At 48.9% G+C, this 287,574-nt stretch overlaps 3 protein-coding genes across 3 annotated transcripts in view; 1 reads left to right on the plus strand and 2 right to left on the minus strand.

Annotated features, from left to right (window-relative positions):
• Positions 1 to 4,825, plus strand: part of LOC117055256 (C-C motif chemokine 19-like) — a 7,840-nt gene extending 3,015 nt beyond the window's left edge. The window contains 3 exon segments of the mRNA XM_033164708.1: positions 3,069 to 3,088; positions 3,091 to 3,164; positions 4,763 to 4,825. Of these exon segments, the coding sequence (XP_033020599.1) occupies positions 3,069 to 3,088; positions 3,091 to 3,164; positions 4,763 to 4,825 (157 nt within the window).
• Positions 4,826 to 45,712: 40,887 nt separating this feature from the next.
• On the minus strand, positions 45,713 to 181,768 carry IL11RA (interleukin 11 receptor subunit alpha). The gene is made up of 15 exons (XM_033164472.1): positions 181,629 to 181,768; positions 123,001 to 123,076; positions 72,679 to 72,778; positions 69,192 to 69,252; positions 68,831 to 68,997; positions 67,686 to 67,800; positions 62,308 to 62,328; positions 58,464 to 58,487; positions 55,652 to 55,803; positions 55,222 to 55,385; positions 52,354 to 52,495; positions 51,354 to 51,449; positions 49,720 to 49,819; positions 47,413 to 47,495; positions 45,713 to 45,881 (listed from the first exon to the last, which is right to left on the minus strand). The coding sequence occupies exons 3-15, from the start codon at positions 72,776 to 72,778 to the stop codon at positions 45,865 to 45,867; spliced, it is 1,242 nt and encodes a 413-aa protein (XP_033020363.1). The 5' UTR covers positions 123,001 to 123,076; positions 181,629 to 181,768; the 3' UTR covers positions 45,713 to 45,864.
• Positions 181,769 to 207,391: 25,623 nt separating this feature from the next.
• Positions 207,392 to 244,934, minus strand: LOC117054844 (ciliary neurotrophic factor receptor subunit alpha-like). Its single transcript, XM_033164014.1, has 6 exons — positions 244,816 to 244,934; positions 240,665 to 240,831; positions 230,506 to 230,669; positions 216,216 to 216,396; positions 208,148 to 208,292; positions 207,392 to 207,648 (listed from the first exon to the last, which is right to left on the minus strand). Coding segments are annotated over exons 1-6 (753 nt in total). The 5' UTR covers positions 244,911 to 244,934; the 3' UTR covers positions 207,392 to 207,647.
• Positions 244,935 to 287,574: the final 42,640 nt, after the last annotated feature.

Here is a 287,574-nt window from a genome sequence, read left to right on the forward strand (position 1 = left end):
ATTTATCTTCATTCTGCATCTCCTCCACTCCAATGACTTTGGTGCTGAATTTACACGCCTCCAGTCACCTTTGGCCAAGCAGTCAAGCGTGCAAGAGGCCCATGTGCGGCTTCCTCCAGGGCAAAGTGTCTGTGGTGGGAACGGCCTGGAGCTTCAGCCTCCCCTTGTAGGAAGGACACAGCTTGGGGGGGTCAGGTTGGAGGTGCTGCAGGGTTGGGGAGAAGGAACCCCACCTGGCATGGAGGTTTAGTTAACCGCCATGAGGGGGGTGGTTGGGATCCTGATATGCTCAGATGATTCCCACAAGGCCAGGCGTGGGGAAAGGGACAAAGGATTCCCCCCACGCCCATTCCTTTATGTGCTACCGGCTTGATGGGAATTCCTCCTATCAGCACGCTGCAACCACTAGGCAGGACGGCTATGCTCTGCATCCACAGATGGAAGCAGCACAGCTTCTGAAGGCCAGCTTCTGGAAACTGCAGGAGGGAGGGGGCTCTTGGGCTCAAACCCTGCTGGTTGGCTTCCCTTCGGGGCACTTGCTTGGCCACTGTTGGAACCGAAGGCTGGACCAGATGGGCTGCCTTTGGCCTGGTCCAACAGCCTCTTCTTCTGCCCTTAACCAGCCATGCCAGACCCAAACGGCAGCTGATAGGTCAAACTTCCACCAACCTGATGCTCTACGGAAGCTGCGGACTTCAAGTCCCATCAGCCCTAGCTGGCTGGGACAGATGGGAGTTGTAGTACAAAGCAGCTGGAGGGCATCAGTTTGGGGGACCTTGGCAGGAGACATTCTCCTTCTCTGTCCCATCTAGTTGCCAACCATGTGCTGTTGAGCAAGAGCTTCCTATGTGGAAACTGATTAAAACAAAAACAAAACACCCCTAAATGAAGTAATGTTGTGTTGACTTTGTAGTAATTGGTAATGACAAACGTTGTTTCCAGTTACTATGAGTTGACTTCTTCTTCTTGGCCTACAAAGTTTAGTAAGTCTTATATTAAATCAGGACTTCACAGTCCTCCTTTGAGATGGGTGGAGGGTTGTCTTAGGAAGAATTCAAAGTTCAGAGGAGTTATACATGCCTGTTTTCATCTAGCTTAAGAAGTGTCTGTTGTCTGGGACAATGGATGTAACCAGAAACCTCTCCTTGCAGTCCCAGAGCCTGCAATCCTTGGAGTCCTGCATTTCTTGTAACCTGACATCACTACAACCCGTTCCACGCTCTGTTAAACCCACAAGAGGGAAATATCTGTTGCATTTCCATTCCTTTGCCCTCCCGCTGCAAACAAAGGGAGCAAAGTTCAGGTGCACACGGTCTTCCCCTGCTACTATCCGGGCACAGAATGGGATCAATTTCCGTGCAAATAAAACAACTTCTGTGGTCTGTGGCTTGCGGCCAAAAGCGAGGCTGAGAGAACATTGCACAAACTTCAGCTAGCATGTCCAGGGCACAGCCACTTCCCTGGCACGATGCCAGGCTGTGGAAATGAGGTGGAACGAGATCCCATCAAGGCAACTTCGGTTGCTTTCAAGAAGTGGCAAGTGTTGAGTTGCACGGACCATTTCCCCAGGCAACTTAATCAGGGATTCTCACCGATACAGGGCTCCGCATGAAAGAGGTCATTTGGCCCCCCCTGCCTCCTGGGGGGGGGAGCAACGTGGCAACCACTGACTATGGATCTCTGGCGCCCAAACTTTTTGGAGGCCCTACCTGCTTGGTTCCCTAAATCTTTTTTTTAATAATATTTATTAAGATTTTCCAATTAAAACCAAATTACAATACATGATTACATTTTCCATACTCCCCTTTCTCTCACCAAGGGGAGCAAACAAAACAAACCCCCCTCCCACTGGGGCAGCCAACAATTCTTTCCCAAATTAACCACTCACTTTGCACATAACATCTTTACAGAGTTCCCCGATCCCCCTCCCCCCGTTGATTTCCAGGTTAACCCTAATTCACAGTTATTGCCAATTAATCCCCATATTACTTTTTTCTTCTGACATTTTCCTTTTTAAACTCTTTTGCCAAATAATTTTCATCTTACATATTTTGTTTATGAATTTAACATATCCTCTGCATTCACAATATTTCTGAACCTCCATTGCCTAATTCAAAATTTCAATACAAACAACCTAATTTAATTAATTTCATTTTAACTCTTCTCCCCCCTTCCTTCCTACACTCCCCAAAATTAAATTCTATTCGTTAACCGTTATCCATTGCCAGACCGTATGTCTACACCATAACACCAAGAGAATATCCATAGAAACATTCATTTTTCAACCCACCCCCACCCTCTCAAATTCCAAAACCTTGGTTCCATAAATCTATCCCCAGTGCCCCCTACCCAACCCCATAGAAAAGCATCTTTCAGAATAGTGGTTTGCATGACCCACTAAGGAAGAGAATAATGCAATAATATTTGAAAAGGTAACAATTAATTGCACATCTATTCAAAATCCAATGAAAGCTACTTGGTTTAATTAATTCAACGAAATGGGTGAACTTGATCCAGTGATCCACTGCCACCCTCTTGCCTCTTAGCAACCCCAAAGTAATCCCACTGCCCCTTCAGGGGCCACAACCTCCATGGAAAACAAGTGAGGTCCCAACTAAAGAGGAAGGGTGACTTAAACTGACGGAATATGCGCAGCTTGCGGACCTAACTTATAGAATAAGAGAACAAGAAGAACGTTTGTTTAAAGAAGATTGGGAAATGTTTACCGAATATGTGGGGGGAAATGGTGTACACTTGAAAACGTCGGCAGCATTAAGATAAATTCAACAGTGTAAATAAGGTTTGATGGATGTAATAATGGGTGTAAAATACGCAGGGATTTGTGGTATGCAGAATAAACCATGGAAAGAGAAGAAAGGAAGTATTGATATTTTGAGGTTGTTTAAATGGATATTCTAAAATGCAAAACAGAAAATAATAATAATTACTATGCATGCTTTAGACCATGCAATGCAGATATTTCGGGGGGGGGGGGGTTAACAGGAGGGATAACTAAGATGGCATCCTGGTCATCTGCTCATGATTTTTCCTGCTCTTTGTGTTTCCAGTTTCATCACCATCAGAGGGAGAACCTCTGCGCCCCTCCCCATGCCCCGTGGGTGAAGCATCTGAAAGAGACGTTGAACCGCCGAAACCATAACAGGGTGAGCTGTCTTTTTCAGTCACCCTTTTCTTGCCCCGGCATGACTGCTGTGAGATCTATTTGAGGTCTCAAGTAGGACCCGAACCAATGGATTCAAATGGCAGCCTCTCTCACAAGCCACCAACTTCCAAGGTCATAGAGGCATGGAGTTGCAAGGGGACCCCAGGGCCATAGAATCACAGAGTTGTAGAGTTGGAAGGGACCCCAGGGGTCATCTAGTCCAACCCCTGGCAATGCAGGAATCTCAACCAACTCTTCCAAGTCAGTTGGCCACTCAACCTCTACTTTAAATCCCCCAAGGAAGGAGAGTACACCACCTTTTGAGGGTCCGTTCCACTGTCAACTGGCTCTTCTCATCAGAAAGTTCTTCCTGAGGTTTAGTCAGAAGCTCCTTTCTGGTCATTTTGAATCCTTTGGTTCAGATCCCCTCCTCTGGAGCAGCAGAAAACAAGCTTGCTTCATCTTCTGTGTGACATCAATGAATGTGGGGTGGAAAGGGGGGGGGCAAATTAGTCCCAGCAAAGCCAAGAATCTGGGTCTGGAAAAGTCATGTTTGTTTGTTTTTATTTCATAAAATGTATACACTGCTTGATTGTAAAAAGAACACCTCAAAGCAGTTTACAAAAAAGATAAACCAATAAAATCACCACTAAGAACAGTTAAGAGCAATAATTTAGGACGTTCAAAAATGTAAAATGACAATAGACTGAAAACAGATTAAGGGCTCCTTCACACTTCTTCTTGTCTTGTGCCAAAAAAGCCCAGCTCCGAGTGGCTTCGCCCTGGCCCCACCCCTTTCCCAGGGAAAATGTATTCTTTGGTGCTAAATCGGAGAAATATCAATCCGGAGAAAACTGAAATGGCTGTTTGTTCTGACTGAACACCATAGAGCTGTTTTCCCAGATAGAGCAACAGGAAAAAGAAGATGTGTGGATAATAATAATAATAATAATAATAATAATAATAATTTATTTATACCCTGCCCATCTGGCTGGGCCTCCCCAGCCACTCTGGGCGGCTTCCAACACACAACACAATATTAAAATACAATAATTCATCAGACATAAAAAGCTTCCCTAAACAGGGCTGCCTTCAGATGTCTTTTAAAAGTATGATAGTTGTTGTTCTCTTTGACATCTGGTGGGAGGGCATTACACAGGGCGGGTGCCACTACCGAGAAGGCCCTCTGTCTGGTCCCCCAAGACTTGCATCAACGTGCCAAACATCTGGGTAGGCCTTTCAAAATGAAAATGCCTTTAGCAGGTGCCAAAAGGAGCCCTGTGAAGGTGCCTGCTTGAGATCAAGTGGACAGGGAATTCCAAAACGTAGGTGCTGCTGCCACACTGAAAGATTGAGTCGGTACAGTTGAGGAATGGGGGTTAGGTGGCACCCATAATAGGGCCAATTTTGCTGCTTGTAGCAGTTTTGACTTCCCTGGTTGTCAGTATACAATGGTGGGCCTTGTGACAAACTGACCCGCTGAGCCCTTCTGGCTGGGTGGGGGGACTACCACCTGAAGAAATGGTGCTTTGGTGGCAGCTGAGTTCGGCAGGGTGGGGTGGCCGATCCATTAATGCTGCTTTCCCTCTTCTCCCAGAGGTCATCCTGGCGTTCCTTCTAGACGGCCGGCTGACCCCTTGCATCCTAGAGGAGGAACCTTGAGCAATGCCTGCATTTCCCCAAGATGGACCACTCATCTAATCCAGCAAGGTCCTTCTTTGTGCTCCTGTGTTCGAGCAGTTTGCCCCCTTGGAAATGGGGGGGGGTCTTTGCCTCTAGACTATTGTAAAGCCTTTCCGCTGCATTCTTGCATTTGCGAATATCCGTCTCGAGTTAGTTGATTCAGACCCCACCAGTTGCAAAAGCTCCCAGCTGTTTGCTATACACAAATCTCAGTTTCCTGAGGTTCAAAACTTCCCACTGTCTTAATAGATGGTCCATTTTTTCTTGAGCCGCCTTAGAGGCTGCTTTGCCTTCTTCCTAGCCACATTTGCTGCTCTTCAGGGAACAGAGGAGTCGCCTTCAGCGTTGCTAGTTTTTGTTTGGGCTGTTTCCTCGTTATTCTGAAATCTTGAAATTGTGCTGCTGATGGTGCATTTGGTGGGCTAAGGAACAAGCAAACTGTGCTCAGTCAAGGATTATGAGGCTGCAAGAGATGAAGGTGACTGGGCAAAGAAGAGGAGGAGAATGCAGAACAGTGGTATAAAGCTGGTTTGGGGCAGCTGTGGCCCTGCAGATGTTGCTGGACTACAACTCCCATCATCCCCTGACACTGGCTAGCTTAGCAACGTGGGCATTGTAGAATCATCATTGGGTGTTTTAGGTGTGCCAGAACCCTTGGCTTTTTTTAAAAAACGTGGCCTGGAATTGCCTCTGTGCATGTTAGAAATATTGCTTAATGGAAATTAGGTCCAGGCTAACAATCATGCATGCAATCTGGGTGCCCAAAAGGTAACTTTTTCTGTTTTATCGGCCCAAACAAATAGCCTGTTATTCAAGGCTAAGAAAATCACTATCTGCGAGGAACCCTGTGGATCTTGGTGGTGTGATTTGGCAAAAGAAAGAAAGGATTACTCACAATGATGCAACGGGGTGGCTAGTCAAGATAGTGGAAACACATAGATTAGAAACACACAGCAGATGGTAGGCAGATGCAACATTCAGAACCACAAGACAGGAACTTTAAGGCAGATCTGGGGTGAATTTGCTTCTCAAACGCTCCTTGAACTTCTCCTTTGTGAATTTTGTTTTTCATCTTCTCCAGAGGTTTTCTGATTCCTAGAATACTTGCTGAATGTTTTCTAGCTAGTTGACATTTTGGTATCCAATGATATTGGGATTTCAGTGTTTAATGCCTTACAGCTGGTGCATGCCAGCACATGGGTTGCTTGGCGCTTGATAGCACTGACACCTGAAACGGATCTTCAAGGATCACTCTGGCACAAATGGTCTCTTCTGCCAAGAGAACCTGCACACCTGCTACAAAACCCCTTATGTGTTGCTGAGGATTCTGGGTTCACTTTCAATTTAGGCCAATTGTGAACCAGAAGTGTGGCATAGAACGAACCCAATATATCTCCATGACAATGCAGAGCAGAGACATTTATTTACCAGGCTGTCTTTGAAGATCACTTGCAGTGATAATGAAGGTTTGACAGCTGAGTCAAACTGTCTAAAGATTCATGAACAAAGGCTAGGGCATTGCCAGATGCAAACCCTTCACATCCAAAATGTGATTTTCAATGCTGAATTAGAAATCTGAATGACAACCCTGGGAAGTTCAGAAAAGTTGAGCAATTGGGAGCTTTCATTTGAAACCTGATTAACTGGTGGGGGGCATCTTATTCCAACGCTTTGCATTTCTTAAAAAATTATGGATGAATTAATCAGTAGTGTTTTCAAAACCATTTGCATGGTTTCAAGTTATTCTCTCTTTTTCTGTCTTCCCTTTGCGGTTGTCCTACATGTATCTACTCACGGATGCTAAATACAAATGTAATACGAATTTACTTCCATTGTGTCGTCTGCTTGCAATCTCTATAAATTCTCAAATAAAAAGGGGAATGATTATTACCGTGTCTCATTTGGGGGAAAAAAAGTAAGGATCTGCTGCATGTGGGGCTGCTTGAGAGGGGAAGAAAATGCCTGGGAAGATGGCTGGCTCTCCTTCATCAGATACTGTATTTTCCATGAATAAGACGAGGTTTTTTCCTTAGAAAATTATGCCAAAAGGGGGTGGGGTCGTCTTATACATGGATAGTGCATGGGGGGATGTGGGATTGGTTGCCGGAGATTGTCAGCAGCTATTGTGCGTGTTATTGGCCGCTGCGGCAAGGGCTGATTGGCTGTCGCTGCGACAATTGGGAAGGCGATAGATGGTCTCTGCCGGCAAGGAGATAGACGAAAGGCAGCTTTTTGGACGCACAGGAGTGGCCGGTGGGTGAGCGTTTTTCAGCGATCCCCCCTTTCAAAAAAGCTCCAACCATTGCGGTGGCCCCACGCTCCTATATTCCCATTTGGAGCCCCCCTGGAAACGACGAGTCGTGAGAGTGGGACAGAAGAGCAGGAAAATACGGTATTTCTATGAAGCAGAGGGCTGGGACGGCACACTGGGGAGGATGTGGTGCCAGACGGTTCTCTGCATCCACAGCGCAATAGACAGACACAATGGCCATAGTGGTCCCTTCCGAATCTTCATGAACATAAGAAGGTGAGAAGATCCTGCTGAATCCAGCCAGTGGCCCATAGGGTCTTAAGATTTAGTGTCAGGAGTATAACGTCTTGCTGGACACAGCAGAGTTAACTGCAGACTTTTTCGGAAGCTTCTGGCTGTTGTGTAATTAACTGGACAGCACAACGCAGGAACTCAGCAACTCACTCGATAACTATATACAGTATTTATTGAAGCAACTAGTATCCATAAGTTACTATGTACAGACTTTACAAAATAAAAGAAACAAAACATAAAATCTTTCCTCTCTGTCTCTCTCTCTACACTGACCACTTTCACCTAACACAACCACCACTAACACACAAGCTCTCACACAGAGCTCACTCTTTAGGAACTCATTGACCAATCACAGGTCGTTGCTAAGGGTCTAGAGAGAGAGCAGATCTGGGCTTTCTGCCAACTGATAATTGCTTGAAGATAGACAGCTGAATTTCTGCACGTAGGCAATTTGAAATCTCCTTCCTTCTCTTCTACCAGTGATCAACCAGATGCCCGTGCAAAGCCCGCAGGCAGGTGGGGCACAAGAGCAGTCCTCTGCCTTCCTGTAGCTTCCACTAAATTACACCCCCCCTCTATCTGCTCTTCTCTCGCACCCCTGCCCCCCAAACACACAACAGGGAAAGTGCCAACCTGGGGGAGAGATTAGAGAAAGCATGTTGGGGGGAAGTGTTAAATTCCTCCCCTTAACAGCTTTTAACTTTTAAAAAGATAATAGCATAGCAGAGCTGGAAGGGACTCAAAGGGCCGTCTAGTCCAGGGGGTCAGCAACCTTTTTCAGCCGTGAGCCGGTCCACCATCCCTCAGACCATGTGGTGGTCCGGACCATATTTTTTTTTGGGGGGGGATGAATGAATTCCTATGCCCCACAAATAACCCAGAGGCGCATTTTAAATAAAAGGACACATTCTACTCAGGTAAAAAGAGGCTGATTCCCAGACAGTCCGTGGGCCGGATTGAGAAGGCGATTGGGCCGCATCCGGCCCACGGGCCTTAGGTTGCCTACCCCTGGTCTAGTCCAACCACCTGCAAAGCAGGAAGATAAAAAATATCAGCAATGTAGGGGTGTGTCTGAGCATGAATCTCCCACCCCCCACCCCTCCTCAGCCGGGTGTTTTTCCTCTCCTTCCTGGCACATCTGCCCTCAGGGTGGGCCCTGTCAGTGTTACGGCAAAGCAAAGCCTCGCTCTGATCACCACTGATCCCTTGCACATCTGTGAAGCTGGCAAAGGAGCTTATTCCAAGTGGCAACGGCCCTGAAAGCCAGGGGAAAGTACCTTTCTTCTTTAAGTAGTTGGGCAATATGCTGTGGTTTGAGTGCCTGGAAACATAAAACTTTGCCAAACTAGGAGTACTTCTTTGAGGGAAGGTGCCTAGCGAGTGCCACAGGGCACATGCGTTTCCTGAAATGGGTTCAGTGGGTCACCACTTCCATACCCTGGGGGGGACGTGGGTGGCGCTGTGGTCTAAACCACGGAGCCTCTTGGCTTGCCCATTGGAAGGTCAGCGGTTCAAATCCCCACAACGGAGTGAGCTCCCGTTGCTCTGTCCCAGCTCCTGCCAACCAAGTAGTTCGAAAGCACGCCACTGCAAGTAGATAAACAGGTGCCACTGCGGCAGGAAGGTAAATGGCATTTCCATGCGCTCTGGTTTCTGTCACGGTGTTCTGTTGCACCAGAAGCACCACACGACCCAGAAAGCTGTCTGTGAACAAATGCCGGCTCCCTCAGCCTGAAAGCGAGATAATCCCCGCAACCCCACAGTCTCCTTTGACTGGACTTAACCGTCCAGGGGTCCTTTACCTTTTAACCTTTTTTAAAACCATACCCTCCAAGTGTCCATATTTTCCAGGGACAGTCAACAATTATGAAAGCCATCTGAGCTTCTGAAATATACTCAGAGTCGAGTGTGAATTTCATGCTCTTTATTCAGCTCATAGTAGTGAGGAATGTAGTTCCCCCAAAACGTCTGCCTTATATGCACTATTACACAATGGGCCCCACGTGATTGGCTAATTCCGGGATACTCCTGTATGCCAATCGGGTTGCGGATTCACTTCCACCTGGAGCTGGATTGGGTGGCTCCTGCAGACCAATCAGACTGCTGCATTCTGGATCCTATTGTTCTAGGACCAATCAGACTGCTGCATTCTGAATCCTACTGTTCTAGGACCAATCAGACTGCTGCATTTTGGATCCTATTCAACTCAGTACATAACACCTTCTGATTTGATCCTGAAATACCCCTGTTTCCTCTACCGGTGTTGCTCTGGCCGAGATCAGGCAGGAGCATGATCCAGCACTTGTTCTGAGCACTGCAATTGGTGGCTGCGGAGGCTGCAAGAGAACACCCCGTTTCTTCTCCATAGCCTCTCCATGGCTGCTGCTGCTGGCCCCTTCCCTTGGGCAGCCCATAGCAGCTGCCGGAGAGCGGGCGAGGAGGAGAGGCTGCTGTCGAGGCCCAGCCCCATGTCTTGCCCCAGCTCTGAGGGGCAGGCATTCAGAAGCATTGCTGCCTCCAGCTGTGGAGACAGAGCCACCACCATTGCCTTCGATAGGCCTCCCCTCCTCCATGAATTCATCTAGTCCTCTTCTCAACCCAACTGGGTCGGTGGCCATCTCTGCTTCCTGCAGGAGTGGGTTCCGTAGTTTAACTATGCATGAAGAAGGACTTTCTTTTATCTACAGTTACAGGTGGGTAGCCGTGTTGGTCTGCCATAGTCAAAACAAAATAAAAAATAAAAAAATTCCTTCCAGTAGCAGCTTAGAGACCAACTAAGTTTGTTCTTGGTATGAGCTTTCGTGTGCATGCATCTGAAGAAGTGTGCATGCACACAAAAGCTCATACCAAGAACAAACTTAGTTGGTCTCTAAGGTGCTACTGGAAGGAATTTTTTATTTTTTATTTTGTTTTTTCTTTTATCTGTCCTCAATATTCCAATGCTCATAACAAAACAGGATGCCTTCTCACAAAAACACTGCTGAATTTCCATATATATTTATATATACACACTCACACATTCACATCATCTTCATCTGCTATACTGCCTTGGCTCTTAGAGTCAGTCGACTTCCTTCCCTTCTGCCTCACGGCTTTCAAAATTAACCTATATATCATTGCATTTTGTACGTTTTCCAATTTTAATCACACTCATTACAAAATGGCTCCAAATTTAAATAAATATAGAAAGGTAGAAAAATTCTCATTACAAGTGTTCAGACAACCCTGCTAGTGATGTTAACTGCTTACAATAATCTTTCAGATACAGTAAATTTACTCCAGTCCTTTTGGAATACTTGATCTTGCTGGTTTCGGATTTTCCCCGTCAGCTTTGCCAGTTCTGCAAAGTCCATCACCTTCACCTGCCACTCTTCTCGTTGGTGCTTCTCCTTGTTTCCATTTTGGGGCTAAAAGAATTCTCGCCGCAGTTGTTGCAGACTTTGATCTTCCCTTGGTTTCTCTTCACCCACTATCCCCATAAAAAGGCTTCTGGGTTGTTGTTTTAAACAAAAGTATTTTTAGACAAGAACTAATGAGTTCTGGAAATGTAAAGAAAGGGAAGGTATCTTCTACCACTTGTGCTGGACTTGTAAAGAGGTAAAGGCTTTCTGGAAAATGGTATATAATGAGCTAAAGAAAATGTTTAATAAAGGAAATGCTGCTGAATTTTCATGCAGACTTTTTTTTTTTTATTGATGGGGAAATGAGGAGGAGACTTAAGACAGGAAAAAACGAGAAATGGATAGAAACCGAAAGCTGCATATTTGCTCATCCCTCGCTGGCGCACTGTCTTTCACTGCTGCTGAAGAAGGAGGAGGAGGAGGGAGAAAGCAGAGGGGCACCTGAGTCTGTCTTGCCAGGCTAGGCTTCCGAGGACACGTCCGCATGGGAACAACAGCCACACCTGCGCCAGCTGATAAGCTGACCTTTGTGTCCGCGGCCTGCAGCGTCACGCGAAGCAACAGCCACCCCCTTGCCGGTCTGAATTTCTCTCGGGGCTTTCCAGCGGGAAAAGCCCGTGTCCTTATTTTGAAGGTGAGAAGACAGTTTCCCAGTGGAGCTGGTGGATTCCCACCCCACACCTGCCCCGCTGTTTATTTGGGGTAAAGGCAGCCAGGTGGTGTGTAGAGAGAGAGCCCAGGGTTTGCCAGGAAGTCATAGCTTGGAGAGTACCTGCAAACTGGTACCCACATCCCATTCCTTCCACCTTGTCTGCATAACCTAGCAATTCCAAAATATAGACGTGCTTTTGTAGCAGCTATGTTTAAACTTCCACTTCCAGAGCCTCTGTGCCCCTGAATGCCAATGGTAGGGAATCACAGGTGAGAAGACTTTCTGGTGGTCCTCCATGCACATTCTGACATGCACACCTCGCAGGAGACAGGCCCCAAACCATTTCTCCCCAGCTGATCCATGCAGTTCAGGTGAAGAAGGGGATTATCATCATGCCCCCCCCGGGTGAGGGGAGAGGCAAGTGGCATCACCATTGGCCTTCAGCCCCTGCCACCTCCCAGCCATGACTTTTAAAAATTGAAATATCAAGCCTTGGCAAAGAGCTGGGAGGGGCGCTTGGAGGATGGTCGGAAATGGCTGGGCGAATGGAAAAGGAACCTGAAACAGGAAAATTTACAATATCCAGACCCCGAGGTGGCAGCTCGGGGGCAAGAGACATGGAATTAAGATTTCTACAAGAAGAAGGAGCAAAAGAATCGCCCAGAATGGAGATGTGGAACGCCCTGAGGCTCGATGCTGGGTTTGATGTGGACGCTGCCTGGATCTGTGGACACTCAGAGGAAGACAATGAGGGACTTGGCTGTGGAGAAAGACAGAAAAGGACAATGGACAGAGGGGAGTGGGTTGAAGCCTCAAATGTATAATCTGAATGGTCTGCCATGGTATCCGAAATCGGAGTGTGAAGTCTGTTAATTACAAGTTTATTTTAAATAAGTAAGGAGATATTGAATTTTAAGTCATAAGCAGCATGATAAAGGATAGAAGAAATAAGTTTAGCTATAAGAATACTTGGTTAAGATTTAGGTTATAATGCAAAGATTAAGACAATGGTGTTTTTTCTTTTTAAGTAAAGTTAAATTTTTTATAGAGAAAAGTTGTTAAGAAAATGGTATATTGATTTAAAATCGAAGGTGCATAGGCGGGGGAAGTCAAACGTCAAGATTCAGAACTAGAAATTTTTTTTTGTAAAGTATATAGATAAGAAGAAGAATCCTGACATTATGTGTATATGTATTTGTTTTGGTATTTGTAGGTGTGGGGTTGGGTTTGTGTTATATTATGAAAATGTCAATAAATTCTGTTTAAAAAAAAAAAAGAAATATCTGTGTGCTGACAAGCGTGTATATTCTGCCTTTGGGCTGGTACAGAAGGGTTCGAAATTGGGCAAGGATATTTACCAGTATCCCTTCTCAGAGCTTAAAGAACTGCAGGCCACTGAAACTGTGTGACACACTTCTGACTCTCTGTTCTCCCTGCCTTAAGCTCTTGTATCCTGCAATCTTGTATTTCAATTGTTAAAAGCCGACAGGTCTGGGCAGGGCTCCTTCCAAGAAACAGATTCAGCACAAATGCTGCTGAATCCCCCCCCCCCCCGGTCGCTCCCAAGATGGGCAAAGCCCGTGCATGACAACCTCTTAATCCTTCTAATGGGTTAAGGAAGATCTTATGAGATCCCACTCAGGGAAGTGAAGAAAGCACTGCTACTTCTGTCTGAATAATCGAAACCAGAAGCAGGAATGAAAAGGAGGCAGCCAGCTGTTGGTTTCTGTTGGTTGGGTGCTTTCATGATATTCAAGGGCTTTTGAATTGCTGCGTTTGCAAGATGGAAGCACAGTTTGTAGGAACCTGGAAGTTTGTTTTTACTGCAAGAAAAATGACTTTTCAAGAAATCGTACAGGCTCTTGTTTGTGGCATGGGAATGACAATTATAGAGTTGGAAGGGACCCCAAGAGTCATCTAGTCCAGCCCCCTGCAATGCAGGAAGCACAACTGAAGAATCCCAGACAGATGACTGTCCAACCGCCTTTTAAGTACAGCTGGTGATGTGATTATGACAATCGAAACTGAGAGCCCTGTTGAAAACACACAGGCCTCTTTTAAGCTGGGCCGGGAGTTGGATGAAACCATGACAGCTAATGGGGAAACCAACAGATCTTGCTTCTCAGTTCATCACAGCTTTGGATCTGGCACAGAACAAGCCGGTGTCTCTGTGTGATCAGCTTTCAGCTCTGCTCACAGATACCACCCTGGTTATTGTTCTTTTATGGGATGGTGATGAGGACGCTTAACCGGCCGGCTAGAGTCATGCTTTTACAAAGGAACTTGTAGGACCAGCAACCTCCTCTGTTAGATTCCAGCACTCACTGGTCCAGGACCCCAAGAACTGGAAGTGACTCAGGGCATTAAGCTAGACTGGCCCCCTCCATACCACAACATCACATGCGTGCGTGCGCGCGCACGCACAAACACAAAATAATAATTTGGAGAAGGGCGGACAGGCTGCTGCTGCTTTTCGTAACTTTTCTTCTGTGATTTGTTCTTGTGCCCTTTTAGTGGATTGTGTTTTGTAAGGACTGAATGCCTTCTTTCCTTCCTGGCCTGTCTTGTGAACTGCCCTCTGGCCTGTGCAAAAGCATGATAACTGCGCATTTTGTTAGGAAACTGGGAAGCTGCCTTATACTGACTCAAACCGCAGGCCCACCTTGCTCAGTACAGTATTGTCCACCCCTGACCGACAGCCATGGCTCTGCAGGATTTTAGGCAGGAATCTCTCCCAACTCCCCCTGGAGAGAATGCTAGGAATTGGAACCTGGGACATTTTGCATGCTGGACAGTTGCTCTACCTCTGAGCTGTGGCCCTTCCCAAGTGGAGAAAGGAATTTATGCTGGGGGATAGTGGATTTGCCTCTGTGGACACGGCTTGTTCCTAAGCACAGGCTAAAACAGTGCAGGGCAGCAGGAATGCAGGTGAGAGGCTGTTTGACCAGAGGCGTGGAGCCTGCTGTCCAGCAGAACACGTGTGCAACTCCCGCAGAGCGCTGGCTTCTGTGTACACGCTGCCAGTGACTTCCCAACATCCCTGGCTGGTCGGGTTGGCCTGAGATGGGCCCCTTGTAGGGAAATGGGGAATGAGAGGGGTGAACATGTTTGCTGCCTACGGGCTTGTAGTTAAGAGAGTCTTCTGCATTCGGGCAAGCCCAAGGAAGTCAAGGCCCTTCTGGTCCTCGAGCCTTCAAGAGGTCTCCATCGTCAAGGTATGAGCAATGGGGGCAAACATTTGGACCTTGGGGGCTTACAACTATCCATCAAAATGGGACAGGTTGGGAAGGGGGCACAAGGAACCGATGTGGGGAAGCACAAAAAAGGATAGAAGTCAGACCGGTATGGGCTTTTGGCCTGCAAGAGGAGTGAAAGACCCAAGAGTTCTACAGCGGGAACCTCAGTTGTCGAATACAATCTCTTCCCGGAGGACTGTTCGACTTCCTAAAAGTTTCGATGACCGAGGCGCAATTACCGGTCGGCCCCAAAATCCATTGAAAAAAATGAAGAAACGCACCTCGCGTTCGACAACCGTAGGGTCCACTGTACTTGTATGACAGCCACCATCAAATATCTGAGGTCTGTCACGTGGACAATGGCGCAAGCTTGTTCCTGCTGCTCCCAGAAGGCAGGACCTGAACCGATGGACCAACAGTGTGATGTAGCAGCAAAAAAAGCTAAAGCAATCCTAGGCTGCTTCAACAGAAGTGCTAGTTTCCAATTAAGGAGCTAAAGGACCACTCTGTTCTGTCTTGGCACCCAGAACTGGACATAGGAGTCTTGGCAGCTCTGGGTGTGCCAGTTAAAGAAGGATATTGACAAGCTGGAATGAGTGACCAAGATGATCATGGATCTTGAAACCAAGCCTTGAGGGGAACTGGGGATGCTGAGCCTGGGAAAGATGGGCACTGAGATAGGCGATCATAGAATCATATAATTGCAGAGCGGGAAGGGGCCTTGGGGTCATCCAGTCCAACCCTCTGCAAAGCTTGATCCACTTTCCTTGCAGTGCCATCTTGAAATATCTGATGGGCTGTCGTGTGGAAGATGTGGGGCGTGATACATAAGTAGCAGTCAAGCACAACATTCCTTGTTTTCCTAGAGTGGACATGCGGGGGAATGTTTGGTCCAGCCAGCCGAAAACTTCCTGTTTCCTCCTGGCTGGGACATAGTTCCTTTGCATGTGACTAGAGGTGGGCATGACCTTACCTGTCCAGGTAACAAAAGGACATGGCAGGCAGCTCTCTCCTCTCTCTCTCTCTCTCTCTCTCTCTCTCTCTCTGACTTCCTCTGTTGTTGGAGCAGCCTTTTAGCTATAGATGCTTTCCTTGGCTCTCAGCCACAGAGGACACTGGGATTATTCCCCCAGATGGGAGAGATCCACATTCACATACTTTGTAACCAAGTCTGCCTTCAGGGATCCAACTGTGAACTGAATGTGAGTAAACTTCTTTTATATGCTTACCAAGATTGTGGCGTGTTTATTCTTTTAAGAGGGATATAAGGGAACTTACCAGGAACCTAATAGTGAGGAGGCTTACACAAGCCTGCAACCAGCTCTCCGCTGTGCGTTAAAGGGGAATGTGAAACTCTGCAAAGTAAAGGAACTTGCTAGCACAAGTTATGAAGGATATTAATAACCAATATATCCTCTCCTGCCTCCCTGAACATTCCCACAGAAGATGGAGCAAGTTGTTTTGTGTTGCTCCAGAGAGTAGAACCCAACCCCCCAATGATTCAAATGACATGAAAGGAGATTCCAACAAAACAGCAGGAAGAACTTCCTGATAGTAAGAACCATTCAACAGTGGAACGGACTCCCATGGAAGGTGGTGGACTCTCTTCCACTGGAGGTTTTTCAACAGATGTTAGATGGACACCTGTCGGGAATTCTTCAGACCATTGGTCTGTCTAGCTGGAGATTGAATCTGGGATCTCCAGAACGCAAGGCAGGTCTCCATGCCTGAGCTACAACCTGCTTCCCCCAATGCCAGGGGCTGAAGGTGACCACGTTGCAGGTTCATGATGGACAGAGCAGGAAAGAGAAACCAGATTCCACGTTGCGGTGGAAGAAGAATGGAAGAAATTTAAATTGTACTTAAAAAATTATTGTATGATTGATAATTAGATATAATTTGGAAGAAAAGTTAGAAAGTAGATGTACAGTTTGGTTAGTGTTTAAGATAGATGAAATATGAGATAAGATAATAGTTAAGATTAATAGATAGGTATTTTAAGAGTAAATAAGGTTTTATAAGATGTCTAGAAATTACTAAAGATGATAGACGAAGAACGCAGGAAGAGGAGATTGGAGGAAGTCAACGTACAATGTTAAGGATAGATGTTAGTGATAATAATAAGATTTTTGTTTTTCATTGTAGGTATGTTATTTTTGGTTGTGTCTTATATGGTTGTATTGTTGTGTTTATGTTTGATTTCATTGTTGTTTTTTCTATTATAAAATTTAATAAAGATATTTTTTTTAAAAAAAATGATGGACAGAGCGGGAGAGTTTTGCCGCACCTTTCCTCCTCTTGCCGCTCAGCTTCTGCAGCTGCAGCATTTTGGGACTCCACCAGGAGATGATGCATCTGCTTGTCAGAGGGGATATGGATCCCTGTGGGAAGAAATAAACAGCAAATGTTTGTCTGTACAAAGCCATTAAATCTGCAGCCGTGTTTATCCAGTAAGGTAGAAACGAAGGGAAGCGCCAAACTCCAAAAGGGAGTGGAAGGATCCCAAGCCTTGCCGGTTTTGTGCTAGAAATCCATCCAACCCTTGGATGGTCTGCTAACTGCCTAGTGTAGTCCTTTTTGCAGGTGGAAACCCAGAGTGAAGGAATGGGAGAATGAGGCTGGATCACAGCCAGCAGTTTTAATCTGTTCTTAGTCTAGTTGCCATTTTAAATTTTCGAATCATTGTTGTTATTTGGCAGGGCGATAGCTCACTGTTTTATTTGGTTATTATTATTATTATTATTATTATTATTATTATTATTAATTACTATAGCATTGCTTTAATGCAATGTCATCTCCCTGCAAAGAAATCAGAATGGAGGCCCATCAAATAGCCAGAAAATTCCTCCTTGCTTTGAAGAGGAAGGCAAGCAAGCACGCATCCTGACTCCTGAACTGTGTCTCCTTCGTGAATGCAAGGACTTCTTCCTGTCTTTTGGGGGGAACACTGCCATGAATCCAGTGGACTTTCCATGACCTTCCCTGTGGGAAAGCAGGAAGAACGTTCCCCTGTGTGTGAGCTGCACACAGGAATGACACCCACTCTCCCAGACAGCCTGTCCCTGTCCTATCTCCTGCTCCCTGCTGCTCGTGGGTGCCTCTTGCAAGTTCTGCTATCAGTTTCTGTTCTGGTTTCAGGACTTTTTTCAAAAACATTTTCCTGAAAGGAGAAGGCCAGAACTTGTGACCCAGGCTGAGGCCACCAAGGGAGATTTCCAGAGCAGAAGAGACTCTCTGGCTGTTTCCCAGAAGCAGCTGGTTGTAGGAAATGGTTGCATTGGTGGTGAAAACATCACAAGCAGCCGCTGCGCACGAGGGGCTGGAGAAATCGAAACTGGTCACTTTGCAGGTAGAGAACCAGCCCTTTTGCTGAAGCGCCAAGTTGATCTGGTCTTGGAAACAGAGAACTGGGGCACAGAACCCAGTTGGTGGCTGTTCCATGGCTTGGCTAAAAAAAATGTATTTTAGGAAAGGGAAAAGCCAAATGATTAAGGGGATGGAGTGGAAGATTTTTAGTACAGAGAAAAAGCAAAGAAGAGGCGGCATGAGAGAAGTTTATTGGAATTATGCATGGCATGGAGAAAGCTCCAGAACTCATGAACATCCATTGAAGCTGAATGTTGGTAGATCCAGGCCAGATAAAAGGAAGTCCTGCTCCATGCAGTGCAGAGTTCAACTGTGGAACTCCCTGCCACAGGAGGCAGGGATGGCCGCCAACCTAGATGCCTTTAAAAGAGGATTCGACCAATTAATGGAGGAGAGTTGTGGGTGGCTGGGGGTGCAGTGGGGTCTCAAAGCTTGAAAAACCACCCAGGCTGTTTCTATGCCAGTTTTCCTTTCCTACTGCTGCCTGGGACATTTGCTCTTCTGCAACCAGCCGGCAGCAGGATTAAAATAGAATTTAATATATTATTTCTGAAATCTCACAATGCTGGTTCCCCTGGGCAAAATCTTGCAAAGTGTTAGCTCTAATCTGACTGTAAGTCGGCAAAGGTCCCTTGGCCCTTTAATTGTTTCCTGTTCCTTCCTGGACACCAACCCCTTAATTACGGGTTTCAGTTTTTAGGTATTATAGCAATCTGACCACCCGGTCATTCGTTCTTTACTTTTGTTTATTCTCATTTGCTTAATTGTGCTGTAGCAAATAATGAAACTCACAATACTTGTTTCAATCTTATAAAAAAAGAGAGAAAGGAAACTCCAGGACTCCATAACAGCAGGAATTGGTTTTTGCAGGGCCACAAAGGCTAATTCCACAAAAGGCAATTCTTTGCATGCACAGAGAGAGAGATGGGCGTATCCTAGCTCCCCTCTTGCCAGAGGCATCACCTGCACCTACCAGACTGCAGAGGGAAGGCTGGTGCCACCATGGCTATGGGAGCTGCTGGAAAATTCCCCACCACCCACAGCTCTTTAGGAAAGCAGACAGACGAGGTGCAGAACACAGGCTTGTGACATTTGGGCAGTGATGCCAGGGACGTCGCCTGGATTGGCCTCAATACCCGAGGGATGTTAGTGACATTGCTAGGCGACACCCGAATCTCTGAGCAGCGACACACTGCAGCGGTTCCAGGTCCATCCTTACGTACCCCACCATCACTTGGTTGTAGTTCTTGCAACCTGGCTCTTTCTTCGGGGATGCTGATGTGGACACATTGGGATGTGATGCATAATAGCAGTCAAGCACAACATTCCTTGTTTTCCTAGAGTGGACATGCAGGGGAATGTTTGGTCCAGCCAGTCGAAAACTTCCTGTTTCCTCCTGGCTGGGACATATTTCCTTTGCATAAGACTAGAGGCGGGCGTGACCTTACCTGTCCAGGTAACAAAAGGACAAGGCAGGCAGCCCTCTCTCTCTCTCTCTCTCTCTCTCTCTCTCTCTCTCTCTCGGACTTCCTCCGTCATTGGAGCAGCTTTTAGCTAGAGATGCTTTTAGCCAACAGAGGACACTGGGATTACTCCCATATGGGATAGATCCACGTGTATATACTTTGTAACTAAGTCTGCCTTCAGGGATCCAACTGTGAACTGAATGTGAGTAAACTACTTTTTTATACTTTACACAAGATTGTGGCATGTTTATTCTTTTAAGAGGGATATAAGGGGACTTACCAGGAACCTGCTACCCGCTGTGCGTTTAAAAGGGGAATGTGAAACTCTGCTAAGTAAAGGAACTTGCTAGCGCAAGTTAGGAAGGATATTAATAAAGAAGATATCCCCCCCTGCCTCCCAGAACATTCCCACAACACGTAGAGCTCATCCGCACTTCCACTCGCCCTACTGCTTCCCCCTGGGAAAACTCTACATTTACCGCTGATATTTTTTCTCCTAAGATTTTTATTGGTTTTACATAAATTTATACACAATAACCATTCCAAAACATGAAAAATAAAAAGGTTCCTTTGAACCTTCGGACCTCTTCCTCTCCCTCCATAGGTTCCATTTCTAAGAATTTTGTCTTCTTCTCTTTTCCTGCATCTTTCACTATTATCCATCTATATATAATCATAGTAACCAAAGTTCGTTTCACACAACAAGTGTCATTGTATCCCTGCCAATGATTTTAACTGTCTACGGTGGCCTTTTAAGTATTTTAAGAAGCTATTCCAATCTTTTAAGAATACCTGGTCTTCCTGGGTTCTGATATTTCCCTTCCGTCTTGCCATTTCTGCATATTCCATCAGCTTGGTCTGCTACGCCCCTCTTGTCCTTACTTCTTCTCAATATTCACTGCTTAGTGGGATCAAACATTGATTGGGTGTCCTAAAGAGCAAGTTTCCCTGGGGGAAAGCAGTGGGGTAAATGGAAAACCATTCAGGCCCATGCTTTCTAGGCGGAGGACAAGAGGAATTGTGGACAAGTCCTTAAGTGGCCAGCTAGGACCATTGTCTTGCAAAGGAGCTTGTCTGACTAGTTCAGTGACAGAATCCCCTGCCAGATTCTCTCCCCCTCTGAGCACGGGACCCTAAGAATTGGAAGGCACTTAGGGCATCATCCTGACTGATCCCCACAAACAGAGCCGTCTCATGCATTGGGGCTGGTGGCGCGGCGCACCAGGGCGCAATGGCCTGGAGGGCGCCCCAGCCCTCCAGCCCCGCTGGCAGCGCCTGCCGGCAGCGCCCTCTGACTCCCGGCAAGGGAGCTGGCCGGCCACGCCACGCCCTCTGGCTGTCCAGCAGAGCACAGGAGCTCTGCGCGCCCTTCCAGCGCTTCCGGGATGGGAGGCGAAGGCAGCCGGCTCGCGCAGCCGCCCGGCCGCCCGATGCAGCGCGAGCTGCCCAGCCGCGCCGCGCCGTTCGGCTGCGCGCGGAGCGCGAGCTGCTTGGCTGCGCGCGGGAGCGCGAGCCGGCCACCCTCGCCTCCCTACCCGGAAGCGCTGGAAGGGCGCACAGAGCCCCGCGCCGCTCCAGCGCCACGCCCCTCATCCCCCGCTCGCCCACCCCCCTCCCAAGGGGCGGCAAGCGCGGGAGGGAGGCGGCGGAGAGGCGGCATGGCGGGGGCGCCGGAGGGATAGCCGCGCCAGGGCGGCAGATCCCCTTAAGACGGCTCTGCCCACAAACCCACACCTGCATTAGCCATGGGGGGAGAAGCTAGTGTGGTTCAGGGCCTGATTTAGGTTTGAAGAGGGCTTGCCGCTCAGAAGGTCAGCAGTTCAAATCCCCGCGGTGGGGTGAGCTCCCGTTGCTGGGTCCCAGCTCCTGCCCACCTAGCTGTTCGAAAGCACACCCAAAAGTTCAAGTAGATAAATAGATACCGCTCTGGCAGGAAGGTAAACGGCATTTCCGTGCGCTGCTCTGGTTCGCCAGAAGGGACTTAGTCATGCTGGCCACATGACCCGGAAGCTGTATGCCGGCTCCCTTGGCCAGTAAAGTGAGATGAGTGCCACAACCCCAGAGTCGTCTGCGACTGGACCTAACGGTCAGGGGTCCCTTTACCTTTACCTTTAAGCTACTGAAGGTAATGCGGCCCTTTATATGTCCAACTGTCCTTTGTGAACAACAAATTGTCGCTCTTTTTGTGTTGAAAATATGCTATATGGTAATTTATGGACCTAATAGGTATCTAAAACCATTTACACATAACAAAATATGTATTTTATCAAAGTAATTGTTGAACTGAAATACAATTAAGAAGAAGTTGTTTTTTATATTATATTTTGGAAATGTACATCCAGGTTTTTTTTCCTTTAATTTTTTTGGGAGCCCCCAAGAGAGTGGGATCCTAACCTATATCTTGTTTAGCTTACATGTAAATCTGGCACTGGCGTGGTGACTTTTCCAGTTATTTTTCTGATGTTTCATTCCGCTTCCTTTCTTGAGACCTTGCGAGAAATCCCCTTATTGTCGGAAGGAGCAGCCTGCCCTCTGGTGGGCGAATCTGCATATAGCGGGATTAACATTTCATGCATTGGAGGAAGGGACCCGTGCAGAAATTCTGTCCTTAAAGTATGGTGACCAGATTTTTTCCAATGAATCCGGGAACCCCCCCCCTTTTTTTTTTGAAGCTGAGTAGCAACAGGGAGTCAAAAGACCCTGGGCCCAAGCACACATGCATATTGTATAAAGGTGCAAAGACCTTCTTTTGCACCCTGTGAAACATCAATGCGCAGCTGGGCCGAATCAGGGGCCTGAGCCTGTCCTGGCTCCATGTGTTGAGGATACCTCGTTGCCTTCAGCTAGACCATCAGAGGCTGAGGTGGCCCCTGGGTCCAGTAACCCTCTGGCGTCTCCAGAGCTGCAGAGACTCAGGTCTGAGAGAAGGAGAGACCTGAGTACTCGCAGGAGGAGTGCTCGCCTTCGGGCGAAACAGGGAGGTGAGTCGCCGGGGGATCAGGACCGGCCATTGCCCCGACAAAGATAAAAGGCTGTCGGACCCCACCCCAGGTTGCAGGAGCCAGATCCTGTACCTGTGCTTGCCTGGTTTCCTGCCCCGTGTTCTGCCTTGGCTCTGTCGGACTGACTCCTCGATGAACCTTCGGATTCTGGACCGGACCTGGACCTTGTTTCTCAGATTACCCCCGGGCTCAGCACAGAAGATATGAAAGATGGTACACCTAAGCATATGGATATGATTCCTGCACAGATCCTTCTGATTCCGCTTTTCAAGGAGTGAGCACACTGAGTGTTCCATTGCCGGTGATCACAGCCAAAGTCCCCCTGTGCTCCTGCCTCCACTTTCAATTCACCTTTATTCCGTGCTGAATCTGCTCAAAAATACTGACATCCAGGCATATGTAAGGCAGCCCTTAGCAGATCACTGAATCATTGGTTTGGAAGGGAATCCAAAGGTCATCTAATCCAAGGCAGGAAACACAGTGCAAGAACCTCTGACAGATGACCATCCAAGCTCTGCTTAAAACCCTCCAGTGAAGGAGAGTTCACCACCTTCCAAGGAAGTCCACTGTCAAACAGCTCTTATCACCAGAAAGTTCTTCCTGATGTTTAGCTGGAATCTCTTCTCTTGTTGTGGCGAGGCAGGGTGGAGAGTCATCGGGGGATCGGGACCGGCCATTACCTCGGCAGTGATAAAAGGGCAGTCACATCCTGCCCCAGGTTGTGGGAGCAACATTGCTGCTTGCCAGATCCTGCCCGTGTTCCTGTTCCTGACCCTGCCTCACCTTCATCGGACTGACCCCTCATTGACTCTTTAGACTTCGGACTGGACCTAGACCTCGCCTCTTGGATTACCCTTGGACCAGCACATTAGTTATCCCAAGTTTATTGAGAGCGAAATTGTGGAAGAGACAAATGTAAATTTTCTTCCTTCCTTTAACGCGTTCAATAAAATCCCACCAAGCTGAGATGAAAAGAAGTGCCCACAATACAGATCCGATATGACACAAACCTCCTTCCTGAGCCCCTAACTGCCTGCAGTGACTTGTGAATGCAAGGAAGAGAATTAAATGTTGAAAGGGGTGGAAGGTTTTTTTGGGGGGGTGGGGGTGGAGGGGATATCTCTGAGCAACAGCTGCCTCTAGAAGCAGTGTGGTGCAGTGGTTAGAAGGCTGGACTGTGACCTGGGAGACCAGGATTCAAATCTCCACTTGGCCATGAAGCTAGCTGGGTGGGCCAGTCTCTGCCTCTCAGCCTAGCCTACCCCACAGGGGTGTCATGGGGATTAAAAGGGGAGTGGGGGAGCCATGTCTGCCACCTTGAGCTCCTCAGAGATAAAGGCAGAACATAAGCACAATAATTAACTTGCCATTTCCCCCTCCCTCTTTTCTTCCTAACATAAAAATAAAAAATAAAAATAAATGCTTGATGAATTAAAAAACCAAAACCAAAAAACTCTGTTCTATCCTGTTTCCCCTTTGTTTAAACCAATTCATGAACCAAGAACTTATACATTGACCACTAATAAAGAACCATAAGTTGTAGATATTTTAAAAGGTAAAAAATGGGAGCTCACCCCGTCGCGGGGATTCGAACCACCGACCTTCCGACTGGCAAGCCCAAGAGGCTCAGTGGTTTAGACCACAGTGCCACCTGTGTCCCTGTTGTAGATATTACTCCACATTCATTATGCTATTTTTGTGATACACAAATGGCATGAGAAAACTTGGAATACTTATTTGTACAACATTATCCTTGTTTATAAAACCCAATAATATTATTTTTATTCAAAAATAAAATAAAATAAAATAACTGAAATTGTGGGCTTCTACTGGCCGGGCCCAGGTGGTGCTGTGGGACTCAGGTGGCGCTGTGGGTTAAATCACAGAGCCTAGGGCTTGCCAATCAGAAGGTCAGCAGTTCGAATCCCTGCTACGGGGTGAGCTCCCGTTGCTTGGTCCCAGCTCCTGCACACCTAGCAGTTCGAAAGCACGTCAAAGTGCAAGTAGATAAATAGGGACCGCTCTGGCGGGAAGGTAAACGGCGTTTCCGTGCGCTGCTCTGGTTCGCCAGAAGTGGCTTTGTCATGCTGGCCACATGACCCGGAAGCTGTCTGCGGACAAATGCCGGCTCCCTCGGCCTATAGAGCGAGATGAGCGCCGCAACCCCAGAGTCGGACACAACTGGACCTAATGGTCAGCGGTCCCTTTAGCTTTACCTTTACTGGCCGGGCAACTGAGGATCTGAGTGGTGGATTCTTTCAGGAAGGGCATGGTGCCCACTCTGTGCAAGCCGATGGGGCAAAGGGGACCGTGTTTGCTCAGGTGTGTGCATGTGGGGGGGTCTGAGGCTCTCTTCCAGCCACCTCTTGTTGATGCCATCCTAATCCTACCCCGTCTACCGTAATCCTCCTGACAGTAAGATTTGCCAAGAATGTGTCTCTGCCAACCCTGCTCAGTTCGGAAGGGGATTCCCCCTCCAAAACACACAACAGGAGATACAACAAAGCAGGTGATTTGCAAAGGTGTGTGGGAGCCTTGCCTGACTGCCTGCTTATTTTTATAGGGTCCATGTTTTGAATGGAGCAAGTGGGGCGTAGAGAAACATTCAGCATTTTCTTGCAACACTGAAGATCCTGGGAACGAACCCTCGAACACTCGCGCGCGCACACAAAAAACCTCTTCAGTCTCTTTGCCCGAGGGGGAGAAGGAGTAAACTCCATCACGAGGGGTTCAAAGCAGGGATGCGGAGCAGAAAAATTCCTAGCACTTGATTTTTCTGCAGAAAATCTTTTGTTTCACAAATTCACTGGGCTGCCAGTTGCAAATAGATGTTCGGCAAGCCACATAGAATTGCAGGGTCCCCTTGGGGTGATCTCGCCCAACCCCCTGCAATGCAGGAATTGCAGCTAAAATCCCTAACAGATAGCCATCCAACCTACCCTTCCAACCCGGGCAGTTTTGAGGTTTTTAGCTGTGGTTACTAAATATAAGTAAAATGAGGTCTAGGGTGCCAGAATTTTTCCCCCAGTGAAAATTATCTAGTGAAAATCACCCTAATTTGCATAGGAATTATTTCGGGGGGGGGGTCAATTCATTACCCCCCCCTTGAAAACCACTCAACTTGTTTAAAGTGAACAAATGGACACCATAATAGTAAAATATTTTCCCCCAATTCAAATTATCCAGTGAAAATCTCCCTAATTTGCATAGGAATTATTTCCAGAAAATAATTTAATTCATTTTCCCCTCCAGAAAACGCAGTCCGCTTGCTTAAAGTGAGTGAATGGACACCACAATAATAAAGGGTGCAATGGGGGAGGGGTCAGTTGTTAATTATTATTATTATTATTATTACGGTCAGAGACCAGCTTGTGAAGCACAAATGGGACTACAATCCCAAAAGCAAAAGCAAACATTTAAAACAATATACAACAATGGATTTAAAGTTTAAAAATGTGATAGGCGTATAAACACATTAAAACTTTAAGATAAACTTCCATAGAGAAATGACCCAGAGCCGCCTGTGGATCCGAGTTTGGGAATTTTCAGGCAGCTGTTATGATCCAGATGGGACCCTCAGCTGCCTATTCTTAGTCTGGTGCAAGCATGTGGTGGAGTTTCAGACTTACTCTTTTCTGAGAAAGCGTTCTGTGAAACCTGAAAACTTGCATGCAACTTTGCGTCTGGCCAATGCAAGACAGCTCCCCAAACAGCAACTCTTTCCCTTGAAACAAAATTTAAAAATTCCCCCCAGTAGCACTTTAGAGACCAACTAAGTTTGTTATTGGTATGAGCTTTCATGTGCACGCACACTTCCTGGTATGTTCCTTTGTGATATTCACAGCAGCTGAGAATTGGCATTTCCCCATTTGAAGAACACAGAACCAAGGGCCCAATCCTTCCTCCCTCGGAGCTCTCTTCTGCTTTTTTTCAGAGGGGAAGCGAGGTTGGTTTCATGTACAGTCACCCATCTCAGCTGATGCACCACGAAGGGGGGGGGTTACTTTCCACGCTCTAACTTTCCTCTGACTTTCACTCCCCCATGAATCTGGATACTTTTCCCTGGGAGAGGAAAAAATAATGAAGTCAGTCAATGGAGAGGCTGTAGTTCCTCAGCCCCAGACTCCATCCCTGGCAGGCAGCATCTTCAGGCAGGACTGGGAGACTTGTGCCTGAAATCGGCATCCTTTGTTACCCCAGCCACTTTGGGCTGCTTCCAACAGAACACAGCGAAACATCACAACTTAAAGGCTTCCCTGATACAGGGCTGCCTTCAGATGTCTAGGGGGAGCCCCTGCCAGTCAGTGTAGATCTGTGGTTCCCAAAGTAGGTGGCAGCAGTGGGATTACTTAGGGAGGGGTGCTAGGAGGCAAGCTGGCAGCAGGGGGCGCTGGAGATGTAACTGACTCTGAAAAGCTGGCATCCCTGGATGAAGTTCATCAGTGTGGTTGAATTAATTAAACCAAGCAGTTGTACCTGGACTTTGATTTCTGATTCCTGAACCAGAAATCCGGAAGACCAAAACTGTAATAAGGAATGGGGGAAATTTATAATTTATCTTAAAAACCATTGTAAGCAGCTAAAATCGTTGGCAGGGTTGGAATAACACTTGTAGCTGAATGGTGAATTTTGGAGATGTAAAAGATTTGGATTATCATAAAAGATGCGGGGGGAAACGATTGGCAATAGGACCCAAAAAGGGGAGGAGGGAAGTCCAGGAGATTCCTTGGAATCTTGTTTTTATGTTGTACGTTGGATATGCGATTGTAAAATTTTAATCTGAAAAACCAAATAAATATTCTTTAATAAAAAATAAAACAATATATACATTTTTTTAAAAAAGTAACTGGACTTTGAATAAATGTGTAATGAATTGCTACTGTTTTGAATTTTATTGTGTTACTAACTCCCTTAGTAGGGTCGTGCATTGTTCGGAATAATCCTTTTTTTATTAAGGGTAGGGGGCATAGGGATGAGTTGGTGTAAAACCAGTGGGAGTGGCCCCCAAAAGTTTGGAAACCGCTAGTGTAGACAGTCCTGAGCTAGGTGGACCAACGGTCTGACTCAGCATAAAGCAGTTTTCCCGCATTCCTACATTTAAGAGGGAAAATAGCAGGGAGGGAGGGGGTTAAGCTGTGTGCGCACACGTCTGTGTCCTGTTACAGGAAAATCCTTGGGCTCACTTGGCTTACCAGACAAAGACACCGGCCAGGAATATAGGAGCAAAACAGCAGCCAGTAGGCCTGGTCTTCATTAGGTTGCAACAGGACTTCGCCCACCACATGGGAGACGCAGGAAGAAGCCCAGAACAAAGGATGGCTCCCACTTTCACCAGTTTTACAAAGATACCCACAACTCCCCTAAAACTACATCATGCATATATCACAAATTGGGAGGGTCTGGTGACAGAAAAACTGAGCATCAGGTTTGCCCCCTTGACCTCCACCTCACACCCATCAAGCAAGACCAAAGAAATATTTACAAGTTCCTGGTTTCCCCCCCAAGTTAATCACACCAGGCAGGACTGTGAACCGGGCTTTCCCAGCTCCGCACCCAAAGTGAGAGAGGCCATGCCGGTTGCCTGTGCCTGCCGTTGACCTTCCTTCCGCTGTCTCTTTGGGGTCACAGAACCACGGAATCCCAGCAGAGTATGGAGCAACTGACTCTGGTGGTGGCCATCTTGGGCTAGCCTCTTCCCATCGGATTTGAGGGTGCCGCAATTTGCCCCCGCTCAGCCACTGCCAGAGGCTGTTGTGAGACCTCTTGCCTCTCGGAGAGGTGGTCTTCTTGGCGTTCCCCCCCCTGAGCCAGCTCCCCACTGGCCACAGGTGTCCTCAGTTGAACTGGGAGGCAGCACAGCTGGACACAAGAGTCTGGCTGATCAGACTGAGCGACTCGGAAAGTGGACTCTGTTGACACTGGAGGAGAGCCTGGCCTCCCTACCCTGTTACTGGAGCACTTCTTAAAGGAGACCTGTTTCACACCAGGAGGTGGGTCTGCTGGCTGCGTCTGTTAAGATACGGATGGGGAACCTGTGACCTTCCAGATGTGGTTGGATCACAACTGGTGGACACCCAACGAAGCTGAGCATTGGGAAACTCAGCACAGCATTGTCCTATGGAACTCCCTCCCACTGGAGGCAGGGATGGCCACCAATTAGGATGGCTTGAAAAGAGGATTGGACAAGTGCATGGAGGAGGGGAGGGCTCTCCGTGGCTACTAGCCAGGATGGCTGTGCTCTGCTTTCATGGCTGGAGGCAGTGATGCTTCTGAATACCAGCTGCTGAAAACTGCAGGAAGGGAGAGGGCTGTTGGGCTCAGATCTTGCTTGCTGGCTTCCCATAATGGGCACCTGATTGGCCACTGTGAGAACAGGATGCTGGACTAGATGGGCCATTGGCCTGATCCAGTACGCTCTTCTTAGGGTCTTAATCCCTCACAGATGGCCATCCAACCTCTGCTTAAAAACCTCCAGGGAAGGCGAGCCCACCACCTTCCGAGGGAGACCACTCCATTGCTGAACAGCTCTTACAACTGATTGTGTCCTTCCCAGCCCATCACCATAAGGTACCAGAGCAGTCAACAGCAATGTAGACATGTATTAAGATCACCCGATGGGGAGAAGGATGTTCTTCCAGGAAGATAGGGGCTGCTGAACCCGAAAAGAGATGGGTGCAATCTCCTAGTGGAGATGTCTACCCCTTTAGGCTGGCGTTCCACTGCATGGGAAAGGCAGGGCAGGGCAAGGCGAGGGATTCCCACTTCCTGGGTGCAGCTGAGCCAAGTATTTGCTGTCCTCAGGGGCTTCTGCTGTGGCCATGGAGTCGCTGTTGACTGAGATGTACAGCCTCGAGGCCCCCAAAGCCCCCACTGCCCAGTCCACGTTGGAGAGGAGAGAGATGGTGTCTGAGCTACGCTGGGAGAGAAGAGACAACTGCAAAGCCAAGAGGGGAGACCACTCCTACCAGGTCAGTATGTGGCAGTGGCCCAAAGGGCTATAATGAATGTCATAATGTGAACCCCTATAAATCCTTGAATATGCTTCTAATAGAGGAGTTACGGTAACCTGTTGCTTTAAGAAACTGATGATTTGGCAAAGATGCCGTCCCCACTGGGACAGAAGGTCAAACGCAAAGATACAGCACATAAGCTAGAACATAAGTTGATGCACAGTACAAAGGGCTACACATAACACAGGTCCCCAACATGCATACTAACACAACGTAACAGATCACAGTGAGAATCAAAGTTTAGTTAGCAATGCTTATTACGCATGCGTATTAAACATGAAATGAGGTACATGATTGGTTAAATTGAAATTCTTTGTTTGAAATGTTATAAATACCCCTGTCCCATGTTGGGCGGGGTTGCAGTTTTGCGAAAAGATTTGACTGCAACCTATTGCTTTGCAATAAACAACAATGGACTCCTAACTCCTCTTGTCTCTGAGTATTATTGGCGTAACTCAGAAGATAAGGCATTTTTGGCTTACAACAAGTAGACCTACGTTGGTTGCAAGTTCAAGGTGTCAGTGTTAGTATAGGTAAAAGGTAAGGTAAGGTAAGGTGAAGGACCCCTGGACGGTTAAGTCCAGTCAAAGGCGACTATGGGGTTGCGGCGCTCATCTCGCTTTCAGGCCAAGGGAGCCGGTGTTTGTCCACAGACAGCTTTCCGGGTCATGTGACCAGCAGGACTAAACCGCTTCTGGCGCAACGGAACACCGTGATGGAAACCAGAGCGCACGGAAACGGCGTTTACCTTCCTGCCACAGCAGTACCTATTTATCTACTTGCACTGGCATGCTTTTGAACTGCTAGGTTGGCACAAGCTGGGACAGAGCAATGGGAGCTCACCCCATTGCAGGGATTCAAACTGCCCACCTTCTGATTCGCAAGCCCAAGAGGCTCAGTGGTTTAGACCACAGCACACCCGCATCCCTACACCGGGGGAGGAAGAGGAAGAGGGGAGTGGGAGGAGTGCACTGCCCCTGCAGCGCTATCCTGGTGGGCTGCCCCCCAGCCCACGCTGGGCGCCATGCCTCTGCAGGTGACGCGCCACATCCCCAGGATGCGTGCCAGCCATGCCCACACCTGCTCTCTCTCCCCCCCCAGTGTCGGAGCATGGAACTTCGCCACTGCATCCTTATAGTGTTAGTATATAAAGCCCTGAGCAACTTGGGACCAGTTTGCCTACGAAATCGCCTTACCCCAAGTGTGCCCACTCAACTGCTGCAATCAGCAGAATTGGCACTACTACAGATGACACTCAATACCCATTTTTGTGTGGCATCTCCCACACTTTTAAACCCCCTGCCTGTTGATACAGAGGCAGGCGACTTCGCTGCTCTCTAAAAACAGATGCTGGTGTCCGGACGAACCTCTATTCTCTCCATATCTGCCCCCAGAAAAAGGAGCAGCAGCAGCTGGAAGCCGGAGCGCGTGAGGATCCGTTGGTGCAAGGAGCGGAATATGTGGAGCAGGTAGGGCCAAGGATGGGAAAGCCTTGCAGACTTTGTGCCCTCCAACCACACACACACACAGCCTTACAAGGGTCCCAACCTTCTCCATCGTTTTGTCCGCAGAGCAGCCAGGAGGTGAAGCGGCCTCTGCAGCAGGAAGCAAAAGGAGAGAGATGCCGCCTTCAGGCAAGTGGGCAATTCTGAAGCATAAGAACACAAGGAGAGCCTGCTGGATCAGGCCAGTAGCCCATCACACAGGGACCAACCACAAGCCTCAGTGGGAAACCAGCAAGCACTCGGACCCTCTCCTTGCCTGCGGTTTCTAGCAGCGGGTTTTGATGGTACGGACACTGATGCTTCCACCGTCAGAGGCAGCAATGCTTCTGAACACGGCATAGCATGGGGGTGGGGGTGGGGGGTAGACTCAGGCACATTTTTTTGAGGGACACAACCAGGTTCCCCCTGTGAGGAGACCCAGAGCTTACAGGGTTAACAGCTCGTGGGAAGTGACATCCGTCCACTGAGTGTGCTCACCTACGGGTTCTATGCCGTTATGTTATGCGAACGTTATTACTTTGTTTTGCCTGAAAAGGGAGATGCCATTTCTCCGCTCTCTCCCGCTCTGTTTTCTTTTGCTGCTCTACAATAAATGCTTCCGTAGATTAGAAGAAGCCGTTGTACGAGTGATTTACTGCATAGCTGACCTCCATACACACAGGCACACCACTGCTAAGATACTCTGGCGGAGCTGGGAGGAGCAGACTGGCCCAGGGAAGCGTGCTGGACGCCACAAAGCACCGTTGCTTCCCACAACAGGTTATGGCTTGTCAAAGCATAACCCCACAGGTTATGGAGCACCCCCATGGGAGGCTCCCTCATCGAGGGAAGCTGCGCCCGGGCCCAGCCTTGGGGCGACAGGGGCTCCTTCTCCTTACAGCCACCTCTGGGCCAGCCAAAAGAGAGGGGGATGCCAGTTGGCTGCAGCTCCCCTTCTGCATCAAACCTGATCCCAGGGGCAGAAGCAGTGGAGAGGAGGACAGGCAGAGTGGTTGCTTCGCTGTCCCTCTCCTCTGCTGAGCTCCAGGGCATGAGTGTGCCCCATGGCATGCCCCCTCCCCCCGATGGACATGCACAAAGCCTTGCAAGCGCACCCACCCTGCATGGCAATAGGAGATGTTCTGCCCCTGTTTCTGTACACCAGTTGCTGGAACCCACAGGAGGGGAGAGAGTTGCTCTTCTGCTCGGGATCCTGCTTGCGGGTCTCCCATAATGGCAGCTCTTTAGCCACTGTGAGAGCAGGATGCTGGTCTAGATGGGCTATTGGCCTGATCCTGCAGGCTCGTCTCATGTTCTTATTGTGGGGTTGTTGGCAATGCAGTGTAGCTACGTGGCTTGGCTGAGATGCTCTGTATATTCGTGTGTGTGTGTGTGGGGGGGTCAAAACAGCAATACAGCAATGCTGACTCTCTTTCCTGCAGGGTGGAGACCTCATTCGGCAAGAGGAAGGGCTGGAGTCTAATGGCTGGAGGCTGGACTGGGAGTCCGAGTCGGTCCATGAAGAGTGAGTGCAGAAGCATTTCCTGGGTCCAGCAGCAGCTTGGAGCACTTAAGGGTGTCACCTGCATCCGGAAGGTGCAAAGGAGACCTGTAGCTTAGCAACAAGCATCCCTCTCTGCCCCTCTTCCACCTCCATCCTTGGCCTGCCATTCCAATTCCAGGGGCACACAATCTTCAGGTCTGATCTTCAGCTGGGCCAAACACTCCTTCCTTCTCCATCTTCTCCTTCTCCATCTTCTCCTTCTCCTTCTCCTTCTCCTTCTCCTTCTCCTTCTCCTTCTGCTTCTCCATCTCCATTTTCTCCATCTCCATCTTCTCCTTCTCCATCTTCTCCTCCTCCTTCTGCTTCTCCTCCTTCTTCTCCTTCTCCTTCTCCTCCTCCTTTTATTAATTTGTATATCACCCTTCATCCAAAGATCACAGGGTGGTTGAGAACATAAACTAGACACTACACTAAATGTGTTACTGTCGGCGCTATTTTATGGGGGGACGCAGGGGGACGCATACCCATAAACGTTTTGTGAATCTAAGTTTGGCCTCATTGAGGGGCACTATTTCAATATGAGTACTGCTAAACATTTTTTTTAAGAAATAAAAAGCACTGGTTATTGTCATCATCAAAATCATTTATTAAATTTATTAGTCGCTTTATTTAAGCAACTTGCAACCAACCGAACAAACAAACAAAAAATAAATCAATGATTTTTATCACTCCCCAGCCATCACCCTAAGGACAGGTTGCAATAACTAAAACACCATTAATCAACAGCTTCTGGATTTCAAATATTTAATACTATCCAAAGGGACACCAGTATTTCTTCACACAGCACAGATTTAATCTTTGGAACTTCCTCCCCCAGGAAGCAGAGATGGTCCCCAACCCCACACCCTCCAACATTTCTCTGATGAAAATAGGGATGTCCCATTCCATAATGAAAATTTGACTATTTATACTGCACACATCTTACTGGGTTGCCCCAGCCACTCTGGGTGGCTCCCAACTAAATACTAAAAACACAATACAGCATTAAACATTAAAAACTTCCCTAAACAGGGCTGCCTTCAGATGTCTTTTAAAAATAAAGATAGTTGCTTATTGCTTTGACATCTGCTGGGAGGGCGTTCCACAGGGCAGGCGCCACTACCGAGAAGGCCCTCTGTCTGGTTCCCTTGTAACCTCACTTCTCACAGCGAGGGAACCGCCAGAAGGCCCTCGGCGCTGGACCTCAGTGTCCGGGCAGAACGATGGGGGTGGAGATGCTCCTTCAGGTATTCTGGGCCTTTGAGGCCATTTAGGACTTTAAAGGTCAGCACCAACACTTTGAATTGTGTTCGGAAACGTACTGGGAGCCAATGTAGGTCTTTCAGGACGGGTGTTATGGAGAAGGAAAGGGCTATTGCTGGCTACTAGTCAGGATGGCTGTGCTCTGCCTCCGCGGTCAAGGCGGAAATGCTTCTGAAAACCGGTTGCTGGAAACCACGGGAGAGGAGAGCCCTTTTGTGCTGGAATCCTGCTTATGAGTTTCCCACAGGCTTCTGGTTGGCACCCGTGAGAACTAGATAAGCCATTGGTCTGACCTATCCTGTCTCTTGCTTCTCAGGGGCCTGGGACCACCTTCCTTCTCCCTCCCCGAAGTGGGAGCCTCTCTGCTCAGCGGCCTGGATCTCCCCTCCCTTCCTCTTCTCTCTTGCAGGATTTATTGGGGCTGCTTCTACTTCTTCCCTTGGCTCAGGATGTGCAGGAGAGACAAAAGGGTGCAGCCATGACATGGTACGTCGACGCAGAGATGGGATGTGTGGTCGGCCAAACCAGGTGGAGGTGGTCAGCAACTGGTCAGTCGCCTTCCAGGGTTTTGGTCTATCTGGAAATGTCACTGGGGATCAAACCTGAGACTTATGCATGCAAAGTTGATGCTCTGGCTCCAGGCTGTGGCTCTTCACCCCCCACCCCCAAAAAGATGTCTTGGTGGCATGATAGAAACTGTACCCAAAGTCCAGCTGAGTGTGCAGCAGAAAGGCAGTTTCACAACATTCGCTAGGAAATTATCTTTGGAAGTAGCAGAAAACCACCGTGTACAGTTCTGGTAAACCCATATTTTATTTCCATAGAATCGGAGAGTTGGAAGGGACCCCAAGGGTCATCTGGTCCAATGACCTTCAATGCAGGTAAAGGGTAAAGGGACCCCTGACCGTTAGGTCCAGTCACGGATGACTCTGGGGTTGCGGCACTCATCTCGCTTTACTGGCCAAGGGAGCCGGCGTACAGCTTCTGGGTCATGTGGCCACCATGACTAAGCCGCTTCTAGTGAACCAGAGCAGCTCACGGAAATGCCATTTACCTTCCCGCTGGAGTGGTACCTATTTATCTACTTGCACTTTGATGTGCTTTTGAACTGCTAGGTTGGCAGGAGCTAGGACCAAGCAATGGGAGCTCATCCCGTCATGGGGATTCGAACCACCGACCTTCTGATCAACAAGCCCTAGGCTCAGTGGTTTAGACCACAGCTCCACCCACATCCCTTAGAACACGTATACAGTTGTGGTAATCCCATATTTTATTTACATAGAATCGTAGAGTTGGAAGGGACCCCAGGGGTCATCTGGTCCAGTGCCCTTCAATGCAGGAATCTCAGCTAAAGCATCCATGACGGGTGGCCAGCCAACCTCCTCCAAGGAAAGAGAGTCCACCATCTACCGAGGAAGTCCACTCCACTGCCGAACAGCTCTTCCCATCAGAAAGTTTCCCCTGATGTTTAGTTTGAATCTCCTTTCTTGTAACTCAAAGCCATGGGTTTGGGTCCTCCGCTCTGGAGCAGCAGAAAGGAAGCTTGCTTCATCTTTCATGTGATGGCTATTCAGATATTCGATATTCAGGATTAGTAGAACTACTGATGGTACCTTTCCCTTAAAACAGGGGTCAGCAACCTTTTTCAGCAGGGGGCCAGTCCACTGTCCCTCATACCTTGTGGGGGGCCGGACTATTTTTTGACAGAAAAAAAAATGAACGAATTCCTATGCCCCACAATAACCCATAGATCCATTTTAAATAAAAGCACACATTCTACTCATGTAAAATCATGCTGATTCCTGGACGGTCCGCAGGCCGGATTTAGAAGGTGATTGGGCCTGATCCGGCCCCCATGCCTTAAAAGTTTGTCTCCACTTCCATTTGCCCCATCACTTTCCCCTGGGAAGAGCTCTAAATTGCCTTCCTTGTGAAGATCACCTTAAGCAGTTAAGGAGGTTGTTTTAGCTTTAACTTAGACGAAGGGAGATGAGCTCTGCTCTTCCCTTTTGAAAGACTCTGAAGGGGAGCTCAAATTCCACCAGGCGTAGTTTGACTCATGAGCACGGAGTCAATTCCGGTGTCATCCATCATGTTTAGTGCTGCTTTCGCAAGAGCACCCAGTTCACGAACATGCATGAAGCTGTGTTACTCTGCAACCTGAGATCCCTTTAACTGGATATGCCATGGGGGAGCCTTCGCATGCTAACACATGTTCCCTGCCACTGGGCTCTGGGCCTCCTCCTCTGATCTTGGCTTCCAGAAGCTTTGTTTCGGAAACCCAAGAGGGAGCGAAACAAGCCGGCGCAAAGGCAAGCCAAGGGGTTAAGATTTCACAGTGCGTGTGGGGGGTGAGATCAGCTGTGAAATTGAATCTCCTCCCAGTAGCAGATGTGCCTAGACAGATCCCCCTCCCTGCCCCAGAGCCACGGCTGCACCTCTCTGCACCTGGAACGACCAGAGCGCATGAAGTTTGCGGAAAAGGGCCGTAGCTTGGAGCTAGAGCATCTGCTTTGCCTGCAGAAGGTTCCAGGTTCAATCCTGCCATCTCCAAGCAGGGTTAGGTAACACTCCCTACCTGCTGGAAGAGTCAGGATAAAATAAACTATTTCTTCACGCCAGGGGTATAGTGCTCTTTGCCAGGCTGATGCCAGACGGGTGCCCACACTGCGCAGGGGCAGGGCATGGAGGGTGAAGGGCATCCTCTGCAGTCAACCAGCCCTTGCCACTGATGGCTGGCAGGGCACGATGGGGCTCTCTGCAGGGGTGCCTGGTTTGTGCCTCCCAAGAGTCTGGCTCCCCACGCTAAGCCACTGCTTCATGCAGAGCACCATTAGACAGTGGAACTCCCTCCCACAAGAGGCAGGGATGGCCACAAAGCTGGGTGGCTTTAAAAGAGGATGGGGCAAATTCATGGAGGAGGAAAGGGATACGGATGGCTTCTAGCCAGGATGGTTGTGCTCTGCCTCTACAGTCGGAGGCAGCAATGGTTCTGAATCCCAGTTGCTGGAGACCTCAGGAGAAGAGATTGCTCTTGTGCTTGAATCCTGCTTGGTTTCCCAGAAGAGGCATATGTTCAGCCGCTGGGAAAGCAGGATGCTGGATTAGTTCTTAGAAAACCATGGAGCGCCTCTGCCAGCCAGTGTAGGCAATCCTGAGCTAGATAGAGGAGATTCTGTATATTCAATCCTCCTCCATTTGTGAGTCTCCCCACCCGCCTTCCAGAGCCTGCTCCAAGGCAGACGCCAGCAAGGAGAGACCACAGTCAGGCTGAACGCAAAGGGGGCTGGGAATGGCTCTGGCTGGGGCTGGAGGGCACCTGGTTGGGGAAGCCTGCTCTGGGGTGTGGGGCTCATGCTAGATGGGGCGAAAGATGGCTTTGTGCTCCTCTCATCATTCTTCCTTTTCCTCCCTCCAGTTGACCCCAGGCAGGGGGTGCTTCCTGTGATGTATTCCCTGCTGTCAGCACCCTGGTCTCCCCCCCATCACTACCTCCCCCCAGATACCCACCTATCTTTAGCCAGATCCTGAAGGATGAAGCACAAGCCTCTATTTGCCCTGCCCTGCCCAGCGCTGGCCGCCCAGATATATCCCAGTTGCTGTTCTTTGGAAGAACTGAGATCTGCAACACCCTGGAGATTAAAATCTTCTTCCTGAAACTTCCTGTTCCAGCTGCCAATTTTCTTTTTTGCTGTTTGCGTCTACTGCCACCAGAGGGTGCTGGTTCCCTGAGGGAAGAATTCCTTTGGAGCAGAAACCCAGGCTCAGTTATTACAAGACATTTCAGCACAAATATACCGTATTGGCCCAAATATAAGCTGCACCTTTTTTTTCTTCCAAATTCTGATCGAGTTAAAGTGCGGCTTATATTCGGGCCAATACGGTACACTGGGGTGTGTGGGACGGGAATTAAGAGCCCTGCATCTGCATGGAGGCGCAATCTCAGTGCTCCTCACAAATCCTTTCATAGAATCGTAGAGTTGGGTGGTAACCAAAGGGTCATCTAGTCCAACGTCCTGGGATGAAGGAATCTCGGCTAAAAGCATCCCTGACAGATGGCCATCTGAACTCTGCTTTAAAAGTTGGCTTCAAGTTACAAGAAATGAGATACTGACTAAACATCAGGAAGAACGTTCTGACACAGGTAGGTAGCCGTGTTGATCTGCCGTAGTCGAAACAAAATAAAATAAAAAATTCCTTCCAGTACCACCTTAAAGACCAACTAAGTTTGTTCTTCGTATGAGCTTTTGTGTGCATGCACACTTCTTCAGATACACTGAAACAGAAGTCACCAGACCCTTATATATAGTGAGAGGGTGGGGAGGGGTATTATTCAGAAGTGTGGTGGAAATACCATCTCAGGACTATTTAATTGCTTATCGTCTAGCATTGTGTATGCCATCAAATGCCAACAGTGCCCTTCAGCTCTCTATATTGGACAAACAGGCCAAACCCTACGCCAAAGGATAAATGGACATAAATCTGATATCAGGAATCACAAGACAGAGAAACCAGTAGGAGAACACTTCAATCTCCCAGGACATTCTATACAAGATCTCAAAGTAGCTGTCATATTACAAAAGAATTTCAGAAACAGACTGGAAAGAGAAGTTGCTGAATTGCAACTTATTACCAAACTTAAAACCATGGTCTGAATAGAGACATTGGATTCTTATCTCATTGTACATGATAAAGCTATTTTTGTCCCTCTCACCCCTTGCTTTTTCCTGCGAGACCAATTGTAGTCATCAACAGTCGTCAACAGTTACAGGCAGGTAGCCGTATTGGTCTGCCATAGTCAAAACAAAATAAAAAATAAAAAAAATCCTTCCAGTAGCACCTTAGAGAACAAGTAAGTTTGTTCTTGGTATCATCTTTCGTGTGCATGCCCACTTCTTCAGATAAGTCGTCGACAGGTTTACCACACCTATCACCCATCCCCACCACCCTTCTGAGTAATACCCCTCCCCACCCTCTGACTATATATAAGGTTTTGGTGACTTCTGTTTCAGTGTATCTGAAGAAGTGTGCATGCACACGAAAGCTCATACCAAGAACAAACTTAGTTGGTCTCTAAGGTGCTACTGGAAGGATTTCTTTATTTTGTTTTGTTTTGTTTCAACTTTCTGACAGCAAGAGCTGTTCGGCAGTGGAACAGTCTCCCTCGGGGACTCTCCTTCCTTGGAGGCTTTTATGCAGAGTTTGGATGGCCATCAGTCAGAGATACTTTAGCTGAGATTCCTGCATTGCAGGGGATTGGAGTAGATGAATTCCTATGCGCCACAAATAACCCAGAGATGCCTTTTAAATAAAAGGACACATTTTACTCATGTAAAAGCATGCCGATTCCTGGACCGTCTGCAGGCCGGATTGAGAAGGCGATTGAGCAGCATCCGGCCCACGGGTCTTAGGTTGCCTACCCCTGGATTAGATGAACCTTGGGTTCCCTTCGAAGTCCACAATTCTATGATTCTAAGTTGTTGGTTTTTTGGGGGGCGGGAATACCTTTGGTAGGAAAACAGCACAGCAAGAAAACAGGGAGTCTCCCTCCTCTGGAATTCTAGAAGCTGGTTGTTCCTCAGGTCCACATCTCTGGCTGCGTGGCCCAGAGGTAGGAGGTGTCTTGTCCTAAGACGATGGCGACCTGCTTCCCGTTCTCCGCCTTTCCAAGCCCCCCCACCATTCCAGAAGGGTCGTATCTGCTCCCCATGTGAAGGGTTCCAGGAGGAAGATGGTTGTTGGGACTGTGTGTGGCCCTGACTCACCTTTGGCAGCGCAGAGCGGCACTTCATTGCTTGTAGGGGATTGCTCACCCCCCCACACACCTTTTTTGTTCGGGAAGCCCCAGAAGCAACAAGCAGCTCACTTTCCTTCATTTTTATTTATACACAAGTGTGACGAGCCCACAGCTGTTACACAGTCCGGCGTTAGCTTATTGCAACCAGGTTCACGGGGCACCAAATGCCCGAGGGAGCCAGCTTAGATGAGCCCATGGCAAGAATCGATGGAGAGGGAAAAGAACAACTTCGCCTGTCCTTGCTTGGTTGGGGTCAATTTCTTTGGAAGAGCAGAGAAGACTGTGGGGCGGCGGCAGCAGCAGCAGCAGCAGGAGGAGGCGGCAACTTCTTGTGGAACTGGGATCTTTGTGGGTGCCAGAAGGGGAGGCAACAGAACTTGGAGGCAGGGGTGGCAGCAGTGGCCTGCAGGGCAAGCTGGTCTCTCCCCCCCCCCCACTCCTGCAAGCCACACACATATACAACATCCATTGCCCTTCTGGGATCAGGAATCTCATTTACTCACACACAGAATCTTGGATCTCTCTAAAAAACAGTAAACAAATTGCAAACCAAAGTAACCCAAGGAAAGCCAAGAATTTGCAAGCTGAATAAATCATGCACTTTTTGTAGAATTGTGTGCTTTGTGCGTTTTGCCTCTCCCCCCCCAATTTTGCATAGCTTGGTGCTTTGCATAATTTATTGTTGCATGGTTTATTTATTCAGCAGCTTCCTGGGAGTGGGCTCAGACTGCTGAAGCCCCAACAGACCCCGCTCAGGATCCTCGTAGCTTCTGAGAGCCCCCCAGACAAGGCCCCTCAGTTTCAATCTCGGTTCCGCAATCATGAGGGACAGAGGCATGGCATTCTTTTTAAAACGGAAGTGGAAATGCTGCATTCTGCACCTAATATGAAATTCCCCGTGAACACACGCACATCCAAAGGACCCGTCTGCACAATTGCCTAAAAGGGGTGCCATCCCAGCCTGTGGATGCCCCCCCCCACTCAAAATGCATGAGGAGAGCCCTGCCAGGCTGCAGGATAGCTGTACTGCAACCCCTTCACATTTACACCCCGACCCTTTTTAAAACGCTGGATAGATGAAGAGTCCTGTAGAGGAGTGGGAAACAGTGGATCTGAAATTTCTCAGAAGTCATTTCCCCCAAGAAAAATCCAGCGCCTTTTCTTGTCCTCACTACTCTAGAGAAAGAGGCCCCTTTGCAGAATTTATTCCAAATACTGGGACTTCCCCATCATTTCGTGTGTGTGTGTGTGTGTGGCAGCCACTATCCCCAAGATGCCCTATAATGTCCTGGAAGGCCCCCCCCCCCCCGGTGGCAGCAGGCAGTCCAACTACAGCAAAATGGTCAGACCTTGTGCTCTTGCGGGAGCTGATGGAGACCTGTGCTGGAAAAAGGGTGGGAGAATTTATCCACCCCCTGGAAATGAGGAAAAATGAAGTCGCCATTCCCCCATTTCACTGCTGTTGATGACCTTCTCCATTGCAGAGTTGGAAGGCGCCCTGGGGTCATCTGCAACGACCCCAACCCCCTGCAATGCAGAAATCACATCGATTTGAGGGTATTTAAAGAGATGTCTCCAAATACCTGTTCCTGGGGAGCAGGGAGCAGGGAGAGGTGCCGTTGTGCTCAGGACCTTCTAGGTGGGTTTCCCATTTGGGGCCCCTGGTTGGCCACAGAACAGGAGGCCAGATGGAGACCCCTTGGCCTGATTCAGTACAGGAGCTGGACTTTTCTCATGTCCTTGAGAGGCCACCTGTGCAGCACTCAAGAGTGAGAGTGCAGAGGCCCCAAACAAAATGAAAACCTTTTCTATGGAGAGAAGGCAAGGGGAGTGTACACAGACTGAGCGCAACACATGCACATCGGTGCCCAAGCGCTCCATCTCCCGTTTCCACCATAAACTCACAAGGTTCCCTCTGTCAAGAAGGAACACCTGACCTCTCCAACTCTCTCTTCAGACATGCACAAAACTTCTCCTTGCAATGACCTGCCAGGGAACTGATGTGTTAGTAATTGTTGCTTGGGATGTCAACGAATCTGTAAGCCAGTCCCACAATTCACAATAACACAGGAAGAGCCTGATGGATCAGGCCAATGGCCCATCTAGTCCAGCATCTGCTTCTCACAGTGGCCAACCAGATGCCCCCACGGGAAACCCACAAGCAGGACCCGAACTCAAGACCCTCCTCCCTCCCCTCCTGCAGTTCCCAGCAACTGGGATTCAGAAGCATTGCTGCCTCCAGTTGTGGAAGCAGAGCATTAGGCTTCTCCATAAATTTGTTCAGTCCTCTTTCAAGGACTCCTTCACTGTCTCCTGTGGCAGCGAGTTCCACAGTTTAAATCTGCGCTGCACGAAGAACTTTCTTTTATCTGTCCCGAAACTCTCAACATTCAGCGTCAGTTGTAGCTGTTAGAGGAGGGGGAGAAACCTTTCTCTCTCCAATTTATCCAGGCCAGGCATCGTCAATCATGTCACCTCTATCTAACTCGCCCTTTCTCCAAACTTTCCTTGAAGCTAGGGTGCTGCTGCGTGAGGGGAGCATCAGACTCCAGAGGCATCTGCAGTCCTTTCTGATGCACGGAGCCATTCCTCCCCTCCGCCTCAAAACAAGGAGGTTCCAGGTAGCCTTTCCTCTAGCTGGCAGGGAGCATCGCTTTGACCCCCGTGCCGTGGTTCAGCCATGCCAGCATACTGGCAGGAGAAAGTGTTCCTGGCTATTTTTAGCCTCCCCACCTCCTCTCCCCTCCTGTCATCTGGCGCCTACCGCTGCCACTGCTTGCCTTCATCTCAGGAAGTTTCCATCGAGTTTGCTGCCTCCGGGGGTTGGCAACGGCCAGAGACTCCTCACCGCACGGCCTGGCCCCACCTCATCTTCTCGCTGGCTCCGGGGTGGGTTGGCACGGCCGAAACGTGTGCGAGCGATTGCTCAGAGAGGCCCAGAGGCATTGGGAGCGCAGAGGCAGGAAGCCTTGCCCAGACACACACCTTAAACCTGTGAACCCGGAATTTGTGGGAGAAAATACACACACACACACACACACACACTCCAGTGCAGAAGCACCCTGGGGAACATGCACATCGCCACACTCCCTAAACACGACAGGCAATTTGTTCGCCTCGCTCTGCAGAACCAGGCCACACACACAACCACAGAGCATAGGAAGACCGTGAGTGGCGGCTGCATTTGAGGCCAGGATCCGTCTCAGCGAGCATCTTGTCTCCCTCCGCAGCCAGCCAGGTGCTTCCGGGAATCCCACAAGGAGAGTGCGAGGGCCACAGCGCCTCCACCCCCAACACTTGTGTTCCGAGGTAGACTGCCTCTGAAGCTGGAAGTTCTATTGAAAGTATTATTGCTTACAGCCACTACTAGACCTCTCCTCCTGTGCTGGACTCCAATTCCTATCAGCCCCAGCCAGCCTAACTGATGGCCAGGACTGATGAGAGTTGCAGTCCAGGAATGGCTGGAGGCCAACCGTCTCCACCAGTCTTGTGCTAAAGCCCATAGATGCCACCGCATGCGGAAGAAGCCCTTGGCCACCTGGGGGGGGGGCAGGCGTGGAAGTTACTGAGTTGCAGAGAGGAAAGCCTTCTGCCCTCCCCCTGCCGCCTTACAGGATGGCCACCTGTTAGAGATACTTTAGTTGTGGTTCCTGCATTTCAGAGGGTTGGACTAGAGGACCATTGGGGATCCCCTCCAACTCACCGATTCCTCCCACTGCTTGTATCTCTAAGAAACCCAACAGGAAAGCTCTTTCCCCACCTCAGCTGCCTCATGATCTCTATATTAATTGTGTGAAGAACATATGTATCTCTCTCTGTGTGTAGGTGTGAACCCTCAAGCAGCCCCTCCTTCTCCCAGAAGAGGTACAGGTGGCGACCAACTTGGATAGAAGAAGAGGAGGAGTTTGGATTTCATATCCCGCTTTTCACTACCCGAAGGAGTCTCAAAGCGGCTCACATTCTCCTTTCCCTTCGCCCCCCACAACAAACACTCTGTGAGGTGAGTGGGGCTGAGAGACTTCAGAGAAGTGTGACTAGCCCAAGGTCACCCAGCAGCTGCATGTGGAGGAGGGGAGACGCGAACCCGGTTCCCCAGATTACGAGTCCACCGCTCTTAACCACTACACTGGCTGTCTTTGAAAGAGGATAGCTTTGAAAGAGGCTTAGGGCAGGGGTCAGCAAACTTTTTCAGCAGGGGGCTGGTCCACTGTCCCTCAGACCTTGTGGGGGGCCGGACTATATTTTGAAAAAAAAATATGAACGAATTCCTATGCCCCACAAATAACCCAGAGATGCATTTTAAATAAAAGGACACATTCTACTCATGTAAAAACACGCTGATTCCCGGACTGTCCGTGGGCCGGATTTAGAAGGCGATTGGGCCACATCCGGCCCCCAGGTCTTAGTTTGGGGACCCCTGGCTTAGGGGAAGCCCCCGGGAGACACAGCTTCCCCTGGCTACCAGCCACCATGGCTCCGTTTTGCTGGCACAATTCTCAGCCGCTGGGAACGGCCGGTGGAGAGTGTGCGGTTGCCTTCGGTTCCTGCTGGTGGCGGGGGGGGGGGAGGGGTGTGCTTCCCATTTGGGCCCCTCGTCGGCCACTGTCGGAAGGGGATGCTGGACTAGATGGGACCCTTTGAGCTGATCCAATTTGAAGGCTCTTCTGTCCTCCAAGTCCAAAGCACAGAGGGGTTCAGGGTGGGGTCTAGGGATTGGAAGGGGGGCAGGCTGTCATTGCGGGGAGGGGGGGGAGGAAAAGGGCTACAAATCCCACTCCCAGCCCCCTCCTCCTCCAGGGCCTCCACCATCTGAAGTCCTAACAGGTGTTTGTCATCTTTGTCATCAAGAGTGAGAAACATGCTTCCTTTTTCTTAACACCCCCCCCCAAAAAAACTAAGATTCCCAACTCACCCCTAACAAGGTATTTCCCAGCTTTTGTGTTACAATCATAGGGTGTTCAGGGTGTGGTTTGCCCTCTGCATGCACCATAAACAAAGCCCGGAATCCTCCCTGTCCTTGCACTGGCCTACTTACATAGATTCATAGCGTTTTAGAGCTGGGTGGGACCCCGAGGGTCTTCTCGTTCACCCCCCTGCAATGTGCAGGAATCCCACAAGGAGCTGCCTCTGAATGCCAGAGCGTGGAAGCCTAGTGAGCCCAGCCTCCTCGCATTTCCAGCACGCTGACAGTGTGCCAAACTCTTCTTTGGGTGCAACGCTCCTCTAGCATCCTGCTTGCTTGGCCCCGAAGTTGAGCTGAACTGATACAAGCAGAATGCGATGTCGTCCCATCTATATATGCTGAATATTCATTGCAACTAAGAGAATTCAGTTCCAGGTTTCAAACGCTGCATCTGTACAAGTTTACATGCGTGCACATGGACACACACACACACACACACACACACACACACAGATGGCCGCCCTCCTTCAGGGCTGGGGACCCTCCAAATGTTTCTGGCTTCCAGCTCCCATTATCCTAACTGGGGCTGCTGGGAGCTGGGAACCCAGGAGTGACATATTGAAATCTCCCAATTCCACGTCTCTGCCATCCTTCCCTTTGTGGTTCCTGGGGAGGTTTTTGCCATCGCCTCGTCCCCTGAGGTCTCCCCCTGGTTGATGCTCCCTTTCTGGAACAGGGTGCAGAATCCCACCTTCAGTCCTCCATGCCCTGCAGGTGCTACACACCCACCCCTGGGCTCCAGGGAAGCAGGTTCCATAAGCGATGCTGCCTTTGATTCGGGGCAACCGTGGAAGGAAGGGCAGTGGACCCAAAACGCACCCCTGTCCCAAGAGTCACGCTCTGGCTCATTGTGGGTGATGGGGACACCAGACTCGGGGGGGGGGCGGTCCTTTTGCCCCAAGCTGTGCCGGCCAACACCTACTGGTGCCCTTTGCCAGGCTCGGTGGGCACAGAAATCTCAACATTCTCCTCCTCCTTAGCTGTCCAGAGGCTGTCGGTCAGTCCCAAAACAGCATTCAGTCTGCATATGGAAACAGGGGGAGAAGAGGAGGTCTTGAGGGGGGGGGGCTTGTGCTTAGCCAGCAGGGGTGCCCCCCGGGGCCAATACACCACCTCAAAATGTCCCTCTTTCCCAAGCGAGTCTTTCCATGGTGGGGGGGGGTCAGAAGAGGGGCATCCTCGGTGCCCCCCAGTCAATATGTAGCTGCGACGGGCGAGGTCAGTGGCGTTGATGTCCCTCTTGTTGGCGTGGGGGGTCTGCTGCCAGTGGGGAGGGGGGAGAGGTCCTTGCTACAAGATCTGGGCTTCTGCAGGAGGGGAAAGAGAAAAGGAGGCTCAGTCTTAGAATTGCCTGCGGAAAACATTCTTGCTTAGACAAGCCCCCCTAGATGCCCAGAAAGCTGGTGTCTGTTTTTGTTTATTTGAGGATTTTAACTTCCTGTATGTTTTAAACTATTGTTGCAGGTTCTTCTCAGTGACAACATTATTGTTCTCCAGTGCTTGCTAAAAAGATTTCCGGTTCAACAATCCTGCCCAGGTGTTTAGAAAGCTGATGCAAGTTTTAATGGGTTTTGAGTCTATTGCTGAATGCACCTTTTGCACATTTTAAAGAGCTGCTTTTACAGATAATTTTATTGTTTTACTCTCTTCGTAAACCACATTGATTTTTTTTAAATAAAAAAATAATTCAAGCTGGGTATAGATTTTATGAGATAAATAAATGAGAACTGAGAGGGCAATAGAGAAAACCAAACAACCGACTTACAGGGAGAAGGAAAAACCAGAGGAGAGCCTCTTGGCACCCGACGGACCTGCAGCCACACTGAGGACTAGAGCCTTCTGTCCTTCATGCCTCACCTGTGCTCCCTGCGGCAGCTGATGCTTTAGTTGAGATTCCTGCGTTGCGGGGGGTTGGACTAGATGACCCTCGGGGGTCCCTTCCAACTCTGCAATTCTATGAAATCTGCTAGCCCTGCAGGAGGTTCTTTGCTGCAGCCCCATCCAGGAAGCTGCATGAGCCCTTGGAAAGCTCCGTCATGCAAGATCTGCACAAATCCCAAGTCTCCCTGCTAATGTTTCTTCTGCTCAACGCTGCAAGCTTTGCAACGTCTACATGGCTGAGCTCCCAGGAATGTCCAGGCTGCTCTGCGTGGAACATTTTACCCGCCTCTGAAACCAGCCAGATGAGGCCTCGGCCGGCAGGACTCTCCCGTCAAGAAGTCCCGTTGGGATTCTGCAGGCCAAAGTGGGGGGGGGGGAGGACGCATTTCCAGACAGGTCTGTCTGCAGCAGCACCCCCTCCCTGCAGTCCCCACCCTGGACCTCACAGCCTTCAGCCAGGTGCCAGGGGGGTCTGGAGGAATATGGAGGGGAAGCACCAGCAGGGAGATTTGCCCAGCTGCGCATCCCAAATTAAGCCCTTGCGGTGGGAATATGTCAGAGATATAAAGGGGAAAGGAGACAAGAGTGCTTCTGGGCACGCACAGAGTGATCACCTCAGAGAGAACGGATCACGCTTTGCGGATCTTCCATTTTCAGGTAAACAGAAGTCCAGGCAGGGTTGTCCTCCGGCATCAAGGCTTAAATTGAGCCAAGGACCAGCAGGAATAAGTAAGGAAACGTACCCAAATTCAGACGGCCTTGAATACTTAGCAGCCAGCAAGAGGGTGGCCTGATCCTGTGGGCGCCAGGACAATGCCAGAGGGAGGCTTCCAGCCGGAGGAGGTCTGTGCACTCTGAGGTGGAGATGCTCCTTCCCCATACCCTCTTGGGGAGCATCTTGTGTGTGTCCCCCCCCCCCACTTCCTCGCAAGGTGCAACACGGGGGGCTGTACTCACTGGGCAAGGCCTTCATGTGGATGGCGGCGGCAAGGAGGTCGTGGTTTTTCGTGGCCTCTTTGCTGTGCTTCTTCATTCGGACCCTGGGAAAGACGGGGGGGGGAGAGAGAGAATTGGGGGTGCGCTTAGCCATGGGATGCATGTTTAGCCTGGAAGAAAGGAAACTGAGAGGCTGGTAGGCTAACCATCTTCAGCTACCAGAAGGCCTGCCCCATGGAAGGGGGAGAGACCGTGTCTTCTCCTGCTCTGGAGGGGAGGACCTGAGCCAATGGATTCAAATCGCAAGAAAGGAGATTCCGACTCAAAACGAGGAAGAACTTTCTGACCGTCAGAGCTGTTCGAGAGTGGAACAGGTCTCCCATGCGAGGCGAGAGACTCTCCTTCCTTGGAGGTTTTTAGGCAGAGGCTGGGTGGCCATCTGTCACGGAGGCTATGGCTGAGATTGCTGGATTGCAGAGGGTTGGACTGGATGACCCCCAGGGTTCCCTTCCAACTCTACGATTCTATAATTGTTTTGCATTGTTTTTATGGGATTTTGTTTTCTCTCACTTTTTAATATAATGATTTATTACCCTAGGTTTGGTTGTATGCCACCTTGATATTTTACAGGAGGGGGCTGTCTGCAAATATATTTTTATAAATCTGAATTGGTGGTTCTCAAAGTGGGTGATACTGCCCTGTGAGGGGTGGTATTACCGGGGGGGGGGGGAGCGCAAAGAGGCAAGGGGGCAGCGGGGGGGGGGGGGAGGCTGGAGGTGTGAATAAATCTGTGTTTGGTAAGCAATGCTATGAGAGATTGTGGAGTAGTTTCCAAGATCTCCGAAGAGGATATGTTAACTGCTATTGATGGCTATTGATGTGGAAATGTTCAGGATACAGTATATTGTTTATTAATATTGTTACAGGAATTTCCCCAAACCACCCAGTTCCACAGGCACTACACTCACACATCAACTGATCCCCCATGACCCAACCCCCTTCTGAGTAATACCCCTCCCCACTCCCTCACTACATTTAAGGGTCTGGTGACTTCCGTTTCAGTGTATCTGAAGAAGTGTGCATGCACACGAGAAAGCTCATACCAAGAACAAACTCAGTTGGTCTCTAAGGTGCTACTGGAAGGAATTATTTTATTTTTTTATTTTGTTTTGGCTATAAAAAGCTGGCATGGCCGAATCAAGTGCATCAGTTTTGTTGCATTAAACTAAACAGTTTTAAGTTTATTTTCAATAAACATGCATAGCATTGCTACTGGTTTTGAATTTGATTGTGTTGCTACCTTCCTTAGTGGGTTGTGCAAACTGTAAGACTTTTTATAGGGTACTGGGTGGTGTAAGGGACCCTAGGGATGAGCTCAAGGAACCGAGAGGACAGTGGCCCCAAAAAAAGTTTGGTAGCCCCTGATCTAAATGAATGAACTCCTCAGGTTGTGGACCGGAGGGTCCCACCTCGCTGTGTTCCGCCTTCTGCTCTGGCAGGGCCTTTCTGAGGCTCTTTCAAGCAAGGCCAGCCCAGTCCAGCCCCCCTCTCTGCCTGTCTGGACTTCCCTTCCCCGGAACTGGAAGCCTTTATCCCGACTCTCCCACCAGATCCAGCCTTGGCGACACAACCAATTTGCGTCTTGTTTTAGGTGGACGGTCTCCAGAATCGGGGTGGATTCTAGCCAGCAAAACACAACAGGCCAGGCTGGGCAGAGGATGGGGCAGGGACACAATCACAGAATTATAGTGTTGGGAGGGGCCCTAAGGGTTATCTAGCCCAACCCCCTGCAGGATGTGGGGCTGGAAGTGGCAGCCAGACCTTCTGACCTCCTACCCTGTCAGACTTCCCACCGGCCGTTACCCACTGGTAACTTCCCCTAACGCACACATTTTTTGCAAAGTGATTTCCCCTAATAAATGCATTTTCATCCACACTTTATCCCGGAGTACGCATCCTTGTACGCATTCCTCAACTGGAGAACCCCACGGCAAAATTCAGAGATGTGAGAGTTTGGTGGGATGCCTGCATTTTGATTTGTGCGCTGTTTCTGAAAGTGCAAATCCGGTAGGCTGCCTTGCCAGCATGAGCTGACTTGCATCTCTCCCCCATCCCTGCTCACAACTGGGGGGCCACCACAGAGCAGGCCCTGCCTACCATCGCCGTGGGTTGAGCCACGCCCGCTGATGCAACCGCACCAAGGGCAGAAGCCGGGGTTTGAGGGGTCGGAGGCCCCCCCAAATACGGAACTGGTCCTTCCCAAGCAAGGTGCTGGAGAGGAAGGGTCCAATCCCCTCCGGAGAGAAGGGAGGGTGAAATCACACTTACCACATCAGAAAGGCGAAGACCAGGATCACCACCAGGACGAAGAAGGCAAAGACGCCCAGCGACACCAGAACCGCCACCTTCTCTGTGGGGTCGCTGTGGCCTGTTAGGGGCAGAAGGGAAAGGGGAGACTTTGCGGGTGTCGGGCAGCCTCTGCAAATGACGTGCCCTCCATCACTGCCCAAGTCCAGGGCGAGACCTACAAATGCCTGATCCTGCAATGTTATCTACCAGGACCCACGGAGAGGCTGAGGTCTGAGAAGCAGCCCTGCCTTGAATGGCTGGACTGGAATGAAGCCACAACCACCACGGTCCATAGCAGGTGGGTTCAGTGGTCTCGGAATTAAGGGTCTGGACAGAAAACACAGGACAGAAGGGAGAATGGGCCGGGATCACGGACCTGCTCCCAAATCAGGGTGTTCCTCTGCCCAGGGCAAAGCCCAGGGGCTTGGGTGAGCAGGATGCGTGCAGAGAGGCCACGGGGACCCTCACAGGACGTAGCTCAGGCCCAAAGACAATGCAATGGAAGTTCATAAACAATGCCTGGCCTGGGGAAAGTTTTCCTCCTTCTCTCCTAACAGAGAGGCTCACCTGGAGCCACCATTGCATGTCTTTAGGCACCAGACATTCTTCTTTACCCTTCGGCCCTTAAATAACCGCTGGCCTGTTAAATGGGGGAGGAGACTGTTGTTATGATTTTATGATTATGCTATGCATTATTATTATTATTACATGGGTGGCGCTGTGGGTTAAACCACAGAGCTTAGGGCTTGCCGATCAGAAGGTCGGCGGTTCGAATCCAAGTGATGGGGTGAGCTCCTGTTGCTTGGTCCCTGCTCCTGCCCACATAGCAGTTCGAAAGCACGCCAAAAAAAGTGCAAGTAGATAAATAGGTACCGCTCCGGCAGGAAGGTAAATGGCATTTCTGTGTGCTGCTCTGGTTCGCCAGAAGCGGCTTAGTCATGCTGGCCACATGACGCGGAAACTGTACACCGGCTCCCTCGGCCAATAAAGCGAGATGAGCGCCGCAACCCCAGAGTCGTCCGCGACTGGACCTAACGGTCAGGGGTCCCTTTACCTTTACCCTTTACGCATTATAATGTTTTTTATTATTGTGCTGTGTAAATGTTGTACACTGCCCTGAGGTCTTTGCACAAATGGCGCTATATAAATTGAATGAATGAATGAATGAATGAATAACACTAGAATTTGTGGACATCCCAAAAAGCGGAATGTTGGAAGTTGGGTTTCTCTCTCTCTCTTACTCCCCTCTCCCCTCCTCTCCCCCCCCCCCGGCTGCTGGCCTGTCCTCCTGGCACAGAGCACTCTCTGGGGATGAGGCCCCTTTGGGCACTGTCCTTCCCGGGGGGTCTTCTTCTGTTTCACAAACACAGTTGGGTTGCAGAGAGCAGCCTTTGGGCATAAGGAAATATCAGCCCCATCCCTGCGCTCAGCCCCTTTGCATTTAAAGGTAAGGTAATTCCACCCCCCCCAATGTCCTGGGGAGGGTTTTTGTCCCGTCCCATGAAGCCCACAAAAAATTACAGCGCCAAAATCTCAGCACAAACGGAAAGAGCTTGAGATGGGATGGTTCCCGTCTCCCCCTTTCTCTGTGTGGGTCATTCTTAGAGACCTACCAATGGGCCCACTGTTGGGGGCCAGGGAAGGCTCCTCCACTGGGCTTTCAGGCTTGATGGCTGCGGTGGCTGTTTCGTTGGGTACCAAAGTTTGTCCTGGGGAAAGAGAGCGGGCATTTTAGGGGAAAGTGGGAGATGACAGAATCATGGCTCTCCCCCTCCTCATTTCATCCAGCCCCGTGAGGTTGGTTAGGCTGAAAGGCAGTGATGGGTCCAAGGTCACCCGCTAAAAGCTTCTTGGCCAACTCAGTAAACAGTTAAAAAAAAGTCCAATTCTTCTTCCTTTTAAAGTGGAAATGTAGCAATTGAGGACACATCCCCTTTCCCCATGAAAACCCGCTCTTTACCACGGGGGGGGGGGGGAATCTGCAGAAAGCCCAAATTGCCGTTTGTTTTGATCCCGTGTTAAAGAATGGGTTTTCCTGGGGAAAGCACTGAGGCAGGCAAACAAACAGACAAACAAACAAATGCTCAGACACAGACTAGGTAAGTGCGGACCTGAGTCAAGAAAGAGCAGAACAAAAGGTAAGTGTGGATGAGACTTCGTCTTTTAATCCACTTTATTTGCACAAACGTGAGGTTATGGTATGTGCTTGGAACCCTCTTGCAAAATGCTGACAGCCTGGAGGCCCCCCAGCCGCCGCCTCCTTCAAACAACGCACATGCCCCACAGCTGTGAGCAGTGGCGTAGGAAGGGGGGCGTTGGGGGCGGTTCGCCCTGGGTGCCACTCTGGGAGGGGTGACAAGATGGCGCCTCCCTCCCTCCAGGTGTACAGCTCCTTATGGGCTGTGGCTCACACGCACAAGCAGCATCCCACGCGTGCGCACTCTGTACGGAATGCCGCACATGCGCAGTCCATACGGGATGCCGCTCGCGGCATTCCGTATGGAGTGTGTGCCTGTGGAAGCCGCACATGTGCAGTCCATATAGGATGCCAATTTCCCCCCACACCAGGTACCATCTGGGCTTGTGGCACCAGTGGATGTGAGGACTACTTACCAGTGGCAGGCATGGCCCACGCTTCAGGCGTCCACTCGCTCCAGCTCCCAGCATCCAGGAAGTCCTTTGCGCTCACCTGGACCACATGCAGCAAGCCCAGGAAGGCGTCTGTTATCACCTCGGACACATTGGCCGTCTCCACCTGCAGATCCAGGACACACACAATGGGTAGCTGCAGAATGAGACCCCTACTCTCTGCTTCCCAGAACGTGGCATCCTGTCGGGCAGTTCTCCCCCCCCCCCCGGAGGGGTGGTCTCAGCTCATGCCAGGGGGTGCAGGGCACCCTTGGTTCCGACTGCCATCAACCAAGAGCAGGCCATAGATCTGTGAGCCATGAGCCCCTGAAGACGCATACTTCGAGACTGGCGACAATGGATAAATGTCCTTGGGGCAGATCCTGACGGCCAGGATCTGCCCTTCTTGGAAGGGAAGTCCTGATAAGAACTTCATAAATACAGAAGCAAAGCATCGGTCCATCTAGTTGTGCTAAACTCACAAGCTCACAATCTTTCCACAAAACCCAGAGCACAGCTGGCTAAACAGATGTTGCATGAAATCTGGGGAAAGGGCTGCCAGTGAAGATTCGTAGAGATACTCAGAATCAAGGAGACTTTATTGTTAGTTAACAGAAGTCGGCATTTAAATCCAGATGTTTTTGGAGGAGAAGGTGGTGGGACAATGGAGTTCTGGCACCAAGGACAGGACAATAGGCGGGGTATAAATAATAAATTATTATTATTATTATTATTATTATTATTATTATTAGTAGTAGTATTAGTATTAGTATTAGTATTAATGTGTGTTTGCTATTGTGGCCAAGATACCAATGTTGGCATTCAGTACTAGCAAATACAGCACAGATTGCCACTCCATTGTGAACCAGTGAGATCTCGCTCTCTGCTGCCATCTACTTTTGAGTCCCAGTTTTGGAACAGTTTGGGGGGTGGGTGGCATCGCGGTGGTTCTGGTCCTACTTGGATGGAAGTTTCCAGAGGATGATGTTTTGGCCCCGTGGAGCCTGTAATGTGGGATTCCTCAGGGTTCAGTTCTATCCCCCATGCTGTTTAACATCTACATGAAACCTCTGAGTGGGGTTATCTGGAGTATTTTGGAGTATGCTGTCAGCAATATGCTGATGACACCCAGCTCTGCTTCTCCTTTACATCTGCAGCTGAGGCAGTGGAAGTGCTGGGCTGTTGTCTTGCCTCGGTAACAGACTGGATGAGAGCCAACAAACTGAAGCTCAATCTAGATAAGACTAAGGCACTGTTAGTGTTGGCAAATGTCCCATCTGGGGACAGTTGTGAGACTGCCCCGAACCTGGAACAAAGCCTTGTGCACATTCCCGGCTACGCTAGACCGGTGGCACATTCAATATGCGATTGTTCCTAGGTGTGGAGAACAACACACACAAGCCATTGATGAGACGGAACTATTTATTATAGGTAAATGCAGAATATGTCTCTGCTAGCCAGCTCAGATACTCAGAGCTGTGCATAAGAGCGTCTAGCATCTCTCGAGCCAGAACAGTTACACTCCCTCTGAAGAACTGGGTGTGTAGCTTGGGGGTACATCTGGAGCGCCTTCCACTCCAGATGCTTTGGCTGGTGGCTTAGCTGTGCCCCTAGCTGAACAGGAATAGCCTAACTTTTGTTGTCTACACTCTGGTAACCTTTAGGCTACTGCCTCTCCCCATATGAACTGACCCGGACCCCACAATCGTCATCTGAGCCCCTTCTTCATGCTCCTGACCAGGATCCTGAATCTTCCCAGGAGCAGTGGGGCAGTATAGATTTGGAACAGTGGTTTGCAGAGGGGCATAGTTCAGAAGGCAGAAGTTGGGAAGAACTGAGTGAACAGCTAGGAGAAGCAGAACAGGGAGAGAGGGAGTTAACAGACTCCCTTTCACTGGAAAGTGTCCATCCACTCAGCCTAAGGTCAAGGAGAGCAGATAAGATGGCAGCACAGAAAGCAAAGTGGTTGCAAGATCAGGTTGCAAGACGCAGATGTGACGTGGGTGATTAGGGGGGAAGTGGGTGGGACCCTTAATTGGGGAGTGGGGTGGAGCACCTTCATTCGTAGAAATGGATTCTTTGTTCTCTTGCTATGATCATTAAAGTTTCTAACTGGTAAGAGACTCCTTTCGCTTTGTTCTGCTTAAGGTAAAAGGCTAAAGGGACCCCTGACCGTTAGGTCCAGTCGCTGATGACTCTGGGGTTGTGGCGCTCATCTCGCTTTACTGGCCGAGGGAGCTGGTGTACAGCTTCCGGGTCATGTGGCCAGCATGACTAAGCCGCTTCTGGCGAACCAGAGCAGCGCATGGAAACGCCGTTTACCTTCCCGCCGGAACGGTACCTATTTATCTACTTGCACTTTGATGTGCTTTCGAACTGCTATGTGGGCAGGAGCAGGGACCGAGCAATGGGAGCTCACCCCGTTGCAGGGATTCGAACCACCAACCTTCTGATCGGCAAAACCTAGGCTCTGCGGTTTAGACCACAGCGCCACCCACATCCCGGCACCACCTGCGTTCTGCTTATCTATTGCCAAGGGGTGTGGGGAGGAAGCCGAGTCCCTGAAGCCTGACAATATCTTTAGGTGCCAGGCAAAAACCTTCCTCTCTATATAACCAGGCCTTTAACTATCTGTGGAGCTTTGGAAGTGGCTGTGATGTTTTAATGCATTGGGTTGCCCTGGGCAAGATAATGTGACTGGCAAATTCAGCGAACAACAAGAGCAATGGAATAATAATTCAGCAACTGGCCATTGCCGGGCAGCTGAGCCACAGTTTCAGAAGCCGGCAGGCAACACTCCCCTTGCTTAGCTTGAGCCCTGGGCTCCATCCTCTCCTGCTGCCCTCGACTCACCATAGCCCAGGAAGTGGAGGTGACAGGTCGGTATCGCAGGCGGAACTTGAGCAGGAAGTGAAGCTCCTTGGTCCAGCTGGAAGGGTACTCCCAGCTCACCTGCAGCCGGTTGGGCGCTGACGGCACTGGCTCCACCTGTAGGTGCTCTGGAGGGTCTGGCTTGACTGGGGGGACAAAGCAGAGGGGGGTGGGGAAGTTGCAAGCGCTGCAGAGATGGGAAGCCCATCCCTTGAGATCGGCCGCCCAGCCCTGGAAACACCACCCTATCTGAACTCAGCTTTGGACAGATCGTGGGCACATCGTGAGGAAGCAGCATCACTCCTGGAGTGAAAGGAGAGAGCTGTCTTTGAAATACTCCACCTCACCCAAATGGCTCTGGCAAAACCAGGACATTGACGTGCCTCCCCCCCCTCCAAAGGGCAGGACTTACGGATGCCTTGCATGACGACGCGGAGCAGGCGAAAGTTGGAACCCAGGGGATTGACCTCCGTCACGTTGACCCAGTAGCCGGTCCAAAACAGGGACTGGTGGACGGTGCAGGAGAACGGGTGGGCAGGATCCTGGATGCAGGGCCCCTCCTGACTGGGCAGAGACCTGGCCAGAGACAGAAGCAGGGATACGAAGGATTTTGCAAAGACCGTGATCTGATCGGTGGGCGACCCCCTCCTCCCGCAAGCCCACCCCATGGCAATGGGGGAAAATAAAACAAAACTGCCAAGTCCACGAGGGGGAAACCTGCAGGAAACAGCTGCTTTCCTAGGGCCACTCAACAGGGCACAAAGAAATTGCCGCGTTTTCAAGTCCCCCCAACCTCTTAATGGCCACCATTGTGATGATGTGAGAACTGGTTGCACCCCAAGAGACAATCTGCACCTGCCCTCACCAATCAAGTGCTCTCTAGATGTTTTGGGCTACAATTTCCATCAATCCCAGTCAGCATCCCTGAAACATCTGGAGGGCACCAGGTTGGTGGACGGCCGATCTATACAGTCGGAATAATCACATGTTAAGAGTTCCACCATTTCAGAAGGTGTGGGATTTTGTATGGGAAGAGTACCAAGTGTGTGTGTGTGTCTGGGGATAAAATGCTCAAAAGCAGGACCTGAGCACAGGAGCACTTTCTCCTCCTGCCGTTTCCAGCAGTTGGCATCCAGAGGCATTTACAGTGGAGGGAGAACCCAGCTCTCAATAGCCTTATGAAGATCTCATAAGAAACAACTCAGACCTTGGGCGTAGCAAGGTAAATTGGTACCCGGGGGCAAAAAATTTTTTGTCACCCCCCCCACCCAGGCATGGGAAGATCAGGTGGTACCCGGTGCCAACCCCCCCCCCCCCATTGATTCCCCCTCCCTGCAAAAATGGTTTTACGTTATTTCATATTTTCTTACAAAGGAATAATAACAAGTAATTATATCCCACCCTCCCCGGCCGAAGTCGGGCTCAGAGTGGCTAACATCAGATCCATAACATTGGTATAAAATCAAACAACAATTAAATTACCTCCTAAAAACCTCTCAAAGTCTAATTAGATGGCTTTCCACAGGGTTAGGGTTGGGAACAGTAAGTGTTCCACTGAACTGAAATTTCAGCCTTCACAACATAGGAAAACAGCCGAGTCAACAGCTATTTTGGTGGAGGAGGGTCAAGATATTAACCGATATGCATGAAATTTCATATATAACTATATAATCCCTAGTATATTAAGATAAGACCTTCGGAGCAGGCATTAAAAAAAAATTCCAATTTCCCCCCCAAAATAAATTGTTCCTTGATAATTTGTCACCCCCTCCACCCCCGCCCTGCCCCCCCTTGCTACACCCCTGGATCATCCTCTGAGGCCCTTCTTCGTGTGCCTCTTGTGCAAGAGACCCAGAGGGTGGCAACACAAGAACGGGGCCTTTTCTTCAGCAGCTCCCTGCTTGTGGGATGCTCTCCCCAGGGAGGTTTGCCTGGCACCTTCATTCTACACCTTTAGGCAAAAATGTTCCTCTTCCACCAGGCCTTTGGCCGATTCATATTCTACAGCTTTTTAAACGTGTTTGTGGGAGGGCAGTTATTGGTTTGTTTTGCTTTAGTTTTATTGTGTGTCTTGCATTCTCATTTTGTATTTCTACGTTGCGTACTGCCCTGTGATCTTCGAATGAAGGGAGGCATAGAAATTAATTAAAGAAAAATTGTTTTAAAAAAATAGAGATGAGAAGAGCATTTGCTGGATGAGGCCAATGGCAAATCCAGTCCAGCACCCTGTTCTCCCAGTGGCCCCTCGGATGCTTCCCATTAGAAACCAGTAAGCACAAGAGCCTTCTCTCTCCCTGGGGTTCCCAGCCACTGCTATTCAGAAGCATCGCTGCCTCCAACTGTGTGGCCAGAGCACAACCTTCCTGGCTAGCAGCCATCGATAGTCCTCTCCTCCGCCTCCATGAATTTATCCAGTCCTCTTTTAAACCTAGATCAGTGGCCATCCCTGCCTCCTGTCTCTCCCCTAACACTGTGTCCATCCCTGTGGCAGGCAAAGCATTTTCCTAGCTGGAGGTGCAACTTCCTCCTCTAAAGTAGGATTAGAGTCCCGCAGCCTTGGATGCCTTCATCACACACCTTTAGGCGCCAGGCAAAAACGTTCCTTTTTAACCAGGCCTTTGGTTGACCTGATCAACACCCCATAGCCTTTTAAAATGCGGCTCTTATTTTGAGGGGGGTTATTATTGGGTTGACGGGACGCGGGTGGCGCTGTGGGTTAAACCACAGAGCCTAGGGCTTGCTGATCAGAATGTCGGCGGTTCGAATCCCCATGACGGGGTGAGCTCCCATTGTTCGGTCCCAGCTCCTGCCAACCTACCGGTAGCAGTTCAAAAGCACGTCAAAGTGCAAGTAGATAAATAGGTATCACTCTGGGGGGAAGGTAAACAGCGTTTCCGTGGGCTGCTCTGGTTCACCAGAAGCGGCTTAATCATGCTGGCCACATGACCCGGAAGCTGTCTGTGGACAAACGCCGGCTCCCATGGCCAGTAAAGCAAGATGAGCGTCGCAACCCCAGAGTCGTCTGCGACTGGACAAAGTGGTCTGGGGTCCCTTTACCTTTTTATTATTGGGTTACTGCTTTCATTTTTATTATTATGTGAACTGCCCTGAGACACCTGGGTATAGGGCGGTATATTATTATTATTATTATTATTATTATTATTATTATTAATAAATGCCTGATGAAAACTGAAAGCCATCATTGCCCATGACCCTCTGTGTGCCCAGAGGGGCACCCCTCCTTTCCACTGTGCCTTGCATACTTCTGCATTTGGAGCTAAGCCTCGAGAACCAGTTTAGCCCTAGACTGGAAGGGTCAATGAGGCCTGCAAGGGTTTTCAGGAGAGGAGGGGGAAGTCAGCCCCACTCTCCCCAACCCCTTCCCCCAAACAACATCCCCATTGTTCAGGAATATTGCCTGCCAACGTGATTTGTGAGCCTTGGAGTAAACTTGCACGCCAGGGGTTTCCTGCTTCCTGGCTCAGAGCCAAGATGCTTTTGCATTCCCAGAAGGTCGCAAGCAGGTTGCAAGGAGCAGGGAAAGGAAACGGAGCCAGATCCTTCTGGGCATGCGATGCTGCGAGGTGAGGCGATCGCGTGCGAGTCATGGGAGCAGCTGGGCTGAGGCATGCACAGAGGAAGGAGCTGTCTCTAGCCCAGCTGCAAATGGGCAGCCTTCCTTTGCTGGAGGCCCCAGTGGGAAAAAGACAAAGGGAAATGGGAATGGGAAGCCCCCAGGAAAAGATAGGAAGCAGGGGCCATCATCCATTAGTCCTGCCAGCCTGAAAAAGGGATGCCTATCCCTCTGAAACCTCCCAGATGTCTCCTGAAAAAGGCGGTTTTGAGAGAAATAAACCATCTTGAGCACCCTCTTCGAAAGGCAAACTTTCTAAGTCCTTCCAAATTCAATGGGAGATGCATAGGGGGCTTTTAAAATGATAAAAGAGTGGAGTTTGCAAATATTTACTGCGCTAGGATCTGCTTCCACAGCTGGAGCCTGCAGGGCTTCTAAATACCAGCTGCTGCGAATCGCAAGAGGCGAGCATTGCTCTCATTTTCATCTATTTCTTTTATTTCACAAAATTTATACACTGCTTGGTTATAAAAAAAACCAACCCACCAAAACTCTCAAAATGGTTTACAAATATAAGAAAGCCGAGAAAAACTTTTAAACATACCAAAGTTAAAATAGTATAACAGATCAGAATTCCTGTGCTTGCAGGCTTCTTTCCATTGGGGCATCTGGTTGGCCGCTGTGGGAGATGAGCCACTGGCCTGATCCAGCAGGCTCTATTTACATTCTTATTTAAAAGGAGGTCAGAAAAAAAAGAGGTGGATTGGTCCCGAGGCAGAGGGAGGCAGATTGGGGTTCCGTAGGAGGATTCCTAAGCACATGGACAGGAGAGCCCCAAGTCTCCCCTATAACGGAGCTCCTGCAAGGGAAGCCAGAGGAGCCATCGCTTGGGGGATTCCTGGGACGCAAACATGGCAGCTGCTCTTGAGACAAAGGGCTGGACCGCAAGAACTCACCTTTGCTTATCGGGTTCAGGATCCAGGGGCCCTTTCCTGGGGGGAAATGGGAGAAAAAGGAGAAAGCGCTGAGGAAATGCGGCACGTGAGCAGGACTTTGGAACAGGGAGAAAACTGCATTCTATTATTCTAAATAATAAATTATTATTATATGCCCTCCCATCAGATGTCAAGGAAATAAACAACTACCTGGCGTTCAGAAGACATCTGAAGGCAGCCCTGATTAGGGAAGTTTTTAATGTTTGAAGTTTTAATGTATTTTGAATGTTTTGTTGGAAGCTGTCCAGAGTGGCCAGGGAAACCCAGCCAGATGGGTGGGGTGTAAATGATTAATAATAATAATAATAATAATAATAATAATAATAATAATGCATTCTGCAGAAGAGAACTGCATCCTTGCACTGTCAAAGCTGGCCACCTGGCTGGCTTGTGACTAGACTGGGCTCAGCTATTATCAGCTCAGCCAGAACGACAAGGGGTTAAATCTGCGCATGTGGAAATGAATGGTGAATATGGAGAGCAGCAGCGGCGGTTTGTCCTGGCCAGAAGCCGCTTCGCGGTATCATAGGGTCACAGAATTGTAGGGATGGGAGCTCAAGGATCATCTAGTCCAGCCCCACTGCAATGCAGGAACCACACATATGAGGGTGGGAAATTGCGAGCTGCCACCAACCCCCCCCCCCCCCCCCGTGGATCTCAAGCAGGGGACTCCTTTCCCGGAACGTTTGCTGCTGGAGCTGCAGGGATTAGAAAACAGGTGCAGGGTGCATATGCAGAGTGCGAAAGCAGAACGCTGCAACAGGCAACAGAGGGGGGGGGGTCCTGGGGTAAATCAGCCCCCTGCCCCTCTCAAAAACAGAACCCGCCTGTTAGCATTTATTCAGCGTGCACCAGGTGCTGCACAAAATATAGAAAAAGCATTGCATTTATGTAGCGCACTGCAAGTTCTTTCATGTATATCATCTGAACGGCATTATTCAATTTAACAATTGCACTGGAGCAATGCCTTTTAGCTCTGCAGTTTCTTGTATGTTTTCGAGCACAATTCAAAGTGTTGGTGCTGACCTTTAAAGCCCCAAACGGCCTCAGCCCAGTAGACCTGAAGGAGCGTCTCCACCCCCATCCTTCACTCGTCCGACTGCTTTCCCAGTTCCCCATGCTATGCTGGCTGGAGCAGAGAGGAGCTCCATCTGGTACGCAGGATGAGACCCTCCCTGCCCACAGAGTGGTGCATGCTCTGGTTATCTCCCGCTTGGACTACTGCAATGCGCTCTACGTGGGGCTACCTTTGAAGGTAACTCGGAAAGTGCAACTAATTCAGAATGCAGCAGCTAGACTGGTGACTGGGAGTGGCCACTGAGACCATATAACACTGGTCCTGAAACACCTACATTGGCTCCCAGTACATTTCCGAGCACAATTCAAAGTGTTGGTGCTGACCTTTAAAGCCCTAAATGGCCTCGGTCCTGTATACCTGAAGGAGCGTCTCCACCCCCATCGTTCAGCCCGGACACTGAGGTCCAGCTTCGAGGGCCTTCTGGCGGTTCCCTCCCTGCAAGAAGCAAAGCTACAGGGAACCAGGCAGAGGGCCTTCTCGGTAGTGGCACCCATCCTGTGGCACACCCTCCCATCAGGTGTCAAGGAAATAAACAACTATATGACTTTTAGAAGACACCTGAAGGCAGCCCTGTTTAGGGAAGTTTTTAATGACTGATGTTTTAATGTATTTTTAATCTTTTTTTGGAAGCTGCCCAGAGTGGCTGGGGAATAAATTAATAATAATAATATTTGCTTTCTCCATACATGCATCTCCTAAATTTGCTCTAGGGGTTTCCCCAACTAATCCGATGGACTAGGTTTTTTTATGGGGGCAGGTGGGCACAGGGAGAAGAAATGGCAGGGAATTTGCCCTGTACTTCTAAAGGCTGTTGCTCTAGCGTGATTGTTTAGTTGGACACTGTCCTCCGTAATTATTACAGCCATCCTGCAATTATTATCACATTCATTTGCTTATTTCATAAAATGTATAAGCCGCTTGATTGGTTTATTTTTTTTTAAAAAAAACCACTTCTAACAACAACATTATTGGTAAAAAAATATTTAAAAAATATTTAGAACATTAAAAAAATTGAAATCAGCGATAAACTGAAAACAGCTCAAAATGCACTTTGGTGTTTTCTACATGGCTGAGTCGAGTTTTCTAAAGAAAAACGTTTTGAGCAGGTGCTGGAAAGAGCACAGCAAAGGCGTCTGAAGGATTATATTTAACAATATTTATGCTAAACAACTTTCTATTACAATTTACATTTGGTTGTAATAAAACCTCCGAGTGGTTTACAAAAAAACAAAACACATTAAAATTACCCATATAAATGTCAGTTAAAAACTGTTGTTTTGAAAAAAACACACATCAAAAACTAAGTAAAATCAACAACTGGCTAAAAACGGCTTAAAATGCAAAGAACGTCTACTTGTCTGGATAGGACTTCCTAAACAAAAACGTTTTCAGCAGGAGCCAGAAAGCGAAGAGCAAAGAACCTTCCCCATCTCTCTCTCTCTCTCTTTTCTTTAAGGTTTTTTTTTTAATTTATGCTTTATTACATCTATACATCAAAGACATTTCATAGTCTGTAAATCAAGCTCATCAAAATAAAAATAATAAAAATATATCTTCAAAAATTTGACTTTCCGTCCTTCTCAACACCTTTTCACTCTAGTAAACCTATTGCTGAAATTTTATCAGCAAAATCATACTAAAATATTAATATGCATCTACACACACACACAAACCCATTTAACCTTTATGTACAGAGCTTATGCAAAAGCTGCTACCGAATTCACATTGCAACACTTATTTTTTAAGTAACTCTTTAGAGGTTCCCAGTTATCAACGAACTCCTGTTTTTTTATCTCTAATATTTTCCGAGAGACTATCTAGTTCAGCATAGTCTACCAATTTTAGTAACCCTTCTGGTCTGATGGGGATTTGGTCACTCTTCCAGTGTTTTGCTATAAGTACTCTCACGGCTGTGGTGGCATCCAGAAAAAATTTCCTTATCTTCCTGGCTATATCTGGTCCTGTGATACCCAATAAAAATGATTATGGTTTTTTTGGGGGAGGAAGGATGCATTTAACATTATTTGGAGCTGAGTATGTGTGTGGCGCTGTGGGTTAAAGCACAGAGCCTAGGTCTTGCTGATCTGAAGGTCGGCGGTTCAAATCCCCGCGACAGGGTGAGCCCCCGTTGCTCGGTCCCTGCTCCTGCCAACCCCGCAGTTCGAAAGCACGTCCAAGTGCAAGTAGATAAATAGGTACCACTCCAGCGGGAAGGTAAAAGGCGTTTCCGTGAGCTGCTCTGGTTTGCCAGAAGCGGCTTTGTCATGCTGGCCACATGACCCAGAAGCTGTACGCCGGCTCCCTCGGCCAGTAATGCGAGATGAGTGCTGCAACCCCAGAGTTGGACACGACTGGACCTAATGGTCAGGGGTCCCTTTACCTTTATGTGTGTCATTCCAGAACGTTTTGATCTTTTTACAAACCCACCACATGTGGAGCATGGTTCCACCTGATTCTCCGCATCTCCAACATGTGTTAGGGACACTTTTGTACATTTTGGAGAGTTTAGAAGGGGTTAAATACCTTCCCCATCTCAACAGGCAGGGAGTTCCAGAGAGGAGTTGCTATTATTCTCATCTCCATATTGGAGAACGTGGGAATGAGGGGAGAGAGAGAGAGAGAGAGAGAGAGAGAGAGAGAGAGAGAGAGAGAGAGATGAAAAATAGCACTTGGTTGGTGAGCTTGTGTTGGTGGGAGGTTTGATCCTGGGGTTTTGTGGCTCACAGCTCCTGCTGTCACCTCCTAGGTCGTGCTCCTGCTGAGCGTATGGGGGGGGCCGGCCAGCACCCACACCAGGGCCTGTTCCGTCCTGCAAAGGAAGGGCACTGCACCCTGGCCGGCTGCTCCAGCGTAATGCCAAGGCTTGGCCAGAAGGAGGCAGCCTCCTTTCAGAGTCGAGGGCAGATACCTACCGGTATTATTCATTCATTCCTCCATTCATTCATAAAATTTATACACCACTCGATTCCAAAAACAACAATGTCAAAGCGTATCACAAAAAGACAAAACAAGAAAATAAAGAACCCTGCTTTAAAACATAACAAGAAGTTAAAATGCTAAAAGAGATAAAAACTGGGACATCTGTCTAATCCTCTTTTAAAGCCATCCAGGGACTTCTTGAGAAAGCAAATTCCGAAGTTCAATATGCTCTGCCTCTTAGCCCCCTGCTAGGTAGTCCTGCTGCCCTCCAGGGGCTGCTATAGCCCACTTTGGGTACCGCTGGGCTAGCATGTCAATGCCCGGCTTGCCCAACACCACAAAAGGTTGCCCACATGCCCTCCAGGTGTGCTCCATGGCAGAGGTGGATGCACGGCACAGGGGAGGCAAGACCCCAGAATGAAAGAGGAAGGCACCCCCTCTAGTCGGGAGCGGGGAACCGATTTGGCAGAGAAGCCAGATGTTTACCTTCCCCACCAGCCAAGTTTGACAGGTGAGCACTTGTCAATCTCCTAGCATCACAATGGCTGTCAGGCCAATCATTTCATTTCCCTGCACATTTAAAAAGCAAATTGCCTGGCAATCAGCTGGCCTGGGGTGCCTGCAAAACCTCATTTTGGGGGGACCCACTGCTGACCCTTAGGAGGCTGAAATGGCTTCACGGGTCAAAAGGGGATTTTACAACTTACAGCATGTTATATACACTGAAAGAAAATTATATGGAAATGATATATAGATGGCATTTACAAATCGAAATCAAATTTGTGCTGGAAACGTAAAGAAAAGGAAGGTACTTTCCACCATATGTGGTGGTCCAGTAAGAAAACAAAAGCTTTCTGGAAAATGATTTATAAGGAATTGAAGAAAATGTTCAAAATATTTTTTTGTAAAATACCAGAAGCTTTTCTTTTAGGGATAGCTGGTGCAGAAATCCCCAAGGACCTTAGAAATTTGTATTCTGCAGCCAGAATGGTATTTGCCCAGAGGTGGAAGGAGGATGCTGTTTCAATCAAGAGATTAAATTGATGGATTATACCAAAAGGACAAAATAAACAGTGTGGTAAGAAACCAAGAGGATTTTTTTTAAAATTAAAAAGTGGGGAACATTTGTGGAAAATCTGAAAAATCATGGCGTGTAAATAAGGGCATTAGTAGGGTCAACAAAAATCAAGCAGTTAAAAGTATTATCAAGATTAATTGTAGAATAACTTTAAAATGGAGTAAAGTGGAAAAATGCAGTGTTAAATATTTAAATAAGATAAGAAACCACAAAAGGGTTGGGGAGGGAAGACTAATTAGCATTTGTATTGGAAGTATGTGATGGTAAGGTGCGTATTTGTAAATTTTTGAAAGCTCAGGGAAAAAAAAACCCTTTTACATTACAGATGAAGCTCACATCCACAGGGCACACTTCAATCTAAATCATTAAGATAATTTCTCCATGATGGCTGCTAAATTACAGTATTATTGGTAATAATTGAAGTAAATCGAGAACATATGGCGTCAGTGCCTTGAAGGGAAGGGGAGGAGGTGGGGGGGGGGCTCCGCTCGCTTCCTTCTTCCTACTACAGGCTGTCTGGGCCAGGAGTCAACCCCACCCAGACACTCCCTTCTTGAAAACGCCACGAGAGACGTGCCCAAAGGTAAAAGACTTCTGGGAAAAGATTTATAATGAAATGAAGGTGTTGAAAAACACATTTAAAAAGAAACCAGAAGCCTTTTTACTGGGCATCCTAGGCCAAGAAATCCCAAAATGTGATAGAACTGTGTTTATGTATGCCACAACAGCAGCTAGAATTTTGATAGCTAAAAACTATGAAAATGGTGGACTATATGGAACTTGCTGAAATGACCGGGAAACTCTGTGACCAGAGGGACGACGCAGTGGGAGAAGAATGGAAGGAATTTAAATTGTATTTGAAAAAGTATAGTAAGATTGAAATCTAGAAGAACTTGGAAGAAAAGTTAGACTGCAGATTTAGAATTATGTTAAGTGATAAGGAAATGTGAAATAATGAATTAGGATAATAGTTGAGGAAATGGATAAGTTTTTTTTGGAAAATATGGTTTGTATAATGTAAAGAAATTACTAAAGATGAAGGACAATGAATGCAGGAAGGGCAGACGCGAGGAAGTCAAGCAACAATGTTAAGGGAAGAAGCAGTTTTTAAACAAATATATTTTTTTGTTTTTCATTTATGTAGTTTGTAGTTTGTTTGTAATAGTTTTTATTTTATTTTTTTGTAATGTGTTTGTAATTGTTGTATTGGTTTGTTTGATGTATTTTGTGGATGTTTTGAAAAAGTTAATAAATACATTTTAAAAAAAGAAAAAGGAACGCCATGAGAGATCTTCCTGCCGGGACCCTGGAGCTGCTACCCCTGCACACTTTTTGAATACGGAGGGAGTGTGCCTTTGGGTTCTTTACGGTCTGGCTAACTGTGTCGGAAAGGGGCCAGAGGGGCTTCAGCCCCCCTCCCTCCCTCCCTCCCTCGCTGCGGTGGACTTGGTGGGCCTGGAACCATCCTCCCAGTTACTCCACCCTTCTGGAATGTTGGGTGGATACATCGGGGGGCCCCCACCTCCCTTTCCGTCCAGGCAGCACTTTCCCCTTCGTCTGCTGGAAAGACACAAATCTTTCTTCTTCTTGGTGAGTATCGATTTGGACAAAGCAATGGAAAGCCGCGTGGTGTGTTTTTTGGGGAAGGGCCGCAGGGACAGCCAGCGAGGTTTGGAAAAGAACGCAGCATTTGCAGGGCAGGAGAATGCAAAGCCCCAGAATGCAAGGAGAGGGAGGGAAGCGAGCCAGAACTGCTGCAGCAGCGGCCTCTGCTGCCCCACCCTAACCTATATCTCCCACCCCTTCGGGCCCACCGGATCCCTCTACTCTGCCTGCATTAACTGGGAAATGGGTCCAAGTGTGGGAAAAGAGCTGCCCCGGCCTGGACATTCCTTTGATCCGTGTTACCATCACAGAGGAGGCAGACCACAAAAACGAAGGGTGTGGAAACAAAGACTTAGGAGGAATACTTCTGGGAGTTGGGGATGTTTGGGCTGAAGAAGAGAAGACTGAGAGAGGACATGGGGATACTGTTGGCATCCCTCTGTCTCAGGAGACAAGGAAGGACTGTGTCTTTGCGGGTGAAGTCCAACCATTGGAGAGTTATGGCGCCTGCAGTGGCTGCAGAGACCGATAAGGGAGAGACATGTTTTGTTGCAGCTGGGGCAGAGAAAGGCGTCTGGTTGTGCTGCTTCAGATGCACCAGGGCGTTTCTTCTCTCGGCGATCCTCCCAGCAGTCATTCATGCTCTGGTCACTGCTGTGGATGCACAACCAGACTGTCTCCTGGCTCTGCAACAGATTCCCACAGCGCAGGGTTGGTGCTGCCAGCCTTCATGCCACGTTTGCAGACAACTTGGTCTGCCGGTGGGCCTAAAGCCAGCTCCTTGGGGATCCTGAGAGCCATCTTCCAATATAGCAAGCATGTTTTCTGTTGCTCCAGAGGGTAGAACCCGAACCAGTGGACTCAAATGGCACAAAAAGAGATTCCGACTAACCATTAGGAAGACGTTCCTGATGATAAGAGTCATTATCAGACTCCCTTGGAAGGTGGTGGCCTCTCCTTCGTGGAAAGGTTTTAAGCAGAGTTTGGGTGGGTGTCTGTCAGGGAGTCTGAGCTGTGATTGCAGGGGGCTGGGCTAGATGACCCTCAGGGATCCCTTCCAACCGTACAATTCCATGATTTTAGGAACACAAGAACTAATCTGCCATGCTGCACACCAGCTGGAGGTGAGTTCTTAGCTGTGGCACAGTTAAGTAAACCCCAGACCCCTTCCACAGACCCAGAGGCGCACGGCCTTACCTGTAGGAGGTGATGTATCTGGTGGGCAGGAAGGTCTCGACGGTGGAAGCCCAGAAGCAGGAAAGGTTCTCATAGTTTGACGCTGTGCACAAGATGGAGGGCATCCCCGGCAGGCCTGCGGGAGAATCAAGGTGCGGCTTGGAATAAGGGCACAACCAGGGCAGGGAGCATGTCTGGCCTTCCTCCAATGACTCCCACCTCCTACCTAAGTTCAAGCGAGGCCCAGCTGCCCAGCTCTAGCATCCCAGACCAGCCCTTTCCTCCTGGCAAAAGCTCAAGGCCGGCCCAGCGATCGGGGAAGGGCCACAGCTCAGTGGTAAGAGCATCTGCACCGCATGCAGAACGTCCAAGGTTCTGTTGGGGCGTGAGCATCTGGTCTCGGGCTGTCATTTCTTTCCGCAGCAGAGCTCCTTTCACAGAAAGGTTTTCCTGCACCTTTTAGCATCAGCACTCTAGCTATCTCTTAGCGAAAGTCCCATTACAGGAAGAAACCCCATTTGGTTCTGTTTCTCAGAGTCTTTATTATTATTTACAAAACTTTACGTTGGTCATTAACAAATAAATAAAAACAAACAGAGCAACACAGTTGATCACATGCCCTAATAAAGGCACCTGCCGCTGGGGGAAATCCTCCATTGCCTAGCAACTTGTTCAAGACCATTTTCAATTTTTTTCTAGAATATTCCGACAGGTTCAATCCCCAGCATCTCTCAAGCTGGGAGAAACACTCTGCTTGAAACTCTAGTTGGTGGAGACAATTCTGGGTTCGATGGGACTTCCTATGTTCCTAACCATCCTGCCCTCATTCCCAAGAATCTCCGCACCTTGCCATGAACCAGCCCAGCGGCGGAGGAAACCTCTCCAGCACCTGGGGCAGGGCGAACCACCCATAGGGAGGGATGGGACGGGGCGTGCGGCACCCATTCCCACCCCCCTCTTGTTTTGCTCACCTGCCTCCTTACCGTTCTCTCCCCGGGGGGCCGGGCGATTGCGCCCGGCTGGGGGTGCGATCCGCCGCGGGGTGCGCGATCTCGTGCGGCTGCGATCGGGCCCGAACGGGATTTTGTCACCCCCCTCAGGGATGGCAACCGGGGCGGACCTCACCCACCATGCTCCGGCTCTGGTGCAGCCAACCCCAAACTTACGTCCGAGACGGAGCACAGTGGAGCTGAGGAGGATCCCGCTGGTGTCGTGGCAGCTGTAGACCCCTTCGGAGGAGAGCTGGGTGTGGGGCAGGAGAAGCTGTCCTGCCTGCACCGCCGAGTCTTCCGGGAGGACGGTGCCTCCGTTCCACCGCCATTCCACCGAGGAGCTGAAAGCCAGAAAGCCGCAGTGAGGCTGATCAAGAGGCAGCGGCATCTTGTCTGCAAACATACCCTCTGTTCCCGTCGAGGGGCCCAGAAAATCACCCTGGCTTGTCCCAAGGTGGCTCCTGTCTCCCCTCCCGCACTCAGAGGTCTTGCACGATCCCTCTGGAAGGGAACACGGCCGCTTGGAGACACCTACCCGGGACTTGCTCCAGCGCACGTCAGGATCACGTCTTTCCCCAGCTGGGCATACGTCACCCCTGGAAGAGAGGCCCGTGAACATAAGCAGACCAGAGCACATATTCCTCGATTATCCCAGAAAAGCTATTTTGCGCCAGTTCTGCTTGGGTCACCCGGCGCAAAAAGAGCTTTTAAGCTCTCCGCATCGCTTCCTGGTAAGCCTCGCTTGGCACATGGTCTCTGAGAGTTTGGGATTCTCTCTCTCTCCCCAACCCCCAGGGTTTGGATATAAGCAATCTTTGGGTATACGCAGACCCCTTGCAACCGGACCCTGTGATCGTACGGTATTACGTTTCTTGGGAAGGAGGATGCCAAGAGCACTTTGACAAATAACCTCCCCAGATAAGCACAGCCCAAACTCAAAAGTGATGGGACTGGGAAAAGGACATGTGGCCTGGAACACAGAGGGGGTCAGGGTTCCTTCATTTTTTGGGGGGACGAGACCCTCTCTTCTCCCAAGAAAAGGGGCTACGATGGCACATTGTGTAGTTAGAGAACTGTCTAAATATGGTTCTGATTGACTTTGGCCAGAGTCCAGGGAGACCAGCTGACCACCACCACACCCAAACAGTGGCAGGAATATCACCTCCACCTACGTGATTTTTTTTATCTTGTGTTTTTATGTTGTGAAACACCCGGAGATCTACAGATGGAGGTCCGTATACAAATTTAATCATCTTCCTATTTGAGAGGAGGTATTTTACTATATTGACTTGTGTGCGCTGAATTTATTTCAGAAATGTGCCTCAATAAAGCCCTGAAACGTTATTCAGAGTCTGTCTGCCTGGAGCTAGAATATTAATCTCCATCCTTGATTCCAGATACAATGGAACCATCATTTCCCAGACAACCTTCACCACAAGCCTGGCACCATATCTGGAACTAGACTTGATAACCAGGTAACAATAATATTCTTTACTCAGATTTCACCATTTTGACCCATATCCTTAATTCTACGTGCCTATTTTATAGTTTTCATATGTTGTTATAACTGTTATCACAATTTGATGATGATGATGATGATAATTTATACCCCACCCATCTGGCTGGGTTTCCCCAGGCACTCTGGGCAGCTGCCAACAGAACATTAAAACACGATAAAGGATCAAACATTAAAAACTTCCCTATGCAGGGCTGCCTTCCAATGTCTTCTAAAAGTCAGACAGCTGTTTATTTCCTTGACATCTGATGGAAGGGCGTTCCACACGGCAGGCGCCACCACCGAGAAGGCCCTCTGCCTGGTTCCCTGTACCCTCGCTTCTTGCAGCGAGGGAACCGCCAGAAGGCCCTTGGAGCTGGACCTCAGTGTCCGGGCTGAACGATGGGGGTGGAGACGCTCCTACAGGTATACTGGGCTGAGGCCGTTTAGGGCTTTAAAGGTCAGCACCAACACTTTGAATTGTGCTCGGAAACGTACTGGGAGCCAATGTAGGTCTTTCAGGACCGGTGTTATGGTCACGGCAGCCACTCCCAGTCCCCAGTCTTGCTGCCACATTCTGGATTATAGACATTATGAAATGAAATAAAAAATCATCTCTCTCCCGCCACCCCAAATCTCTGTGGTCTCTTGGGCTGCTTGAAAGAGCTTTAGCCCCGTGCTAGGGAAGGCAATCAGAGGACAAAGGAAGAGGGCTGCTCTCCTGTTCGATACCTGCAAGGTACGTCAAGTAACAGGAAGAACGCGACTCACGAGCCCCGACCTGCTGTGCCTAAGGTGTGGCAGCGCTGGGGCTTGTTTGTGGGGCTGCCAGTTCACCTGCCCCCGCAGGAAAAGGAAGCAGGAAGAAGCTGCTGCCAACTTGGACAATAGATCTGTCTGTCAGCAACAACATAATAAGCATGACAGGCAGGTGAGTCCTTGCGCCTCCGGCTCGCTGATGAAGGAGGAGGTGCCGCCAAAACACCTGGAGGGCACCAGTTAGGGAACGCTGTCACAGAGAAAACCCAAGCGCAGTCTCCCTAACCACAGGGAGCAAGGCTGGGGGTGGGGAACGACTCTGTACTTGGGACCCCAGAGAGCCCCCAGTAGCCAGAATAGGCACTAAGGGCCCAGTTTAAAGATTAGGAACCTCAGAATGGAAGAAGAGTCTGAGGGATTATCCCAGGGGTTCCCAAACTAAGGCCTGGGGGCCGGATGTGGCCCAATCACTTCCTAAATGCGGCCAGCGGACGGTCCAGGAATCAGCGTGTTTTTACATGAGTAGAATGTGTTCTTTTATTTAAAATGCATCTCTGGGTTATTTGTGGGGCATAGGAATTTATTCATATTTTTTTCAAAATATAGTCCGGCCCCCCGCAAGGTGTGAGGGACAGTGGACCGGCCCCCTGCTGAAAAAGTTTGCTGACCCCTGGATTAGCCCAATGGCCTTTCGAGTCCATCCATCCTCTTCTCATAGCAGCCAACCAGGGGGAAGGGCAGCAAGACCTGTCCCAGCTGTTGGTACCTTCCAGGAGGCTGGGGGAGAGACTTGCCATCATTGCCCCCCATCCCGACATTTGCCTTTTGGTCCTGCCAGCCTCCTCCGGAGGAGAGATGTGGGAGCCAGAGGTTTGCCACCCAGCCTATATGCCAGCTGTGTGCCATCGAAGCCTCTCCTCCAAGCGCCACTTAAGCCGGGCTCCTTGGGATGCAGCAAGACTCGTGCCAGAAATTTTTGCTTTGAATTCACGTACTTAAGCTTTTCTGCAATGTCAAATTTCTTCTGCGCTTGCCAAGTGGATGATTTTCGTCATTTTGAATTTGCCAGTGCGTTCTGCACTTTGCATAGTTGCGCTGTTCTCTGTTTTGTTGTCTTGAATGCTTGCTGTGAGTTGCTTTGGGCACAGCTCATTGTGGAAAAGCCACAGGGCGGGTGCCACTACCGAGAAGGCCCTTTGCCTCGTTTCCTGTAACTTGGCTTCTCGTAGCGAGGAAACCGCCAGAAGGCCCTTGGAGCTGGACCTCAGTGTCCGGGCAGAATGATGGGGGTGGAGATGCTCCTTCAGGTATACTGGACCCCATGGAGGCCATGCTTTCCACGAAGCCATCGAGGTTCTCTGAACTAACACTGAGACCGGTCTTCGCAAGAGAGTCCTCGATCATTTTGCTTCCCCCTTTTAAGGTGAGGCAACCGGAACTTTGCACAGTATCTATTGGCTCGACCTGGTAACTGATATTCCTCTTTGAGGGTCCCTGCTTCCCACCACTCCGAGCTGGTCTGTTCCTTGGCCCTGATCCTGCTAAGACTTACCTCCCTGGCTCTAACCCTGCAAAGCAATCCTCCAAGCCCTAGAGCCGGCACCCCCAAACTCGGCCCTCCAGATGTTTTGGGACTACAGCTCCCATCGTCCCTAGCTAACAGGACCAGTGGTCAGGGATGATGGGAATTGTAGTCCCAAAACAGCTGGGGGGGCGAGTTTGGGGGTGCCTGCCCTAGAGAGTTACTAGTCTGCAGGTGTCAGCTCACCTTCTTCTCCCCATTCTCCTGACATGGTGATGGACGTGGTCACCGAAACAGCCGCCAAGAGGACCACCACTCTGCCGACACAGGAGACAAAGGTCAGCATCTGAGAGCCAGGGAAAAAGAGGGGAGAAAACAAGACAACACTATAAGGCAAAGGGTTAATGTTACGGGTGCCGCACAATACTCGCCATTTCTTAGTGTGGCAGCACTTAAACTTTGGAACTCCCTGCCACTTGACACCAGGCTGGCGCCTTCACTGTACCCTTTCCAGCACCTGCTTAAAACATCTTTGTCTAGGCAAGCCTAATCAGACATGCAGAATGTTGGCATGGGTTTTAATCTGTTTTTGTTTTTTTTAGTTTTAATGTTGGTTTTAATTAGTTTTTAAATACCTGTTCTTAACCATCAGGGATTCTTTATCTGCAACTTCTGCATTGCAAGGACTCGTGGGGTCCCTTCCAACTCTGCCATTCTAAGATTAATGTTTATCAAATTTATTAGCCGCTTTTGTTGCCGCTTTTGTTGTTTTAATTTAATACAATTTGCTTTAAGTAATTTTTATGATGCCTATTTATGGAATTAATGTTTATAACCTGTGGGTTGTTTTTTTTTTGTCTCAAACACTGTGCTACTTGGTGAAGGAACTTTTTATTTTTTTTTAAAACATATTTATTGATTTTCCAACATATATTTCCAATTACCAAACAAATTACAATGCCAAATTAATTATACAATTCCAATTATAACAATTCCAATTATGCCAAATTTTTAACTTGTGAATTCCCCATGTCTCGGACTCCGGAGCGCTTTCTTATGATCTTTTCCAGTTGCTTCATAAAGTCAATATTTTCACAGCCTCTGATAAATGCCAGCAAGCAGACACTCTTATAGTAAATAATGTCTCTGTGTGGAAAAAGCCATCCTCTCCCAATATCGCATTTCGGCTGACGCCATCTTGAAAGTCTCTCATAAATCAAACTTGTAAATCAAACTGCGACACACCAATTTCTTCCCCTGTGAGCCGTCCCCACTCCTTTCCGGGAGGGCCAGACCCTCGTAAATTCCACTATCAATCGTCCATCAAATCCGGCTTCTCCCTTTGAAGTGGTGTACAGCTCCACAGGCTATCATCAGCACTCGGCAGTTAATTCTAGCTGCGTCACAGCCAGCCGAGGATCCTCCATTTCTGTTGAGTCAAGTCCAGATCAAGTTTCACCTCCACACAGTTTATTTTTGTAATTTCCATTCTAATTTCCATTCTGTCTTTAAAGTCCACTTGCCATTTGCCTGTGAAAGTGGATTTTCTAGGGGGAGGTTTCGCCCGTGTTAAGTAGATATTGAGGCAAAACAAACGGAAATTCCAGAGCTTACCCCCCCTTCTTTTCCCTCCTTCACATACCAATGTAAAGTCCGCGTCTTCTTCCAATCTTCATTCTTAATCACTCAGGGCTGCAGTTAGCAACATTCTTCCCACTCCTTTGTCCGAGACATGCCCAAAATCTTTAAACAAATTTATATATCCAATTAAAGGGAGCGTGCACGAACGGGGCCGGCTCCAGGAGCTGCATCTGAAAACGAGCCCTATGTGCCCAGACTCCCCCACCGGTCCCGAAGGACCCAAAGCGGGTTAAGGAGTACCGCGGGCAAAGGCAGCCCTCCCCGTCGTCCCGGGGAGGTGGGAGGCTGCTTACTCCCATCGCAGCCGCCAAATTAACTCGTGATAGATAGCAAAGATGTTAAAGTCCGCCATCCTCCCGCTGTGCACGCCGGGAACTGGTGAAGGAACTTTTTAAATGGACCTTAAACTGCTTTGTGTCCATCAGTGGTGATCTTCAATGGCGATCTACAAATATCAGAAATGAATGAACGAATGGAAGTTTTCTGAGGGGCGGGGGCATCCCCTTAGCCCAGCCCAGAATGAAACCCACTCTGCTGGTTTATCACAAGCTGGAAGGGGTGTGCGAACCCTCTGGCTGGCTTGGACCATGTTGGAGCCACGCATGGAAAATCAAACAGCTAATCTCCACGAGCAAATATTGGAACAGGGAGAAATTGGAGTCCGGGAACATAGGCGCTTCCCCCGATTGCTCCTGCGCCAGAGGAGAAACAAAGGAGGAGAAGCAAAGAATAAAAGAGTGGGAAGGGGCACCCAAAGGCCATCTAGCCAAGGGTCACCCCTGCCCACAGGGGCCCAAGAGGGATCAGTTTACTAGGCTTTGTGGTAGTGCTAGCCTGGGGAGGAGCCGTTATGGTGATGGGAGGGAAAGATATCTAGTTAAAAAATAATAGAGTGCTGGACTAGGACCAGAGTTCGAATTCCCACCCAGCCATGAAGCTCACTTTGGCGACTTTGGGCCAGTTGCTGCCTCTCAGCCTAACCTACCTCACAGGGTTGTTGTGGGGTTAAATGAGGAGGCGGAGAACCATGCATGCCTGATGGAGCTCCTTGGAGAAAAAGGTGGGGTAGAAATGCCATAGAGAAATAAACTAAATTAAACGGAAACTCTGTAGAGCCAACGAACCCATGGAGCCAAAGGACCAGGCTCATTGGCATAGTCCCACCACACTCTCAGGCATTTCTTGGGGATGCTGAAGCAGCCTGGCGCCCTCCAGCTGTTCTGGACTACAACTCCCATGAGCCCCAGGCAGCATGGCCATTGGGGGGGGTGATGGGAGTTGTATTCCCAAACAGCTGGAGGGTGCCAGGTTGTCAACAGCTGTGCTAAGGGGGGAGGCTGGGATGTTGTGGCTGCTGCATGCACAAACACACCATGCACACATGCGGCAACCGCCACAAAATGTTGCAGCGCACCCTTCTTCCTAATATCCCGTTCTCTTGCCCTCATCCTCTTGCCCCAGTTTCCAGCTCCGCTTTCCCGGCGGACGCACCATGGCTACAAAAAGCACGCTCCGTCTACCCGCTCACCTCTCGAGCCGTCAGGTGGCTGAAGGTCCCTGCCGTGGTCCCCCAAGACAATCAGGGAACGAAACAGGAGCTCAGCTCTGGCCTGAGCTCTCTCCTCTCCAGCCTGACCTGTTGTATCTGCTGGAGTGGCCCCTCTTGCCACCACACAAGTGGAAGATCCCAAACTGGTGAGGTGGTGGTTTGGGACTGGACCAGCCCAGTATAGGAGGGTCCTTAAAAACACTCCCTGCACTGTGCTTTCTTTCAAATATGGTTTGGGAATGTGGTCCCCCGAACTACATCTTTGCAGAAGTCGTAACTTGGGCTTACAGCACCCTGATCGCGGCAACCTCAACAAGGTCACTTCCACCCAGCAGTTTAATAAGGGCAGCATTGCTTATTCTCACATGAGTGGATTACAGTCATATAAGGATGTGTGGAAGTAAACAAGACACCCAGGTTCAGTCGCGGCAGCGTTTCCAGGCTCCTTGGCTGCCTGTCTGTGTAGGTCACCAGGGGTGCCCAAACTTTTTTCAAAGAGGGCCACATTTGATGAAATGAACATTCGTGAGGGCCGACCAAAGTTGTCCAGCTTTTTTTAGGATTGAAGTTGCTGAACTTTTAGGATTTTACCCCAGGACATATGCTGCCACAAGGGGCCGGATTAAATCGACCGGCGGGCCAGATTAGGCCCCCAAAACGGACTTTGGACATGCCTCGTGTAGACAATATGGGGCTCGATACACTACAAGGAAGCTTCCACTGTCGTTACTTATGGGGGGGGGAGAGATGCTTTTTTTGGAGACACTGCAATGATTATTAAAAAAAAACAGCCAAATGAGTACAGCAGTCCCCACCCCAAAAAAGAAGATGGAGCAGCAAGCTTATTTCCCCCCCTGCTCTGGAGGACAGAATCCAACCCAACAGATTCAGATGACAAGAAAGGAGATCCCGAATGAACATTGGGAAGAACTTACTAAGAGTTGCTCGACAGTAGAACAGACTCCCTAGAAAGGGGGTGGATTCTCCTTCCTTGGCGGTTTCTAAGCAGAGTTTGGGTGGCCATCTGTCATGGATGCTTTAGCTGAGATTCCTGCCTTGCAGGGGGCTGGACTGGATGACCCCCTGGGGTCCCTCCCAACTCTACAATTGTACGATTCTATGAGATGGACCCGAGCTAAGGCCTATTGGGAAACTGTGAGCAGAATCAAAGGTTCTCCTGGCCCTCTTCCCTCCGTGACTCGCTGTACGGAGGAGACAACATGCAAGGATTCCTTTCGAGGTTGCTGAGTTCATTCCAGAGCGCTTAGTGTTCAAAAGGGGAGCGATGGAGGAGCAGACTGCTCCTCCCACAATCTGGTTTCAATAAATGCCCGTTTCACAGAGATCCGTTTCCCGGGACGCAGTCCAAGGACTGGAGACCAAGCCCCCCCCTGCTCCCCCCAACAACAACACCCAACAAAGCGGGTGACTAAACTCGGGGGCAGGCTGTCTCGTGAGGGACTGGCCTTCCCCTGGCAAGTTGATCGCAGCCGTAGACGAAGCCCTTGCGAAACCAAAGAGCCTCTTGTGCCAAATGAGTGGACACGGCGCAATGCGGATTACAGGGGAATCGCCTGGGAAGAGCGGGGGCAGAGTGGATGACCTCTGGGGAACCTCCTGACCTTGCAACCGGCCTGCTGGAGGAAGCACGTTGCAGGCATTTGCCGCCAAGTGTGGCAGAAGCCGAACAGGCAAGATGGTGACTTGGGACTGGGCTAGCCTTGAAGCAGGAGGGGCCTGGCATTTCCCAAATATCAGGCGTTTAGCATTGATGCAACACTGAAATGGCCACAATGGCCACAAGAAGCGCCCGTGCTGGATCAGGCCAGTGGCCCATCGAGTCCAGCATCCTGTTCTCACAGTGGCTGTGAGCAGGATCCCAGCAAAAAAGCCCTCTCTCCCCTGGATAGTGGCCGGAAACACCCCTCTCCTCCACAAATTTGTCTAATCCTCTTTAAAAGCCAACCAGGTCGGTTGCCATCTCTGCCTCTTGTGGGAGGGAGTTCCATAGTTTAACGCGGAGCTGCGTGGACAAGTCCTTTCTTCTGTCTGTCCTGAATACAGTGGTACCTCGGGTCACGTACTTAATTGCTTCCGGGGTGCTGTTTGTAACCCGAAAAGTACGCAAACCAAAAATAGCACTTTGCCCGAACTGCGCATACCGCTTCTGTATATGCGCAGACCGCGCGTGCACCAAAAAACACTTCTGGGTTACCGGAGTACATAGCCCGAAAATACGTCCGCCAAAGTGGATGTAACCCAAGGTACGGCTGTATCCCCAAATTTAGTTTCATCGGATATCCACAAGTTATAGTGTTACGAGAGAGAGGAAGAAAAACTTCTCTCTATGCACTTCCTCCATGCAGCAACTGGCCCAAGCTCACTTAGTGAGCTTCATGGCTGACTGAGGATTTGAACCCAAGTCTGACACGCCAAGGACTCCATTCCAATGGCATTGACATAACACTGAAACGGACACACTGGGCATTTATCCTGTCCATTTTATTTCTTCTGGGCCAACTAATGCCATCCTTGAAAACTGACTCAAGGAGCCTGTGTAGGTTCAAGAGGCCGAGATAGAGAACAGGAGGAGGGCTGGATCTACAGCTTGTTGCTGTCGGCTAAGCGAGGATGAAGCCTGGATCTGGTGCACTCTGTGTCAAGAAGCAGATCTAGATCCACTTTTTGTATGAGCCACGGCAGAAGCCTGGAGCCAGAAGAATAAAAGGATTCACAGAAAATCTCTCCCCACTCTCCCAAAAAAGAATGCAAATGTATGCAAGACATCATTACCATTGTGGTGCATGGTTTAGGGACCTAGGCCAGCCTTCCTACAACCTGGTGCCCTCCAGATGTTTTGGACTACAGCTCCTATCAGTCCCAGCTTGCACCCCCCTGCCTCTCAGCCTACCAACCTACCTTGCAGGGTTGTTGTTGTGGGGATTAAATGTGGAGCTGGAGAACCGTGCATGTCACAGTGAGCTCCTTAGAGGGAAAAGTGGGCTGAAATTTGACTGCTTGGATAGCTCATCCAGTAGAGCCTGTGGCTCTTAATCTCAGGTTCGTTGGGCAAAAAGATTCCTGCATCGTAGGGGGTGGGGCTAGATGACCCTTGGGGGTCCCTTCCAGCTCTATGACTCTACGAACTGCAACGCAACAAAGACAACACCTTTTCCATATTTAGACAGCCCCCATTTTACATTGCTGAAAACACCTCCACCTTCCCAGATTTCCGTACACACTCACCCAAGCGGCTGTGGTCCAGCCTCCCAAATCAAACAGCCAGCTGTTTCCCTGGCCAAAACAGCCACTCTTGGCAGGGAGGGATGCCCGAGTCTTGGGTACGAATCCAGCCCGCACCACCGAGTGGCCTCCCAAACGGGGCAACAGGCAGCGCGCTGACCCAAGAGGATGCTGTTGGGGGGCCTTTATAATTACCAGAGCAGTGCTGCCCCAGGGGCATGTTTAGTGAGCTGCTGAGTGCTCAGTGAGATGCATTTGGAGCCTTGCTGGAAATATTCCTTTAACTAGCTGGCAATACTTTGCTCGAACTAAGGCTTTATTGTTCCGAGCCGACTGTCGATCCCAAATACGAGAGTTTTCGTTTCTTGTAAAGCGCAGCTTCAGAATAAGCCTTACTGTGTGTGCTGGGGCTTCCTGGGCCCCTCCCGACCCCCCCCCCCAAAAAAAACCGCAGCAGGACCAGCCTGCGGCTACCACACTGTCCGCCACAGCCCACCCCCAGGCACCATCGGCTCAACAGGCGGGTTAAATCCCTCTCTAAGCCCCTGGCTTCTGCTTCACTCGTCCCGGACCAGGCAGAAAGACTTTGGTGAACCAAGATGTCTGGAATAGTTTGACATGGAAAAAACAACATCTCTCCAACCTATAATGGATTGGCATGTTTATTTATACGTGGATTCCAGGGACCAGTGTGGGGCTGCAAGCAGAGCAGAAATCCTAAACAGGCAAGCGTGGGGGCTGAGCTGGAGGAAGCAAACCTGCCACGGAGATCAGGATTAGACCCCAAACTCCTTCTTCCAGCAGCACCGTGGTGTTCACACAGCGGCAGTGGCAAAAGAGAGCAGGATCGAGTCTGGCTGGGTACTGGGTGCAGAGGGACCCGACTCCGAAAAAAGAGGAGTTTGGGGATATTTTAAAAAAAATAACTTTATGAGTTGTGTGCCTTTGCTTATCAGTTTGTATTGTTTTTATTTAACGCACCGTGAATTGCTGCCATTTTTATTGATTGTGGTCTAGAAATTATTTATTGTAATTGTGAAGAGTGGATTTCTGTTTAATTATTATTTGCTGATATTTAATTTTATTGTGCTGTTATGTTCTAAGCCGGGTTATTGAATGTTACTTTATTTGATAGAAGTTGTTTATTTCAAAGCTATGTTCTTCTTATGACATTTTTGTATTGGGTTACATTGTTATATAAGGGGTGTGATCTTTGTTGATCTTTAAGCTTGTGTGTTGTCTTGTAAACAGTCATACAGTGGATCCCAAACGCCTTGCAAGCCAAACGTTTTGGCTCCCAAATGCCGCAAACCCGGAAGTGACTATTCTGGTCTGTGAACGTTCTTTGGAACCCGGACGTCCGACGGGGCTTCTGCAGCTTCCGATTGGCTGCAGGATCTTCCTGCAGCCAATCGGAAGCTGCGCTTTGGTTTCTGAACGTTTTGTAAGTCGAACAGACTTCCGGAACGGATTCCGTTTGACTTCCAAGGTACGATTGTATAAGCAATCAGTGCCAGATTTACGTATAAGCTTAACAAGCTATAGCTTAGGGCCCTACTCTCTTGGGAGCCCCCCCCCCAAAAAAAAATTAAAGGGGAAAAACCTGGGTGTACATTTCCAAAATATAATATAAAAAACAAATAAAATAAAACCTACATCCAGCAACAGTGTTTTGTGTTGTGTAACCTCCTATGATGTAAGTAATGGGCCCCGCCTGCTAGCCTGCTCCCTGAAATATCACTGCTTTGCTCATTTCTATATATAGGGTGCCTACATTCTGCATGTGCAAATGACTTTAGATACCTATTAGGTCCATAAATTACCATATAGCATATATTCAACACAAAAAACAGCGACAATTTGTTGTTGACAAAGGACAGCTGGACGTATATGTAAAGGGACCCATTACCTTCAGTAGCTTAGGGCAGGCATAGGCAACCTCGGCCCTCCGGGTGTTTTGGGACTACAACTCCCATCATCCCTAGCTAACAGGACCAGTGGTCAGGGATGATGGGAGTTGTAGTCCCAAAACATCTGGAGGGCCGGGTTTGCCTATGCCTGGCTCAGGGCCTCATTTAACCTAAATCCGGCCCTGATAGCAATGTACAAAAGTGGTATACAAATCAAAAAATGAAATGAAATGGGAGTGAGGTGGCCACAGCAGGCCAGCCTCTTGTCTGAAAACCTGGGCCAAATGCCTCCAGGCCTCCACAGCAGGAGGAAACGGCAGGATCAATTCAGAGCAAAGGCTTCCTTTGCAAGTAACTCCGTCCTTTCAATGCCGCGGCGCCTTTAGGATGGTTTGTGGGGCCTTCAGGTCTCTGGGCATCTTCCTGAGCCCACGAGCTGCTCTGGCAGGACTTGAAACGCCAGTGTTTAGTCTGTGTCCCTCATTGTCACTCTGTTTGTTTATCGCCGCTGACTGTGGCCTGAGCGGCGGGGAGGGAGGCTGGGTTGTTTTTCCACCCTGCGCTCTTTGATTTGCTCTCCCGGGGGCAGGTTCAAAACCTCACAGGCTGTCCCACAAGGAGTCGTCGCCATCATCGTCCTGGGCAAGCCGCATCTGTGCCGAACAATCCAACCCAGGGGGGCTTTCAAAGGGAGAGGCAGAAGGGGAAATCTTTGGTGGGACTCGGAGAGAGAAGGCAAAACCGGAGAGCAAACTGGACTCTCCACCCCGGCACACAATGCAAAGCTGGCAAAATGAGCATTGCTTCACCACTGGTGATCCCACAGTCATTGTCGCCGCATATCAGCTCACTTACTCGTTTATTCCCCTTTCCTAGGACTCTTCCCAAATACTGCACTGTCTCAGATCCTGCCCTATACGGCCCTTTTGGAATAAGCAACTGATCTGAAGGCATCAAATATTTCTTTGGCCCTGCCAAGACTTTGTCACAAAGAATCAGACCTTGTAGGGGAGAAGAGTCCCTTGGAAGGAGGGCAGAATGCGGCTTCTATTTGGGTAGCTTTTAAACCTTTCAGGACAGCGTAAATCACAGGGCTGGCTGGCTGGGTTGTTTTCTTACATGGCCGGCATTTGGCAGCAAAATGACCGTGGAACTCAGCGCCACATGATGTGGCTGGGCAGAGGCCAGAGGTCTGGCAAGCTTCCCTGAGGAACTGAGGCAGGCAAGTGTTTCCAGATGCCAGTAACGGGGGCTCAAAGAACCCCCCCCCCCCTGTGTGGGAGAAAGAGAAGAGAAGCTTTTGAACTGAAGCTAATCTAGTGAGGGGACTCGTTTGCATTACATAACTGGACTGCTTTTGAGGTGGTTCGACTGTCAGCACAAGAACCTCGGAAATAATGGCACCTTTGTGAGGGGGCTGAGAATTCAAAGCGACATTCCTCAAGGTGCTTCAGCTGTGGGCCTCAGCTTGAAACAGGTTACAGAATCACAGGACTGGGTTCCCATGAAGTCATCTAGTCCAACCCCCTCTTTCACTGTTGAACAGATCTTACTGGCAGAAAGTTCCTCCTGGTGATTAGTCGGAATCTCATTCCATGAAATATCTGAAGATGGCTATCGTATCTCCAGGCTAAACATACCCAACTCCCCCCCCCCACTGTTCCTCGTAAGGCTTGGTTTCCAGACCGGTTTGTAATGATCTCTGGAACTCCCTCCTGCAGGACGGCAGCCGCAGCCACCAACTTGGATGGGAGGCTTGTTATATAGTGGATAAAACTGAATAAAAATATTTAAAATGGAAAGAAAAACACGAGGAAGAACTTTCTGATGGGAAGAGCCATTTGAAACTGGAACAGATTCCCTTTGGAGGTGGTGGACTCTCTTTCCTTGGAGGTTTTTAAGTAGAGGTTGGGTGGCTGTTCATTAGGGATGCTTTAGCTGAGATTCCCGCACTGTGGCGGAGGTGGGGTGGACTGGATGACCCTGGGGGGTCCCTTTCAACTCTATGATTCTATGGTTCTGTGGTGGAGGCTGCCCTGGCCTGGGAAAGCTAAGGGAACAAGGAAAGCAGCGGCGACAAGGAATGGTGTTTTTTGAGCATCGTCCCCTTTCAGGGTGGGGGTTTTGAACCCCTTTGGGCCCCATAAAAGATGGTTGAGCCCAGTGCCCTCACACCATCGCCTACCCTGCTTTTAATTGTTTCTTAAAATTGATTTGTGAACAAAAAGAATACAAATAGAACAAATAGACAAGAAACAACAACAAGATCACGGAGAAAAAATACATCTCTCTAATTTAAAACATACAGAAAGTTAAAATTATTAAAAACACATTAAAATTAGCTCAGCTTCCTAAACACTTGGGCTGGCTAGCCTGGTGCCGAAAAAAGTTCGGCAAAGGCGCCTGCTTGATCTCAAGTGGCAGGGAGTTCCATCATTACAAAGAATGAAGCTTCCGCGTAGTCTTATATGAGCCAGACCTTTGCAGATGCCGCTGGCCCTGTGCCTCAAATTCCCATGAGGAATAAAATTCACACACACCCCTTTACTCTTGCAGGCAACTTGGACTGGCACGGAAGACGAGAGCCATTGTTTTAACAGCCAGCTCCAACACAACACCCCACACTTGCACATATGCCTCTCAGACTCACACGCAAACAGCGGGGTCATTAATCCTCCGCCTTCCACATGCTTTCTCCATTAAAGCACATGAGAAACCCATTGCGCTCCAGCCCTCGCCCAATAAATGAAAAACTACCTTGTCAGCTGCAACATTAGCTAGCCATATTTTTGCCCTGGACTCTTGGCCCTGAAAGGAACATATTTGCGTCCTCTCGACTTGTGAAATTTAATTTCTTTGCTGATTTTTGTGTGTGTGCACGTGTTAAAGTAAAATTCGATCACGAAAAACATCCCACTCAGAGAGCGAGCGAGCGAGAGAGGCAGTGGCAACAGATGGCAAAAGGTGGTCCAGGGGAGCCCCAAATGGATGCACACACCACCGACGGTCACAGAAGGGGCACAAGAAACAGCTCCAGCCCCTGGTTTCGTAGGTCACACACCAGATCGCCAGATCAGGCTCCACAAATGCAGACGGGAAGGGAGAAGACCAGATAGTCAACCCCAGGAGACGGAGGGGTTTGGGTAGCAGCTGGCACAAATCCTTGGGTCCCGACTCTCCTGCATACAATTTATGCAATTCGTAACCAAATACATATTTCACGTTCAAAGCACACACAGCTCTGAATGTGCCATGAACCGACTCTCTGCAAACATTTGCTCCTGCGCTTAGACAGTATGGCAGGTCATATTATTATGCGCAGGCGCATTTGCGAAAACAACAAAGTGGGTTGTGCGATGCACACTGTGTTGTGTTACACATACAAGTTTATAGAGCGTGGCTAGCTCAGCAACTACCGTGTGGGTGCTTATGCTATCGATACGAGTCATTAGGCTCTTAATATTCTCAACAGGTATGAATATTATCATGTTTATTATTAACATAAAAATGAGATCACACATTATTAAATATCCCATGTAAATTAAACAGTCAGTCTGTGAGCACTTAGAAAATGATGCTGTGATCGCATCCTTCTTTAAGGGCTCACAGACCAACTGTTGAATGACCTGCTCTAGGGCCTTTTCTGGTGTCGATGTCAGGCTCACCGGTCTGTGGTTCCCTGGGTCTCCCCCCCCCCTGTGGTTTCCAGCATTGCTGCCTCCAATCACAGAGGCAGAACACAGCCATAATGGTTAGTTGCCTTCTCATCCCTGCCCATGCCAACACACCTTGCCAGCATCGACCCACAAGTGGGGGGTGGGAGCGGGTCTCTTTAGCTTCCCATTTTGAAGAACTGCTGCTTAGCACTGCAAGCTGCTAAGTGTGTGTGTGTGGGGGGGGTCCTACTTGAAGGCTGACAGATGTCCCCGATTAAATCAGGTGATATATTTTTGAGGAGGGGGGGGTGGTTCAAAAAATATTTTTAATACACCTTTTGCAGACGGTTCCAAGAGGCAGCAGGCAAACAAAGACTTCTGAGGAAGAAGAGGATGCGATGAGAAGGGACGAAGAATCGATGAAAGTGAGACAGCTTGGTTCCAAAGCGGCTTTGCTGAAGAATCAAGTCTTAAGAGGGGATTTGGAAGCAAGGGGAGGTGACCTGAGTAATTCAAGGGCCAATGCCTGAATGATTCAAATATTCCACCCTCAGGCTTGAGGACTAGGCACCTGGCTTTCTTTCCCAAGCAGCCTGAGCTCCTAAGCATTTGCCTCTTTTAAAACACAGGCGCACCGGAATTCTGCAATTCGCAATCCCCGTCCGAAGTTGGTGCCGCGCAACACAACACCACCACCCTGCATTGGCTGTATCCCCTCCCCACAAGGCACCTCCTGGGTCCTCCTAACCCCTTTTGTTCTCCTCTAATCAGCCTGCTTCCCAATTCAGCAAGAGCTGTAGGCAAACAAAGCCATGGGGGCTGGGCTGGGGAGGCTGTTCTGGTGCCAGCCTCGCCCTCCCTCCCTGTGCCACCGCAGAGGCTGCCGCTCAGCAATGCACGGTTTCATAACTCAAGCAAACCACAATTGCCAGGCGAGATTGCTGTGGCTCTCTGGCTTTCCCCGAGGGGACAAAGGCTCTGCAAAGCAGGAGTGGGTAAATAGGCAGGGCTCCTGTTATGCGGTACCCCCCCCCCCTTTCACCACACAGCCCACTAGGAACATCTCTGTTTCAGTGTGGGGCATATCCGGAACAAGGCCTGTGGCCGAGAGAAAATGCTGTGCTTTTGAGAAAGCCTTGCATCAGAGAAAATGCTGTGCTTTTGAGAAAGCCTTGCATCATCGGAAGTTCCTGGAGGGCTGGGATGTGAGAAGATAAGAGCAAACAGTATTCCGCTTCTCTGAAGGACACTGCATGAGCTTCCAAGCTCCTAACTCATCTGCCGTTGCCGCGTCTGCAAGTAGACAACTTTATAGACTGAGCTCAACTTCCCGCTCCGGGTGAGAGTAATGTCTGGAGCAAGGCCCCTTTCCATGACGAACCTGCCACGAATTCGGCGAACTTCCATCCCGTTTAGGAGCAAGTGGTCGCCAAATGTGCCGGAGAGTTCACAAGACACTGATCCGGGAGGACGCTGATGTTTTCATCTGAGCCATGGGTTACGCACCGCAGGATTAGAGCCCAGCAGTCTGATGAAGTAACAAGCCACAATTTATGAATGGCATAAACAACAAATGTTTGCGGGTTATGAATTACCAACAGAGGAGCTAATTCCAAACACATTCGCGCTCAGGCGACTTTGAAGTCAACGGCGGTTCAAAGAGAGCAAGTGTATTTACTAAGCGGGATCAAGGGGATCAATGAGAATCAAAGTAAATGCATTCCTGAGAAAGAAAGGCGTTTCAAGAGCTCATGGCTGGGTGGTGGGGAGGACACTTTTCCCATTCAGAGCCAAGATAATCTCCATTTTATGGAGGAATGCTACTCAAGTGAGGAAGAGGTCTGCAGTACTATAGCAAAGCATATACTCTGTATGCTCAAGGTCCCTGAAAATAAGATCAGCTTGCTGGATCAGGCCAAATGCCCACCTATCCTGGCATACTGTTCTCACAGGGGCCAACCTGCGGGATTTGGCAAAAACGTTTCCAGTAGCTGGTATTCAAAAGTGGCATCGCTCAGGGGCTGTGTGTCTGCCTTGCAAGAAGGTCCCATGGTAAAAAAAGGTAAAGGACCCCTGGATGGTTAAGTCCAGTCAAAGGTGACTATGGGATTGCGGTGCTCATCTCGCTTTTCAGGTTGAGGGAGCCAGAGTTTGTCCGCAGACAGTTTTCCGGGTCATGTGGCCAGCAGGACAAAACTGCTTCTGGCGCAACGGAACACTGTGACGGAAACCAGAGCACACATAAACACCGTTTACTTTCCCGCCACAGCAGTACCTATTTATGTACTTGCACTGGTGTGCTTTCGGACTGCTAGGTTGGCAGGAGCTGGGACAGAGCGATGGGAGCTAGCCCCGTCGCAGGGATTCGAACCATCGACCTTCCAATCAGCAAGCCCAAGGGGCTCAGTGGTTTAGAGCAGCGTTCCCCAACCTTGGGCCTCCAGCTGTTTTTGGCCAACAACTCCCATCATCCCTGACCACTGGCCTTGCTAGCTAGGGATGATGGGAGCTGTAGTCCAAAAACAGCTGGAGGCCCAAGGTTGGGGAACACTGGTTTAGAGCACAGCGCCACCCGCATCCATATCTCCAGGCAGGACTGGGAGAGACTCCTGCCTGAAATCCTGGAGAGCCATTGTTGCTCATCAGCGTGGTCCATATTGAGCCAGGTGGACCTACTGTCTGACTTCCTATGTCAGCTTCCTATGTTCCTACGTCTTGCCTCCTACTGTGGTGGAAAAGCATAGACTTTGTGGCCAGGAGCCATCCATAGTAGCCATGGAGACAGCAGCGCTCCTGGAAACCACAGGAGGGGAGAGGGCTGCTCCCTGCTTGTGCTCAAGTCCTGCTTCTGAGTTTCCCACAGACACCTGGCTGGCCACTGTGAGAACAGGATGCTGGACTAGATGACCCATTGGCCTGATCCTGCAGGTTCTTCTCATGTTCTTTATGATAGTCCTCTGCTTCATGAATTTGTCCAGTCCTCTTTTAAAGCCCCCCTGGGCTGGTGGCCACAACTGCCTCCTGGGGGAGCGAGTTTTATAGTTCGACTGCACTGCATGAATACCGTAATTTTCTGTGTATAAGACGCCCCCATGTATAAGACACCCCCTATTTTGGGGGACTCAAATTTAAGAAAATGGGAGGAGATGGCACCAAGTTGTTTAGCTTTTTTGCAGAGTTGTTGAGCTCTTTTTTGGGGGGGGGGTTACCTGGGGTTGTTGAGCTTTTTTTAGGGGGGAACACATCACAAGAACCACCTCCCGTCTATCCCCTTGCCGGCAGAAGCTGCCAATCGACCACCCAATTGCCGCATTGTCAGCCAATCGACACCACGCAGCAACCAATAGCATGCACAATAGCCGTTGACAGCCATGGCAGCAACCATATGTCCACCCTATGCGCTACCCATGTATAAGATATTCCCCCACTTTTTAGCATGATTTTTAATGAGAAAAAGTACGGCAAGTCCTTTCTTTAACGTGTCCTGAACCCTCCAACATTCAGCTTCATCAGATATCCATGAATTTCATCAGATATCAAGAGAATGAAGAGTTCCATACAGTGGTGCCTCTGGTTACGTACTTAATTCGTTCCGGAGGTCCGTTCTTAACCTGAAACTGTTCTTAACCTGAAGCACCACTTTAGCTAATGGGGCCTCCCGCTGCTGCTGCGCCGCCAGAGCACGGTTTCTGTTCTTATCCTGAAGCAAAGTTCTTAACCTGAAGCGTTATTTCTGGGTTAGCGGAGTCTGTAACCTGAAGCGTCTGTAACCAGAGGTACCACTGTAGTTCAGTTCCTGAGACTTCCAGTTAAAAGGGTATCAGGTCAAGGACCAAAACCTCAGAGAGACAACGTTTTAGGCAATATATATCGGGATAGGTGGATCAGCATTGATCTGATGCAGCCCAGAGTTTGGCTAGCTCTGTGCAAACTTCATTCCTGCCGAGGATTCACTCCAGGATAAAGCATCCTTTAAATAGCAATTTCTGTGAAAAAAAATGAGTTATGTATTCTCACCTCCTTAATCCTGGCTATGAAAAGCCAGAACTAACAATACAAGAGAAACGACACAGAACATGTAATGGAGATTCTCGAGGAAGACAAACATCCAGTGGAAGGGAGTTCCACAGGGAATAGCCTTTCTCTCGGCATTTCAGGTGTCCAGAGCCGGACTGTGGCAAGAGGGCTCCACGCTCCCAGCCCATGCACATTCGTCTGAAGCGTTCCGGAAAACATCTTTTCTTTTTCTTTTTTCTTTTCTGGGTCAGACAAAGGAATGAACTTCCGCACATCATGCGTAATTAAATTTATGGAAAGCTGTGTCACAAGATGCGGTGACAGCCATTAGCTCAGATGGCTGTAAAGGGGATTAGACAAATTCGTGGAGGCGCAGGGGGACTGCCTGCCATTGGCATGAATCACGGTGCATCTTAGGGAGAGGCAGCGGGGGCCACCGACTGCCAGCAGACGGGAAAGAGGGCTGTCGCCTTCACGTTCCGCTGGTGGACATCTTGGGAAGCTGGATGCTGCAGTGGGCAGCCCTCTGGCCTCATCCAGCAGGCCAGGCTCTCAGGATCGGGTTAGGATAGCTGAGCAAAGGCTTGGCTGAAGAAGAGGGCTTGGGAAGAGACATGGAGGCCGTCCACGAGACATTGCACTCATGCATCAACCCCCAAATAGAGGACATGGGTTTATGTAAAATGTGCATGTGCTAATTTAAATGTGCAGGTGCAAATAGCTGGTGGACTCTCTTTCCTTGGAGGTTTCTAAGCAAAGGATGTACAGTGGTATTTCCGGATGCGGGCGGGATCCGTTCCAGAGGTCCGGCCGGATCCCGAGGTTTTTGCAACCAGAGAGACCGCTTCTGCACATGCGCAGCGGTAGAGGACTTCTGTGCATGCGCGTGTGGCAAAAACCCAGAAATATACTTCTGGGTTTGCCGCTTACATATCCCCACGTTTACGTAACCGGAGGGATACGTAACCGGAGGTACGACTGTATGGCCATCTACTATGGATGCTTCAGCTGAGATTCCTGCTTTGCAGGGGGTTTGACTGGATGACATTTGGAGTCCCTTCCTACTGTACAATTCGATGAGTCTATGAATTTGAAGAGAAAGACATCTCTCCCGCTGGCCCTGCATACCTCCACTCAATATGGGTTGTGAATCTTTCCATGTCTCCTTTAACTCCCCCTTGTCCTGGCCATAACTCTCCTCCAGCTACTGCTGCCCCAAGCTTCCTTCTGCCTAAATTCGGAGGTCCACCATGCGGTCGACGTAGCTCTCCTACTTGGATCTTCAAAGCAGAGGGAATATCTGGATTTAGGGAGGAGAAAACGGAGGACGGTACTATTTGGAGGAGAGCGAAACAAAATTCTTACCTTGAATTTCTAGTCCAAGAGACTCCTGAAGGACAGCCCTTTACCTCTGGGATTGTTTTGATTAATAAAATTGATTATATGGGGGGGCAAGCAGGGAGGGGAAGAAAAGCCAAGGGGCACTCCTGCTTGCGAGCTCCACTCCCTGCCTCCCCCCGCCCACCTTGTATAATACATTTCATTAATGAAAACAATCCCAGGAGTAAAGGGCTGTCCTTCAGGAGGCTCTGGGAAACAGGGCATGCATGAGGAGGAATTAAAAGAGCTCCCCCACTTGTGGGGCGCCCCTGAGAGGCCGGCGCCCTGGTGCGATGCACCACTAATCCCTATGGGAAAGGCGGCTCTGGGGCCCTAGACGTTTTCAGTTTGAGGGTCGTGTAGCTCTGCTCATGGCCAGGACACAACGAAAAGGAAAACCGGGTCCTGCCTTCAAAGTCTATCAGAGGTTGGCCTTTCCATGCACCTAAAGGGGGTTAGGATGTGAAAGGATGGAAATTCAGCTGGAGAGAGATTGTGTCGGGGACGGAAGGCCATAAAGGGGAATTTGGGGGGGCAGGTGACGGCAAAGGAGGCCTCACACAGACCCCAGAAGACTTTGCGGCTGCCACCGTAAGCCAAGTTGGCACGGCTGTCTGGGCAAACTGGGCAGAGCTGCTGACGCTAGCTCAGTGCAGCAGAATTTTGGGGGGGTGGGGGTAGCAGAGGAAGAGGATCGAGGGGGAAAGTCTCCTCTCACCTGCCTCCTTCTCTCTCGGCCCCAAAGACCTCGGGACAAGTAAGGACTTTGCTGCCAGCCCAGCTGCTTTCCCTTCTGCTTTAATCTCTTGGCGAGGCTGGAGTGATTAAGGGCTGGCAGAGGAAGCCACACACCCAGCCAATGAATACTTAGCAGGGGCACAGTTATGAAAGCCCGATGCAGCGCGCTGAGCCAAGGCCTTGGGATAAGGCAGCCTCTTCTCCCGATCCCAGAAAGCCCAGCAACAAACTCGCCCGCTGCTCGAAGGCAAAATAAAGAACTGTTCCCACCAGATTCCTCCCCAGGGGGCAACTGGCCAGGCGGCAGACCCTAACTCACAGCTGCCTCTTTGGACTGGGCTGGGCAAATGGGTACCCCAGTAGGATAAGAACGTAAGAGAAACGTTTTTTCAGTTACATCTCAGTGTATTCCATTTTCTCCTGCATTCTTTTGTACAAAGAAACCGAACATTTAAAAAGCGGAGAAATTGCAACATCTCTTTTAACAGCAGCACATGTAGCCATAGAGAGAAACGGGGAAACTTTGAATTCTCTAGATACAGACCAGTGTATCTAGAAATTATCGCAGAAATTAAGTGTCCCGGGAACAAAAAAAACACATGGCAATTTTCACCAAATCTTGCATGGTTTCATTGTATATAAATTAAAATGAAGCACACGGCAAGGAAGTGCTCCCAGTTCGTGGCACAGTTTGGCTAGTATAGACCAGAGGGATTAAAAAACATATTAGGCATTATTTTTCATTATATCCCATCATCTCCAGCCTGCAAAGAAGTTAATGCAATAAGTGAAATGTCACAACATTAATAGTGCATTATAATTTGGTATTAGTACACCGTTGATTCCTAAGTCTGAAAAGAGGCATTTCCCCCCCCCCCATTGAACTCTTAGATGCTAATAACTTTCATTTACTTGAGTTTTTGCATGCCTGAGAATCTTGTGTTATTTTCCTTTTTGTGTTTTTTAACATTTTGAAATTCAATAAAATCTGAGCAGAACAGAACAGAAGAAGGCTGAAAATAAAGACACGAAGCGACTGCTCCGCAGCCTCCTAACAACCCAGAAGATGAAGGGCGTCCTGGGATTTGTTAATTTCCCCAAAACACATGCAATGGCCAAGAGTAAAGGATGCGACCGCCGGCTTTGACACATGCCTTGCACGGGGATGACTGTATCGCTGAGCCTGACCACCTTGCCCTGAGAAACCACGCAGTCAAGCCCCGTCCCCGCCAAACAAGAATGCCTTTGATTCCTCCTCTGCTACGCACTCGAACCCTCTGACCCGTGGTGCTCATTCAGCAAGCCCGCCTGGGGAACACAGAGGCCCCCAGTCAGCAGCTGTGGGTGGCAGCAGAGCTGAAAGCTTCTGGTAGCACAACAGGGTTGCGCAGGGGAAATATTTGCTGGGGAAGCAGAGGCCTTGCCGACCAACGAAAGGGAAAGCTGCACGCAGAGTCTCCGTTTGGGAGGAATTCCTTGCTGCTCCTAATCAAGAGCAAAGCAGCCCTTCATTCACACATTACAGCTTTAAGCGCACACTTTGGAATCTCCTTCGCTTCACATCTCCAAACTGGTTTCTTCAAGACGGGATTACTGCGATGTGCTCCATGCGGGGTTTCCCCTGTGCATAGAAGCCGGAAGCTTCAGTGGGTGCAGAATGCTGCGGCACGATTGCTGGCAGGAGTGAGGCCTTGCCAGCACATGACACCTGAGCTCAGAGATCTGCACCGTCTGCTGATCTGCTACTAAGCCAAGTTCAAGGTGTTTACTATTAGTAAATAAAGCCCTTTAACAACTCAGGACCAGTTTACCTGTGCTGTCACCTGTCCCCCATATGCACCCACTCAACCACTTCAATCTGCAGAACCGGCCCTGTTTGGGGGGGCCCCCATAATTTCTGTTCCGCAATGGCAAGAACTCAATCTCACTTTGGAACTCCCTGCCTATTGATATCAGGCAGGAACCAGCATCACTATATATCTATATCTATATCTATATCTATCTATCTATCTATCTATCTATCTATCTATCTATCTATCTATCTAAAAAATTCCTTCCAGTAGCACCTTAGAGACCAACTAAGTTTGTTCTTGGTTTGTTTGTTTGTTTAGACAAACCTACTCAGTAGTTTAGATATTTAGATGTTTAGAAAGGCAGTGTGAGTTTTAATCCATTTTTAGTCTATTGATATTTTAACTTTCTGAAAGCCTTGCATTATTGTTGCCAACTCTTCTTCCTCATAACGTTTCTATTTTATCTTTTTTTTCCTAAACCGCTTGAGGTTCTTGTTATTTGGCACTCAAGTGGTGTACAAATTTTATGAAATGGGATAAATAAAATGTAATTTGTAGGGGAAGCAAACGTGAATTGGCACAAACATGCCATCGTGTTTGCTACGCTTGCCAGAGTCTTAACTGGGAACTGTTTCAGCCACTCTGTTCCTGCACCACCTGTTTTGTTCACCCTCTCTCCTACCCCCCTCTTTCCTGGCTCCCTTCTCTTTCTATATCCCTTACAGAGACTGTTTGGGAGCAGCAGGGTTAGACAGAGCAGCACCTTCCAACCTCTGAGGTCTTCCCTTCTCTGGGTGCCTTTCCATCTATTGTACGACCGCTATGCTCCTCCCGCATTCTGTACAGCAACGGGAACACAGCCCTGGTGCTACGATGCTGGGATGAGGAATGGCAAATAAGAGACGACGTGATATAAGTTTGTAAAATTATTGATGGCACAGGAACAAAAATGGGCATCCAAGGAAGCTGGATGTTGGAAGATTTACAACAGATGAAAGAAATGACTTATTCATGCCACACACACTTAAACTGTGGAACTCCCTGCCCCAGGAGGCAGCAATGTCCACCAACTTGGATTGCTTTAAAAGAGGATTAGAGAAATGCATGGGGAGAGTGGGCTACCTATGGCTGTTAACCATGATGGCTTTTTCTACCTGCAGCCAGAGGCTGGTTGCTGGAAACTGCGGGAGGGGAGAAGGATCTGGTGCTGAGGTCTTGCTTGTGGGTCTCCTACAGGCATCTGGTTGGCCGCGGTGAGAGCAGGATGCCGGACTAGATGGGCCACTGGCCCGATCCAGCACAGGCTCTTCTATTCACACCCATAAGTCAGAGAGACCTGACCTCATTCTTCCAGGGAACCAGCCCTAGAAGGTCTTTTCCCCCTGCAGTGTGGCGGATGGGATGCTTGTCAGCTCAGTGCCCTGCCCTCTTTGGATGATGGGGAAGGAGGGGGAGGTATCGAGAAGACGGAGAGGAGAGGCTGGCACGCAGCAGACGCCCGGGGTTCCTGGGGTAGTGCTGGGGCTGAGCCCACTTTCCATGGCAGCCGGCACACTGGCCGCAGTGTGGGATCCTTGATCAAAGCCAAGCCGGGACGAGTGCACAATGCCAGGGGCAGCCCCCACTGAGTGCCCCCTGCTGAATGCCACCTTGGTGGTCCAGGAACCGCAGGGCAGGCGTCCTGCCGCTGGGAAATGAAGAGGGGAGATGAGAAAACTTGGCAGCCCTTAACGTCCCCCCCCCCACATGCTGTGCTACTTGCTTGATGTCAGAGATGTCTTCGGGAGACTCCACAGCCCCAGCAGAATTAAGTGAGACTCCTCCCAGTCTCAGGAGCTAAGGGGGCTTCCAAGTGGCCTGTTTATTGAGCCATTCTTCCCAGTTTGTTTGTAGACTGATTGGTTTGTTCTGATCTGTTTGAGGGGAAGTTAGATGAGGTTGCAGAGGGGCTTTGCTCCGATGGTTTCAAATTGGACGGAGGAATGCACTATGGTTTCTATGAAACTATGGTTTCAAATTGGACGGAGGAATGCATGTTGCATCGCAGGGGGTTGGACTAGATGACTCTAAGGGTCCCTTGCAACTCTGCGATTCTATGCTTCATCTAGGCTGCTGGTTGGTTCTTACTGGAGGACCAGCAAATTGCCTGCTGGTCGGTTATTATTATTATTATTATTATTATTATTATTATTATTATTACTCAGACTGGCAATGGCTCTCCAGGGTTTCAGACCCGGTTATCAGGTGAAACAGCTGAAAGAGAGTCATTTTGGGCGCAGCTTGCAAAGGTAAACAGTGCCCAAGGAGAAGGGAGGGGCACAGCTGTGCTCCGAAAGGAAAAATCCATCCCAGCACAGGACTGCAAGGCTCACCTGGCCCTTTAAGCAGCCAGAAGGAGCCTGTGTTCCTTTCCTTGGCTTGTGGGACAGGCAGGTTCTTGGGAATCAGCTGGCCAAGTTGATAGCAGAAGCAGGTGCCAGCAGCATAGGGCAGGATGTGAAACTGGGATTTTGCACCTGCAAACATCTGCCTGGGCACCCCCACCCCCCGCAGGACCCAGAAGTGGCCTCCACACTCAGTCACGGACTCACTGTTAAGACCGTGTTCATGGAAGACAATCTTACTTGGCTACGAGGGATCGCCAAAGAAGAAGACACGATGGGGAGAGAGCCTTCTTGGTAGCAGCACCCAGCTGATACATTGCTCTTCTCTAGGGAAGTTCACCTAGCACCCAAGCTCTCAGGTTTTCAGCAACAGCCAGAGAGAATTTTTCAATTTCCCCAAGGCTCTTCAAGAACATTTAACAAGGAGTTGATTGGGTATTACGCTGCTTTCGTCTGCTGTTTTTAATTTCTGTCTGTCATATTGCTCTTATATTATATTTTATTGCATGAATTATATTTTTATGGCATGTATTTTATTGTATGCAATCCACCATGGTAAAATGTATTTGAGCAGAGGGATAAAAACCTACAAAACTTTAAACCTGAAATGTGAATGGCGTAGAGGTTTGGGAGCAAGCTGAGGAGGGAGCGCTGGGCTTCCTTGTGCTCCTGAGTTCTGGGCGCGAAGAGGGAAGCCAGGAGGGCTCACAGGGCAGCTGGCTCAGAGTCAGCGTCAGAAACTCAGGCAACAGAATGTCTATTGGCCAAGGGGTTGGACTAGTTGACCCTTGGGGTCCCTTCCAATACTACAATTCTACGATTCTTTGATCTCAACTACATTGCTCTTCTGATCGCCGAAGAATTGATGCTTTTGAATTATGGTGCTGGAGGAGACTCTTGAGAGTCCCATGGACTGCAAAAAGATCAAACCTATCCATCCTCAAAGAAATCAGCCCTGAGTGCTCACTGGAAGGACAGATCCTGAAGTTGAGGCTCCAGTACTTTGGCCACCTCATGAGAAGAGAAGACTCCCTAGAAAAGACCCTGGTGTTGGGAAAGATGGAGGGCACAAGGAGAAGGGGGCGACAGAGGATGAGATGGTTGGACTGTGTTCTCGAAGCGACTGGCATGAGTTTGGCCAAACTGCGGAAGGCAGTGGAGGATAGGCGTGCCTGGCGTGCTCTGGTCCATGGGGTCACGAAGAGTCGGACATGACTGAACAACAACAAACATTGCTCTTACAACTACATATTCACTTGTCCCAGTAAGCAAGGAGAAACACACACAGTGGAAATGGCATTGTTTGTTGTTTAGTCATTTGGTTGTGTCCAGCTCCTCATGACCCCATGGACCAGAGCGCGCCAGGCACTCCTGTCTTCCACTGACTCCCTCATATTGGTGGCTTCGAGAACACTGTCCAGCCATCTCGTTCTCTGTCGTCCCCTTCTCCTTGTGCCCTCCATCTTTCCCAACTTCAGGGTCTTTTCCAGGGAGTCTTCTCTTCTCATGAGGTGGCCAAAGTGTTGGAGCCTCAGCTTCAGGATCTGCCCTTCCAGTGAGCACTCAGGGCTGATTTCTTTGAGAATGGATAGGTTTGATCTTCTTGCAGTCCATGGGACTCTCAAGAGTCTCCTCCAGCACCATAATTCAAAAGCATCAATTCTTCGGCGATCAGCCTTCTTGATGGTCCAGCTCTCACTTCCATACATTACTACTGGGAAAACCATAGCTTTAACTATACGGAAATGGCATTAACTGTGGACTGAGGCAGATTTTTAAACTGTGGTCACCAACCAGGCACACAGAAATCTCCATGTAGTTGCAATTGGACCCACGCCAGAAGCAAAACGCACCTGGCGCCTGGAAAACCTCAAGCATTGCTCACAGTCCCAAAGATGAAGGGAGCCTCCTGTAAGTTAGGGCTTCCCAGATGTCCCCCATCTGCACTCATTCCACTCTGCTAAGCGTTATTTATCTACGTACTGCTTGATTGTAGTAAGAAAGAAAGGACTTAAGGAGAGCCTGCAGGATCAGGCCAGAGGGGGCCAATCTAGTCCAGCATCCTGTTCTCAAAGGGGCCAGCCAGATGCCTTCATTGGAAGCCAGCAAGCAGGATTCGAGCACAAGAGCAACTCTCCCCTCCTGTGGCTTCCAGAAACTGGCATTCAGAAGCATCGCTGCTTCTGACTGTGGAGAGGAGAGGCTAGCAGCCATCGGAAGCCCTCTCCTCCTCCTCCATGAATTGGCTTAATCCCCTTTAAAAGCCACCCAAGTCGCTGGTCATCTCTGCCTCCTGCAGGAGGGAGTTCCACAGGTTAACTATGGACGTGTGCATTATAAAACCTCAAAGGGGTTTACAATGCAAAATGAAATACTAAAATTACCAACCAAAGGCAAGAACAGGTATTTGAAGAAACATTCAAAACTAATTAAATTCAGCAACAAACTGCAAAAAATGAAAACACACATCCGCATAGTACGTGCCTTGGTTGATAGAGATACGTGAAGGAGCGTTTCCACCCCCATCGTTCTGGCCGGACCCTGAGGTCCAGTGCCGAGGGCCTTCTGGCGGTTCCCTCACTGCGAGAAGCCAAGTGACAGGGAACCAGGCAGAGGGCCTTCTCGGTGGTGGCACCCGCCCTGTGGAACGCCCTCCCACCAGATCTCAAAGAGATAGACAACTACCAGACATTTAGAGGACACCTGAAGGCAGCCCTGTTTAGGGAGGCTTTTAATGTTTAATAGATTATTGCATTTTAATGTTCTGTTGGAAGCCGCCCAGAGTGGCTGGGGAAACCCAGCCAGATGGGCGGGGTATAAATTATTATTATTATTATTATTATTATTATTATTATGCATTGCAGGGGGTTGGACTAGATGACCACTGGGGTCCCTTCCATCCCTACAATTCTATGATTTGGTACAAAAGCAGAGAAGGGGAAATGCAAGAGCTGTGAATAACATTGGTCGGGGGGGGGGGACACAAGATGACCCATCCAAGACTCTCCCCACCAAAAGCCCCCTTTCTGCCCCCCCATGCTACAGGAAGACTGTTTGGCATAAGCCCACCATGTGTTCCAGGTTTGATCCCACCGAGCTTGGAGTGGACAGAGGGTGCCTCTCTCTTGCCGCGATGGTTCCATGAAATCAATCCTGCCAAGCACAACAAACAGCCTGTTCTTTAGCTCATGGACTACTTCCATGCTGCTGGCATTTTATAGGGGCTTTAATTGCATTGCGTTATAATTGTGCAGCAGCCCCAGGACCTGGTCAAGCTTTAAAGAGCAAAGGGGGGGGGAGAAAGAGGGGCCAGCTTGTTTCCATCCATCCAGCCTCCCTCCAGGAGCCTGCCAAGGACTATGGGCAGCGCAGGGTGCCCAAAAAAGAGGGGTGGGGAGCGGAGAAGCTGGCTAAAACCAAAGGCACTCCTCCCAGGACGGCGCACGGGACAGCCAGGAGAGCAGGAAAGGCACTTAGCACGTTCTCAGAAGCATTCTCTAAGGGTTAGGGCCCAGCAGCAGTGGGGGAACGAGAAGTTAAGAACATAACAGCAAAAAGAGGAGGCTGCTGGATCCGGCCAAAGGCCCTTCTAGTCCAGCACCCTGTTCTCACAGTAGCCCAGCAGACGCCTTTGTGAAACCCGGAAGCAGGATTCGAGCACAGGACCCTCTCCCCTCCTGCGGTTTCCAGCAACTGGCCTTGAGAAGCTCCAAGAGCCATTGATAGCCGTCTCCTGCTCCATGAATTTGTCCAATCCTCTTTTACAGACATCCAGGTTGGTGACCTCCTGCGGAAGGGAGTTCCAAAGTTCCACTATGTGCTTTGTGAAGAAGGACTTTCTTTCATCTGTCCTGATTCTCCCGACGTCCAGCTTCCTTGGATGTCCACAAGTTCTAGTGTTATGAGAGCAATCCTATCTCCTCTCAGTCATCTTTTCTCTAAACTAAAAAGTTCCAAAACGCTGTCTCCTCCCTTGTAGGAGAATCACTGCATCCCATTTTTCATTTTGCTGGCCCTTTTCTGAACGTTTTCCAACTCTGCAATATCCTTTCTGAGGCCAGGCGACCAGAACTGTACACCCTCATCCAAATGCTGCTGCACCATAAATTTATATAATGGCATATAATTTTGAAAACTGAAACTCCCTGCCTATTGATATCAGGCAAACGCCTTCGCTGTATTCTTTTCGGTGCCTGCCAGAAACATCCTGGTTTAGGCTAGCATACCCAGATGCTTAGAAATGCTGCTACAAGTTTCATCTGTTTTGGTATTTTAATTATTTGTATTAATTACAATTAATACAATTGTATTACCACAGAGCCTAGGGCTTGTGATCAGAATGTTGGTGGTTCGAATCCCCGCAACAGGGTGAGCTCCTGTTGCTCGGTCCCTGCTCCTGCCCACCTAGCAGTTCCAAAGCACGTCAAAAGTGCAAGTAGATAAATAGGTACTGCTCCAGCGGGAAGGTAAACGGCGTTTCCATGCGCTGCTCTGGTTCGCCAGAAGCGGTTTAGTCATGCCGGCCACATGACCCGGAAGCTCTATGCCAGCTCCCTCGGCCAGTAAAGCGAGATGAGTGCTGGAACCCCAGAGTCGGACACGACTGGACCTAATGGTCAGGGGTCCCTTTACCTTTATGTTTCAAAGTATGGTTGCAAATCTTACTTGATCTTATTGTTTTATCTTTTTCCAAACCGCTTTGGGGTTTGTTTGTTTGTTTGTTTTACAATCAAGCAGTGCATACTTTTTATGAAACAGATAAAGTAAATAAATAAGTTGCATGCACATGTTCAAGAGGGCTCACATGCGCACATTAATTATGCCTCCCATCCTCCGCGCTCGATCCAAGCCTGAGCCACAGCACGGCTCATCAGCCGGGTCCATATTATGCCTGGGGTTTGGAGAATTTCCCTCGCCTCCCACCTCACGAATCCCCTCCAAGCTCTCGCTGCGCTGCCATACTTCAAACTGCGGTTTCTCCTGGCGAAACCCGACCCGACTCTCTCTTTCCAGAGACAAAGCTGAGAGCTCTGGGCAAGAGCTCCGATTCCAGGCCAAGAGGCTCGGTTTGGCTTCTGGAGCTGAAAAAGGGAGCGTAAAGAGATGGCAGGCAGGCAGGTTGGGGGCCCCATGATGGGCCTTGGGTTAAGGGCAGAGTCCGCACACTTACTATTTTTATTTATTTATTGCATTTATATATCCCACCTTTTCCTCCCAAGGAGCTCAGGGTGACCCCACCTACAAGCTTCTGCATTTAACCCCCCACAACAACCCTGTGAGGGAGGTTAGTTAGGCTTGAGGGGCAGCTACTGCCCTCCACAAGGTCACCCAGTGAGCGTCACGCGGCCAAGCGGGGTTTGGAACCCGGGTCTCTCCCAGGTCCCGGTCCAACACTCTAACCACTATACCACGCTGTCTGCCTAACAAGGCAATTGCACTGGAGAAGACCCCGTCAGCCACACTTTCTTCCGAGATGATTGACAGGGTGTTCTGCTCGTGTACAGAACTGAACGGTTTTTATAGGGATGGCAATGTTATCGCAACTTGATTCACGGGAGGCCACAATAAATTTGCTCGAAAAGAAAAGTGAAACTCAGGAAAACGGGCTTGCTGGTCAAAAGCACTGAATCATTCCACACTCCCTTCACAGTTCACCTTTTTAAACTTTCAGCCAACTTCATGTTGACTCCTTTTTTTACACTCTAACAGAGACTCAGACTTGCGGACCCCAGACCCACACACTCAGCTTCCATAATACTAAGATGTTCCTGTGGGCCAGCATGCCTCAAAGCCTTAATTGCATTGCTAATTGTTTAGCACGTGCAATTAATTGTATTCCCTCATTGCAGCTACCCTGGGAAAACAGTCCCCAACTGCATCCTATGCAAGAATATTAGAAATTTCTAATGGAGCTGATTTGCTGCATGAGGCTCATGACAAATCTGAGCAGTTATTGGCATGATGCACAGGCAACCTGAACAACTCACTGCCGCAAGACATGTTAGCAATCGCAAGCTTAAGTGGCTCTTGCCTAGTCCTACTCGCATCACCATCACCATCCCGGACTATAGGACAAACACATAAAAAACAAACCAAACCAAGGCTGGCATGGGATGTTACATTCACGAGAAGAAACAGAATGCTTGAGGTTTTGGCGACTGGCAACGTTTTCCCCCTACAATGCTAGTTCCTTGTGGTTTCTTGTTAGCCGAGTTGTGACAACTTTGCCATCTTTATAAAAGCTGTCAAGTTCTTTATGCAAGCAGAAGAACAGCCTGTCGGTCAGCCCAGGAGAGAGTCTTCTCCGGCACAATTGCCCTGTCTAAATAAACACAGGGCCTCAAACAGACCTTTACCCCTTTAAGCCAGGGGTTCTCAAAGGGTGTGGCATGCCACTTTGGTGTGGCAGGAAAGGATGGCAAGTGTGACAGGAAGATTCAAGGACAATCAAAGAAACATTTAAACATTTCAATGTGGTGTACCATAGTATCAAAATATTATTTTATTTGCAAAATATGCAATTTGTAAAAACACTTAAGGTACACATGTAAGAGGCTCATTTATAATTACATTTTGGGAACGGTTCATGTTCTCATGTAGCTGCATTGTTCCATACTTTCTGGATCTCCCTTGATCATATTATAAAGTAGTCGTGTTCTATGCTATAACTCAAACACTGCTAGGAGTTGTTCCTTTTCGTTTGCCAATGTATTTTTTATCAATAAAAAAAAATCTGCAGGATGCGAGCAAATCTTTATTCTGAAAGTGTGACCCAGAGAAAAAAGTTTGAGAACCACTGGTCTACATCAGTGGCCCCCAAACCTTTGGGGTGCCACCACCTTCTTGGTTCCATAAACGCATCCTCAGTGCCCTTACCTGTCCTGCAGGGGACAAGTCCCTCCCTCAACAGTTATTGGCTGTGGTAGAACCTCCATGCCCAGAAACAGTGTACCTGTGAGCATCAGGGGAAAGGGGGTGGGAGAGAGGGCTGTTGCCTTCATGTCTATCTTCCCAGGAACCTCTGAAAGGCCACGTCTGGAAAGGGGATGCTGTGATCAGAAGGACCTTGGTCTCAATCAGGGGTCAGCATACTTTTTCAGCAGGGGGCCGGCCCACTGTCCCTCAGACCCTGTGGGGGGCCAGACTATATTTTGAAAAGGAAAAAAAAAGAACAAATTCCTATGCCCCACAAATAACCCAGAGATGCATTTCAAATAAAAGGACACACTCTACTCATGTAAAAACATGCTGATTCGGGCCTTAGTTTGCCTACCCATGATCTCAATCCTAAAATCCGATGCCCCAGAGAAAACATCTTGTAGGAAATGTGTGTGTTCTAGGTAAAGGTAAATGGACCCCTGACCAGTAGGTCCAGTTGTGGACGACTCTGGAGTTGCAGCGCTCATCTAGCTTTACTGGCCGAGGGAGCTGGCATACAGCTTCTGGAGAAACCAGAGCAGCACACGGAAATGCCGTTTACCCTCCTGCCAGAGCGGTACCTATTTATCTACTTGCACTTGACATGCTTTCGAACTGCTAGGTTGGCAGGAGCTGGGACCAAGCAACGGGATCTCACCCCGTCGCGGGGATTCGAACTGCCAACCTTCTGATCGGCAAGCCCTAGGCTCAGTGGTTTAACCCACAACGCCAGAAGTGTGCATCCACACGAAAGCTCATACCAAGAACAAACTTAGTTGGTCTCTAAGGTGCTACTGGAAGGAATTTTGTTTGTTTGTTTGTTTTGACTACGGCAGACCAACACAGCTACCTACCTGTAACTTAAATAGAAAACTATCTTTAGAAAGATGTTTCCTCCAAAAGCATTTTATTTTAAAAAATCCCAATTTAAATAAAAAACATCTGATTTAAGTAAAACAAATCCGATTTATTTTATTTTATTTTTTAAAAACCATTGATTTTTATCCACCCTGATTTGTACCCTAGGGCCATTTGAGTCTCTACTTTTTAACACTCACATTTCCCAAGGGTCAAGTGACTTCCTCATAGGAAATGTGTCTGGTGTGTAGGACTGGTGGCCAGGATGCAAATGCCTGGATCTCAAAGCTGAGCAACGCCTCAACTCATTAATGAGGTGCCAATTGCTGAGGCTTAGACATCTTGTTGCTCCTCCACCACCCAGAAGCCCTGCTCACCTTCTGTGAGCTAACACACCCAGGTGCTAATGGGTCTTAGTCCTCCCTGGCAAGAGGCCCCACTCCTGTGAATTAACCTGCCTGGCGCAGGCATATTCCTCTGGGTGCACCCATCCTGACCAACAGAGCCAAGCTGGTGAGCAAGGAAGTGCCACCTGCTCCACACTGTCCTATGTGTGTGACAGACTGGTTTGCACTGGTGTCCCAGTCGGCTTCCCCGAAGGTCATGTTCAATGAGAAGAGCGGCAGATGCAAACCACAGTCGAAACACTCTGAATAGCTTAGCTATGTTTAATATCCTGATTTGATGGTGAGTACATGAATCTTTATTAAGCCTTTTCATTGTATATTTGAATTCATAGTTTACTAAAGTTGATGGTTTGTACGGTTGTTATCTAAGATAGTCCAGACCTTGACGAAACTGCTGGTGAAACGGGAAGATTTGAAGCTGGCCACCCGTCGGGAGGACATACCCACACGTCTGAAGGACTTTGCATAACCTTCTCCAACATTGGGAAGATAGACCCATATGTTTTATAGATGTTGCATAACCATCTTTTACATTATATATTGCACTTTGAATTAGTGTTTGATAGTATATATAGGCTTTGCCTCTGAGGAAATATCTATGTCTGCTTTTTGTATGATGATATTGTCAGCTTAGTTCAATATTTAAACACGTTTCTATCCAGAGATAAACACGGTTTTGTATTTTATCTGAGATGCAAACCACAAGCTCGGTTGGTGGACCACAAGCTTAACATGAGACAACAGGGTGATGCAGCGGCAAAAAAGGCTAACACTGTCCTCGGCTGCTTCAACAGAAGTACAATTGTACCTTGGTTCCCAAACGTCAAAAACCCGGAAGTAAGTGTCCCAGTTTGTGAATGTTTTTCAGAAGCCAAACAACCGGATGCCGGCTATTGTTTCTGGGGCGCCTGCACCAATGGTTTTCGAACATTTCAGAAGTCAAATGGACTTCCGGAATGGATTAAGTTTGGCGTTTTTGTTTTTGTCGTTTATTTTGCATTTTTGTTTTTCAGGCTTTTTCGGTTCATTTGTTTTTGGGACTGTGTGGAACCCAGTTCAGCTACTGATTGATGGATTGCGTGACTGCGGAAATGGATAAAAGGCCCCCATCCAAACAATGACTGTCATCAGTGCAGGTAAGATTTAAAAAACAAAAAAACGAAAAACCTTTTATCATCTACAATACTGTCTTATTTATTTTATGGTACAGTACATTGATTATTGCTTTCCTTTTATAGATCAATGATATCATTAGATAGTAAAATCCATGTTAAATTGCTGTTTTAGGGGTTGTTTTTAAAAGTCTGGACTTTCTATGGGAAAGTGCGCCTTGGTTTTGGAACGCTTTGGTTTTGGAACGGACTTCCGGAACGGATTAAATTTGAGAACTAAGGTACCACTGTACAGTGTCCAGACCAAGGGAAGTAATAGCATTTTAAATTGTGCGCAGGGGTTGTTGTTCTTGTTTGTTACTCTGTGCTTTTATATTGTAAACCGCCCTGTGATCCTTGGATGAAGAGTGGAATAGAAATTTAATAAATAAAATAAAATAGAAGAAGCTTGGCTAGATTTCTAGGTAAAAGCGTTTTGTTCCATGATGTGAGCCCCCACCTGCAGTCCCATGCAACAAAATCCAGACGTAGATTTACTGCCCCATCTGTTGTTTACAAGACTCAGATCCAAGAGACGACAGTGATATAAGAAGGCCTATAAAACAATCCACTGCATTGGTGCGAGATGGGTTATATTTAAATGCCAGGAGCCAGCAGCATTCCTGGGGAACCAGCCAGTCCCTATGGAAACTGAGATGCCTGAACATGTGTCCGTCAGCCGAGAATCCTGGCTCCACACTTGACAGTGGCCGGCCGTCAACCTTTTTACTGCGCATTGCACAATACACCCCGTCTGGCTCTGCGAAACGGCAGCAACCCGGCAGGCAGGGCTTCAAGCCATTCAGCCACCAAACCAAAGGATCTTGCGCTGCCACCAAAGGATGTCAATGGCCCTCCTTCCCCATCCTTTAAGGATCTCAGGAACGTTATCGCCAGGTCAGCTCACGACCCGCAAATCGCTTTGCAGATCATCTCCACTGAAACAGAAGTCACCAGACCCTTATATATAGTGAGAGGGTGGGGAGGGGTATTACTCAGAAGAGAAGTAAATGCTCTGGTCTCTCAGGTGCTACTGGAAGGATTTTTTTATTTCTTATTTTGTTTTGACTATGGCAGACCAACACGGCTACCAACCTGTAACTGGAACTATGGAAGTCTCCGTTTTGGAACATTTTGGCTCCTGAACGCCCAAAAACCCAGAAGTAAATGCTCTGGGTTCCTAACGTTTTCCGGAAGCCAAATGTCCAACGTGGCTTCCACTTGACTGCTGGATCATCGAGCTCAGCATCTTTCATTTGTCAGCTCTTCTGGAAAAAACATGCCTGTATCTCACATGAAGGCTTTCGCTGAATTGCAACTAATCACCAAAGTTAAAACCATGGAGAAACCTGGTCTGAACAAAGACATTGGATTCTTATCTCATTATACATGACAAAGCTATCTTTAGCCATTTCACCCCTTGCCTTTCTCTGTAAGACCCTGTAAATATTGCAGTCGTTAACAGTCGTCCACAGGTTTTCCACACCTATCAGCTGATCACCCATTCCCACCACCCTTCTGAGTAATACCCCTCCCCACTCCCTCACTATATATAAGGGTCTGGTGACTTCCGTTTCAGTGTCTCTGAAGACGTGTGCATGCACACGAAAGCTCATACCAAGAACAAACTTAGTTGGACTCTAAGGTGCTACTGGAAGGAATTTTTTATTTTGTTTTGTTTTGACTATGGCAGACCAACACGGCTACCTACCTGTAACAGCAAAGGAAAGGGTTGGGCCAGCCTCTGCAATCCATCACACACACACGGAATCTATGGATGAAACTGAATTTACTAGAATCGGAACATCCCTGCATGTACTCAGAGGGCACACATGTACACAGGCACATATCACTGATGGGAAAACAATGAGATGCACAAGAGAAGCCGTGCTGATTGGCATGCGCTGGCTGGCAAAGTGTTGTAGTGCCTCCAAACTCTCCAGACACCTCCAACCCTTGTGCATTTAATCCACGAAGAGAGCAAGTCTACCCTGCAGCCCTGCAACTCAACCCCTTAAGCCTCTCGCCATGAGGCTCGCTTGCATTTCTCGTTAAAAATTCAAATTTCTTTGCAAAAGCACCCAGATCTTGTGACCCAGTTTCACACAGGCAGAGGAGGACGCTCAAAACATTGGAGCAAAACGCCACGCCAGCTTTCAACATCTACGCCTTGCTATTCCAGTGGGTTTCAGAATTTTCTAGCTGCAGAGAGCCCTTTCCAAGTTGACGTGTGTCTGCAGAGCGACCGCTTGTTGCAGAGGATTGTGGGAAGCGTCCTAGGGCGTTCACGCGAGGCGCCGGCCAATCTTTCTGGGCGTCACTGTGGCTCTGTGTAAACGGAGAACGCGTCCGGGAACACACCAAACAACACTCGCCTGCATTTGTACATCGCAGGAGATGATCTGTGGCCGCGATCAAGCCCATCTTTCAGGGAACTCTGCCTTGCGGCACTGACCTTCTCACCATAGCCGTCAACTTTTTCCTTTTTTAAAGGGAAATTCCCTTATTCCGAATAGGATTCCTCGCAAGAAAAGGGAAAAGTTGACAGCTATGCTTCTCATTCTGGAACCGCAAATCACCTCCAAGAAACCCTCAGTTTCTCTGGGACAGATGCTCGTTTTCATATGACATGTATAAAGAACTCAGTGAATCCCCTGTGCCCATTTCCCACAAGTGCAGTTCAAAATGAAAAAGGAAATCTTCATTAGCTGGCATGCAGATTTCTATTTTTAAAATGGCTCTTTTCCACTTTCTACACCTCATTAACCAGCTTCACACTTTTCGGACCAAAAAGCATTTTTAGCACCACTTCGGATGTGTCCTTATATGCTCCATTAGAAAATGCCAATGTGCACAAACCAAGTGCTAACTTGCATTCATTGTCTATCACTTCCTCAAAAGAATCCCAGGAACTGTTGTTGGCAAGATGCTCTGGATCCTGTTAGATGCTCCTAGCCCCCTACTCAAAAACTACAGTTCCCAGGAGTCCCTGGGAAGATTGGATATGATTGTCAAACCAGTTTTCACTCATATAGAGTTTAGAGTTTCAGGAAATACCTCTCAGGATTTATGAGCAGGAAGGCAAAACAGGGAACAAATAGCAATGATGAGCTCCGTCTGTGCACACGGGGAGAAACAACATCCAACTGAATTGTCCCCATTTCACCGAGTCCAGAAAATTACCATCTGTGTGCCCAGAATTCAAATCACCTCATACACAACAGGGCTAAGCCCTAGATTTTCAAACTGCATTTTTAAGAAGCACAATTAAAATAAAATTAAAAAGAGCTCGTTAGAAGGCCGCACAGAATCACCGCTGCCTCAACTGTGCTGTTTTATCTGCTGAGTCCTTCAAGAAGGCCGAGTGCCATTTTGCCAAGATGGAAGCCGAAGAAGAAGAAGAAGAAGAAGAAGAGGAGGAGGAGGAGGAGGAGGTGGTGGAGGAGGAGGAGGAGTAATAGTTTGGATTTGATATCCCGCTTTACCACTACCTGAAGGAGTCTCCAAGCAGCTAACATTCTCCTGTGTGAGGTGGTGGATGGGGCTGAGAGATTTCAAAGAAGTGTGACTAGCCCAAGGTCACCCAGCAGCTGCATGTGGAGGAGCGGAGACGCGAACCCGGTTCACCAGATTACGAGTCTGCCGCTCTTCACCACTACACCACACTGGCTCAAAGAGTTCTTTGACTGAGTTTCTGCTGGGCTTGTGGTTCTGACAACAAGAAGTATTGTGAGAGGACTCGATGTTAATCCCTGCTTCGAAACTTCAACTGCGCTCTCTTCCTTAATTTCCTAGCTTCAAGACAATAAGACAACCCACCCCACTGTTTAAAAAATTCCCTTGGAAGGCGGTGGACTGCCCTTTGCTGGAGGGTTCTAAGCAGAGCTAGGATGGCCATCTGTCAGGGGTTCTTTAGCCAGGGGGTTGGGCTAGATGACCGCTGGGGATCCCTCCTCCAACTACAATTCTATGATTCTCTGTGCCACCTGAACCAAGACTACCAGCCTTGCTGCCAGGCTCCTTCCCATCAGAGATGGCAGGGGCTGAACGTGGGCACCTTCTGTGCATCAAAAGCTCAGCAACTGCCACCTTTTCGGTCTCTACGGTGAGACCATCTCTCCTTGCTTCCCAATGTGGCAGAGCTCCCATGGCAACAGACCAATGCTGGATCTTCCGTTGGTAACTTAGAAGGCTCCTGGCGAGCCGGACAATATATTTTATTGCCTGCTCCACTGTAAAGGCTCAGGGAAAGCAATAAAAGGAATAGAGACATAAGACCTCATTAAAACTGAATTTCCTTCCAACGCTGAAATCCATATTTTGAGGACTTCCGGTTCGGCGCGGCCATCGGAAAGAAGCGCGGAATAGCCCTCCGGGGAATTCCGAGCAAAGTCGGGAGTTTTAAGGGGTTTCGCAAAGGCTCTGCAACCCCTAAACCCACGAGGGGGTACCTTGTGGGCTGTGGCACCCAGCAGCGCTGCAAGCGTGCTCTCCCGATCGGCGGATTTTGCAGTAAATCCGCAAGACGGGATCGAGCTGCTGGCGCAAGGGGAGACACCGCTATCCCGACTCTGCGCAGCCTCTGGCTTCTGATGAAAGCGTCGGATTTCCTTTAAAATTACAATCGGATTCTGCTTTTAAAGAGGGGAAAGGATCCCTGTAAATTGATTTAATTCGGACGTTGGAAAGAATTCGGATAGCTGAAGGGCGCAACAAGGGAGTCCGCCCGACAGCGGGGAGGAAAATGGCGCAGAACAGAAAGTCGCAGGAGTGATCTTCGTATTAAAAACCTACTGAGTGAGTACTAAGTAAAGACCTTTACCATTAAGGGAAAGGCATTTGGACTTTGAATTGGAATTACATTGAACTTAATAGTAGTGGAGAGACCTCGGGAAACCCCTGGTGAAGTCCCTACCGAGAGGTTGGGGGGTGAAATACGTCTGCACCTCAGCCCAGAACTTAAAACCATACCGGACAATAGCCAGAGACAATAGTGCTGTGGAGGGGGTAAAACCCATCCAGTGGGCACGGAAAGACTAGTTAAACTCCGTCCTGGTTTGGAGGCTTGGTTTCGAGTGTTGCTTTAAAGGGACGACTGAGGGGGGGGTTCACTGAAGGCGCGCTATTCCATCAGACAGAGATCGGTGGCGAAAAGATCCCCCAATCGGGGGGGAAGGGAGATCGCTTTCCCCAGTCGGGGGGTGGATTATAAAGCCCATCGGGGCGGATTATTGGTAGTGATAGAGAGACATAACGATCCCTCAATCGGGGGGGTGGATTACAAAGCCCATCGGGGCGGGATTATTGATTTTAATTCGCTGCCTCCAGTCGGGGGGCGAGGATTACAAAACCCATCGGGGTGGGAATATAATTTAGTTTTAATACTGAAACTGAACTTTTTGCTTTGTGTGTGGTGCAACTTTTGACTTCTGGTAACTTTTGTAACTCCGTGTGCAAGAGACAATGTTTCTTTGTGATAGTTCCCTGTGATACATTCTCTTCCTGTTTTTCTCTTGCCTTGCCTGTGTGTGGGAAAAACAATAGCAACATTTTATCCTGTGCTTTTGGAGAGTGATTAGAGTTATAGAGGACATCTAGTGGCAACTGGTGGTATTGCAGACTGGTTAAGACTTAAAGTAAATAGAAGCTCCCTCCAGTGGCCAAAGTAACAAATAACAGGCGCTCCCCCTAGTGGTGAATCTCTGTAATTACAGGTATTAAATTTTTTGGAAAAATGACAGGAAGAGAATCAAAAAAAGTCCCAGCGACTCCGTTAGAAAGAAGGCCTTCTAAACAAGATGAAGTAAAGGATTTAGAAGTATTGTGGCAAAAAATAAAGGAAGAATTTAGGCAAAATGAACAGCGAATGGAGAAAAAATTAGAAGATGTACAAGAAACATTGGATAAAAAAATAGAGGGAGCCGTTGGAGAATTAAAAACAGAAATTCAAGAGTTGTCAGTAAAATCCAAAACAATGGAAGAAGCATTGAAGAGGACACAAAAAGAGGTGAGAGCGACGAAAAAAGAAACAGAACAAGTGAAAGAGGAGATGACACAAATAAATAAAGCACAGGAAGAGATGTGGGATAATTTGGCCCTAACGGAGATGAGACAGAAACAGATGAATTTAAAATTCAGAGGATTGAAGGAAGAGGCAAATGAGGATATAAGGAAGAAAATAATTGAAGAATTGGCTAAGTGGATGGATTTGAAGGAAGAGGAAGTGGCCTATTCAATCACTAATGCTTTCAGAATTAAAGTAAGATCGGTAAAAGCAAAGGCAAAGAAATTTCCAGGTGATTGTCTGGTCATGTTTAATTCAATGGATATGAGGAATGCTATTTTAAGATTGAGCTATACAAAGAAGTTGGTAATCGATGGGAAGCAAATCATCGTGTTTAAGGAGATCCCGACAAGATTCCTGCGAAAGAGAGACCCGTACAAACCATTGGTGGCATCGCTTAGGAAAAAAGGGATTCAACATAGATGGGAATATCCGGAGGGGATCTCCTTTTACTACAAAGATAAAAGATTTAAACTGACAGACGCACTGGAGGTGAAGAAATTTACAAGAAGATATGAAGATGATTTAGGGAAGATAGGAGCACCAGGACCAGCACCGGACGAGGGCAAGAGGGAACAGGATAAGAAGAAAAAGGACAAGAAGAAAGAGGAGGAAGAGAATTTGGAGAAGTTAGGAGCACACGGAGGACAAGAAGAAGAAGAAGAAGAAGAAGGAGAAGAATTGGAGGGGGAAGATGAAGAAGAAGAAGAAGAGGAAGATATTGATAATAAGGATAATAAACCCTAAAAGGTTTAAAAACAAGAGAAAAGGAAAACATGGCTTTGAAAATTACTTCGTGGAATGTAAATGGTCTTAACGATAAAAACAAGAGGAACAGGATAGGACATGTGTTGTATAGGAAAAAATTGGACATAATTTGTCTTCAAGAGACTCATATTGCAAAAAAACATAGACATGTGTTAATTAATAAAAAACTGGGAAGAGAATTTGTTTCCTCGGATTCTTCGAAAAAGAGAGGAGTTGCACTATATATAAAGGAAAAATTTGAACCAAAACTGATCTCGAAAGATGAGGAAGGCAGAATTTTGATAGTACAAATCACGCTGCAAGGCGAGAAGCTGCTGGTAATCGGAATTTATGCACCAAATGAAAATAAAGCAGAATTTTTTAAGAATTTGGAAGATAAATTGATGGAATTTATGGATCAGAAATTGATAGTGATGGGGGACTTTAACGGTGTAGTGATGCCGGAACTTGATAAATCTTTTACAAGAAAGACGGCAAGAGAAGGTAAATTACCAAAATCATTTTTTGATATGACGGAAAACTTAGGATTGGTGGATATCTGGAGGTTGAAACACCCTACTACAAAAGACTTTACTTTTTACTCAGAGCCGAATCAGAGTTTTGGAAGAATTGATTACATATGGATTACAAAGGAATTAATAGGGAGGGTGTCTAGATGTGAAATAACACCGAGAACGCTGTCGGATCACAATTCGATTGATTTGGATTTAAAGAACAAAGAGAAAACCCCCACAAGATGGAGAATGAATGATAGTCTATTTGATGATCCAGAAGTGATAACCAAAGCTAAAGAAGAAATAATAGAGTATTTTAATTTGAATTTACAGAAGGGAACCGGACTGGATGTGGTTTGGGATGCAAGCAAAGCTGTAATGCGAGGATTCTTGATACAAAAGAATAGTCATCAAAGGAAAAACAAGGAAAAAAAGAAAGAAGAAATTTTAACTCAACTGATGATATGTGAAAAGAAATTGATATTGAAACCAATGGATATCCAATTGAAACAGAATATAAAAATATTGCAAACTCAGTTCTCCACGCTGGTGAATCAAGAGATTGAATGGAAAATTAAACAGATGAGACAAAAGAGTTTTGAATCAGCTAACAAGACAGGAAAGCTACTAGCTTGGCAATTGAGAAAGAGACAAAATCAAAATATAATTAACAAATTAGAAATTGGAGACGGTGTAATAGAGGATCCAAAAGAAATAAAGAGAGCTTTCCAAAGATACTATAAAGAGTTGTACCAGCAGGAGAAGGAGAATAAGAAAAAAATAGAAAAGTATTTGGAAGAACATAAATTGGAGAAAATATCAAAAGAGAAATCCGATATCCTGAATACTCAAATTACGGCGTTGGAAATACAAGAAGCAATAAAAAGAATGAAATTGGGGAAATCTCCAGGACCGGATGGGCTTTCGGCAAAATATTACAAAATACTCAGCGAACAGCTGATTCCAGTTTTGAAAGAAGTAATGGATAATATTTTAGAAGGAGGCAAGATCCCAAGCACGTGGAAAGAAGCCTATATAACTTTAATTCACAAACAAGATACAGATCGCTTAAACGTCAAGAATTATCGACCAATTTCTTTATTGAATAATGACTATAAGCTTTTTGCAGATATTTTAGCAACAAGATTGAAGAGAATATTGAATGAAATAATACATAAGGATCAAGCCGGATTTCTTCCTGGTAGACAGTTAAAAGATAATGTAAGACATATTGTTGATGTGATAGAGTATCTGGAAACCAGGAATGAAAAAACGGCTGTATTAATGTTTGTGGATGCGGAAAAAGCTTTTGATAATATTTCTTGGCATTTTATGAAAAAGAGTTTGGAAGGAATGGGAATAGAGGGATCTTTCCTGAAAGGAATTGATGCGATATACTCGGATCAGAAAGCAAAATTAATAGTGAACAATGAAATAACAGAAAGTTTTGAAATAACAAAAGGCACTAGACAAGGCTGCCCGCTATCACCGCTATTGTTCATAACGGTCCTGGAGGTTTTAACGAAGAAATTGAGAGAAAGTCCGGAAATAAAAGGAATTAAAGTTGGTGCAAAAGAATTTAAATTAAAGGCCTTTGCAGACGATTTGGTAGTAACGTTAGAAGAACCCCAGAACAGCGTCCCGAAAGTATTAGAGGAGATGGAGAATTTTGGACAATTAGTAGGATTTAAACTGAATAAAACCAAGACAAAGATGATGGTAAAGAATATGGAAAAAGAGCGAATTTCAGAGATAGAACAAAAAACGGGTATAGCAGTATCAAAGAAAATAAAGTATCTGGGAATATGGTTAACTCCAAAAAATATCAACCTTTTTGAAGATAATTATCAACCTGTTTGGAAGGAGATTAAGAAAGATTTGGAAGTATGGACTAGACTCAAGCTTTCCCTTAGTGGAAGAATAGCAGCAATTAAGATGAATGTTTTACCGAGGATGTTATTCCTATTTCAGACAATACCAATAATTAAGGGAACAGGACAGTTTAAAGAATGGCAAAAAACATTGAGTAGATTCATCTGGCAGGGACAGAAACCAAGGATTAAATTGAAGTTATTGATTGACAAAAAGGAAAGGGGCGGTTTCGCCCTACCAGACTTGAAGTTGTATTATGAAGCTTCCTGTTTGTGTTGGCTAAAAGAATGGATAACATTGCAAAATACTGATCTGTTAGATCTAGAAGGATATGATAATAGATTCGGATGGCACTCCTATCTTTGGTATGATAAGATAAAGGCTCATAGAGGTTTTTTAAATCATGTGATAAGGAGGGCCATCTTCGAAGTATGGGAAAGGAATAAGAGACTTTTAGAGAGCAAGACCCCATGGTGGATCTCACCGATTGAGGTTCTTACCTTAAAAAAAGTTAACATGGAAGGTAAAAGGTCCACATATGAGGACTTGCTTATGAGAACAGAAAAAGGTTGGAAGTTAAAACCATACCACCAGATGGAAGATCTTTTTACAGGATGGATTCAATATCACCAAGTGCATAATTTGCTCTTAGAAGACAGAAAGATTGGTTTTGAAGATAAAAAATCTAGATTTCAGACTGAGCTATTAGAAGGTAGAGGTAAATTTTTAACAAAAATGTATGATTTGTTGTTGGAATGGTATACTAAAGATGAGTTGACGAAAGAGGTGATGATAAAATGGGCAATGGACTTTGGGCACAATATAGATTATGATGCATGGACTAAACTATGGAATGAGACTTTGAAATTCACTGCATGTGAAACATTGAAAGAGAATGTTTATAAGATGATGTATAGATGGTATTTGACTCCAGTAAAATTGTCAAAAATGTATAGAATGCATGATAAGTTATGTTGGAAGTGTAGACAAGAAGAAGGTAGTTTTTATCACATGTGGTGGACTTGCAATAAGGTCAAAGGTTTTTGGGAAGCAATCTATAATGAGCTTAAGAAGATGTTTAAATATACTTTCCCAAAAAAACCTGAAGCCTTTCTGTTGGGATTGATGGGAGATGAAATAGCTAAGAAGGACAAAAGATTGTTCATGTATGCGACAACTGCTGCAAGAATACTATTAGCCCAAAAGTGGAAATTACAGGAGTTGCCTACAATTGATGAGTGGCAGGCGAAGATGGTGGAATATGCTGAATTGGCAAAACTGACCGGCAGGGTCAGAAACCAGGATGACTCGAGGTTTCAAAGAGACTGGAGTAAATTTGTGGAGTATCTAAGATTGAACAGAGGAAGTTTAAAAACACTTGTAGGACTGGAATAAACCTTTGACAAAGACTAATAAGGTTGTAATATGAACTGCGCGACAAAACTGGACTAGAAAACCTGTTGACGTGGAGGAGGGGAGTCAGAGCTCGGCGGAGCTATAGTATTGCATTGTTTATTAGATATGATTATTTGTTGTAATTTGTTATTTTTTTGTTTTTTTTGGAAAATAATAAAAATTTATTATTAAAAAAAAAAAAGAAATCCATATTTTGAAACCCAAACCCTCCAGCTTTTTCCTCTTTCACAAAAGGACAGAAATGCCAGACTCTGAACGTCCTGCAACATGTGATTTGTTTTTATTTTGTAAAGGGTGCTCTCGAAAACGTACAGAATGGATTTCTGTCAGAACTGAGGGGTCAGAGCTAAGCTGCACGAACCTTGGAATGGGGCAAGCGCTTTCAGGAAGGCTTCACCCCATAACAGTTAACCAGGGGGGCTTTACCCCTCAACAAGGAGTGGCCAGAGCTCAGGGACAGACCAAAGGTCCCGAGTTCAACAGCATCTCCAGTTAAACGCGGCAGGTGATGATGATGAGGCTGTCTTCAGCACAGATGAACTGTGGAATTCCCTGCCACAGGAGGCAGGGATGGCCGCCAACCTAGATGGCTTTAAAAGAGGAGTAGACAAATTTGTGGGGGTTATTGCTATCGATGGGCAGGATGACTCTGCTCTACCTCTGCAGTTGGAGGCAGCAAGGCTTCCGAATCCCAGTTGCTGGCAACCACAGGAAGGGGAGAGGGCTCTAGTGCGTGGATCCTGCTTGGAGGTTTCACACAAGCATCTAGAACAGGATGCTGGATCAGATGGGCCACTGGCCTGATCCAGCAAGATCTTCTCATGTTAGAATGAGTCTTTCACTCATCCTGCCTTAAGGTACAGTAAAGGTAAAGGACCCCTGGACGGTAAGTCATCAAAGGTGACTATGGGGTTGCAGCACTCATCTCACTTTTCAGGCCGACGGAGCCGGCGTTTGTCCACAGACAGTTTTCCAGGTCATGTGGCCAGCAGGACTAAACTGCTTCTGGTGCAACGGGACACCGTGACGGAAACCAGAGCGCATGGAAATGCCGTTTACCTTCCCGCCGCGGTGGTACCAATTTATCTACTTGCACTGGTGTGCTTTCGAACTGCTAGGTTGGCAGGAGCTGGGACAGAGCTGTGGCTGCATAAGGAGCTTACAGATGAGCTGAGAGCTAAGAAGGGCATGTATAAGAAAGGGGGGAAGAAAGGGGAAATCACAAAGGAGGAGTAGACACGAGTAGCCAACAGTTGCATGGGGAGAGTCAGGCTGGATAAAGCTCAGAATGAGCTCAGCCTTGCGAGAGAGGTTAAAATAATTTTTAAAAGATTTATTTGGCTATGTCCGAAGTAAGAGGAAGAACAAGCAAGTGGCAGGTCCTCCGCGTGGGGAAGACGGAGAAATGCTATTGGGTAACAGAGAAAAGGTGGAACTGCTCAACACCTACTTTGCTTCTGTCTTCATCCAAAAGGAAAGTGATGCCCAAACTGGCGATAACAGAATAAATGATGTAAGGAGGGAGCTGCAGCCCAAAATAGGAAAAGATGTAGTAAGGGAACATCTAACTACTGTATTTTTCGCTCCATAAGACACACTTTTTTCCTCCTAAAAACTAAGGGAAAATATCTGTGCGTCTTATGGAGCGAATGGTGGTCCCTGGAGCTGAATTGCCCAGGGGCCAAAAGAGGATCATGCTTTCTATTTTACAAAGAGAAAAAGGGGTGTTGAAAGGACCCCGCTCAGCAGCTGATCAGCAAGAGATCAGGAGAGAGATAAGAGTCCCGGCTCCCTTTCGGCCTGCCCCCTTGCCCAGGCCTCCATTGTTGAATGTGCTGCAGAGGGAGGTTGTTTATTTCCCCAGCGACATGGGACTGGCTGATTAGATTATCTGTCTGGAAACTGTAGAAAAGGCTCCCTTTCCTTTAGAAGCTGCAGAAATGTGAGTTGAACCCCATAAAAACGGGGCTTTTCCTCTTTGCTTTTCTCCCTTTGCAAAAGGAGCTTTGCTTTTCCCCCTTTGTAAAAAAAAGCTGCAAAACTTTTAGCTGATCCTCAAAAAAACAGGACTTTTTTTTCTTGTTTCCTCCTCTAAAAACGAGGTGCGCCCTATGGTCCAGTGCGCCTTATGGAGCGAAAAATATGGTACTTTAAAGGAATTTAAATCTCCAAGGCCTGATGAGCTGTTTCCAAGGAGCTTGCAGATGTAATTTCAGAGACTTTGTCTATTATCTTTGGAGAACAGGTGAGGTCCCTACAGAAGCGGGCAAATGTTGTCCCCATCTTCAAAAAAAGGGGGGGGGGAGGAAAACCCAGGTTGTTAGGCAAACATTCTTTAAGAAACAGATAAAAGTTCCGGGTTGCTTTAAAGAGGGTTCCATAATTTTTCTTTAGTGTGTGGAAATGGCACTCTAGGCTTGATTGGTGTCAGTTGGAGGTGCAAATAAAGGGAGGAAGTTGCAGGCTGCAATTTCCGCACGAGGAAAGCACACAAACACACACACACTCACTCACTCTGTCAGCACGCACGCTGACAACAAGGTTGGAAGTAAGACAATGTGTGCTGCTGATACTGCAAGTTTTGCTGTATCAAGATTGTTAATGACTGGACTGAGATTATACCGTGATGAAGAAGGAATGTAAATAGCTTTTATAGAATAGTAACAGAAATGCTTGTACAACCAGTCAAGCAATAAAGAAGCTCTTGACTGTGAATTTGAGTATGACTCCTGTTCTTGTCCTCCGCCTCCGGGGAAAACTCAGTAAGAAGTGGTTTTACCGAGGGGCCACCACACAAGCAGAAAAGCGCAACAGAAATGTGTGGGTGGTAACCTCTATACAGGTAACTACCGACTGGTGAGCTTGACATCAATACCAGGGAAGGTCCTAGAACAGATAATTCAACAGTCGGTCTGCGAACATTTAGAAAAGGATGCTGTGGTTACTAAGACCCAGCATGGAGTTCTTAAAAATAAGTTATGCCAGACCAAACTGGTTTCTTTTTTTGATGGAACTACAAACTTGGTGGATCAGGGGAATGCTGTGGACATAGTGTATCTTGATTTCAGTAATCTTTTGACAAAGTCCCCCATGATATTCTCACAAGGAAGCTGATAAAATGTGGTTTGAAAATAATAATAATAATAATAATAATAATAATAATAATATTTTTTATATACCCCACCCTTCCCAGCCAAAAAACGGGCTCAGGGCGGCTAACACTAATTAAAATCACAGCAAAAACAAAAACAATCAATTTAAAATACAGATTAAAATACAAATTTAAAAATTCAAAATTAAAACTGCAGTCTCATTTTCAAATAGCCCACCAATAAAAGAATGAAACATGAGTATCAAACAGAAACCAAGCCAAAGCCAAGGTGGAACAGCTCCGTCTTGCAGGCCCTGCGGAAAGATGCCAAATCCCGCAGGGCCCTGGTCTCTTGTGATAGGCTGTTCCACCAAGTCGGGGCCAATACTGAGAAGGCCCTGGCCCTAGTTGAGGCCAACCTAGCATCCTTGTTGCTCGGGACCTCCAAAAGATTATTATTTGAGGAGCTTAAGGTCCTACACGGGACATACCAGGAGAGACAGTCCCTTAGGTAACTGTTAGGTGGATTAGTAGTTGGTTGACTGACCAAACCCAAAGAGCAATAATTAATGGTTCCCCGTCATCCTGGGGAAAAGTGACAAATGAGATGCTGCGGGGTTGTGTCCTGGGCCCGTTGTTGTTCAACGTCTTGATAAATGACTTGGATGAAGGGATTGAGGGGGTGCTCATCAAATTTGCAGATGACACCAAACTGGGACGGGGGGTAGCTAATGTCACAGAAGACAGAATCAGAATTCAAAATGACCTTAAGAGACTGGAGAACTGGGCGCAAGCTCACAAAATGAATTTCAATAGGGACAAATGTAAGCTTAAGCACTTAGGCGGGAAGAACCAGATGCACATATATAAGATGAGGAACATCTTTAAAAAAAATATTTAAAGCTGTATTGTTTTAACACTCAATTGGAAGCCGCTCAGAGTGGCTGGGGAAACTCAGCCAGATGGGTGGGGTACAAATAATAAATTATTATTATTATTAACATCTGGGTTACCAGTAGGACACATGAAAAAGATCTAGGGGTCTTAGGACCACAAGCTTAACATGAGTGAGCAGTGTGATGCACCAGCAAAAAAGGCTAATGCTATTCTGGGCTGCACCAACAGAACTCTAGTGTCCAGATCAAGGGAAGTAATAGTACCCCTCTATTCTGCCTTGATCAAACCACACCTGGAATACTGTGTCCAATTCTGGGCACCACAGTGTAAGAAGGATGTTGACAAGCTGGAAGGTGTGCAGAGGAGGGAGACCAAGATGATCAAGGGTTTGGAAACCAAGCCTAATGAGGAGTGCTTGAAGGATCTGGGTCTGTTTAGCCTGGAAAAGAGGAGACTGAGAGGAGATATGATAGCCATCTTCAAATATCTTGAGGGCTGTCACATGGAAGAGGTAACATGCTTGGTTTTTTTTGCTGCTCCGGAGGGTAGGATTCGAAACAATGCCTACAAGTTGCAAGAAAGGAGATTTTGACTAAACATCAGGAAGAACTTTCTGACAGTATGAGTGATTTGAGAATGGAATGGCCTCCCTTGAGAGATTGTGGATTCTCCTACATTGGAGGGTTTTAAGCAGAGGTTGGATGGCAATCTCTCATGGATGCTTTAGCTGAGATTCCTGAATTGCAGGGGGTTGGACTAGATGACCCTTGGGGTCCCATCCGACTCTAAGATTCTAAGATATTTGTCCAAAGACAGATTTCCCCTTGGAAATCCAGCACAAGGGAGGCTGAGCAAAAGCACATTTCCTCTCTGACATTTAAACTGCTACCTTCAGCTCTTTACCTCCTCAAATTCTGCGCCTGCCTGGAGATGAGGAACTCAAATGCTGCCAAGATACGTTGGTGATGAGTCCTCATGCCCCTTTCACGCCACAGCCACGCAGTTGCCGGCATTTGACCACACTGCCCGAGCGGGCTCCAAAAAAAACTTTGCCGTTGTCTACCAGATTGCAACATCTGCTTGGGCTAACGCTACTGATTCGGCCACTTGGGAAGGGAGTGTGTGGAAATGGGTCTCTCGATTTCAGCCTTCCCAAAAATCCAGAATGACACAATTCATCTAGGTTGTGAAAGCATCACAGAATGTTGGATTTGGGAAGGATATTGAAGGTCTGCAAATCTACAGCGCCCCTGACTGGTGATGGCCACCCAGCCTCTGCATTGGCAAAGGAGAGGACGCCACTTCCTTGAGGCAGTCTGTTCCACTGTTGAACGGCTCTTGCCATTAGGAAATTTCTTGTAATGTTCATAGCAAAAAATCTGCCGCCTTGCAACTGCCACCCTCTGGAGCAACAGAGAACAAGAGTTTGCTCCATCTTCTGTGTGAGACAGCCCAGCAGGTACCTGAAGACCTCTGCCATGGCTCACATTAATATAAGCAAGGGGAAAGCCTGCTTGATCAGGCCAATGGCCCATCTTGTACAGGGTCCTGTTCTCACAGTGGCCAACCAGATGCCCCACTGGGAAACCTGCAAGCACAAGAGAAACCCTCTCCCTTCCTACGGTTTCCAGCGGCTTGTATTCAGAAACATTTCTGCCTCCAATTGTGAATAATAATAATTTATTATTTAAAAAGATCAAACATATCCATCCTTAAAGAAATCAGCCCTGAGTGCTCACTGGAAGGACAGATCCTGAAGTTGAGGCTCCAGTACTTTGGCCACCTCACGAGAAGAGAAGACTCCCTGGAAAAGACCCTGATGTTGGGAAAGATGGAGGGCACAAGGAGAAGGGGACGACAGAGGACGAGATGGTTGGACAGTATTCTCGAAGCGACTGGCATGAGTTTGGCCAAACTGCGGGAGGCAGGGGAAGACAGGAGGGCCTGGCGTGCTCTGGTCCAGGGGGTCACAAAGAGTCGGACATGACTGAACGACTGAACAACAACAACAAACCCACCCACTATGGGTGGCTTTCAACAGAATATTAAAAACAGGATAAAACATCAAACATTGAAAACTTCCCTAAACAAGGCTGCCTTCAGATGTCTTCTAAAAGTCAGATAGTTGTTTATTTCCTTGGCATCAGATGGGAGGGCATTCCACAGAGCGGGCGCCACCACTGAGAAGGCCCTCTGCCTGGTTCCCTGTAACCTCACTTCTCGCGGGGAGGGAACTGCCAGAAGGCCCTCAGAGTTGGACCTCTGTGTCCAGGCTGAACAATGGGGGTGGAGACGCTCCTTCAGGGATCCTGGGCCGAGACTGTTTAGGGCCAAATATAGCCTTCCCAACTAGTAGCCATCAGAAGAACCTTACACTCCATAAATCTGTCTAATCTTCTTTTAAATCCATCCAATTTGGCGGCCGTCACTACCACCTTGTGGCAGGGAGTTCCATAGTTGAACTGTGCGAGTATTTTCTTTTGTCCTGAATTCTCCCAACATTTAGCTTCCTTGGATGCCCCCCAGCTGGGTTCTAGTATTATGAGATTTCTCTCTCCAATTTCTCCATGCCATGGGGTTTATAAACATCTATCATGCCACCTTTTTAATCTCACCTTTTCTCTAAACTAGAAAGCCCTAAATGCTGCAACCCTTCCTCATAGGGGAGGTTTCTCCATCCCCTTGATAATTTTCATTGCCCTCTTTCTACACCTTTCCCACAATAATCCACAATAATCATCTCTTCTCCAGGCGGAGCATACATAGATCTTTCTGTTGTGCTCCAGACCAACGGAACTATATCAGTACCAGAGAAAGTAAACTTGGAGCAATGCAGCCAGAGAACTATAAAGGCAGAAAAATGGAAGCTAATTCCCCCCGCCTTCACGGAGACTGTGCACAGCAACGGGTTAAACAGAAATAAAACCAAAACAACTTATTTGGTTAATAAATGGCTAATAAAAGAGCAGCAATTTAATTGTAGCTCACCCTATCCTGAAGACTCCGAGGGCAGTTAACAGATTAATAATAATAATAATAATAATAATAATAATAATAATAATAATTTATTTATACCCCACCCATCTGGCTGGGTTTCCCCAGCCACTCTGGGCGGCTTCCAACAGAATGTTAAAATACAATAATTTATTAAACATTAAAAGCTTCCCTAAACACATGAATTAAACAAATGAAACATCCACTCTAAATCCAATTCGGCAGAAAAAACTCAATTGGTCTCTTAACCCCACCACCGTCTCTCTGCTTGTCCGCTGCAACAGAAGCCCGGCTGGGCTTTGATTAATCTCCGAGGGAGAGCAGAGCGTTCCATAAATGCAGGGTCCGCACATGCCGAAACTTTCTACATACCCCTCCTGGTTTACGGCCCCATTAAAAGGTTGCTTTGGGTTGACCTTGGGAGAGTTGGATGAGATACAATCGACCAGGGCTGCTGCTGCTGCTACTGTCACTGCTGCTAGGGTAATAAGTCTGGCTTAGCTCAGGAGATCTAGAGAAACATTTCGGCTTAGATAGCCTGAGTGGAAGTTTGAGCTACAAAAGCAGCAGCACAAAGCAGCCTGCTGCACCACCATTGCAGAACCGCACTGGAGTTAACTTTTACCAGAAGGAAATAAATTTGGAAGCTTCTGTTCTGAGTGTGGGAACACGACAGCACTAAAGTGGTAAGCCGGCCGAGTTTTGGAATATATTTATTAAATGCCGTAAAGCAGCTTCGTGAGGGTTTTTTTGTTTTTTTGCCCTAAACGGTGCAGCAAATAGCAAGCAAACGGCTGCAGCAGCCGTAAGGACTCTCTCCCTCGCTGTGCGGAAAACACACGTTGTAAAAACAGCCATGGACTTGTGTGCAATGCGCCCTGCAAAACGCTTTGAACTCGGCTGCGCAGGACCGAACGCTTCCCAACGCTCTGACTCAGATACGAAAGAGTCCAGCGTGTGCGGTGACCCCGTTGACGCAGGGGTCCCAGAGTGCTGCTGACTCAGTGCATGGTGACTCAGCGATGCCGTGTCCCCTCTGGAGGAGCCAAGCTCATTCTGCTGGGATCGGACGGAGGAACCCAGCGCGGCACCCTCGGAGAATGCCCCACGTGTCACAAAACACATGCACAGCATAGGGATGGAGAGGTTCAGGCAGCGCATGCCTCCTTCAGACACCCCGTTTGCCCAAGTAGTATTTAAACCACTTATGAGTGACCCACGGGATTTCTCCTCTGCCTGGTGCAACAACCGGACAGGACCATGCCCCGGAACCCACAAATGCAAGCCTCCCTCCCTCCATTCCTGCCGTCCTGTGGAAAGAGCTTACCTTCAAGACCTGGTGCTGCTTCTGCCGCCTCTGCAGTTCCCCATGGCCTCGCAGCAGCCGCCAGATCACAAAAACTCTGGGAAAAGAAAGGAAAGGGTGGGTTGGTGGAGGGGGGCTGCTATTATTGACGCTGGCTGCAGCCGGAGAGCTGGGAACACACCCACCCAATCCCCATCGCGACCCCCGCTTCTTTCTGCCCCTCGCCCAAGCCTCCCCGCAGCCCACGCCCCCTCCCCTCGGCAGCCACCCCACTGCACCCAACCCGAGCCCCTCGCCTACCCGTAACCTGAGGCTCTGGCAGGAGCCGAACAGCAACTGCTCTGTTAACAAGCAGAACGGCAGCCAAGGCAGCCCAGCGGCTCCTGCCTGCTGCTCGGGAGGAAAGGAAAACCATTTCCCCCCACCTCCCTCCCCCCACCGGCCCAGCCACACGCTGGAGAAATTCCTAAAAATAATGTCAAAAGCAAAGCACTCGTAAAAAAGCTTGGCGGCTGGGGAATGGAGTGGGGGAGCCGGGGCCTGGGTTCGATTTCAGGCTGCAGATACCAGGAGCGAAAGGCAGGCCTCCCTCCCCGGCTCTCCCTCCGCTTTGCAGGAGCAAAAGCAGGAAAGGAGCATCATCTCCCAGAGCAAAAGGCAACCTGCACAGGTGTGGGTATCGGCGGGCGAGGGAGAGGAGGAGGCGATCCGAGGGTGCTGTGAAAAAACCATGCACAAATCACACAATTGTTGTGAGCAGGCTCAAGGCTATGGGAGGTCACGCTCTGCAGTAGCAAACGGCCACTTGAGTAAAAAACGGGGCTTGAGGAATTTACATGAGAGGCATGAGGTTGTGGGCGAGAGCATAGGTAAAGGGACCCCTGACCATTAGGTCCAGTCGTAGATGACTCGGGTTGTGGCACTCATCTCGCTTTACTGGCCGAGGGAGCCAGCATACAGCTTCCTGGTCATGTAGACAGCATGACTAAGCTGCTTCTGGCAAACCAGTGCAGCGCATGGAAACGCCGTTTACCTTCCCACCGGAGTGGTACCTATTTATCAACTTGCACTTTGACGTGCTTTCCAACTGCAAGGTTGGCAGGAGCTGGGACTGAGCTCCCGTTGCGGGGATTCGAACCGCCGACCTTCCGATCGGCAAGCCCTAGGCTCTGTGGTTTAACCCACAGCGCCACCCGCATCCCGCAAGAGCATAAGAGCATAAAAGCGGCCTGCTGGGTCAAGACAGGGAGCCACCTAGCCCAGGTGCCCCAAAGAGAAGCCCGCAAGCAGCACCTGAGAACAGGAAAACTTTCCTCTCCTGTGTCTTCCAGCAAATGGGATTCAGAATCCACTGTGGAGGCAGAGCAGAGCCATTCCACTGAGTTCCAGTGTTAGGAGAGAGGGAGGAAAACTCTTCTCTCTCCACCTGCTGTCCCCCATTGACTTTATTATGAAACTCAACAGTACAGGTGAAACTCGAAAAATTAGAATATCGTGGAAAGGTTCATTTCTTTCAGTAATTCAACTTAAAAGGTGAAACTAATATATGAGATAGACTCATGACATGCAAAGCGAGATATGTCAAGCCTTTATTTGTTATAATTGTGACTATTATGGTGTACAGGTGATGAGAACCCCAAATTAACAATTTCAACTTTGGGGTTTTCATCAGCTGGACGCCACAATCATCACAATTATAACAAGCAAAGGCTTGACGTATCTCGCTTTGCATGTCATGAGTCTATCTCATATATTAAACTCCAGTCGCTAATGAAAACAATTGCTTACATAAATGGACTTTTCCACGATATTCTCATTTTTCGAGTTTCACCTGTACATAGCAGGGCATGAGCTTGTTTCAGTCCTTACAAACCACCCTGCAAGGTAGGCCAGCGCTGTCACCCCCATTCTGGAGGGAGAGGGGGCACTGAGGTGGAGAGAGCATGGTTGCCTACAACCACCTAACAAGCTGACTGATGGCAGAGGAGAGGTTCACCCCAGGCACCTTGCTTAGCTTTGGCAAGTAAGTGTGACAAGGCATTGTGCGGCCCACATGTTCCATGTCATAGTACTCTTGTAGCCCACATGGCATAAAAAGTTGGACCGCCCAACTCTGTCACGGGAGCACAGGAAGGAGCCTTATACTAAGCGGAGAATTGGGTTCTTGTAGCTCAATATTGTCTACCCTGACTGGCAGCAGTGGCTCTCAAAGCTTTCAGGCATGGAAAATTCCCAGCCTTAGCTGGAGATGCCAGAGAGAATGGTGTCTCTGAGCTATGGGCAAGCGGCTAGACGAGACCTCTAGAGCAGCTAGAGGTGCTCAGCTGAGCTGGGAGGGGTCCTCATCCTGCTGCCACCCCTCCCTCCCTCCAGAAAGAAGGGGTCAAAGGGCTCCCCGGGCACCTGGGTCCCTTAGCCGCCTGCCCATTCATCATGGCTTCCCCCGCCACCCTTACAAAACCGCAGCCGTGCAACCACTCTCCTGCTGGACGGCTTTCCGTAGCTGTCCTTTGGCTAGCGATGCCTCCTGGCCCGTGGCAGGGCAAAGCCACAAGCCCGCTTCCAAGCACGGAGGCACTCGGGTCAGCCAGCAGGCGAGCTCCAAAGCAAACAGCCCACTGCCGCTCCCGTGCTCCTTCGCTCGCCGGGATGGGAGCGCTGCATTCCAGCCGTGCAAAACAGCCCTCTGCCGCTTCCAAAACAAAGGCCCCTTTTGGGCTCCGGGCAGCTCCAAGCGCACCTGAAATCTGGCATGAGAAACAGCCCCTCGAAAGGTGCTGGGCGACCGATTTGGTCTGGGAAGAGGGGGGCCCGTTAACCCCTCAGTTCCCGGGGGAAAGGAAAAGTCACGGGGTTGGAAAGGCAGAATGTGGAGGGGGCAGGGGCGACGCAAGATCTGCTCTCTTTCCACCCATAAATCACGTTCTGCTTGGCTCCGGCCTTGCCAAGCCATGTGGTGGCCATCGCCACAGCAACCTCGTGTCAGAAACAAATCACAGAAGAGGGTGGGCCTCTCGCCCCGCAGCAGCAGATATGGGCAGGATCCGTTGCAGGAACGCTGCACTCCCTAAGAGACTAATCACGGGTCTGTGGAGATGCTGAGAGGCAACAGCCTACTGCGTCAGACGCCAGGCACGGGAATCGGCACAGCCAATGTGCATTTTACAGGGAGAGAAAGAAATTTCCATAAATCCTGAGAGGTCAGGGTTGAAAAAGGAGCTGAAGTCATTCCATCAGGCTGCAGAGCTGGGGGGGGGGGGCAAAGCAGGGCCAGACCATCTCCTCCGCTGAGAGATCAGCCCCCTTTGGCCCTCGTTAAATTGCCTCCTGGCAGCAGAGATGCCATCAGGCCACCCAAAACCGTTTGAATCGCAGTTGCCCGTTATCAGAATTCTAACGCTAAGAGCTAGTGCCCAAGCTTGTTCTTCCCCTTCCCATTTATTTGTTAATTTCAGAGAATTTATATACCACTTGATTGTAAAAACAAACAAACAAATAAATAAACAGTACACAAACAAATAAACAGTACATAAGTGATACAAACAATTGCATCACATGTACTTATTTGCCCTACTGTATACTCTGTTGCAGGGGTCAGCAACCTTTTTCAGCCGTGGGCCGGTCCACTGTCCCTCAGACCATGTGGTGGGCCGGACTATATTTTTTTTTGGGGGGGGAGGAATGAACGAATTCCTATGCCCCACAAATAACCCAGGGATGCATTTTAAATAAAAGGACACATTCTACTCATGTAAAAACACGCTGATTCCCGGACCATCCGTGGGCCGGATTGAGAAGGTGATTGGGCCGCATCCGGCCCACGGGCCTTAGGTTGCCTCCCCCTGCTCTGTTGTAATTTCCTTTTCCTTTCCTTTCACATTATAGTCGTACCTTGGTTTTCAAACAGCTTAGTTCTCGAACGTTTTGGCTCCCATAGGTGGCAAACCTGGAAGTGACCGTTCCGGTTTGCGGACTATTTTTGGAAGCCAAACGTGCGATGGGGATTCCGATTGGCTGCAAAAGCTTCAGCTAGCCACACTTTGGTTTACGAATGTTTTGGAAGTCGAACAGACTTCCGGAATGGATTCCGTTCGACTTCCATGGTACGACTGCATTCATATTTCTTTTATTTCATAATATTTTTTTCAGTGAAAACTTCTAATAACTAACTAACTAACTAACTAACTCTAAACAATCAAGTTCTTACAAATGTGGAACGAGTCCCAAGGAGCTGCTAGGCTCCAAAACCCCAGAGAAGACTCTCAGGAGAGATCGTGCCCTTATGGAAACCTCTGAGGAGGAGAAACCCCAAGGGATGACAGATCCCTTCACTTTGACTGGTGGTTGTGCAAATCTGGCTTCTAAAGCCTCGCTATGTGATACTTCTGACAGGCAAACAGGACTCAGGAGGTGTGAAATGCCCAGCATGGAAGATTTGAACCAGCGGCAGAGCTCAGCATCGGACTCCAGAGGTCGAGCTGACCCAAAAATACTCAGAATCTGGAAGCGGACCTGCTCCTTTCTGGGTAGCACATGCGGCCCACGTGCCTGGCATCCTCCGTTGGCTCATCTGAGGTCCAGGCCCCTTTTTGCAGGGAGGGGGGCACAGTTCACAGTTGGTTGTAGGCCTGACACAGCATCTATTCCCCCCCCTCCGCTCCAAAAGCTGGAAGCCTTTGCTCCTGGCTCCGCCAACAGAGGGCAGCTGTCATGGGGCATGGCTGGCAACTGTGCTGTTGCCCCCCCTTCCCATCCCACCCCCTTCCCTTCCCGGTCAGCCAAAAGTTCCCCCCTTCCCCCGGTCACGATTCCCGCCCCACCCCAGCAGTCAGAGAGGCCAAATTTCTGGCCCTCGCGAGGAGGCCTGTAAAGCAAGACTCCCTCAGGTGCGTTTGCCTTGGCGCGGGTTCAAGCCCCGGCCAATTAGAGCTACAGAAAACATACACTAAAAAAAAAAAAGCCCCAATGGAGGAAAATAAGCTTTGCTGGGAGGAACCGTGTGTGTGCGTGTGTGCATTTCTATCGAACCCAGATGGCGAAGGCGCAGAAAGGAGAGGGGCAGGAGGGGGGAAACAGAGGCCCCAAAAATAATAAAAGGGGAGCCTTGTTTGAAGCAGGGCTGTTGAAAAGGAGGGGGCAGGAGGGCTGATTCAGCTCCTGCAGTAAATTGGTGGTGGTGGTGGGGGAGCGGAGAGAAGGGGCCCAATGCAGGTTTGGGGGGAAGCAGATCAGATTCCGGAGGAAAGATGCAGCTTGCAGGCATCGTTTCTCCGCTTCTTCCAAATTTGTTTCTTTGTTTATATCTCATTTCTTTCTCCAAGGAGCTCAAAGGTGGGATAGGCAGGGCATCGGTCTGGGGAGACAACAGAGGAGTCCACCTTTGGGGGTGAGGTCAAGCTGTTGGGAGCTAGCAGCGCCTGCTGTGGCTGCAGAGACCGATAGGGGAGAGACATGTTTTGTTGCAGATGGGGCAGATGAAGGTGCCCGGTTGTGCTGCTGCAGATGCACCAGGGCGTTCCTTCTTTCTGCGCTCCTCCCAGCGGTCATTCCTCCTCTGGTCACTGCTGTGATACACAACCTGACTGCCTGTCTCCAGGTAGTGCGGTTGTCTGCAAGGGATTATTCCCACACGGCGGGGTTGATGTTGCCAGCCTTCATGCCATTGCAGATTTGCAGATATCTCTGTGATTCATAAGAACGCAAGAGCCTGCTGGATAAGGTGTCCAGCGTCCTGTTTTCACAGCAGCCAAGCAGATGCCCCAATGGGAAATCTGCAAGCAGGATTTGAGCACAGGAACCCTCTGCCCTCCTTTGGCTCCCAGAAACTGGGATTCAGAAGCATGGCTGCCTCCGACTGTGAGAGCACAGCCATGCTGGCTAGGAGCCATTGGCAGCCCTCTCCTCTCTCCAATCTTCTGTTGAAGCCCTCCAAGTTGGTGGCAATCACTGCCTCTTGTGGGAGGGAGTTCCATAGTTTAACTTTGTGCTGCATGAAGAATTCCATCCTCATTTAATCCCCACAACATCCCTGTGAATTAGGTTAGGCAGAGGAGCTGCAACTGGCTCAGGGTCACTCAGCGAGCTTCGTGGCCGAGAAGGGGATTTGAATTCTGGTCTCTCCCAGGTCTTAAACCACCACTGGCTCTCTGGCCGGCAGCCAGGAGGGTGCTCCACCAGGACAAAGACCAAGAAGATGGGTGCTGCTTCCAGGTGAAGGTTTGTCGTGGGATTGATGTAGCGGATTTGAGCACGCCTGTCTTTTGGCTGCTTCCGCACAACACTCTCCGTCATCAAAATATCAGGCTCCACTTGTTTCCTTTTTGCTAACATTTCACCAGGATTTACTGCTACTCTTGGAAATCCACTAAGCAAACACAACCTCTTGTCCATCGTGCTGGTGTGAAAGCCTGAGGAGCCTGCCCTTACTGGGGTAGATTGTCACAAGCCCACTTCCGTCTGCTCCTCTCCTGAGCAAAACTGCAGCCATCTTGTCTCCAGTGGCCCAAAGGATGCTCTGGCTGGGATTCTTGCATTGCAGGGGGTTGGACTAGATGACCCTTGGATTCCCTTCCAACTCCACATTTCTATGATGGATGGTGATGAGCAATTCAGGGCTTAGCCACGCCTCCATTTGCCTCGCCACTTCCCCCTGGGAAAAGCTGCGGTTTAGCACTGAATTGGAACAAACGGCAATCGGGTTTCCTGTGGATTGCTGTTTGTTCCGATTTAGCACTAAAGAGTGGGGTTTTTTGGGGGGGGAGCAATGGGCCAAACAGCACAGATTTCCAACCCTGATGCGTGAGCAAAACAATAGTGGCTGCAGGTGCGCCTTCAAATAACTCAAACCCAATCCATTAAAGGATTTAAAGAAGTTAAAGCCAGCAGTTTAATCTTGGCTCGGAAATGCACTGGTGGTCAGTGCAGCTGGTATTTAGCAGTGGGGGCGGGGGTGTCACATGACTCAGGCAGCCATATTTCAATACGGTGAGCTTTGAAGAGGACTTTGAAGGGCCACACAGAGCACATGGCAGCAGTCAAACCATGGCTAGATGGGTCATGGATTTCTGTGGCCAGGGCAGCCTTCTAAGGACTTTTGAAGACACCAGACTTTTAGAAGACATCTGAAGGCAGCCCTGTTTAGGGAAGCTTTTAATGTTTGATGGATTGCTGTATTTTAATATTTTGTTGGGAGTCGCCCAGAGTGGCTGGGGAAACCCAGCCAGATGGGCGGGGTATAAATAATAAAATTATTATTATTATTATTTATTATTAAGGACCGCACTGACTGTGGCCAACTTAAGGTTTTACTATTTCATTTATAAAAGTATTTCTGCACTGTTCTCTCGTAAAATATTAGGGTGGCATACAGCAACACGGAAAAACATTTAAAAGCAATGCAGAGTGATCATTAAAACGATGAACTGCTCAAGGATATGTTAAATGACTCTGTAGGTTTGTGAGCTTAAAAAAGGGGCTTGAAGACCCTTGGATACGCGAAAGTCAAAAGGAAGGATGCCGAGAGGAGAAAACAAAGGAATAAAATGTTACAGTTGTCAATGCAAGGTAGATAGAAGAACAAGGGTCTGAACAAGAGTTTTGGTGGAGCCTGTAAAAAATAAATAAAGGCAAATTCTGCCTTGAGGATCTCATTCTACATTTCAAGATGTAGGGGAAATGAATCTCGACTTGCAACACATGGACAAATTCAAACAAGGTAATTATGACCTTCAGCAGGGACGGCACTTTCATCTTCTTTAAACTTGACCCCAGGCACAGGTCAGTAGGCAATCAGAGTGTCTCCTCTTTAGTCAGCTGCATGAGTAACTGTTGTTGAATGCAAACATTTATTGAGAAATCCCGCCTCAGTCGCGAGCCAAATATGCACTTATGCAGTCAATCGGAGGATAGCGCTGTATTTATAAATTAAGTGACTGTTCCTTAAGTCTAAATTTGGAAGCATTAAAAATATCCAAAGTGCAGATGACACTCATTGCCTCACACAAAGGCAATTACACTTCGGAAACACGGCAATTGTTACCCAAGGAATGAACGGGAATGAATAAGAGCAGCAGGCTCTCACACCAGACCTCTGAGACCTGACCTGTCTGTCTTCTCCTGACTCTTCCACTGCCCCAAATCTGGCCACCCAGGGGTGTTTCATCCAGCCCAGCATCCTCTTCCCAGATGCCTATGGGGAACTCCAACCATGGAGACAGAGCACAGCCATCATGGCTAGTAGCCGTTGATAGCTCTCTCTCATTGGCCACGGTGAAAACTTCCAGACTGGACTACTGCAACATGCTCCCTATAGGGCTGCCCTTGAAGATTATCTGGGACCTAAGAATAACAGAACAGCCTGCTGGATCAGGCCAATGGTTCATCTAGTCCAGTGTCCTGTCCTCACAAGGTCAACAAGATGCTCCAAAAGGGAAACCAGCAAGCAGGATTCGAGCACAAGAGCCCTCTCTCCTTCCGTGGTTTCCAGCAGCTGGGAGACAGAAGCACTGCTGACTTTGACTGTGGTGGTAGAACATAGCCATTGAGGCTAGTAGACATTGATAGCCCTTCCCTCCATGAATTTGTCCAATTCTCTTTTAAAGCCACCCACGTTGGTGGCCATCATTGGCTCCTGTGGGAGGGAGTTCCATAGATTAACTACCGGTATGTAGTTTAACTCTGGAAATGAGGCAGTTGTTATCAAAGGATCAATCTAGAATGAAGATGATCTGCTGGCAGTCCTTCAGACCTCTGAGTTGTTGTTGTTTAGTCATTTAGTTGTGTCTGACTCTTCATGACCCCATGGACCAGAGCACGCCAGGCACTCCTGTCTTCCGCTGCCTCCTGCAGTTTGGTCACACTCATGTTGGTAGCTTCGAGAACACTGTCCAACCATCTCGTCCTCTGTCGTCCCCTTCTCCTTGTGCCCTCCATCTTTCCCAACACCAGGATCTTTTCTAGGGAGTCTTCTCTTCTCATGAGGTGGCCAAAGTATTGGAGCCTCAGCTTCAGGATCTGTCCTTCCAGTGAGCACTCAGGGCTGATTTCCTAGAGAATGGATAGGTTTGATCTTCTTGCAGTCCATGGGACTCTCAAGAGTCTCCTCCAGCACCATAATTCAAAAGCATCAATTCTTTGGCGATCAGCCTTCTTTATGGTCCAGCTCTCACTTCCATACATCACTAGTGGGAGCGATGTATGGGGTCAGGTCTGAGACCTCTGAGACCTGATCCCAAATCTGAACATCCGGGAGGGCGCTTCATCCCCTCTTTGCTGATGGCCCATCAAGGAGTCGCCTGGCTCTCTCCGTTGGCCTCGGAAGCAGCTGCTGCTCCCAAACTGGAGCCACTGGAGGTGCAAGTTCTGGCAGTCTCTGCAAAAGGGACTCGGTGGCCCTGCCAGCCAGCCAAGGCAGCCCATGCAAACAGAGCCCTCTGCACCCTTCCTGCCTCGGCCAGCTTCCTATTTCGTTTGGCACTGGCCATGTTTCTGAAAAGGCGGCGACTCTGTCAAGGACCCAGCAAATTCTTGTGCTCTGTGTGCTCTTTTTTTAGGTGTGATGGGGGGAAGCAGCAGCCAAATAGCACCTAGGAAACCAGAGGGCTATTTAGAGAGGAGTCGGGAGGGTGCGAGTACAAAGGAAGAGATGAAAAAGAAATGCAAAGCATGAGGCAGAGTCAGACCCCTGGAGTCTCTCTCAAACCCTACAGCTCAAGACTGGCAGCCTTCTAATGCCAGCCTAGTCTGAAAGAGAGTTATCCAGTGATGTAGCAGGGGTTGCCAGTGCCCAGGGCTGCATGGAGGGGTGGGAGGGAGAAGAGAAGAAGAAGAAGAAGAGGAGTTTGGATTTGATATCCCGCTTTATCAGTACCCAAAGGACTCTCAAAGCAGCTCACATTCTCCTTTCCCTTCCTCCCCCACAACAAACACTCTGTGAGGTGAGTGGGGCTGAGAGGTTTCAGAAAAGTGTGACTAGCCTAAGGTCACCCAGCAGCTGCATGTGGAGGAGCGGGGAAGTGAACCCGGTTCACCAGATTACGAGTCTACAGCTCTTAACAGCTACACCACATTGGCAGTCCTTCAGACCTCTGAGACCTGATCCCAAAGGAGTCTGGTCTGCGTCACCCAGGAGATCACAGCCACAAAGATGAGAAAAGCAGAGCCGATCCGTTCTCTGGAGAGGTCACTTCCTGGTTTGCACGGAGAAACTGTTTGCAACAGAGCCCAGCAATGGAAGCAAACAGCTGTATTGAGGAAGCACCTGTGGGTGGTTCAGTAGGGACACAAATCCTGCACTGCAGGGGGCTGGACTAGATGATCCTTGGGGTCCCTTCCAACTCTACTGTTCTATGATTCTTTGACACAGCACACATTGACAGCACACACCCTGCCCACGAAATAATCCTGCAGTTTCCTACGGGTGCTAGGAATTGTGGATCTGTTGGGGGGGTGAACTACAGTTCTCAGTATTCTTCGGGAGGGGCTCTGTACTTTAATGCACATTAAAAGCTGTGTACTTTAAATGTGCTTTAAGTGAGCGACTCCACCATATGACCCTAAACAAAACCATTCTGTTCCAGCCTCAGTTTCCCAACTGTAAAATGAAAATTGGCACTCACAGGAGCGAGCTCTGTGTGTGTGTGATCTCAAGTTGAAAAAGCAAGAGAAATGTGCTGCCAATGTGGCAGATGGAAGCGAAGAGCATCCAGGAACAAGCTCCACTTTTCCCCCATCGTTTCCAGGACCAATACAGGCCCCTGGCACCAACCGGCCAGCTTGCTCCACCAGGGGCCAGGACTTCCTGGCCGGATGCTCTCCTTGCAGCCAACTCCTTTCCCCTCCCTCCTTCCGCAGTGACATATTTACAAGAAAGCCCAGCAAGAGGATGCAGCGTGTCACCAGCTCGTATTTTCACACTTGCTGGCTGTTGTTTGCCCGGCAGGCAGGCTTCCTCCTCTCCCAAAATAATATTAGCGACTCAGCTCTGATCCAAAAGGCTGGCCGTCAGCAATTGGCCAGCACAACTGGCATCGGGGCATGGGGGGGGGAGTGGAATGGCTAGGGTTCTCCCCAGGGGAAATGAAATGCAAGTCAGAAAGAGTGCTATCCACTCTTCTTCAGATACATGCATGCATGCACATGAAAGCTCATACCAAGAACAAACTTAGTTGGTCTCTAAGGTGCTACTGGAAGGAATTTTATTTTTATTTTGTCCCGACTACGGCAGACCAAAACGGCTACCTACCTGTAACTGGAATTATTGGGTTATTGTTGGGTCCAAGATAGATTCTGGAATCTCTGAGAAGCTCTCTCTCTCTCTCTCTCTCTCTCTCTCTCTCTCTCTCTCTCTCTCTCATTAACCCTATCATTCATTCCCTCTACCCAAAAACGACTCCCCAAAAGCTTTTCTTTGCCCCACTGGGGAAAATTCGAAGGAGCATGTCAACCGTTCAGAAGTCAAGGAGAGAGTGCTGAAAGCATCCATGGTTATAAATCTGAGCTTTTGGCATCTTCACAAAGGGGGGGGGGATGGGTGCGTTAAACCATGGAGTAAGAATGTAAGAGGAGCTTGCTGGATCAAGCCCATGGTCTATTTGGACCAGAATCCTGTTCTCATAGTGGCCCTCTAGGTAAAGGTAAAGGGACCCCTGACCACTAGGTCCAGTCGTGTCCAACTGTGGGGTTGCGGCGCTCATCTCGCATTACTGGCAGAGGGAGCCGGCGTACAGCTTCCGGGTCATGTGGCCAGCATGACTAAGCTGCTTCTGGCGAACCAGAGCAGCGCACGGAAACGCCGTGGCCCTCTAGGGGAACCCAAAAGCAGAACCAAAGCAGAAGAGCCCTCTCTCTTCCGGTGGCAACAGTGGGTGGATCGCATTTCAGGGATCCGCTGATTTGCTACTGAGCCCTGTTCTAGGTGCTAATGCGGACTCTGGAAACCTGGCACCCTCCAGATATTTTGAGCTACAAGTCTGATCAAGGTAAAATACATAAAATAAAATAAAATAATTATTTCATTTTAAATGCTGCATACTGCCCTGGGAACCTTTCATTTGAGGAGAGGCGTAAAAATATATCTGCAATAAACCCAGATGCCAACTTTGCTGCCACATAAACCCGGACAACACCATTACTGGCCCCAACAACATCAAACATACCATCTCAGGACTATTTAATTGCTCATCTTTTAACATTGTGTATGCAATCAAATGGCAACAGTGCCCTTCAGCTCTCTATATTGGACAAACAGGCCAAACCCTACGCCAAAGGATAAATGGACATAAATCTGATATCAGGAATCACAAGACAGAGAAACCAGTAGGAGAACACTTCAATCTCCCAGGACATTCTATAAAAGATCTCAAAGTAGCTGTCTTAATACAAAGGAATTTCAGAAATAGACTGGAAAGAGAAGTGGCTGAATTGCAACTTATCACCAAACTTAAAATCATGGAGAAACCTGGTCTGAACAAAGACATTGGATTCTTATCTCATTATACATAACAAAGCTATCTTTAGCCATCTCACCCCTTGCCTTTTCCTGTAAGACCAATTGCAGCCGTCAACAGGTTTTCCACACCTATCAGCTGATCACCCATTCCCACCACCCTTCTGAGTAATACCCCTCCCCACTCCCTCGCTATATTTAAGGATCTGGTGACTTCTGTTTCAGTGTATCTGAAGAAGTGTGCATGCACACGAAAGCTCATACCAAGAACAAACTCAGTTGGTCTCTAAGGTGCTACTGGAAAGAATTTTCTATTTTATATCAAGTGAGTAACATAAAACAAATGCATCGTTTCCATTCCATGGCAGTCACAAAGAGTTTGCCCTCCCCGACTCCCGGTTTCAGTCCTCCCTCCCTGTCTGGAGAGTTACCCCAGAGGCATCTGCCTTCCTGCACTCCCACCATCCGCAGAGGGGAGGAAACAGACCTGGCAGTGTTCGACAAGGGTTGAAAAGTTACTTCTGGGAACCCAGCATCAAGCCCGACACGCAGGCAGGCGCTTCCGCGACTCTTTGCCCCCATAGAGCGACACTCAGGAAGCCCCCCTCCCCTCCCAGAAAGCCATAGCCCCCGCAAGGGGACAGATGCAGGATGCTGGCTTTGCATTCCAGCTCCAGGGAGAAGGCTGTTTGCGGAAACCGGGAGGAAGGGCTTCTGGGTTGCGTTCCCAGCTGCAGGGAGGTAGCGAGGTAGGAAGACCCATACGAGATTTTGGGGTTCTGTCAGTGCAGAACTGCGCAGATGGCTCAGATGTCGACCCAACATGCGGCGGCTGTGAAAAAGGCAAATTCCACGCTAGGGATCATTAGGAAAGGGATCACTGGAAATAAGGCTGCCAATATCATAACGGCTAGTGTGAAAGAGGCAACACGTAGAACGATGAATGATGGGCACAATTATGTCTTTATAATTTGCAGCGAAATAATAACAGCTGTACAATCTGAATAACTAAATACATCCGGTGAGACAGCGTTCCGGATAAATACACTGTTTTGACGTGGTCTTCTTCAGTATATCACTTAATGTACATACATCTTCTCTGGAGCAGTGGTCATACTTTGAAAAACAAGAGGTGGGGGGGGGAGTCTGTGCTGGCCCCAAGGGTTTGTCCATGAAGCGAGGTCCAAGTCCAGTCCTGGGTCTAGGGGTCCAAAGGAGGTCAGTCCGGTGGGGAGCGAGGCAGGGAGCAGGTCAAGGTCCAAGGCAGGTTCAGTCACAAGGTTGCAGGTTGAGCACACGCTTGCAACTAAGTTGCTCACGCCACTTGGGCTGGGTCTGGCTGGCTTTTATCTGGCCCTATGCTTAGGGCGGTCCCGATCCTCCGGAGACTCGCCTCTCCTCCGGGCCTGGAGGCGAGCACTCCTCCTGCAGACACTTAACTCCCTTCGCCTCTCTGCCCTGAGCCTCTGTAGCTCAGGAGAGGCTGGTGGGTTACTGGACCCAGGGGCTGCCTCAGCTTCCTCTGAAGAGGCTGGGAGTGGAGCACCTGCAGGCAATGGGTCTTCCCTCCCATCAGGAGCCAGAGCAGACTCCGCTGATGCCTGCACCTGGGGATCCAGCACAGGTGGGGATCCTTCAGGCTCAAGCCCTGGCCCCGGCTCAGCTGGTTCTGGAGGCGGGGAATCCTGTGCAGGCTGGGATCCCTCAGGTTCAGCATCAGAGTCTGACTCCCAGGCCATCACAGAGTCATTGAGCAAAAGAAGTAATGTGAATAATGGGATAATGAAGATGTGTTTAAATATTATAAAATGGAAACTTAATAAAAATTATTATTTAAAAAAGAACTCGTGGACGTCCAAGGAAGCTGAACGCTGGAAGATTCAGGGCAGAGAAAAGAAAGTCCTTTGCGCAGCACATAGTTGGACTACGGAACTCATTGCCACAGGAGGCAGCGATGGCCACCAGCCTAGACAGCTTTAAAAGAGGATCAGACAAATTCATGGAGGAGGAGAGGGCTAGGGATGGCTAGGGATTGAGGTTGAATCCTGACAAGACAGGAGGCAGGCAGGGGTGGAGGACTCCCTGGTCCTGAATGGGGTAACTGTGTCCCTGTCCATGGAGGACCAGCTCCATCTGGTATGCAGGCTGAGACCCTACCTGCCCGCGGACTGTCTCGCCAGAGTGGTCCATGCTCTGGTTATCTCCCACTTGGACTACTGCAATGCGCTCTATGTGGGGCTACCTTTGAAGGTGACCCGGAAACTGCAACTAATCCAGAATGCGGCAGCTAGACTGGGGACTGGAAGCAGCCGCCAAGACCACATAACACCGGTCTTGAAAGACCTACATTGGCTCCCAGTACGTTTCCGAGCACAATTCAAAGTGTTGGTGCCGACCTTGAAAGCCCTAAATGGCTTCGGTCCAGTATACCTGAAGGAGCGTCTCCACCCCCATCGTTCTTCCCGGACACTGAGGTCCTGCTCCAAGGGCCTTCTGGTGGTTCCCTTGCTACGAGAAGCCAAGTTACAGGGAACCAAGCAGAGGGCCTACTCGGTGGTGGCACCTGCCCTGTGGAACGCCCTCCCACCAGGTGTCAAAGAGAACAACAACTACCAGACTTTTAGAAGACATCTGAAGGCAGCCCTGTTTAGGGAAGCTTTTAATGTTTAATAGATTATTGCATTTTAATATACTGTTGGAAGCCACCCAGAGTGGCTGGGGAAACCCAGCCAGATGGGCGCGGTATAAATAAATTATTATTATTATTATTATTATTATTATTATTATTATTATTATTATTATTATTATTATACCAGCAAGGATGGCTACGCTCTGCCTCCACGGTCAGAGGCAGTGATGCTTCTGAATGGCAGTTGCTGGAAACCCCAGGAGAGGAGAGATTCTCTGGTGCTCAGATCCTGCTTGCGGATTTCCCATTGGGGCATCTGGTTGGCCCCTGTGAGAACAGGAGGCTGGACTAGATGGGCCACTGGCCTGATCCAGCACAGGCTCTTCTTATGAGTTTTGCAAGAGGCACCTTTCTGGGGGGAGAAGGGCCCCGGTGCGGGTGGGAATGCGGCCAGTCTCACCCAGCAGAGCAACGCACACCTTGCCACGGAACCCGTGCCCGTTCCCCTTTAAGAGGAGGGAAAGAAAGCGTTGGAGAAAGGAGGCCAGCTCTGTTCCCTTCTCCACCGTGTGTTACCTTTTAAGTTCTCTGCCTCCTGGGCTCCTGGGACAGACACTTGACCAGCAGCCAACACTTATCCAGCACTCTTTCATTCGAGCTGTTTTACAAGCTGTGAGAAGATTGTTGAGTTGGCGATGAGGGAGGAGGGAGGGAGGGAGCAAGAAATCCCAAAATCTGCAAAAGGGAGGCTGCACCTCGAGGGCTCTTTTTCCAAACCAGCTTTAACCTGGCAGGTTCCGTTTCTGATGCATCCGTCGCCTCGTCACAGAAGAATACCTGTCCAGGTAACACAAACAGCGTTGAGCTGATCTTTCACCTGAAACATGATAAAGTTGGGGTCCCTGTCATGACTCTCAGAAGAATCCCTCGCTTCTGGGGTTTTTTCTCAGTGTCTAACAATATATTTTGTCCAGTTCCGCTATTTCAATTATTTTCACATGTCCTATATGCCTTTAGATGTTTTTTTTAAAATTGTTCCCAAACTTGATTTCATTTCATTTTAAAATTATATTGTTCCAACATGTTCATGCTCGCCACCCCGCGATCCTTTGGGAGGAACGGAAGGATAGAAACGCAATAAATTAATAAATATTATTTAACTGACCCATAAGAACGGCCTGCAGGATGAGGCCAGTGGCCCATCCAGTCCAGTTCTCGCAGTGGCCAACCAGATGCCCCGAGGGGAAACTCACAAGCAGGATCCAAGCAGGAGAGCAACTCTCCCCTCCTGTGGCTTCCAGCAAGTGATCTTCAGAACTTTAAGTATTGTTTCTTGGTGAATCATCACCTTTTGGAATGTGACATTGTGGAAAGGAAATAAAAATATGTAGGAGGACGTTAGCAAGCGACCACGAAAGGTATTTCTCACTATGAATTTTGTGTGGGAGGGACAATTACTCTCTCTCTCTCTCTCATCACTGCCTGGATTCCCACAACCATAGTTACTGGAGAGGACACAGCACAGCGGAGAGGACATCTGCCTTGCATGCAGAAGGTCTCAGGTTCAATCCCTGCTGGCATCTGCAGGTAGGGCTAGAACCCTGGGGAACCATTGCTGCCAGGGCCGTCTTAGGGAGATCGGCCGCCATGGTGCAGCGATCCCTCCGCCGCCTCCCGCGCTTGCCGCCCCTCGGGGGGGCGAGCGGGGGATGAGGGGCGTGGCGCTGGAGCGGCGCGGGGCTCTGCGCACCCTTCCAGTGCTCCCGGGATGGGAGGCGAGGGCGGCCAGCTTGCAGTCCGCCCGGGAGAGCCAGTGTGGTGTAGTGGTTAAGAGCGGTAGACTCGTAATCTGGGGAACCGGGTTCGCGTCTCGGCTCCTTCACATGCAGCTGCTGGGTGACCTTGGGCTAGTCACACTTCTGGGAAGTCTCTTAGCCCCACTCACCTCACAGAGTGTTTGTTGTGGGGGAGGAAGGGAAAGGAGAATGTGAGCCGCTTTGAGACTCCTTCGGGTAGTGAAAAGCGGGATATCAAATCCAAACTCTTCTTCTTCTTCTTCTTCATGGGCGGCAGCAGCTGCGCTGCCGGAGCGCGAGAGCCCACCCGCCAGCCCGCCTGTGGGGGCTGGGGCGGGTTGGGGGGCGCCCGGTATGCCGGTGGGCTCATGGGGGAGCCCCTGGGGGGGCGGCGCCCTGGCGCGCTGTGCCACTAGCTCCTATAGATGAAACGGCCCTGATTGCTGCCAATCAATGTAGAGTCCAGGGGTCAGCAAACTTTTTCAGCAGGGGGCCGGTCCACTGTCCCTCAGACCATAGCTTCGATAACACTGTCCAACCATCTCATCCTCTGTCGTCCCCTTCTCCTTGTGCCCTCCATCTTTCCCAACATCAGGGTCTTTTCCAGGGAGTCTTCTCTTCTAATGACGTGGCCAAAGTATTGGAGCCTCAGCTTCAGGATCTGTCCTTCCAGTGAGCACTCGGGGCTGATTTCTTTGAGAATGGATAGGTTTGATCTTTTTGCAGTCCATGGGACTCTCAAGAGTCTCCTCCAGCACCAGAATTCAAAAGCATCAATTCTTTGGTGATCAGCCTTCTTTATGGTCCTGCTCTCATTTCCATACATCACTACTGGGGAAACCATAGCTTTAACTATACGGACCTTTGTCGGCAAGGTGATGTCTCTGCTTTTTAAGATGCTGTCTAGGTTTGTCATTGCTTTCCTCCCAAGAAGCAGGCGTCTTTTAATTTCGTGACTGCTGTCACCATCTGCAGTGATCATGGAACCCAAGAAAGTGAAAACTCTCACTGCCTCCATTTCTTCCCCTTCTATTTGCCAGGAGGTGATGGGACCAGTGGCCATGATCTTAGTTTTTTTTTTTTTTGATGTTGAGCTTCAGACCATATTTTGCGCTCTCCTCTTTCACCCTCATTAAAAGGTTCTTTAATTCCTCCTCACTTTCTGCCATCAAGGTTGTGTCATCAGCATGTTTATTTTGCTCAGATGGGGATTGGAAATCAGAGAGACCTGTGGCCTTTAGAACTGATGAAGCAAGAAGAACACCAGTCGGGGCATTTTCAGGCTTGTGCTCGGACATTTCAGAACAATGAGCATCCTTCTGTTTTCCCCCAACATTGTTGAGAGGGTGACCAGCCGGGTCATTCTTGGATAACGTCTTTGGGGGTTGACGCATCCAGGTGCCCACTGCTCTCTAAAGTGTCTGCTGGGTTCTTGTGTACCGGCTGATTACAAGGCAGCATTTTCGTAGTAAAAAGGATAAACTTCAAAGAGAACGGCATACGGAGACTCTGACCACCGGCGACGCAGCGGTCTCACAGTTCCTCTCAAAGGTTTCCTCAGTGGCACCCCCTGGCCAAAATGCCCTGAGTTATTTTGCAACGGGGAATGAAATGCATGAAGTCGGATTGCGGAGCACTCTCGCCTCCCAGGTGAGCCTTGCACCCTCGTTTCTGGCGTCGGGTCAAATCCCATCTCTCTGCTCTGGAGGCTGTTGGGTCAGCAGATCTTTCCCTTCTGCTGTATTCCTGCCTTCCCGTTTCGCTGCTCTTGTGGTTGTTTTTGGTTTTGTGGTTTTGCTTTAATGGTTTTCATGTGTTGTGTATGGTTTTAAATTGTGATATTTTATGTAACCTGACCCGGGGCCATTCGGCGCAGAGTGGGCTTATAAGTGTTTATTTATTTGAACATCATTTTTTTCCCCTTTTAAAATTGCTGGGTGGAATGCTTCAACCAAAGCATTGTTTCTTCCTGGGGCTCTCCTGGCGAACTAACAGCAGGCATTGTGTAGCCTAATGAAACGTGGGTGGGTTTCTTTTCTGTTTCTGTTTTTTTCTCCGATAGCCAGGCTTAATTTAATTTCTGTTAAATCAATAATGAAGCAAACTTACGAGCTAATCCCCTTCTCCCCATAAGAGAGGTGTGAGAGGCATCGGCATGCCAGCTCCCTCCTAGTCCTTTGCAAGAACCAAAACGCAGGATTGCCTTGTAAGTTGGGCCCTGAACTTGGGGGCATGTGGTCTTCAGCTGGCTGCGTGTGTGTGGCATTGCAAACGTGGCATTTCCTGCTTTGCAGGACTGCGTGTGGAAACGTACAAGGGGTGTGTAAAGAAGGAAGACCAAGATGATTGAGGGTGTCAGAAACCAAGCCTTGGGAGGAACGGTTGGAGGAGTCCAGGGTGCTCAGCCTGGAGGAGAAGAAGAAGAGACTAAAAGGAGTTATGATTACACAAATTCATGGAGAAGAATCATATTGATGGCTAGTGTGGTGTAGTGGTTAAGAGTGGTAGACTCGTAATCTGGTGAACCAGGTTCGTGTCTCCTCTCCTCCACATGCAGCTGCTGGGTGACCTTGGGCTAGTCACACTTCTCTGAAGTCTCTCTGCCCCACTCACCTCACAGAGTGTTTGTTGTGGTGGAGGAAGGGGAAGGAGAATGTTAGCCGCTTTGAGACTCCTTCGGGTAGTGATAAAGTGGGATATCAAATCCAAACTCCTCCTCCTCCTCTTCTTCTTCTTCTTCTTCTTCTTCTTCTTCTTCTTCTTGCCAGGATGGCTCTGCTCTGCCTCAACAGTCGGAGGCAGCGATGCTTCTGAATGCCAGTTGCTGGAAACCACAGGAGGGAAGAGTTGCTCTTGTGGTCGGATCCTGCTTGCTAGTTACCCACAGGCATCTGGTTGGCCACTCTGAGGACAGGATGTTGGAATGGATGGGCCACTGGCCTGAGCCAGCAGCACCTTCTTATATTTGTATGATAGCCATCCTCAAATATCTTAAGGGCTGTCACATGGAGGAAGGAGGAAGCTTGTTTTCTCCTGCTCTGGAGGGTAGGACTCGAACCCATGGCTTCACTTGACAAGAAAGGAGATTCCGACTCCTGACAGTAAGAGATGTTCAACAGCGGAATGGACTCTCTTGGAAGTCTTTCGCTGTATTGCAAGGGGTTAGACTTTTCTTCTTCTTCTTCTTCTTCGGCAATCCCTCGTAGCTGAATAAGATTGTCTTCCATAAACACGGTTTTAACAATGAGTCTGTAAGTGACTGTGGAGGCCAATTCTGGATCCACACATCCTTCCACAGTGGGGACATTGGTTCCTGGGTGGGAGTTGATTATAGTGAGAGTTTGCCAAGCGTGTCTTCCTCTTCGCATGTTTCTCCCTTGTGTCCTGAGTTCGAGAGTCTTCAAAGCCCATGACACCTTTGGTCAAGGCTGTTTTCCAACTGGAACGCTCGCAGGCAAGTGTTTTCCAATTGTTGGTGTTTATACTACATTTTTTAAGATTTACCTTGAGAGAGTCTTTTTAAACCTCTTTTGTTGACCACTAGCATTACGCTTTCCATTTTTAAGTTCGGAATAGAGTAGTTGCTTTGGAAGACGATAGTGAGGCATCCACACAACATGACCAGTCCAACAAAGTTAATGTTGAAGAATCATTGCGTCAACAATGGTGATCTTTGCTTCTTCCAGTACACTGGCATTAGTTCGCCTGTCTTCCCAAGTGTGTGTAAATTTTTTCGGAGACACCATTGATGGAATCTTTCGAGGAGTTGGAGATGGTGTTTATAAGAGGTCCATGTTTCACAAGCATACAGGAAGGTTGGCAGTACAATAGCTTTGTAAACAAGCATTTTCGTTTCCCTGCGAATGTCCTGGTCCTCAAACTCTCCGCACTTCAATCGGGAGAAAGCCGCACTCGCAGAGCTCAGGCGATGCTGGATTTCGGCATCCATGTCAAACTAGAGGTTAGACTATGTTAGACTAGAGGAGCCTTGGAGTCCCTTCCAGCTCTACAAATCTCTGAGGTTCCCATAATTTCAGATGCTGTTTGGAGCATTTCAAGGCCGAGGGAAACGGCTCTTTTCATGGGCAGGGGTCAGCCGCCAAGGGCAGATAAGTGGCTCAACTGCTTGCTAAGCTCTCAGGCGGGCAGGAAGTGAACTCTGGCTGCTCTTTTGCTCTCCTGCAGTGGCGCCAGGGCACTTGGGTGGGGGGAGAGAGAGATTGGGCCATGTGGAGGGCATGTGTTCAGTACAGAAACCTGAAAGATCCAAACCCTCTGTGATCCGGCCTGCAAGGCAGCCCTCCGTCCTACTACTACAAGCTGATGTTCCCAAGGAGAAGGAAGGCGCTAACTGCTTCCAGCAGAGATTGGGAGCCAGGATTCCTGGGATCTATCATTCACTACCCCCCCCCCATTTGCAATCCCGTTGGGCAGCCCCCATTACGTGCCTCGCTCAGCTTGCTGGGAAATGTGTAACAAGCCCATCTCCCCCCCCCCAAATACTCTTGTAAAGAGAGGGGAAAGGACTCTGAATAACCCAGGGCAATTATATTTTTATAAGACTGTTCGAGAGGAAGCTGCCCTCCCTGCATGACCTTCTCCCTTTTCTCCCTCCCTCCCTCCTTTCCCCCCCACCCCCGCCCCCCAGTTATCCTAAATGAGGCATGGCGGCTCAACACACACAGACAGGAATTTTTCTGCAGGGGCTCCTCAGAGCCAAAAGCCGGGCAAATTGCTTGAGTACCCAGCAAGTGTTCAGAGAGGCTCCCCAAGCCCAGGGAGCCAATTAAAAACAAAGTAATTTTCATGGTGGATCAGGCCAGTGGCCCATCCATTCCAGATTCCTGTGGGAAACCCAAAGGCAGGATTCGAACAACACTCTCCCTTCCTGTGGTTTCCAGCAACTAGTTTTCAGAAGCATTGCTGCTGCCTCCAACTGCGGAGGAAGAACATAGCCCTCTGCTCCTCCATGAATTTGACTAAACCTCTCTTAAAGGCATCTAGGTTGGTGCCTGCTGTGGCAGTGAGTTCCACAGTTTAACTCTGCGCCGTGTGAAGAAGTCCTTTCTTTGACCAGTCTCATTACGTTGCGCCGCACTGGATACCAAGCACCACCTGCCCCAACCAGCCTTATGAAGGGCAGGAGGGCTCACTGGGCAGAGCTGGATCGGCAAAAACAGGCCGGGAGTTGAACCGAGGGGCACACAGGCGGGTTGCAGCTCCCTGAGCTAACTGCAAGGAAGTGCAGCCCAAATTTCTCCAACCAGACACCTGAACTACAACTCCCACCTTCCGCGTCTGTTTAGAGCCCCAATGTCCAGTGATTTTGATTTCCAGGAAAGCCTTTCAGTGCTGACTCATCTACCGAGGCATAATTAATATTTTCTTAAGTGCCTAACAACAAAAGCACCCGAGAGGCCATATAAAACGGAGAATTAAAAACCAGCCACAAAACTCGGCCAAGAGAGCTGCATATTTAAACAGGTGCAGGAGCAAAGAGCAAGGGGGGCGCGCGAAGAATAACAGAACTGTAGGTGGAAGGGACCCCAGCGGTCATCCAGCCCAACCCCCTTCAATGCAAGAATCACAGCTAATGTGCGAATCAGCCCAAGGCCACCAGCCAAACTTGTTGATGGATTGGCTGTTTCCTTATTAGCTTGCAAAGTCCGCTGATGAGTTTGACCTTCCAAAACTGGAACGTGATTCATGGCGAAAGGCTGGATCCGCTCTGAAATTCAATCTCCTCTCTCCTAGCGGCAGGGGAAAGGGACCCGGGGATTTAAAAACCCTTCCTTCACACTTGTGTTGGAGTTAGGGGTGGGAAGCAGCTGCTTGGATCTCTAAGCTGGAAAAGCAATAATCAAGCTTGCTATTCATCTGCTGTTTGTGCCTACTGTTCGCCCAGATCTATTTGCATTCTAGGGATTGCTGACACTCACTGTTACTTGTTAATATGTGTCCAGATGTTTTGGTTTTTGCATCTCCCATAATCCCCAGGATTGGCTTAGATTGATAGAGCTGTCTTACCTGGAGCTGAAATATTTTAGAACGGAGCTGTTCAGAATTTCATTGTTTATTTACATGTTATGCTGATTTCTGCTGGAATTGTTCTGCTGTGGTTTTTTTTTAAACACCTTGTATTTGTGGTTTAAGCAGAGTTTCCCAGGGAGTTGCATTTAAATTAAATGGAGGGATTCGGGTGCATTCTGGAACATTAGGTTTGTTCAATTAAAGCGGATTTAAAAGCTCTGTTGCCCTACAGCAACAAACCCACAAAAAAAAGAGAGAGGCTTTTTGCAGTCAGGAAAGTGATGGGTATACGGACTGAAAGGGGAACAAATGTTTAATGGGAAGGTGTATGAACTCCCTGCAAGCAAATCAGGATGAATAAGAACGCAAGGAGATCAAAGCTGGATCAGGCCAGTGACCCATCTAGTTCAGCATTTTCTTCCCAAAGTGACCAACCAGGTGCCCATTTTGGGATCCAAGCACAAGAGCCCTCTCCCCTCCCATTCCCCCCCCCCAGCAACTGGGATTCAGAAGCATGGCTGCCCCGAGAGCCCTTTCTTTGTCTAGGTATTTGTCCAATCCTCTTGTAAAGCCATCCAAGTCGGTGGACACCACTGGCTCCTGTGGCAGGGAGTTCCATAGTTTAAAGAAGCCCTTTCTTGTATCTGAATCTTTCAACATTCAGCTTCCTTGGGCGTCCAAGAGAGCCAGTGTAGTGCAGTGTTTAAGAGCAGTGGACTCGTACTCTGGGGAACCAGGTTCGCATCTCCGCTCCTCCACATGTACAGTAGCTGCTGGGTGACCTTGGGCTAGTCACACTTCTCTGAAGTCTCTCAGCCCCACTGTTATGTACTGAGCCTCACCCCACAGAGTGTTTGTTGTGGGGGAGGAAGGGAAAGGAGAATGTTAGCCGCTTGGAGACTCCTTCGGGTAGTGATAAAGCGGGATATCAAATCCAAACTCCTCCTCTTTTAGTGCATGCCTTGCAGAATTTTATAAACTTCCACCCTTCTGCCTCTCGTTCGCCTTTGCTCTAAAACGCTGAGCAAACAGCTCATCTGAGAGACTCTTTGGACAAAGGGCTCAATTTGTTAACCTATGAACATGGAAAGAGCTTGCTGGATCAGGCCAATGGCCCTTCTGCTGTTGTACTTAAAACTCGGGGGGGGGGAGGTGATGGAAAGGTCCAGTTTTCTGTTTTAAATTTCCTGCTCTGAACCCCTCTCCCAACTCTGAGGTACTTCTCCTCTCCTGGTATGATTCCTGGATTGCCCGGGGTTGGACTAGATGACCGTCTGGGTCCCTTCTATGATTCTAAGTGTGGAAGATCCCTTCTCTTCTTCCACCAAGCTTCCTGAGTTTCACCTGGTCCCTATCATCGCCAGCCAATATCCTCCATCAACTCAGCTCCTCTGGGTAGCTCCATCCTCCGTAGGGATACAGGGAGTCCTTTCAACAAGGACCGCATCAATTCTGCACTCTTGCAAACCTGCACACCTCGCCACTGACGCCGGGAAACTGTTAAATGAGAAAATACAGCCATTTCACGGAGCCTGAAAACCACGTGTGAACAAAGAGGAAAATCCTCCCACTCCTGAGCGGCTTTCAACAAAACAAACGATGGCGAGGCACAGCCAGCAATGACTCAGTTTCAGCGCCTCCTGTTCTCCTGCGGTCGGGGCCATGTGGATTTTTACACCGAACCCCCCCCCCCCGCCCCAAATTCTGCAATCAGAATAAGTTAGGAAAATTACTTAATTTTTTCCCTCCAAATTGCTTCCAGATGCAACATCTGGGTTTCTGCAAAATCTGAGATCTGTTGGGTTTTTTTGGCAGCTGCTGGGACTACAGAGTGGCAGACGTTTCACAAAGCATGGGGAGCGGGGCGACAAGGTGTTGTTCAGTCGTTCAGTCGTGTCGGACTCTTCGTGACCCCATGGACCAGAGCACGCCAGGCACGCCTATCCTTCACTGCCTCTCGCAGTTTGGCCAAACTCATGTTAGTAGCTTCGAGAACACTGTCCAACCATCTCATCCTCTGTCGTCCCCTTCTCCTTGTGCCCTCCATCTTTCCCAACATCAGGGTCTTTTCTAGGGAGTCTTCTCTTCTCATGAGGTGGCCAAAGTACTGGAGTCTCAACTTCAGGATCTGTCCTTCTAGTGAGCACTCAGGGCTGATTTCTTTGAGAATGGATAGGTTTGATCTTCTTGCAGTCCATGGGACTCTCAAGAGTCTCCTCCAGCACCACAATTCAAAAGCATCAATTCTTCGGCGATCAGCCTTCTTGATGGTCCAGCTCTCACTTCCGTACATTACTACTGGGAAAACCATAGCTTTAACTATACGGACCTTTGTCGGCAAGGTGATGTCTCTGCTTTTTAAGATGCTGTCTAGGTTTGTCATTGCTTTTCTCCCAAGAAGCAGGCGTCTTCTAATTTCGTGACTGCTGTCACCATCTGCAGTGATCATGGAACCCAAGAAAGTGAAATCTCTCACTGCCTCCATTTCTTCCCCTTCTATTTGCCAGGAGGTGATGGGACCAGTGGCCATGATCTTAGTTTTTTTGATGTTGAGCTTCAGACCATATTTTGCGCTCTCCTCTTTCACCCTCATTAAAAGGTTCTTTAATTCCTCCTCACTTTCTGCCATCAAGGTAGTATCATCAGCATATCTGAGGTTGTTGATATTTTTCCCGGCAATCTTAATTCCGGTTTGGGATTCATCCAGTCCAGCCTTTCGCATGATGAATTCTGCATATAAGTTAAATAAGCAGGGGGACAATATACAGCCTTGTCGTACTCCTTTCCCAATTTTGAACCAATTAGTTGTTCCATATCCAGTTCTAACTGTAGCTTCTTGTACCACATAGAGATTTCTCAGGAGACAAATGAGGTGATCCGGCACTCCCATTTCTTTAAGAACTTGCCATAGTTTGCTGTGGTCGACACAGTCAAATGCTTTTGCGTAGTCAATGAAGCAGAAGTAGATGTTTTTCTGGAACTCTCTAGCTTTCTCTATAATCCAGCGCATGTTTGCAATTTGGTCTCTGGTTCCTCTGCCCCTTCGAAATCCAGCTTGCACTTCTGGGAGTTCTCGGTCCACATACTGCTTAAGCCTGCCTTGTAGAATTTTAAGCATAACCTTGCTAGCGTGTGAAATGAGTGCAATTGTGCGGTAGTTGGAGCATTCTTTGGCACTGCCCTTCTTTGGGATTGGGATGTAGACTGATCTTCTCCAATCCTCTGGCCACTGCTGAGTTTTCCAAACTTGCTGGCATATTGAGTGTAGCACCTTAACAGCGTCATCTTTTAAATTTTTAAATAGTTCAGCTGGAATATCATCACTTCCACTGGCCTTGTTGTTAGCAAGGCTTTCTAAGGCCCATTTGACTTCACTCTCCAGGATGTCTGGCTCAAGGTCAGCAACCACATTACCTGGGGTGTATGAGACCTCCATATCTTTCTGGTATAATTCCTCTGTGTATTCTTGCCACCTCTTCTTGATGTCTTCTGCTTCTGTTAGGTCCTTTCCTCTTTTGTCCTTAATTGTGGTAATCTTTGTACGAAATCTTCCTTTCATATCTCCAATTTTCTTGAACAAGTCTCTGGTTTTTCCCATTCTGTTATTTTCCTCTATTTCTTTGCATTGCTCGTTTAGAAAGGCCCTCTTGTCTCTCCTTGCTATTCTTTGGAAATCTGCATTCAATTTACTGTATCTTTCACGATCTCCCTCGCATTTTGCTTGCCTTCTCTCCCCCGCTATTTGTAAGGCCTCATTGGACAGCCACTTTGCTTTCTTGCATTTCTTTTTCATTGGGATGGTTTTCGTTGCTGTCTCCTGTATAATGTTACGAGCCTCCATCCATAGTTCTTCAGGCACTCTATCCACCAAATCTAAATCCTTAAACCTGTTCTTCACTTCAACTGTGTATTCATAAGGAATTTGATTTAGATTGTATCTTACTGGCCCAGTGGTTTTTCCTACTTTCTTCAGTTTAAGCTGGAATTTTGCTATAAGAAGCTGGTGATCTGAGCCACAGTCAGCTCCAGGTCTTGTTTTTGCTGAGTGTATAGAGCTTCTCCATCTTTGGCTGCAGAGAATATAATCAATCTGATTTCGATGTTGCCCATCTGGTGATGTCCATGTGTAGAGTCGTCTCTTGTGTTGTTGGAAAAGAGTGTTTGTGATGACCAGCTTGTTCTCTTGACAGAACTCTATTAGCCTTTGCCCTGCTTCATTTTGAACTCCAAGGCCAAACTTGCCAGTTGTTCCTTTTATCTCTTGACTCCCTACTTTAGCATTCCAATCCCCTATAATGAGAAGAACATCCTTCTTTGGTGTCATTTCTATAAGGTGTTGTAAGTCTTCATAGAATTGATCAATTTCAGTTTCTTCAGCACTGGTAGTTGGTGCATAAACTTGGATTACTGTGATGTTAAAAGGTCTGCCTTGGATTCGTATCGAGATCATTCTATCATTTTTGAAATTGCATCCCAGTACAGCTTTCGCCACTCTTTTGTTGACTATGAGGGCCACTCCATTTCTTTTACGGGATTCCTGCCCACAGTAGTAGATATGATAGTCATCCGAACTGAATTCGCCCATTCCTGTCCATTTAGTTCACTGATGCCTAGGATGTCAATGTTTATTCTTGCCATCTCATTTTTTACCACATCCAGCTTTCCAAGGTTCATGGTTCTTACATTCCAGGTTCCTATGCAATACTTTTCTTTACAGCATTGGACTTTCCTTTCGCTTCCAGGCATATCAGCAACTGAGCGTCCTTTCGGCTTTGGCCCAGCCGCTTCATCAGCTCTGGATCTACTTGTACTTGTCCTCCGCTCTTCCCCAGTAGCATGTTGGACGCCTTCCGACCTGAGGGGCTCATCTTCCAGCGTCATATCTTTTATATGCCTGTTGTCTTTGTCCATGGAGTTTTCTTGGCAGGGATACTGGAGCGGCTTGCCAGTTCCTACTCCAGGTGGATCACGTTTGGTCCAAACTCTCTACTATGACCTGTCCATCTTGACCTGTCCATAGCTTCCCTGAGTAATTCAAGCCCCTTCGCCACGACAAGGCAGTGATCCATGAAGGGGCAGTGATCCATGAAGGGGGCAGTGATCCATGGGGGGAGGCAAATAAGATTTATGGAACGCAGAGGTGGGAGGGGGCTGTAAAGGAAATGGGCAGGTTGTTTTGGGTGCTGGTCTGTCAGAAATATATCTGCCGCCGTTCAGCAGAACTTCTGGGACAGTTTGCAGAAATATGATAATACGGTTTCAGGTGTGGCGGGGGGTCAGTCTGGATCAGGCCAATGGCGCATCTACTCCAGCATCCTGTTCTCACGGTGGCCAACCAACGGGAAACCTGGGATCAGGACCTGAGCACGGGACACTTCTCCCCAGCAAATGGGGTTCGGAAGCATGGGGCCTCTGACAGCAGAGCACAGCGTTCATTCCAGAGAGCGTGTGCTGGAAAAGCTGCTCCCTGGCCGTGCACTGACCCTTTCGTTTCCAACAAGTAAAAGGTAAGATTCTGCACCCCTCTGCTGCTAACGTCAAGTCCACACTTTGCAAGAGCACGCATACCCTTGCCCACAATTTGGGGCCTTCAACAGCCTCCTCCCAGCAGCAGCCGCATTTCCAAGAGATTTTCGCCTCCCTTTCCTTTCCCCCTGGTCCTGTAAAGGCAATGCGAATCATCGCACGCACGGATCCAGCGCAGGAGGGTCTGGCTCGGCTTGCAGGAGGACGACCTGCCCAAACAACTCCCTGGCCGGCCATTAGTGGAGATTGCTTCTGCCTGCGTAGGGCACAATCTCAATCTCCACTTCCGATGCAGCAAGAAGAGGCTACCCTGCAGTTAAGGAGGCAGAGAGGCAGCGCAGCAGCCAGGCAGAATCAAGTTCCCCAGGAGCCCCTCTAGAGTAAGTTTCCCCCTTGGCCACCATCGCTCCCTCTCTTTCAACCCTTGGTGACCACTCAACACAGCCCACCCCCACAGAGAAACAGGAGGTCTGGACCGTCGGCACCAAGCTACGGTCAAGGAAGGGTTTTAACAGGGCAGGAGCACAATCTGAACCTGATACCGCCGGAGCTCGGAAGTTGAACGCCTTGCGAGTCGAACGTTTTGGCTCCCGAATGCCACAAACCCGGATGTGAGTGTTCCGGTTTGCGAATGTTCTTTGGAACTCAAACGTCCGACGCGGGTTCCGATTGGCTGCAGGAGCTTCCTGCAACCAATCAGAAGCCGCGCCTCGGTTTCTGAACATTTTGGAAGTCAAACGGACTTCTGGAACGGATTCCAAGGGGTGGAAGGGAGATAAAATTCCATCAAAAGAGGAGTGGCAAGGAAAACTGTTAGGATATATGGAAGGAGCATATATGACGGGGGAAATAGAGATCGACCGATCCAAAAGTTTAAAGAGGAGTGGAAGACGTGTAGACGATATCTAAAAGAACAGTGTCCCCATATAAAAACTTTAGAATGCTTCGATTAACTCTCAAATAGAAATGAGGTAAAAAGAATACAAACAAGATTTAGTACAGATAAAATTTATTGGAACATGAGGCAAGGAATCGAGTAAACAAGGACCCACATCATGGAAGTTGGAAGTCGGAATATTTTTGTGTGTTGGCGAAGCAGTGTTACATATGTTTGTTTGTAAAAGATGTATCAGATATATATATATATTGTATAAAAAAGACAAAGAAGAAAAGAAAACCCTGCTTTTAAGTGTCTTTCACTGATGTATTTAATGTTCCTTTCATTTTCCTGTAAATTCCTTAGGAGGTTCTGTTTTATTTCTGTTTGTTGCATTCATATTCCACCTCTTTCTCCAAGGAGCTCAAGAGGGCACACGTGGTTCTCCCCACAACAACAACAACCCTGCGAGGTAGGTTAGGCTAAGAGGCAGTGACTGCCCCCCCCAAGGTCACTTCATGGGTAAGCAGGGATTCGAACCCTGTCCTCCCAGGTCCCAGTCCGACACACTAACCACGGCACCACACTCAAGCAGTATATAAATGCTGTTAAACAAAGAAAAATAAACAGAGACCCAAGCCCCACAAGTCAGAAACGGGCTTGGGGCAGACGGTGGAAAGGCTTCTTTCAGCACCGCAAGCCGGCTGTATTTTGGCAAGCGCCGCTGGACCTGCAGCAGCAGACTTTCGGGCAGGTCGGATCGATGTTAATGTGCATGTTGAAGAGGAGAAAACACGGCTCCATCGGTTAGCTGCCAGCCCTCAGTGGCGCAGCAGAGCAGAAAGCTGCCCCTGCCGCACACTCCATTATCTGGAGAGGACGTGGTCCTTGGAGGGGAGGACAAGGCCAGTAATTAAGCTCTTGCCGGCACCATAAACCACGCTGACAGCAGCAAGGACGGCAGGTTGGATGAGCAGCCAAGAATTGATGGCCGGCGGCCAGCCAGGTGCGAGGAGCTGCAGAAGGGCCTGGGGCGCCCAGCGTCAGGTCCCAGGCAGAGACTTAAAGCAGCTCAGGGGACCTGCATAGTCCTGCTGAGCCTCCTCCCACCCGGTGCCCCTCGGGGTACTTTGGGATGACAACTCCCAGAGCAGGGGCGTAGCAAGGTAAATTGGTACCCGGGGACAAAAAAATTGTCCCCCCCCCACAGGAGAAGGAAGGTCAGGTGGAACCCGGTGCGGAAAATTTCTTGTCACCACCCCCATTGATCCCCCCCCCCCGCAAAAATGGTTTTACGATATTTCATATTTTCTTACAAAGGAACAATAACAAGTAATAATAATAAAAAAACTTTTATTTATATCCCGCCCTCCCCGGCCAAAGTCGGGCTCAGGGTGGCTAACATCAGATACATAACATTGGTATAAAATCAAACAGTAATTAAATTACCTCCTAAAAACATCTCAGAATCAAATTAAAGTCTAATTAGATGGCTTTCCACAGGGTTAGGGTTGGGAACAGTAAGTGCTCCACTGAACTGAAATTTCAGCCTTCACGACATAGGAAAACAGCCAAGTGAACAGCTATTTTGGTGGAGAAGGGTCAAGATATTAACCGATATGTATGAAATTTCATATATAGCTATATAATCCCTAGTATAGTAAGATGAGAACTTTGGAGCAGGCATTTTTTTTTAAAAAAGTTTTTTTTATGAACCGCCCTAGTAGGGTAGTAATTGTTCCTTGATAATTTGTCACCCCTCCATTATGGAACCTGGGGTGGTCCGCCCCCTACGCCCCCCCTTGCTACACCCCTGTCCCAGAGACCCCCCCAGGCAGCAGGGGAGGAAGACTCTTCTGGGCTGCAGCTTTGCCCCTGCGTCTGCTCTGCGAAAACGTCCATGCAAAAGCGGGAAATTGGGGAACGCCAAGGAGAGGGATACAGAAACTGCAGGACCAGCGTGGAAAGCGGCGAAAGGAAATTGTGGATAGAGAAGGAAGTGGACACAGAAGTGTGTTTGGTTTTTTTCTCCCACTCTCTCGGCTCCAGAACTCAGGGGACGCCTAGCAAAATGGGCAGGTTCAAAATAAGACAGAGGGAAATGTTATTTTGGAAAGCAGGCAAGTTGACTGATGGAACAGTCACTGTCACAGAGAAGGTGGCGGCTACTGTTCTGATGGCATAACAAGTCCTGTTCTCCATGAATTTGCCGAAAGTTTCAGAGGCCTCTGTGTACGGGTTGCTGAGGTCCAGAGGCTGCTGGGCCCAATGGGCTGATCCCACAGCCAGTCTCTTAAGGTGGCGGACTCTCCTTCATTTGAGGTTTTAAGCAAAGGTTGGAGAGCCACCTGGCAGGGATTCTTTAGTTGAAATTCCTGCATCGCAGGGGGTCGGACTAGATGACCCTGGGGGTCCCTTCCAACTCCACAATTCCACGAATTCAAGTCAACCAGACCAAGGCATTAAAGCCGGCACACATAGATATCCTTTAACGTGGATTAACTGATCAGCACCCACAACCAGAACAGCAATAGGAACTGGCCAGAGATATTTGTTGAGAGGGAAGGAGAGGCAGGCGAGGGGCCTGGAGACAGACAGGGAGCATCGGGGAGTTTCGGAGAGAGCCACTCTTTCATTCTGTACAGCAGCCATTTTCAGATGCAGCCCACACAGGAGACAGCTGACTGACCAAAAGTGGAAACAGCCGGGAGAAGGGCGGCAGTTTTGTGGAACCAGTCAGGAATTTTCCAGACCAATCGATTAAGTTAATCTGAAGTCTGGCTGGAAGCCCTTCTGAGCAAGTTCTTCCTGCCTGCAGAGACGGGCAAAGCACCCCTGTTTTCTAACCAAACCAGTTGAAAGGAGCGAAGGTAAATGCTGGGGTTCCCTTCTTTTCCTTGAAGCAGGAATGCTGTACCCCGATGTGCAAGGCTCCTTAGAAAGGAGTGGCTGGGGAAATCCAGCCAGATGGGCGGGGTACAAATAATAATAATAATAATAATAATAATAATAATAATAATAATAATAATAATAATATTCTCCTGCAAAAACATTGCAACGCCTTGCATGAATTCCGCATGAACCAGCCATTTATTTTTATTTGTCTTTTTTTGAGAAGGGCTTCCTCTCTCATCCGCCTTGGGGATCTGAGGTTGCTCTGGAGGAACGATTTTGCTTTGTGCACCAAACCCCGACACGCAGGAGGCTCCGTTTGTGCAAAGCGCCATGCTGGGGGAGATGCGGCGCAAGAGGAGCACACAGCTGCCTCCATTTGCAGAGAGCTCCCTGCTGTAGCACAAACCAGAGATTTATCTCCCCTGCCAAGGCTGTGCCAACAGCTACAGCGGCATTAGCCAGGAAACCGGGGGGGGGGGAGGGAGGGGGGAAGGAAATATGGTGCGGAATTCAGCTCAGAGGTTCGGAAAGGACTCGATCCTCCTTGCATGAGTTGCACCATTCAGACTGCCAGGCTGACAGAGGTGCAAGAGGAGGGGGGAGGAAGCTTCAGCTTAGGCTATTTCCCTCCTCGGCCTTCTGTTTAGATGTTTTCGGAGTTAGGTCAGCATTGCTAGGGAATCTCCCAAGGCAACAGAGAAGCTCTCAGATCCGCCGCTGCAGCCGTCTGGAGCTATGCAGGCTCTTCTCACAGTAATAAAAGGATGGGGTTGGGGGGTTAGAAGGGATCCCACGAAAGGCAAAGTGTGGGTGCTAATGGGGCCAGAGGCAGGGGATGCCCCTAGGTTTGAGCTAAGGGCAGTCAAGGATGCCCAGAATCTGCGGGATCTGAGAAGATTCCAGAGGGAGGAAGTTCTTCCCCTCCTGCCAAAGAAGAGCCAGACGTTTTCAACCACCGCTGTCTTGGAAGCAGTGGCGTACGGAGCCGCTTTGCCGCCTGGAGTGGCAAATGCGGGGGCACCCCCGGGGGTGGAGTGCCGCTCCGTAGCGCGTGCGTCGTGACGCCACAACGCACATGCGCTACGGAGCGCAGTCTGTCCGGGCTGCCGGGCGCAAGTAGAGAGTTGCTGTGCGAGCAGCCACTGCATGGAAGTGGTGCCGGGTGGTGGCTTGTTAGTCGCGGGGGGGTGGGGTGGCGCCGAGTGTCACCCCCCTCCAGGCTGGAACCGGCTGGAACCGGGGGCATGCCGCTCTCAACGCCCCCACCTTCCTACGCCACTGCTTGGAAGGGGAGATTGCAGGGTAACAGAGAATGGCAGAATCAGAAGGGGCCCCCCAGGGTCATCTAGTCCAGCCCCCTGCAACGCAGGAATCACATCTGAAGACTGAGATTCAAGAAAGGATCCCTGACAGGTGCCCCACCCAACCTCTGTGAAAAGAAAACCTCCAATGAACCATAGAATCATAGGATTGTAGAGCTGGAAGGGTCCACCAAGGGTCCTCTAGTCCAACCCCCTGCAATGCAGGAATCTCAGCTCAAGAATCCCTGATGCCCCCCGCCCACCTCTGCCTAAAATCCTCCAAGGAAGGAGAGTTCTTTCTGATTTGAACAGGGTAGCAGGTTGCTCAGGGATTCTCTCAGGCATTTCCCCATAAACCTGATGGCTGTTTTTAAGGGGGGTGGGGGGGAGCAACAAAAAACTTCCCAAAGATATGAAGAACGCGGCTCCAAGTCACATTCCCCCACCTCCCTGCAACCGAACTCTATTGCATTGGGTTTTAGCATTACTGTACTAAGAAGGTCTTGTGAAGGTTCCCTAAACTTTCCGGCATTTATATGCCGAGTTGGCCAGATAAAAATAATGCGTCTTGCCTGAAATTCCTAAAAGATGCAAATCTCCACCCTGGGGGAGCTGCTCCATCCCCTTGATCCCTTGATCATTTTTGTGGCCCTTTCCTGAACATTTTCCAACTCTAGGATATCCTTTTTGAGGCAAGGAGACCAGAACTGAAAACGGTCTATATTATTATTATTATTATTATTATTATTATTATTATTATTATTATTACTGCCCTATACCCGCAAAAATTCATACTAACCACAAAATACATACTAAAAATGAAAACAACAACCCAATAGCACCCCTCCTTCATGACATTTTTCTGCAGCACTTTTTAACACTCCTCCTCCTTCAGAATTCTCCAGCGCTCTCTAGCTTGGATTCCTTTCTGTTTCCATTTATGGCAGCGATGGGCATGCAAAGGGTTGTATTCCAGCTGCACAAAGAAAGCCGGTTTTTCCACATGGTGCAGCCGCTGCTCAAGCTGCAGAGGGTGACAGGTTCTTGCATTTACCGGGGGTTGGACTGGATGACCCTTTGGGTCCCTTCCAACTCCACGATTCTGTGATTTTCAGCGCATCGCAGCCCCTGTACCCTTGCTACATCATGGCACCAGGGTGCTTGCAATGATGGCTAAAAGACTGCTCACACCACCACCAAAAATAAAACTCAAACACTTTAATGCACAGCACACCCTGTCCAATAGAGTCCAGTATTGCCTACTCTGGCAGGCAGAAGCTCTTCAGGATCACAGGCAGAAAAGAAGAGGTTTTTCCTATCGCTTAATACCAGAAATCCAGAGTTTAACTGTAGGTGCTGGAGACGGAGCCCTTCTGCATGAGAGGCAGCTGTTCTGCCGGCGAGCAACGGCTCTATTATCGCCTGTCCCCTTCCTCCACCGAACCTTGGACGAAGCAGAAGGCATTATGCAAACTCACCATTTGCACAATCCATGCCCAGAGCTCAGAGCGAGGCTCCTTGGAAACTACACTGGGGTCTCATTGTCACAGATTTCACACTGCCTCAGCGAGAGCGGGGAGGCAAGCGAGGGAGCAGGAGCAAGCAAGCAAGGGGAGCCAGGCTGAGCGGCATACCTGGGGCAAGCGGGCGAGAAAAGGAATCGCAGAATGGCAGAGTCAGAAGGGAACTCCAAAGGTCATCCAGTCCAGCCCCCCGCAACACAGGAAGCCCAGCTAAGGAATCCCCGGCAAAGCCAGACTGGGGAGGCTTTGGGAATGTAGGGCAGCGAGAGTAGCAGGCCGGGGGGGGCAGTTACCAACTACAGTGGTACCTCGGTTTACGAACTTAATTTGTTCCGGAAGTCCGTTCTTACACCGAAAGTGTTCTTAAACCGAGGCGCGCTTTCCCTAATCAGGCCTCCCGCCGCTGGTGCCCTTCCACCGTTCGGTTTCCGTTCGGCTTCCGGGGCAAGGTTTGCTAGCTGAAAAACGTACTTCCGCTTTTGCGGAGTGCGTTGCCCGAATCATAGAATCCTAGAGTTGGAAGAGACCCCAAGGGCCATCCAGTCCAACCCCCTGCCAAGCAGGAAACACCATCAAAGCATTCCTGACAGATGGCTGTCAAGCCTCCGCTTCAAGACCTCCAAAGAAGGAGACTCCACCACACTCCTTGGTAGCAAATTCCACTGTCCAACAGCTCTTACTGTCAGGAAGTTCTTCCTAATGTTTAGGTGGAATCTTCTTTCTTGTAGTTTGAATCCATTGCCCTGTGTCTGCTTCTCTGGAGCAGCAGAAAACAACCTTTCTCCCTCCTCTATATGACATCCTTTGATATATTTGAACATGGCTAGCATATCACCCCTTAACCTTCTCTTCTGCAGGCTAAACATACCCAGCTCCCTAAGCCGTTCCTCCTAAGGCATCGTTTCCAGGCCTTTGACCATTTTGGTTGCCCTCCTCTGGACACGTTCCAGCTTGTCAGTATCCTTCTTGAACTGTGGTGCCCAGAACTGGACACAGTCTTCCAGGTGAGATCCGACCAGAGCGGAAACGTTCGTAAACAGGACTGTCCTTAAACTGAGGTACCACTGCATTGTAACAGCTCTGAGAGTGGGTTGCAATTTGATAAGGACTGGTTTATTCTGCGTTCCATTTTAATTTTAAACCACTCCAGGAGCTGAAAGGTTGGGCATAAATAAATGAAAAAGGAACAAAAACACAAGAGGATCGCCGTAATCATATACACTATGAAGAAATTCAATTTCTGAGCACCGTTCCTTACGTAGCTGAAACAGTAGCACTTGGGGAAATGAGGAAGGAATCAGATGGCTCATTTTGCAGGAGGCAAAAACAACCCCAACAACCAAAGAACCGTAGAGTTGGAAGGGACCCCTGGGGTCATCTAGCCCAACCCGCTGCATTGCAGGAATCTCAACTAAAGCATCCATGGCAGACGGCCATCCAAGCTCTGCTTAAAAACCTCCAAGGAACTTCCCAAGGGAGTCTGTCCCACTGCCAAACAGCTCTTCTGTCAGAAAGCTCTTCCTGTTGTTGAGTCAGAATCTCCCTTCTTGTAACTTGAAGCCATGGGTTCGAGTCCTCCCCCAACAGAGCAGGAGAAACAATTTTGCTCCCTATTCCATGTGACAGTCATTCTATCGTATCACCTCTCAAAAAAGCTTAAAGGTGGCAAAAGAGTCCCAACCTCCACAAACAACTCAATGGGCATCAATGTTTTTTTTCTGGGGGTGCTGCAGGGTACACAGTACCAGCACCTTTCCCCCCACCCCAATGTTAATAGTGTGGCATTTACTGTAACAACTTCATGATGAGTACCGTCACCTTTTTTCTAAAAACAAACAAACTGGCAAGCATTGAATGCTCTCTTTTGGAAGGGGAAATAAGTATAAACTAAGTGGAAATAAAAGGCAAGTATGCTGGGAGAAGAGACCGTGGGTGGCGCTGTGGGTTAAACTACTGAGCCTAGGGCTTGCTGATCAGAAGGTCGGCGGTTCGAATCCCCGTGACGGGGTGAGATCCCGTTGCTCGGTTCCACCACCTAGCAGTTTGAAAGCACGTCAAAGTGCAAGTAGCTAAATAGGTACCACTCTGGTGGGAAGGTAAACGGCATTTCTGTGCGCTGCTCTGGTTCACCAGAAGCGGCTTAGCCATGCTGGCCACATGACCCGGAAGCTGTACGCCGGCTCCCTCAGCCGGTAAAGCGAGATGAGCACCACAACCCCAGAGTAGTCCGCAACTGGACCTAATGGTCAGGGGTCCCTTGACCTTTACCTATGCTGGGAGAAGGCATGGGTGGCTTGAATCCTGAGGAGCTCTGCTCCATGCTGCAACATTTTATTACAGGCCTCACATGGGCTCTTCCAGGCCTAGCAGAGAAATGCAGTTTGGCAGCTGGAGCTCCACGAGAACTCTTGCTTTTCCCTCTGCCAGCCCCAGCAGGCTTATAACTTTTGCAGGTTTTTTTACACCATATGCAAAGAGGAGAAAACCATGTGTGCAAGTGGGGTTTTCATTATTCCTTAGCACCCTAACTGAAATGTGATGAGGGGGGGGAGCTGCCTCGGCTTAAATTCCCCTTTCGAACCACCATCCTTCAGCCTTCCCGATCTCTTCGGGCCTCTCCAGGTCGGGTTATAGATTAAAGATTGGCCTCCCAGTTTCTCCGCAAGCAGCAATTAGGAAAACCGCTTCCCAGTGTGCCTGAAATTCCTGCAGATCACAAGCTCTGAGCTCTCGCCTGGCACAGAAACCTTCTGGTTTGCATCAGCAAAAGCCCAAACGCACAAACTGGAACAAGCCTGTTTGCGGATTCTTTTGAGATGCAGCCGGAGGCAGTCATATCAAACATGATTTGGATGGGGGGAGGAATGGGGCTGCAGGGCTCTCTCTCTCCCTGGTTGGGGGGGGAAAGTGTTTTTTGTGATATCTGCACATTTCACACACAAGCAAATCATTTATCCTTGCCGTAAAAGTTTTATGACAAACTTTGATGCATAAAAGAAGAAAGAGAAAGAAGAATCATGTTTCCCCGCGGACGCCAAGCGCTGCTTTTCCTCTGAACAGGCCTCCCCTCCGCCCGTTCCTGTGTTTTATTTGCTTTCATGATTTTACTCCTCCTGAGTTCAAAGAAAGAAGCTTGCCTCTCGCTCACCTTTCAACATCAGAAGCAAAGAAGGTGTAGCTACAGGGTCCATGTGGAAGCCATTTCTGTCCCTCTGAGCCATGACAACTCTGCGGCTTGGCCCAGCTCAGTCGCCATAAGGAAGGCTGGTCGCCCAAGAATTGATGCTTTTGAATTATGGTGCTGGAGGAGACTCTTGAGAGTCCCATGGACTGCAAAAATATCAAACCTCTCTATTCTGAAAGAAATCAGCCCTGAGTGCTCACTGGAAGGACAGATCCTGAAGCTGAGGCTCCAATACTTTGGCCACCTCATGAGAAGAGAAGACTCCCTGGAAAAGACCCTGATGTTGGGAAAGATGGAGGGCGCAAGGAGAAGGGGACGACAGAGGATGAGATGGTTGGACAGTGTTCTCGAAGCCACCAACATGAGTTTGACCAAACTGCGGGAGGCAGTGGAGGATAGGGGTGCCTGGCGTGCTCTGGTCCATGGGGTCACGAAGCGTCGGACACGACTGAACAACAACAACAAACACTTTCCTGGTTTCTCCACAACCACAAGCCCCACAGGATGGCAATAAGAATCTAAGAAGAGAGCATCCTGTTCTCACTGTGGCCGAGAAGGAAAGTCGCAAGCAGGATCTGAGCACGAGAGCCCTATCCCCTCCTGCAGTTTGCAGCAATTCATTTTCAGCAACGGTGCAGGCAGAACGCAGCCATCCTAGCTAGGAGTCACTGACAGCCCTCTCCCCCTCCATGAATTTGCCCAACCCTCTTTTAAAGCCATCCAAGTTGGTGACCATTGCTGCCTCCTGTGGGAGGGAGTTCCACAGATTAACGAGGCACTGCATGGAGGAATACACTGGCCAATTTTCTTGGATGCTTCACTTGAGATTCCTGCAGTGCAGGGGGCTGGACTACATGACCCTTGGGGTCTTTTCCAACTCTACGGTTCTATGAGCTGCCCTTATTCTTCCCTTTGACTGGGGCTGCCCACAAATCGTCTTCTTTAGCCATTCATTCTCCTCTCTGATTTTAAGGAGGTCAGCTCAGGCTCTCACACTCTGGGCAGCTTCAAACGTTACGGACACCTCAAGGAGGCTGCTTATTGCTTTATTTGTTCGTGGGAGAGCCAGACCGATGAACTACAGCCACTTAGCATGTGAGAGACTGTGGGGTGTAGTGGTTGGAGTGTCGGAAATTTCCTGGACTTTTTATGTGAGGGGTCAGAGACCAGTCTCCGCTGGAACCAGACCCAAACGGCCTCCAGGGTCCAGAGCCTTCTGTGGTCACAAAGGCAGAGAAAAGCCAAAACCAGGGGAGTTCAAAGCAAATGAATAAAGCGATGAGATTGCTAGAGACAGGGGGATTAATACTTAATCGGCTGTAGGATCTGCAAATATTTTGAGGGCCCTGACAACTCATGGGTGACTTTTGTTGTGCACAGAATGCAAAAAGAGATAAGATTAGAATCCAAAGTCCTTTTGATCAACAAGGCGACTCTGAGAAGAGCGAAGCTTAGAGAGAACAAACAACAAGAAGAAGAAGATCCACCAACCAGCTGCAGCAGAGGTTGGCCAGCCAGGAAAAGCAACCCTGCTCACCCATCGCCACAGTCACTGCCTGGGATAGAAAAGGAGACATGCTGGTTCCAGAGGAATGAAGAGGGTACTCCTCTTTTCACTTCTGAAAAGCCAGTGTGGTGTAGTGGTTAAGAGCGATGGACTCGTAATCTGGTGAACCAGGTTCGCTTCCCCGCTCCTCCACATGCAGCTGCCGGGTGACCTTGGGCTAGTCACACTTCTCTGAAGTCTCTCAGCCCCACTCACCTCACCGAGTGTTTGTTGTGGGGGAGGAAGGGAAAGGAGAATGTGAGCCGCTTTGAGACTCCTTCGGGTAGTGAAAAGCGGGATATCAAATCCAAACTCCTCCTCTTCTTCTTCTTCTTCTTCTTCTTCTTCTTCTTCTTCTTCTGGACCACAATTAGTGGCCTGGAGAGAGTCAGGGGCCAGGAGGTGATACTGGAGGGGAGGGCACAGCGATCCTGATTTTGCCCTGAATTATCCCCCATGGATTTGTCTAACCCCCTTCTAAAGCTGCCCAAATTGGGGGACAGCTCAGTTTAACCATATGCTTCCATTTGTCCCGGTTCTTCCTGTGTCAGGAGATTCAGGACAGACAAAAGAAATAACTTCTCAACACAGAGGAGAGTTACCAACTCTGGAACTTGCTCCTGCAGGAGGCCACTTAGAATATTCACTTAAACAACCTTAAAGTATCAACGACTTCCCTTCCTCTCTTTCCATGGTTCATTTTGCACAACATAAATCCCTGCATATTTTATATAAACCAAACCATTCAGTATTCCATTACAGTGGTACCTCGGTTTACGAACTTAATCCACTCTGGAAGTCCTTTCTGAAACCGAAACCGTTCTTAAACCGAGGCGCGCTTTCCCTAATGAGGCCTCCCACCGCCGGTGCCCTTCCACCGTTTGGCTTCCATTCGTAGACCGAGTTCGCAAACCGGAACGCTACTTCTGGTTTTGTGGAGTTCATAAACCAAATAGTTCGTAAACGGGGCTGTTCGTAAACTGAGGCGCCGCTGTATTACATCCATCAAACACTATTTACACTGTTGAATTTATCTTAATGCTGCCCACGTTTTCAAATAAACACAATTTCCCTCCAGATATTCAATAAACATTTCCCAATCTTCTTTAAACGTATGTTCTTGTTGTTCTCTTATTCTATATGTTAGGTTTGCAAGCTGCGCATATTCCATCAGTTTAAGTTGCCAATCTTCTATAGTCGTTTTCCATTTTGGAGCGAAATTTTGGATCACACCTCCAGAGTTTTTCCCGAAGGGGAAAATCTATATCTATTGCCCAGCATTGTTATAAAAAATTTTAAGCTGCACACATATGGCAGGCACACATGGTCCACAGCAAACCAAACCTTAATCCTTCCACCCCTCCCCTAAATCTACTTTTTGCTGAACCAAAAAAGGCTCTAAATCAGGGGTGGCCAACTCCCAAGAGACTGTGATCTATTTATAGAATTAAAAACTGGCAGTGATCTACCCCCATTTTTGGGGGGGGGGGTCAGGTCAAAGTTGTTGAGCTTTTTTATGGAGGAACCAACAAATCGCTGGGAAAACAAACAGCCTGACTGAGTAAACTCCATCTTCCGTTCTGCAGATCATGCAACAAGGGAGGACGGGGCGAGGGGCGGGCGGGTTTGATTTTACCAACGCTAAGGACGCAGCGATCGACTGTGATCTACCAAAACCTCCCTGGGATCTACCAGTAGATCACCTTCGACCTGTTGGACACCCCTGCTCTAAATGTTCCATCCTTCCGCAGTTCTAGCCTTGCACGATTCTGCAATGCTTGGAACCCCAGCCTTCGTGCAGAAGTCAATCCTATTTATATTGGGGGATATTTACTGCCGCGGAGGAATGTGCCGGAATGGGCAAGGCAGGCGCTGCAGAAGCAAGCCTTGCACTCCCATGTGGTGAGAGAGCCAGTGTGGTGTAGTGGTTAAGAGCGGTAGACTTGTAATCTGGTGAACCGGGTTCGCGTCTCCGCTCCTCCTCATGCAGCTGCTGGGTGACCTTGGGCTAGTCACCCTTCTCTGAAGTCTCTCAGCCCCACTCACCTCACAGAGTGTTTATTGTGGGGGAGGAAGGGAAAGGAGAATGTGAGCCGCTTTGAGACTCCTTCGGGTAGTGATAAAGCGGGATGTCAAATCCAAACTCTTCTTCTTCCATGTCAACCCGTTGCAGAAAGCACAGGTGCTCCTCGTGTCCCACAGAGGGAGGCCACGTTGACTTTCAGGCGCAGGTCTGCCAGAAAGGAAAAGGAAAAGGCCGCCGTTCTAGCAGAGAACAAGGGTGGATTGTGGGTCAGGGAATGTCGAGTGGTGCAGCTCAAGCAAAAACAAACAAAGTCCCTGGCGACAAGTATTGACACAGCATTACTGGAGAAGACAAGACACCCTGCACACAAGAATCGGGAGTGAGCGAGGAGCCTGCATGCAGGAAGGAAGGAAATACCCTCTTACTACTGAACTCTGCTTCAGAGACTCTGGAGGTTGGAGAAGTTAAAACGTGCTTCAGATGAATCCATAATTCAAAAGTACTTCTCCGCTATGTTTTCCAGTTATGAATCCAGACGGGGGGACAGGGGACGGACACATGTGCATAACCTTAAAGAACTGGGGTATCTAAGAGGGTGAGTTACTGGACTACTGCCATGCGTTCTACTTGGGGCTACCTTTGAAGGTAATAATAATAATAATAAATTTTTATTTATACCCCACCCTTCCCAGCCAAAAACCGGGCTCAGGGCAGCTAACACTAATTAAAATCACAGCAAAAACATAAAACAATCAATTTAAAAATACAGATTAGAATACAAATTCAAAATTCAAAATTAAAACTGCAGTCTCATTTTCAAATAGCCCACCAATAAAAGAATGAAGCATAAATATCAAACAGAAACCAACCCAAAGGCCAGGTGGAACAGCTCCGTCTTGCAGGCCCTGCGGAAAGATGCCAAATCCCGCAGGGCCCTGGTCTCTTGTGATAGACTGTTCCACCAAGTCGGGGCCAATACTGAGAAGGCCCTGGCCCTAGTTGAGGCCAACCTAGCATCCTTGTTGCTCGGGACCTCCAAAAGATTCTTATTTGAGGACCTTAAGGTCCTACCTGGGACATACCTGGAGAGGCGGTCCCTTAGGTACAAGGGTCCTAAGCCACATAGGGCTTTAAAGGTCAAAACCAGCACCTTAAACCTGACGCTGTACTCCACCGGGAGCCAGTGCAACTACAACTAATCCAGAATGCGGCAGCTAGACTGGGGACTGGGAGCGGCCGATGGGACCTAAAGGGTCTTCACTGGCTCCCAGTACGTTTCCAAGCACAACTCAAAGTGTTGGTGCTGACCTTGAAAGCCCTAAACTGCCACAGCCTGGTTTACCCGAAGGAGCGTCTCCACCCCCATCGTGCAGCCCGGACACTGAGGTCCACCATCCGAGGTTCTTCTGCTGGTTCCCTCGGTGCAAGAAGGGAAGCTACAGGGAACCGGGCAGAGGGCCTTCTCGGTGGTGGCGCCCGCCCTGTGGAACACCCTCCCATCAGATGTCAAGGAAATAAAGAACTGTGTTTTTATATGCGTTGGAAGCTGCCCAGAGTGGCTGGGGCAACCCAGTCATATGGGCAGGGAACAATTATTATTATTATTATTATTATTAGGCAGGAAGTTCAAATCTCTCTTCTGCCAGGAAGTGCCAGCGCCGTTGGCAAGCCTCAGTCCTTCCACCTGCAGAATGGGAGGCTGTAGCGCTGGCTTAGCTTGCGGCAGCCTTCGCCATCCTGCTACCTGCCAAATGTTTCGGACTACAGCTGCCGCCAGCCCCAGAAAGCACCCCTAAAAATGTCAATGCTTCTCCTTATACTCTAAAGTGCCAGATATACCAACGCTGTCTCGCGCATAAAAATAAAGTGCATTTTGACGGAGCAGGGGAAAGTGTTAAGTGCTGTGGCTCTTGTGGTTACCCAAGTTGGCAGCCCTAGGAGGCATCTTCAACCAGCGCTGCATTTTGCCAGAGGGCATCTCTGGAAGCAAAGGTGCCAATTCCCATTTCCCATTCCTGCCAGCAACGCCTCGGAGCCACCAATATGGAGCCCAGCCATTACCTGCCAAGGGGGCAGGTTTTGACCCAGAAAGCTCCAGTTGCCGATCGCCACCCAAAACCCACAGAGGGTCGAGGTGCACAGATCTTCAGCAGGCACGAGAAGATGCTTCAAGCTCTCCAGTGGCAGGAAACGCTTGGAGTTGCCCGTCGCAACTCTGGTCTAGACCCAACAGCCGTCATTCATGCGCCTGGAGCCTCAAGGGTTGAGGACTGAGCAGATGTCCATGAGCGAGGTCAACTTCACCCTCGGCATGCTCAAGGTCGGGTGGCCATCTGCCAGGGATGCTTGGGTTGAAATTCTTGCATTGCCGGGGGCTGGACTAGAGGACCTTCGGGGGTCCCTACAATTCTGTGATTCCGCAGAACATCTGAAAGAGCTCATGTGCACAGACAGCACACTTCCCAGCAAGCCTCTCCCCTTGTTGACCAACAAAGTCCATTCATCGGAAGCTCAGCATCATCTACTCTGACACAGTGGCTCTCCAAGGTTTATGTCCAGCCCAACTTGGAGATTATTAAGTCATTAATTGTGTCTATAGCACTCTTTTTCTCCAAGGCACTGACTCAGTTGACCTCCCACAACAAGCCTTTGAAGAAGGTTAGGCTGAGAGGCAGTGACTGGCCCCCCAGCGTCAGCCAGTGAGCTTCATGGCTGAGTGGGGATTCGAACCCTGGTCTCTCCCAGTGTCCTAGTCTGAAACGCTAACCACTGTACCACACTGCCAGGGATGGAACCTGGGCAGGTGCTCTGCCAGAGAGCTAAGGTCTTTCCACAAGATGCGGAAGGGAGAAGAAGAAGAAGAAGAAGAAAAAGAAGAAGAAGAAAAAGAGGAGGAGGAGGAGTTTGGATTTGATATCCCATTTTATCACTACCCGAAAGAGTCTCAAAGCGGCTAACAATCTCCTTTCCCTTCCTCCCCCACAACAAACACTCTGTGAGGTGAGTGGGGCTGAGAGACTTCAGAGAAGTGTGACTGGCCCAAGGTCACCCAGCAGCTGCATGTGGAGGAGCGGAGACGCGAACCCGGTTCACCACATTACGAGTCTACCGCTCTTAACCACTACACCACACTGGACAATAGCCCAGAAACAGAGAATCTGGATGCAGATGAGTTGAGCAAAGGTAGTCAGGTTCTTAAAACCTTCAGCTGAATCACAGCAATCTCTACTTGCGTTTCAAACATCTGGGCTACATTTAAAAAACAAACAAACCCAACGTGGCGTCAAATATCTAATTTTCCCGAAGACAAGACGCAGGAGCAGGTGGTGTGCGATACAATATTCAGCCGTTCCCATCTTGCATACTCTCACAAGCCGTGCCACCGGTGGAAGGAGAAGAATGAAAATCCCTCCAGGGCATTCACCGGAGAGTTTTAGGCCTGTAACAAATTAAAGCTTTTGTGGGGGACCATCAACTGCTTTTGGGGGCCTTTAACCGATTAGCGGATTCATTAGCCCATTAAAATAATATATTACAGTATTTCAGAGCAGGTGATGTACCGAGGACATTTCTATTGACTTAATAACACAAACAAATCACTTTTATTGAGCGCATTCCAGCAAGAGGCCTGGGGCCCACTTATTCTAATGGGAGCGCCAGGCGCATCGGATTGCATGCGCAACGTGTACAAACTGGTGTGCGCTTAGGGGGCAGGGGGAGTCAGGATCTGCTGACTCTGCCCCAATCTCCACACATCACGTGCACATGGACTGTTTGGTGTACACATCCCGAACATGCAATGTGGAACTCACAGAATTTTATTTTATTTTCCATGTCGTAAGTTGCCTTCAGCATGGTTTGAGCTATGGAAAAGCGGCCTGCAAATAAAATTATGCATGTATGTATGCATGGAAAAAGCACACACCCAGTGAAGGGCACTCAGCCTTTTCCAGGGGGCGAGACAGTGTACTGATGTGTAGGCTCTGTGCACTCATAACTATGACCCATTGCACACCCTCATGTTCTTTGGACACCTGAACAGGACTCTAGAAGCTTACAGTCAGTGGACAATGGGAAACGGATAGGGTCCCATGCTCAGCTCCTGCCAGCAAGACAAATGTCTTGCTTTAAAAACTATATCTCTGTACTAAAACCTTTAACAGCAATTTAATAAACGCAGCCTCATGATTAACATGTTTAGTGGCTCAGCTGGGAACAGCGCACACTCGGTTGGGTAAGCCCACATTTCCTAGACAACGTTAAACAAACAGGAACAAAGGGAGATGTTTGGACGGGGTTCCTGCAGCGCTAGAGACCTCCCTTCTGTTTACCCACCCCGGCTCACAGCCATCCTGCCTTCTGGAACTTAACACCCTCGCACACGAGGACATCTCTCTCTCTCTCTTTCAAAATCCATGCAAAAATCCAGAAATTGCAGCTGCTTTCACCAGACGCTCTGCAAGAAACTTCCACGTTCCCAGGCCTTTGCAAATGATGTCACAGCAACGACTCACAGGGCACCTGCTCCCACCCCCCAACTGCGCAGAATCATTTCCGTTCGTCACCAGTCGCCATCTAAAGCATGCACCGAAACAGCAAGGAATGCGTGCAATCGATTGATGCCCCTTGCATTTGTGTCCGGCCAGGGATCCATGGCTGAACGTGGCTCCCTGCTGAGGAGATTGTTGTTGTTGTTCAGTCGTTCAGTCGTGTCCGACTCTTCGTGACCCCATGGACCAGAGCACGCCAGGCATGCCTATCCTTCACTGCCTCTCGCAGTTTGGCCAAACTCGTGTTAGTAGCTTCGAGAACACTGTCCAACCATCTCATCCTCTGTCGTCCCCTTCTCCTTGTGCCCTCCATCTTTCCCAACATCAGGGTCTTTTCTAGGGAGTCTTCTCTTCTCATGAGGTGGCCAAAGTACTGGAGCCTCAACTTCAGGATCTGTCCTTCCAGTGAGCACTCAGAGCCGATTTCCTTGAGAATGGATAGGTTTGATCTTCTTGCAGTCCATGGGACTCTCAAGAGTCTTGGACTTCTTCATGCGATGTATAGTTAATCCACGGAACTCCCGCCCACAGGAGGCAGTGAGGACCACCAACCTGGATAGCTTTAAAAGATGACTAGGAAAATTCATGGAGAAGGAGAGGACTATCCATGGCTTCTAGCCAGGATGGCTCTGCTGGAAAGTGCAGGAGGGAGAGAGGTCTGTTGTGATCAAATGCTGTTTACAGGCATCTGGTTGCCTCCTGTAAGAACAGGATGGTGGACTAGGTGGGCCATTGGCCGGATCCAGCTGGCTCCTCTTAACATTATGACTCCTAAGGCAGGTGAGGCCAGAAGTCACCTTTCTCAATCACAGCAGTTCTTTAAACTTTTTCACAGATCACCTGAAAATTGCTGGTGGCTTTGGGGGGTGACTTTAAAAACTTTTGGAGTTCCACATTGTAGAATCAATCCAGGTTTCACTTCTGAATTAAATAGGACAAAAGGTAAATCGGTTTTCATTTTCTTTGGAGGGGGTCCGACTAGGTGAGTCTCGGGAATCTCTTCCAACTCTACGGTTCTATGATGCTAGGAATCGCTGCCGGTCAATGGTCTGGCTCAGCAGGAAGCTGGGATCGCTCAGTCGGTAGAGCATGAGGCTCTCAATCCCAGGGTTGTGGGTTCGAGCCCCACGTTGGGCATTGTGGGAATAAACTTTTCAGGTGCGCTCGCACCTGTGTTTATTTGTGATTATTTGTGCTTAATTTTACTGTATCCTTCCACCTGGAAGGAAAGGTAGCAGCAGGATCCGGCAGGCGATTCACTGCTGGGATCCCTCCACGGGGCAAAAAGGCTCCAACTTTGAATTTCAGTTAATCTGCTTCCCGCCTAATTTAGGGCAGCAACAGTGTTGTGATTGGATGTTATGTTTGTTGTGTCATCACTTTACTATTCAATAAATAGCTGTCGCTCCCTGTTTGTGGTGTGGAGAACGCGCAGAAAAGCCCAGTGAGAAGAACGTTGCGTGACAAGCCTAGGCAAAGCGAAAGCGAAACCATCCACGCAGGGCAGCAAAAGCCGTTTTCCTCCAGACTGCAGTCTCAGTTGTTTTATTTTCACTTTTGCTTTAAAAGTCTTTTATTTGGCCGTTCAGTTTTGGCCACCTTTAGCTTTATTTTCCTCTTCGGAGTTTTTGGACCAGACAGACACTTGCAATTATCTACGAGGCAAAATCTTCACGGACTCACAGAACTCAAACCCTCAGATTGCAGCCAGCGGATCTCTTCGTCCACGGCACGGTGCGAGCGGGCTCCAGGATTACCGGCCGTCCCGTCCGCAGGCTGCCTATCCCCACAACTGGCGCCCCGTGTGAGGCCAACTTCGTCCTACACACGGGAGGCGTCAGCAAGAATCCCCACAACTGGTGCCCCGTGTGAGGCTACACACGTGAGGCATTGGTTATTCCTACAGGGCATAAGATTCCTGCATTGCAGGGGGTTGGACTAGATGGCCCTTGGGGGTCCCTTCCAATTGTATGATCTATTATTCATTGTGAAGTTGCTTCCTCTATTCTTAGTGTACATGGATCACTATTTGCGCATCTCTGCTCTATGACACACACCAATGCTGGATTTGGGGCAAGTTTGGGCAGTTCCCCTGCACAGGGTGCCAAACCAAAGGGGAGCAAAATGGCAAAGATCCATAACTGAGGAGATCCATTTGGAGGGCACTAAATTTTGCCCTTGCTCAGGGAGCCCTATTATGAAAAATCCCACCCCTTGAATATACAGGTAACATCTGACCAGTCACAAAGGACAGGAGACCTGACAGGTGGCAGCTAAACTTCCTTAACTATCTTGCAAATTACGAATGACGAATGGCTGCAAGGTCTTGCAGTCCCTGAAGGCAGCGGATGCCTTTAGACATTTCTTTTGCCTGTCCTCCCACAAGAGATTACAACCATTTAAAAGCTGGAGGCATAAATAACAGCTGTCAAGGTATTGGCTGCAGTCCAGGGGAGTCAACAGAGCAAGGCCAGAGAATGTCTGCCTTTCCTCAGGGGTTGCTTAGACCTCAAGCGGTTTCTCCAAAGTACAGGATCCTCCCACCAACATGCACAAAGCATCTCCGGTGGGGGGGAACCCAGCGGGGCCGGGAGCGGGTCTGGGTGTTCTGTGGAGTCGGTAGCTAAATCAAAGATGTTTCTTTTCAAAAAAGCCAAACCCCACTTAATCTCAGCACCGTCTTATCTGCAACAATTAGCCAAACAAGGGCTCCTGGGACATTCAGAAAATGTCTATCCGAAAATGGAATATACATAGAGAAAGCAGTGTCGTGTAGTGGTCAGAATGAGGGGCTAGGACCCAGGAGAGACCGGGGGTCAAATCCTCGCTCGGCCATGGAGCTCACTGGGTGGGAACTTGGGCCAGTCAGTCTGACCTGTCAGCCGAACCTTCCTCACAGGGTTGTTGCGGAGATCAAATGAGGCAGGGGACAACTGGGTATGCCACCTTGAGCTCCTTGAGGCAGGATAGAAATGCAACAAACAAACAAACACCATTTTATTTATTTAAACAAATTTAATTTGCTTCATTCCGGTTTTTAAATTTCTGTATGTTTTACAACAGGGTTGTAAATTCTTAGTGATAATTTCAGTGTTTCGTCTTTTTGTGAACTGCTTCAAGGTGGTTTTTTCCCCCTACAATCAAGCGGTATACAAATTTGATCAAGCAAATAAACAAGCAAATAAGCAAATAACAGGTGCACCCCACCCGCCACCCCTCAAAGTGTGAGATAGGTTTGGCTAAGAGATGGCAATTTACAGGTACTCCCAATCACCCAGTGAGCTTCATGGCCAAGCAGGCCTTTGAACCCAGGCCTCCCTGGTCCAAATTGGACACTAGCCACTAGGCCACATTGCACCATGCATGCTCTCATGCTCAGGCTTTGGTGAGTCTCCAAGAGGAGAGGGTTCTGACTTTGCTGGCAGGCGAATGGGCGAGTCAGGAATAGCCTGCAGAAATCTGCAGAGACTGAGATGGAACATGGGGAAAATTAATCACACAGATCAATCGCCTCATGACTTGTGGTAAGAAAAGGATTCCCAGCCACAACCGCCCCGCCCCTTCCAACTCAGCTGGATATCCTAGCTGCATCTGTGAGGTTGCATTTTCTTCTAGTACATGCAAGAGCAACAGAAGTGAGAGATGGATGGTTCAAGGTTCGAGTCCTCCATTGCCACGAATTCACCGAATGACCAGTCGAGCCCCGCTGTCTCTCTTTCCCTGCCATAATTCCCCACCAACGAAAATAGGGACTACCTTACAAGCTTGTGATGAGGGGACACACACTCCAAAAGATTGCAAAGCATTCTGAAATTTGGAAAGTGCTATGTTGCGGTTTGGCTCAATTACTGGAGCCACCTGCAGATGAATCATATTCAGTCTTTCTTGAGGCGAAGAAGGAAGGTCTTATCTCGGAAAAAAGGGATGGCAGGATTTGTTTTACTGCCTCTTTACTCCGCTTTTCCTTTAAGGTGCCCAAGGTGGGGTGCATGGTTCTCCCCTCTGCCACCATTTCACCATCACAACAACCCCATGTAGATCAGATGTTTGTGGGAGGGGGGTTATTGTTTGTTGCTGTTTTCATTATGTTGCGTTTTTATATTGTATTTTTTATGTTGTGAACCACCCTGAGATCTACGGATGAAGGGTGGTAATGTATACAAATTTAATGAATAAAATGAATAAAAATAACCAGCCCAATCGCCTTCTCAATTTGGCCCACGGGCGGTCCGGGAATCAGCGTGTTTTTACATGAGTAGAATGTGCCCTTTTATTTAAAATGCATCTCTGGGTTATTTGTGGGGCATAGGAATTCGTTCATATATTTTTTTTTCCAAAATATAGTCCGGCCCCCCGCAAGGTCTGAGGGACAGTGGACCGGCCCCCTGCTGGAAAAGTTTGCTGACCCCTGCCCTAGAGGAAATATGCTCCAACAGGGTGGAGTGCCAAAGTCCACATGCTTTTTCCTGCTGCTGCCGGCAGTGTCTGGGGCTCATAAGCAGAGCTTGCTGGATCAGGCCAATGGCCCATCGAGTCCAGCCTCCTGTTCTCACAATGGCCAACTAGCTGCCCCTGGGAAACCTGCAATCAGGATCTCAGCACAAGATCTCTCTCCCCTCCTAAATTTTCCAGCATTGCTGCCTCTGACCATACAGCCAAAGCGCATCCATCAACAGCCCCTCTCCTCCTCTGTCTCCTTCCCCTGGCAAGAACCGCCCTGGGCGCTGCTTGCTGCCCCATGCCCCCAGGGGCGCTTGAAGGACAAGGAGCCGGGAAGGCGGGCAGATCAGCTGTGAATCAAGGCGGCAAGGCTTCCGATAAGGCCGAGGGCGACGGGAGAGGAAACTTGGGCGGCTTCCAATATTCTCCGGCCTCGGAGGGGACGGGTGGCGGGCTGAGTCACTCTCTCGCTCTCCCATTCATTCATTGATTCATTCATGCTTCATAAGAGAGGCCAAGGGAGCCAAGGCCTCTGTCTCTCCCTCCCCACCGCCCCCCCCATTCCAGCTGCCACAGCAAGAAGATTTTATTACAGCAAAGAGAAAGTTGCTTAACCGACGTGCGTCGCCATCCCTTCTTCCCACCCCGACCCTGGACTTTCCCATGCGTGGGAAGAGCGGGCGTAACGGAGGGTCACCGCCAAGAGGGCGGGTGTCACACACGTCTGGGTCGTCTCCAGAGCAATGACCCAATTGGAGGCCTGCCGGGGCAGATTCCGCACCGTCAACCCAGTTCTCCCTTTCTTGCCACCTGCTGCTGCCAGGCCTCATAGAATCCTAGAATCATAGAGTTGGAAGAGACCCCAAGGGCCATCCAGTCCAACCCCCTGCCAAGCAGGAAACACCATCAAAGCATTCCTGACAGATGGCTGTCAAGCCTCCGCTTAAAGACCTCCAAAGAAGGAGACTCCACCACACTCCTTGGTAGCAAATTCCACTGTCAAACAGCTCTTACTGTCAGGAAGTTCTTCCTAATGTTTAGGTGGAATCTTCTTTCTTGTAGTTTGAATCCATTGCCCCGTGTCCGCTTCTCTGGAGCAGCAGAAAATAACCTTTCTCCCTCCTCCATATGACATCCTTTGATATATTTGAACATGGCTATCATATCCCCCCTTAACCTTCTCTTCTCCAGGCTAAACATACCCAGCTCCCTAAGCCATTCCTCATAAGGCATCGTTTCCAGGCCTTGGACCATTTTGGTTGCCCTCCTCTGGACACATTCCAGCTTGTCAGTATCCTTCTTGAACTGTGGTGCCCAGAACTGGACACAGTATTCCCTGCCAGCCCTTCTCCCAAATCTCATAAAATCACAGAATTGCAGAGTTGGAAGGGGCCCCCAAGAGTCATCTAGTCCACTCCGCATGCGCGATGCAGGAATCACAGCAAAAGCATCCCTGGCAGGTGACAATCTGTCAAGGGCACTATTTACACACATTATATTTTGTCATATTATCAGGAAGAATTTCCCTTTGAATGCTTATATCGATCATTGACATCACTAAAGCTCTTTGAGTTCATGTTACATTGTTTGGTCTCATGTTGCTCTGTTTTTTGATTCTCGTTCGAGTTGCAACACAGGGGTTCCCTTTTTGACTTGCTTGATGCACAAGGGCACTTCTCAGCCAAAGGGACGCAATTAACGATTTGCTGTCAAAGATAACACTCACAGTTGCTTCTGCCGCTCTGGAGATCTGCGCACACCAGTCTAGCGTCTAGGCAGCTACTCCCAGGTCCACGCTCAATGGAGAAGTTGCAGGAACTGGGGACCACTCCCCCTCCACCACTTTATGTACCTTCCTCCGACAGGCTGAGCACACATTGCCAGAGACTACGCCTGCCTGCATGGAAGCTTCCCCTGCTCTTCCCTCTTCACCCCTCTCTTGGTTCTGGGAGACAGGGGTGCTGAAGGGGGTGGAGAGCACTTCACTTGCCTGGCCTGCCTCCTCCTCCTCCAGCTCAGAAGCTTCTCCTGCCTCTGATTCTCGCCTCCTGGGTGGCACAGGTCCCCACAGAGCTCTGCCCCCTCCTCCCAAGTCAGACTCCAGCCCGCCTTCTCCCAAGGTGCACTCGCCACATCCTGCCACCATCCAAACACTGCTCAAGAATCTCCCATGAAGGAGAGCCCACCACCTTCGCAAGGAGTCCGTTCCACAGCCAAACAGATCTTCCCTTCAGCAACTTCTTGCTTAGGTTTAGATGTGCCGGCTTGTGATCCAAAACATCTGCAGGCCAGCGGAGAGATTTCATGGTTGGCAACTGCTGCTAGGCCTCTTTCACCGCAAACGCATCCCATCCTAAAGCTGCCTACTCTATTGGCCATCACACCTTGCAGCCACAGCCAATTTCACAAGTTGCGAAGGAATAAACTGAATGCTTTCTTCTTCTTGGAGCAGAGATCCTCAAACTTTTTTAACAGGGGGCCAGTTCACTGTCCCTCAGACATTGCTGGGGGCCGGACTATAGTTTGGAAAAAATATGAACGAATTCCTATGCACACTGCACATGTTTTATTTGTGGTGGGCAAAAAACAGGAAAAACAATACAATATTTAAAAAGAAGAACGGTTTTAAGCAACATAAACTTATAAGTATTTCAGTGAGAAGTATGGGCCTGCTTTTGGCTAATGAGATGGTCTGTATCTCCTCCCACCTGCTCTGCTGGGCAGTGGAATGAGGCTCCCCAGCCCCGAAACGGCCACTTCCCTATCCCACCTTGGAGCGTAACGGCTGAAAAGGGAAAGCGGGGGTCGGCTGACCTCCCCCCCCCCCCGTAGCTGCCTCACCCGAGTCACTCGCCTTGCGCAGCACAGCTGAGGGAACTCTCAGGCACAGACCAAAGAGAGAAAGAGAACACAAAAGCACCAGCCCGCCTGCTGCGTGTGCACTGGATCGCATCATCCCTCCTCTTGCGCGTGCACCGCCCCCCCTCCCCGCAACCAACCAACCGACCAACCAACCACTCGCGGTATCAACGGACGCCGAATGCACAGGTCACGCTCACACACAGGACACCGTACTTCCTTTTGCCGTAGAGACAGCGGCGGGTTCAGGACCCTGGCGGGCTGTATCTGGCCCACGGACCGTAGTTTGAGGACCCCTGTCTTGGAGTGTGTCTCCCTCCCCCCCCCCAAGTTTACAGGCATGAATTTCACCCTCTGATCCATACGCCCAGGAGGACCCTGCACATCATTCTGTCCCCACCACATGCAGAGAGTGCAGGTGCAATGCAGAGAGTTAGCTGTGGAGCAGAACAGCCACAGGTGACTCACACAAAAAGCTTAAGGAGCGTTATGCAAGAAAATGCAACTAGCAAAACTCCCTGCAGTACGAAGGATAAAGAGAGGAGAGGGGAATGCAATGCCACCATCCTTGCAGCCTGGCAGGGCAAGGCTTCCACAAAGACCAACACACACACACACACACACACACACACACACACACACACAGCTCATCCGAAGCAAAGGCTCATTCAAGGAGGAAAGGCCTTTAATCACACAAGAAGAGGAACTCTCCACCCTTGTAAGTCTCAGAAGCACACCAGAGCCTGCTGGATCAGGCCAACGGCTCCTTTAGTCCAGCATCCTGTTCTCACAGTGGCCGACCAGATGCCTGTGGGACGCATGGAATGAGGGCATGAATGAAACAGCCCTCTCCCCTCCTGCGGTTTCCAGCAACTGGTACAGTCAAACCTCACATCCTGAACACCTCCATTTTGGAACGTTTCGGCTCCCAAACGCTAAAAACCCAGAAGTAAATGCTCCGGTTTTCGAACATTTTTCGGAAGCCGAACGTCCGACGCGGCTTCTGCTTGAGTGCAAGAAGCTCCTGCAACCAATTGGAAGCCATGCCTCGGCTGTCGAATATTTCGGAAGCCGAACGGGCTTCTGGAATGGATTATGTTCAACAACCGAGGTTTGATTGTGTTCAGAAGCACTGCTGCCTCCAACTGTGGACAAAACAAAATAAAAAATAATAAAAATTCCTCCCAGTAGCACCTTAGAGACCAACTAAGTTTGTTCTTGGTATGAGCTTTCGTGTGAGTGCACATGTGCTGGCCCCAGGGGTTTGTCCGTGAAGCAAGGTCCAAGTCCAGTCCTGGGTCTAGGGGTCCAAAGGAGGTCAGTCCAGTGGGGAGCATGGCAGGGAGCAGGTCAAGGTCCAAGGCAGGTGCAGGCACGAGGTTGCAGGTCAAGCATACATTCGCAGCTAAGTTGCTCACACAACTTGGGCTGGGGCTGGCTGGCTTTTATCTGGCCCTATGCTTAGGGCGGCCCCGATCCTCTGGAGACTCACCTCTCCTCCGGGCCTGGAGGCGAGCACTCCTCCTGTAGGTACTTAGCTCCCTTCGCCTCTCTGCCCTGAGCCTCTGCAGCTCAGGAGAGGCTGGTGGGTTACTGGACCCAGGGGCTGCCTCAGCTTCCTCTGAAGAGGCTGGGAGTGGAGCACCTGCAGGCAATGGGTCTTCCCTCCCATCAGGAGCCAGAGCAGACTCCGCTGATGGCTGCACCTGGGGATCCAGCACAGGTGGGGATCCTTCAGGCTCAAGCCCTGGCCCCGGCTCAGCTGGTTCTGGAGGCGGGGAATCCTGTGCAGGCTGGGATCCCTCAGGTTCAGCATCTGAGTCTGACTCCCAGGCCATCACCGCACACTTCCTCAGATACGCTGAAACAGAAGTCACCAGACCCTTATATATAGTGAGAGGATGGGGAGGGGTATTACTCAGAAGGGGGGTGGGAATGTTTCAGTGTATCTGAAGAAGTGTGCATGCACACGAAAGCTCATACCAAGAACAAACTTAGTTGGTCTCTAAGGTGCTACTGGAAGGAATTTTTTATTTTTTATTTTGTTTTGACTATGGCAGACCAACACGGCTACCTACCTGTAACTCCAACTATGGAGGCAGAGAATACAGCTTCTCTCCTCCAAGGATTGTTCTAATCCTCTTTTGAAGAAGAAGAAGAAGAAGAGGAGGAGGAGTTTGGATTTGATATCCCACTTTATCACCACCCGAAGGAGTCTCAAAGCGGCTCACATTCTCCTTTCCCTTCCTCCCCCCCCCACAACAAACACTGTGAGGTGAGTGGGGCCAAGAGACTTCAGAGAAGTGTGACTAGCCCAAGGTCACCCAGCAGCTGCATGTTGAGGAGCGGGGAAGTGAACCCGGTTCACCAGATTACGAGTCTGCCGCTCTTAACCACTACACCACACAAAGGAGTTCCATAGTTTTACCATGCACGATTCCTTCATTCCCAGGACCTCTTCAGCATTTGCTCCTCTACTGACATTCCTTGTTCTGGGGCTCGCCTCTGCCTTGATCATCACAGCCACAAAACTGAGCAGGTTGGTTTGCCTGACTTTCCATTTACAAGGATATAAGAAGCCCAGGAGGCACGGAAGGAAAGAAGGAGGCACGGAAGGAGCTGTCTTGCTCACAACCAGAGCAAAGGACCGAAGCCAACCCTGACAGGCTCCACAACTCCACAAGGTCTAAGCAAGAGCAGTTGTCTCTGGGAGAGGCGTGGAATAAAGCCCAGCCCTTCCACAGGACAAGAGAAGCTCTGCTCCCACCAAACAGCAGTGGGTGCGAATCTTGGGCACGCGATTATTGCCCTTTGGAACTCCCTGCCTACTGATATCAAGCAGGCACCTTCACTGTATTGTTTTTGGCGCCTTCTAAAACCATTCTTGCTTCAACCAGCCTACCCAGAAGCTCAGGAAGTTGGTGTGAGCTTTAATCTGCTTGGGTATGTTAAGTTTCTATAGGTTTCTAAGCACTGCCATGAATTTTTCTTGATGTTTTTATCTTTTTGTAAACCTCTTTATGAGGTTGTTGCTTTTGTACAATCAAGCGGTGTAAACTTATTTTGTGAAACAAATAAGAAACAAGTAAATAAATGATAAGTATTATTATTATTACTCAATTCCCTTCCCCAAAGCTCTTGCAGAATATGAGATAATAAACCTTCCCATTTTGGAGATGAAAGACACAGCCTGAATGAGCAGATCAGGCCTGGGGAGGGATGGGCTCAGGGTGGTGGCGATGGAGGGAACCCCCAAGGGACACACAGAGACCCCTGGGGGCCTGAGTTCCCTCGGCCCTGGAATTGACATGCAAAATGAACACCTTGTGACTCTTGGTCAAGGCCTAAAGTCCACAAAGGTTGGACCACACACACACACTCCCTAGGTCAAGACTCCAGCCATCTTCCCAGGCCATCTTCCTCTCTCACTTTCTGGCCATTATAGGGCTCTTTATTGCGAGACACCAGATAGCCCTGCGGCCTGCTAGCACAAAACCCACAGGGTCCATTCTAAAGACCCTATTTACCAGCCCAACGCTGCAGTGCGTGCCCTCTCTGGAATTGCAAAGAACCGCCCAGAAAACTCTCGCCCCACTCCCAGATCTTCTTCAGAGGTGAGTGTCACCGAAAGACAACCCTTTGATCTACTCTCAAGTGTTCCTCCAAAGCAAGCAGCCGCCTCGAGATCGGGGCCACGCTGTGTCCCTGCTGCGGCAGCCATGACTCCTGGCGTGCACGGAGGAAGATTTGCACGCGTGTGTGTGTGCACAAGCAGTCACAGGCCTGGAAGCCTCTCGGAGAGATTTACGAGTGTTTGCGTCTCGAGCGAAGGAAGGAAAGGAGCAGATCTCTAAATAACTGTGTCCACAGAGTTTACCTTTTCCTCTGCAGTTCCCATCACAATAAATAAAAGGCGAAGCATTTCCCAATTCCTGAAAGGGGGGGGGGAGAGGACATGGACTGTGTGCTAAGCGGTGTTTTTGTTGTTAGTGCCCAGTTGTCTCTCCCCCCCCCTCCTTCTTACAGTCGCACCAGGGACCCAGAGAGTTGGCTGGCTGGCAAAAAGGCCCCCCCCCTGCTGCGTCTCTCCCCTGCCCCCCTCCCTTCCTCCTGCCTGGCATTTTACGGGCAGTGAGCTGCCTGTTTCTCTCTAGTAATAAAAGTTGGGTTGCCAGCTGCAGCTGCTGAGCGTGAGATGGGGGGGGGGATGGAGAGATGGGGGAGAAAGTGGCCGTTTAGTCTCCAAGGACTGCTGCCAGGGAGGTTGGAGACGGCAGGCAGGAGAGACCCCCAATGCCTTTCCGGGGTGCAGAGGAGGGACTCCCGGGAGGGGGGGCAGGAGAGAGGGAGGGAGAGTCTCTCTGCCCCCCCCCCCCCACGCTGCGGCTTCTGCAGAGCTGTTTACGGGTCCTGCCAGCCAGGCAAAAGAAGTTGGCCTTCTCCCCTGCGTCTGGCTGGCCAGGCCGGCGAAAAGTCCAGCCAGGCTGGGATTCCCATCACCCGAAAACTCCATTCCAGGCCACACAAGTCCCAAGATAAAAGGCCAATGGGGTGGGGGAGGAGAAATGACTTTTCCAAGGAAAAGGGGCGTCTGTCTTGCTCTTTTATTTGTCGGGAGAGGTGGAAAGGAGCACGTTAGGGGAGGGGGCATCTCTATCCGGGACGGGCTGGGGGCTGGCTTGAAAAGTCCTGCGTCTCCCAAAGGATATCAGCCCGTCTCTTGGCGGGGACTCGCGGCAGTAAATAGGCAGTGGAAAGTTTTTTTTTTTTCCCGGGAGGGGGAGGATTGCAATGTCTCTTCCTCCGGACCGGGGTAGGGGGGGGGCGTTTGGACATAACTTTCAGACTGGGGGCCTCCCTTAGGATGGGGAGGAGGAGGCTTTTCCTTGGGAATGGGGGGCGGAAGGAAGGATGGCGGGCTGTCTGGGAGGAGAAAGCGCAGCCGGGGAATGCGACGCGCGCTTGGAGAGGTTTCTGGCCCCCTTCCCCCCCGTGCGCCCATCCCGTCGCCGCGGGCCTTACCTCTTCCTCCTCCTCCGTGGTCCCGGGGCTGCTAGGCGCGCATGTTGGCCGCGGCTGCCCGCGCTCTGCTGCTGCCTCCGGCCGGCCGGCGGAGGGTGCCGGTGTCTCGGCTCGGCTGCCTCCGGCTGGCTCGCTCGCCCGCGCCGTCCCGCCCCGCGCTGCCGCCGCCGGGGCGGCCAATCCGGGCGGGCGAAGGCGGCGTGTCTGGCGGAGGAGGGCTGGCCAGTCCCCGAGGAGCGAGCGAGCGGAGGCTCCTCTCCGGGCGGGCGCGCCGCGCTGGGCTGCGCTGCGCTGCCTACCCGACTGGCTGGCAGGCTAGAGGGGAGCCCGGACTGGTGACTGGGCGCCTTCTCGTGACCTGCGCCCCGAGACGCGTTTCCACGGGCAGATTGACCCGGGGGCTTCCAGCCAGGGCAGCCCTCCCAGCTGGCACGGAGACGGGGGCGGGGAGACAGAGAGCGCATCACGCGTCGGAGGAGGAGGAGCGTTTCCCGACGCGTGTTGACTTCACGCGTGGAAAGGGACGTCGGAATGCGCCCCGGTGCGAGCATCGGCCGGCAACAGTGGGTGGGCGGCCGGCCGGCCGGTGCAATTAGAACTGCCCAAGCGGGGAAATAAAGTGATTGGTTTGGGGGGGGGGTGGCGGGGGTCCCGGCTGGGCTTTGCAGGGAATCTGCGACCCTGGACCCTTCCAACTGGAGAGCTCTTGGTTTGGGGCGAAGCAGCTCTTTGCTCCCGGGTCCCCCAGCCCCAAGGACCCCGAAGCGAAGACGTGAGGGGGCCAACCCAGTGGGCTCTTCTCCTGCGCAACCCCGCTGCGCAAGGGCCCAGCTCTCCGAAGCTATCCTGGGCTTTTCTTGCGAGCCCTTCTTGTCTTCCAAGGGGATTGCGCGGGAGAACATCCCCGATTCCGTTTTCTTCTCTTGGTTTATTAGCAGACCCTGGAATCAGTGGAGCAAGCAGCACCCCCATCTCCCCAAATCTGATATAATTGTAAGGCAAGATAGCTGGAAATGGAAGCCTTTCACTTTGTCTTCATTGAAGAGACCCCGAAATGAGGACAGCCGTTGAGAACCTTCAACCTGAGTCAGGCTACAATCCTTAAATCTACAGGGGAAGGAATGATGCAGGCAGGCCAGCCTTCTTCCCTAACCTGGTGCTATCTATATTTTGAACCACAATTCCCATCAAGCCACTGTGGTAGCTGGGGACTGATGGGAGTTGTAGTCCAGCACATCCCGAGGGCACCGGGTTGGGGAAGTCTGATTTAAACCATGGCATGGAGAAAACGAACGGAAAACAGCTTTTTCCCCTCTCTCACAACACTAGGGTGGAATCCAGACATGTATAAAAAACGTTGTGGAAATGGTTTTTGAAAAAAGGTTTTTTGAAAAATGCAGTATATTGAATTTGCCATAGCTCACCATTGCCACCTAGTGTCATATTTGTATAATGCATTTTACAACACACTTAAAACGTACCTTATTATCTGCAGGGAATTGGACAAATTCATGGAGGGGAGAGCTGTCCATGGCTCCTAGCCATGCTGGTTATGTTTGGCCTTCACAGCTGGAGGCAGAAATGTTTTTGAATACCAGTCGCTGGAAACTGGAGGAGGGGAGAGTTGCTCTTGTGTTCGAATCTTGCTTGTGGGTTTCCCCTTGGTTGGCCCCTGTGAAAACAGGATGCTGGACTAAATGAGCCATTGGCCTGATCCAGTAGGCTCTCCTTATGTTCTTCAATTAATGAGACTTCTGGAGTCAACAGAGGAAGCTTGAGAGCTTCTCAAGCCTGGCAGAGGCGGAGAAGGGCTTGGCCATCCACACCACCGGGGCGGGTCATTGGGTTGCAAATGGTATTTTTAATTTTGAATCACTTTTCTAATTTCCGGAACTTGACATGTTGGTATTTTCAGATTTTAAAAAAGCTATAAATAGCCCCACTTTCCCGTGTCTGTGGAAATACCAATTATCCTTGTTGGATTTTCCATGGGGCGGGGGAATGAAAATGGTGCCAGCAGGATCCTGCCTGCAGGCGTCCCAGACACAACTGGTTGGCCATGGCAAGAGCAAAACCACTGGACTAGGTGGGCCCCTTTGGCCTGATCCAGCAGCCACGACTTTTTATTACAACCAGAAAGAAAGCTTCACAAGGATCAACAATAAGAACATAGGAAGGTCCCTCACACAGAGATTGACCTGGCAACCTTTTGCCAGGAAAGCAAACCGGAGGGTGTCCTCTTCCCAGCTCTGATGGGTATCACATTCCAATGGTAGGAGAGAGATCCTCAGCAATCAAGGAACATTTACATTCTTTTGTTCTGTCCCCAAAATGAGAAGAGATGGGCAGCCCTGGATCCCATCTAGCCTTCCAGTCTCTTCCTTGAAGTGGCCAACCAGGTGCCCATTGTGGGAAACTTGGAAGCAGATCGGGGCATGAAAGCAACCTCTGCATTTGTGATCCTGAGCATCTGGTAAAGGTAAAGGGACCCCTGACCGTTAGGTCCAGTTGCGGACAACTCTGGGGTTGCAGCACTCATCTCGCTTTACTGGCCGAGGGAGCCAGCGTACAGCTTCCGGGTCATGTGGCCAGCATGACTAAGCTGCTTCTGGCAAACCAGAGCAGCGCACGGAAACGCCGTTTACCTTCCCGCCGGAGTGGTACCTATTTATCTACTTGCACTTGGACGTGCTTTCGAACTGCTAGGTTGGCAGGAGCAGGGACCGAACAACGGGAGCTCACCCCGTCATTGCGGGGATTTGAACTGCCGACCTTCTGATCGGCAAGCCCTAGGCTCTGTGGTTTAACCCACAGTACCACCCGTGTCCCAAGCATCTGGTACTCAGAGGCAAAATCTTACAAATGAAGCTGCCAAGATGGTCAAACTCACAATGACAAATATTGTGCAATAGGATAAGCTTTGCAGCCTGAGACTTCCGTTTTAGTCTCTAATTTAAAGAGTCATAAACAAGACAGTAAAATATGCTGCCATTTCTTTCTGGACCATGTGTCTCTGTACAGCCATAAATCTTGCTTTTCCACCCATTATAAAATCATCACCATTAGCCTTGTCCTGGAGAGTCAGGAAAGGGGCGACAGAGAGAGATTCTGACCATCCTTTTTTGAGGGGGGAGAGGACAGAGAGGGCCCTCTGGCTAAGTTGCTGCTTGTCTGGGGAGAGATGGTCCAAGGTTCTTGCAGAGTACCCTGAAGAGATTCTCTCCCATCTTCCTTGAAAGCTCATGCCGCAGTAAATCTTCTCAGCTTTGAGCCAGCCAAATGTGGTCTCATCGAAATCAATGCAACAAGTTAAAATGTAACTTATTCCATCGGTTCTATTGATTTCAGTGGGACTTGGGCAGTGCTTTAAAAAAAAATGTTTAGGGGTACTCTCATTTTGCTACTTATATTGAAATACTGACCCTCAATGGGGCCAAACTTAAATTCACAAAATGTTTAGGAGTATGCATACCCCTGCGTGTCCGTCCCCCGAAAAAAGCACTGGACTTAGGCATCTTAACTCATGTTGGATCAGGGCCAAGGAATGCGGATATATAATCTATTTAAAAGTACATCTCTCCCCCCCCCCCCCCCGGAATCTTGGAAAGCAGTTTATTAAGGATGCTGGGAACTGCAGCTCTGTAAGGGGCAAACTACAGTTCCCAGGATTCTTGCTGCTGTTGGTGAAATATGAATAAGAGCCTGCTGGATCAGGCCCATTTAATCCAGCACCCTGTTCTCACAGGGGCCAATCAGATGCCCATTAGGAGAAACCCGCAAGCAGGATTCAACTCTTGTGGTTTCCAGGAGATTCAGAAGCATTTACTGCATGGGTAGGCAAACTAAGGCCCCAGGGGCCAGATCCAGCCCAATCGCCTACTAAATCCGGCCCACAGATGGTCCGGGAATCAGCATGTTTTTACATGAGTAGAATGTGCCCTTTCACAGTGGTACCTCGGGTTAAGAACTTAATTCGTTCCGGAGGTCCGTTCTTAACCTGAAACTGTTCTTAACCTGAAGCACCACTTTAGCTAATGGGGCCTCCCGCTGCTGCCGCGCCGCCAGAGCACGAATTCTGTTCTTATCCTGAAGCAAAGTTCTTAACCTGAAGCATTATTTCTGGGTTAGCGGAGTCTGTAACCTGAAGCGAGATGAGCGCTGCCAGGGGCGTAGCAAGGTAAATTAGTACCGCGGGGCAATTTTTTTTTGGTCACCTCCCCCCCCCCCGGAGGCATAGGAAGGTCAGGTGGTACCCGGTTCAGAAAATTTCTTATGAACCCCCCCATTGATCCCCCCACGCAAAAATGGTTTTACGTTATTTCATATTTTCTTACAAAGGAATATAACAAGTAATAATAAAAAACCTTTTATTTATATCCCACCCTCCCCGGCCGAAGTCGGGCTCAGGGTGGCTAACATCAGATACATAACATTGGTATAAAAATCAAACAATAATTAAATTACCTCCTAAAAAGATCTCAAAATCAAATTAAAGTCTAATTAGATGGCTTTCCACAGGGTTAGGGTTGGGAACAGTAAGTGCTCCACTGAACTGAAATTTCAGCCTTCATGACATAGGAAAACAGCCAAGTGAACAGCTATTTTGGTGGAGGAGGGTCAAGATATTAACCGATATGCCGAAAATTTCATATATAGCTATATAATCCCTAGTATAGTAAGATAAGACCTTCGGAGCATTTTAAAAAATATTTCCAAAAAATATTTCCAAAAAAAAAAGTTCCTTGATAATTTGTCACCCCCTCCATTATGGAACATGGAGCGGACCACCCCCCGCCCCCCTTGGTATGCCCCTGTAACCCGAGGTACCACTGTATTTAAAATGCATCTCTGGGTTATTTGTGGGGCACTGGAATTCATTCATCCCCCCCCCAATAGTCTGGCCCACCACATGGTCTGTGGGACAGTGGACCGGCTCCCTGCTGAAAAGGTTTGCTGACCCCTGATTTACTGCATCTGCATAGCAATCATCACTAAAGGTAAAGGGACCCCTGACCTTTAGGTCCAGTCACGAACGACTCTAGGGTTGCAGCATTCATCTCACTTTACTGGCCGAGGGAGCCGGTGTTCAGCTTCCGGGTCATGTGGCCAGCATGACTAAGCCACTTCTGGTGAACCAGAGCAGCGCACGGAAATGCCGTTTACCTTCCTGCCAGAGCGGTACCTATTTATCTACTTGCACTTTGATGTGCTTTCGAACTGCTAGGTTGGCAGGAGCAGGAACAAAGCAACGGGAGCTCACCCGTCATGGGGATTTGAACCGCCGACCTTCTGATCGGCAAGCCCTAGGCTCTGTGGTTTAACCCACAGCGACTTTCCCTCCTTGCATTTGTGCAGTCCTCTTTTAAAGCGATCCATGTGACTCTTGTTTTCCCTTGTCAGGCTTTCCTGAATGCCCTGAACCCTGTGGAAAGCCCAGCAAGAAACCAAAAGCAACATGAAAGCCTAAGGTGCTGCATATTAAGCAAAACAAAAGCAGAAGCACGTGGGGGGGGGGAGAGAAGGGTGTTGGTGAACAGGATGGAAAAATTCCTGTTTATATCTTTCAATGGTCTAAAAGATGGCTTGGAGAAGAAGCTATCCAGGCTCAGTTAGGTTAGATCATGCCTGGGGCAAGAAGAGATTGAAAAATGAAATCTAAAAATCCCGTAAAACAACAACAACAAACAACCACAAACCCCAGAGCAATCTTTGAACTGAAATGTTTAAAATTCTGCACCTGAGTTGAAGCTGCACAAAATTGGGAGCCCTGTTTTTGCAGCACCAAGCCTAGCCAGCAGAGGGCAGCGCAGGTTTAGTCTAGCAGGTCTGCTGCAGAGAGGGGGGGGGGGTTGGTGAGGAATTTGGCCTGGGCTGATATTCCGCTCTGCAAAACAAGCTTCAGAAACCCTCGCAAGCTGCTTCAAAGTTAGCCAAAGGTGATTCTGCAAACCTGGTTGCCACTGGTATGGAAGAAAGCATCCGCCAGCCAGGAAACTCCGGCTCGGCCACAATGTCTGTCTGCAGCACAAATCCTGACAAGACCTTAGTGCATCCAAGTGAAGAAATGTTGTTCTAAGGGGCTGGAACCCCCCTGCACCATCATAATGCTTGGAATCTTGTCAGCCCCATAAGCAATAATAAAATAACATAATTGGACACGACTGGACCTAACAGTCAGGAGTCCCTTTACCTTTACCTTTAAGGGACTGTGTTCTCCAGGAGTGCCTGGCGTGCTCTGGTCCATGGGGTCATGGACAGGACTAAAGGACCAAACAACAACAACAACAACAAAGGGACCCCAAGAGTCATCTAGTCCAGCCCCTTGCATTTAAAAATGGAAAGCAGTTTTGCCCTGTGACCTGCCATTTACCAACACAGAACTAATTTTAGGTGTGAGCAAAATGGGTGGGGCAGGGAGGAAGCACATAGTAATCATGAAAAATATTTCTGAGATGTTGTGGAATAGAGAAGAGTTGCAGTGTTCCCCCCCCCCACCGGATTATATATTAGCCTCATCCCCCCCCCCCCCCACAGAAGCAGCTTTTTAAAATGTCTTTTGGCGCTGCGACTTTCCTCTTCTCTGGAACACACACAGAAAAAAAAGGACAAGTTTGATTATCGATTCCATTCTCATTGTATGCAGTGATTTAACCAGAGCTTGGATGACCACCTGTTATGGGCGCTTCAGCTGAGACTCCTGCATTGCAGGGGGTTGGACTAGATGACCCTCGGGTCCCTTCCAACTCTACAGTTCCAAGATTCTGAAATAATTTAAAATCTTTGTTCCTTGTTTGGAGGATAGTTGAGAGTCCTCACTTATCAAAACCATCCCTTGTCATTGCTATGCAGAATTTGGGTTTTCCTGAGGTTCAGCGGATGGGCAGCTTTGAAGAAAGTTAGACAGACATGTACATCCTTTTGTTCCTGGTTGAGGTTGGGCTTCCCTGATTTATTGTTAAACACTTCTCTATAATTCTTACTTGGACTCAGGGCTTTTTCCCAGCCAGAACTCACGGAACTCAGTTCTGACAGCTCTCAGATGGGCACCATTGCTATTATAGAAAACAAGGTGGCATTTGTGGTGAGTTTGGGCACCTCTTCTTCTTCTTTTTTAATAGAAAAATAGCATTGCCTGGACTCATTTTCCGTTTGGATTTTTCCTGGCTCCTGCATCCTGGACACCAGACTGATCTCTAGCAGCATACATCTAAGACTGCCAGAGCCCAAATTCATGGAATTCCATGTAGTTGGGGCAGCTGGGATAAATAGGAAGCTTTAGCTAGAGGCCTGCAAGAATGTAGCTGGTCCGGTTGTAGAATTCAGCGAAGGTTAAGTTGCAGTTCACTTCAATCTTGCTTATCGCTCTTCTGCTAAAGTTAAAAGTTTAAGCTGCACAATCAATATAATCCTTACTTGCATAGACTCTTCCTTGCAGATTTCTTCTTCCCCCCAACATTCATTTATGCATAATGTGATTTTTCGTCGATGCTCATATCATATCATAAACTTGAAATGCAGTTACTGGCCTTCTGCTGATGTCTTTAAAATGTATATTTGTGTAAGCTTCTCTGGTCTTGCAGCATCCACATCACGCTTTCGGAGGCAGATTAAGAACCTTGTTTTCAGAAAGGAAAGGGTTAAGCCTTCCCTTTTAAAAAGGAGAAATCTCAGGGTTTTCTTGCCTTTTTCCAGCTCAGAGGGGCTGGAGTCTTGGCTTATGCTGCCCTCTGCTGGTCGTTTCTTGCATGATCCACATGGGCACCATTCACCCCCCCCCCCGGAGTTGTTGGTTCAGAAACTGTTCAGAAAATGATTTACAGACCGTGCAATCCTAGCCATGTCAGGTCAGAAGCAAGTCCTACTGAATTCAGTGGGGCTAAATCCCAGGTAACCAAGCTTAGTATTGCAGCCTTATCTCTTCCCCACCTCCAAAATAGTGTACAATTTTCAAAAGGGGACATAGTGAGGCTTCGAGAACCTGCCCTGTGTGGCAGCAGCAGCAGCAACCAGCCACCACCTCTTTAAATAGGATGCTTTTTAAAAAAACAAAACAAGCAAACTAGACACTTTTTTTTACCATTTTAATGATTTGTTAACTGTTTTTCTCATGAAAGCTGTTCTGGGTGCTTTGTCAGCTGAAGAATGAGGGTTAAGAATGCATTAACCGTAACAATAAACAGCACATTTTCCAAATGTAGACATTTCTGCAAGCTATAAAGAGAACAGTCAGGGGTTTATTTAATTTGGCTGCGACAAGTTTAGATGGATTCAGAGCTGGCTGAACTTCTGCACCCAGCGGGTGACGGTTCTGCGTCAAGCTGGAAGGAGTTTCTCAAGAGGAGGGTCAGAGGATCTTCTCAAGGTCCTGGGCTGATCCATGGTCTCTGTAACTGACTTGGATGAAGGAGGAAGAAGGGGTGCTAATCAGAGATGCAGAGGGCACGAAGCTGGGAGGGAGAGAGAGATCACAGCAAAGACGACCCCACAATATTCAGAATTATCTTGACAGGTGAAAATCATAGTCCAATCCCATGAGAGACCCATGCAAAATCCCGCAATTGGGACGCAGACATAAATATCCGAGTAAAAGGCATACCAGGTTTAGGATGGAGAAGGGAAGAGCTGGGTTGACAACCCAAACTGTCAGGACTGGAGTCAGACGCAGATCAGAATAGAATCATAGAGCTGGAAGAGACCACAAGGGCATCCAGGTCCAACCCCCTGCCAAGCAGGAAACACCATCAAAGCATTCCTGACAGATGGCTGTCAAGCCTCCGCTTAAAGACCTCCAAAGAAGAAGACTCCACCACACTCCTTGGCAGCAAATTCCACTGTCAACAGCTCTCACTGTCAGGAAGTTCTTCCTCATGTTTAGGTGGAATCTTCTTTCTTGTAGTTTGAATCCATTGCTCCGTGTCCGCTTCTCTGGAGCAGCAGAAACAACCTTTCTCCATTGTCAGTGAAGTTAACTCTTTTTGCAAGGAAGCAAACACACAACTCGGCCTGGTGGTCTCAGCAACACTCTCCTCTCATCTTCCTCTTCCCCAGGCTAAACATATATCTAGCTCCTTCAACCACTTCTCATCAGGCTTGTTTTCCAGACCCTTGGTCATCTCGGCTGCCCTCCTCTGCACACCTTCCAGCTTGTTAACATCCTCCTTAAATTGTGGTGCCCAGAACTGGACACAGGATTCCAGGTGTGGTGTGACCAAGGCAGAAGAGAGGGTTACTATTACTTCCCTTCATCAGGAAACTAGACTTCTCTTGATGCAGCCTAGAAGAGCATTAGCTTTTTTTTTTTTTTCATTTTGCAAAAGCTAAACCCTGAAGTTTCTGTGTTTGGCATAGTTTAATCAAACATTGATTCATACTAAATTCACCCCAACACCTAACACGACCCCCCCCCCCCAGTGTATGTTGCTGTACTGTGAACCACTACCAAATATGTCCACAAGAGGGTGCTAAAGACTGCAAGGAATCTCTGCCACTGGGCTGATCTCTGGGCTGTTTTCCTGCAGATTAAAATACAGGAGTGTCCCATTCCTTATTTTATTCTCTCAGCTTCTGAAGCTTTTATTGTTGTATTGGCAGCATGCAGAATTTTATCCGCATCGAGCAAGCAAGCACCTGCCAAGGAACCCAGGAGACTGTCGGAGGAGTCTGGATAAAGCTTTAGAGATGGAGATGGGGGGGGGGGTAGTGGCGAACGGAGCCACTTGGCTGCCCGGGGTGGCAAACGCGGAGGCACCCCCCAGGGGCAGGGTGCCGTTCCACAGCATGCATGCGTCCTGATGCATGTGTCGTGCGTCATGACGTCAGGATGCACGACACATGGGCGTGATGCCCCTTGCTGGCCCACCCCTTGCCTCCGCGGCTCCGCCCAGGGCCCAGCAGGAAGGGAGAACTTACAAAGCGCGCTCCGGCCAAGCGAGCAAGCCAGCTGCCGCCCCGCCAATTGAAGTTTTGCCGGGCGGTGGGGCTCGCTTGGGAGTTTGCTGGTCATGGGGACGGGGCCCCGAGTGTCACCCCCTCCAGGGTGGGAACTCAGGGCGGACCGCCCCCAACACCCCGCCCCGCTGGAGCCTCTTCTCCCCCCACTTCCCCTGCCTGTGGGCCAAGTCTGGCAGAGGGTTCTGGCAGCGCACCACTTGTCAATCAACCCGATGTGACAGTGACCACGTCAGGTGGCCGGCCGGTTTTTGGCCTGCGGCATTCAAACTCAAGCCAGATGGACAGAAGCTCCACTCTCTGCAAACCCAGAGCTGATGGTCAGGGCTAGCAAAGCATCTCCATACAAGGTTCTGCACAGGCCTTTCCAGGTGACACGGCAAGCCCTCCTTCCATCCAGCCCTGACACCAGTCCTGGTCAGGCACTGTGAGAACAGGATGCTGGACCAGATTGGCCACTGGCCGGATCTAGCAGGCTCTGCTTATGTTTATGTTATAATGTACGGAATTATGTTATGTTGTAATGTTCCGTACATTACATTAGTAATGTATGGAAGTGAGAGCTGGACCATAAAGAAGGCTGATCGCCGAAGAATGGATGCTTTTGAATTCTGGTGTTGGAGGAGACTCTTGAGAGTCCCATGGACTGCAAGAAGATCAAACCTATCCATTCTGAAGGAAATCAGCCCTGAGTGCTCACTGGAAGGACAGATCCTGAAGCTGAGGCTCCAATACTTTGGCCACCTCATGAGAAGAGAAGACTCTCTGGAAAAGACCCTGATGTTGGGAAAGATGGAGGGCACAAGGAGAAGGGGACGACAGAGGATGAGATGGTTGGACAGTGTTCTCGAAGCGACTGGCAATGAGTTTGGCCAAACTGCGGGAGGCAGTGAAGGATAGGCGTGCCTGGCGTGCTCTGGTCCATGGGGTCACGAAGAGTCGGACACGACTGAACGACTGAACAACAACACAATCTGTACTTTTTAAGACATCATCAATTCTATTAATATTAATTGCTTTCAATTATTGTTTTCCGTACCCCTATGTGATTGTAAGGAAGAAAGAAAAGAAGAAATATTAATGGTAATTTCTTTCTGGGAGCCTTTTGTATACAATATTCAAATTATGGTTTGTATCCTTTGAACAATTCTGTGTATTTTTTAAAAACCCTCTATTTTTTAAATAAATAAATAAATAAATAAATAAATAAATAATAAGGCCCCGTCGCCCGGGAAAACCTACCGGTAAGCAAGGCAGGAATATGCTCACAGGCGCCCTCGTGTGGCAACTTCGACAAAGTGCTAGCAGATTTTCTCCACGAAAGGACCAGTAGCCTCACGCAACTGCATCTGTTTGGTCGGTGTTTCCCAAACTTGGGTCTCCAGCTGCTTTTGGACTACATTCCCATCACCCCTGCACTGCACTCCCGAATCTCCCAACATTCAGCTTCCTGGGATGTCGAAGGGCTGCAGGGAGAATCCTCAGAGCTGCTCTGCCAGTCTGGGTTGGACAGCCTCTGTCCAGGCCCCCTCTGCCCCTTCAGAGATAATAATATATAATAATAATAATAATAATAATAATAATAATAATAATAATAATTTATACCCCACCCATCTGGCTGGGTTTCCCCAGCCACTCTGGGTGGCTTCCAACAAAATATTAAAATATAATAGTCTGTTAAACATTAAAAGCTTTCCTAAACAGGGCTGCCTTCAGATGTCTTCTGAAAGTTCCACAGGGCAGGTGCCACTACCGATAAGGCCCTCGGCCAGGTTCCCTGTAGTTTTGCTTCTCGCAGTGAGGGAACCAACAGAAGGCCCTCTGCGCTGGACCTCAGTGTCCAGGCTGAATGATGGGGGTGGAGACGCTCCTTCAGGTATACTGGGCTGAGGTCATTTAGAGCTTTCAAGGTCAGCACCAACACTTTGAATTGTGCTCGGAAATGTACTGGGAGCCAATGTAGGTCTCTCAGGACCGGTGTATGTGGTCTCATCAGCCGCTCCCAGTCCCCAGTCTAGCTGCCGCATTCCGGATTAGTTGTAGTTTCCAGGTCACCTTCAAAGGTAGCCCCACGTAGAGCGCATTGCAGTAGTCCAAGCGAGAGATAACCAGAGCATGCAACCACTCTGGCGAGACAGTCTGCGGGCAGGTAGGGTCTCATCCTGCGTACCAGATGGAGCTGGTAGACAGCCACCCTGCACACAGAGTTGACCTGTGTCTCCATGGACAGCTATGAGTCCAAAATGACTCCCAGGCTGCACACCTGGTCCTTCAGGGGCACAGTGACCCCATTCAGGACCAGGGAGTCCCCCACACCTGTTCGCCTCCTGGATGAAGCCCCGAGTATCGTGACCTCAAGCCCACGGGCTTAGCCAGGATTTATTTTAGAGGGGGCAGGCTTTATGGAAGGGGGGGGCAGAACCGAGTTATTTGTGACACAATTGGTCAGTAAATTAGTATTTTTATTTATTTACTTGAGGGGGGAGCAGCTGCTCTCCCTGCAACACACACACACCACCGATTTTGGGGGCAGGGCAGGTTTTCATGTGCAGGAAACCAAACATGTGAGGCAAAAAGAGAGGGGCACACTGCCATCATACAGTTATAAAATGTGTATTCACATAAAGAGAAAGTTGGTGGTTCCGAGCCCAGCCCTGGGACAACAGGATTCCTGTATCACAGCAGGTTGGACTAGATGACTGTTGGGGGTCCCTTCCAACTCTCTGATAGCTCTTCAACAAGTACTGAAGATAAATGCAGGCCTCACCTTTGCAGCAGCTGGCGCAAAGCTTCCATCACAACCTGGAAGCGGAAGCACCACGATATTTTTGAAAAGCAGTCCATTCTCTGACCTGAAATTTTGCCGCAGTTGCAGGACCCCTTCTGCAGCTGGTACCAAGCTGTGGGGGCAACTTCCTGTCTTGCCTTCAAAGCAGGGCTTCCCTTTTCGCACTGGTCCCTGTCTCAGCTGTGCCTGCTCAGCTACTAGCAGGTGCAAAGGCTTTGGAGCCTGCAGAGAAACACCTGAGGACCTGCTGCTCCCTACATGATGCAAACCCTTGTTTAAAGGCATAGATGCAGGGCAAGCTCAGAAGTTGGCAACATCCCTTCCAAAGCTCATGGGCGTTTATGAAGGCCAGGTGTCCCCCGCTTGGCCCCTGGAGGTGTCCAGCTGTGTCCTCCTGAGAGGACTTTGGAGTACTTCCACCTGGAGTCCTGTACCTGGGGCAGCACCGGATTTACATATAAGCTAAACAAGCTATAGCTTAGGGTCCCACTCTCTTGGGGGCCCCCAAAAAATGTAAAGGAAAAAAACCCTGGGTGTACATTTCCAAAATATAAGATTAAAAAACAAATAAAATAAAACCTACATACAGCAACAGTGGTTTGTGTTATATGTTGGCTCCCTGATGTAAGTCATGGGCCCCTGCTGCTAGCCTGCTCCCTAAAATAACACCGGTTTGCTCCTTTCCATATAGGGTGCCTACATTCTGCAAGTTGGGACCCGGGTGGCGTTGTGGGTTAAACCACAGAGCCTAGGGCTTGCCGATCAGAAGGTCGGCGGTTCGAATCCCCGCAATGGGGTGAGCTCCCGTTGCTTGGTGCCAGCTCCTGCCCACCTAGCAGTTTGAAAAGTACATCAAAGTGCAAGTAGATAAATAGGTACCACTCCGGCAGGAAGGTAAACGGTGTTTCCGTGCGCTGCTCTGGTTCGCCAGAAGCGGCTTAGTCATGCTGGCCACATGACCCGGAAGCTGTACGCCAGCTCCCTTGGCCAGTAACGTGAGATGAGCGCCGCAACCCCAGAGTCGTCCACGACTGGACCTAACGGTCAGGGGTCCCTTTACCTTTACCTTTTACATTCTGCAAGGACTGGTTGCAAGGCAACATGTGCAAATGGCTTGAGATACCTGTGAGGTCCATAAATTACCAGATAGCATCTATTCAACAACAAAACAGCCACGATTTGTTGTTGACAAAGGACAGCTGGACATATAAAGGGCCCCATTACCTTCAGGAGCTTGGGGCCTCCTCAAATCTAAATCTGGCCATGTGCCTGGGTTACAAATGGCTGCCTTCCTAGCCACTAGCTAATTTGGGAAATGCTTTGGAGTAGGAGAGATGGGAGCTACAAGCAAGTGACGGGGCCCTCGAGGCCAATGAGCTAGGAGCAGACTGGGAGCACAGAGGCACAGAGACCTACTTGCTCTGTGCTGGATCCAATCTGTGACTAATGGAGAAGCAGGATCTGTTGGGGTGCCCCTCTCCCCTCCAAAAAACTCTATGCTCAAAGTCCCTACCAGAGAAGATTGGCAGATCGAGTTGATGGACTATGCCGAAATGGCAAAAATGACCAGAAGAATCAGAAATCAGGGGCACCAAAACTTTTAAGGAATGGGGAAGATTTATAATTTAACTTAAAAGCCATGGCCAAGAGTTAAAATCGTCAGTGGGATTGCCACAACACTTGTAATGTAACGAAGAACTATGGACTTTGTGGAGCTATAAAATTTGGATCATTATAAAAGATGCAGAAGGAAAGGACTAACAATAAGACTCACAAAGGGAAGCCCAGGAGATTCTTGGGAATCTTGTTTTTATGGAGCATGTTGTGGTGTGAATGCAAATTTTAATATGGAAAAAATCAAATCACATTTGAAAAAAATAAAATAAAAATCCTACGCTCCGATTGTATAGATGTGAAAATAAAATTCTGCATCCTGAAGACTCTGCATCTCTGCTGACCCTCATCCCAAGGAAATTGGACCTGGAGGAATATTATTTTTGCAACTTTATAGACTCACATGATGCTGCCGCTCAACCATTGCATCTTCAGCTCCTCGGAAGACAAGGTGGAATCTAAATGTGATTGTTGTTGTTATTGTTGTTCAGTCGTTCAGTCGTGTCCGACTCTTCGTGACCCCATGGACCAGAGCACGCCAGGCACGCCTATCCTTCACTGCCTCTCGCACTTTGGTCAGATTCATGTTGGTAGCTTCGAGAACACTGTCCAACCATCTCATCCTCTGTCGTCCTCTTCTCCTTGTGCCCTCCATCTTTCCCAACATCAGGGTCTTTTCCAGGGTCTTCTCTTCTCATGAGGTGGCCAAAGCACTGGAGCCTCAACTTCAGGATCTGTCCTTCTAGTGAGCACTCAGGGCTGAATTCTTTAAGGATGGATAGGTTTGATCTTCTTGCAGTCCATGGGACTCTCAAGAGTCTCCTCCAGCACCATAATTCAAAAGCATCAATTCTTCGGCGATCAGCCTTCTTTATGATCCAGCTCTCACTTCCGTCCATCACTACTGGGAAAACCATAGCTTTAACTATACGGACCTTTGTCAGCAAGATAAAATGATAAATATGTGACCAGTTCGTTCCTTGGAACTTCTTTGCTGTGAGCAGCAGCAGGGAAACCTGGAGAGGGAGTTTTGAGGGTGGGTATTGTCCCCCCCTCCACCTGCCCCCCCCTCCCAGGCCTGCTCAGCTGGCGCTTGCATTCGTCCTGCGAAGGATCCCTTTGGGGTGTGGTCTGGAGAAGCAGAGGGGGAGTCGATTTTCCATCCGACCAGAGGCAGCTTCGACAGGCAGCGTCAGGGGAGATGGTTATCTCTGCGCAAAGATCAAAGGAACCCTTTACTGAATAATTTACTTTCCCCGGCTCCACGCAAACGGCTGCCGGATGTTCGGTCCAGGCCTGCAATGATAAGTCCTTCTGCTTGAAAGACAGAAGAAAATCCTTCAGGCAGCAGAGTTGAACTGTGGAACTCCCTGCCACAGGAGGCAGCAATGGCCACCAACTTGGATGGCTTTAAGAGGGACAGGAAAAATTCATGCAGGGCTATCGATGGCTCCTAGCCAGGATGGCTCTGCTCTGCTCTGCCTCAGCCGGAGGCAGAAAACGCTTCTGAATCCCAGTTGCTGGAAACCACAGGAAAAGAAAGTTGCTCTTGTGCTCCGATTCTGCTTGCAGGATCTGGCCTCTGTGAGAACAGGAAGCTTGACTTGGTGGGCCTTTGGTCTGATCTTGCAGCCTCTTCTTGTGACATAGGATCAGGGCCGTCTTTACCTGGGGGTGCAAGGGGTGCGGGGCACTCGGGCGACAAATTTGGGGGGCGCCCAGCACCCGCCCGCCGCTGAACCCGCCTAAGCTCTTAACTATCTACCTGTTATGAAATAATAATTTTGATCAAGCTAGAAAAACAAAATACATACATACCTAGGTATTACCGAAGTGTATACCTACTGTGTCATTAAAGGACTTTCGACTTTGTGCGCTCATTTGCCAAAAATGTGCCGTGCCAGCGGCGGCGCTTGTCATTCACAACGACGGCGCTTGTCATTCTCAACAGCGCCATTCACGCGAAATTAACTCTTACATCATAATAAAAGTTAATTTGGGGGCTAAACTAAATGTGGGGGCACAGGGAGGATTTTTGCACCCCGGCGGCGCATTATGCTAAAGACGGCCCTGCACAGGGTGAGACCTGTGGGTGTCAGACCAAGGGAAGCCCCTCCAGAGAATCACAGAGTTGGAAGTACCCACGGGGTCATCTAGTCCAACCCCCTGAAATGCAGGAGTCTAGTATCCAATGAGCCACCGTGGCCCAACTAGACACCCCTCTGGGTGGGAAATGGAGAGGCATATCTGGGAAAGACGGATCCCGGGAGGGTGCGAAGGTTGCATCTTTCATTCCTCAGTTTGCTTTGAAAATGGAAGCCCTAAGCCAGTCTATATGAGGGCCAGTAGCCACAAAGGATCTAGGGAGCCTCCAGGTTCAGTGGCAGTCTACCTCCAAGGACCATTTTCTAGAAAACAACACTTCCTATGCAGAACCACTAGGGGAGTTAAGGAAAATATTTGGAGCCTGGGTCCCAGGGTGGGTTCACGCCTTAGCCACTCCTGCCGTGGGCTCTGGCCAGCAGAACTTCTTCAAGGGAACAAGAGAACTCTGTGGACTGGATGGGCCGTTGGCCTGATCCACCAGGTTCTCCTTGTGTCCTGAGTCTGCGCTGCCCCTGCAAACCGGCTCTGCATGTATCTGAGAAAGCAAAGGCTGAGCCCAGACATGAGTCACCCGAGCGTCCCGGGAGGAGGGGCTGCGTTTTCTTCCCCTCTGGAGAGCCGTCAGCTGTTATAAATCACCCGGGCTTTAAGGGCCCAGGGCCGTGAATCTATAATTAGCGCATAATTAATTACCAGATGTTTTCAACACTAATGAAACATTAATAAATGATGAAGCGGTGTAGCCTGGTAATGGGGCATTTAAAAGGCAGCTTGCGAGGAGAAGCCGGCTAATTGCCTGCCGTCCTGGAGGTCCTTCCTCTCCTGTGGGTGGGTAGGGGGGAGGATCTGAAAGAAAGAGAGGTCTCCCGGTGAGTAAGTGGAGAGAGAGGGCAAGAGATGGCTGGGAAGGAGAGCCCTCCACCTTCCGAGTGGAACGGACTCCCTCAGAAGGTGAACCCTCCTTTGTTGGAAGCTTTTAAGCAGAGATTCGGTGGCCACCTGTCATGGGTGCTTTAGTGCCTTGGGGTCATCTAGTCTAACCCCGATCACAGTTAAAGAATCACTGACAGATGTGTGTGTGACCTTGGGGGGCAGCAGTCCCTGCCTTTCAGCCTAACCTACCTCACAGGGTTGTTGTGAGGATTAATGGAGGATGGAGAACCATTTACACCACCTTGAGCTCTTTGGAGAAGAATGTGGGATGCGGATGCAGGGAACAATAATTTTTCCTTGAAAATGCAGGCAGGAGAAGATCACACATCCCACAGAAGCAGCAGGTGCCAAGCCAGGGGGCCTGCTCGCCAGGAGTCAGCTTACCTGCCTTGTTACCTGGGATCCTTCTCACCTGAATAAACCAGGCCTCCTACCTGGGACCTTCTGCATTCAGAACATCCCCCGTTCACATGACAGGTGAGCAGGGCTCGGAGTGAGTCTGCAGGACCCCAAATCTGGAGAGGTGTAGAAGTGTTGGGGTTCCACTGGATAGGCAGCACTGGGGTAGGGGAGATAATAGAGTCATAGAGTTGGAAGGGACCCCGAGGGTCATCTAGTCCAACCCCCTACAAGGGAGGAATCTTTCGCCCAACATGGGACTCGAACACACAACCCTGAGATTAAGAGCTTCTTGCTTTACTGACTGAGCTATCCCAGGGTTGGGGCGGGGGGAAGTATCCCCACAGAACAGGACCCATCCCATTGCTGGGCCCTGGCAGAGATTTTTAGAAAAGGCACCTTTCACATCCAAGTTAGAACTGATTCATCAACCAAAAATTAAAATAAGGTTGTAACACCTGAAGCAAGGTTATTTGAACACGAACACCGTCAGAATCAAGAGGACTTTGGAGGTAATATGTGCAGGGTAGGGGGCATAAATGTGAAATTGGCCATTATTTCTCTTTCAGAAATTGAAATTAGCATAGTACGTTTCCGAGCACAATTCAAAGCGTTGGTGCTGACCTTTAATGCCCTAACGGACCAGTATCCCCGAAGGAGCGTCTCCACCCCCATCGTTCTGCCTGGACACTAAGGTCCAGCTCCGAGGGCCTTCTGCCGGTTCCCTCCCTGCGAGAAGTGAAGTTACAGAGAGAGCCAATGTGGTGTAGTGGTTAAGAGCGGTAGACTCGTAATCTGGGGAACCGGGTTCGCGTCTCCACTCCTCCACATGCAACTGGTGGGTGACCTTGGACCAGTCACACTTCTCTGAAGTCTCTCAGCCCCACTCACCCCACATAGTGTTTGTTGTGGGGAAGGAAGGGAAAGGAGAATGTGAGCCACTTTGAGACTCCTTCGGGTAGTGAAAAGCGGGATATCAAATCCATATCAAATCCAAACTCTTCTTCTTTTTCTGGGAACCAGGCAGAGGGCCTTCTCGGTGGTGACGCCCGCCCTGTGGAACGCCCTCCCATCAGATGTCTAGGAAATAAACAACTATCTGACTTTTAGAAGACATCTGAAGGCAGCCTTGTTTAGGGAAGCTTTTACTGTTTGACGTTTTATTGTGTTTTTAATATTATTGGGAGCTGCCCAGAGTGGTGGGAAAACCCAGCCAGATGGGCGGGGTAGAAATAATATATTATTGTTATGTATTGAAGTTCTCACCTTGGCCACCAGGGGTGTGGTATATAGTTTATTCTGCTGCGGTTTTCACTCAGGTCAGCTTATGCAAATGAAGGATTAGAAACTGACACTCAGGGATTGGTTAGCTGCAGAATGTTGTTACTGTTACATTGTAGCTGAGCTCTATACCGTGTTTCTCCTAAAATAAGACACCGTCTTATATTATTTTTTGCTCAAAAAAACAGTATGGCTTATTTTCAGGGGATGTCTTATTTTAACTGTGTCGCATCGGTACGCTGCATAGCCACGCCTCCCCAAGCTGTTTTAATGGGGGTACCACGTCACTATGGCTTATTTTTGGGGTATGTCTTATTTTTGGGGAACGGCTTATATTTCGCAAATGCATAGAAATCCTGCTATGGCTTATTTTATGGCTATGTCTTATTTTAGGAGAAACAGGGTATAAGCTGGTGGCTGAGGCCTCCAGCTCAGTTCTGTTCCAGCCTGCAAATAAATAAGAGCTGTTTTGGAAATCGCTGTGTTGTCTGTTGTGTCCACCCACAACTTAACACTGGCGACGAAGGTGGGATCATGGACATCAGAACACAGACAGCACACAGCCAGTCAGCGCAAGGCCAAATCACTGAGCTGAATCACTGAGCTGAATCACTGAGCTGAAACGCTGAGCGAAATCACTGAACAGAACCAACTCAGAGCTGCCCGTTCTGGCTAGAGCACTGTGTTCCATCCATCGCCCACCACGTCGGCATCGGAGTCATGGCTACACTAGTGCCTCTACCGCCGTTTGCCCCGGCCTCTGAATCATGGGACTCATATCTCGCTCGGTTCGAATGCTACCTTCAAGCAAACGAGCTAACAGAGGTATCAGAGGAGCGGAAGCGAGGCCTTTTCCTCAGCCTCTGCGGGCCCGAAGTGTTTGAGACGGCCAGAGTTTTAGTCGCTCCACTCGCAGTTCACAGAGCACCGTGGGACGCGCTACAAGAAAAGCTACGCGGCCACTACGCGCCCAAGCCGTCCAAAATTGCGGCCCGCCACGCCTTTTACCACCGGAACCAGGCAGAGGGGGAGTCGATCAACGACTACGTCGCCGCTCTCCGAAAGGCCGCATTAACCTGCGAGTTCCGAGACTTAGACGATGCCATGATGGATCGGATCGTCTGCGGGGTCTGGGACAACCGTCTGCAACGGCGCCTCCTTGCCAAGCCAGACCTCACGCTGCAGAAGGCCATCGAGGAGGCTGCGCGCCTCAGAAGCGGCTGAACTCTCCGCCCAGGAGATCCGCAAGGCCAGCAGCCCACGACCTACAAAAAAGCCAATCGCCGTACACCATGAAGAGGCTAGCAGCGACGAGGCATCAACCAGCGAAGACGATGACGTGCACCAGACGAAGCGGGAACGCGGGAAGTTCAAACAGAAGTCCAAGGGCCAATCAGAATGCGCCGGCTGTGGAAGCGACCACCCCCGCGTCAAATGCCGATTCAGAGACGCCATCTGCCGGCAGTGCTCCAGAAGGGGTCACATCGCCAAGGTCTGCCGATCTACGCCATCAAGCACAGCCTCTTCACCACCTCGCGAGTCCAAGTCGTCAACCCGGTCCGCAAACAGTAACTGTTTCGCTCTCACCAACTGTTGCTGCTCATCCGGAACCACGATTGGACAAACCGACTCGCCTACGCGACGCAAACTACACATCACGGTGCTCATCGAAGGAGCTCCGTGTGACATGGAGATCGACACCGGGTCTGCCCTGTCCGTTGTGTCCTGGAGCACTATCAAAGACTTGTGCCCAAGCTGTCTAAGAGGCAGCTTGACCGACATCGTGTACACCTGAGGGACTACCAGGGGAACGACATTCCCGTGACGGGCGTCGGCCAGTTCCAGGTCAAGTTCAAAAACTTCTCGGGCCCACTCCGACTCGTGGTAGTTGAAGACCCGCGGCCCAGCCTCCTAGGGCTAGAATGGTTTGGCGCCCTCGGTCTGGAAGTCACCGGCATCAACTGCATCTCCAACGCGGAAGTGGAAAAGTTAACTAAAGAATTTGCCGAGGTTTTCGATGGCACCTTGGGCCAATATACAGGCACACCCATCTCCTTTAGCCTTGATCCACAAGTAGCTCCAATCAAGCTAAAGCCACGCCGGGTTCCGTTCGCCCTCAAGGCTAAGGTGGACGAACAACTGGACAAATTAATCGCGCAAGGGGTTTTGGAGCCGGTCGACCATGCCAAGTGGGAAACGCCTATCGTCACACCTGTCAAGCCGGATGGGTCGGTGAGGATATGCGCAGACTACAAGTGCACGATCAACAAGGCGCTTCAGCAGCACGCTTATCCCGTTCCCGTCGTCCAACACCTGCTGCATTCTTTGGGCGAAGGCAAGGTCTTTGCTAAGCTGGACCTTGCCCAAGCCTATCAACAACTGCCTGTTGACGACGCCACCGCTGAAGCTCAGACGATCGTCACCCACCGAGGAGCGTTCCGATGCCGCCGACTACAGTTCGGGTGAGCGTGGCTCCTGGCATCTTTCAAAGCCTCATGGAGCGCCTCCTGCAGGGACTGCCAGGCGTGGTACCATACTTCGATGATGTACTGGTATCCGCAGACTCAAATCAGCAGCTGTTCGAGCGCCTCCGCGCTGTGCTGACCAGGTTCCAGGAGGCCGGACTCAAGGTAAAGAAAGAAAAGTGTCTGATTGCCGTTCCACAGGTGGAGTTCCTGGGCTACCTCATCAACGCCTCTGGCCTTCACCCAACGGCATCCAAAATCCGGGCCATCCAGGAGGCCCCGATTCCAAAGAACAAGACTGAGTTGCAGGCGTTCCTAGGGCTGCTGAACTTCTACAATATGTTCCTGCCCCACAAGGCAACGCTAGCTGAGCCTCTCCACCGCCTGCTCAGCACGAAGGCGCCATGGTCCTGGGGTCATCGGGAGACAGCGGCCTTCAACGCGGTCAAGTCCCTTCTCTCCTCAGACAGTGTGCTGGTACAGTACAGTGAAGCCAGGCCACTGGTCCTCGCCTGTGACGCCTCGCCCTTTGGCATCGGTGCAGTCCTCAGTCACCGGTTCCCGGATGGGAGGGAAGCACCACTTGCTTACTTCTCTCGGACGCTGTCTCCGGCGGAACGGAATTACAGCCAGCTCGACAAGGAGGCACTGGCGCTTGTGGCTGGAGTGAAGAGGTTCCACGAATATCTCTACGGAGAACCTTTGACCTCATCACTGACCACAAGCCGCTCCTGGGCCTCCTTGCAGGGGACAGACCAACTCCGCCGATCCTCTCGCCACGCATGCTGCGATGGACTGTTTTTCTGGCAGCATACAGCTATCGGCTCATTCATCGCCCGGGAAAGTCGCTGGGCCATGCTGATGCCCTCAGTCGTTGCCCCCTTCCGGCGTTGGTGGAAGATCCAGCTCCTGCTTCATCGGTACTCCTGCTTGAGGACCTTCCAGCTGCACCAGTGTCGGCTACCGATGTGGCCTCCGCATCTTCCCAGGACCGCACCATCAGACGTGTGCTCAACTGGGTGTGGAGGGGGTGGCCAGAAGGGCCATTCACATCTGAGTTCCAGCCATTTGCGACCAGACAGCATGAGCTCTCGGCTCATCGCGGCTGCCTACTGTGGGGAGACCGAGTCGTGGTTCCCCAAAGACTCCGCCAACGCGTCCTTGAGGCTCTGCACATCGGCCACCCAGGGATCGTTAAAATGAAGGCGTTGGCTCGGTGTTACGTCTGGTGGCCTAACATGGACGAGGCCATCACCTCCTGGGTTGCCTCCTGTCAAGCGTGTCAAGAATCGAGACCTGCACCACCGGCAGCTAAGGGCAACACCTGGGAGACGCCAAAGGCACCCTGGTCGAGGGTGCACATTGACCTTGCTGGCCCTTTTCATGGCCGGACCTTTATGGTAGTGGTGGACGCTTATTCGAAATGGCTGGAGGTGGCTCTGATGCCCTCCACCACTACTGAAGCCATAGTCCGGGTGCTGCGGGGCCTATTCGCAACGCATGGATGTCCTGATGTCCTCGTCTCCGACAACGGGCCACAGTTCACATCAGGCGCTTTTGAAAGGTACCTCTTGGGGCTGGGCATCCGCCACGCCCTAACAGCTCCATTCCACCCGGCCAGCAACGGACAGGCAGAACGAATGGTGCGCTCAGCGAAAGAGGCACTGGCACGCATGGACCAGAAGGACTGGCATGAGCGAGTTACGGAATACTTGCTCGTGCAACACATTACCCCGCATGCAGCCACAGGGCGGAGTCCAGCTGAACTGCTTATGGGCCGTCGCCTCAGATCTCCGCTCGACCGGTTGCATCCAGACTTCGGGGTAGCCGAGCCCCCGGGCGGTGCTAACGCACCAAGGTCTTTTATTCCCGGGGATAGGGTTTTTGCCAGAAACTACGTGGGGGACATTCCTTGGGTGCCGGCCACGATAGTGGGAGTCACTGGGCCCCGCTCATATCAGGTGGCACTTGAGGACGGGCGGTTGTGGCGCCGGCACATAGACCAACTGAGGCGCAGGGTTGGAACTTTGGACGATACCGCAGTACCCTCAACGGCAGCCTCAGCTCTAGAACCGACACCATTGGAAGGCGAGGCTCCATCTACACCCCCTTCACAAACTGCGGACATGGGGCCAAGCCGAGCCACTGCAGGGGTTTTGCCTGACTCCCTTGAGACGCCGACCACCGCCTTGCCTGAGTGTCCACCAAGTCCGATCGTGACAGGCCTTCCAACAGCAGCGGAGCCGGAGACCTCAGGCCCAACGACACCAGTGGTAGCACAGCAGTCGCAACGGGACTCGGGCAGCCAACCAGGCTCTGATACTGGCCCACGGCGGTCAGGTAGGGTTCCCAAACGCCCAGCATATCTAAAAGACTATGTTACACACAATTTGCACACATAATGCTGCATCGTAAATTGAACTGTATGCTATGTGTTTTAAATGAATATGCTGTATATAATGGAACCACTATGCTGTAACCTAATGCCTTATCTCGGTGGGGAGGGGTGTTATGTATTGAAGTTCTCACCTTGGCCACCAGGGGTGTGTGTATATAGTTATTCTGCTTGCGGTTTTCACTCAGGTCAGCTTATGCAAATGAAGGATTAGAAACTGACACTCAGGGATTGGTTAGCTGCAGAATGTTGTTACTGTTACATTGTAGCTGAGCTCTATATAAGCTGGTGGCTGAGGCCTCCAGCTCAGTTCTGTTCCAGCCTGCAAATAAATAAGAGCTGTTTTGGAAATCGCTGTGTTGTCTGTTGTGTCCACCCACAACTTAACAATTATTATTATTATTATTATTGAATCTTAGAGCTGAAGAGTTGGAAGGGACCCCAAGGGTCATCCAATCCAACCCCCTCCAATGCCTTGAATCATAATACCTGGCAAATAGTCACCTGACCTCTGCTTAAAAACCTCCAAGGAAGGAGGGACCACCTTCTTAGGCAGTCTGCTCCACTGTCAAAGGGCTCTTAGTGCCAGAAAGTTCTTCCTACTGGTGGGACGAAGTTTGCAAAGACACTTCAAGGTGCCCCTTAAGTATGTGTCCCCCCCCCCTGGCACCTTCACTGATGAGACCGCAGATCCTCCTTCTTCCTCGTTTCAAGTCTCCTGGCCGGAATCCTCCAAACCAAACCATTTACCACATTCACAAAAAAACCATAATGAAATGGTCACATTTAATGAACCAATCTCTCTCTTGTGTGAGTGCGGGTGTCTTTCTTCTTCTGTTTTTTCCTTCAGTGAAGTGTGTGTGTGTGATTTAAAAGTTTTTATATATATATACACATCTATAAAAAGTTCAAATACAGCATATTATCATTTGGAATAATAGGGCGTACGGTGTTCATACTGCACTTTGAAACGAGGGAGGGGAAGGGAATTGGGGTGCCGGGGGGGGGGGAGGAAGAGCCGGATTCTTACAAAACAGGACTTGGGGAAGGGGTGAAGAGAGGGAACGGGGGGTTTTCGGGTGGGTGGGTGGGGGGCCAGAGGACATCTTAGTTTAGCTACAGTTTCCATCGGGTATACATCCCACTCCCCAATAATAGACCAATACACAAACCTAAGGAGTTTCTCTGTATAAACGGAAGGGGCACACGGCTACAATGGGGTTGGAGGGAAGGGGTGAGCGTGTGTTTTTCCAAGATGGACTCCCTCCCAACGTTTCCCCTCGGTGGGACAGTTACAAAACGGTTTCTTTTAAAAAACAAAGACCCCCCCCCTCCGCCTAGAGGCACCGGTCTCGTGGCCCCCGGTGGGGGGGCTTGCTTTATTCCGCCCCCACCATGATGGGTGGGGCAGAGCCGCGATGCCTCCCTGGGCATTTTCCACTCTCTCCTGCCTAGCCGAGGGCTCAAAGGTTCGTTCTCTCACAAGCTGCCAAGAGGAGGAAGGGGAGGAAGAGGACACCGGCCTTGCGGGGAAGTCCCCCTCGGCGTCAGGTTCATGGCCTCCCCTCCCGGAGCCGCCCTGTCCGTCCGTCTGGCGCGCTCCTGTGTCCAGGAATCGGGCCTGCGGGTTCGAAAGCATGCCCAGCGGAGGGTCTTTGGCGTGGTGGTTAGCTGTATGATCTGAACCCGGGGCCGGGGACGCTGGTGCTCCAGGCTGCTGCTCCCTCCCTCCCTCCCCTCCCCACTTCAGGCCTGCCTTTCTCCTCCCCCGACGCCCCCGATCCCACCCCACATTCCCGCCTGTCTCTTTTCCGTGCGAGGAGGAGGGAGGAGCTCCTCTGTCCTTTTGAAGGTTTACTCAGGCAGCTTTGCAAAGGCCAGGAAAGTTTGTGGTTGGTTGGGTGACAGGCGGATGGGTGGACAGAGAGCCTGGGCCCCCTCAGATCTTTTTTTTTTGGGGGGGGCTTGGCCTTCCGGGAAGTGCAGCGATGAAGAGAAACGGAACACGTCCTTCAGACCATGTGCAAAACAGAAGCAAAGACAGACGTTCCGGTGAGTCGGTGACCCCTCAGCGGGGCTCTGAGGCCGAGTCTAAGAGGAAAGGGGGAGGGAAAGAAAAAGTGAATACAAGAAGTGCCCCCCCCCCCGAGTCCAGCATCCTGTTCCCAAATTGGCCAACCTCTGAGGCAGCCATTCAAATTGTTAAACCTCTTGTTAAACCCTGGAACTCACTGCCACTGGGGGCAGTGATGGCTACAGACCCAGGTGGTTTTAAAAAGGGACTGGGCAAATGCAAAGAGGAGGAAAAGGCTACCACAAGGTCCTACAGAGAGACTACTGGATCGGCCATTGGCCCATCCTGTTCTCACGGGGCCAACACCAGGAAGAACTTTCTGCTGAGAAACCTCCAAGGAAGGAGAGTCCACAGGGAGAGAGTTCCACGGTCTCAACAGCCACAACCTCCCAACCGCTTGACCTCACCCCCAAAGGCGGACTCCTTCAGCGTCTCCCAAGGCAGACGATGCCAGCTCCCATAGAACCCCCCTTGCTTTCTTTCCCCTTTCCCCCTCCGCCCCACAAGGACACTCACTAAATAAAGTGGATGCTAAAGGCCACCAGTAGCAGACCAGGCACCCAGGACAGGGCGACGGCTCCATCGCTGCCTTGTTCCTCAGAGTTCCCAATGCGGCTGGTGGTGGGGACCACAAACGCTGAGGTGCTGGTGGTCGTTGTCTCTGAAGGAGAGGGGAAAAGCAAGGGAACGGGGTTAATGCCAGGGGCACAGGGAGAGCGGGCGTCCAGTGGCCCCCATGACCCCCTCTCTCCTTGCCCCATGGAGTCGTGTACAGTCAGGGCTGGATTTAGGTTTGATGAGGCCCTCAGCTCCTGAAGGTAACGGGGCCTTTTATATGTCCAGCTGTCTTTTGTCAACAACAAATTGTCGCTTTTTTTGTGTTGAATATATGCTGCATGGTAATTTATGGACCTAATAGGTATCTAAAGCCATTAGCACAAAACAAAGTACCGCATCTTTCGCTACATAGGGCGCACCAGACCATAGGGCGCACCTTGTTTTTAGAGGAGGAAACAGAATTTTTTTTTCTGGTTTTCCTCCTCTAAAAGCCCTGTTTTTTTGAGGATCAGCTAAAAGTTTAGCAGCTTTTTTGCAAAGGGAAAAGCCCTGGGTTTTTTGAGGATCAGCTAAAAGTTTTGCAGCTTTTTTGCAAAGGGAGAAAAGCAAAGCTCCTTTTGCAAAGGGGAAAAAGCAAAGAGGAAAAGCCCCTTTTATATGGGGTTTAACTCACATTTCTTCAGCTTCTGAAGGAAAGGAGCCATTTCTACAGTTTCCAGACAGATAATCTAATCAGCCAGTCCCATGTCACTGGGAAACAAACAACCTCCCTCTGCAGCACATTCAACAATGGAGGGCGGGGCTGAAAGTGATCCGGGACTCTTATCTCTCTCCCGATCTCTTGCTGATCAGCTGCTGAGCGGGGTCTTTCAACCCCCCCTTTTCTCTTTGTAAAATAAAAGCATGATCCTCTTTTGGATCCTGGGCAATTCATCTCCAGGGACCACCACTCGCTCCATAAGACACACAGATAGTTCCCCTTACTTTTAGTAGGGAAGAAAGTGTGTCTTATGGAGTGAAAAATATGGTATGTATTTTATCAAAGCTTGACCTACATTCAACTGGGCTGCACTGCAATCTGCAGCTGCATGATACATTCTGCCCTGCAAACCAGTCCATGCAGAATGTCGGCACCCTATATATAGAAAGGAGCAAAGCAGTGATATTTTAGGGAGCAGGCTAGCAGGAGGGGCCCATGACTTACATCATAGGAGGCTACACAACACAAAACACGGTTGCTGTATGTAGCTTTTATTTCATTTGTTTTTATCTTATATTTTGGGATATGTACATCCAGGTTTTTTCCTTTAATTTTTGGGGGGGCCCCCCTAAGCTATAGCTTGTTTTGCTTATACGTAAATCCAGCCCTGTGTACAGTGCTCTGGTGCAGAGAGACATGCGGCTGACTTCTCAGGCCCAGCCCTGGAAGGAGAAACCGACAGGAATTATTCCAAGCAGACAGGGGCTGGAGCTGAAATTGCCCGGCCAAATATCCCTTCCGGCATGCCAGCCCCGCTTCCTAATCGCAGCGTCTGAAAGCGAGCCAAGGGGACTTGGCGGTGAGAGAAACGCACTCTGCGCATGGTCAGAGAGACTGAGAATTGCAGAGTTGGAAGGGGCCCAAGGGTCCTCTAGGGTAACTGCTTGCAAGGCAGAAATCCCTGAGTAGAATGTAAGAATTTGAGTTGGAATCTCCTTTCTTGTCCATTTGAATCCATCGGTTCAGGGTTCTCTTCCCGTCTGGAGCAGCAGAAAACAAGCCGGCTCCATTTCCCACCCAACATCCCTTGAGATATTTGGCTATTATAACACCTTTCAAAAAGGCTTGAAGAAGGGGGGAAGGGGTGAAAGATGGCTTCTGTGCCAGGCTGAAGCCTGGTGGCGGGGTGGTGAGAGGGTCACGCTATACCTGGGGAGAGACCCAGATTCAAATCCTCCCTCAGCCAAAATGATTTAAAAACAGACGGAAGGATGAATTTGAAGTAAGTACTGCATGGAAGGTGGAAGTCACTGTATAGACTATTTGTATGGAATTGTATAGATTATTTTGTATGGAACTGCGGCAATGCAGGAGGAATATAGGAAAGATTTTTAAAAGTTGAATAATGTGTAACTAGAATTAATTACTGCTTTTGGTTTCCTTTGTTTGTATCTCTCTTGCATTGGAAGAAGTTACCTACATGACTATACACTTAGTCTTACTTTTTTCTTTTTTCTTTTTTCCTTCCCCCTTTTCTACTTTTTGTGGTTTTTATTTTTGTTGTTTGTGTTTGTTTGTTTGTTTTGTTTTGTTTTTTTACCTTTTGTGGTTGTTGCAATTCCTTTGTATTTGTATCTGTGAAAGGTTTTAAACTCATGGTGAAATTGTTGAATCTAAATTCTAAATAAAGTTGATATTTATTAAAAAAAACAAACCAAACAAAAAACAAATCCTCCCCAGCATCATGCAACCCAACGCTGCTGCTGCCTCTCACCCAGCCCTACTTGGCAGGGTTGGTTGTGAAGGGAGCGAGAATGTACTCTGCCCTGCACACCCATGTTGGAATGGCAGGATAAAAATGGAACGAGTAAAAGGGCGAAAGATTTATATGATCTGAAGAGAAACCAGAGTATTGAAGATTGGAGAGAGATGGTTTTGGCGACTCCGGGAAAAAGGAACGTCCTTTGGGGGTGGCAGCCCCGGGACGACAAGAACTGTTATATCCAGCCCCCGAGGTGAGAGCTCGGGAGTGAGGGACAAAGAACTAAGATATTACAATACAAGAAGAATGTAACATTGAATCGGAGAAGCTGAAAGAAGATGAACTGCGTACCCTGATGCTCGATGCAAGGTCTATTGGGAACTGTGTCTGGATCTGTGGACGTATAAGAAAAGAGAACAATTGGAGGATTGGTTCCGGTGATAGATGGAAATGGACATGGACAGAGGGGGAATAGGGTGAAGTATTAAGTGTAAAATTTAAATGGTTTGTTATGGTAATCTGAAATCGGAGGGTTAAGACTTTAAGTTTTATTTTATTTTTAACAAGAAAAGGGATATTTTGAATTTTATGTTATTAGCAGCAGTTTAAGGGATAGAAGAAGTTCGTATAGATTGATATAGAATAATGTGTTAAGATCTAAAGATTTGTTATTAATTATTATGGATTAAGATAATTGTTTAGATTTGAATTTTCTTTAAATGAATTTAATTTTAGTGAGATGATGTTATTAAAGTAGATTCTGGATTTAAAACCGAAGGTGAAAAGGCAGGGGAAGTCAACCGTCAAGATTTGGAACTAGAAATTTTTATTTATGTATGTAAACAAGAAGAAGAATCCTGGCTATGTTTGTATTTGGTTTATATTTGTAGGTGTGGGTGTGGGTTTATGTTTTGTTATGAAAATGCCAATAAATTCTTATAAAAAAAATGGAACGAGTAATATTAATAATAATGTTGGGTGCAATTTCCATAGCACCACACCGAGACCACAAAGCGACAGATGAGGAAGTGCAACCCACTGGGGAACATTCCTAAACGGCCTTCGTTAGGGGAGCAATTAATGCCATTGACGTCAATGGGGCTCAGCGTAGCAATGAACTTTTCCGAAGACGCCTGCTGCCCTTCCTACTTGCAGGCCAAGCCGCATGGCCACCAGAGGGCAGTCTCTGCTCACGCTAAAGTCCAAGTTTCAGGATACTGACCATCACTGATTCCCTTGTTCAATCTTTCTTGGAGGCAAATGGTCACAAAGAGTTACTTGTTTGGCCTTTTTTTTAGGTGGGGGGGGAGGCACACATTTATTGTTACTGACAATAGTCACACAACCTAAGCTAAGTGGGTATGTTGCGCTGTGACGCTGGCTACATGATCCCTAACGAGCTGGGGTGATGTCACGGGGACACTTCATCACGCCCATGTTAAGAAAACAAAAACTGAGCCCAAAGTAACAGTGTAAGGCAATCAAAACCAATGAACAGGTAGAGAAAAAGATTAAAAAGCATGTGACATTTGCAAAATATCTCCGGTCTTGAAATCCGCTGTCTTGCACTGATGTGACTATTCAGCGTAGTTCTTGAAAGCGACTTGCTTAACCATTAACAGGTAAAAAGGTAAAGGAATCCTGGACAGTTAAGTCCAGTCAAAGGCGATTTTGGGGTTGCTGCACTCATCTCGCTTTCAGGCCGAGGGAGCCGGCGTTTGTCCACAGATCTCTTTCCGGGTCATGCGGCCAGCATGACTAAACCGCTTCTGGCACAACGGGACACCGTGATGGAAGCCAGAGTGCACAGAAACGCTGTTTTCCTTCCTGCCACAGTGGTACCTATTTATCTACTTGCACTGGCGTGCTTTCGAACTGCTAGGTTGGCAGGAGCTGGGACAGAGCAACAGGAGCTCACTCCGTTGTGGGGATTTGAATCTCCGACCTTCCGATCGGAAAGCCCAAGAGGCTCAGCGGTTTAGACCCAGCGCCACCTGCTTCCTATAAGCATAAAAGAAAGCCCAAGGAAAGGTGGGAATAATGTTCAGGCTTGGACTTTGGCCATTTCTGGGCGAAGGGGCATCCAAAGACATATCAGGCACCGAGAGACCCCAGCCTGTCCCCAACACACCAATGGTCACCTTAAAGATCTGAACAGCACCAAAGAGGGGAGCATGTTGCACAGTCCGGGTTTATGCGGCTATTCTCCGAATCTGGCAGGGCCAGTGATGTCACCTGCATGGCAGCCCCTATGAGCTGACCCCCTTGGTGTGCCGAAACATGCTGTCTCTACACAGGCTGTCGTGCAGCCGGGCAGCACCGATAATTTGCACATTCCCCCATGTATGTGCACACAACCAGACGCCCCAAGGGTCTTTGGCATGCCTCCCAGTGCTTTCCTAGTAGTGGACAGCATTTATTTTTTTTGCTCGATTTCCCAACCCCGCGAGCGCCGGTGCCAGCTGAGGGGACCAGCCTGGACGCTGCACGGCTGCTTCTGGGAAGCCAGAGGCTGATATCACATTATGCACTTGGAATCCAGCCCAGCTCTTTCCTAGAAACAGAGAGTTGTTAACTTTGTGGCTTTCCTCGCTAACAGGCTTCCCGTTGTGTGCTGCTACAAAAACCCACACTGGACAGTGCATTTTGCCAGAGATTTTGCGAAGCACACGGCCTGTTCTGGCTCCCATGTTTCCTGAAACCCTGCTGCCCTTTCCTGGTGGGGAGAACATAGCTAACTGGCAAGTGGTAGGTGGAAGAGCAGCTTTGCAGGATCAGAACACATCTGATCCTGTGTTCTGATCCTGCCATGAGCCGCTGGGAAGGTCGCAAGAAGAGCATGGGGCTGGCTGATCTTTCTTCCATCCATAGCATTAGAGGTAGACTGCATCTGAACAAGGAAGTTCCATTGAATTATCGTGGTTCACAGCCATTAATATGCCTCTCTGCCTCCATGATGGGAGAGGGACTTTAGCCCCATGGGCAGAGCATGGGATTTGCATGCAGGATCATGCAAAGGACCCCAAGGGTCATCTAGTCCAACTCACAGCTGAACAATCCCTTACCGTTGGGCATCCTTGTTGGCAAACAACTGTCTCAGGAGACAATGGAGAACCTCTGCTTAAAAGTCTTCAACAAGGGAGAGTTCACCACCTTCCAAGGGAATCTGTTCTGCTCTTGAACAGATCTTACCCTTGGAAAGTTATTCCTGATGTTTAATCAGAATCTCCTTTCCAGCAGGCATCTCCAGTTTAAAAGGATACAGCCAGCTACCCTTCTTTGCCTGAGACAACCCAGGAGAATGAGCAGCTGCCCATCAGAGCAGACAGTACTAGGCTGGGCCAGCCAAAGGCCTTGACCACACTTTCTCTTCTTCTCTGCCTATAAAGCATGGGTCTGAGTCATTTTCTCCTTGCCCCACTCCTCTCCCAGGAAAAAAGCCTGCTCTTTAGTGCTGAATCAGAACAAACAGCAATCCACAGAAAACCTGGATGGCTGTTTGCTCTGATTAAGTGCTAAAGAGCAGTTTTCTCCAGAGGAAAGCAGGACAAGAGGAAGTCTGGATAAGCCCAAAGCAACTTCCTCTGAACTAGTGCGACTCCTTTTCAGGGCCATCGCTGTGTCTTGGGGCCTGGAATTCCGTACACGGATAATGCCTTGTGCGAGGAAGGAAAAGTCACTGCAGGACCTCATCTCCTTTGATAAACCTGTGAAGATCTGTGCAAGCCTATCTCCTCGGCCAGGAGTGCTGTTATTGTTGGGGGTGTCGGTAGGAGCAAGAACCGCTTTTGAAGGAGGAGAGCTGTCAGGAAGAGGCCTTGTGTGGCGGGGCTGTCGAGAGGTTTTTGCAAGCCTAATGAAGGGTGTTCCAGCCAGAAACACTTAAAAGAGACACAGCACAGAGCTTAAGAAATGAGCACCCCAATGGAAAAACCACTTTGGGGTGCTAGGGGCACCACTCAGGTAGTCAGAGATGTTTTTACTCTCACATAAGAACATAAAGGAAGTCTGCTGGATCAGGCCAAATGGCCCACCTAGTCCAGGATCCTCTCCCCACAGTGGCCATGTAGATGTCCCAATGGGAAACGCCTGCAAGCAGGATTCGAACGCAGGAGCCCTCTCCCCTTCTGTGGTTGCCCTTCAAAATGGGCGTGTTAACCCTGGAAGAGCCGCTCCAAAGGAAGCAGGGCAGAAACTCCTTGGGGACACAGAATCATAGCCCTGGGAAGGGTCTCTCGTTGAGCCCCCTGGCAGACCAGGAAGCCCACTCCCACAGCACCCAATAGGGAAGCACCCAGCTGACCAAGGGGAGCCCACCACTTTCCTTCCAAAGCAAACGGATGGATTCTTGCAAAAGTTTGAAAGTCCTTCATGCCAGCATTGCCCATCCTTGGCATGGAAAGAAGGGGCTGTTTTGCAAAACTCCTTATCTCTGAGCAACTGTGGGAGCGCTCAGGAACCCTGGGTGTTACAGGGCTGGCTGCGGTGAGCCATGCACTGCAAGTTCCTCAACTTTCAAAGCTGGCTACAGGACCTCCCAGATGTCGGCCACATCTGGGACCTGTTTCCCTGTTGGCCGAGGACTCCAGATCTGGTGGGCCTCAGGCGCAGACAATATCAGCACCCGCAGAAGGAGAGGGGATGTGGCCCGCCTGACTGCCACCCTCCAACCGCTTTTGTTCCGATGCGGAATCTCCCACCTGGTCTACAGAACAGGCTACGCAGAAGCACAGAAGAATTGGAAGGGGTTCAGAGGGTCATCTAGTCCAACCCCCGAACATGCAGGAATCACAGCATGAAGCAGAAGGGTGTGTGTGTCAAGAGGCTGCTGAATAATCCCGGGAGCCTCCCTCTCTGGCTGCACCAAGTTCCCCTTCCGCCCTGGTCTCCAAGAAATCACAGGATAATAAGAAGGGCACAACAAGGTCCCAGAGGTGAGCAGATGCAGTTTGAGATGCTTGGGAAACATCTGGAAGAAGAGGGGCCTGAGAAAGGATGGAAAGCGGGGACCAACTGCTCCAGAGGGGAAAGACCCACTGCTGCTGAGCTGTACCTGGTTTTCTTGAATAAAGAGGCAACTTCACCGTTAAAGGCAGAGGTCGGCAACCTCCGGCCCATGGGCCAGATGCGGCCCACGAAGACTGTTTTACCAGCCCACGAGCCGCCCGCTCAGCAAGTCCCCCGTGCACAGTGCAGGGACTCACCAAGTGGTGCTGGAAATTGCATTTGCGCATGTGCAGATACCAGAAATTGCGTCTGCGCATGACCAGACACCAAAAATCGCTTCTGCGCAGGCGTGATTTCCGGCGTCTGGGCATGTGCAGGCCCAATTTCCAGCATCGCGCTGCGCCAGTCCAGACCACGGACGATCTCCGTGGGATTGATCTGCCCCATTGCCAGTAAACCTTGCCGCCCCCTGGTTAAGGGCCTCTGTGTCACCTGACTCCATCCCTGGCACTAGCCTTGCCTGAGGGAGACCTCCTCCTCCTCCTCCTCCCCAGAAACAGCTCCCTCTTCCCTTCCCCACGGACAACCCTCCTCTTCAGGCATCTCCATGGCTTCACCTGCTCCCTGGGCTTCCGTGGTGAGATGCTTGGGCTCCTCGGTCCAGGGCGTGGCATGCACGGCCACGCTCCAGTCGCTCCACGTGCCAATCTCGTTGTCCTTGGCTGCCACCTGGATGATGTACTCCTTGCCCGCGTAGGCGTCGGTGATGATGTGGGTCGTCCCATCCGACAGCTCCACCTGCAAGGGGGAGAAGGGGAGGGTCATGGGGGGGGCTGCTGCTGCTGAGTTCACAGTGTCCCAGTGTTCGCACGGAAGCGCAGTTGCCCAAACTTCCGATGGCACAGCTTAGGGAGCTGCCAAGTGCCCCCTGGAAGCCATGACAAGCGCCTGAGAGCATCTTGATTGGCATTCCTAGCCTGGCAAAGATGGCACCCAACCCAGCTAGGTTTTGAAGAGCGTTAACTGGCATGAGAGCCAAACAATAGAGAAACAGACAAACAGATACAGTATTTTCTGGATGACAGGGGAAAAAACACCTCTTTGGTGTATGCAAATCCAGCTATCCAACAGGGTTTAAAGGTAAAGGGACCCCTGACCATTAGGTCCAGTCGTGTCTGACTCTGGGGTTGCTGTGCTCATCTCACATTACTGGCCGAGGGAGCCGGCGTACAGCTTCCGGGTCATGTGGCCAGCATGACTAAGCCGCTTCTGGCGAACCAGAGCAGCGCACGGAAACGCCGTTTACCTTCCCGCTGGAGTGGTACCTATTTATCTACTTGCACTTTTGACGTGCTTTCGAACTGCTAGGTGGGCAGGAGCAGGGACTTAGCAACGGGAGTTGCGGGGATTTGAACCGCCAACCTTCTGATCAGCAAGCCCTAGGCTCTGTGGTTTAACCCACAGCGCCACAGGCGTCCCCCACAACAGGGCTTACTCTTGGGTAAATGTATCGGGGATTGCATGCCATCCAGCGAAATGCTTTTCTATATCTGACCGCAGGGAATTGCTTTGCACATCATTTGGATCAGCCTTCCCCAACCTGTCGCACCCCCAGTTGTTTCTGAACTGGCACCCCCAATTGCCACGGCTGCAGCAGCTGTGCTGGCAGAGGCTGGAGGGAGTTGTAGTACAGCAACATCTGGAGGGCACCAGTTGGGGAAGGCCAGTTGAGATGGAGTGCACCTCTTTCCACATGACTCTCCCTAAAGTTCCAACCCTACCCTATCCATTGCTGCTCAGCCGTCAACCTTGAAAAGAGGGGCTTTTCCGCCGCAGGGAATTTTCACAAGATAACCGCTCCACCTCCCCCGATTATACACTCAATAAATGAGTGAGTTGCACAGTTCACACCTAATACTAGGCCACTTCTGGGCCCTTTTATGGTTCATTTTTTTAAAAGAAAGCTCACAAAATTGGTACTTCCAGAATAATGGCAGTAGCAGCCTTCCCGAATCATTAGCTTTGGAAAATAAGTTGCTTGGATTGGGGCCAGGGTGGGTGGGCAACAGTGAACCATTTTACCCTCAGCTCAGGTCCTATCACCTGCGCTACCAACTCTGTTTTTAAAAAAATAAAAATAAAAATAACATAAAATAGAAACAAAATCAGAATTGGACAATAGAAACAAAATCACAATCTCCACTAACAAACGCAAGAAAGGAGCATCAGCCGGGACTGCTGCAAAGCAAGCAGAACTTGGGCCTCCATCTCCCTGCTTTGCTAGTCATTGCCGAAGGGAGAGGAGAGATGCTGGAACCATGGATGTGAATGGTATTTGGACTAGGAAGGGGGTTCACAGGTAACGCACAAGACCCTTGATCTGCATGCCCCACGTGCATGGGTGAAAAGCTCCATCACTAGAAGGAGAATGAAGAGGCGTTGTCAGTCAAGGGAAGGGGTCGCTGGAGGATTGGAAGACTCTGCTAGATGACTGGGAAGCAGAAGGAACCTGCTTATAGCTCAGGAATAAAGCTCAGGTGCAACTGAACCGGTCACTTGACGAAACTGACCAGGGACTGGCAAAAGCCTTGGCCCAGTAAGGAGCGTCTCCACCCCCATCGTTCATTGAGGTGAGGACATTCTGGTGGTTCCCTCCCTGCGAGAAGCGAGGTTACAGAGAACCCGGCAGAGGGCCTTCTCAGTGGTGGCGCCCTCCCAACAGATGTCAAGGAAATAAACAACTATTTGAATTTTAGAAAACCATCTGAAGGCATCCCTGTTTAGGGAAGCTTTTAGTTTGATTCTGTTTTTAGTCAAAACAAAATAAAATAAAAAATTCCTTCCAGTAGCACCTTAGAGACCAACTAAGTTTGTTCTTGGTATAAGCTTTCGTGTGCATGCACACTTCGGCATAAATACCGTATTTTTCGCTCCACAAGATGCACCTGAACATAAGACGCACCTAGTTTTTAGAGGAGGAAAGGGGGAAAGCCCTGCTTTTTTGAGGATCAGCTGGAAGTGGTGCAGTTTCTTTTTCAAAGAGGAAAATCCCTGTTTTTTATGGGGTTCAACTCACAGTTCTGCAGCTTCTAGTCCTACAGCCATCTCTACAGTTTCCAGACAGATAATCCAATCAGCCAGTCACATGTCGCTGGGGAAACAAACAGCCTCCCTCTGCATTCAACAATGGAGGCCTGGGCTAGGAGATGGGGCTGGAAAGGGAGCCTTATCTCTCTCCCCATCACTTGCTGAACAGCTGTTCAGCAGCTTCCTTTCAACACCCCCTTCTCTCTTTGTAAAATAAAAAAAGAGCACGATCTGCTTTTGGCCCCCAGGCAATTCGGCTCCAGGGACCATGCATTCGCTCCATAAGACGCACAGACATTTCCCCATACTTTTCAGGAGGAAAAAAGTGTGTCTTATGGAGCAAAAAAATACGGTAGTAAAATAATAATAATAATAATTATTAGACACGACTCAGAGGCTGGGGCTTTTGCTTTCTTACTGAAGACTCTTCCCCCAAATTCCAAGATGCTCACACACTCTCCTTAGGCTCACTTGCTTGTTCAGATGAGTCCCCCAACTGTCCTCTTTCTGTGCCTCTTCTTTCTCCAAGATTAGAGGCTGGATTCGCCTTTGTGCATGAGCTGACTCAGTGCAGGCATCGCTTAGAGCCGATTCCAAGAATCGCCTCTCTGCCAGCCCTTCCATTTCGAGATGGGAAAAGACCAAAGCAGTTCCAAAATGTCACCTCCCCATTTTGTGTTGTCCTGGTCAATTTAACCAGGACGTGCAGTTTCCCAAAATAATCCGAAAAAGCCTTTTAAGAGCTGTCTGCCTAATCTAAGCACGACTTGGCAGGACAACTCAGATCGGACAGATTTTGGCTTGTTGCAAACTGTCTTAGCTAACTTTGTTAAAATTGTCCTGCTAGGAAGGTCAGATTTAAGGTCCCGCCAAAAGACCTTGGATTGAGATATCCAACAGTTTGGGTACAGCAGAGTTTCCAAACTTGCCCTGTAGCCAGCGAAATATGCTGGTAATGTCTGGATTAGAAATTGCTAACAGAATAGCACAAGTCAGCTGCAGAGAAATGAAGCACTTTGGCCCTGTGTAAAACGTCAGTAACCTCAGAGAACCTCTTGCGTACTGTTGTACACACGGATGTTTCCTGTTGGAGCAATGGCATGGCTCTAGTCCCTAATCAAATGACAGAAGCTTTAGGTTTTAGGACTCCCCAACCCATGCACATAAAGCCATTTTCTCCTGGGACAAGCTGCAAAGCTACATCACTCTTTTCTCAAGTATGGTGATAATGCTTGAGTCAACAGGGTGATTCAGCAGCAAAAAAAAAGGCTAATGCTCTTCTAGGCTGCATCAACAGAAGTCTAGTGTCCAGATCAAGGAAAGTCATAGCCCTGCTCTCTTCTGCCTTGGTCAGGCCACACCTGGAATACTGTGTCCAGTTCTGGGTGCCACAATTTAAGATGTTGACAAGCTGGAAGGTGTGCAGAAGAGGGCAACCAAGATGATCAAGGGTCTGGAAACCAAGCCTTAGGAGGCACACTTGAAGGAGCTGGAGAGGAGGAGACTGAGAGGAGATATGATAGCCACCTTCAAATATCTGAAGGGCTGTCACATGGAGGAGGGAACATGCTTGTTTTCTCCTGCTCTGGAGGACAGCTCCAAGTGACAAGAAAGGAGATTCCAATTCAACCTCAGGAAGACCTTTCTGATGATTAGAATAATAGAATCCTAGAGTTGGAAGAGACCCCAAGGGCCATCCAGTCCAACCCCCTGCCAAGCAGGAAACACCATCAAAGCATTCCTGACAGATGGCTGTCAAGCCTCCGCTTCAAGACCTCCAAAGAAGGAGACTCCACCACACTCCTTGGCAGCAAATTCCACTGTCGAACAGCTCTTACTGTCAGGAAGTTCTTCCCAATGTTTAGGTGGAATCTTCTTTCTTGTAGTTTGAATCCATTGCCCCGTGTCCGCTTCTCTGGAGCAGCAGAAAACAACCTTTCACCCTCCTCTATATGACATCCTTTTATATCTTTGAACATGGCTATCATATCACCCCTTAACCTTCTCTTCTCCAGGCTAAACATACCCAGCTCCCTAAGCCGTTCCTCATAAGGCATCGTTTCCAGGCCTTTGACCATTTTGGTTGCCCTCCTCTGGACACATTCCAGCTTGTCAGTATCCTTCTTGAACTGTGGTGCCCAGAACTGGACACAGTATTCCAGGTGAGGTCTGACCAGAGCGGAATATAGTGGTACTATTACCTCCCTTGATCTAGACGCTATACTCCTATTGATGCAGCCCAGAATTGCATTGGCTTTTTTTTTTTTATAAGATTTTATTATTTTCCAATAAAACAAAGAGAAAACAAGGTACAACATCAACACAAAACATAAGAAACAATAAAAAACAAAATCAACATTAAACATAATCAACAATAAACATAATCAACATTCGAAACAATAACAGCAATAAAAACATAAAGATAACATATACAAACCTTAACCAATATCTATCTTTGTATATTTCTTGTTTCTAACTTCTCTGTTTGGGGACTTCCCCCGTTCCCTCCACTGTCTTCAAAAAAACAAATACTTCTTCAAGGTAGCTTTATATATTGTTCGATTCACATTTACCCAAATTTTAATATACTTAGCTTTTACTTAGTCAAATATCTCAATAACTATGTATCTTATCTTGACGACCTATCTTAACATATTTTGACACATACATCTTTCACATAACAACAATTCCCCTTACCATTTATATCTGACACATATCTACCAAAGCCGATGTTCTGTCTAATTCTGCTCAAATATTCAGTTTAACTGATTTAACTAAATAGTCTTTAAATTTTTTCCACTCCTGCGACGCCTTCCCCTCCCTCTGGTCCCGGACTCTGACGGTCAGTTCTGCGAGTTCCATGTATTCCATCATCTTCATCTGCCATTCCTCCACCGTTGGTATCTCTTCACCTTTCCATGTTCTTGCCAATAAGATTCTAGCTGCTGTTGTGGCATACATAAAAAACACTCTATCCTGACTGGGTATCTCTTCATTGGTTATGCTCAGAAGAAATGCCTCTGGTTTCTTACAAAAGGTAACTTTCATTACCTTCTTAAGCTCATTATAAATCTTATCCCAGAAAGCACTTACCGCTGGGCACAACCACCACATATGAAAAAAGGTACCTTTCGCATGTTTGCATTTCCAACATACATCTGACATTTTGGTATTCATCTTAGCAATCTTAACTGGTGTCAAATACCATCTATAAACCATTTTCATTATGTTTTCTCTTAAACCATGACAAGCAGTAAATTTGATACCTTTTTGCCACAATCTCTCCCAGTCATCCATCATAATATTATGTCCTACATCTTTTGCCCAATCTATCATTGAGGATTTAACCAGTTCATCTTTTGTATGCCACTCTAGCAGAAGATTATACATTTTGGAAAGGTTTTTGAAGTTCGATTCTATCAGTTCTGTTTCCAGTTTTGATTTTTCTACTTGGAAACCAACTTTTTTGTCCATTTTAAATATTTCATAAACCTGATAATAGTGCAGCCAGTCGGGGACCTGACTTTTTACTTGATCATAGCTTTTTAGCTTAAAAGAGTCCCCTTCCTGCTGCAATATGTCCATATATCTTAACCAGTTTGCAGACATATTCGGTCTCTTATATGCCTTGGCCTCCACTGGAGAGATCCATCTAGGAGTCTTTCTCTCAAACAAGTCTTTGTATCTAGTCCAAACCTGATATAGGGATTTTCTAACAATATGAGACTTAAAAGTTCTGTGGATTTTAACCTTGTCATACCAAAGGTATGCATGCCAGCCAAACATATTATCATGTCCCTCCAAGTCCAACACATCAACGTTCTCTAGTTTAAACCAATCCTTTAACCAGCAAAAGGCCGCAGCTTCAAAATAAAGCCTTAAGTCCGGCAGGGCAAAGCCTCCTCTGTCTTTAGAGTCTGTTAAAATCTTGAATTTTATTCTTGGCTTTTTGCCCTGCCATATAAATTTCGATAGGTCCTTTTGCCATTTCTTAAAACAGTCTAGTTTGTCCAAAATTGGTATGGCTTGGAATAAAAACAGCATCCTTGGTAGGACATTCATTTTAACCACTGCTATTCTTCCCATTAACGACAATTTAAGTCTTGTCCAGATCTCCATATCTTTTTTTATCTCCATCCACAATTTTTCATAGTTATCCTTATACAGGTTCAAGTTCTTATTTGTGAGATTGATACCTAGATATTTTACAGATTTAACAAAATTGAGGCCTGTGGCTTCTTGAATTCTTTGGATCTGTTCTGCACTCAAATTTTTACCTAAAACTTTGGTTTTCTGCTTATTTAATTTGAAGCCAGCTACAAGTCCGAATTGTTCAATTAATTCCAAGGCTCTGGGGACACTGCCTTCTGGTTCTTGCAGGGATAGCATCAAATCGTCCGCGAAGGCACGTAATTTGTATTCCTTCTCTCCCACTTTAATTCCTTTTGTCTGTTTATCTTTCCGAATCATATTTAGAAAGAATTGCATTGGCTTTTTTAGCTGCTGCATCACACTGTTGACTCATGTCAAGTTTATGGTCTACCAAGACTCCTAGATCCTTTTCACATGTACTGCTCTCAAGCCAGGTGTCACCCATCCTGTATTGTGCCTTTCTTTCTTTTTTTTGCCCAAGTGTAGATTAGAGCCATTCAACAGTGGAACGGACTCCTTCAGAAGGTGGTGGACTCTCCTTCGGTGGAGAAAAAGAAGAAGAGTTTGTATTTGATATCCCACTTTATCACTACCTGAAGGAGTCTCCAAGCGGCTAACATTCTCCTTTCCCTTCCTCCCCCACAACAAACACTCTGTGAGGTGAGTGGGGCTGAGAGACTTCAGAGAAGTGTGACTAGCCCAAGGTCACCCAGCAGCTGCATGTGGAGGAGCGGGGACGCGAACCCAGTTCCCCAGATTACGAGTCTACCGCTTTCAACCACTACACCACACTGGAGGTTTTTAAACAGGGCTTGGATGGCCATCTGTCATGGGCTCCTTAGCCACAATTTCTGCATTGCAGGGGGTTGGATTAGATGATTTTTGGGATTACCTTCCAAATTTACAGTTCTATGATTCCTCTGAGATTCATGATCATTACACGATGCCACGTTCCAGTGTTAAGAAGGTGGGGGTACACTTCCCCCCTTCCCCTTCTCCATGCGTCCCTCCTCGCTCATTTTTTCCTTCCAAACTGTGCACCCTTTTCCTGGCAGTGGAGTTATCTCAGACCCTTGACATTTTGGCTCCCTTTTTTTGCGACTGGATGGTGTGTCCCGAGGGAAGCGTCCACCCCCCCCAAAAAAACCCTTGTGCTTTCCCCTTACACACTGCCATCACTTTCATCACTCAGACTCCCAAAGGACACCCCTCCGGACAGAACGGTGCCAAATGCGCTGGCACACTGGCGAACCCTTGCGCTCCGCAGGTGACGGAGCACATGTTTCGGGAGATGTGTCAGTGTGACGGTCAACATGTATGGGGGAGGCCAGGAAGCTCGGGCGGATGGTGTGAGTTAACCAGCGGAGCCTGCGAAACCAGAAACAGGCTATTAGCAACCCATTAGGGCAAGGTATCCAGTTCCTGGCTAGGTAATCCATTAAAGGAACATCTGAGCGCATTAGAAGTGCACTCGGGCAAGGGAAGGACGCGGCTGCGAGGCAGCAGGAGGAAGCGGGGGCCAAGCTGGCTTGAGTTACACACTTAAAAGCCGGGGGGGGGGGGAGAGAAAGTTGCCCTAAATATTTAATGCTTTGTGTTTAAGGAGGCAGAACAGGAAAGGGCGAAAACCTCGAGGTGACAGCGGCTGCCTTTCCCACGCCCCCTTCCTCTTTCCGTCTCCTGGAAGTGAAGTTCTTCCCGGCAGCCATGGGAAGGTGCTGGGTGGGCAAAGAGGTCACTGTCCAAGGGCATCACCCAAGATGCCCGCCCCTCATTGTCTCGCGGCCCCCTGGATACCATCCCACAGGCCAATTGGGACCCCAGAGCCCTGGCAGCGCCTAAGCGCAGCTCTGCAGGATCAAACCAAAGGCATGTCCAGACCAACATCTTGTTTTCTGTGTGGTCTGGATGGTTCTGGGTAGCCCATTCAAGACAAGGAGCCCCTGTTTGAGTAAGCAGCACAGAAGCTCTTAGCACATGGCTGCGGATATTTAAATTCATTAATGACCACCGATATCTATTCACTAAACAGGCAAATTGTTTGCCCGTCCAGTGAATTTGCAACCACGCTCGTTATTCATTTATCTGCTTTTGTCTCACCGATTTTCCTGGAATGCAATCTTACAATCTTCAGAAACGATGAATCACCATCGATAGCATCTAGAAACATGTTTTTGCAGTTACTAAAATTAAGAGCAGAGATTGCGTCCACCTGACACAGCCGAGGCAGCGATGCAACAGGGCTTCCTTTTGCTCATATGTGCAGAAATAGATTTTGTGGGCCTTTGGCACAGATTCGGTGCCAGGATGCCTAATACGGGAAGCTGCCTAAATTTGTGGTGGCCAGCAGGTCTCTCAGCAGTTAATCCCATAGGTTAACCAAGTGTGGGTTGAATTCAGTCTCAGCCATTCAGGGAGAAACTGGGAGAAGCGGCTGTGATCTGGCCAAAACAGCTGTGATTCCTGCATTGTTGGGGGTTGGACTAGATGACCCTCGGAACCTCTTCCAATTCTGATCCTATGATTCTATGACGTTTGCTTTTGGTTCTTGTGCTGTAGCTCTCAGACGCTTGCACCCCCAAAGCCTCTTCTTTACTACGTTCATGAACAGCTCCCTCCCTATCCCTTAAATGTGTCCCTCAATTGCCAGTGGTGCTGCTTAGAAAATGTATCTAATGGCAGAAAGGCGCATCTTATGAGGCAATGTTATTTGCAAAAATATGTATACCAAGGCAATGCTGCAAACATAAAGAACTGCGCACTTAAAGGTTGATAGAGAGAAAGCAAAATGAACAGGTTTCCTATCCTTCTGACCGCCAGTTGCTGGAAACCAAAGGAGAGGAGAGTTCTGGTCTTGTGTTTGAATCCTGCTTGCAAGTTCCCCTTTGGGGCATCTGCTTGGCCACTTTGAGAACAGGATGCTGGACTAGAATTATGGCTCTACTCTGCCTCATTTAATTGCCACAACCAACCTGTGAGGTAGGCTAGCCTGAGATGCAGTGACCATAGCTGTCAACTTTCCTTTTTTTTGCGGGAAATTCCCTTATTCCAGCGCCGTTTCCCAATGCAAAAAAAAAAGGAAGGTTGGCATCTCTGGCAGTGACTGGACCCCAAGGTCACCTATTCGGCTTCACAGCCAAGCGGGGATTCAAACCCTGGTCTCTTCCAGGTCCAAGTCTGATACTCTAACCACTACACCACACTGCTTTTCATGATGGGCCACTGGCTTGGTCCAGCAGGGCTATTCTCATGCTCTTATTCTTTTGTGCGATGAAGGGAAAGAGAGTGGAACAAAAGCAAGCATCAGGTTTTCCAAGCGAAACGGAAAAGTCGGTTCCAAAAAGCAGACATAACTTGTGCAGAGTAGGCGAGCTGGCACAAATATAGGAGAGAGGAAAAGATGGAGAAAGGAAGAGATGGAGCAAGCTTGTTTTCTCCTGCTCCGGAGGGCGGCATTCGAACCCATGGCTTCAAGTGACAAGAAAGGAGATTCCAACTAAACATCAGGAAGGACTTTCTGTTGGGGAGAGCTGTTCAACAGGGGAACGGTCTCCCCCAGGAGGTGGTGGACTCTCCTTCCTTGGAGGTTTTTAAGCAGAGCTTGGACGGCCCTCTGCCATGGATGCTTTAGCTGAGATTCCTGCATTGCAGGGGGTTGGACTAGAGGACCCTCAAAGTCATAGAATCCTAGAGTTGGAAGGGACCCCCAAGGGCCATCCGGTCCAACCCCCTGCCAAGCAGGAAACACCATCCAAGCATTCCTGACAGATGGCTGTCAAGCCTCCGCTTCAAGACCTCCAAAGAAGGAGACTCCACCACACTCCTTGGCAGCAAATTCCACTGCCGAACAGCTCTTACTGTCAGGAAGTTCTTCCTAATGTTTAGGTATTCCAGGTGAGGTCTCTTCTATCTCAACAATTCTATGATCACCTCTGGGACTCCAGCGCTTTGCACCTTCTCAAGTGCTATTTTGCTGTTCTGTGAAAGACAGTTTGTTTGGTTTGCGCGAGTCCTTTCATCTGGAGGTCTTCAGAGGACTTCTTCCCTTTGTGCGTGCTTAATACTAGAGGGCACACCCACCGCTCAAATAATTTGAGGGAATGCAAGATCAGAGCTGCGAATATTCAGCAGCCCCTCAACCTGTAGAGCAGAACAAATTGCAGCTTCAGAGAAGGGAGCAATCCCACAGGAGAAGGGGCGGTATTCAGATCGAGGTGACCTTTCGGGAGAAATTAGCGGAGGACGAGGTGGCCGAGATGAGCAGCGCTGAGAAACAGCGGTTGTAAAAGGAGGCCGTGCTTCTCTCTTGGGGGAGAGCAAGAGCTGCAAAATTAGGGCACGGGGCTTTGAAAAAAGAAAGGGGGGGGGAGACTGACATATGACTAAATGCAGAGGCTTCCTGGGTAGGAAGCGTAAAGGGAAACCGACAGCTCAGCAGAAATGGAGGTTTTTAAAAGGGGGCAATATCAGACGCACAAACCGGAGCCTCTCTTTCTGATGCAAAGGAGAGCTGGAAAGAGCTGGATGGATCCCTGGTGGCTGAAGAAGGAGCTTTCTAATGACCTGCAGATCTAAAGGGATGCATGCAAGATTTTTTTTTGGGGGGGGAAGCAAACTGGCACTGAGGAGGAGAAGGGAAATGAGAGAAGGAACACACTGTGCCAGCTCTGAAAGGAAGCAGGGCAAGGAGTTTCAGGATGGAAAGAGATAATGATGGTGATGATGATGATGATGATGGTGATGGTGATGGTGATGATGATGATGATAATAATAATAATAATAATAATAATAATAATAATAATAATAATTTATTTAAACCCCGCTCATCTGGCTAGAAGAAAGGGGAAGAAATGGAGGCAGTGAGAGATTTTACTTTCTTGGGCTCCATGATCACTGCAGATGGTGACAGCAGTCACGAAATTAGAAGACGCCTGCTTCTTGGGAGAAAAGCAATGACAAACCTAGACAGCAGCTTAAAAAGCAGAGACATCACCTTGCTGACAAAGGTCCATATAGTTCAAGCTATGGTTTTCCCAGTAGTAATGTACAGAAGTGAGAGCTGGACCATAAAGAAGACTGACTGCCAAAGAATGGATGCTTTTGAATTATGGTGCTGGAGGAGACTCTTGAGAGTCCCATGGACTGCCAAGAACATCAAACCTCTCCATTCTGAAGGAAATCAACCCTGAGTGCTCACTGGAAAGACAGATCCTGAGGCTGAGGCTCCAAGACTTTGGCCACCTCATGAGAATAGAAGACTCCCTGGAAAAGACCCTGATGTTGGGAAAGATGGAGGGCACAAGGAGAAGGGGATGACAGAGGACGAGATGGTTGGACAGTGTTCTTGAAGTGAGTGGCATGAGTTTGGCCAAACTGCAGGCAGTGAAAGATAGGGGTGCCTGGCATGCTCTGGTCCATGGGGTCACGAAGAGTCAGACATGACTGAACAACAACAACATCTGGCTAGGCTTCCCCAGCCACTCTGGGCGGCTTCCAATGAAACATTAAAATACAATAATCAATCAAACATTAAAAGCTTCCCTAAACAGGGCTGCTTTCAGATGTCTTCTAAAAGTCTGGTAATTGTTGTTCTCTTTGACATCTGGTGGGAGGGCGTTCCACAGGGCGGGCGCCACTACTGAGAAGGCCCTCTGCCTGGTTCGCTGTAACTTGGCTTCTCGCAGCGAGGGAACTGCCAGAAGGCCCTCGGCGCTGGACCTCAGTGTCCGGGTAGAACAATGGGGGTGGAGACGCTCCTTCAGGTATACAGAGGAGCAGCGTGGGAAGGGAAAGCGGCCAGGCAGAATCGCTGTGGTTCCTTGAACTGTGAGCAAGGCTAGTCCTCATGAACCCTGCCCCCTTGCAAATGTTGGATCGTTTGTGGATTCTCCTGGGACTAGGCACAAACCCCCAGTCTCCTCACATGTTAGAATCATGTAATTGTGCAGCTGGAAGGGACTGCAAGGGTTCTCTAGCCCAAAACCCCCTTGCGAATCTCAACTAATCACGGTTAATTTTTTTTTTAATGACATGCATTTTTTTAAGGTAAGAAAAAAACCCAATTTTTCTAATGCTCCTTGATCCACCTGGACTTGTAATTAGAAAAGTTCTAAGTACAAATGCATTGGGGTAGGATACAAATTTTAATTTTTCTCCCAAGCTGGTGGCCAGTGACTTTCTCCCCGCCTCCCGTTCATATTTTATTTTATTTCCAGCTTAAAAGTTACATTTTGTCACTCGAAACAAAATAAAATAAAAAATTCCTTCCAGTAGCACCTTAGAGACTAAGTTTGTTCTTGGTATGAGCTTTGTCACTCAACAGTTATATCCAATTCTACACTACTAATGGCTTCCTGCTCACCCATCACTGATGATTTCAGACAATTGCATTTTATAATTCCACCCAATCTATTTCCATCCTCTTTAACGGGTTTCTTCCCCCCTTAAACTTCAAACCTCTCTGTGGACTTCACATATGGAAAGCAACTTTTAAAATAGACTAGAAAAAGTCTCCTGTCCTCCTGAAAGGATTCTAAATCTGTGTCTCTTATCATAGAATAGAATCATAGATTGAATAGAATCATAGAATCTATCGGTGCCGTAGGTTCTGCCATCACTGCATATTCCGAGGTTTTCATCAGCCTTTCTTCCTTTGATGCTAACAGCCAGGGACTTTCTTTCTTTTATTGATTTATTGATTTTCATAATAACATTGACAACATACATACCAAAACAAACCCCACCAACTTTCTTGTTTTCCTTCCCGGTTCTAATCTCCAAAGCTCTTCCCCATATCCACAAGGATCGGAGTGTCATGCTGATAATGCCAAGGTTGCAGGTTTGATCCCCGTATGGGGCAGCTTCGTATTCCTGCCTTGCGGGGGGTTGGACTGGATGACCCCCAGGGTCCCTTTACAAAAGTGCTTTTAAAAAGGAGGAAGGCAAGGAAAGAAGGGACTCTCCCACATTCTCATTCAGGCAGAAAGCCTTGAGGTTTCTCAGTGGCACCACCCTTCCATTTGACATGAGATGTTTATTTCCAAGTCATTTTAAAATCATGCCTTATTTGCGCTGGATCGCATTGTTACAAGGCGTTGGATCTTGGCTGCAAGTTTTGCTGTTTCTTCAGCTGGTAAACTACTTTGCGTGCAGAAAGACAGAATTAAAAGTAAAACGAAAGCGGGAGCAGTAACTGAAAAGGCCCCGCTCCCTTGCTTGCAACCTTCTGAACTTTCCCAAGGATGGGAGGAGCTATTCTCTGCAATGTACAGAGAACCGACTTGAAAAGGATGCCAAATCTCCAAACTCATGAGCTCAAGCGTTCAGGGAGGGTGGCCAGCTGGACAGGGCCTGAATCATAGAAACATAGAATAGCAGAGTTGGAAGGGACCCCAGGGGCCATCTAGTCCAACCCCTTGTAATGCAGGAAAATTTCAGTCCTTGTTAAACCATGGAACTCCCTCCCACAGGAGGCAATGGATGGCTTTAAAAAAGGACTGGACAAATTCATGGAGGGGGAGAGGGCTATTGAGGGCTACTAGCCACAGCGGGTCTGGAGGCAGAAATGCTTCTGAATGTCAGTTGTTGTCCCGCTCTTTTGCCAACCCCGCAGGACCCTTTCCCCTGCCACCCCCAGCCAGACCAACAACAGCAGAGGATGCCACTCACGTGTTGCCACTGGTCAATGATGAGCGGTCGGTACCTCAGGAAGAATTTGAGGGGGAAGGAATCTGGATCGGGCCACGAGGAAGGGTACTGCCATGTCACCAGCAGCCTCCGGGCGTTGTTGGGGATGGGCTTAGCCACCACGTTCTCTGGAGGGTCCGGCTTTACTGTTCAAGGAAACAAGACATGGGAGGAGGAGGAGAAAACCTTGGTGAGAAAAGAAACATTTCCTTGCAAATATCGCCTCTCAGAACTGTAGGGCTGGAAGGGACCCCCAGCGGTCATCTAGGCCAACCTCCCCCCCGCAATGCAGAAATCCGAGCTAAAGAATCCACCCAGCATCAGTTTAAAAGCCTCCAATGAGCCACAGAACCATACAGTTGGAAGGGGACACCTGGAGGTCATCCATTCCAACCCCCTGCAACCTTTTGTCTGCGTGCTGCACAGCAGGGACTGGCAAGCGAGCAGGCGGCAGCTAGGAAAGTTGGCTTTCTAAAAATAATAATAAAAATTAAAGCCCTCCTGCAAAGGCATCGCCATCTTGCTTTGCTGGCTCTGCTGCCGCCTCCGGACGTTCCCAGCCGCCACTGTGGGAAAGTGTCACCGAGCGATTCATGCAGAACCAGCGCACACGTGAGCCGTCTCTCGTCCGAGAGCACAATGCCCAAAACAAGAGAACTGCCAAGTGCTTTGAAGCCCCGATTCAATGGGCAAAGCCAGCGCAGAATCAATGGGGTTGCCAAGGCACCCCAGAGGAAGGCAGCCCCCCCCTCCGCCCTCCTGGCTGGCTGAGCTGATAACCTTTCTGCAGCTTTGGTGACTCACTGCTATCATTTTCTGCAGCCATGGAGGGCTCGGGCTAGATTCTGCTCAGCTCTGGGGACCACGAATTTAATGACCAGGGTGTGTGTGTGCTCGGAGGGGCTGGGCAGAGGTAGAAAGACTTGGTAGAGGTTATGGGTTGAGAAGGTGTAAAAGGAAACAGACTAGAAGCAGCCAGCATGATAGCTCTGCTCTGTTTCCCTGGTCGGAGGCAGCAATGCTTCTGAATGCCAGTTGCTGGAAACTCCAGGAGGGGAGAGTTGGCACTGAGTTCGAATACAGATTGTGTGTCTCCCACAGGCCTAGCGAGTAGGGGAAGGTGACCTGGTCAGTCCTCGTGTCTGGAAGAGGGCCAGTCATGCAACCACCAGATGCTTCTCAGCTTTGGAAAGAGAGGTGATCATAGGGTCTTCTGCAAGAGGTTCTACTTTTGGGACCTCTGGGTAGACTTGAACCCAGGCCCCACTCATATGCAACACTCCTCCTCCTCCTCCTCCTCCTCCTCCTCCTCCTCCTCCTCCTCTTCTTCTTCTTCTTCTTCTTCTTCTCCCCCCCCTAAAAAATCTGGGGGTGGCTAAATTTGGGGGCGCTGGGCGGATCTTTGCACCCTGGCAGTGCATATGCTAAAGACGGCCCTGGTTGTTGTTGTTCCAGCTGGCATTTTAAACAAAGTCTGGTTTTGCAGTTTTAACAGATTTTCCTCTTCAACGTGGCCATCTGCCATGGAGGCTTTAGCAGAGACCCCTGGGTTGCAGGGGGTTGGACTAGATGGCCCTTGGGTCTCTTCCAACTCTTAAGTTTCTATGATTCTACATTTTGCATCCCTTGCACACCGCCTGGGGGCAAATGGCCTGATGTTCTTATGCCCTCATGGAAACCACAGGAAGAGAGGGTGATTTTACGCTCGGGTGCTGCTTCCGGGCTTCCCAGGGGGGGTCATCTGGTTGGCCCCTGTGAGAACAGGATGCCGGACTCATGATGTTCTTCATTTGGCACGTTGCCAATTGATGGTGCCACAAAATCAGGACCAGTGGCTGATGGGAGCTGCAGTACAAAACATCTGTTACATCAGAGGTGACATGGCACTGGGAAAACCCAGGGCAGAAAACCTGGGAGGCCTTGGGGAGAAAGGAGGCAGGCAACTGAACAGAGTTCTTCCGTTTCTGCTCCCTGGCCTGCAGCTCCAAGAGGCAGAACACGGCCTGCTCTCTTTTTATGGCTGCTTAATTGTTGCAACGCTTATCTTATTTATGATTGTAATTGTACGTTACCGCTCTTGAATTTTACAAATAATTTGTAATTGTATGTTATTGCTCTCCAACTTTGCAAATAATTATACAGCTTGCTTCATTTGCAAAACTTATCCCGGCTGCGATTCAGCGGACCGCTTTGCTCTCTCATGCAAGCTGAGGTTTGAAGATTTAGGGCAGCTGTTGCCAATGCAATCTGGCTTCAAGCTGGAGCCGTGGCTGTGGCTTCCCCCATGAAGTCCTGGGAACCGGGGGTTCTGTATGAAGGAGAAGGATTGTAGCATCTCCCCCTTTCTCTGGCAGAAGGGAAATCTCTACAGTTCACTGGCACAAAGCCATGGAAGTTAAACAGAGGTATGACTGGAGAACAGACCTGCCACTGCTGCAAGGTTTTTGCCCCATCGATCGCACAGAAAAGTGCAGCTCAGAAAGTCTGGGAGCAGTTTCAGCCTTGGGCAGAAAGATATGCATTCTCCCCAAAGAGGATTTGCGGCACAAAAGAAGACAAAAATGGAAGCGAATCTGCATAAAATGTGCATGTAGAAAGTTCTTCCTTAGTCACAATCTCCTTTCTTGTCGTTTGAACCCATTGGTTTGAGTAGTCCACTCTGGAGCAGCAGAAAACAAGCTTGCTCCATTTTCCAAGATTGAAAGAAGGCTCTCATATCCATTCTCAATCTCATTCAGATTCCTGCATTGCAGGGGGTTGGACCTCAAGAGTCCCTTCCAACTCTACAATTCCACGATTCCTCTTCTCCAGGCTAAACATCCCCAACTCCCTCAGCCATTCCTTGCAAGGCTTGGTTTCCAGAGCCTTGGCCATCTTGGTTGCCCTCTTCTGCACAACTTCCAGCTTGTCAACATCCTTCTTAAACTGGGGTGCCCAGAACTGGACTCCGGGAGTGAGTGGTTCAAAGCACACGTCCGAGGTCCAGCGGCCCTCCTGGAACTTGAGAGCAGGCTTGGTTTGTGTGCCAGGAGTCATTCCTCTCCAATGGCCGTGGCTTCAATTCAGAAAAGGGGGAAGGGGAGTGGATGTGCTCCAGATGTCCACACATACCCTCCTGAAACTCCAAGTCCAGGTCTTTGGGTGGGGAACAGAGGACATTGACTTCCACCAAAAGGACTCCGGGGTCCCGGCACATCAGGAAGGTCATAAATCCAGCACTGGCTGAGCTGAACGGACCCAGGTGACTCCGCAATGAAAGCTCCACGCCCCAGGCTGCGCATCTTGAGCCCCAGGATAAGGAAGGTTGCGCCAGCTCAGCAGGGGACCCTGGGATGGGGGAGAAGCTCAAATGCGCCAGCTTTTTCCAGGTGCTTTGCTCCTCTGCAGGTGTAGTTCGGGAGGCGGCCAATGTCTCCCTTGGTGTCAGTCATAGCTGTCAACTTTCGGATCTGAAAATAAGGGATCAGCAGCCTCACGTGACAGTCACATGACAGTGGTGGGCGGAGCCAGAAGCAAAAGTGGGCGGAGCGAGGAGCCGAGAGGCGGCGGGGCGGAGGCGGCGGAGTCCGGGTCCCTCTAGTCCCGGTTCCCGTGCTGGGGCTCGGCGCAGCACTGGAGGAAGAAGCGATCTTAAAGCGCTGGGGAGTCGTTGCCCGGCGAGACCGGGAGTTCGCCTCCTGCCCCCTGCACGGGCTGCAGAACAACCAAGCATGCTCCTCCCCCCCCCAAAAAAATCCACCAGCTGCCCCGCTTACCGGCTCCGGAGGGAGGCCGCTCTCCCGCGAGGGCTCCGCTAGGCAGAGAGGAGCGAAGTGCGCACGCCCTCCTCCAGCGAAGGATCCCCCCTGCGCGGCTCATCCTGGCAAGCGGCACGGGAGCATCGAACCCAGGCGCCGATCCCGCCGCTTTAGTCTCCTCTCGCCCGGAAAACGTTGCAACCAATCGCAGGGCGCGAGGGGCACGTCCTTAACGTGGGACCACCCACGCGCCGCCGGAGGGCTCCGTTCTCGCCCCACCCCTCGGTCAGCCAGAGGGCCAATCGCGCCGAGCGCAATAGGAATGGCCCAACCCGGAAATTCAGAGTGCGGCCACAGTGACAGGAAGCGCTCCTCTCCGTAACTGTGCACTGAGAAGGGAACGGCCAAGGGCCTGGCCAGCGCGCCCACAACCCGGGAAAAAAACGGGATTTTGATTAGTCCGGGATAAAAGCGGGAAACGCGTATAAAAACGTGAGAATCCCGGCCAATACGGGATACTTGACAGCTATGGACTGTCAGCCCGGTTCCAGTTTTGCAAATCCACATTAATGTGACCACAGTACGGCGAGAGTGGAAGGAGGGGAGGAGAGGGAGGTATGGGGAGAGATTTTGGCAGGAGGGTGTCTGAGACTGGAAGGCACACATCATAGAATCATATAGTTGGAAGGGACCATGAGGGTCATCTAATCCCCTGCAATGCAGGAATCTTTCCCCCAATGTGGGGCTCGAACCCATGACCCCGAGATCAAGAGTCTCGTTTCATGCTCTACCAACTGAGCCAGAACCTGCTGGATCAGGCCAATGACCCATCTAGGCCAGCATCCTGCTCTCACCATGACCAACCAGATGCCTTTTCTGGGAAACCTACAAGCGGGATTCGAACACAAGAGCACCTGCCCTTCCTGTGGTTTCCAGCAACTGGAATTTGGAAGCATCACTGAATTTGGAAGCATCACCCATGGAGGCAGAGCAGCATAGCCGTTTTATCTAGGAGCCATCAATGATTTTGTCTAATCTTCTTTGAAAGCCAATCAAGTTAGTGGCCATCCTTGCCTCCTGTGGCAGTGAGTTCCACAGTTGAACTACGCACTGTGCAACAGAGTCCTTCCTTTTATCTGTCCCGAGCCTTCCAACTTGCAGCTTCATGGGATGTCCATGACTTCTAGTTTTATGAGACACAGAGAAATATTCTTTCCTCCACCCTCGGCATCATTTGATAAACTTCTCCCGTGCCGCTTGTCACTCGCTTTTTTTTTTTCCTAAGCCAAAAGTTAACCTTAACTATTCGAGGCGAACAAATACATGTATCTATGGGGCAGTGGAAAAGAAGTGCTGTCAGGAAAAAGCACACTGCTAAAAGGAGTAAAGGAAGCTCAGAAGCAGAGTCTCCCCTTTCTTCCTGCAGCAAACGGCTCTTTGCATGCATATTTATAGATTCTTTATCCCACAGATTCAAGGTGACTGGAGAGCAGCACTGAAACCCTCATCAGACGACCGCCTTGGACGGACAGCTCTCTTTGAAGCAGCAGCTCTAGGACAGGCCTTCCTCCAGCTCCTCCAGAATCACAGAACTGCTGGCTGCACACACAGCACCGAGCCGCATTCATGGTTCTGGTAGTGATTTACAAAGCTCTGGAAGACTTGGGTCCAGGGCATGCCAGAGATCGCCCAAACACTTCTATCCCAGCTCAATCGCTTAGATCATCTGCCAAAGAAGAACTGCTGGCTGCTCCTCAAGCTGGTGAAGCTCATCAGACAACAAGAAATCCAGCCTTTAGCACCGTCGTCCCAGTCCTGTGGAACTCTCTGCCACCGGAGAGTCAGCAGGCAACTGAGAATACATCTTTCTGCAATGGGCAACTTATGTGCGCTTTTAACTTTGATGTGGTTTTTATTGTATGGCTCGTTCCATCTTTATTGCTGTCAACCACTTTTGATACGGTATATTCTTTATGACACGTCGGTATACAAGTGATAAATAAATAAACAAATGTAGCAAGTTCAGGGGGCTGGATGCCACCCCTGTCCTGACTGCCCTGCTCCTTCTTTCATGAGTCGGTGCCTGGGAGAGGATCCGTCCCGCTGGCTGGAGGGCAATAAAACCTCAAACTATCCCCAGATGTCTCTCTTGGCGCATTAGGGACCCTTCATGGCATGTCAGAGGTGGCGTCCGCCCTAAACGCCTTTTGATATGCGGAATAATTAGGCCGGCCAGGATGCTGCATTTTTTATGCTGTGCGTTCTCTTCCCACAATTCGCCCAAGGCCCCCATTAGAAAAGCAGGGTGTGTGTGTGAAGCGTGCGCTCTCTCAATGCGCTCGTTGTGTGTCGTCCCCCCGCCACCTTCTCTCCTTTGCAAGCAGAATGCAAACACCATCTGTCAAGGCTGTGCGAGCCATTAGAGCTCCTGAAAAGCAGCTCACGATCCATCGCCCTGGCCCAGGTACGCCCCGTGCTCTGCAGAGCAGCAGCCAAGAGCTCCCTCGGCCGCATCTGCAACACTTAAGACAAGAGTCCCCTGAGCTGCTTCTCACTCGGAGCATGTGGGACCCAACAAACTTGTCCCTGCGAATCCTGGCAAGTTTAGGAGCACTTCAGTGAGCGAGTTCAGGACTCAGTCTATCCGTTTCTTCAGTATTCTCCATTAACCACCGTATATTTCCGTGCATAAGACTAGGGGTTTTTTAAACAGAAAAATCATGTTTAAAATTGGGGGTCGTCTGACCCATGGGTAGTGCCTAGGGGGGACGTGGTCTTGGTTGACACTGCAAGTCAGAGATGGTCTGTAGCGTGTTATTGGTGTCTGTGGCAAGGGGTGGTGTTGACTGCGTGTTGCTGCAGCAATTGGGCACACAATATGCTGGTTTTGCTGGCGAGGGGACAGACGTTAGGAGGTTTTTGCAATGTGTGTGTGTGAGTTTTCCCCCGGCAACCCCCCCTAAAAAAGCTTAACAACTGTGGCCAATCTCCCCCCTATTTTCTAAATTGTTAGTCCTCAAAACTAAGTGGTGTCTTATACCTGGGGGTGTGTTATGCATGGGAAAAGTACGGTATTTTTACGGCCGTCCTGGGCGGGCTTTGCCAAGCGGGCTCAGAAGGGAAGAAAAACCAGGAACAAAGCCGAACTCACCTTCCTGCACCTTCCTCCTGGGCAGGTTCAAACCCCCACTAAGCCACAAAACCCCTTGGGAGACTCTGGGAGGCTCCCTCGCTCTTGGCCTGGCCCACTTCGCAGGCTTGTTGTGAAGATAAAAACACGTTGGTGGGCGTGGTGGTGGTGGGGAACCCTGTACGCTTCTCTGAGCTCTTGGGAAGGTGGGCGGGCTCTCACTCCCTTTCCCCGCCACACTCCCAGTGTCTACAGAATTGCAGAGTCGGAAGGGTCCCAAGGGACATCTAGACCAACCCCCTGTGCAACAGGAAGCTCAGGTAGGTCAGAGAGTGGCGGTGCCGTGCTGCGGAAATCCACCAGCTTGCAGAGTGCTGGGCTGGAGACTCACTCTATAACCTGAACCTTGAGGGGAGAGAGACTCCATATGCCATCGGGGGGGGGGTCTCACCTGTGCTGCCCCACCTGCAGCCCAAGGAGCCTTCGGAAGGGAGTTGCTGTCACAGACTTCAGAGGAATGTGCATTTTAATGCACTGAACAGAGTGGAAGATTTCGAGTCATGGGGTGTGTGCGCATGACCTTAACGCTGCTTAAGTTTATCCTGCTATTTTGTTAATGTGGTTAATATTGTTTTATAGGTTATAAATGCTGCACTGCTTTGTTAATTGTATAGCATGACTTTTGCTTTAATTGTGACATGCAGCTTAATGTTTTTACCTGTTGATTTGTTAACAGTGTTTTATAGATTGTAACTATCTGAACAAGTGTGCATGCACACGAAAGCTCATACCAAGAACAAACTTAGTTGGTCTCTAAGGTGCTACTGGAAAGAATTTTTTATTTTGTTATAGATTGTAACTGTTTCACTGATGATTTGTTGATTATTCAATATGACTCTTGGAGTGTTCGTGATGTTTCATGGCGCTCTACCATGTTATTGTCATTTATGGCTTGCAAGCCGCTTTGGGATTCACTCGAATGAAAAGCAGCTTAGAAATATAATAAATCAAATCAAAACATCCTCTTGGAAAACCCTGCCACTGCGTAGCTTCCGAATCTTTTCTTGCACAACTTGCACCAAATACCTTTCAAACTGCGTGTCCTTGGTTATCCCTGCACTCCCTAATGCTCTTGGGGGAACGACTTAGACCCTGGTTGATGAGAGCCTGCACTGCTTTTGCACATTTCACTACACTGTGATGCTTAACGTCACCCAAAATGCGGTGGCAAGCAGGATTCTGAGGTTTGCCACTCGGGCGCTTTTCTTAATTCTCTCCTTCCGAATCCGGGACCCTCGTTGTGACCCTCCGTTTCCTCCAAGCCAAGAGGAAGCTTGAGCTTGCCGGGTCCCCTTCTGCCATCCTGGCAAAGAGTCCACCGCGGGTCTCTCTGCCTCTACCTGCTCGGAAGGCATCATTAAGCAAGCGATTCTAGCGGGACGGAGAGCGGAGCGGAAGGCCGGACACGTCGGACAAACAACGCATATTTCTGCCGCCATTTAAAATGGAAATGTGCCGCGACTCCACACAGCTGGCAGCTCATCCCTGTTGGTGTGCAGCTGCAGCGGAGATCAAAGGAACTCATCTCTCATTTTTCCAGGCGATGGAGTGCTCTTCCTCCATCTTACTGGCGGGGAAGGAAAGGAAATGTTCTGCCAGATATTCCAAGCAGGGAGCCCCTCCAAGCCAGAAGAGGCTGGCTCATCTCCTGGGGACGGTTAAGTTTGGAGGATCCTCCCCACCCCATCCCTCGTACTGGGTGGTCCAGCAAATGAAAGCCTGGGAAGACGCAGTTCCCACCGAGACAAGATGCCACAATCTATTTATTCAGTTTTTATCCCATCTTTCCTCCAGGGAACTGGGACACAGGTTTGCACTCTCTCCCCATTTTATCCCCACAACAAACCTGTGGGGTAGGCTAGGCTCAGAGGCAGGGACTGGCTCCCAAGGTTTTAGTCCAGCGCTCTAACCACTACAATACACTTCACTGCCAGCAGGGGAGTAGAAAGCAGCCAGGCTATCAGGGGACACCTGCTGGGTGAGAACAGAAGCTGCATTTATCACAGGAAGTATGATATTGCTGCTGGAAACAATCTAGAACTATGATATTTGGTTATAGGGGGGAGTTCAAGCCATGTTTCTGCCCTGGCCTTGGGAAAGGTGCTTTCTGAAAAATGGGAGGTTTAAAAGCACCTTGGAGGTTTACAAGCACAGGTCAGATGGCCATCTGTCAAGGATTCTTTATCTGGGATTCCTGCATTAGAGGGGGTTGGACTAGATGGCCACTGGGGGTCCCTTCCAACTCTAGAATTCTATGATTCTTTGAATCCAGTTCAGACTTGTAAACCACCTTGTGATCTTTGCATTAAAGGCAATGTTGTTGTTGTTGTTGTTGTTGTTGTTGTGTCGTTTAGTTGTGTCCAGCTCTTTGTGACCCCATGGACCAGAGCACGCCAGGCACTCCTGTCTTCCACAGCCTCCCGCAGTTTGGTCAGACTCATGTTGGTAGCTTCGAGAACACTGTCCCACCATCTCATCCTCTGTCGTCCCCTTCTCCTTGTGCCCTCCATGTTTCCCAACATCAGGGTCTATTCTAGGGAGTCTTCTCTTCTCATGAGGTGGCCAAAGTACTGGAGCCTCAACTTCAGGATCTGCCCTTCCAGTGAGCACTCAGGGCTGATTTCTTTGCGAATGGATAGGTTTGATCTTCTTTCAGTCCATGGGACTCTCAAGAGTCTCCTCCAGCACCATAATTCAAAAGCATCAATTCTTCGGCGATCAGCCTTCTGGATGGTCCAGCTCTCACTTCCATACATCACTACTGGGGAAACCAGAGCTTTAACTATAGGGACTTTTTGTCGGCAAGGTGATGTCTCTGCTTTTTAAGATGCTGTCTAGGTTTGTCATTGCTAAAGGCAATATATATATGTATAACTATTGCCTTGCTTTCCATTCACCAAGTGACTTAAACTGTACCTCATAATATGTATATATTTGGCCCAACGTACAACATATTTTTAGCCCCTATTCCGATCAATACTGTATCAAGTGTGTGTAGTAGGTGTGCGCAATATATATTTTGAAGCGTAAACAGATAAAACGAAATTATTAATTTGTTGGAAGTCACCCAGAGTGGGTGAGGCAACCTGGTCAGATGGGTGGCAAACAAACAAACAAACAAGTAAATATTAATAACAGATTGCAAAGCATTTTGCAAACGCAAAAGTGCGACGCCTTTCCCAAGGCGCTTGCCGGGACCGGCCGCCATATTTACCTATCGCGAACTCGTCGAAAGAGATGGAGGTGGAGCTGCTGCCCAGAGCGTTCGTGACCGTCAAAGTCACCTTGTACTTCTTGCTGGAGAAAAGGTGAAGGTACCGGATGTAGCACCTGTTCTTGAGGGACACGTCCATATCGCACACAATCTCCTTGGAGTCGTGCCTGGAGAAAGAGAAGAGGCGAGAAGGAGGCTGAGATGATGCAGGGAGAAAGGTTTGGGAAGAGCCCTGGGGCTCCGGGGCTGATCTGCCCCTTACCACTACTTTCCCCAAATAAAATAAAAAATAATTCCTTCCAGTAGCACCTTAGAGACCAACTAAGTTTGTTCTTGGTATGAGCTTTTGTGTGCATGCATACTTCTTCAGATACTGAAACAGAAGTCACCAGACCCTTATATATAGTGAGAGGGTGGGGAGGGGTATTACTCAGAAGGGTGGTAGGAATGGGTGATCAGCTGATAGGTGTGGAAAACCTGTTTACAACTGTTAACGACTGCAATTGGTCTTACAGGAAAAGGCAAGGGGTGAGATGGCTAAAGATAGCTTTGTCATGTATAATGAGATAAGAATCCAATGTCTTTGTTCAGACCAGGTCTCTCCATGGTTTTAAGTTTGGTAACTCAGCAACTGAAAACCTCCAATGAAGGCGAATCCGCAGGTGACAAGACTGAGATGAACAGGTATAAATGCCAGCTTTGTATATTTGTAGAAAGTGGCCGGATTGGGGTTTCACATGAGGGACCATATTCAGGGCTGAATTTCAAGCCTGAGATTTCACACCCTCCCTGCACTCTCATGCAGGGTGGTAGCTATTCAAAAGAAGGAGTAAAATTCTGCACATGCTCAGAGACATTCTCCATTATTACCAACCCGATGGTTCAACAGATGCAGGAAAGCCCAGCTCAAACTTAGGGTTGCAGCAAAATATCAGGGATGATTATTTTGGATTGTGGGGTGCAAAGATTGAGGTGGGAAGAGAAGCAGAAAGTTCCGATGAAAACATCATGTTCTCTCCAACCTTGAATGTGTACATCATGTTGACCCTGTCAACGCTCACAAGAACAGGCACCACAGTCCTTGTTTATCAAGGAAACTGGCTTCGGGGCTGCTGTCCTGGAAATAGAATTTATGTTTTCACCTTCCTCATAATCAGACCCCCCCTTTTTTTAGCCCTTCGCAAGGAGAGCAAGTCGGTGGCTGTTGTTCAGTACAAATAACGGTGGACACGGACAAGATCCTGACATGTGGGAGGAAATCTCCGCATCAGCGCTTGCCACCAGATTTCACCTAAGGTGAAATTCCAAGCTGTATCTGGAAGATCCAGTCAGTAACGGGACGATCTGGAAGGAAGCAAATAATTTTGATGAAGCTAGTTAAATTACTTGGGGACAGCGCACCTCTAAAACTGTCGAAAGGGAATGTTTCTTCACATGACGGTCACTTGCGGCATTCACTGTTGCGAGGGTGTGCTGCGTTAATTCAGAGCAAGTTTATCTACCAGCCATCATAGATCAGGATCCTTAACTCACTGACCAAACGCGAAGCACTTCTGGGCTCCTGCGCCTTCTAGCACACCGCAGGAGAGGGCATTACGGCAAGTGGGGAGACTTTGATTCCCCGCTCCCCCAAAAAGCCACAATGAGCTGCGGCGCCCACCCAATTTCTCCTCTTCTACAAAATTTGCAAAGGATCAGGAGTCCTCTCCCACTCTGGGGTGGGCTGAAGCTCAGTCACAGAGCACATGGCTGTCTCCCCCCCCCCCCATTGCTATCTTTGAGAATTGGTCCCCGCAGCACGATTAAGGAAGATTTATGCCTCCGAGAGCATAGGACTGGTGAAGTAATATATGCGGTTACAAAGGCATTTTGCAGCAAACATGTTTTGATAAAGTGGTTTAGAAGCAAGACACTATCTGGACTCTCATCTAATATTGATCGGTTATTTATATATACATTGCTGTATACTTCTCCTGTACTTTCAGACCGTGGTACGCTTATGATTGTTTTAATGGGTGCTGTATACCCAAGTGTGTTTGCCTAGATTTTCTCCAGTTGTGCTTTCTCCTTAGCATTTTTATATAATGGAGGGATTTGCGTTTGTGCTCTGCAGGAAGCTATTTACGGTGTGCTGGACCACTGCTCTATCTAGCTGGGCGTCGGCAACACCTCCTGGAAGTGGCTCCCCGGGGTTTGCATACAGAAGGTCCCAGGCTTGATACTTGGTTCTCTAGCTACAACTAATCCAGAATGCGGCAGCTAGACTGGGGACTGGGAGCGGCCACCGAGACCACATAACACCGGTCCTGAAAGACCTACATTAGCTCCCAGTACGTTTCCGAGCACAATTCAAAGTGTTGGTGCTGACCTTGAAAGCCCCAAACGGCCTCGGCCCAGTACACCCCCATCGTTCTGCACGGACACTGAGGTCCAGCTCCAAAGGCCTTCTGGCACTTCCCTCCCTGTGAGAAGTGAGGTTACAGGGAACCAGGCAGAGGGCCTTCTCAGTGGTGGCACCCACCCTGTGGAATGCCCTCCCATCAGATTTCAAGGAAATAAACAACTATCTGACTTTTAGAAGACATCTGAAGGCAGCCCTGTTTAGGGAAGTTTTTAATGTTTGATGTTTTATCGTGTTTTAATGTTGTGCTGGAAGCCGCCCAGAGTGGCTGGGGAAACCCAGTCAGATGGGCAGGGTATATGTAATATATTACTATTACTACTACTACTACTACTACTACTACTACTACTACTACTATTACTATTACAGCTAGTAGGGGCTGGATGTGGGATGCAGTTGGCGCTGTGGGTTAAACCACAGAGCCTAGGGCTTGCTGATCAGAACGTCGGCGGTTCGAATCCCCGTGATGGGGTGAGCTCCTTTTGCTCGGTCCCTGCTCCTGCCAACCTAGCAGTTCGAAAGAACGTCAAAGTGCAAGTAGATAAATAGGTATCGCTCCAGCGGGAAGGTAAACGCTGTTTCCGTGCGCTGCACTGGTTCACCAGAAGCGGCTTTGTCATGCTGGCCACATGACCCTGAAGCTGTACGCCAGCTCCCTCGGCCAGTAACGCGAGATGGGCACCGCAACCCCAGAGTCGTCCGCGACTGGACCTAACAGTCAGGGGTCCCTTTACCTTTAGGGGCTGGATGGGGAAAAGGTTTGGTCTGGTATGAAGGCAGCTCCCTTGCTTCCTGCATTTGCATCAGATCACCAGATACTATAAACATGGAAATGTAAGAGCAGCTGCCTTACGACTGAGGGCTGACCCGCTGTCTGGGCTCCCTTGGCGGAGCGCAAGTCAGGGCAGGGAGAGGGATGGGCCAGCGAGGAGGGGTGTCCCTCCTCACTGGCCCGTCCCTCTCCATGCCCCGGCTCTGCAAGCCAGCCAGCAGCGGAGCTCAGCATGGAGGCAAGGGGCAGGCCAGTGACGAGGGGGTGGCACCCCACCTCGCTGGCCCGCCCCTTGCCTCCATGCCAAGCTCCGCCGCTGGATGGGGGGGGGACTATTTTCGGCGCTGCTGGGGTGGAGCCAAAAATATCCTTAATTTTTTTTTAAAAAAAATTAAAAAGTCCAGGGGGCGGGGCCAATGCCCGAAGTGTCACCCTCAGCAGGGGCGCTGCCTGGGGGCCCCCGCCCCCTCCCCCCTTGCTACGCCGGTGACAGGAGGCTGGACCAGATGGGCCACTGGCCTCATCCACCAAGCTCTTCTGATGTATTTAATGTCTAGAACACCACAGGTTCCCCCTTGGATTAACTGCTGGGATATTTCAGTCAATAAGGGCATGAGACTCTTAATCTCAGGGTTGTGGGTTTGAGCTTCACGTTGGGCAAATGATTCCTGCGTTGCCGGGGGCTGGAATGGCTGACCCCTGTTTTCCCTTCCAACTCTACAATTCCACGAGTCCACCCCTGTCCTAAACACTCTGCTTAGAGGTTCAAAAGCTAGATAAAATCCCAGTAAAAGCAGCTGGGAAAGGGGCACAAATGCCTGTGAAATGATTTCAGGTGGTTGCCTTAAAGCTGATGTTCACGAAAGGCCAGTCAAGGTAGCATGCACCCAGTTCTGTGTTTTCGCTCTGGGAAGGCTCCCCCCCCCATCCCACAAAGGAATGCCTTCCCTTGAGGCCTCTCCTCCCTCCCCTACTCACATTACGGTGATGTTGAAGGTGTCTGGAATGTATGTTGGGATGGGCAGGTGCCAACTGCAGTAGAAGCCGCTGGGGTAATTGTTCGACCGGCACATCAAGGCTGGCTCCTTGGGTGGCGCTGTTGGGAAAGAGAAAGGGATGGTCAAGCCAGGCTCTCTTTGCTGCGATCAAAGCTGGAACGCGGCTCTGGATGCAGAACGAAGAAGGGCCAAGGAATCCAGATTGAACCCTGGAAAGCACTTTGGACCCAATGCATCGTGAACGTGCGCCGGGTCCTCTGCTCCGCTTGCAAAAGAAGGAACAAAGGTGCAAGGAATTTGCACACTCTTGGTGTCACATGAAAAGAACACGTCTAACAGATGTCAACAGGCGAAACTCCCCGGTGATTATATTTCCATACCAGAAAAAGCTGAATCTTTCCTCGCTTTTGTAGAAACTTCCTGCCTGCAGTTGTTCAATGCCCAAGAGCCCTGGTTTGCTCCAGCGACAAACCTCAGCCTTTCAGGTGCCATTAGCTGTGAACCAGTCCTTTTGTTTTAGGTCTGTGAATGGTTGCTCTCAGGCTGGCACAACCACAAGCCTGGCGTTGCAGAGGACATTAAACTTCTGCATCCGAATTGGAGCAAACAGGAACTGTCTTTCGGCAGATCTCCATTTGCTCTGATTCAGCAGTAAAACGGGTTGTTCTTTTTTTCTGGGAAACACACAAACAAACACTTAGTTGATTTCTAAGTTAGTTACAAACTTAATTAGTTAGTTGATCTCTAACTTAGAACAAACTTAGTTGGTCTCTAAGGTGCTACTGGAAGGAATTTTTTATTTTTCATTTTGTTTTGACTATGGCAGACCAACACGGCTACCTACCTGTAACTGAAACAAACACTCAGACACTGAGCTTTATAGCACAGACCTGTGCCTGGAAAGTGTGGCACAAAAGGAAGCCTGGAGGAGCCTTAAGAGGGGCGGGGGGGGGGGGGCAGCAGCGGGGGCGGGGGCTCTGGAAGTGCCAATGACTACCAGACTTCAAAAAGTGGGTATCACCACCAGGTCAAGTCCACCGATTTTCTTGAATTAATTAAACTCACTGGTTTTAATTGGATTTTGGATAAATGTCTAATCCATTGTTACTGTTCCGAATTTGATTGCGTTATTACCTTCATAGTGGGTCGTGCAAACTTCTATTCTGCATGACGCTCTTTATAGGGTGGTGTAGGAGGCCCTGGGGACGGGTTTATGGAACCAAGGGGGCAGCCCTCCCAAAGTCTGGGAACTGCTGCTTCAAATCAACCAGGATTCAGATGCCCGTGCTTGGATAAATTCAAGATTGAAGTGTTCTAAGGCAAGCCATGAATCCTAAGAGCATTTGCTGCGGCTATTTATTATGCATGCCTCATAATAGCTACAGCAAAGTGATAAGCACAGGTCAACAGCCAACGTTTTCCATTGTTCTTTTCCTTTGTTTGTTGAGCAAAAAAGTACCGTATTTTTTGCTCCATAAGACGCAGTTTTTTCCTCCTAAAAAGTAAGGGAAAATATCTGTGCGTCTTATGGAGCGAATGGTGGTCCCTGGAGCTGAATTGTCCAGGGGCCAAAAGCAGATTGTGCTTTTTATTTTACAAAGAGGAAAGGGAGTGTTGAAAGGACCCGCTCAGCAGCTGATCAGCAAGAGATCGGGAGAGAGATAAGAGTCCCCGGCTCCCTTTCAGCCCCGCCCTCCATTGTTGAATGTGCTGCAGAGGGAGGTTGTTTGTTTCCCCAGGACATGTGACTGGCTGATTAGATTATCTGACTGGAAACAGTAGAAACAGCTCCCTTAAGATTTTTCAGAAATGTGAGTTAAACCCCATAAAAATGGGGCTTTTCCTCTTTGCTTTTCCCCCTTTGCAAAAGGAGCTTTGCTTTTCCCCCTTTGCAAAAAAAAAGCTGCAAAACCTTTAGCTGATCCTTTAAAAAAAAAGGCCTTTTGCCTTTGCAAAAACAGCTGCAAAACTTTTAGCTGGTCCTCAAAAAAGCCAGGGCTTTTCCCCTTGCAAAAAAGCTGCAAAACTTTTAGCTGAGCCTCAAAAACACACAGGCACACACAAACCCAGGGCTTTTAGAGGAGGAAAACCAGAAAAATGTTTTTTCCCTTGTTTCCTCCTCTAAAAAGGAGGTGCGCCCTATGGTCCGGTGCGTCCTATGGAGCGAAAAGTATGTGATATCAATATAACATCCCAGTGTTCATGCCATCCGCTAAAACCCACCTCCCAGAATTGTGGGAGAAGTCTCTCTCGGGAAGTGGTGGATTCTCCTTCCTTGGAGGTATTTAAGCAAAGGTTGGGTGGCCATCGGTCATGGGTGATCTAGCCGAGTTTCCTCCATGGCATGGGGTTGGACTAGAGGACCCTTGGGAGTCCCTTCCAACTCTGCAATGATTCCCTTCTCCTATTTCCTTCCTCCTCTCCATGTTGCTGCTACTATCAGCTTAACAGCCCCCACCCCGGCTGCATAGGTGGGGCAGGAGAACTGGAAAAAAGTTCACAACCAAGGAACCCCTTGGTTTCAGATAGTACGACAGTAGGTGAGTCTAAAAAGTCAGGGGCACAATTTTTCACAGCCCTCTAGCAGCTATGGTGGCTCATTTGCCAGAAGTGATTCATTTGGTGTTAACTCTGGAAGCATACACTCGATTCTGACCAAGCTAAGCCTCCACCAGAAGGCTTAGTTCAGGGGTCCCCAAACTAAGGCCCGGGGGCCAGATGTGGTCCAAACGCCTTCTAAATGCGGCCCACGGACGGTCCGGGAATCTGCGTGTTTTTACATGAGTAGAATGTGTCCTTTTATTTAAAATGCATCTCTGGGTTATTTGTGGGGCGTAGGAATTCATTTATTTATTTTTCAAAATATAGTCTGGTCCCCCACAAGGTCTGAGTGACAGTGCACCGCCCCCCTGCTGAAACAGTTTGCTGACCCCTGGAGTTGGTCAGCACCACATTCATTGTGACGCGGGTGGCGCTGGGGTCTAAACCACTGAGCCTCTTGGACTTGCCGATTGGAAGGTCGGTGGTTCGAATCCCCATGACGGAGTGATTGCTCTGTCCCAGCTTCTGCCAACCCAGCTGTTCAAAAGCACACCAGTGCGAGTAGATAAATAGGTACCACTGTGGTGGGAAGATAAACAGTATTTCCATGCACTCTGGCTTCCATCACGGTGTTCCGTTGTGCCAGAAGCGTTTTAGTCCTGCTGGCCGCATGACCCGGAAAGATGTCTGTGGACAAACACCAGCTCCCTCGGCCTGAAGCGAGATGAGCACTGCAACCCCATAGTCCCCTTTGACTGGACTTAACCATCCGGGGGTCCTTTACCATTTATATTTTTACATTCATTGGTGACACTCAGACTTCACTCATTGACTGAGAACCTGAAAGGCAGGCGCCGGCTCAGGTCTTGCAAAGCGATTGCTTCAAGATTACCTGCACCTCTGTCTCCGCAACCTTTGCAACCGTTTCGTGGCAGCCATGAGTCAGAGATGGGTCCCGGGAAGAAGTTTGTCCGCCCTGAATCGACAGCGCCTCCACTTCACTGGCTAACCCGTGAGACCCAGCAATAGGAAAGGGAGGGGAATGGGTCTCTCTGTCCCCCTTCTCCGCAATGGCAGAGATTTACTGAATTTAAGGTCACGAGGGACTCATCAATTGCCGTCCTGTAGAACACGGGTTGCTAAAGCACCTCCAGTAATTACAAGCATATATCAAGCCTCCGCATTAGCCCCCTACAGGGCTTGTCGCAGGACACAATCCCACACAAGAACAGCTTTCATCTCGGTGCAAAGTAGCATCTCAGGACCACAGATATCTAGCAGCCCAAGCGGATCACATTCCCAGGCAAGAGACAAAAAGGGAGTCTCAAAACTCAGCTCCCTTCAGCCAGCCTCTTTCCTCCTTCAGACACACATTCCAACTTTTTATTACTTATATGTGTAGATTTTTTAAAAGCCTGTGGCTATGATATCCCTTGTTTAGCTCGCAACAGCTCTGCTCTAAAGGGAAGTCCTTCTTCACGCAGCGCATAGTTAAGACAGTGGAACTCACTGCCACTGGAATATAATAATAATTTATTATTTGTACCCCACCCATCTGGCTGGGTCTCCCCAGCCAGTCTGGCCGGCTTCCAACAAATATTAAAATACATTAGAATATCACAGATTAAAAACTTCCCTAAACAGGGCTGCAGCGATGGCGACCAACCTGGATGGTTTTGAAAGAGGGCTGGGCAAATTCACAGAGGTGGAGAGGGCTATGGAAGTCTACTAGCCAGGATGGCTCTGCTCTGCCTCTACAGTCGGAGGCAGCAATGCTTCTGAAGAGCATGGGAGGGAGAGAGGGCTCTTGTGCTCAGATCCTGCTTGTGGTATGATGATGATGATGATGAAGCACCACTCTGCAAAAAGATATAGCCTTATGGTAACTGAGCATGCTCAGTGGTCGTGGAATTCTGCATGTAAGGCGGGGGGAAATTAGGAGAGGATCAGGATTGGAGTGTGGGTTTGCAAAGAGAGGAGCAGGATACTTTCTCTGTGTGAGTGCCTGGCATCATTCCTGTTAGGAGTGCTCCCTTGCAAGCCCCCCTGGCTCATTCATAATCCCTTCCAGTAGGAATAGGGCAAGGGGCAGGCCACATGCATGCGTCAAGCGCACCTTTGCATCTCAAGTGCAGGTGCTGCTGCTGCTTCTTCTTACTGCTTTCCCCTACTTTACAAAATTTATATTCCGCTCGCTTGCAAGAAAACCTCCGAGCCGTTTACAAAAATATAAAATGGAAACCAGGACTGGTGCTAGGGTTTCTTGCGCCCTAGGCAGACCACCTTCTGGCACCCCCTGCCAAAGCCTGCTTTAGCGGGGGGTGGGGGGTGGTGGAGAGGCAAGCAGCAGTTTCTCTGCTGTAGCGGAGAAGCTGCTGCTTGCCCGTCCCGCCGCCTGCTCCCCACCAAAGCCTGCTTTAGCGGGAGCCGGGGGTGTGTGTGTAGGGGGCAAGCAGCACCTCTCCGCTACAGCATTTGCCTAGTTCGCCTTAATGGATGCGCCGACCCTGATGGAAACCTTAAAATTATGGATAAGAGATGAGTTAAAAGCAGGTGTTTACAAATAGTCAAAAGATGATTAACAGCAGCAACAGCTACAAAGAAAAAAAGAAAAGAAACGTCCTTTAACTTCTAAAACTGCCTCCCTGGTGTCAATAGACAGAGAGTTCCAAAGTTTGTTTTAGAAGTGCAAAATGCAGCAGCTGTGGGCAGTGACAATGGCTGGGATGAGATCTATTTGCGGAGGGGCAATTTAACTCTTTCCTCCACTGAGGCATTCCCAAAAGAGCCCCCTGACCCTCGGCTGCTGCCACCGACTGGAAGTTTCTCATTGTCTTCAAGTTTGGTCCATTCCATCGTCTTAGAAGCCTTTTATGTAATTATTCTTTTCACAGATTTGTACGACACCGTCTAATTGGAAACTACTCAGACCAGGGAGGATTGAAAGCATTAATATAGATTTAATATCGCCATACGTCAGAACTTCATTCATCTTAAATTAGACCCATAGATCACCAATATCACCTATTTCCTATATTGTGAAACATTGTAATTTCTGCTATGTATTAAATTCAGGGTTATATATAAACAGATTCTTGCCGGAAAAATTCAAAGCTTAAGATTATCGCCGGCTGTATCTCAAACAGTTAGCAAATTGGATAATAACAAATTACTTTTAATTTGTAGAGGGGCTTTCTGTCTTATTCATCCGTAATGACACGGAGAGGAATCTCAGGCGGGGAGCTTGTTCCATCTCCAAGCCATTAACTATTCCATAAAGCGTTTGTCAAGCCTACGACCCCCATCTATGCAATTTGCCGGCTAATATCAGGAACTTATCGTCCTTTCCTTTTATCTTACTGCAACAGGTTAATCATCGTGTAGGAGAGAGGATTTCACGGTGCTTAAACCTGGAACAAAATTCTTGGTCTGGAACTGCATCACCAACGGCTTTTTTTTTTTTTGAACTAAAAAGGGCGAAATTTTGAAAGACCCAATCGCGCACATTGGTTGCCTGGTCCGTGCCTGAAGAGGCTCCACCCGATAACAGGTTGAAGAGGTGTCTGGAATGGATCCCAGGGTATCGGAATGGATCCCACCACTTCAGGCTACAGGTGTGGTATGCTGTTTTCAATCATCATCATCATCATCAACATCATCATCATCATTTATTGAATTTCTATACTGCCCTATACACAGACGGTTCACAGAACTACATCAAAAATATAAAACCACAAAATATATAATCAAAATATTAAAATGTCCATCTCTGAAAGTAAAAAATAAAAATAAAAATAAAATGGCACAGTTTGCTCCCTGTTGCACCAACTGTCTTCTGGCGACGAGGTTGCTCATTTGTTTGTTTCCATCAGTCATGGATGCTTCAGTTGAGATTCCTGCATTGCAGGGGGTTGGACTAGAGGACCTTTGGGGACCCCCACAACCCTATGATTCTATGATTAGAGAAGGTTAAGGGGTGATATGATAGCCATGTTCAAATATAGAAAAGGATGTCATATAGAGGAGGGTGAAAGGTTGTTTTCTGCTGCTCCAGAGAAGCGGACACGGAGCAATGGATTCAAACTACAAGAAGGAAGATTCCACCTAAACATTAGGAAGCACTTCATGACAGTGAGAGCTGTTGGACAGTGCAATTTGCTGCCAAGGAGTGTGGTGGAGTCTCCTTCTTTGGAGGTCTTGAAGCGGAGGCTTGACAGCCATCTGTCAGGAATGCTGTGATGGTGTTTCCTGCATGGCAGGGGGTTGGACTGGATGGCCCGTGGGGTCTCTTCCAACTCTAGGATTCTAGGATTCTATGATATTCAAAGAGTGCATCCTTCAGTCTGAATTGGCACCATTTTATTTATTGCATTTACACCCCACCTTCCCCTCCAAGGAGCTCAAGGCTGCATATATGGCTCTCCCCCTCCTCTCACAACAACCCTGTGAGGTAGGATAGGCTGAGAGGCAGTGCCTGGCCCAGGGTCACCCAGTGAGATCCATGGCCGAGTATCTGAAGCCTGTTCTCCCAGATCCTAGCTTGGCACCCTAACCATTACGCCACACTGCCTCTCATCGAGTACCTCATTTATCCACAGGCAGAGATCAGGCTAGTGCTCAGGGTCTCTCCATCGGTACCCTGGGAGTCTGAAGCCCACCCCCCTTGGACCTCAAGCAGAGAATTTGGTATGAGTTACTGAATTCAGAATCCAAAAAAAAGAAAAGAAAATGTCGTTTTGATTTAAAAGATTGTAAAGATGCATTTTTCTCACACTCGGTGTAGCTCCATTAAAACCGAGAATTACAGCTTTTAATTTCGGAGATGTTAAAAGTGCTTCGGGAACACTCAGCTACAACAGGGACTCAAAATGCCCGGCGGGCCTGTTTTAGGAATGTAAGGAGACCCTGCAGGATTAGGCTGCGGTATTGGTCCAAAGAGCCATAATGAATGTGATAATGTGAACCCCTATAAATCCTTGAATATGCTTCTAATAGAGAAGTTACGGTAACCTGTTGCTTTAAGAAACTGATGATTTGGCAAAGATGCCGTCCCCACTGGGACAGAAGGTAAAACGCAAAGATGCAGCTCATAAGCTAGAACATAAGTTGATGCACGGTACAAAGGGCTACACATAACACAGGTTCCCAACATGCATACTAACACAATGTAACAAATCACGGTGAGAATCAAAGTTTAGTTAGCAATGCTTAATGCGCATGCGTATTAAACTAGAATGAGGTAATGATGTACATGATTGGTACAAGATGAATTTGAACAAGGAGAAATGTAAAGTACTACACTTGGGCAAAAAAAATGAAAGGCACAAATACAGGATGGGTGACACCTGGCTTGAGAGCAGTACATGTGAAAAGGATCTAGGAGTCTTGGTAGACCACAAACCTGACATGAGTCAACAGTGTGATGCAGCAGCTAAAAAAGGAAATGCAATTCTGGGCTGCATCAATAGGAGTATAGCGTCTAGATCAAGGGAGGTAATAGTACCACTGAATTCTGCTCTGGTCAGACCTCACCTGGAATACCGTGTCCAGTTCTGGGCACCACAGTTCAAGAAGGATACGGACAAGCTGGAACATGTCCAGAAGAGGGCAACCAAAATGGTCCAAGGCCTGGAAACAATGCCTTATGAGGAACGGCTTAGGGAGCTGGGTATGTTTAGCCTGGAGAAGAGAAGGTTAAGGGGTGATATGATAGCCATGTTCAAATATATCAAAGGATGTCATATAGAGGAGGGTGAAAGGTTGTTTTCTGCTGTTCTAGAGAAGCGGACACGGGGCAATGGATTCAAACTACAAGAAAGAAGATTCCACCTAAACATTACGAAGAACTTCCTGACAGTGAGAGCTGTTGGACAGTGGAATTTGCTACCAAGGAGTGTGGTGGAGTCTCCTTCTTTGGAGGTCTTTAAGCGGAGGATTGACAGCCATCTGTCAGGACTGCATTGATGGTGTTTCCTGCATGGCAGGGGGTTGGACTGGATGGCCCTTGGGGTCTCTTCCAACTCTATCTTTCTATGATTAACGCCCGGACCCTTGGGTGCAGTTGCAGTTTTGCGAAAAGATTCGACTGTAACCTATTGCTTTGCAATAAACAACAATGGGCTCCTAACTCCTCTCATCTCTGAGTTTTATTGGCGTAACTCAGAAGATAAGCCATTTTTGGCTTACAACAAAGAGCAGGTGTCTAGCATCCTGTTCTCACAGGGGCCAACCAGTTGCCCCCAAGGGAAGCCCGAAATCAGGATTCGAACGCAAGGGCCCACTCTCCCCATCCTGTGGCTTCCAGTAACTGGGACTCAGAAGCATTGCTGGCAGAACCCCATCCCTGCACCCCAGACCCTTCTTCCCAGAGGTGGGCTTGGGGAGACCTGGCGGTTCTGGTCTGCAGCAGGCCTTGCCAGAGAGCAGCGCATCGATAAACGATGAGCTCGATTTGCGCCAGCTTTCTGGTAAGAAGAGTTAAAAATAACTGGCAACCTTGTGACTTTGAAGGCAGCCTCTGGCCATGACAGCTTAAAATTCCAAATAAGCCTCAGAGTCTGTTTTATTCTATTACAGAGACTGACACAGATGTTAAATTCCTTAAAAAGACTCCAGGTCCTTTAATTAATTTAAAGCCCCAAACTAATGAATGGATTTACTTGCAAATTCCCAGAAAATCCATTTTGCATGCAAGGACTAAGTGCCTCTATGTTTGGGGAGGAGCAGACAGACGGGAGCAGCGGAATTAAGTGCAAGATAAAACTCGCAGAAGCAGCAGCTATCTATCGATGGGTTTGGAGACTGCTGCCTCCACAGAAATCTGAACCCGATTCCTGGCAGGAGACTGGGTTTGAGTGAAGCCTGCCTTCGCTCAGGAACAAGGCAATTAGCACTTTCTTAAGAGGGTGCCAGTTCTGGAGGAAAGTGCCTGCTCCAGATGGGCTTCTAGAAAACACCGTATTTATTCTTCTTCAGGAGCTGTCATGCTTAGGAGAGATGAAGGATGTTGTTGTTCCCTGAATCAAGGTCTGATGAAGAGTTATGCGAAAGTCAAATACATGCATATACTCTCCCCCACCTGGCTCTGGAGATCTTTTTTTGCATTCTTGACAGCGAGAGAAGTAATGACAGCCAGACCACTTCCATCTTCAGGGGATGTTGTGTGCAAAGGGTTGGGGGCCAGATTTCAGAAAGCCGATTCCTAGATTTGCAGGATTTCTGGACTCCTGTGCCCTCCCATCAGATGTCAAGGAAACAAACAACTATTCAAATTTTTGAAGACATCTGAAGACAGTCCTGTTTAGGGAAGTTTTTAATGTTTGAAATTTTATTCTGTTTTTAATGTTCTGTTGAAAGCTGCCCAGAGTGGCTGGGGAAACCCAGCCAGATGGGCGGGGTAGAAATAAATTATTATTATTATTATTATTATTATTATTATTATTATTATTAATAATAATAATAATAATAATAATAGAACAGGAAAGACTTTCCAATCACTGCTTCACCATGCTGGGAAAAGCTGCAGAGTTCCTGCTCCACTTCTGCCTAACACACAGCAGATGATGATGATTTGGTGATCCTACAAATCCTGCGCTTACTCAACAGTGCTGTGAGTTGACTTGAGTCAACTGTGTGATTCAGCAGCAAAAAAGGCCAACACTATTCCAGGCTGCATCAACAGAAGTCAAGTGTCCAGGTCAAGGGAAGTCCTATTCTGCTTTGGTTAGACCCCACCTGGAATACTGTGTCCAGTTCTGGATGCAACAATTTAAGAAGAACATTGACAAGCTGGAAGGGGTGCAGAGGAGGGCAGCCAAGATGACCAAGGGTCTGGAAACCAAGCCTGATGAAGAACGGTTGAGGGAGCTGGGTATGTTTAGCCTGGAAACTGAGAGCAAAGCCATATTCAACTATCTCAACAACTGTCACATGGAAGATGGAGCAAACTTGTTTTCTCCTGATCTGGAAAGTGATAGGAGAGAAGAGAAGAGAAGGAGAAAGCCAATTCTGTGGCTCACGGTTCAGACCACCAGCTCTTGCTTCTGTCCAAGAAGGAAAAGGGAACGCTGGGGGGAGAATCCCAGGGCAAGGTTAAAAAAAGGTAAAGGACCCCTGGGTGGTTAAGTCCAGTCAAAAGAAAATATGGGGTTGCGGCGTTCATCTTGCTTTCAGGTCGAGGGAGCCGGCGTTTGTCCGCAGACAGCTTTCCGGGTCATGTGGCCAGCAGGACTAAACAGCTTCTGGTGCAACGGGACACCGTGACGGAAACCAGAGCGCACGAAAATGCCATTTACTTTCCCGCCGCAGCGGTACCTATTCATCTACTTGCACTGGTGTGCTTTCGAACTGCTAGGTTGGCAGGAGCTGGGACAGAGCAACGGGAGCTCACCCTATCACGGGGATTCAAACCGCCGACCTTCTGATCGGCAAGCCCAAGAGGCTCAGTGGTTTAGACCCCAGCGCCACCCAACCCTATCATCACAGGGCAAAGGCAGGGTGCTGCAACATCCTCCCTGCCTCCAGGAAGACCCTATCAGCTCATCAGACAGGAGGGTGAAGCAGCTGCGGAACTGGTCTCTGTGGGTGCCGGCAGAGGCAGAAGAGGGAGACAACACCCAGAGCAGCCAGTTCCCCCACCTGGAATGGGTGCTAAGCCTCCCCCCCACTCACTTGGGAACTCTGTTCTCTTCATTAGTTCTCATCAGCTGTGTTTCCTGCATCAAAGGGGGCTGGACGAGACTTTCCAATTGTAGAATTCCATTATTCTACTTCAGCTCCTGGAGAGCTGCTGCTATCAGAGCATGTGATTTGGGGGCTAGACGGACATGTGGTCTGGCAAGGTAGCTTCCTTTGTCACCGGGAGATAGGTTTGACCCCAGACGGGCACTGAAGCACCTTACATGCTCTCACCCATTTGCAGGGCAATTTATCTCCAAATCTGAGCTGCCAGCTAGAGACCTGAGCTGGGGGTGGTGCATTGCTTGAAATCTATGAGACAGAGAGAGAGAGAGAGAGAGAGAGAGAATCCTTCCTCCTGCCTTAATCATTTCACTCCCTACTCTAGTATGAGGCGAGCATCTCTGCTAATGGCTATTTCAGCCTTCAGACACCAGACGAAGGCCAGAGACAGGATAATGAGTCTGACAGAGAGATTATTCAAACAGACCCGCAGCAAGTTCAGAAGAGAGAGAGGCAGAGAAAACAAGAACAGCTAGGCCACAAATGCTCCCCCCTCTCCTGCTACAGGTGCTCCGCAACAGCCCCTCCAACCACCTCCCCCCACAGACTGCAGGGTAGATGGGGGGAATCAGCTCAAGGGCAGCTGTGAATTTAAAGAGAGTGAGAGGTTCGTCCCCTGGGCAAACACACCCCGGCTGAGCCCTTTCTGATCTGCTTGCGCAAGGAAGAGAGGCTGCTCTGCTTTTGCAAAACAGCAGCAAAAAATAAAAAAATAAATAAAATAAACACCAAACAAGGAAGGCTTTGAGTTCCTGAAGATGCTACCACTGGGTGGCAGTGCTCCACAAGGGGTCTGGCCCTTTGCACAGGAGGAAATAAGCACAGCTGTGACCGAGGAGACCAACACCCCACCTGCCTCAGTGCTGCTTCTGCCCAGAAGCCACAGTTACTCGCTGGTTCAAGGCAAGAGAGGGGCATCTGCCCCCCCCCCCGTGCACCCCCAGAATCATGTTATCAGAGGAGGACCGGAGTTGAGGACCAGGGTGCTGTTTGAGCCACAGCAGCAAAGGAAGATAAGAAGATGGCATTGCTGGGGTTGGTCTAGATGACTCTGAGGGTCCCTTACATCTAGTCCAGCATCCCAGGGGCGTAGCAAGGTAAATTGGTACCCGGGGGCAAACAAATTTTCGTCACCCCCCCCCAGAGGTGACGTCTCTGATTTTTAAAATGCTGTCTAGGTTTGTCATTGCTTTCCTCCCAAGATGCAGGCGTCTTCTAATTTGGTGAGTGCTGCCACCGTCTTCAGTGATCATGGAGCCCAAGAAAGTAAAATCTCTCACTGCCTCCATTTCTTCCCCTTCTATTTGCCAGGAGGGGAGTTGTTCTACTAGTGAGCAACTGTGGCCCCTCTCCAGCAGGCCCCAACACCAGCAGATCAATAGAGTCACCTGGCCCCAGTTTAGCCAAAGCAACAGGCATTGAGTGCCACCCACGGGGAGGCAATTTTAAACGCTTTCGCAAGCCCTGAAGGGCAGCCAAGGCGCAACCTTTCTGCAATCATCCGGATGCATGGATCCCAATCCATTTCAGCGGCACCTCGCCTGGGATTTTATTTTTATTTAAAAAGATGGCTTATGAAGCACAAAACTAATTTTGAAAAAATCCCCCCAAATAAGCACATAATGCCAGCTTAAACCGGGAGGATAATAAAACCACGGAGCGTACCAGCTTGAAAACAGCATCCTAGCGCACATCTCAGCGGCAACAACAAGGGAGTTGCAGCACACCAGCACTGGTGATTTATGGAGCGGTGGGAGATGATTGGGATTGGGGTCCTCCTTCTCCCCCCCCCTAAGTTCTGGGCACCCCAGTTTAAGAAGCATATTGACAAGCTGGAAGGTGTGCAGAGGAGGGCAACCCAGAGGATCAGAGGTCTGGAAGCCAAGCCTTATGAGGAGAGGTTGAAGGATCTGGGATGTATGTTTAGCCTGGAAAAGAAGAGACTGAGAGGAGATCTAGTGGCTACCTTCAAAGATCTGAAGGGCTGTCACATGGAAGAGGAAACAAGCTTGTTTTCTCCTGCTCCATAGCATTGGACATGAACCAATGGGTTCACATGGGTTCACCAATGGGTTCCAATGGGTTCACAAGAGATGTTCGGCAGGGGAACGGTCTCCCTCGGAAGATGATGGACTTGTCTTCATTGGAGCTTTTCAAGCAGAGGTTGGATGGCCACCTGTGCGGGATTCTGCTGGAAGCATATGTGTTGTGAAATGACCACTTTTCAACGTGCTCCTTCTGCAAAGCCCAGCTTGAAAGCTGTCCTGCTCTCTGGATCATGTCTGCAGGGACCCGGCACCAAGGCGGCCTCATCACAGAGGCTCTGAGGTGCCTCCCTCCTTTGCTCTGGGCTTTGGGACCCAGTGTGCAGGAGACTCCAAAGCACAGCCTTTGCTCAGGAAGACTAAAAATGTGCCCACCTGGGGGCAAGTCCCTGCTCTGCCCAGGTATTCCTGCTCTGCCCAGGTATTTACACTTGTCATGGGGAGTTTTAGGGGCACCTCCAGATTGTCAATATTTTGCAGGCAGGGATTCAAGAGCATATGAGAACTTTACGTTTGTGCATTTCAAGGAGATTAACGTGCAAATTCACTTAAAAAAACAACAGCAGCAGGTTTTTGGTGCAAGCCTTGTGCAAGGAAGTCAGGATGAATGCGCAATAAACAGGTTGTCTTCAGGGGACCTGAGGCCTTGCAACTTTTTTGGGGGTAGAGTGGGCTTCATCTTGAGACCTGTTTTTTGCCAGTTTTGGTGTTAGTGTGTGGTACAATAATAAGAAGTGGGATGTTGGTGGTGCTGTGGTCCACTGAATCTCTTGGGCTTGCCGATCAGAAGGTTGGTGTTTCGAATCCCCGTGACGGGGTGAGCTCCTGTTGCTCTGTCCCAGCTCCCGCCAACCTAGCAGTTTGAAAGCATACCACCAAGAGTAGATAAATAGGTACCACTGCAGCGGGAAGGTAAACGGTGTTTCCGTGCTCTCTGGTTTCCGCCATGGTGTCCCACTGTGGTCAGAAGTAGTTTGGTCATGCAGGCCACATGACCAAGAAAGCTGTCTGTGGACAAACGCCGGCTCCCTCGGCCTGAAAGCAAGATGAGTGCTGCAACCCCATAGTCGCCTTTGACTGGACTTAACCGTCCAGGGGTCCTTTACCTTTACCTTTTTACAATCATAAGAACATAAAAGAGCCTTTCGGGATCAAATGGCCCATCTAGTCCAGAGTCTTGTTCTAACAGGGTCCAAGCACATGCCCATTATGGGAAACCTGCAACCAGGATTTGAGCACAAAGGTGTTCTCCTGCGGTTTCCATCACCTGGCATTCAGGTAGTCAACACACTCACCCTTCTGCATATGAACTAGAAATAAACATGGCCTACTGCACAGAATATGCCTGTTGTCTTTGTCCAGTGAGTGATTTTACTTTCTTGGGTTCCATGATCACTGCAGATGGTGACAGTAGTCATGAAATTAGAAGACGCCTGCTTCTTGGGAGAAAAGTAATGGCAAACCTAGACAGCATCTTAAAAAGCAGAAACATCACCTTGCTGACAAAGGTCCGTATAGTTAAAGTCATGGTTTTCCCCAGTAGTGATGTATGGAAGTGAGAGCTGGACCAGAAGGAAGGCTGATCGCTGAAGAATAGATGCTTTTGAATTATGGTGCTGGAGGAGACTCATGAGAGTCCCATGGACTGCAAGACCAAACCTATCCATTCTGAAGGAAAATCAGCCCTGAGTACTCACTGGAAGGGCAGATCCTGAAGCTGAGGCTCCAAGACTTTGGCCACCTCATGAGAAGAGAAGACTCCCTGGAAAAGACCCTGATGTTGGGAAAGATGGAGGGCACAAGGAGAAGGGGACGACAGAGGACGAGATGGTGGGACAGTGTTCTCGAAGCTACCAACATGAGTCTGACCAAACTGTGGGAGGCAGTGGAACACAAGAGTGCCTGGCGTGCTCTGGTCCATGGGGTCACGAAGAGGCAGACACGACTGAACGACTCAACAACAACAACAACAATATTGCCTTTAATACAAAGATCACAAGGTGGTTTACAAGTCTGAACTGGTCACGAAGAGTTGGACACGACTGAAATACTGAACAACAACACTGCACAGGATTGGTTGGGAGGGAAAACATGGTGAATATTGCAAAAGATCCTTGCAAAATCAAGATGCTTTAAAACAACAACTCAGGAGTGAAATTCCCAAGACGGCATCCTCTAAGACCCAGAGCTAATTGAGGTGATTTCCACAGCTTGCTCTTGCTCCCTGCGCTCTCTCTTTTCCTTCATGTCTCTCTCGTCTTCACAGCTTCTGTTTTGACTTCAACCTTCTTGCCACACAACTACAGCGTACTGATTTGTAGCACTTATGTTTTCAAGAGCAGACCCAGGCGAAATTACGAATCGGGTGTCAAAGAAATGGGACTTTGGGCTCCATCCACCCTTCTGCTTGTTCAGTGCCTAGAAAGCACAGATCCGAGTGGTTTTCTGTTTTTCCCATGCCTTCTAGACATGGGTCCAAACAGTTTTGCCTATGCCCTGCCACCTTCCCCTGGAAAACCCACTCTTTAGTGCTAAATTGGAACAAATGGCAATCCACATAAAACCCAATCGCCATTTGTTCTGATTCACAGGTTGTCCCAGGGGTAAACAGCAGGGCAAAGTGTGGACAAGTACTCTGCCTATCTATGGGTATGTAGGCCGTGAAATAGTTTTTTTGGGGGGTGAGGGTGTTTCTGAAATTGCCGCAACGCTGCATTTATTTACAATTATTTCTTTTTAAAGCAGCATGCGCTGCCCGCTTTTCCTTTAAAAAGCTCCCAGCAGCCAGCCATAAGTTAAAACAAATGAAAATGAGATTGCAAAATTTCTAAGAGTGGCAAAACACACACAAAAATCCCCCGCAAGCATCTATTAGGACTATTAAATATCCTCCAACCACAGAAACAATCCAATAGAGCAAGTTAAAAACCAATCAGCGCAGGAACTCGAAAACCATCCATGTCCCCGAAGAGTTCTTGAAGAGGAAGGATGCAGCCATCAAGGATAAGGAAGAGGAGCCCAAAGGAGGAGGCAATCCCAGAGTCACTGAAAAGGCCCCCAGTTGGTCCCAGCGAAGGGATGTTGGGACAAGCAAGAGGGTGCTAGACCCCAGAAGCCACAGCCAGCACTCCGAATGAGGCCAGGAAACCCAAATGGGCAGCCAACACAATTGTCTCCAGAAGGGCACCACAGGCTCCCTACACATGGTACCACTTCATATTTTATAGAATCACAGAATTGTAGAGTTGGAAGGTACCCCAAGGATCATCATACTGGCGAGAGCCAGTATGGTGTAGTGGTTAAGAGCGGTAGACTCGTAATCTGGGGAACCGGGTTCGCGTCTCCGCTCCTCCACATGCAGCTGCTGGGTGACCTTGGGCTAGTCACACTTCTCTGAAGTCTCTCAGCCCCACTCACCCCACAGAGTGTTTGTTGTGGGGGAGGAAGGGAAAGGAGAATGTTAGCCGCTTTGAGACTCCTTCGGGTAGTGAAAAGCGGGATATCAAATCCAAACTCTTCTTCTTCTTCTTCTAGTCCAACCCCCTGCAATGCAGGAATGTTTAACCAATGAGCACCTTGGCTTAAGGTTAGAGAAACTTGCTTCTTTTCGCTAGCAAACAAGGGCTCTTCTCCTCCTGGAAATGAAGGAAGATGAAGGAAGGGCATGCTCTCTTAGAATCACAGAATCATAGAGTTGGAAGAGACCCCAAGGGCCATCCAGTCCAACCCCCTGCCAAGCAGGAAACACCATCAAAGCATTCCTGACAGATGGCTGTCAAGCCTCCGCTTAAAGACCTCCAAAGAAGGAGACTCCACCACACTCTTCACGGCAGTCCTCCTGCTTTGCCTGGCTGCTCCAGCTAATGATGGAAAGGATTGGGGGGGGGACTGTTTGCCCTACATTCTGCCCCTCCATCTCCTTTAATGTCTCTTGATTCCATCCGTTCTGGTCCTCCCCTCCAGACCAGGAGAAAGCAAGCTTGCTCCCTCCTCCATGTGACAGCCCTTGAGATATTTGAGGATGACTATCTTGTTTCCTCTCAGTCTCCTCTTTTCCAGGCTAAACATACCCAACTCCCTCAACCGTTCCTTATCAGTCCTGGTTTCTAGACCCTTGGTCATCTTGGTCACCCTCCTCTGCACACCTTCCGGCTTGTCAACATCCTTCTTAAATTGTAGTGCCCAGAACTGGGCATCTTATTCCAGGTGTGGTCTGACCAAAGTGGGACTATGACTCCCCTTGACTCAAGACACTAGGCTTCTGTTGATGTAGCCTAGGATAGCATTCATGACTTGACGTTGAGCCTTGGGTAGAACCCTCCCAGTTGACATTGGCCATCCTTAGGAAGGCAGAGTCAGCCCACTGGTCTGTCCAGCTCAGGAGCGACTAGACTGACTAGCACCGGCTCTCCAGAGTTTCAGGTAGGAGTCCAATGTGGGGATTGAACCTTTGGGGATTGAACCCAGGACCTTCTGCACACAATGCAGATTCTCTAACCAGTGAGCGGCCACAGCTGTTTCCCATGAACTGAGATGGCAGACCAGGGCTCCTTTCTGCAGTGGCATAATTGGTCCCCTAGAAGCCCCAAGCTAGAATCTGAATTCAATTCCTAGATATAAATGGGATACATGAGAAATGACTCTGGTTGTACCCGATCAATGCCTGAGAAGTGAATGAGGGCCGGGGTCCATACTATCACGGAGCAGCCCTATTCTACAGGCTCAGGCTGGGTAACAAGTCCATTAAAATGTATATAGTATATCATTTTACACACCTGCCTACTAAAATCAGAGATATACACTTCCAGCTCCATGTGAGTGCATCTTAAATGTATTAAACCCCCTGAACTTGCTTTAGGCTGCTCTGGAGGAGGGGATCTGAACCAATGGATTCAAATGACAATAAACGAGATCCCAATTAAACACGAGGAAGATATTTCCGAAGGTCAGAGCTGTTCAGTAGTGGAACAGAGTCCCTCGTAAGGTTGTAGACTCTGCTTCCTTAGAGGCTTTCAGCAGATGTTGGATGGCCATCTGTCATGGATGATCTAGTTGAGATTCCTGCATGCCAGGGGGTTGGACCAAATAATAATAATAATAATAATAATAATAATAATAATAATAATAATAATAATAATACCATGCCCATCTGGATGGGTTGCCCCAGCCACTCTGGGTGCCTTCCAACAGTGATAAAAAACACAACAAAACCTCAAACATAAAAAACAGTGCTGCCTTCAGGTGTCTCCTAAAAGACAGATAGCTGTTTATTTCCTTGACATCCGACAGGAGCGCATTGCACAGGGAGGGCGCCACTACTGAGAAGGCCCTGTGCCTGGTTCCCTGTAATTTTACTTCTCACAGTGAGTAAACTGCCAGAAGACCCTCAGAGCTGGACCTCAGTGTCCGGGCTGAAGATGCTCTTTCAGGTATTGGGTCCCTTCCAACTCTACAATTCTACGATCATTATCCTATCCCTGTCCATTAGAAGCTTGGGAACATAGTTGTATGTGTATGCAGTCTTTTTTAAAATAAATAAAACTTAAATCCACTTTTGGAAGATGTTCCATTTCAAGCTTTGGCAGGTGTCCAGGGCAGAAAGGCCACCCCTCAACTGAGCTGCTTCTCAGGCTCTCTTGGAATATTTAGTAGTACAGGCAGGGGGACCTGGGACACCAGGCAACCTGGAGTTTTCACCTTGTCCTTCAACTTTCATGATCCTTGATGCTTTCTGGCATCCTCCTCAGTCGTCTGTTTCCCTTGCACCATGTGTCAATGAGTTCCACATGCTATTATTACACACGTTCACCAATGCAACAGACAAGAAATGTGTTGCATGCGTTCCTGCTTCCGACTTTGGCTCCTATAGCTAGAGAGGTGTGTGTGTGTGGGGGGGCAGGACAGGGAGAAACATGGCTGCGCCAAGTGGAGGTGGGGTTTGCCTTCCAGGGGAAGTCAAAATCCATCCAGTGCCTTAAAAGCTAGACTTCCTCCATTAACACCTTGCAAACATTACGGTCTGGTGGTGTATCAGTGCAAACACCAGGGCTACATCTGCTAAGACTTTGCACGAGAGCCAAGAGGGGCTGGCGCTAGGGAGAGGGGGAATGAAGAGCCTGCAGGCAGGGATTTCCTTGGGGTCCGATATCAGGTGGTGTTTTTGGCAAAGGATGCTCAGACAATAATATTTGGCCGCTTTTCCATCCCGAGAGAGAGCCCTGTGCCTGGGTGATATATGGACAGCAGAAGGGAAAACTCCCAACGCCCATGCAAACGCAAGGTTGAATCGCAGTGCAGGCTAAGAATCTCTACTCTGAAGTAAGCTCTGTGGGGCTTACTCCCATGTAAGACTCTTGCAGATAGAGGGTTACGACTGAAAGCTTGCTCAGCTTCTGTATTTCTATGCATTTGATCATTAGGCTAGCGCTTCTCTCTCTTTCTCTCACCACAAAAAACAACAACACCCAGTACAGTGGAACCTCGATTGTCGAATGCTTTGGAAGCCGAACAATTCAGAATCCGATTGCCGATAACCTGGAAGTGAATGCTTCCTGTCCTCGAATGATTTTTGGAAGTTGAATGGCTTCCGCGGCATGGTTTTTTTTTTTTTTTTTGCATTTTCACCATTCACTTTGCTGGCAGCCCTTTGCTTTTCGGTTTTCGAACGTTTTGGAAGTCAAATGGACTTCCGGGTAATGGATTACGTTCGGAAACCGAGGGTCCGTTGTAGAGACAAAGGCGGCTGGCACCCACCAACTCTCACACTCGAGGAATGAAAACCACTTTCAAAGCTCACTTCCTCCGTTCTGTGTTAAAAACCTTCCAGGATTGCCAACGGAATATGTGCTTCATCTCAGCTTGACGGGAAAGGAGGAGCCTAAGTATTGCTAGCTGCTAAGGGCTGTAGATTTGGTTAGTGGGAGGCACATCTGCCAAGGCTGGCTGAGCAGTTGGCAACTCGGATTGTGGGCAGGAATCATCAAGAGACCCATTCTGTGTGAATATCCTTAAGCAACTATTAACTATTTTTCCTCCAAGGAAAAAAAAAACAACAACACACGAGTCCCTGGGCACCTTACCAGGTTAGGAAGAGATGATGCTATCGAGGGTTGCCAACTGGCCAGAAAAAAAGCAGTTTGATGCATGGGAATCAGCAGGTGCAGTTTATCGCCAGCATGATCTCATGTCTGCAGATGAAACTGCGGAGCTGGAGACAAGAGGGGAAGTTGGCAACCTTCGTGCTAAGTCAGCATTTCTCCCCACCTCCCTTTCCTCATTCCCCCCACCCCAATACCAGTTAAGAGTTTTGCATTAGAAGGGGAAGATCAAATAGCAAAGCCCAATCAATATGGAGGGGGGGGGAACCTAATGCTGTTTCTGGAGAAATGCCAGGTTACTAAGAACCTGGGGAGGGGGAGGGAGAAGAGAGGGAGAGGGAGATGAGTGGCAGGTGAGGAGGAAAGAGGAGGGTGTTTTCCTATTCCAGGCACTCAGCTCCCAACAGCTGATGAAACAATACATCCGCTTGGCAGCAGAATGATGGGCCAAAGTGTGGCAGTGGAGCTGGGCAATGCAATAACTATTAAGGATAAGGTAAAGGGACCCCTGACCATTAGGTCCAGTCGTGTCCGACTCTGAGGATGCGGCGCTCATCTTGCTTTACTGGCCGAGGGAGCCGGCGTGCAGCTTCCGGGTCATGTGGCCAGCATGACAAAGCCGCTTCCGGCGAACGAGAGCAGTGCACGGAAACGCCGTTTACCTCCCCGCTGGAGTGGTACCTATTTATCTACTCGCACTTTGATGTGCTTCCGAACTGCTAGGTTGACAGGAGCAGGGACCGAGCAGCGGGAGCTCACCCCGTCGCGGGGATTCGAACCGCTGACCTTCCGATCGGTAAGCCCTAGGCTCAGTGGTTTAGACCACAGTGCCACCCGCAGCCAACTATTAAGGATGGCAGATGCTGAAAGATGAGGTGATGAGGCACACGAGCACTTTTGAGCCACATCTTCTGATGCTCAGCCCTATCCAAACACATGGAATTATAGAGCTGCAAGAGACCCCCCAAGGGCTCATTCAGTCCAACCTCTTGCAATGCAGAAATCACAGCTCAAGAATCCTTGGCCAACACACCTCTGATTAAAAACCAATGAGTCCACCAACTTCCGAGGGAGTCCGCTCCACTTTCGAACGCCTCTTACAATTGTGGAACTGCAGAGTTGGAAGGGACCACGAAGGCCGTCGTCAGAAACTAGTTCTCTCCTCTCCTGGCTCATGGCGGCTGTGGGATAGCTGGGAAAGGGAGAAGACGCTCTGTGCATGAGCAAAGGTGAGTTGCCCCACGTCATATCTTGGCAAGCTCCAGGCTTGAGTGCTGCTGGCGCTGAGAGCAGCTTTGGCTGCCAGATCTGGCACGGCCTACCCCTCTCCTCTCCCCAGCCGCAAAACAAGACATCCTGTCTCACTTTCAACGGACAGCTCAGCAGTAATAGAAACTCTCCCCAGGAGGCTGCAGAATCGACTTCCAAGTAAAGGTTGGTGGCCAGGGATCTGCCAGAAATGAGCGCATCAGGTTATTGTCTCAGGACAAGGCCAAATGACCCACTTGGGTCCTATGTTGCTTTGCAATTCGGCAGTATCTATCGTCAATCAGGCAGCATCCAGGTCTGGACTACAAATCCCATCAGTCAATTTCTGGCAATGGCTGATGGGAGCCTAAACAATGAAAACAGCCCAACTCTTCTGGACATCAATCCAACAAGAAATATGCACAATAACTAAGCAAGTATTAGAAGTCTCCCCAGAACTGGCCCCACTAAACATCTTCCAAGACAATAATGGCCACTTACACCACAAAGAACTCATAATCCACCTACTTTCAGCAGCCAGAAACATCATAACCAGACACTGGAGAGACCTGTCAGGAGTGAGCATGGACCAATGGTACCAAGTAGTATGGGAAACAGCCTTATTAGAAGAACAAACCAACAAACTGAAACTGACACGGGGACAAATAGAAGATGCCTTCACTCCGGTTTGGCTCCCCTTTATCACATACAGAGCCCAACAAGACAACGACAAGAATCCACCAACAGCATTCCAATCAATCTGGCTAACCTGATCATAGAATCCTAGAGTTGGAAGAGAACACAAGGGCCATCCAGTCCAACCCCCTGCCAAGCAGGAAACACCATCAAAGCATTCCTGACAGATGGCTGTCAAGCCTCTGCTTAAAGACCTCCAAAGAAGGAGACTCCACCACACTCCTTGGCAGCAAATTCCACTGTCCAACAGCTCTCACTGTCAGGAAGTTCTTCCTCATGTTTAGGTGGAATCTTCTTTCTTGTAGTTTGAATCCATTGCCCCGTGTCCGCTTCTCTGGAGCAGCAGAAAACAACCTTTCTCCCTCTTCTATATGACATCCTTTGATATATTTGAACATGGCTATCATATCACCCCTTAACCTTCTCTTCTCCAGGCTAACACACACCCCACTCACACACAAAAACAAATCTCACTACAATCAATGACAACCAACCACCCCAGGCCACCCCCAACCTCTCTCACCACCAAAGGAATACAAGCGAATAGTAAAGAGAACCCACATAAGTGATGCTGACACAAAACCCCACGCATACCTCAGGTTGCGCTCGCTGCGGGATACGAACACGCAGAACCTGGAAGTACCGGAATGGGTTACTTCCGGGTTTCAGTGCTCACGTACGCACAGAAGCGCTAAATCGCACTTTGCACATGCGCCGAATTGCATCTTGCGCATGCGCAGCGGCACAGGTTGCAAACGCGCCTCCTGCACGGATCGCGTTCGCAACCCGAGCGTCCACTGTAGAAGCATTGCCACCTGACCCCACCCCACATACCATTCCCCCTCCACCTCTTGCCCCCTTTTATTCCGAATGTAACACTAATGTCTCACAACAAATGAAAATGATCTGCAGAAGACGTAACCTGAAAAAAGAGACAATGCACATATCTGAGGAAGTGTGCATGCACACGAAAGCTCATACCAAGAACAAACTTAGGTAGTTGGTCTCTAAGGTGCTACTGGAAGGAATTTTTTTTATTTTATTTTGTTTTAAAAAAATGAAAACAGCCTTATTTGCTGATGTGCATTGAAGGCCCCTCTCCCACCAATAAAACAAAACAAAACAAAACCCTGGAGGGCACCAGGTTGGCCAATGCTGATTTGAATGATGGCCAAGCCAGCCTGACAGAGACTGTTCTAACCCTGGCCAGACCCTGGAAGTGCACAGCTCCATCTTGAAGGGCAGGCTGCCTGAGCACCATCGCTAAGAATGATCGACGGCAACTTTGGCAGCCCCGCCAGCCGGGTCATCAGATAATGGGCACGGAAGCAGCAGCATCCATCTACTGAGAAAGTTGTTGCAGGCCACGTTAAAGAGGTTTCTGAAATGGATGAGCTGCAATATCCGTGGGCTCCCTCGGCCCGAGGAAGGAAACTGAAACCCATCCATTTCAGAAACCTCTTTAATGCAGCCGAGCGACAGGAGCCCATCTCAGCTCAGGGAAGCCGCTCTCTCAGGTTGGGCTGAGCTAATCACGGTGCCCCCAGCCCCCTGAAAATTAAACAAAAGCCCTTCGAGGCGCTCAAGCTGCCATCCCTCTTGAAGGAGGGCTCTGGAGAGGTGGCGCAACTCAAACCTAGAAATTCCAGAACTCTCCTCCAATTTGTCTACACGTTCCAGGAGTGAATTTTATCTGCGAGAAGAGAATAAAAAATCCAGACAACTCCCTCTTTATCTCTGAATGGCAACGGCGCCCACCTGAGAGCCCTGGGAATTAGGAATGGGCAAATAAGTGTCATCCTTTTCTCCTTTTCCCCTTATAAAATTCAGTTCTTATTTCTGCATAAGTTTGCATTTTTTAATTTTTTAAAAAAGTTAATGCAAAAAGAATTATCGGCTTTTTAGTACACCCCCCCCCTGCAGATAGACATTCTACCCTACTATACACATTTTCCGGTTGGAGAACTCCATCGGAAAATTCAGTGAAGTGCAAATTTCAAAGGATGACCAAGTGCGGTTCGGTAGTGCTGCCAGTGAGGTGCAGTGGTAAGAGTGTGGGATTAGGACCTGGGAGAGACCAGGGTTCAAATCTCCACTCAGCCACAAAGCTCGCTGCCACTCAGCCTAGCCTACCTCACAGGGCTATTGCAGGGGGGGGGTAAAACATGAAGGAGGGGGAGGAAGCCTGCACACCACCTTGGGCTCCTCGGAGAAAAATCAAACAAGCAAGGAAACAAATGAACACCATTCTGGTTTGTGCATCGTCTCAGATGCAGCAAAGCAGGGAGTGTCATATTAAAATGTAAAAGGAGCTGGATTTCTCCACTGTCTTAATAAAGAGTAGCATATTCTGGGGTGAAGATGGCCCTGTTTGCTCTGTGATGGATGGGACTGATGGGAACTGTAGCGCAAGGGTGCCAGGCTGGCAAGGGTGGCTGAAGAGAAACACAGGAACCCGTGAATGGAAGATCAGCAACAGCGGTTGCCTGAAATGTCCTCTGTTGAGAACCTCTCCAGCTCAACTAGGGGCTCACCCCGCCCCCTGCCCCACTAAGTAGAAGAACAGAAATATAACCACCCGACCCCCCCACTCACTATTCCCCCCACTCACCATTCCCCCCACTCACCATTCCCACCTCTCCCCTTTCTTTCTTTCTTTCTTTCTTTCTTTCTTTCTTTCTTTCTTTCTTTCTTTCTTTCTCTTAACTGTTTAAACCAATTCACGAACCAAGAACCTGTACATTGACCACTAATGATGAAACATATGTTGTAGATATTTTTCCACATTCATTATGCTATTTTTGTGCTACACAAATGACATGAGAAAACCTGGTATACTTGTTTGTATAACATTACTATTGTTTATAAAGCCCAATAAAAGCAAGCAAGCAAGCAAGGGTCTCACCTCCACTTCCTCTTGTCATGCTACTTTCCCCCAGGGAAAACCACTCTTTAGTGTTCAATTGGAGCAAACAGCAATCGGGTTTTCTGCAGATCTAGAGCTAAAGAGTGGGTTTTCACTGGAAAAGGAGCGTGGTAAGGGGAATAGTGCTTGGACCCGTGTTTTCTTGGCACGGGAACAGCGGATGTGTCACTGAGCCCAGAGCGAGCTGAGAAGTTCCAGGACTTGAGCAGAGAGCCCAGGGGGGTCCTGGCCGTGTGCTTTATGCTCCTCTTCCATCCCGCCCTCCCCAAGGGGTCCCAGAAGCCCACCTGCCCCAATCCCACCAGCTCACAGCTCCAACGCAGGCTGCGCTCGCCAGCAAGAGAGCGGCTGCGATTTATCCCCGGCAACGGCCTCCCTGCTCCCTCTGTTACCTTGCTCCGGCTTCCAAGGAGACTATCAATCCTCGCTGCTGCTCTGGATGGATATGACAAGGGGGAAATAGCAGGAATAATCAGAGGCAACCGGGACCCATCAACAAGAGTCATGCGTCCTCGAAGAAGTTGTCCCACCAAAAACTCCTGGAAGCGGGAGATTTATTGGGGAGGGGGGAGCGGTCCCTGGAGGCACCAGGCAAGCTGTTCATCACGTAGAGAAAAGAAGTGCGGTCCTCAAGGGTGGATTCTCAGTGAGGTCTCCCTGCGGAGGAGGAGGAGGAGAGCCTAGAGGGAAGACAATTGCCAGGAGCTCCCAGATCCAACTGTGGACTTTCTATCTCCTCCCCTCCTGACCTGGCCTTCTGCATGCACCGAGAAAGAGGTGTTGCTGCTCTTGTGCAAGAGTCTCTCTCTGTGTGTGTGGTCCTTTCTCCCACACAGCAGGAGGTGGGGGAACTTGGGGGGGGATCCACCAAGGATAAGGGGGATCCACTAAGCCCAGAAAGGGATGCGGGTGGCGCTGGGGTCTAGACCACTGAGCCCCTTGGGCTTGCCGATCAGAAGGTCGGCGGTTCGAATCCCCGTGTATGGGTGAGCTCCCGTTGCTCTGTCCCAGCTCCTGTCCACCTAGCAGTTCGAAAGCATGCCAGTGCAAGTAGATAAATAGGTACCGCTGTGGCGGGAAGGTAAATGGCGTTTCTGTGCGCTCACGGTGTCCTGTTGCGCCAGAAGCGGTTTAGTCTTGCTGGCCACAGGACCCGGAAAGCTGTCTGTGGACAAATGCCGGCTCCTTCGGCCTGAAAAGTGAGATTAGCACCACAACCCCATAGTTGCCTTTGACTGGACCTAACCATCCAGGGGTCCTTTACTAAGGCCACAGCAGTCCAGGCATGTTTCTGCCAGGGTTCAGTTTTTACCAATGGAAGGACCCAGAAGTGACGTTATCGAATGTGGAGGCACAGTTCCCCAATCTCACACCTGTGAGGACTCTTGGTAGGTACAGGGCAGGTAAGAAAAGCCTGCTGGATCAGGCCAATGGCCCATTTAGTGCAGTATCCTGTTCTCACATGCAGGATTTGAGCTCGAGAGCCCTCTCTCCTCCTGTGGTTTCCAGAGGATAGACATGTCTAGTAGCCACTGATACCCCTCTCCTCCTCCATGAATCTCTCTAATCTTATTTTAAAGCCATCCAAATTGGTGTTTATCACTGCCTCCTGTGGCAGCGAGTTCCACAGTTTAACTAGGCACCGCATGAAGAAGTACTTTCTGTTTCTGAGAAATATCAGCCTTCCCAACCAGGTGGACCCCCCTCAGCCTCGGCCAGCACAACCATGCCTAAAGCTCCTACGACTACTTTTATTAAAACAATTATCTGTTTTTCAATAAGAAAAAATGTTGCAAAACTAACCAGGCGTGCGCTCTATTTGGTCCCTTCAAAAAAAGGTTTCAAATAGATTAACACCAGTCGATTAGCGGTTGCAGACCTAATTATGAGCATTAAACGCTCAAGCATTCTAGTGTTTTCATAATGGTTCTGTTTTGTTTTTAATTGGCACTTTTGATTCGTATAATAGCTTTCTTGTTATTGCATATCACCTTGGGGTCCCTTGCAGGCAAAACAGTGATTTTTAAATATCTGCAACAAATAAATAAAAGTGAAAGATTCCTTTATTTGGCTACCTAAGCAAAAATCACAGAATTGTAGAATTGGAAAGGATCCAAATGATCACCTAGTCCAAAATGTCACTAACAATATTCTAACCTGTTTTGTTAAGATGTTCCTTGTGGGATGGGCATTGCTCACACACACCAAACCTTTTTCCAGTGTCTGCACGACATTGTCATCATCAAAATTCCAGCCTTTATCCCCCCCAATAATAATAAGGCACCCCCAGGTTTGGAAATAAGCAGTTGGGTGTTGAATTTCATAATTCTTCTGCATAGAACCACAGTGAGGCTGGAGACAGGATTAAGATTCACCATTGCTTTTCTTGTACAAAATGTGGCTCTCTGGCAATTGCTGGAAAAATGTAGTATATTCATGTATTTGCTTTACAAACTGCCTATCACCCCTTCAGGATAAATATTCCCACCACGGGCTAACAAAACAGCAAAGCAATAAACTCGGAACAGCAGTAACTTTCAAATAATCAGCAGAACAATACCAACAATAGAGGGAGCAGGATAAAAACAGACGTTAGCCTTAGATCAGCATTTGCCAACCTGGTTCTGGACTACAACTCCCATCACCCCCTGCCAGCACTGATCCAGCCATTGCACCAAGCCGACAGCCTGTACCATGGGTAGGCAAACTAAGGCCCGGGGGCCGGATCTGGTGCCAATCGCCTTCTCAATCCCGCCCACGGACAGTATGGGAATCAACGTGTTTTTACATGAGTAGAATGTGTGCTTTTATTTAAAATGCATCTCTGGGTTATTTGTGGGGCATAGGAATTCGTTCATCCCCCCCCCCCAAAAATATAGTCTGGCCCCCCACAAGGTCTGAGGGACAGTGGGCCGGCCCCCTGCTGAAAAAGTTTGCTGACCCCTGCCTAATGAGAGGAAGCTGGATGGAAGTACATTCAGAGAATATACAAGGAATATTTGAAACATAAAAGGGACGGGACACACAGAACTGAGAGGGCAGGCAGTGAGGTAAAGGTAAAGGGTAAGGGACCCCTGACTGTTAGGTCCAGTCGCGGACGACTCTGGGGTTGCGGCGCTCATCTCGCTTTACTGGCCGAGGGAGCCGGCGTACAGCTTCCGGGTCATGTGGCCAGCATGACTAAGCTGTTTCTGGCGAACCAGAGCAGCTCACGGAAACACCGTTTACCTTCCCGCCAGAGTGGTACCTATTCATCTACTTGCACTTGGACGTGCTTTCGAACTGCTAGGTTGGCAGGAGCAGGGACCGAGCAACGGGAACTCACACCGTCGCAGGGATTTGAACCGCCAACCTTCTGATCGGCAAGCCCTAGGCTCCGTGGTTTAACCCACAGGAAGCTGGATGGAAGTACATTCAGAGAATATACAAGGAATATTTGAAACATAAAAGGGACGGGACACACAGAACTGAGAGGGCAGGCAGTGAGAGCTCCACTCATTTCCAAATACAGTGGTACCTCAGGTTACAGATGCTTCAGGTTACAGACTCCGCTAACCCAGAAATAACGCTTCAGGTTAAGAACTTTGCTTCAGGATAAGAACAGAAATTGTGCTCTGGTGGTGCAGCAGCAGCGGGAGGTCCCATTAGCTAAAGTGGTGCTTCAGGTTAAGAACAGTTTCAGGTTAAGAACGGACCTCCGGAACGAATTAAGTACGTAACCAGAGGTACCACTGCACGCTGCCTGAGTTCTGGGGCTCAGCTACCTTTAAAGGACACTGGAAACAAAACTCTAGGGAGAGACTCCTCCTAGGCAGGGAGACCAAGCATCCAGTCCAGCAAAGGGCACGGAAGGAGGTAACAACTTATCCCGTCACCCCCAGGGGGCAAGATCTCCTGACTCCTCCTCACACTGCTGCCCAGATGTGGCTCCTTCCCAAAGCCTTGATCTCCCCACTTTTTCCAGGAGGAGGAGAAGGAAAGAGTTACACACTGCAGTGCCCTCCCCTAAATTTGAAGACTGGGAGGAACCCCTCTCTTGGCCTCGGGGGATGGCCAGAGGTGCAGCAATTAGACATCCAGGAGCCTTGCCAAGGACTCCAGATGTTTAATTAAAAACCCCTCCAAAATCACCTCTATTCACCTGCTAAATGGAAAAGGGAGCAGGGGCTGGGAAGGATGTGCTGCCAGGAGGCTGCTGCGCTTGGGATCCCCTTTCCAGCCTCCGCAACCTGCGCTGAGCTTCTCTCCTTCCCCCAGGTCGTGGGCTGGTGCTGGGCGTGAGAAATGAGTCGTTCTTCAAGGCTCGGGGCTTAGGAAGGCTGCAGGCTGCCCTCCTCCCACCCAAGAGAGAGAGAGAGAGAGAGAGAGAAAGAGAGAGAGAGAGAGAGAGAGAGAGAGAGAGAGAGAGAGAGAGAGAGAAAGAAAGAAAGAAAGAAAGAAAGAAAGAGAGCCATATGCATTTGGGAAGGCCTGACTCTCTTGCAGGAGGGTCTTCTGGCTACAGGAAAACCACGAGCGCCACCCAGATATGCCAAGCTGTGTTGTGCTTGTCTCCCCCTTCGCTGCCTGAGATCACTTGGAGCTGAACAGGTGAGTGAGAGGCAACACAATATAAATTTATAAAATGATGCATGGCAAGGAGAAAGAGGAGGGAGGGAAGTTCTAGTCCAGCATCCTGTTCTCACGGCAGCAAACCAGAGGCCCCAATGGCAAACCAGCAAGCAGGATCTGAGCACAGGAGCCCCTCTGCTCCTGTGGTTCCCAGCTACTGGTATTCAGGGGCATTGCTGACTCCAACTGCCACCCCTAGACTTCTCCTCCATGAATGTATTTGATCGGCACCGTGGGTTAAACCACAGAGCCTAGGGCTTGCCGATCGGAAAGTCGGCGGTTCGAATCCCCGTGACAGGGTGAGCTCCCGTAGCTCGGTCCCTGCTCCTGCCAACCTAGCAGTTCAAATGCACAAAGTGCAAGTAGATAAATAGGTACCTCTCCAGCGGGAAGGTAAACGGCGTTTCTGTGCGCTGCTCTGGTTCGCCAGAAGCGGCTTGTCATGCTGGCCACATGACCTGGAAGCTGTCTGTGGACAAACACCGGCTCCCTCGAGATGAGTGCCACAACCCCAGAGTCGTCCGCGACTGTGGGAGCTTTCCCACCCCGTCAGGTGCTTATGGTCCCAGCCAGGCACAGTCCCCCCCCCCCATTGCAATGCCTCATTCTCCCATGGCATCTCCCACAAGCTCCTGTCACCAAGTTGGGCTGGCAACCTCTGCAAGAAGACACAGAGAGAGAGAGATAGAGCCGGGCACAGCGCATGAGCTCCATTGCAGCTCTGCTTGGTTACAGGAGCTCTTCATTATCATAATCCCTTTCCCAGCTGAGCTTTTTAGTCTCAGTGACAAATTTATAGGGCTCAGGAACTTTGGAGGAGGGGGGAAAAAGGAGTCTGCAAGTTTTGGACACTCTTCAAGGACTGGCAAGCAGCCAACTGCTTGCTGGCTCTGGGACAGGGAGCTGGGAGATAAATACCTAGAAAGGGATTAGAGGAAGTGTAGTGTAGCTGTTGTGTCCCTTGCTAGCGATGAGCTGCAGATTCGAAAGAGACAGGCATGCAAGGCAGCAACCCAGCTCCTCTGATGGAGCTCAGGGCGTTCCTTTCCTGCACCTGAGCTGCTCACCTGAAACCTCCGGAACCCCCAGCCACAAGGTTCCTAACGCAGGTCGCACGCCAACGCACCAGTGCGCACATGCACATTTCTCTCGCTTTGCGTCGCAGCGGATAGGCTCCCTTCCAGGAGGAGGGAGCTGCCAAGAACCCTTGGCTGCCCCTTGGAGCAAACAGGCTGTTTCCCGACCCACAGGACCAGACCCTTCAACCTCCATGCTTAGCACTTTGGGGGCGAGAAAAAGAGACGTGTTGTTAATGACCTGCAGGTATGCGCGCTGGCTGCGACAACCCACACGCAGCTGTTGAACGAGGCAGGGGGGCTCTGGAGAGGAGGGTGCAGAGCAAAGGACGCCTTGTAAGACCCCACAATCTACTTAGCCTAAGCACCCTTCTTCCAAACCAAGCGGACCTCTAACAGATGCTTTGGAAGCAGGTGGAACAGGCCTATGGGTACCAATGAGAGGCTGCTTCCTCCTCCCGAGAAACCTCTGGGGGTTTTTTTCCTGGCAGATGTGCTCCTGATGACCGGAGTACTGAGAACAGTTCTCTTGCTTCTTCACCTCCAAAAGGATGTTGTAGAGTTCAGGGAAGGGGAACCAGAACCATCAAGCAGATGCTGTCGTACATTGAAAGAAAGTTATATGAAAACTATTTACCGGCGGTAATTGACTCTGATATGCTGATATCAACAACCTCAGATATGCTGATGACACAACCTTGATGGCAGAAAGTGAGGAGGAATTAAAGAACCTTTTAATGAGGGTGAAAGAGGAGGCACAAAATATGGCATGAAGCTCAACATCAAAAAAACTAAGATCATGGCCACTGGTCCCATCACCTCCTGGCAAATAGAAGGGGAAGAAGGCAGTGAGAGATTTTACTTTCTTGGGCTCCATGATCACTGCAGATGGTGACAGCAGCCACGGAATTAAAAGAGGCCTGCTTCTTGGGAGGAAAGCAATGACAAACCTAGACAGCATCTTAAAAAGCAGAGACATCACCTTGCCAACAAAGGTCCGCCAATGCCCCACCTAAGCATCTATAAAATCCTAACGCCACCCCCCCCCGACATATAATTCTTATTATTCAAAAAGTGAACTCCTATTCCGGTGAAGGAAGCCTAAAAGAAGAAGGAGAAGAGAAGAGTTTGGATTTGACATTCACTACCCGAAGGAGTCTCAAAGCGGCTCACATTCTCCTTTTCCCTTCCTCCCCCACAACAAACACTCTGTGAGGTGAGTGGGGCTGAGAGACTTCAGAGAAGTGTGACTAGCCCAAGGTCACCCAGCAGCTGCATGTGGGGGAGTGGAGATGCGAACCCGGTTCACCAGATTACAAGTCTACCACTCTTAACCACTACACCACACTGGCCATGAACTGTTAATAGCTCATTCACTGAACTGTCCCCCCATAAAAAGCAAATTGCTCCCCTGTGGGGCATGTGCCCCATGTTGGGAATCGCAGGACTAGATGGTCCTCGGGGGGGGGGGCCTTTCCAACTCTACCATTGTACGATTCACTCTCCAGGCTGTACGAGCCCCGAAAGCTTTGTTGAAGGTCTGCCAAAATAACCACGGCATTTTAATTTAAAAATAGATAAGCAAGGAAATTCCATAAACGAAGCCTCATGTGTGTTCCGAATTCCAGCGTTCAAAATATTTTGGCTTTCAAGGTGCGATGTGACAAATCTGCAAGTGGGTGTTTTCAGGGGATGGATATGGCTGAGGTCAACGCTGAGAGCCTCTCCTCTCCCTGCGCCAGGATGCAGAGAGCCGTTCCTCTGGCGCTGCTCTCTCCCTTCCTTCCATGTGCTCTTCGTCTACTTAATGCAAAGTGAGCGCACCAATCCTTCTCTGTCAAGCGGTTTAAGTGTGGGCCGACTCAGAGGCCCCTTCCTTGGCAGCTCTCTGGGGTGACTTGCAGGCAAAAAGGAGGAAAGGAGAAAACACGACGACTCCGATTAGCCCGGGAGATAATAACCTCGGGAAATGGCATCTCTCCGGCGTCCCCGTTCGCCACATTCTCGCTTTTTCTCCTTCTCTGCACAGGATGGAAGCATCAAATGCACCCTTTCTCCAAAGGCTTGGACAACCATTTGCAGCCTTTCGTCTTCAGAGATGCCCAAGCTCAGAGTCACGTCTCTGCAGCCCATAAAGTCCTTCGGAAAGTGCACCCTGTTAGGATGTGGCCTCACACCAAATCATAGAATCAAAGAACTGTAGAACTGGAAGGGACCCCAGGGTCATCTACTCCAACCCCCTGTAATGCAAGAATTTCAACTAAAGCTTTCAGGGCAGAAGGCGACCCAGGGCCGTCTTTAGCATATGCGCCCATAGCTGTCAACCTTTCCAATCTTTTTGCGGGAAATTTCCTTATTATAGCAGTGGGGAACAGCAGGGAGGGTTGAAAGCTATGTATGCGCCACCGGGGTATTTAAAGGGACGGGGGAAGGGTTTTTAAAGATTTTTAAAAGGGGGGCGAACTCAAAGTCGTTGAGCTTTTTCACCTGTAACAACAATGCAGCGGGGGGGGGGGGACTGCTTTTGTTTGATGCTAGGGAGTAAAGGTGCTGGAGGAGAAGCCATGGTTTTCCCAGTAGTGATGTACGGAAGTGAGAGCTGGACCATAAAGAAGGCTGATCGCCGAAGAATTGATGCTTTTGAATTATGGTGCTGGAGGAGACTCTTGAGAGTCCCATGGACTGCAAGAAGATCAAACCTATCAATTCTTAAAGAAATCAGCCCTGAGTGCTCACTGGAAGGGCAGATCCTGAAGCTGAGGCTCCAAGACTATGGCCACCTCATGAGAAGAGAAGACTCCCTGGAAAAGACCCTGATGTTGAGAAAGATGGAGGGCACAAGGAGGAGGGGACGGCAGAGGACGAGATGGTTGGACAGTGTTCTCGAAGCTACTAATATGAGTTTGGCCAAACTGCGGGAGGCAGTGGAAGACAGGAGTGCCTGGCGTGCTCTGGTCCATGGGGTCACGAAGAGGCGGACATGACTGAACGACTGAACAAAGGAGCAACGGACTTCCTCTCCATTGCTTTTCACTGCCACTGATCGAAAGGGACCAGTATGCAGTAGGTAAACATTGGTTGCCCCCCAGAATTTGGCACCCCTTGCACACCCGGGTAAAGACAGCCCTGAGGCCACCTGACCTCTGCTTAAAAACCTCCAAGGAAATAGAGTTCACCAGCTTCCAAGGGAGTCCGTTCCAATGTCAAACAGCTCCTACGGCCAGAAACGTCTTCCTAATGTCGGGTTGGAATCTCCTTTCTTGGAGTAAGCTTGTTTTCTCTTGCTCCAGAGAGCAGGACTCAAAGTACTGGATTCAAATTACAAGAAAGGAGATTCCAACCAAGAAGAGCTTTGTCACCCTCACCTAATAACCTGAATTGATCCCCTCTGTCCAAAGCAGCAACAACAATGGCTGTTTATTTGACTCCTTCCACACCTTTGCCCCAAGGTCCTGGGAAGCAGGGGCTGCAGCAATTTAAAAGTTCAAGTTCCATGAAATCAAAGCAGAACCCAACACCCCAATCCAGCAAACCATCGAAACACCAGCAATCTGGCTTGCGGGCCTTCTTGGTGGTGGCTCCCTCCCTTCAGATGTCAAGGAGATAAAGAACTACACAACTTTTAGCAGACATATGAAGGCAGCGCTGTATAGGGAGGTTTTTAACGCTTGATGTTTTATTATGTTTTTAGATATGCTGTTGTAAGCTGCCCAGAGTGGCTGGGGAAACCCAGGCAGATAGGCAGGGAATTAATAATAATAATAATAATAATAATAATAATAATAATAATAATAATAATAGATTAAGATACACTATTTGGATTTGGGAAAAGTTGCAAACTTCATTTTGTTTTTACATTATATTTTTGTTTTCAAGTTTTTTTGTTTGCAAGTTTAACAAGGGAAAGAAAAGGGAAGCATAGTAGTAGTAGTAGTAGTAGTAGTAGTAATAATAATAATAATAATAATAATAATATGAATTAAAAAAGAAATAGAGGATGGGATGGGAAAACCCATAATATTAATAGACCACAATGAGTTTGTATTGCAGATAGAGTGACCATCTGTCCATGAGCCTTAAATTAATCACGTAAGTTAATATAAGCTTTAGCAGATGTTTATATAGGTATCCAAAGAAAATAGATGCCTAGATGAAATATTTAATTTTTATTTATTTATTAAATTTGTCAGTTGCTTTATATTGCACAGGCGACTTGCAACCAAACAGAAAACAGATCCCAGATAGATAGCTTAAAATCAAGAGGAAAGTGAAATGCCATATTTTTCTGTGTATAAGACGCCCCCGTGTATAAGACGCCCCCTATTTTTGGGGACTCAAAACTAAGAAAATGGGGGAGATTGCCTAGAGTTGTTGAGCTTATTTTTTTTTGGGGGGGGGGGTGCCTAAAAACGCTCAACCCGACTGGACAACGCTTCCGATCGCACGAGACGCTGAAGCCTCCAATCGTATTACCGCTCGCTGCCAGCAGCCCCCAATTGCCGCAGCTGCCAATCAATCGCACTAATGACAGTGACAATCTACTGCTCGCGGCAGGAAACAATTCACCGTCCCCCCTTTGCACTACCCGTGTATAAGACGACCCTATCCCCCCCACTATTTTAACGTAAAAAACCTCGTCTTATACATGGAGAAGTACAGTACATTAAAGAGATTAACAGCAGCAGCAGCAGCAACAACAACGTTATGTTCACCAGAGCAGATCATTAAGCAAACGGACTGTGAGCACCTAGAAAGGAACGCTGTGATAACTAAAGTCAGCATGGGTTTCTGAAAAATAAGTCATGTCAGACCAATCTGATCTCATTTTTTGACACAATTACAAGCCTGGTAGATGAAGGGAATGCTGTGGATATAGCCTATCTTGATTTCAGCAAGGCCTTTGACAAGGTGCCCCATTATATTCTTGTAAAGAAGCTGGTAAAATGTGGGCTGGACAAGGCTACCATTCAGTGGATTTGTAACTGGCTGACTGACCGAACCCAAAGGGTGCTCATCAATGGCTCCTCTTCATCCTGGAGAGAAGTGACTAGTGGGGTGCCACAGGGTTCTGTCTTGGGCCCAGTCTTATTCAACATCTTCATCAATGACTTGGAGGATGGGCAGGAGGGCATCCTGATCAAGTTTGCAGATGATACCAAATTGGGAGGGGTGGCTAATACCCCAGAGGACAGGATCACACTTCAAAATGACCTTAACAGATTAGACAACTGGGCCAAAGCAAACAAGATGAATTTTAACAAGGAGAAATGTAAAGTACTACACTTGGGCAAAAAAAATGAAAGGCACAAATACAGGATGGGTGACACCTGGCTTGAGAGCAGTACATGTGAAAAGGATCTAGGAGTCTTGGTAGACCATAAACTTGACATGAGTCAACAGTGTGATGCAGCAGCTAAAAAAGCCAATGCAATTCTGGGCTGCATCAATAGGAGTATAGCGTCTAGATCAAGGGAGGTAATAGTACCACTATATTCTGCTCTGGTCAGACCTCACCTGGAATACTGTGTCCAGTTCTGGGCACCACAGTTCAAGAAGGATACTGACAAGCTGGAACATGTCCAGAGGAGGGCAACCAAAATGGACTGGATGGCCCTTGTGGTCTCTTCCAGCTCTATGATTCTATGATTCTATGTTCAAATGTAGCCACAACAACAACAGCAGCTATGTTCATATGTAGCCAAAACAACAACGTTCAAATGTAGCCAGGGCAGTGATGTCTTCAGACTCAGATGTGCAATGGACAGTGGGTATATATCCTTCCGGGGTCAAAGGAGAAGCATCTTAGCCTGGAAGCTGTAGCGATGCCACCAACTCTGCCTGACTAGGCGAGTACGCTGCTCAAATCTGGGGAATGATGCAAGTTTTGCAGAATAAGAGCCACCAGCGTTTCCTAAGCATTATCCAGAGCCTTGTTTCCAAGGTGTGTGTGGGTTCTATCAGGGACCGAGCAAATCCTGGGGTCCCCCAAACATTCGTGACTTGCAGCCAACTCTTAACATGCTCAGAGAACCCCGGGGTTCCACTTGGGGAGCCCAGAGGCATCACACAGGTCCACTTCCCGTTAATCTACCCCTGTTAAATTTTTGACTAATAACTTGGTCTTATTTTTTATTTATTTTAAAACCTGCTACTTGCCCAAACTCCTGAATTCTTTCTAACACTGTTGGAAGAGAATTTTTTGGATTGTCAACTGTAATTACCATATCATCTGCATAGGCTTTCAATTTATATGACTTTCCCCCTACTTTAATGACTTGCAGCCAACTCTTAACATGCTCAGAGAACCCCGGGGTTCCACTTGGGGAGCCCAGAGGCATCACACAGGTCCACTACCCATTGATCTACCCCTGTTAAATTTTTTACTAATAACTTGGTCTTATTTTTTTATTTATTTTAAAACCTGCTACTTGCCCAAACTCCTGAATTCTTTCTAACACTGTTGGAAGATAATTTTTTGGATCTTCAACTGTAATTACCAGATCATCTGCATAGGCTTTCAATTTATATGACTTTCCCCCTACTTTAACGACTTGCAGCCAACTCTTAACATGCTCAGAGAAACCCGGGGTTCCACTTGGGGAGCCCAGAGGCAGCAAACAGGTCCACTTCCAAGACGAAGCTTCACGGCAAAGAGCGTCCGAAAGCGGAAGCAGCAAAGGCAGCTCCCCATCCACCCCCCCATTGCCCACCTCCCCACCCCAGGGTGAAGCATCTCCCTCTCCTCTCCACGGCTCCCCCTTTGACTCTGCGAGGCGTTGGCTGAGATTTCAGCAAGCTCTGAACGAGGCTTCACGCTGAGGGGAGACGAAAAGTCAGGCAGATTTAGTAGGGAGCATTATCAGGGGCTCAAGAGGATTTCTCCGCACTCTCTGAAGGATTTCGCAGGAAATTACTAGGAGGCAGTGGGGAGGGCAGAGATTGGCGGCAGGGGGGGGAGCCAAAGATATCACATCTCCCCTCCCTCCGCCCTGTTTCCACATTCACTGCAAACGCTTCACGGTGGGGCAGAGGAAGGGCAAGTCCTTGAATTTTGGGCGGGGGCAAAACCACAACGTACGTACCATATCTGGGTTTTCGGGAGATGCCATGGCGCAGTGGTTAGAGTGCCAGACCAGGACCTGGGAGAGACCAGAGTTTGAATCCTTGCTCAGCCATGAAGCTTAATGGGCGACTTTGGGCCAGTCCCTGCCTCTCAGCCTAGCTTACCTCACAGGGTTGTTGTGATGGGGCAAATCACGTATGCCATCTTGATCTCCTTGGAGGAAAAGTGGGCCATAAATAAGCAAGCAAATAATCCCATCCACCCCCACCCCGCAACAGAAAAAGGTTTCTCAGTTTCCACTGTGTTGTTATGAAACAGAAAAAGCCCAGGTTGAATGCAAAGATCTGACCTTCTGGAAAACATGGTGTGGCCTTGGACATGGGAGAAGATAATCATAGAATCATAGACTCACAGAATTGTAGTGTTGGAAGGGAGCCCAAAGGTCATCCAGTCCAACCCCCTGCAACGCAGAAATCTCTGCTAAAGCATCTGTGATAGATGGCCATCCAACCTCTGCTTAAAAACCTCCAAGGGAGGAGAGCCCACAACCTCCTGAGGGGATCTGATCCACTGTTGAACAGCTCTGTCAGAAAGTTTTTTCTGTATGCTTATTCAGAATCTCCTTTTCAGCAACTTGAAGCCATGGGTTCAAGTCCTACCCACATGGAACAAGTTTTCTGCCTCTTCCATTTGACAGCCCTTCAGATATTTGAAGATGACTCATATCTCCTCTCAGTCTCCTCTTTTCCAGACTAAACATACCCAGCTCCTTCAACCATTCCTCATCAGGCTTGGCTTCCTAACCCACCTTGTCTTAAGACTTTGCCCCCCCCCCAGCCCCTTATGCATGTCTGGAAAAGGCTTCCTACTGCTGGAATGTTTTTTTGTTGAATTGCACTATAGTGCCATATGGCAGAAGAGGATAATTATCAAGATGAGATTAATCATAATTTCACATATACGTTCAGGGGGTCTGAACCTGTGGCGACTGACCAGGAGCGAGACCTTGGGGGGGTCACAGGGAATACCTCAACGAAGACATCAACTCAGTGTGTGGCAGCTGTGAAAAAAGGCTAATTCCATGCTAGGGAATGAGTCGAAAATGAAGCTGACTGCATCATAAGGCCGTGATAAAAACCTATGCTGTGATTGCATTTGAAATACAGTTCTGGTTACCTCACTGAAAAACGGATCCCGTGGAGTTGGGAAAGGTCAAGAAAAGAGCAAGTGAAATTATCAAGGGGGTGGTGGAAGGACTCCTCTAAAGGAAAGCTTGCAGTGTTTGGGACTCTTCAGCACAGAGAAAAGGAAAGTAAACAGTGACATGACATAAGGTAAAGGACCCCTGGACGGTTAAGTCCAGTCAAAGGCGACTATGGGGTTGTGGCGTTCATCTCACTTTCAGGCCAAAGGAGCCGGCGTTTGTCCACAGACAGCTTTCTGGGTCATGTGGCCAGCATGACTAAACTGCTTCTGGTGCAACGGGACACCGTGACGGAAACCAGAGCACATGGAAATGCCATTTACCTTCCCGCCGGAGCGGTACCTATTTATCTACTTGCACTGGCATGCTTTCCAACTGACAGATTGCATAGCTGTCAACTTTTCCTTTTTTTGCAGGAAATTCCCTTATTCCGGCGCCGTTTCCCACTGCAAAAAAGGGAAGGTTGACAGCTATGCAGATTGGCAGGAGCTGGGACAAAGCAACGGGAGCTCACCCCGCCGCGGGGATTCGAACCTCTGACCTTCTGATCGGCAAGCCCAAGAGGCTCAGTGGTTTAGATCACAGTGCCACATGAAATGATGCATTGCCTGGGAAAGTGAAGGAGAAATGCTTCTCTCTCTCTCTCTCAACACTGGAACCCCTAGTCGTGGTGAATGCTTTGCCAACAATCAAGTGTCACTAGGCAGCTTCTCTCTTAATCTTTAAAGGTCCACTGAAAAGTTCTCCATGCCACCAAGCCTATGCGGACAATTAAGGAAAGATCTGCCTGCATCTTAAAAAATGTAGTATAAACACCAACAATTGGGAAACACTTGCCTGCGAGCGCTCCAGTTGGAGAACAGTCTTTACCAAAGGTGTCATGGGCTTTGAAGACACTCGAACTCAGGACGCAAGGGAGAAACATGCGAAGAGGAAGGCACGCTTGGCAAATCCACACCGTGATCAACTCCTGCTTGGAAACCAATGTCCCCACTGTAGAAGGATGTGTGGATCCAGAATTGGCCTCCACAGTCAATTATAGACTCATTGTTAAAAACGTGTTTATGAAGGCAATCTTACTCGGCTACGAGGGATCGCCAAAGAAGACCTGCACAACAGCAAAGCGGCTCAGAAAGGCAGTCTATAAAATTGTAGCAATAAGCAGATACCGTGTATCGTACTGTTTCCTCTTGACTATCCAATATAGAATCAAATAATTGGCCAAAATTCAACGGCTTGATCAATTTCCTTGGTTCCAACGGCTAATGACTCCTCTGGAAGAGGGGATCCAGGTCTCCCCTGCCCCCGTAATCCTTTAAGCATAAAGTCACATACTCCTTCCCCCTCCACAAGGTGTGAACTTAGCCTCAAAATAGGAAGCAGGAGGCGATCAAGGGCAGCACATACCCCAGACAGAAACCCATCGGGATGGTGGATTGAATCCTGATACTTTCAAAGCAGAAGCACAGGAAAGCCTTGCAGCCAGGGGGATGTGTAAAAACTTTTATTGCTCTTTGGGGAAAGAGGGTAGTTAAAAGGTGTCGGGACCTGGGGTTATTGACAGGGGTGGGTGATGGGCTCAACTTTCTACATGCCCAACACTCCTACTCTGTGGCATATCTGTGATGTATTGATGATGCTGTTGAAAAATGTATTATGGGAAATGGGGGAGAGGTCTTTAAAGTGTACACAACCCCCATGTTCGGGGTTCCTACTCTTTGTGTGTTTGAACCTTGTTGAAGAAGAAGAGTTTGGATTTGATATCCCGCTTTTCACTACCCGAAGGAGTCTCCAAGCGGCTAACATTCTCCTTTCCCTTCCTCCCCCACAACAAACACTCTGTGAGGTGAGTGGGGCTGAGAGACTTCAGAGAAGTGTGACTAGCCCAAGGTCACCCAGCAGCTGCATGTGGAGGAGTGGAGACGCGAACCCGGTTCCCCAGATAACGAGTCTACCGCTCTTAACCTTGTTGCAATAAATAAAGATCAGGTCTACTGACCGCTGTTCACATCCTTAACTTGGCTGGAGACTCCTTATTTTGCTGGCCGGAGGGACCCGCAGAGAGTGGCATCCTGACGAGCTGGACTCCGGGATTTTTCCTTATCAACAGGCATCTTCAAGAATTGGAAGCGCTGCCACATGGAAGATGGAACAAGCTTGTTTTCTGGTGCCCTAGAGGGTAGGAGCCGAACCACTGGCTTCAAATTACAAGACTCAACATCACAAATAGCTTTCTGGTGGTAAGAGCTGTTCAATAGCGGAAGGTGGTGGACTCTCCTTCCTTGGAGGTTTTTAAGCAGAGGTTAGGTGGCCATCAATTAGGTAAAGGGACCCCTGACCATTAGGTCCAGTCGTGTCCGACTCTGGGGTTGCGGCGCTCATCTCGCTTTACTGGCCGAGGGAGCCAGCGTACAGCTTCCGGGTCATGTGGCCAGCATGACTAAGCCGCTTCTGGCGAACCAGAGCAGCGCACAGAAATGCCATTTACCTTCCCGCTGGAGCAGTACCTATTTATCTACTTGCACTTTGACTTGCTTTCGAAATGCTAGGTGGGCAGGAGCAGGGACTAAGCAACAGGAGCTCACCCCGTTGCGGGGATTCGAAACCATCAATTAGGAATTCATTAACTGCAAATCCTGCATTGCAGGGGGTTGGACTAGATGGCTTTTGGGGGGTCCCTTCCAACTCTACAATTCCGTGATTCTATGCAAAGGGTTGGGGGGAATGTTGACATGCAGGAGAAGTGCTTGCCAGACTTGCATTCTGAGCCCATCTGGCAGCAGAATCTTGGAAAGGCCGTGGCAGTTGTTTGCCCGCGTTGCAAATGATCAGGTGGCAAATCGAGGGAATCTGCCAACTTGTCTAAAGCTTAAATAAATAATAGCAATAATAAATAAATCCACGGCTCGCATGCCAGTCTCGCAGCTGAGCGTTCGGACAGCTGACTTAAGCACTCTGGCAACGTCTGATTCTGGCAAGCCCAATAAGGCTACGATTTATCATTTCTATTCGTCTCATTAGTCACGTCTATTAATATTGATTCAAGTTCATATATTTTAAATTTTAATCTTGTTTTGACTCTAAGCTGCCCCAAGCGCGCCCTTGATTAGCAGAGGGGCAGGACATAGGCTTTAAAATAAATAAATATAATAAATAGTTATTGCAATTTAAATAATTTGCCAAGAACTTTGCAGTCTCGGCTGTTTTGATCTGGCCCCTGGAAGGTTAGGCTTTTGTTGTAAAGGATTTTATTGTAAAGCATGTTTTAGGATGAAATGTGTACAACAATACATATTTTGTGGGAAAATATGTACAGGATTAAAATGATTGTGTGTGTGTGTGTGTGTGAATTTGAAGATTGATATAGAACCAGACTGGAATGGGCTTGTGAGTGAACACATGCAAAGCTGAAATGAACGGGAAAGAGATGACTCTGACCATTGCTCCTGCTTTCCTTTCCCACCAGCTCAGAGGGTTGGCAGCACCTAAAATA

Source organism: Lacerta agilis, chromosome 11 (assembly GCF_009819535.1).
Source record: "Lacerta agilis isolate rLacAgi1 chromosome 11, rLacAgi1.pri, whole genome shotgun sequence".
NCBI lineage: Eukaryota > Metazoa > Chordata > Lepidosauria > Squamata > Lacertidae > Lacerta > Lacerta agilis.

Excerpts from the sequence above, each read along its gene's own strand:
- LOC117054844 (XM_033164014.1), bottom strand. The coding sequence starts at position 244,910 with ATGTGCCGGTCGAACAATTACCCCAGCGGCTTCTACTGCAGTTGGCAC. Across the intron at positions 216,397-230,505 it reads TCATTGACCAGTGGCAACAC|GTGGAGCTGTCGGATGGGAC; the intron begins GTGAGTGGCATC and ends TCCCCCTTGCAG. Across the intron at positions 208,293-216,215 it reads CACGGAAGCCCAGGGAGCAG|AGACAACGACCACCAGCACC; the intron begins GTGAAGCCATGG and ends CCTCTCCTTCAG.
- IL11RA (XM_033164472.1), bottom strand. The coding sequence starts at position 72,778 with ATGCTGACCTTTGTCTCCTGTGTCGGCAGAGTGGTGGTCCTCTTGGCG. Across the intron at positions 52,496-55,221 it reads CCTCCACTTCCTGGGCTATG|GTGGAGACGGCCAATGTGTC; the intron begins GTGAGTCGAGGG and ends CTGGATCTGCAG. Across the intron at positions 49,820-51,353 it reads CCCCAACAGTGGGCCCATTG|GCCACAGCGACCCCACAGAG; the intron begins GTAGGTCTCTAA and ends TGCCCCTAACAG.